This window comes from Myotis daubentonii, chromosome 3, assembly GCF_963259705.1.
Source record: "Myotis daubentonii chromosome 3, mMyoDau2.1, whole genome shotgun sequence".
NCBI classification, from domain to species: Eukaryota; Metazoa; Chordata; class Mammalia; order Chiroptera; family Vespertilionidae; genus Myotis; species Myotis daubentonii.
The window spans coordinates 187,921,693-188,206,721 of record NC_081842.1 but is presented as its reverse complement, the minus strand read 5'-3'; the positions used below and the strand labels follow the sequence as shown (position 1 = coordinate 188,206,721).

At 47.6% G+C, this 285,029-nt stretch overlaps 10 protein-coding genes across 22 annotated transcripts; 3 read left to right on the top strand and 7 right to left on the bottom strand.

Annotated features, from left to right (window-relative positions):
* Positions 1-26,866: 26,866 nt before the first annotated feature.
* Positions 26,867-34,193, top strand: DMBX1 (diencephalon/mesencephalon homeobox 1). Of its 2 annotated transcripts, XM_059686101.1 has the most exons (5): positions 26,867-26,897; positions 29,466-29,625; positions 32,234-32,429; positions 32,710-33,058; positions 33,739-34,193. In XM_059686101.1, the coding sequence occupies exons 2-5, from the start codon at positions 29,474-29,476 to the stop codon at positions 34,191-34,193; spliced, it is 1,152 nt and encodes a 383-aa protein (XP_059542084.1). In that variant the 5' UTR covers positions 26,867-26,897; positions 29,466-29,473. The 2 variants fall into 2 exon arrangements, with proteins under 2 accessions (XP_059542084.1, XP_059542085.1); XM_059686102.1 differs by lacking the exon at positions 26,867-26,897 and having other exon boundaries at positions 29,465-29,627; positions 32,251-32,429.
* A 15,199-nt stretch (positions 34,194-49,392) lies between these two features.
* On the bottom strand, positions 49,393-50,889 carry TMEM275 (transmembrane protein 275). The gene has a single exon (XM_059686099.1). It carries the CDS (start codon positions 50,584-50,586, stop codon positions 50,056-50,058), a length of 531 nt encoding a protein of 176 aa, XP_059542082.1. The 5' UTR covers positions 50,587-50,889; the 3' UTR covers positions 49,393-50,055.
* Positions 50,890-59,634: 8,745 nt separating this feature from the next.
* On the bottom strand, positions 59,635-64,499 carry KNCN (kinocilin). Its single transcript, XM_059686098.1, has 4 exons — positions 63,969-64,499; positions 62,908-62,976; positions 62,212-62,286; positions 59,635-61,411 (listed from the first exon to the last, which is right to left on the bottom strand). Exons 1-4 carry the CDS (start codon positions 64,117-64,119, stop codon positions 61,332-61,334), a joined length of 375 nt encoding a protein of 124 aa, XP_059542081.1. The 5' UTR covers positions 64,120-64,499; the 3' UTR covers positions 59,635-61,331.
* A 5,944-nt stretch (positions 64,500-70,443) lies between these two features.
* On the bottom strand, positions 70,444-115,455 carry MKNK1 (MAPK interacting serine/threonine kinase 1). 9 transcript variants are annotated; one of them, XM_059689689.1, is made up of 14 exons: positions 115,316-115,455; positions 101,725-101,920; positions 96,804-97,014; positions 93,163-93,264; positions 90,650-90,747; positions 87,886-87,965; positions 86,248-86,321; positions 83,893-83,997; positions 80,829-80,884; positions 76,853-76,948; positions 75,105-75,299; positions 74,301-74,465; positions 73,132-73,175; positions 71,802-72,318 (listed from the first exon to the last, which is right to left on the bottom strand). In XM_059689689.1, the coding sequence occupies exons 3-14, from the start codon at positions 96,823-96,825 to the stop codon at positions 71,988-71,990; spliced, it is 1,368 nt and encodes a 455-aa protein (XP_059545672.1). In that variant the 5' UTR covers positions 96,826-97,014; positions 101,725-101,920; positions 115,316-115,455; the 3' UTR covers positions 71,802-71,987. The 9 variants fall into 9 exon arrangements, with proteins under 9 accessions (XP_059545671.1, XP_059545677.1, XP_059545678.1 ...); XM_059689692.1 differs by lacking the exon at positions 96,804-97,014 and adding an exon at positions 94,169-94,216; XM_059689690.1 differs by lacking the exon at positions 96,804-97,014 and having other exon boundaries at positions 71,803-72,318.
* Positions 115,456-118,242: 2,787 nt separating this feature from the next.
* On the bottom strand, positions 118,243-126,947 carry MOB3C (MOB kinase activator 3C). 2 transcript variants are annotated; one of them, XM_059689698.1, is made up of 4 exons: positions 126,748-126,947; positions 122,983-123,450; positions 120,507-120,709; positions 118,243-120,161 (listed from the first exon to the last, which is right to left on the bottom strand). In XM_059689698.1, exons 2-4 carry the CDS (start codon positions 123,398-123,400, stop codon positions 120,132-120,134), a joined length of 651 nt encoding a protein of 216 aa, XP_059545681.1. In that variant the 5' UTR covers positions 123,401-123,450; positions 126,748-126,947; the 3' UTR covers positions 118,243-120,131. The 2 variants fall into 2 exon arrangements, with proteins under 2 accessions (XP_059545681.1, XP_059545679.1); XM_059689696.1 differs by lacking the exon at positions 118,243-120,161 and having other exon boundaries at positions 120,390-120,709; positions 126,748-126,892.
* A 6,409-nt stretch (positions 126,948-133,356) lies between these two features.
* On the bottom strand, positions 133,357-164,952 carry ATPAF1 (ATP synthase mitochondrial F1 complex assembly factor 1). Its single transcript, XM_059689686.1, has 9 exons — positions 164,483-164,952; positions 160,914-161,022; positions 156,355-156,405; positions 153,680-153,742; positions 150,232-150,282; positions 149,064-149,111; positions 144,960-145,055; positions 142,632-142,739; positions 133,357-136,175 (listed from the first exon to the last, which is right to left on the bottom strand). The coding sequence occupies exons 1-9, from the start codon at positions 164,818-164,820 to the stop codon at positions 135,981-135,983; spliced, it is 1,059 nt and encodes a 352-aa protein (XP_059545669.1). The 5' UTR covers positions 164,821-164,952; the 3' UTR covers positions 133,357-135,980.
* A 1,577-nt stretch (positions 164,953-166,529) lies between these two features.
* TEX38 (testis expressed 38) lies at positions 166,530-169,593 on the top strand. Its single transcript, XM_059686232.1, has 2 exons — positions 166,530-166,602; positions 168,986-169,593. Exons 1-2 carry the CDS (start codon positions 166,530-166,532, stop codon positions 169,591-169,593), a joined length of 681 nt encoding a protein of 226 aa, XP_059542215.1.
* A 2,051-nt stretch (positions 169,594-171,644) lies between these two features.
* Positions 171,645-213,019, bottom strand: EFCAB14 (EF-hand calcium binding domain 14). Of its 3 annotated transcripts, none has more exons than XM_059689684.1 (10): positions 211,869-213,019; positions 209,788-209,936; positions 203,638-203,750; positions 193,661-193,759; positions 190,266-190,376; positions 188,894-188,998; positions 186,131-186,217; positions 184,315-184,426; positions 180,567-180,692; positions 171,645-175,039 (listed from the first exon to the last, which is right to left on the bottom strand). In XM_059689684.1, exons 1-10 carry the CDS (start codon positions 212,048-212,050, stop codon positions 174,864-174,866), a joined length of 1,260 nt encoding a protein of 419 aa, XP_059545667.1. In that variant the 5' UTR covers positions 212,051-213,019; the 3' UTR covers positions 171,645-174,863. The 3 variants fall into 3 exon arrangements, with proteins under 3 accessions (XP_059545667.1, XP_059545666.1, XP_059545668.1); XM_059689683.1 differs by having other exon boundaries at positions 203,605-203,750; positions 211,869-213,018; XM_059689685.1 differs by lacking the exon at positions 186,131-186,217 and having other exon boundaries at positions 203,605-203,750; positions 211,869-213,018.
* Positions 213,020-242,471: 29,452 nt separating this feature from the next.
* On the top strand, positions 242,472-260,473 carry LOC132231122 (cytochrome P450 4B1). The gene is made up of 12 exons (XM_059689680.1): positions 242,472-242,685; positions 253,519-253,660; positions 253,835-253,879; positions 254,414-254,541; positions 255,315-255,439; positions 255,709-255,860; positions 256,011-256,117; positions 256,879-257,069; positions 258,726-258,859; positions 259,454-259,518; positions 259,620-259,702; positions 260,089-260,473. Exons 1-12 carry the CDS (start codon positions 242,506-242,508, stop codon positions 260,270-260,272), a joined length of 1,536 nt encoding a protein of 511 aa, XP_059545663.1. The 5' UTR covers positions 242,472-242,505; the 3' UTR covers positions 260,273-260,473.
* A 901-nt stretch (positions 260,474-261,374) lies between these two features.
* On the bottom strand, positions 261,375-284,465 carry LOC132231121 (cytochrome P450 4A11-like). The gene is made up of 12 exons (XM_059689679.1): positions 284,132-284,465; positions 272,370-272,511; positions 271,666-271,710; positions 271,069-271,196; positions 269,970-270,094; positions 269,452-269,612; positions 268,909-269,015; positions 268,634-268,824; positions 268,397-268,530; positions 267,043-267,107; positions 266,845-266,921; positions 261,375-262,247 (listed from the first exon to the last, which is right to left on the bottom strand). Exons 1-12 carry the CDS (start codon positions 284,324-284,326, stop codon positions 262,079-262,081), a joined length of 1,539 nt encoding a protein of 512 aa, XP_059545662.1. The 5' UTR covers positions 284,327-284,465; the 3' UTR covers positions 261,375-262,078.
* Between the last annotated feature and the right edge of the window lie 564 nt (positions 284,466-285,029).

Below are 285,029 nucleotides of genomic sequence, written 5' to 3'. Positions count from 1 at the left end.
GAAACTCAGGCACAGAGGGATTGCAATATGCGATCAAAGGCGACACAGCTAGTAGTTGGAGGTGTTCAGGACCCTGTGCTTGGCCACGAGCTGAGTGGTGATGCTGCCGGAGCTGGGACCGCGAGCGCTGTGTTCTATGGAGGCTGGTGACGGAGGGGCCTGAGCAGTGATGTGGTGACAGCAGAGCTGAGGGGTGGCAGCAGTGGTGGAGGAGGTACAGGGGCAGTGAAGGCTTCTAAGAACTTCCTCTGGCCAAGCTCCCAGCAGGACTTGTGCCCACGGAGGGGAGGCTCTGCCAGGTTTCTCTGGGCAGGGGGGTGAGGGCTCCTGCCTCCTGCAGAGTTCTGCTCTGAAAGCAGGTAGGAGAGCAAGGACCTCCCTTTCTGGTCAGCGACAGGGGGCTTTGGGTCCCAGACAGGTAGACTCTTGGCTTGGTACAGAGTGGCAAAGCGGGGAGCTGGGACTTCCCATTTGCCCCCCAGCCCCCTCCACCGCTCCCCCTGGGCTTTGGCATCCTCCGACCCCATCACTACCCGTCCTCGAGCTCTCCGCCAGAGCCCGGCCTGCATGAACGCAGCAGACAGCGGCAGGGCAAGCCGCACGTTATGGAACTCTGCGGCTGCCGCGCCTGCCCCTGCCCCTGCCCCTGCCGGGTGCCAGCTCTGGCCTGCCTCCCGCGAGCTGCAGCGCTGAGGGGGAAGCCTTAATAGAGAATCCGCCTCTGCGCCGCCGCTTCCCGCCCGCCAGCCTGTCCCTATTATCAGCACCATCAACAGCGGCAAATGACACTCTTGGAATCTTGACTCCAATCTGATGCCTGGTCCCCAGGGCCGCGGAGAGGCGCAGGCCAGCCAGGCTGGGGGGCTAGGGAGGGGCGGCGCGGTAATAGGATGTGGCCGCTGAAGGTCTATTAGCCGCGTTGCAGTTGCTGATGAGCCCCCTCCCCGGCCCCTCGGCGCCCCCAGCCCCGCTCAGCCAGGCTCGACAAGAGGCCCAGGGAGGAGGGGCTGCTGGGGGTGGGCTGGGCTGGGCCATCTTTAAACCCAAACACTAGGCTCCCTTGGGAAACCTGGGGCTGGAGGAAGGAAAGTTGGAGAAATGAGGCCACTCAGACACTTCCTTTTGACCAGGTGTCTGGGGAGAAAGAGGAGCAGGAAGCAAGGGATTAGTCTGAGGGTGGATGAGTTTTCTCATTCTTATCTGGGAGCGGCCTGGGACTCCAAGTCCGGAAGGGTCCTCAGGGAGCACCCCACCCAGCCTTCTTCTCCAGCCTCTTCTTGAACTCTCTCAGGCACGGGAAGCTCAGCACCTCCCAGGCCACCTGTCTCATTGCTTAGTGCTTCCTCCCTTGGAGTCCTGATTGGCCTTTCGTGGTACCAGGGCCCTGAGACCCCTTAAGGGCACTCACTCTGCATCCAAGGTGACCTCACAGGACTTGGAGACAGAAAGGCCATCTCAAGTCTGCTTACCCAGGTCCTCACTGCTCTTCATGGCCACAGATCTTCTGGCCTTTGCATAATGTTTATGTGGAAAGGTTCTAAGAGGCTGGGGTGGGAGAGAGCAGATGGATGGACCCCCGCCCCCCCCCCCCCCCACTATACACACACAGGACCCTGGAGAGGCAGGGGAGTTAGTGGGCAGGGCCCTGGATCAGTGCAGGACACCTAGGTCCTAGCCCAGCTTGTCTGCTGGGTGACCAAGGGAGGGTTACACACTGCTCACCCTAGTCTGCCTCCCCCCTACCCCCAAAAGGCCCTTGCTGAGAAAGAAATGTAATGAAGCCGGCTTTTCTCCCTCAGGGAGCTGGGCAGGAAGGTGCTTTGGGAGACAGAAATCATGACTTCGGGGCGGGATAATCTGTAAGCATGGTCCGATGAACACCTCTACCCATGCGTGCACAGCACCGGGGGAGTGAAGGAAGGTGAGGCAAAGAGCTTCCTTGGGCCTGGCTGTCTGTGCTGGGGCACACCATGGAAGGGCTGGGACACAGGGCTCTGTCCTGCCCTGAGGGCACCTGTCAGGCTAAGAGCCTGAGAACTCTGGGTTCCAACCCAGCAGGACAAGATTCCCTTCTGGGCTTCACAACAGGAGAAGAGCTGGGCCTGCCTGAGCAAGAACCCCTGGGCCAGACAGATACTTGAGGAGAGCAACGGAGTGGAGCCCAAGGCTTGGCTGACAACTACAGCCCCTGTCCCCCCAGGTCTGGGCCTCTGACCACAGCACTGAACTCACTCTGTTCTGCCCCCTGCCCCCACCATGCCCCCATAGTCCAGAGGCCCCAGAAGTCCAAGCTGTTTGTCTCACTGAGTGCCTGCCTTCAATGCCCCAGCGGGGGCTTGGCCCTCAGTCACAGGGCTGGCTGGACACTGGGTCTGGATGTGCATCAGTGGATGGCAGGCGGCAGGCGGCACCGACTCCTGCTCATGAGCCCCGTGGTGTCCTCAATTCACTCTGCACCTTCCCTGCCCCCTTTGCTCTTCCCTAGTTCACTGTGTCCTCACCTGTGCATGTCTCTCTATTCCCCATCATCTGTGTCCACCTTGTCTGTGCCCCTTTGATCTGTCCCCTCTCTCCTCCCATCAGATTCCTCTCTTCTGGTCCTTCCTCTCCAGTATCACCCTCTCTTAGCCAATTTTCTGTGTTAGACTCTCCTCTTGCTCAGCCCCTTGCAGGCTAAGAAGTCAAGATTCAGCCTGTGAAACTTCATCAAGCCTACACCTGCCCCAACCAGGCCATCCCCTTCTCCAGTCAGCTGCCAGTGGGGAATTTGGACCAAAGGCAAAATAGGTTCTTTGACCCAACCAAGGGCATCTGGAGGTGGGAGTTGAGAAGAGGGCACCGAGTAGAGGCGCAGTTCTGGAGATCAGACAGCAGGGGGAGCCCAATCCTTTCTCTATTCTCAGGACCCATCGCTGTAATTACCCACAGCTGGAATAACTCATAGATGTTGAGTCTATGGGTAGGAACCTAGAGGGCATTCAGGAGAGGGTGAGTTTTGTCCCACTCTGAATTTGATCTTGTATTGTTAACTTAAGAAAAATAACACATCTCTTACCTGTTCCCCAGAACTACTCTATTTGGAAGTTTGCAAGAGGTGTACGCGCTTGGGACCTTAGACCTCTGAAGGAAAGGGAGGTGAAAGAGGTGCTATCGCTCCTCTAAGGAGGGCCACCTCCACTGTCCTCAACCTCAGGGAGACCGGTGTTCTGCCCCTGACATGGTCCCACGGGGGGAGATAAGAAGCAAGAGTGCTCCCCTCTCATCTATAGGCAGTGCCTTCCCTCCATGGGACTCACACCTACACCAGGGAACAAGCCCACGGGCGTCCCCAACAGACTTGTCTGGTGCTCAGTGGTACAGAGGAGAGGGAGGGAGCTGAGAGGGGTGGACCTTCCCTGTGACAGTGTGAGTATATCTCTAACACATTAATAAACAGTGCGTGCCCAGGTGTGTGTGTGTGTGTGTGTGTGTGTGTGTGTGTGTGTGTGTGTGTGTGAGAGAGAGAGAGAGAGAGAGAGAGAGAGAGAGAGAGAGATTTGTTTTGTTCTTTTCTCAGTGAAACCTGAGACAGTGCCCCCTTCCCAACACACACACCCAGGGAAGGTCTGAGCCTGAGCCTGGGCCTGCACCACCACCCATTTTGTCCTCAGTGCCTAAAAGCTCACCATTGAAGATTTTATCCTTAGAAATGAAGGCACTACTCCAGACTTGAATGATATCACAGTCTTGGCTCAGGGGTGGGACAGCGTGATGGCCCACAAGTGGCTTGGAGAGGACCCAGGCATCTGGAGACGGAAGGTGGCAGGACAGACTTCCTGAGGAAGCCTGGGGAGGGGTCTTTCAGACAGCCCCGCGACCTGGGGCAGGCAGGAGGGATGGCCTAGTGCAGTCATTTCAGGCCCATAAACACCTTTCTGGGCCTCTCATTATGCTGGGAACTGAACTGAGAGCCTCCGTGTCAAACCCCCTTCTCCCCCCAGCAGGCCATGGGAGGTTGGTAAATATCGTAATCAGATTAGTGGAGTGGAGACAGCAGAGGCTATGGTGGGAAAATGATCTGGGCCAGCCTGGCCCCCACCCCTCTCCTGGGAATCTAACCCTCTTGCCCTGCCCAACCCCTCCTCTGTGAGCCCCAAAGCCATCCTGGCTCCTCAGTGGCTTCTGCTGGCCTGGGTGACCCCACCTAGCATCCGGCTCACTCTGGGCCCGGTGGAGATGTCTGCATCTGGGGTCTCCTCAGCCTTGCTGCACCCCTCGCTGAGGAAACTAGCCTTCTGGGCGGCTTTTTCCAGACCACTGAGTCCAGCAGGGTCCCTGCCCTTCCTCTGGCTAGGAGGATGTGCTCACCTGTGAGACTGGGATGAAGCATCAGGATTCCAGGGTGATCACAGCTAGAGGGAATATCTGGTGGGAGGTACAGTTTTACTCAGGGTGAAGTCAGATCCTTTTCCTCCCCAGGCTTCTCCATAGCCAAGCTGAGTATAGGTCTGGGCACAGGGTTGCCGAGCAGCCTGGTCAGATGGAATGGGATGGGGCAGTGATAGCCAGAGGCATCCTGTGGAACTGTAGGAGTATCAGGTCAGACTGGAGGGGCAAGGCTGGGAGGACAGGGGTTGTTGGTGCTCTGTGGAGGCTAGAGGCAGCTGGGGTGGGAGCTGGAGGGCTGGGAGACTGGAAAGTTAAGGATTGGTGCTGAGAACCTGGAGAGTGGAGATTGGGATCTGAGGGTTTGGGAGTCTGAGAGTTGGGACTGGGGGTAGGAAGAGAAGATAGGAGACAGAAGATAAGGAGCTAAAGGGTTTGGGTCTGGAATACTGAGGATTGGGATATTGGGGAGCTGAGAATTTGAGGTATAATAGAACTTAGGGGCTGCAGGCTAAGAACCAAGAAATTGGGGGACTAGGGTATTAGGGCTGAAATGTTTGTGACTGAGAAACTAGGGCGCCAGTGGAGCTCTACATGGAGAGAAAGGAAGTAGTGAGACAGCCTCAGGGACAGGGAGAGGTGTCCCTCGGTGACGGGGAGGAAGTGTCCGCCCAAGGTCCCAGGCCAGGCCTCCTTCAGCCCCTACAGCTGAACAGGGCCACTGTGCCAGCAGCGAGCCTCTCCTGGTTGGGCTGTCAGAGTGGGTTAGGCTCCAGGAATTGGTTCCCTGGATCATCTCCCGGCAGCCAGCCCCTCCTGGCAGCTTTGTTTGGCGAAAGCTGGGGGATTAGTGGGGCTGCCCCCACAGCACCTCCCAGCCGCCAGCTCCTAGCGCTTTCATCCCTGAAGGTCGCTAAAGCCTCAGTGCTTTGAGATTAGGCCCCACAAAGGGGCCCCTTGTGCTCCAGCCAAGCTTTGGGGGCAGGGCAGGAGGGGGTCCCAAGCACTCAGAGTAGACAAATCCTTCTCTCCCTCCTTAGTGCATCACGAAAAGTCCCCCTGGCCAAAGGCTGAAGACCCCTCCCACCTCCCTGCCCCCAGCTCAGACTGTGTCTCTAAGGGATCCTGGTGAGGGGGCATTTCAGGCCACTTAGAGGTGACCCCCAGGCCTAGTCTGCCATCCCCAGCATATCAGCAACTACTTGAGGTCATCTCAGGGTAGAGATGGATGGGGGAGTCAGGCAGGGAGAGCTGGGAGGGGGGCGTCCTAGGGTAGAGGCCAGAGCAGGTCTAGATCATAGACTGAGAAAGAACATCTGTCCAACCTGCTCATTGAGCAGATGGAGACTAACCAGGGCTGGGAGAGAAAAGGGCTTGTCCTGGGTCCCACCAAGCTGCTGGCAGAGCTGGGGCAGGACTGTGGTGAGCTGCCCTTTCCCCCTGTGCCTGAGCCCAGGCCAGTGGTCAGCAGGTGTGATTGATGAGTGGGGATGGTTTTGTGCTTCCGCATAGAAGAGGAGATTTATAAATGTGGGTTCCAGCATAAAGTTGCCAGCTGCTAATTTTCACCATATTAGGGCACTGAGGGAAAACTACCAACTGCTGTTCACATCCTTTCATAAAAGCAAGGATAGGCTAGCGTCAAAAAGGCTAAAAAGACATAATCCCAGAATAGAGAGGATGGGGCTTCAAATTGAATAGATGTCGCTTCATGAACAACACCCTACAGAAACCTTAGTTTTCTCTTGGTATTTGGAGACATGTCTTGGGACTCCTAGACCAGGTGGCTTTGGAGGGGAAGCCTGCCCCAAGGGACTGAGGGTTTTAGGTCCTATGAATCCGGGTCTCCTAGATCCAGGTCTGCCTGCCCCTCTTCCAGGGGTAGTGGTTTCAGGCCTGGCACTGGGGAGATCGGGGAAAGAGGCCCTGAGACTGGGCTGCGCCTCAGGGGCTCTGCTGAGAGGGTAGTCTTCCCTTTGTCCCCCATCTTGCCCCTCTCATCACCAAAGAGACTTCCAAAGAGGAGGGGGAGGGAGCAGGCCTGACTTCGGTCGATAGAGAAATATTTCTTTCTGTCCTCTTGCTCATAAAATGTTTGTGGCCAACATATTGCACAACATTCCCAGAGAGGCCACAAAAGGCAGTGCTGGGCTGGAGGGGTCAAATGGAGCTTGGTCCCAGCCTGTGGGGCTGGGGATAGGGCGGCACCCACGGTAACTGGGGTGGAGTGGTGGATACAGGGGGTTAGCTTGAGGAATAGCAAAGGTGCTCAATAAATCCCTTGTGAAGAAGTATTCACAGGAAGGGCTGCCAATGAGAGGTAGGAACTGATCGTATTCATTAGCTGATAGTTATGTGACATTTACCACATACCAGGCACTATGCTAAATGTCAACTCATTTAATCCTTATAACAATCCTGGGGGGTCAGTACTGTTATTTACCCTTTTTAACAAATACGAAAACTGAGGTAAAGAGGTTAAGTGACTTACTAGACATCACTCAGCAAGTCAGTGGCAAAGCCTGGATTTGAACCCAGGCAGTCTGCTCCAGGGCCCATCCATTTAATTACTGGGCATGTTATACTGCTATACTGTGGTCCTCAGCAAGGGTTGCCTCTGAGTCTCTAGTATCACCTGGCCATACCCTCCCCACTTCCAGAGGCTCCATGGTTTACTGGGGGTTTGGAGTCATCAGGAGGTACTTGTCATTTTGGAAACCCTAGGTAGAATGAAAGTGTCCCCTTGTTTAGTTGTGGTAGTTTTAAAATATGACCACAAGTTCTTTGACACTTCTTTTGAGTGGTGGAGCTTAATTCACCTCTCCTTGAGTATGGATTGGACTTCGTGACTTGATTGTAATGTCAAGAGCAGGGCAGAAATGATGGGATGCCACTTTTTGAGGTTAGGTTATAAAAGACTACAGCTTCTATTTTGATCTCTCTTTCCCTCTCCCTATGGCTTTCCTCTTCTCTTGGATCCCAGCCTCTATATAAAGAAGTCCAGGCTATCCTGCTCATGAGGCCACGTGGAGGACTGAGGCACCCCAGCTGACAGCCAGCACTAACTGTCCATCATGTGAATGAGCCTTCTTGGGGGAGGACCTTCCAGATCCAATCATAGAGAATGGATTCCTAACCATGATAACTGCAACCCATGACAGACTCCACGCCAGAACCAGCTAAGCTGCTCCTGGATTCCTCACCCTCAGAATCTGTGGTATAATAAATGTTTGGTTTAAGCCACTTAAGTTTAGGGGTAATTTGTTATGCAGAAGTTGGTAACTGATCCACTTGGCTAGTCTTGTTGCCTGGAGTCTCACCATTAGAGCTTCACCTATGAGTGGGTTGTCACAGTTTCCTCCATGCTTCTCCCCAACCTTGAGATAAATAACAACTGGCTAATGCTGATTTGCTGAATTAGATAAACGCTAGGATACCTCCAAGCTGCTTAGGTAATGCCATTCTGGGACTGGTATGTGGCCACTTAATCATTCTGAACCCTCCCAGGCCAGAGGTGGCCACCAAAGATCAGTCTTGACAGTTACACGGCTTCACCATTTTCCTACAGGGTGGCTTTGCTTCCAGAAAGAACATCCCCTGTCTTAGCTGATAGAAAAGGGACAGGGCTTGAGGAGAGCTGGAGTAGGGCCCAGGTTCCACAGGTCCCATCTTTGGGGCCTGACATTCCTTGGTTCTCTCTATTCCTTGCCCAGCAGTGGCCATAGCTATATTCATTGGACTCTCGCAGCACCTTCCAGTCTCATTCAGGGTCCCCACAGTTGGCTGGCCACTGACCCAGAGTCAGAATTTAGCACAGTATGACTGTGCGCACCTCAGTGTCAAGGTGTATATGTGTGACTGTGAGGGCATGAGGTGAAAGAGATGTGGGTGTAGAAGTGTGTGCTGGTGGCTTTCCTGTAGCTTGTCCTTGTGCCCATGTGCATTTGACTTGTGGGCCTCTGGGTGGGAAGGAGCGTGTATGCAGCTATTTCTGTGTTTACTGGGGACAGTAGGCATGCACTGTCCACCTGCATGACGGCTTTATCAGAGTGGGGGCCTGTGCACTTTGGCCAGTGTTTGCTGCGATTGGGATGTATGTCTGTGTGCCTGTGTGCCTGTCTTTCCACAAGCAGGTACCGGTGCTTGGAGGACCTAGGCTGCGGTACCTAAAGGGTTAAGGGAAGCAGGCGCCACCATAACTCTTAATCATAGCTTTGCAAGCTTAGCCAGTGCCCCTGTTGAAAAATGTTTCAAAAAGCAAAATAAATGATCTTTTAGTTACAGAAGTATTGATTTTGCCCACATCTAGTAATAAAGAGCAAGTCACCTGTAGCTAAAACTCTTGTAAAATATATTTTATACTCTAATAGTCTGCAGATAGAGTCACCCGCTGAGCACAGATGACAAATCTCCCCAGCGCGGCTTGCGCCCCCCATATTTCACGTCAGGGACGCAGTGGTGGCACAAGCAGCGCAAGAGCTGGGCCTCCCCGCGGGTGAAGACAGGCCTGGTTGGCCAGAGGAAAAGAAAAAAGGCAGGTTCCTGGCACATGGTCCATGCCCCTGCCCCCACCTGGACTCTTACCACTATCCTGGGTCCTGGTGGAGGTTCAAGACCGCCTGCCCCGCAAATAGAGCGCCCCCTCCTCTATCCAGGTCCCCTGGAAGGAGCTTCCTCGGGCTCTCAGAGCAGGGCTATGCTTCTCCCCACCACCCAGCTTTGGACCCTAACAGTTTGGGAATGTTCAGGCCGGATTCAGAGAGTGAACAAGGCGGTGGGAGCTCCTTCCTGTTTTGAGTCCCTAGGTGTGCACAGACTCATTCACACATGTGTCACAAGCTGGCCCCTCCCAAGCCTCTTGTATACACAAAGGGACACAGCCCCCAATGCACACATAGAGTAACCCCCACATATATTCAGAGAGACACACTTGACACCCCCCCAGCCTGTGTAAGTACACAGATGTGCAACACTTGGCTTTATGCATGCTCAGGAGCTCACCCAGTACACAGGGAGGCTCTTCCAACGTAGACCTGCCATGTAGCTAAAGAACCAGACCACATTCACAGTACCCAGAGAATTCTCTCAAAAATAGACTTCTGTCTGAAATGACCAAATAGTTACTTTGCTTTTGGGGATCTGAATGTGTGGCACTATATATACATATATATATGGGAGAGAGATCTGGCCAAACACATACCCACTTGCACATATAGCTCTCCCCACCGCTTACTACTTGGTGGTGGTGGAGGTGCAGCCAGGGATAAGCCCAGGCCTGGGAAGTCACGCCTGATTCCAGTCCCTCCTCTGCCCTGACCTGCTGTGTGGCCCTGAACAAGTCCCTGCACTTCTCTGAGCCTCCCTTTGGATGGGCCCAACCTTTCCCCCTGGCATTCATGGCCTCCCCTCAGAGAAAGTGCACCCCAGTGACCATGTCACTTCACCCCTGGAGAAGCCAGAGTGTTCTCCCACCTTCATAACCACCCGGCTGACCTTGGGCCACCCTCCCTTTTACTTAACGTTACCTATGGGCCCAAGTGGTCAGAGGAAACTCTCAAAGGCACAGTAGGAGAACCCTTCCCCCAATGCTGGGAATAAAGAAGGATTTCTAGTCCCTGCGGCAAGGGGGTAGATAGGGCAGGTAAGGAGGGTGGAGAATAGAAGTGGGGGGCACCTGCTGGGAGTAAGAAGCTAAGGGGAGAAGTCAGGCAGTACTGGGGAAAGGGGCCAGGAGCACGTGTCGGGTTTAGGGAGTGGTGGGAGCACTGGAGGGAGGGGGCTGAACAGGTACCGACCCAGCTAGGGAGGAAGGAATGCGCTGGCAACGGACCGGGGGTATGTGTGGGGGTACTTTGGGGTGATCAGAAAGCGCCAGCGGTACTCGGGGTATCTCTGAGCGGAGAGGGACAGGAGCCGGTCGGCGGGAGGGGACAGAGCAGGTAGCTACCTCGCGCCGGGGTTGGGGCGGGAGGTGGGGGGGGGGGGGGCGGGGGAGGGGAGGGCTCTTTAAGCGGCGGCCGCGCTAATAACCTGTCCAGGAGATGGCTCGTGGCAAATTGCTTTGTTAGTCTTGTCAGCGCGGCCGGGGCCGCCGTCAGCGCGCGCCATGGATCAAGATGATGAATCGCCGCGGACCGCGCAGATGCGGGCGGCCCGCGGCCCTGCCCCGGGGTGGGAGGGGCAGGGGGCCGCGGTGCGTGGGGGGAAGGCCGTGGCCATTAACTCTCGAATTAGCTCTAAGCCGCCCACCACCTAGCCACTGCCCGGGCGGGGGTGGGACGCGGGGGGCGCCGGCCGCGGGGACGCGAGCGGGCCAGGGAGTTGGACCCGCGCCCCCACCCCGAACCTGGACTCAGAGGAGAATGGGCCTCGAGAAGCAGCGTGGAGACGCCTGGTCTCCTGGGCCAGCCTCTCCCATCGGGCGGCCTTCCCGCAGTTCAAGGGTATCTCCTGCCCCTCGGGGGCGCCTAGAGTGGCCCCATAGGGCACCTGCCCCTCCCCTCTCGCGCAGGGGGTGGCGGAGGAGGCTACGAGTTCTCTTTCAGAATGTTTATGCGGGGGGGGGGGGGTAATGGGAGAGCTGGATCTGACATAACTACTCTAAACCCAGCCCAGAGCTCAGAATTGGCAGGGCTGGGGCCTGGGGACTCCAGAGAGCGGCGCACCCTCAGTTTCCAGGTCTCCCTGCACAGACAGCTGGGACCGGTGGTCTCGGAGTTTCTGGGGCCTGAAGCCCCGAGAGCATTCCATTTCCCAAGTACCCAAGTTAACTCATCCCCTGCCTACCCGTTCTGCTCACTTTAGAAATGTCTTCCCAATGTCCTCCTCCCCCCATACAATCTACATAATCACCCGTCTACTTTCACATACTGCATATTTATACGTACACATACATGTGACACACAGATATAGGAGTATATACATGTAACTACTCGTATACACCTAAGCCACAGGATAATGAATTCTCACAAACATACAAACACATCCCGAAATGCACTGCTGCCTCCACGCAGCCCAGACCCCGGCAGCCCAGGAAAGTCTGTTGGGGGCGGGTCCTCAGCCAGTCTGGGGAGGCCCTCCTTTTAAGCCCTTTGAAGGTGTCAGCCTGGGCCCCCAGGCGTCGGGTGGGGAAACTCTAGGAGCAGGCTGAGGAGGGAGGCCCTGAATCATTTCCACTTCTTAGCGCCTGTCTAGACGGTGGCACCATCAGAATCATTTTGCTAAATCAGTAAAGCCCACCCACCTGGTGGCATGCCCAACTCCCTGAAGGACACCCTCCCCGCACCCTTCTTACCCTGTTTTCCTCTCTTTCCATCCCAGTAGGTGCCAGGGATTTTGCATCACCCTCTCCGTAAGTGCCCACCATCAGCCCAGAGCCCAGCACTGTACTGCAGTGTCTGTGGCAGTGCACCAGGATGGGAATATGGCTCTGCCATGGTGTCCCCATGTGTGGAGGCCAGTGCATCCCTGCCAAGGCGGGTGTGGCTGGTAGTGGGGACTGCTCCAGGTGTCTGGGAATTCTGTTCTGTGGAGGCCCAGTGTGGTGTATACTGGCCACTCAGCCACCACTTCCACATTTCTGATACTGGGACACCTGGCACTGGTAGGACCTAAGATAGGAAGCAAGCAAGGATTTCTCCAGCTGGGCTCAGAGTCTGTGTGGCGGACAAATTCCTTCAAAGAGCAAGTGCTAGGTGAGGCCCTCTGCCCCACAGCCAGAGCCCTCAGTAGCCCTTTAGCTCACCAGCAGAACCTGCACTATTCTCAACAGTCCTGCCCCCGTGCCCAAGTCTGGGCCTGACCCCAAGTCAGGGCCAGGCTGCGTTGGGGTCCTTCCCCTTCAGTCTGCCCAGCTGCCGCTGTCCTGGAACGGGGTCGGAACTGGGGAGGGATGTGTTGGACTTGGGCCCCCGGGCAAAGAAAGATGATGCTCCCTCCTGCTGAAGGGGAGCTCCAAGTGGAGCCGGATTCCTCTTGTGGGGGGTGGGGTGCCCTCAGCAAACCCTCCTGGCACCCCAAGCAGAGGTGGCTAGGGGTAGGGAGGGGCACACCTGTGCTACCATGGAAGAGGCTTCAGTGACGCCCCCCCCCCACTTGTTTGTGTGTCTCTAAATGTGAGCCAACATATGTACCTGTATCCAGGTCTGTGTGTGACTGAATGACTGTGTGTGTGTGTGTGTGTGTGTGTGTGTGTGTGTGTGTGTGTAGGGGGTTACAGTTTTCTCCGGGATAATCCATGTATGTGTTTGTGTGTAGAGGGCAGGCAGGTGGGGGTGCAGTGTCCTTTCCATCATTTCTCCAGCACTTGGAGTGCCCTGCACTGTCCTGATTCCCTTCCCTTCCCTTCCCTTCCCTTCCCTTCCCTTCCCTTCCCTTCCCTTCCCTTCCCTTCCCTTCCCCTCCCTCACAGGGCTGGATCTTTGAAGGGAAATTAAAAAGTTATTTAAAGCCCCCACTCCACCTTTCTTGTCCCTTTAAATGGAGCCTAAACGGTTTTGCTTTGGCAGAAGAAATCTTTTCTGGAGCTTTGGGATGGGGGTGGGGGATCCTGGTGGGAGAGAAGGGTCTAAGCTGCCTAATCCTCTTACCACCCCCTCCTCTCCCCTCCCTTCCGAGGCCCGCCGCTCCCACCGCCCCGCCTGAGGCACTCAGCCCCTAACTCTGCCTGGGGAAAGATCCTTAATTCTGTCCATGGCCCCTTCTGCCTGCCCAGCCCAACATTCCTGACCTTTTTAACCCGGGCCAGGACTCTAAAACCTACTGGCAGCATCAGCCAGCCAATACCTCACACCTCTCCCTGCCTTCATTCCTAAGCAAACAGCCCAGCCCCCAGGAGCTGGACCCAGGAGCTTCACTTACAGACCAGAGGGAATGTCAGAACCAGGATCCAGCCGCCCCGGCCCCAAGCGTAGTACCATGTGCCTGACCTGTGTCCATCCTGTACCCAGTCACCGGATTCACAACCACACTTGAACGGTCATAGGAGGCTGCACAGGTACACATGAACTTGTGGTCATGGGAGCACTGGTCACAAGGACACACTCACAGTTGCTGCCACTGTGGCCAAAGGCAGGCTGCACAGAATTCCAGCCATACAGGGACACACACCATACACCCCTCACATACACTGCAACACACCTGGCTAGACCCCTCTCCAGTCACCTCCACACAGCTACACACACAGAGCCTCAATCCAGTCACTTACCACTCTACACCCCTCGCCGCGTGGGCATTAACCTGCCCCTCTGGCACACACCTCAGACATCTCTCAGGAGGTGGCTTCCATCACCACATGGCCCCAGAGCTAGCTTGACCACGTTGTCTGCCTGTGCACCTGTGCACCAGTCCTGCCTGGGGAGAGTGGGGCCCTGGCAGGAACCTGAGAGGCCCCAGGCACAGGATTTCCCCTTGTGGGCCAGGCGCCCTGTGTCTGTCCCCCTTGAGACAGGTGTCTGTGCTGTCTGTGAAGCTGTGCTACACCTGCAGCGGCCCCAAGGCCTCCAGCTGTCAGACAGGTGATGGGCTGCTAGAAGCACCATCCTGGGTATGGACTGAGTGTGTGGACTGTGTGCTCTGAGTTCCGGTTGTGGTGTGGTTTAGTGGTGCAGGGGTGGCAGGTCTGCGGGTGGTATGGGACTGATAGGGAAAGGGTGTGTGTGTGTGTGTGTGTGTGTGTGTGTGTGTGTGTGTGTGTGCGCGCGTGCCCGCTTGGTCGCGCAGCTCCGGACCAATCTTGGAGGGATGGTGGGGTGAAAGTCAGTCAGGGCTCCCCACACCATCGCTACAAACCCTAATGCGCAACCCCAAAACCCAAGCACGGGTGAGGCCTTGGAAGGGGAAGTTTTCTCAAGACCCCTCCTCGTCCCTGGGATCGGCCTGCGGCTTCTGCAAACCCCAGAGAGACAGCGATCCGGGCTGGGAGAAGGAGAGACAGAGATTCGGAGGACGTGACAGAGGTGGTCTGGGCCCACAGACCCACCGACAGTCGGACCCTGGCTGCCTAGGCCCAGAGCTGCTCAACAGCACCGGCGGGGCGGGCCGGGGGCGGGAGCGGCTCGTGATTGGCAGCGACCAGGGCCATTAGGGAACGCACGGGCCCGAGCTGGGCGCCCGGGAAACGCCGTTTAAAACTCCAGCCCCGGCCTTGACGCGCGTAGCTGGCGGCGGCGGCGGCGGCGCGGGCCGGGGAGACCAGGTGCGAGCAGGCGGGGCCGGCGGGCTGACCTGGCGGGGGCGGCGGGGCGGGAGGGCCGCGGGCGGAGAGCTCGGGGACCGCCTCCTCCCTTGTGGTCCTTCAGCCCGGTGCTGGCTAGGAGGATCGGAAAGTTTGCTTGGGACCAGGGACTTGCAGACAGACAGACAGACTGAGGAAGCGGAGGGGAAGGCCAAGGAGACAGAGTCAGGGAGACACAGAGGGATGCAAACAGGGAGAGGCGGAGGGAACGACACCCCGGTGGAAAGGAGTCGGAGAGAGGGAGCGATCCAGAGCAGGAAGAGCGCAGCTCGCGAAATCCCGAGGCAGGGAGACGGGCGGGCGGCCACGGCCAGAAACTGCGCCGAGGCCGAGACGCTGGCACCGCAGAGGACGCTTCGGATCCGTCACGGTTTTGCCTCATTTGGAAGATATTACTTCGCCCCTGAAAAAAAATAAATACAAAAAAGGTTTGGATATTGAGCGGAGACCAATCCTTCTCGGTTTGGAGGGGGTGGGGAGAGGTGGCCGAGGTAATGCGGAGCAGATGCGGCCCGGGGCGTCGCGGAGCCCCGGGCGGGGGCTGGGCAGGGGGTGCGGCCCTCCGCCCAGGTCCCCGCCGGGTAAGCGCAGGGGCCGCCCAGGCCTTTACGGCTTCCGCGTGCACACCACGCAGCGAACCCCACGATGCCCGGGGCATTGCCCGGGGTCTGGCTCAGGTCCCGGTCGCAAGGCTTCCGCTCAAATTCTGCCACCGACAAATGCGTCTTTTCTCCCGGTTTGTGATTCCGCACGAATTCTCCAATTGGGGGTGGTGCGGCGCTCAGCCGGCCTCTGTCCTCCTAAATGCGCGTCGGACTAGGGTCCCCCAGGTGGGTGTTTGGAGCCCAGTGGACCTCATCCCCTGGCATTCGTTTTGCGTCCTGCGGCCTTGGCCGGCGAGGGTAGGGGGAAGCTGCGCTGGGAACCCGCAGGACGGCCCGGCCCGGAGCTGCTCTCGCGGCGCACTGGGCATTGCGGCCAAGGGCCGGGGCAATGCGGGGTCTCTCTTCTCTGGGCCTCCCATCCCGGTGGCCGTGACCTGCTCCTGTTCGGGAACAGGCAGTGCCCGCTCACGGCCAGCTGAACTTTCTCTCGCGTCCCAAGTTCCCGGACTCTGTGCAGGGCCCGCGGCCACACGCAGGCGGCCTGCACGGAACTTCTCCAAATTCGCCCCGATTTAGGGGCCCGAACCTTCCGTGACTCAGGTGGGGGAGGCGGGCTCCTTAGGGCTGTGATTTTGTGCGACGTGGGAGTCCGGTTCAGGGTGGGAGGAGGCTGGGGTGGTGGCCTTTTCGCCCTCTTTCCTTGCTTGGAAACCCTTCCCGCAGGGAGCCCGCAGAGCATGGAGTGCGGCCTCCGGGTCGGTTGGCCCAGGGCGCGGGACGGTCTTTTTCGTTTTAGAAAAGTCTGCCGAGGCCCTGGGCCAGCCAGGTGGGTGCTGGTTTCCTGGGAGGCTCCGGTTTCAAGGCGTCGGGGAGAGAGGAGGGTTGACTGGCTCGTGAGCCTGGGGGACAGGGGCTGTTCGCTCTGCGGAGGTCGTTCGCGCCGCAGCCGCGGAAACGGTGCGGGTCCCCTGTTCCCGCCGCGACAGCCGTCGGCCCCGCGTCCCTTCCCCTCTCCCGAGTTCCGAACCGTGTACGCTGCAGGCGGGTTGGCCGGGCCGCGTCTTCCTGTCGCCTGTTAGTGTTAGGTGGGGTGGAGCGAGTTATTTTCATTTTCCGGGGGAATTCGCGTTTGATTTCTCCGCTTTGCCAGTCGCCTTCCAAAGGGGAAGGCACTCAGACCTCCAGTCTCTGCGAACCAGCTGGGCTAATGTGTGTGTAGGCGGTCAGAAAAACATCGAATTTGCTGCCTAGTGAGAACAAATTATCCGGATAATTGGCTCACATGCCTTCCCCCTGTGGCCGGGGTGCAAACAGTCTTTGGACAAGAAACAGTGAGTCGTACTCAGGAGGAGGTGATCATCTCCCCCCAGCCCCTCAGACCTCTAGGGGCACGGACTCCTGCAAGGATTGGGGAACCTGGCTTCCGCTGCAGAGACCCTGCCTCGAAATCCGAAGAGAAGGGCAAAGGTGCAGAGATGTGGAAACCCGCCCTGGGCGAAGGCCACGGGGAAGGCGAGCACCTGGCCGGGGATGGGCTCCCTGATGGCAGGCTTCCCAGTCCACTTCAAGAGTGATGGGTGAGTGCCTGGGGGGACCTGCACCCACGTCCTGCCACCTGTGGGACCCCGTGTGAGCTGTTTCTCTGCTCCCATATGATCATAACTTGCACTGGGGACTCCATCCTCACTTACACTCCCACTCCCAGCTGCCCAGTGGATTTTGAGCAGAAAACAAAGTTTCTTAAAAGGACCCCAGGGGCTGACAGTATTCTGGCCAGGTCAGGCCAGGAAGCGGGAGCCCACAGCTCTCTGCCAGCAGATGGGGTTTGACAATTGGAGAAGCTGAAACCGTTGTTGTCGGGTTTTGGAGCAAGGGGGAGAACCTGAGGGGGGGCACAGCCCTCATCCTTGAGCTAATCCTGAACACACCCATTTTTAGGCCGTCTAGAAGATGGATGAACAACCTAGGATCACCGCACAGAGTGGGATGCATGGACTGATCACCTGGACTATGGGTAGCTCACTCAGACACACCTGGTGAAAAGTCACACACACATAGGTGCTACACGGGCAGATCTGCTGGACACACTTACAAATCCTTCTGATAGACACGGGTAAACGCACGCGGACATTCACAGGCATCACATGGAGACGCCCCCCCCCACACACACACACACAAGGGCAATGCTGGGAAGCTAAGACCCCCACCTCTCCAACTGGCGGGGCACAGCCCCAAAGCCAGAATCTACAGCTCCCGCCTGGTCTCTGCGCTCCTCATTCCCGCAGCTCTCTCCAGGCTTCGCCGCTCACTCCCCCTACCCGGTCCCTGGTCCTCCAGGAACCAGCCCCCACCTCCCCCCCCCCATTTCTATTCCTCTCTCCCTTTCCCCCTCCAATTCCCCCACCCCTCCCCTCGGTCCCGCTCGGCCGCCCCGCGGTGCCCATGTAAATGACAGCAATAAATATCTAATCAAGGCCCGGGGCGACGCCGCCGCCGCCTGCAAAGCCCATTACCGAGCGGGCGGCGGGGAGGGAGGGGTGCTGGGGAGGCGCGTGAGCTTCCGGTGCAGCTTGCGTCCGGGCTGGCCGTTCGTCTTGCACTAAGTACCCCTCGTCTCTGACCTTGGGTAAGTAAGTGCTCTTCCTTCGCCTCAGTCTCCCCTTCGGTTAGAAGGGCACCGAGCTGGGTTCTCCGTTATCCGGTCCAGTCCTCCCGCCATCCAGAGATTTCTCTTTTTCGTTTAGCCACCCGGCCGTTCTTCCGACAACTATCTGACTCGAACCCAGTGCCGCCGGGCGCCCCAGCTCGCACAGACCCGGGATCCCAGCTCCGGCCCCAAATGTCCTTCTGGCTTTAGCCGGCTTACCGGCAGCGGCAAAGGACAGAGGCCCCCGGATCCCAAGTCACCAGGCCAGAGTGCATTTCCCAGGCGGGGTCACCCCTGGCAACCAGCCTGCGGTCGCTGCGGGTGCTGCTTCTGTGTGCCCCAAGGTTAGTGGGGCCCGCCGGGCCGTGGCCCTTTCCAGCCTCCACATCTCTCCGCCAGGGCTTGTTTGCATGCCCACGGCTGCCTGCGGGCCTGTATCTATCCGCATGCCTATCCCCGCGCGCGGGAACTGGGATCTCTGACCGCGCCGCACGCCGCTCCCCGAGTTCCTCCAGTTGTCCGAGGCCCCCACCTGGGCCGGCAACAGCGGCTCCTCAGGGACTCCGCAGCCCCTGTTCCCGGCCCTGCACTGCCTGGGTCCGGGGAGCCTGGAGTGACCCAGCTCATTCCTGCGGGTGTCACTGCCGGGGCGAACCAGGCGAGCGAGGCTGCCGCCGCGCCGGTGAGAAGCCAGGGACGTGCTGGCGGCTCACCCTGTCCCCCGCGCCACCCGGCTCCGTCCGACTCCTCCGACTTGTCCCTGGCGCGCTAGCTGCGTCTGTGCGGGGAAGGAAGAGAAGAATCAAGCAGTTATGTCGACACTTCTCCCCGGGCCTCGTTCAAGAGCGGATGCTCACAGGATTCGAGAAGAAAAACAACAGAAACTGGCCTCCCTCATCTTCTCTCCCTCCCCTGACGCATTTCACTGTCTGAAGAAAAAAACCACAAACTCCAGCCGCCCGATTTCTTTGCACCCTCCAACCCCCAAATTAAGGGCCTCAAAAGAGGGCGTAGGCAGAGGGGCCTCCCTCAGTCTCGGCCCATTAGCCTGCGGGGGGCTAATTACCCCAATTAGCGGCTGATTTATAATTAATGGCTCGGACCGAGGGATAATTGGATGTTAATGGATAACAGTTTGTGTAGGGAACTAAGCGCCAGGGCTCCTCTAGAGGCCCGTGGGGGCGGGGTCTGTCCTGAGACCCACCCTGGACCCGGGCACCCCTCCCCATCTCCATCCCAGAGCCCAGGCGAGAGGAGAGAATCTACTCAGAAGAATTGAGCTCTAGGTGCCCCGAGTCCACCACCACATCTGGCCCGACCCTTGCAGAGCCATTCACCCTAACGCCTACCTGTCTGAGGTCCTGGGCTCCAACTCCAGGACCACTTCACGGGCCCTCAGCTGAGCTGGAAGGGGAATGCTGGGGATTCCCGGCCTCGGCCACAGCTCACTCCCGCCCCACAGGGCTCAGGCAGTGTGGGCTTAATGGTGGCAATGCGCAGGCCAGGTTGATGCATCAAATGCCACAGGAGCACCGAGAGGGTATGTTCTAGGTGAGAGCAGTGGCCAGGGCTCCGTGTGGGACAGGTCGGGCTCAGGCTGTGTTCCCGTCAGGGCTGCAGCTGTAGCCAGGAGGTGGCTTGGCTTTTGGTGGCGGCTTTTGCCCGGGGTTGTCAGGGCAGGAAGGGTGAGGAGGAGACACTCAGCTCTGAGCTCTGCTGCTGTTCTCACATCTCCCAGAGCTAGTCTCTCCTCATCCAGGGCATCTGACTAGCTGCATTTCCCTAGAACCTGAGCCTGGAGCCAGCACCTATTGCATGGTCCCAGAGTCCATTGTCTGGCGAAAACAGCGGCTCTATCTTTACTCCTGGAATGAATGTCTCATGTTCTCTGTGGTGCATACGAAGTACGGGCTCTGGAGCCAGGCTCTGCCCTACAGAAGGTGAGGTGAGGTGAGCACTTCGGAGTTCGACTCCCTGGATTCCCTTGGCTCAGCTGCTTAGCTGTGTAGCAAGTGACTTTACCTCTCTGGGTCTCAGCTGTCTTATCAATCACACGGGAATTATGAGGTTGTTGTGAAGGATTGAATGAGATGCTACCTGTCAGGTCTCCATCAGGATGGCTACCAAAACTAGTTATTATTCTATTTTAGGGAAGGGCAGGCAAACAGGCAACTACAATTTGGTGGGGCCATTCTAGGATAGGAGTTCAAAGAAGTCCCCTGACAGCCTGGGGTATCTGGGAAGGCTTCCTGGAGAAGAGGGTGCCTAAACCTAGTGTGAGGGGTCGGGATGCTCCAGGAGATGCTGGTGGAGGGACAGTGTTCCCAGAGGAGAAGGCCACCACATGTGGACTGTGGGGAGCTGCATCTCAGTGGTAGGGGGAGGGTGGTGGTGTAGTGGGTGAGGAGCGAGCAGGACGGGAGGAAGTGGATGGCTACTTTGGAAATGCTTTTCAAGAAATTTGGATTTGAAGGACCCAGAGATAACTCGTCTGAGAGATGAGTTCATTTGTTTTAAATGGGGGAGATGGAAACGGGTCTAAATGTTCACTGATGGAGCAGCGGGACAGAGGTGTGCAGCTCAGGGGGCTGAGGATCTGAGGAAGGTGGCTGCGCCTCAGACTCCCCAGCTCTTAGACACCCAGAAGTAAATGGTGCCACATTCCCAGCCGTTAGCCCTTGTACGTGTCTAGAATGTGTCCTTGATTATTCTCTGTGGCCTTGCTGGCAACACTGAATCGCTGAATTGTTGGTGCCCTCACCCACCCCCATGGGGGGCATGGCTGAGAGCAGTCTGGTCCCTGGCAAGGGGAGGAAAAGGCTTTCTGCACTTGGGAGAGGCTGATATGACAGTGGGTTTTCAGCGAGGCTGGAGGGTTCAGCAGTGACCTGAGAATGGCTTGGAGGCGCTTGGAGCTCCTGTAAAATAAGCATCTGAGAAGGTGCAGCTGGGATACCCTCATCTCCGGTCTGCTCCCAGACCTTGTACCTGCAGCGTCCTTGGTCAGGGTAAGGCGGGGGTCTGGGTACACCCTGACATCATAGGCTTCCATTGCTGATTCTTGGAGACGTAGGACTAAGGACTAACGTGGGAAATAGGGATACTTATTGGGATTGGGGCTCGGCCTTCCTTATTCCCAAACAGCCAAGGTGACTCATTTTCCTTAAGCCCTAGTTCCTCATCTGTAAGTGGAGATAATAATACTGCTTCCCTCACAGAGCTGGGATAAGACATTAGTGAGGTTACTATAGTTGAGTATCCGGCATGTGCCAGGGACAGGCTTCTCTCAAAATCTTGGACCCACTAGCTCAGAGCTGGAAGAATTCTAGGTCATCTTGTTCGGTTACCCCCAACACAGACACACACCCATGCACACCCATGGAGGAGTCTCCCCTCTTCAGCCTCCCTCCGGTGTGTGGCCAGCCCAGGGTAATGCCCTTCTCACCACAGAGCTTTCTCTCCCTCCTGCGGCAGCCATTGGGTCAGTGTCATAGCAGAAGAAGTCGGAGATGGTAGAACCCTTGCCAGTGTCACATAGCAGCCTAAGGTTGGGCAGGAGCTCTAGCCTGGTGCTCCTGGCTTCGCGTATTATTGTTCTACCTGCCAAGCAGAAGTCCTTTTGGTCGCTAAACTGCTGGATAGGAGGAAGAGCTTCAGGCCTCTTCCCCCAGAGGGTTGCTGGGGGACATCTGAGACTGAAAGGTCAGCAGCATTTCTCAGGGAAGGAAGTCCATGGCCATGGTCTACCTTCAGTCCCCACTGCTGCCACTGACACCCATGGCTAGTCCTCACCAGGGACTATCTCTTGGTCCCATTCTGGAAATAAGTACCAGATAGATTCTCAACGACCTGGGATTCCCATTCTGCCTCGACCACTGACTCACTGTGGGACCGTAGGCAGGTGACTTTACCTCCCCGAGTCTCGGGGTTCACATTCATATAATGGGGATAATAATTTCTATCTATTCGGGTTGTGCTGAGTGAGCAGAAGGTGGCTTGGCTCGTGGGAGATGTTCAATAAAAAGCAGCTGTCATTGTCAATGAGACGGTGTGACTGTGTCGGGACAGAGGAGGCAGGTCGCTTGGAGAATGTTGTTCCTTCCCCTCCTGCTCCCTTTCCTTTCCTTTCAGCAAAGTTGTTCTGCCTTGTCCCCCACTGTGTGTGGGAATGAGAAGAAACTGAGGGGAATGGAAAGTTCAGAAAAGGAGAGGAAGAGAGGAAGAGAGATGGGGGGGCTTGTGGGGTGGCTGAGCCCGGTGTGACCAAAGGAAGGGTCCACTTTCCTTTTAATCAAAGACGCCTTGTGTGTGGTTTCCTAGCAGAGCTGCTGTTAATTTATAAAAAATGCCCCCTAATAAAATTCTGCTTGATTCTTCGATTGGCTGGGCATTAGGCCGCAGCCAGCAGCGACGCGGGGACATAACGGATGCATTTGCAGATTTGGAAAATTAAAGCCATCTATATGGCGCCTGTGGCGGGAGATCCGCCGATCTGCTTGCTTAATGAAATATAAAGATTCTTTTAACCAATGTAAGCACAATTCGACAGCTTGTGAAACGCGGCCGCACCATGATGGATGGCTCTCCTGGCTTGCCAGGAATTGCGGGGCGGCACCTTTTAAATATATAATTGATTCTGTTTGGAGTGTGCAGTGGGCTGAGCACATGCAGGGCCCGGCCTGGGGCCAGGAGTGCAAGGCCCTGTTTAGAGGCTCCCGCAGGCCCCACAGGACTCTTGGCCTCCCTGTAGGACCCACAGCACTCAGAACTGGATGTGGTTGGGGCTCCAGCTGCCGGGCCTGGCCGAGCACCCCAGGGGCAGGTTTGAACTGCCTGTACTGCTGGAAAAGGGCCCACTGGGCAGGGTTCCACCCAAACCCAGGCTTATAGTCCTGGGGACAGAGGAGATGGTGGGGACAGAGGGGATTTCGAGTGTCCACTCTGCTCCGAGGACCATACCGGGCTGTGGTGGCTCTGCCTCCCTCACCACCTATTGGCCTGTGATTCTTTCTCATCCATTCAACATTTATTATTTCCTAAGCACTGGCTGTGTAACAGGCTCTGTGCTGGTGTTGCAGAAACAAAACAAAAAAAATGGATAAGGTAAATCTATTTTCTCTGTGTTGATGGTCTTTCTATCTCACTGCATCAACTCCATCTCTTTGCTTTTTTTTTCCTCTTTGTATTTTTCACTTGTTCTCTCTCCGACCCTTTTCAGGGCCACATGACTTCTGAGGGTACCATTTAGTGTCCGTTCCTGTGGACACACACACACACACACACACACACACACACACACACACAGAGGCTCACAGACAAACAAACCCACAGAGATATAAATAATCACAGAGACTACATACACATAGATGCATACATGGTTGTGTGGCCAATAGCAGTCAGGCTGTGTACAGACATGGCCACACATGAACAGTGAGATGAGCTGCAGACAAGTGACCACATGAACCCAGCGCCAGTGATAGGTTGCGTCCAGACAAGGGCCCCTCTGGAGCCTCAGAGGAGACCTGGGCTCTGCTGTCCACCTGGAGTGAGGAAGAGGAGCGTGAGGCTGGAGAGAGGAGCTCCTCTGGGGAGATTTGGGCTCACACACACACACACACACACACACACACACAGCCTCATCTCATAACACACACACGCACGTGCACCCACAACATACACACCAGGGGACACATGTTTTTTCTTTGCTGTTGTCCTATTGCCTTGGATCAAATCAGAGAATGGAATGTGTTAGAGTAAGAGCCTGGGTGGCTGAGGTGAGGAAACACTAGCCGGTGGGAAGAACCTCATCTGTGGAAACATGTTCCACTACTTCCTAGCAGCGTGGCTAGTGCAGCAAATTACCCAATCTTTCTCACCCTCCATTTCTGCATCTGTAAGATGGAGATAATAATAGTCCCTACCTCCTAGGCCAGTGATGGCGAACCTATGACACGCGTGTCAGAGGTGACACGCGAACTCACTTTTTTGGTTGATTTTTCTTTGTTAAATGGCCTTTAAATATATAAAATAAATATCAAAAATATAAGTCTTTGTTTTACTATGGTTGCAAATATCAAAAAATTTCTATATGTGACACGGCACCAGAGTTAAGTTAGGGTTTTTCAAAATGCTGGCACGCCGAGCTCAAAAGGTTCGCCATCACTGTCTGAGGCAGTGGTTCTCAACCATCCTAATGTCGAGACCCTTTAATACAGTTCCTCATGTTGTGGTGACCCCCAATTTCATTGTTACAAATTGAACATAATTAAAGCACAGTGATTAATCACAAAAACAATATGTGATTACATATGTGTTTTCCGATGGTCTTAGGCGACCCCTGTGAAAGGGTCGCGACCCGCTTTCTAAGAGTAATGGGAGAATTGTTGGAGATGTCTGGTCTATCTTAATAAATAGTTGTTACTCTTAATTAATTCATCTGGTCCCCATCTCCAGAGCTTGCCTCTGTGCCAGACCCTGTGATTTGGGCTGGGGTGAGGAGTCCAGAAATGCGATAGATGCCCTTTCTGCCCTCATGAAGCTCAGTCTTGTGAGGGAGAAAGACGTCTCATCACCCTGCTCTAACTCAGGTGCCAGAATAAGAAAATCCCTGGCAGGTGCTTTGTGTTCGGTAAATGGTAGCTATTATTATTGTTGTTGTTGTCACCATCATTTCTGTGATCTGAGCGTAGTCATATGGAACCTGGAGAGGGGAGAGATGCCTTCTTAGAAATGAGTTGGGGAAGGCCCCATGTCCTAGGACAGCGGTCGGCAAACTCATTAGTCAACAGAGCCAAATATCAACAGTCCAAGGATTGAAATTTCTTTTGAGAGCCAAATTTTTTAAACTGAAACTATATAGGTAGGTACATTGTTATTAACTTAATTAGGGTACTCCTAAGCTGGCCTTTGCTAAAAACGTCCTCAATCTGATTGAGGTACGTTCGCTGAGGTCGACCCCTTCCAACTCTCCCATCCACACTCGTCTTGTATACTTATTTCATCTATTCTTAAATTGATGACAAAAATACCTGTAGGATTTGCAGCTGGTTGGAAAAAATACAGGTAACTTTATGCTTTGAGTAGGTACTTTTGTCACCCGCGCGCGATTTGCGAACTCGACTAGCACTAACCACTGCACAATGAGACTGCTGACTGACTGGCTCACTCAACTCATGCATGAATCTTGCATCCCCCCCCCCCCCCCCCCCCGCGCGCTGCAAATCCTGTGGCCTGCCTGCGCTGAAAACCTACTTCTGCGCATGGGCCACGAAGTTTCAATCGCACTGTATGCGCGTGCCTGCACGTGGTATTTTGTGGAAGAGCCACACTCAAGGGGCCAAAGAGCCGCACGTGGCTCGCAAGCCGCGGTTTGCCGACCACTGTCCTAGGAGGTATAAGCTGAACTAGGTCTTGATGGAGAGGGAGGAATTGGACATGTGAAGGGGGAGGGAGGGAAATGGTGTTTGTGGGGGGGGGCAGCTGGAGCAAAGGCATGGGGGTGACGGGGAATGGCAGATAATCTGGCACTGCTGGGGGCTGAGGGGGGGGGCATCAGACTGGAGGGCTGGGCAGAGGACACACTGGGAAGGTCTGGTAGATTTGCTGAGGGCCAGTGGCTGGGGGAGTTGTGGGGCCCAGAGAGGTCTCTCTGTTGTCTTCAGGTAATAAAGAGTTGTGCGTCAAAAACTCTGGGATCAGCAATAATTAAGTCAATTAAAATGTCACCACATTAACAGCACTGAGTTTTAAAGCAACAAAGCCCTAGAGTGGGGGAGGGCAACCCCGTAGGGGTGGGGGAACGGACGGGCGGATGAAACTACTTCTAAACTCTGTTCCCTCTTTCCCACCTGCTTTGGAGCCTGGCTCCATCCCCACACCCACTGGAACACAAGGATAACCCTCCCCATCACCGTCCTCCAAAAAGGAAAGAAAGGATATAAATGTGAAAATCACCTGTAATCCCATCTGCTGTCTCCCTGAGATAACCTCTGTTAACAATGCAGCGTATAACCTTCCAAGCTTTCCCCCCTATGCATTTTTATACATACATTACAAAAATGGGATCACATCATGCATACTGTTACCTATTTCTTCCACTCAACAATATATTGTGAGCATCAGCACATACAGATACACATCATTGTCTTAAACTGTGCACCGTATTCCACTGCTGGCACGGCTGTCCCTCATCTACTGAACTAACCCTCTCTCAGTGGACAGCGAGGTTTCCAATTGTTTGCCATCGTAAGCAGAGCTGTGATAAATATTCCAGTACATGTATCTCTGCATACTTGAAGGAGAAATTTCTGGAAATGGAATTGTTGAATCGAATGATGCTCTCTCTAAAGGCTTTTGATGCAGGAACTAAAGAGCTCTTTTGTCAGCCAGGTAGGGGAGGGAGCATTTCCCACTCCCCTAGATAACGTTGGGTAATAATTTTTCTTCATATTTGCTCATCGGATTGGTGAAAAATACCTTATTATTTCTATTTTTATTTCTTTGGTCATAAGTAAGGCCGTGCTTTTTGTCATATGTCAGATGGCTATTTGTGTTTCTTGCTTAATAAGTTGTCTACTTACTTAGCCATCTTTTATTTAAGATGATCATGTTTTTGCTTCTATAAGCTCTTTATATATTATAAATGGTTTATTTTATTTTTGCTATTATTTTTAAATCAATTTTGGCATGTAACTTATATGGTAAATAATTTTCCAAGTTTGTTTATGGTGTAATTTAAAAATATTGATTTGAGGGGGGAGAGAGAGAGAGAGAGAGAGAAGAGAGAAACATTAATAATTTGCCTCTGGTACGTGCCCTGACCAGGGATCAAACTGGAAACCTAGGTATATACCCTGACTGGAATCAAACCCACAACCTTTGGGTGTATGGGACAGTGTTCCAACCAACCGAGCCCCCCACCAGGGCTATTATACAATGTTTAAGCACATTATGTTGCCATGTTTGCCATTCTATTCTCTTAGATCTCTGCCTTGTGCGGGGGTGGGAGGGGGGTCATATTTATGGTGCATAGAGTGGGCTTCCACAAGTAAATGTTTTGGTAGCTGTTATCTGTGAGTGTTGACTCAGGAATCTGTAAACCTCTTCCTCAGCTCCTGACTTGTATGTCCAACTGCCAATTCAATATTCTTACTTGGAAGCTGGATCTATAGTTCACACTTACTTACTATGTTCCCTCAAAACCTTGATTTCTGTTTCCCCCTCCAGATCCCCATCCCCCTCAATAGTCCTGACTCGGGAAGTGACCCATCTTCATTCAGTTGCTCAGACCAAAAGCTTGAGTCATCCTTTTTTGCCCTGTTTTTCACACTTTATAACTAACCTATCAACAATCGTGGCGATTCTGCCTTCAAAATATGTCATGAATCTGACCACTTCTCACCACCTTCACCCCCACCCCCACTGCCCTTCAGGTACCTCCATGGCTGCTGGCCTGGACTTCTGCAGGGGCTTGGTCTCTCTGCTCTTCTTCTTGACCCTCTGCAGTCTGTTCCCTGTACAGCAGCCACAATGAGCTTTTAACAACAAATCGGATCATGTTACTCCCTATTCAAGACCCTCCAGGAGCTTCCATCACACTGGGGATAGAATTTAAACTCCTTACAATGGGCCATGAGCCCTCCGGGATCTGGCCCCCTTCTCCCCCTCCAGCCTCTCTCCTCCACTAGCTCCCGCCTTCTCTCTGCTCCAGCCCCGCCCTCCCGCCCCCCCCCCCCCCCCCCGTTTTCTTGCTGTTCCACACTCATACCTAGCTGTTCATGAGAGCCCTTTCCTGACCATATATCCTAAAATAATCTTTTCTTTTTCTTTTTAATCCTCACTTGAGGATATGTTTATTAATTTTAGAGAGAGGAAGGGAGAGAGAGAGGGAAACATCGATGTGAGAGAGAAATATCGATTGGCTGCCTCTCTCACATACCCTGACTGGGTACCAATCCCGCAACCTAGGTATGTGCCCCGATCCGGAATAGAACGCACAGCCATTTTGGTACATGGGGACGATGCACCAACCCTCTGAGCATCTGGCTGGGGCTTGCCTTTTCTTTTGGTTATTCTCCTCCTCTGCCTTATTTTTCTTCAGAGCACTATTCCAGCTATATTTGTTGTTATATAGCTCCCCTCCCTTGGAATGTAAATTCCACTAAGGCAGGGGCTTTGTTTGGTACTTATTAGATGGCTGCTTAATAACTATTTGTTGAAGGAACATGTGTAATATGTGAATGTGTGTACGTGTGTGATGTTTGTGTGTAGATGTATCTGCTGCACGGATAGATGTCTCTGAGAAAGTCTGTGTGCGGCACTGTGGGAATAATGACATTGAATGTGTGACTTGCTGAGTTTGTGTGTGGATGACTGTTTCTGTGACTGCCTTTCGAAGAATATCTGTGTATGTGTGTTTGCCCATGAAACGTGTGTGTGTTTGCGCACACATGCTGCAGATGCTTGGTTCTGGATAGCCTGTGTCTATTTCAGTGAGGGTGGGGAGCTGGCTTCGTTCTTTCTCTCATCAAATGGACCTTCCATTGCCTCAACCTTCCCTTCGCCCTCCCCCCCCCCGGAGCCAGGAAACATCTTTGTGCCTTTGGGAGTCTACAGACATTGGGCCCTATTCCAAAGATGACATTTTACTGTTAGACCAACGCAGGGTGGATGCTCAGATGAGGACTGTGAGGGTCGGGAGGAGACCAGGGTTGATGGGACCTTGGCAGCCTCATGTTGATCTGAACCATCTCGGTAGGAGGGATGTGTTCTCTGATGAACTGGCCACTAAAGAATGAGGTTGAAGCAATGGGGGTGGGGCAGGCCCCAAATTGACTGTGTGATCTTGACATGTCACTGCTCATTCTTTAAGCCTCTGTAGATTCATCTGTAAATGGGTTCATTGTTCTTGGTTTGCTTGCTTCTTGGGACTATGGTGAGAACGGAGGGAGGTAATGGTAGTGAATGTATAATATATAACAGTCATAACAATAGTGTTCTTATGTAACACATTAGGGTTACATCAGAGCAAATGCCTCAGGGTCCCCAATTCAGCTCTGGACTTGGCCCCATGTAGGCCTCAGTGAATGTTTGTTGAATGAATCGATGAACGTTCAAATGAGTAAGTGTCTAGATGGGTAAGGGAGGAAGTGACTGCATAAAACAGCAAATGGGTTGACAAATCACAATGAGTCCCATTTCTGAGCACATCCTGCATGCCAGGCCCTATTGTAAAAGCTTCTCTTAATCTTTGTAACAACCCCATGAGATAAATATGTTATTAGCCCCATTTTGCAGATGGAGGAACTGAGGGTCAGAGAAGTTAAGTGACTTAAATGAGATTCCAGGCCATGGAGTCTGACTCCAGAGCCTAGAGCATTAAACCCTGCACAAGCCCTGCTGAGTAAATCAATGAATGAATGGGCGAATGAAGAAATAAGTACAGGAACTCTCACACTCTTAGTGGTGGGCAAGAAGGGCCACTTCCTGATGGGTGGCAGAACCTCTTGGGGGTGATGTGGGTGTCCAAGGTCTGGGCTGGGGGTTGTGTCTCTCCCAGAGTAGTATGTGACACCCTGCCTCATGTCACCTCTCCCTCTTCCCTGTCTGCAGGCACATGCCGCGATGCAGCACTACGGGGTGAATGGCTACTCACTGCATGCCATGAACTCACTCAGTGCCATGTACAACCTGCACCAGCAGGCAGCCCAGCAGGCCCAGCATGCCCCGGACTACCGGCCATCAGTGCATGCACTTACACTGGCTGAACGCCTGGCTGGTAAGAGCTGTGGGGATGGGACTAAGAGGGTTGGGAGTGGAGGAGACTCTGGAAGGCAGAGATAGGAGGGAGGGCGCACTGGGAAAGTTTCCTCTGGGAAGTTCGAGAAGATCCAGGTCACTTAGCAACAGAGAGGGATGTCAATTCAAAATCTAGGTGAGGCTATCCAGAGCACCCCTCGGTGTGGTTGCCAGCACTGTGCTGGGCGCTGGAGTGGCCCTATGCCTTCAAATTCCCTTAACAACCCTGAGAGGGATTCATTAGCCTATCTCACCTATGAAGAGACTTAGGTAGGAGGGTAAGGGACTAGCCCAGAATTTTACAGCCAGGAAGTAGCTGGAGTGCCCAGGGGAGGGAGGAGATTTCAGGCACACGAAGTCATATACATATGAGAGCTCTCATGTATCATATACCCAAGTGCCAGGCACTGTGTGAGGCCTCCCGCCCCCTCTCTGCATCAAACTATTCAGTCCTGATAAGGAGAGGTTATTATATCCATTTTATGGACAAGGAAACTGTGGCTCATACAGGTTACATTTAGGCAGAGGTGGGGCAGAGGGTTGGAACATAGCATATGTTTAAAATTATGGGCTTTGAAGTCACAGACTTGCAGTCATTGCAAGGTCTGCCCACTTACCTGTCTTTTCTGAGCTTCAGTTTCCCGTTTGTAAACAGGGGACAATGGTAGTGATCACCCGTAGGATGTTTGGGAAGTTATTTGCGATAACTTATGCAAAATATTCAGTAAGTGCTCAGAGGTCATTATTACCCAAGTCCCAAGGTAAGTGCCCATGAAGGGCTACGGGTTGGTCCCCCGACCCCAGCCCCTGGTTAAATTGATCGTTGCCCTGACCTGACAGCCTCTCAGGGGGCATGGAAGGATTTGATGGCACAGGCGAGGAGTGTGATTTTCCAGGAGGTGATGTGACCCCCCTTCCTGTCCTAGGTCAAACCTTAAGGAGCTGTTGACCACACGTGGGCCCAGCCCTGTGCCAGGCAATGCTCAGAGGGTTTATGGGCACCCCTAAGGAGACCAGGTGCCTATTGACCCGTGAGATGGCATGGCAGGAGGATGTGGCCAGGATCAAATGGTAGGGCTGCTCAGAGCAGTAAGACCAGCTGTGGTAGTCAGGGAAGGCTTTCTAGAGGTCATGGAGCAGGAGCCAGGCCTTAAAAGGTCAAGGAGCCGGGACTGGCGTGAGCATAGGCACAGAAGAGGGACGGGGTATGAGGACCCTGCCTGCATAGAGGTGCGATCTTGGACCCTGTCAGGACCCAGAAAGGAGGAGTCAGGGATAGAGGCCCACCTCTTCTGGGGAAGAGGGCACCGAGGAACTGGAGGATTCAGCGCTCCCCCAATTATCTAATTCTTGAGCAAGAGGGACAAGAGCTCCAGAGGGGCCTCTGTACGGAAGCCTGGGCTTCCAGCAGGAGGTTGCCTGGCCTCAAAGGCTGTGACCACCTGCCCCCTGTAGTCCCTGGAGCCAGAAACACGATACTGGGCTGTTGTTTCTCAAACAGGGCTTGGCTGACTGAGGGATCCCCACGCAGTCCCTGCCCCTGTGAGCAGCATGAGCTCAGGGCTCAGTCCAGGCTGGTATTAGTGTTGGTTGGGGGGTTTCAGGGCTTCTTCTTCAAACTGAAGAAGGAGCAGCCCGAAGTCCGAGGCTTCCTGGACGCCCGGTTGCCTCCTTCTTCCCCATCGAGAGTGTTGTGGGTGACTCCAGTTCCTGGAGCTCAGGGCTGGCAACTCGGGTTTCCTTCCGCGCAGGCAGGTGATGGGAGGCTGGGGAGAGAGGCTCCTGTCCATCCTCCCGCGATGAGTCAAGCAGAAGGGCTGGAGACTGGACACCAGCCCCAGGCAGACATCTATCCTGGGTGGTTTCCTTAAATCAATAGTGCACCCTCCCCTGTCTCCCCTCCAAGCCTGCAGTGGTTAGAACCTGGTCTCTGTCCTTTCCTCCTCGGGGAAACAGCCAAAAGGGTCAACACTGTGCCCTCAGGGCCCTGCCAGAGGCCAGGCTTTCTCTGGCTGAGACATCAGACCCCACCTTCAGAGACTCATAGGCCAGCTGGAACGATGCGGTTCATACCAGCAGAGATGGAGTCCAGGGCCAGCGAATACTGTCTACCCAGCAGACCGCTCCCATTCAGACCTCGCAGAAAAGGCCTAGCTCATAGCCGGACTTCTCCTGGTCAGGGGCCAAGGTTCTGTTGGTATTCAGACTCTAAGGGTCGTAGGATACCATAGGACATTAGAAACTTGGTGACATGGACTCACAGATCATTAGCATCATGTAAATTCAGGATGTTATACCTGAAGTATCCTGGGACTTAATGGATCTTAGGGCAATGCCCACCCACCACCTCAATCACATTCCTGAAGGCTGTTCATGGAGATGAGTTAGACCTCGGTGGACCTGATAGTGAATGATGGGTGGTACAACCTTGAAAACCCAGCCCTGTGGAGAGGGGAGGGGTGATTTCCACGAGGAACGGGCCAGGGTTCAGCTCTGGCAGGAGCCCGGGTGTCTGCAGTGGGTCAGAGCAGGGTAGGACTTAAACCTATTTCCCATAATTAAATGGCCCCTCTCCTTGTCCTCCAACGGCTGTACATTTCAAGACATCATCTTGGAGGCCCGTTATGGCTCCCAGCACCGCAAACAGCGTCGCAGTCGCACGGCATTCACTGCTCAGCAGCTCGAGGCCCTGGAGAAGACCTTCCAGAAGACTCACTACCCGGATGTGGTGATGCGTGAGAGGCTGGCCATGTGCACCAACCTGCCTGAGGCCCGGGTGCAGGTAGGGCCCCGCTCCTTTAACTAGACCTTGCAGACAAGCACCAGCCCATCAGCCTGGCTTCCCATTGCCTAGGAGCCAGCAGTTCAGCCCTCAGTGCCAAAGAGTACCTGCTGTCTCTGTGAACACCTTCGGTGACAGCGGGGAGTTTTAGAAGGGATTGAGGGTGTGTGTTTCCTAGTGGGGCAGGAGCAATATTGTCATGTACATCTCTGCCCAGGGCACCCACTCCACATCTCCCCTTCTTTCCTCCCCCTCCTCTGGCTCCTCTCCCTGCCCCCAGGTGTGGTTCAAGAACCGCAGGGCCAAGTTCCGGAAGAAGCAGCGCAGCTTGCAGAAAGAGCAGCTCCAGAAGCAGAAAGAGGCCGAGGGCTCCCATGGGGAAGGCAAGGCTGAGGCCCCAACCCCAGACAGCCAGCTGGAGACGGAGCAGCCCCCCAGCCTGCCCACCGGTGACCCCCCTACTGAGCTGCACCTGAGCCTGTCTGAGCAGTCGGCCAGCGAGTCAGCCCCTGAGGACCAGCCAGACCGGGAGGAGGACCCCCGGGCAGGGGTCGAGGATCCTAAAACTGAGAAGAGCTCTGGGGCTGACAGCAAGGCGCTGGCCTGCAAGAAGGGCAGCCCCAAGGCAGGTGAGGCTGGAGGTGCTGTGCGTGGGCAGGGCCCCCCAGGGAGAACCGCCTGGCCCAGCCAGACAGGGGCCTGGGTGTACAAGGTGGGTCGGAGCAGGGGGTAGGCAGCCTTTATCACAATGCACTTGGGCCTATGCAAGGGGTCACTCTTTAGTTGCTGAACCCTGGGAAGGTCTTGGAGATTCAGGAGGAGGGGGTGGGTGGCAAGGGAGGGCTACTTGGGGGAACTCAGGGCAAAAGCTATTTGTCAACCATTCTGGAGACATTCCTGTATTTTAGCAACCAGTATAGATGTACCTGTGCATATTGGGTGAGTGCCATATTGGTACCTGAGATTCCCACAGGCAGCAGAGAATCAGAGCCGTGGTTTTGAAGGAACAGAGCTCTGGCAGGAGGCGTATCTCAGGCACAGGCAGGGAGGGATGGGGCTGTGAGCTGAGAGCTAGAAGGAGCCACTGACAGGCGAGGGGAAGTGGATGATGAACCTTGAAAAGAAAAGGACTCTCCCCAAGAAACCACATGTGGGAGCCCTGGCAGGGTCCCTGGGGCTCCCTCAGGAAGCCTGGGCTCCCCCTCTCAGGACTCTGTTTTGCCATCAGTGCCAAGGGGCTGGGAAAGCTAGGGAGCCCCTCCTGGAAGACCAGCACCCTTGTCCTGAGTCCTTGGTTCTCTACTTGCAGATTCCCCAGGCGGCCTGGCCCTGGCTCCGGCAGCTCCGGGGGGCAGCCTCCTGGGCCCCTCCCACTCTTACTCCTCATCCCCCCTGAGCCTCTTCCGTCTGCAGGAGCAATTCCGTCAGCACATGGCGGCCACCAACAACCTGGTACACTACTCATCCTTCGAAGTAGGGGGCCCGGCCCCTGCTGCTGCCGCAGCTGCTGCGGCCGCCGTGCCCTACCTGGGCGTCAACATGGCCCCCCTGGGCTCACTGCACTGCCAGTCATACTACCAGTCCCTGTCAGCAGCCGCTGCTGCCCATCAGGGCGTGTGGGGGTCCCCGCTGCTGCCCGCGCCCCCAGCAGGCCTGGCACCTGCCTCAGCTGCCCTGAACAGTAAAACCACGAGCATCGAGAACCTGCGGCTTCGGGCCAAGCAGCATGCAGCCTCCCTGGGACTCGATACCCTGCCCAACTGACTGCTGGCCTCCAGCCCAGCCAGGGGTCTTGGGTGCCCCCTCCCAGCCCCAGGGTTATCCCCGGATGGCTCTCAAGGAGTTAGTTCAATGAGCCCAGGGGTCCTGGCTCGGGAATCCCGCTCCCTGCCCCCCTCCCCCAGAGTCCTAGCCCCAAGTGAAGCCGCACCCACACACCCTCTGCATGGCCCTGCTTGGATCCCAGGAGGCTCCGTGGGAGGAGGTGAGACGCTGGGGGAGTGAGAGGCTCTCACTGGCTAGAGCCCCACCTTAGTGTTGCCTCCTCCCTTCCCTCCCTCCCATGCCTTCTGCCCCCTTTAGTAAGTTGATGTGTGGAATGTTGAGATATAAATATAAATATATAAAATTATATTTTCAGGCACTTGCCTGCCCCAGGCCCCCGCCCCTCTTCTCAGCCGCCTTTGCCTCCACCTACAGCTCCTGTTCTCACTCCGGCTTTCCCTTCTCTCTCTGTCTCCTTCCCTGACCTCCTCTCCCTGCCTGTCCTGTTCCTGTGGCCTCTCCTCCCGCCTCAGTCCTCCCCACTCTGCACCTTTCCCCCATGGCTCTTAGCCCCACCACCTCTTTCTTTCCTTGGTGCTGGCTGTGCTGGTATCCTCAATTCCCAGGCTGTCTTGTTTGGGGTTGTGGCTTTTTAGTTGTAGTGATGTTGCTTCTCCTCTGCTCCTTCTTTTCCTGCCTGTCTCCTCCCCCAGGGCACCCTCTCAGGGCAGCTGGAGGTGATCAGGCCCCAGCTAGAGACCCTGTAGCCACTCCCCCCCCCCACCCCCTGCCTGGCATCTAGAAGGGGTGGGGCGCCATGTTCTTCCTCTCTTGTCTCAGCTTTGAGGCCTATTCCTAAGATTGAGGAAGAGGAGAGCAGAGGCAGGAATCAGGCTGGGGTGGGCATCAAGCCCCCCGGACAGGCCTGCTCATCCAGGACTGCCCACGAGGCTCTAGACCTCTCTGGTGAGACTTCCCTGGTTGGAAGGAGGTGAGAGGGAAGGGGTGCTCTCAGAGAGAGGAGGTGTCCCTCTGCACAGCCTCGCCTCCAGGCTCTGCAGTTAGTGTCCATTGCAGGGGTGCATCTGAGCCAGGAGGGGAGGTTGGACTCTAGCTCCTGACCACAGTGCATGCAAACCACTCAGCAGTGCGTGGTCTCTGGCTTCTATGGCGCCCTGTCCCAGCGTGGATCGCTGAAGTAAGGGCTTCTTTCAGCTCGTCCTTGATGTGTTCCCATTTATGACCGGGAACCCTGCTCAGCAAGCTCCCTTTCAAAGCAACGTGACCTTGGGCCAGCCCATAGCCCTTAAGGGCCCCTGTCCTCACCTGGCTTCGATGGGCTGTGCTGTCTTGTCCAGCTCCACTAGTCTGCACGTCTGTGCTCAGAAGTTTTTAGTGACACTCACAACAACCACAACACGGCTCTCAAAAGCACAATGTATGAATTCGAGAATTACAGTTGCCTTGCTGTGGAGCAATGGGTGTTGTACGCACAAGCCTCTCTCTCCAGTGGGCACAGCCACGGTCTCTGGGCCTCAGTTTCCCAATATGTATTATGGGTTCCTTCAAGTGGAGACAATCTGGATTTGATTCTGCTTTTCTTGAGTTCCAGGGCCGGCCTCTGTGGTCACCCCATCTCCATGCCTTCACAGGGTCTGGGGCTCGGGGCAGGGGAGGGGCTGGCTTGCACAGATTCTCGGTCATGAAAGCAGCCAAAGGGCAAGAGGAGAGCGTGCCAAGGGTCTCCTATGGGATCGGAGGGTATGGGGTTGGGGTGGCCCACCGCCACTGGGGACTGAACCCCAACCCTCTACCCGCTGAACCCTCCACCCCCTGCTTAGAAGAGTTGCATCTGAAATTCCTAAGGCTTGTCTCCTCTCCCAGTGGAAGAAGGCGGGGGTCTAGTGGTGTTTTGGTAGGATTGGTCTGCAGAACAGTTGATGTCCATCATCCTTGGGGGTCTGGCTGAGGCAGGTGGAAAAGTCTTTAAATGGGGCGAGGTAAGAGGGGCGTCAGGGGGATGGTAGCCTGGGCCAGGAAAGCTGTTTGAACAAAACAATGGAGTGAGACCAAGTAGACAACAGGGGAGGCGTGGCTGGCTTTAGGAGAGGTGGGGCTCAGGCCCTTGGATCCAGACTGGAGTCCTCACCTCCAAAGCAGGTGAGGATTTCTGAACAGGGATCAGATGAAGCAGGATCTGGGATCTGGAATTTGGAAGGTGAATCCAACAGGAGCACCAGAGCAGGAGACAGGGGGTCAGGAGGGTGGCAGAGACTCCAGGAGACAGGAGGAATTTTTGGTTCGTCCTCTGGAATCAGCTCCAGTAAGATCTGTTTCTGAACCGAACAAAATCTTATCTGGACCAGGCCTGGGGACTGAAGCTTTTTGCCTGTCCCTGGATGCAAATGACTGTCACTGGGCCTTGGAATCCAACAGCTCTAAGTATCTCCTCCTCCAGGCAGCCTCCCCTGACCTCCAAAGGACAAGTCCACCCCAGAGTCATGTTCTGTCCTGGATGGAGCCAGGCCCACCTAAGGCTCAGCTCAGCTTCCCTCAGATTGTTGTCAACACTCCCTCATTCAACTGACCCAATTCTACCAGCCCAGAGAAGGCAGGGAAGTGTATGTGGTACCTGAGCCTGGGCAGATCGCTACCTAGTTTGGGGGGCCAGCCTCAGTTACTGAAAGCAGCTGGAGAGCAAGAGGGGAGAGCACCAAGGGTCTCCTACGGGATCAGAGGGTATGGGCTTGGGGTGGCCCACCACCACTGGGGCCTGACGCTGAATCGGCTGGGTCACCCTGATGCTGGAGCTCTGACCGTCCCTTCCAGAAAAGCCTCATTCCTCACCTCTCCCTTCTATTCGGGTCTCCATTCCTCTGCTTCCTCACTTCCCCAGAGCATGGTCCAGAGGGGCCTGGACCCCCACCCCCGACTCTACAGCCGGCAGGCTATACAGACTGCTTTCTAAACCAGCTGTTTTGTGACCATTTGTGCTTAGAGGTTGTGCCAGCCTGTGGCAAAAACACTGTGTACCGTATTTATTTATTCTGTTAGTTGACAAAACAAGACTCAGACCCCCCCCCCACCCCCTCCCTGGCCCTGCCCCTGCGTAGTGCAGCATGACACTCTATCCCGTGTATCGGTCTGTCTGTCTGACTTCCTGTGACGTTGTGACCTATTCTTTGTCCTACTTGGCTAATAAAAGAGAATCTGGCAGCACAACCTTTGGTCCAGGTTCATTCCCAGAGGCGCCTGCAGTGGGCTATGCAGTTGCTGTCTCGAGGTCTGTCACTGCCTGTCCAGCACTGTGGCCGTGGGGGAGGGAGGCAGGCCTGCCTCACGGATTGGCCACTCCCGCATGGGCCTCAGAGCTCTCTCCTTGGCCCTTCCCAACTGGCAGCTGCTGGGTCACTCTGGAGTGGTCACGGGAGCAGAGGGACAGGGTGGGAAGGGTTCCATCTACTCTGGGCTGCATGGATCTCACTCACCCAAGCACACGTGGCAGGGTGGCCAGGGGCACGGGCACCTGGGGCCTTCAGGGCAGCCTGGGGTGGGTCTATCGCAGGGGTCCTCAAACTTTTTAAACAGGGGGCCAGTTCACTGTCCCTCAGACTGTTGGAGGGCCGGACTATAGTTTAAAAAAAAACTATGAACAAATTCCTATGCACACTGCACATATCTTATTTTGAAGTAAAAAAAACAAAATGGGAACAAATACAATATTTGTATTTGCATGTGGCCCGCGGGCCGTAGTTTGAGGACCCCTGGTCTATAGGATGGAGAGGGCGGGGGGTTCTGTGGGAAACACAAGTAAGCCAGGGCCAAAAGGGCATGACAGGAAGGCACAACTGGATCTAAGGCAGAGCTGTTCTCCAGTGGGACAGGCGGCCCCTGGAGGGAGCGTTTTGACCTCAAGGATGAGCAAGCAGAGGATGAAGAGGTTTCTGCTATGGGAGGCAGCATGGAGTCCAGATTCATGAAGGACCCTCCAGGGCAGAGTGAGGGTCTGTGTGTGTGTGATTACAGCCTATACATCTCTATGTACACGTGAGAGCCCGTGTCTGCTTGCATTTGTGTGTGTGCGTGCTTATGCACGAGCAAGAGAGAGGGGAGAGTGCGAGACTGTACAGATAGGCAGTAACTGCAGGAAAAGGTACAACCAAGAAATCCTTTTTGTGAAATCTCAGTCCCTTTCTCATTTCAAGGAAGAGATGACAGGCGATCACTTCTGCTCGCCAGGTTCCAGCGTGTGCACAGGGCCTCTGTGCCAGCTCCAGGCTGGGGTTTGGGAGGGGTGGCTGTCACCTCTGGGGGTTTCCTGGTAGGAGAACCCGGCGGTCTGAATAGTGTGCAGGGCGCTTCCCAGGGGCGGTGGCAGACCCCAGGAGATGCATTCCTCTCTCCCCAGTGGGGTTGAGGATTAGGGCAGGGAGCAGCCCCCTTCACCTTGCCGCCCCACCTCCCTGTCAGGGGCTGGCAGATCAAATGTCTGCCAAATCTCTCACCACTCCCACTCCCCCGCAGGGACCTCCGCCACTGCCACTGCGTGCCTCCTACATTCCTCAGCACCATGGCACACACCTTTCCTGGCATAGAGGGAGCCAGGTAACCCTGCAGTTCCAATTACTTATACGTACTCAGCACTTACTGAGCACCTGCTGTATGCCTGGCCCTGTGCTGGGTTCATGGAAACAAGTAGGAAGAAACATGGTCCCTGCTCTCCAGACAGTTACAACACAGGGCAATTTGGGGTTCAAAAACAGAGAACTCTGGGATACAGAAGAGGGATCCCTAGCTCAGCCTGGGGAGGCCAGGAAGGCCCTTAAGGAGGGAGACCTTTGAACTGAGTCCCACAGGTCCAGTGTGTGCCAGGAGGCAAGAGAGAAGGGTGTCCCGGGAGAGGCAGCGCACATGCAGCGCTACCGCACCTGTCGGCTGAGTTCTGAACCCTGCAGGGGCCTGTCTGGGTGGCCTCCAGGACGGTGGGGGGTCGTGTCAGGCCGAGGATGGAAAGGGAAGCTGGGAGCTTGGACTTAGGCGTGAGGGCCTGGGGGAGCACATTGGAAGCTATTCCCAGGGGGGAACGGGGTGGTCAGACTTGCATCTTGGTAAATCCCACCCCCGTCCCATACCTTTGGGCGTGGTGGTTCATGAAGAGGCAGAGACCAGGGAGGAGGCCCCCGTCATGTCCTGGTGAGAGGAAGGTGGAGGAAGAGGGGTGAGGAGAAGGGCTCACACTGATGAGAGATTTAGGAAGTAGAAAGTCTGTGGGGACTGTAGGCGACTGTAGGCGTGGGAGCGGTTGAGGGTGCCCCTGAGTCTCTGGCTTGGCAGCAGTGGACGGGACCGTGGGTTGGGGTGAGTGTGGGGGATGAGCCTGAGCGTAGGCTGGGCTTGTTTGCTGCATTTGAGGAGCCTTCAGTTTCTTGAAGGGAAGATGTTAGGATGTCCTGGGTCAGCACTGCTGACTTAGACTTGAACTTGCTTAACAAGTACTGACAGAACACTTCCTCTGTGCTTTGCACTTGACAGATATTAAGTCACTCTATCCCCACACAACTATGTGGTAGGTCCTACTATTAACCCCATTTTATAGATGACAAAACTGACGTACAGAGAAGTTTAATAATATGCCCAACACCACACAGCTAGCGGTGGGGGACCCACCATATGAACTCGGCTCACCTAGAATCCATGCTCTTCACCTTGAGGGTGGTGAGCAGAGACGTGGCGAGGGAGCGCATCTGAATGAGATCACCGGGAAATGCTGAGGGCGGGACCTCAGGGAAAGAAGATTCTATTGTGGAGTTGGGACAGGTTACTTCGGGCAAACAACGGCCCCTCTCTGGCCCTCGGTTTCCTCTTCTGTTGAATGGGAATCACTAACTGCGTCCAGCCTTCCTGGGAGGCGCGGTGAGGCAGGGAGCAGGCCCTGGAGGCAGTGGAGGGCTGAGTGGCTGTGTGTCTGGCTTGCTGTGTGTGCTCAGACAGATGAGAAAGGCAGGGGGCTCTCTGGAACTTCTCCCCGAGTCCTCCTGTTCTCGATGTGGGCCTCCGTGTTCTGCAGTCCAGGGCTCTGGCTCCTCAGGTGCCGAGGGGAAGGAGCACCTGTGAGAGGGTCCTTCAGGGCAGGAAGAGCCGGGCCCATCCCTCCCCCTTCTTTCCCACAGAGCGGCCAGGGCTGGAAGTCTCATTCTCATTCTGCTCTCCCTTCTGGGAAAGCCGATTAGGAGGCAGCTCCCAGCCCGCCCCCCTGACAAGTTTGTCTGAACTTCCAACAAAGGCCCTCAGAGGGCTGCAGAGGGCGGCCGGCCCTCGAGGGGAACCTGACACCGCTGGCCCAGGATCACCCCAACCGCCTAGGCCTGGGCGGCAGCTCTCTGCTCTGACCACCCTACATAGGCAGGAGTGTCTCTGAGGGGGACCTGACCCCACGAAGGCCTGGGCTGGGCCAGGGAGGGCTAGGGGACAGCGTCACCTGGGAGCACCTCACAACAGGGAAGGCAGCACAGGCCAGCACCCGTGTGTGTGTGTGTGTGTGTGTGTGTGTGTGTAGATATGCTTACAACCTCCCACATACTTCCACATACTCCCAATTACACACATATCCTTCCCCCCTCACAACCACACACGCTCACACACATGGGACATGCTGACTTCTGCATTGGACCACACAATCTCAGGATGTCTGTCTGTCTGTCTCTCCTACTCATTCTCCTACTCATATGTTACTTCCTCCCCCCCCCCCCCACATACAAGCCCGCACACACACAGACCATGGTCTGACACCTGGATGCTCCACATACATTCGCCGCATCCCCAAGATGTGCATGTTCCCCGGCTTACACTCCAGACAGCACCACCCAACACTTAGTGGCACCAACTCCCCTCCACATGGGCCTCTCCAGCCACACTGCCAGCTTGGTGCCCAGAGATGCCCGTGATTGCTCCCCTGTGCCTGCTGAAGATACTGCCCAAATACCCACATGCGAATCAGACCCGGTCCCAGCTGCTACTGTAACAGCCATGTTCCTTGATCCACACATCCATCCCCACGCACATCCCTCTGGGGCCACCTTCATGGGCATGTGACCTGTGCAGTTACATAGGACCCTCCTTGAGATCCTGAATTTCTGAACAAGCAGTCCGCATTCTCACACTGCACTGGACTCCACAAATTGTGCAGCTGTTCTCATTCCTTCATCACAATCTCCCTCAACTCACCTGGCCCTTCTGTTGCTTCAGAGACTCGGAGTCTCCAGAAAACCCTCGGCTTCTCCCACCTGTCCAAATGCTTCCTTTTGCTCGTATAGTTGAGACTTCCCTGTCCGTACCCGTCCCTCACTAGGCAGCTGAGTGTGATGGGTGGAGGGAACTTGGGGCTCAGTGTTCCCATCTGTAAAATGGGCACATAACAACATGTGCTTCAGGGCTTTTTGTGAGGATTAAATGAGATAACATCTGGACAATACTGAGCACAAAGCCTGGCATTTAGTAAATGCTCAATAAATGCTTGTTATTAATGCTATAATTACACTATTATTAGTGTGGTAAATAACAATAGATTCAGGCCCTGGCCCTATAGAGAGAAATTATTGGAATAATCGCACATGCATAAATGTAAAGTAGCAGGGGTGAATGAGAAGCACAGGTTTCTGACCTCATGGGGCTTAAAGCTAACAGTAGAGGCAGTCTGAGGCTAGGATCAGGGATCGGTCTAGGGCAGCTTTGTTAGAGGTTCAGAATGGGGCCAGGATCAAAGGTTTGTATGTGACTGAGATCAGGGATCAGTTGGGGCCAGGGGTAGGGCAAGTCGTGGCTCAATCAGGGTCAGAGTTGGGGCTCAGGATGAGGCCAGGGCTGAGCTAAGTTTGTGACTGGTGCCAAGTCAGTTTCATTCCTAGCATTAACTCACTGTGGGGCTGTTCAATAAGCTGCGAGGCTTCTGTGAACCTCTGTTTATCGTCTGTGAAATGGGGAGATCTTTGCCTACCCCCAGGCTGTGGGAATTGAGCGAGTGATGATGAAAGTTTAGGATTAAACTGCTGCCACTGCTGCTAATGCTCCAAGCCTGGCCCCCTGGGGCTCCTCCCCCCTGCCAGGCCAGGGAGGCTGTGCCATCCTCTCCCACATCTCCAGCTGTGGGAACCACCACCTCAGCCTGAGATCCTTTCCAAGAGGAGTCCTGGGATTTCGAAATCCCTTCGAACAACAAAGGCCACGGGAGCGATATTTCCCCTGGGGGCTGACCGCCCAGTGGCTCCTTTATCTTGGCAGCCAGGCTGGAAGAGCCGTTCTTGGAAATAGCTTCTGTGGGGCGTGTGCGGTGCGTGTGAGTGTGAGCATGTGCGCACAAAGCCGCTCTTTGTTGCCATCTCCACCTGAGCAGCTGGCAGACCTGGAAGCCTGGCTCCTCATAGGTCACCCCACCCTCCTCTCACGTCCACACAGACATGCTGGGCAGCCAGAGGGGAGGGGCCTCTTTCTTCTCACACTGTTCTGGGGTGTCCAACCAAACCGGACCCCCACTGTGCCCTTCCCATCTGCCTTTGCTCTTGCTGATCCCTCCTTCTGGGAAAAGCCTAGTCATTCTTTAGAGCCCACCCACCTGACACCCTCTCCAGGAAGCCTTGTTTGATTATCTAGGGGAGGGCAAGCCCCTCCCTCCCTCTCGAGCCCTCTAGGCACCACGTGGAGGTCTTATCCACACCCAGATGGAGCTCCCTGAGCAGGGCCTGGCATGGCCCAGAGCCTGGCTCAGAGTTGGTGTTGAATCGATACCACACTTGCTAAGTTGAACTGGAGGGCCAAGCTCTTGTCTAGAACCTCAGGAACTGGCTCCTGTCTGGCCCTGCTGTGAGGCCCTGGCTGCTGCTGGGCCGCTAACTCCTGTGCAGAGGTTGGAGTGTAGTCTATACTGGCCATCAGCCTGCCTCGAACAGCCTGGATTTCTGAATGTCCTCCTAGGGTTTTGATTCGCTGTGATATTTGCTCCCCAGTTTCATCAATTGTTCCATCTGAGACCCCTCCCCATGGTGGGTACATGCAGCTGTGGGTGCAGATGTGGCTTAGAGTCACTCGCGTGGCAAAGGCTCAGCAGGGGCCCAAGGAAGTGGGATGGAAGGGCCTCCAGGGATGGCACCCAAGGATGAGTGTGCACCGTCTGGCCATGAAGGGCTTCTCCCTTTTCTGGTCTGTCACATTCCTGGCATCCTTTAGAGATGAGGTTGGATCTGAGGCAGAGGCTGGGTCTGAGGCAGGGACCTCAGGACACGGCTCTGTCCTGGCACAGGCTTTAGCTCCCTCCTCTCAGTCTTGAGCACCAATGTCCAGAGTTTAGGGACCACACCCAGTCTTTGCGAGGTGGGTGGGAGGGGGCCTCAGTCCACTCATGTTTATTGAGCACCAACTATCTGCCAGACACAGCCCGGACAATGGGGATGCAGTGCCTGTGCCCAAGGCACTTAGCAGAGACAGACAACGGATAGGTAAGCAAACACATCTGGGGTGCTGATTAAATGTTATAAAAAAACTAAAATAGGGACTGGAGTCAAGGGTCAGCCAAGGAGACAGATGGAATGACCAGACCAAGAGTTAGGACAGAGATGACCAGATAGATCAACTGACAGGTGGACAGAAGGTGAGGAAGAGGTTGGTTCAGGCCTGGAGGCAGGACTGAAGGCTCCCAAGGGAGAGGGGCTGGGAGTGGAGGCAGCTATTAAGCTGATGACTCCAGGCCCTAATCCTGTGCCAGGACGAGGCGAGGCGGGCAGTGTGTATGGGGGGAGGAGAGCACCCCTGCTGGGGTGTAATTTCACGCTGAAGGGCCTGATGGGGCGTCCCAGGGACTGATCCTTTCTGGATCAGAAAACCCACTTCCCTTTGTCGCATGCAGGGCGATTAACGCCTTAACCCTTTGTGGGCTGGCCTAGGACCAGCCCCGCCCCATCGCACCTCCAGCTCCGTGGACCTGCCCAGAGCCCTTTGCCTCCAGCCCAGCCAACAAACGCTTGGACCATGTCTGCGGGGAGGCAGAAGCTGTAACTGAGGAAAGCGTGGGGATGGATTCTAAGACAACTTGTCCACGTCCCTGTTTCCAGCTCCCCCGAGCCTTGTGCCCCCGGAGAATTGAGCTCCCCACTCCACCTGCAGGTTCTCTTATAGCTCAGTTCAAATCCAGTCTCCTTCGGGGAGCCTGGGGTAGAGTCTAATCCACCACCACAGCCCCATACATGTCCTGTGATGGGGTGCTCACTGCCTCCCAGGGGAGCCCCTTTGACTGACAGTAAGCAATTCTCCATGAGGAATGAACGTTGGCTGCCCCAGGAGGCCAGGTCCCCTAAACACAGCCATGCCTCCAGCAACACCCCAGAGACAGCCCTGGCCGTATTGCCGGTGGCTGCATTGCAGGCCTGGGCAGCTCATCACGGTCAGCCCTGCCTCCATGTCCTCTCCCTCGGGTCCTCTGTCCTCTCCGTGTCTGTTCAAAGACACCCCAGGAAGTTGTCTTTTCTCTGGCCCCGCCCTCACTGCTCCCAGACTAACTTCATTGCATCCAGCATTGGCTCTCCCTGCCTCTTTCCTCCCCAGCTGCCCTGGGATGGGGGAGAGGGGCAGGGACTGGGCTGGACCTCCTCTAAGCTCCCTGGGTCCCTAAAACCCCAGCCCCATTAAACGAAATCCCCTAAATGTTATTTACACTTCGGAGTCTTAAAAACCATTAACAAAAGCCACTTAATTCAATTATCTTCCTGGCTGGCTCGGTTCTCAGCACTGAGCCCGGCCTCCCCTTGTTGCCCCCTCCCTCTACCTCCCAACCCCCGTCATTGTGTCGGGCTAATGAGGTAAACTGAAGCGAGCCCTGTCCCCCCTGACAGGTTTATGAGAATTTAATAAAGCGTGGCCGGGACCAAATGAGTTGCCTCAGCCTCGGAGAGCTCATTGTCTCTGGCGTCAGCGTTTTTTGACTCGAACTGCCCCCTCCCCCGCCTGGCTCCTGCCTGGCTCAGTCCTCACCGCCACCCTGGGTATCTCCCAAGGTGAGCCGGTTGCCGGTGGGCCTGGCAGAGGCCAGCTTGGTCCTGCAGGCCCAAGGCACCCAGGCTGCACCCTGGGGAGGACAGAAACGGAACTGGTCGGTGAGCCCAGGGAGGGGCTGCACGGCCCCTTGTGTACCTCCCTCCTCGCACCTCTAGGACTTCTGCCTCCTTATCCACTCTGTGCTCCTGTCTCAAGGGACACAGCCAACCTGAGGCTGGAGCCCGCGGGGCCACCTTGTGCATGATTCATCTTTTCTTGCCTGTTTTGAGCGACGGCCAATAAATTCCCAGAGCAAGGGAATGTCTCCTTCCTGACGGGGCACTAGGCGGGGATGTGGACCAGTGATGGCTTGGTCCCACTCTCTTCACAGAAGTTCACCTCCTCCTCACATTTCCCCCAGAAGGCAACAAGGGGTGTAGCACAGCCCAGAGAGAAGGGGCTTGCCCGGGTTCCACAGGAGTCAGAAGTGCAGATGGAAGAGGCTCCCAGCCTGGAGGCCCCCAGGCACCCTGGCAGCAGGAAGGCCCCTTGCAGAGCCCAGGGGCTCCTGGAGAAGACCCAGCCGTCCTCTTTCCTTATATCCTGGACAGCCTACAACCAGCCTTTCCCTGCCTGGCTAACATCCAGGAGTTTCTGGACCATTCAAAGACCCAGGACCCAGGACTCCTTCTCTCCCCATCAAAAGTGGCTGTAGGAGTTACTTCCTTTGGGAGCTGAAGTCTGGCCTGACATGGAGACTCATCTGAAAGGTCCTTAAGTCAATGGGGTGTCGGGGGAGCACGTCTTAGGTATCAAGGCTCAATCTGTGACCTTGATTAAAGCTCGGTCCTTGTCCAGGCTCAGGGATCGATGTATGGATCAGGGTCAAAGTTCAGGTTAGGACCAGGTTCAGGGCTCTTTGACTAGGGTCAGGCTCAGTCTGCTATCAGAATCAGGGTTCAGTGTATGGCTCAGGGTTGGAGTTCAGTTTGTGACCAGAATAAGGGCTAAATATGTGTCCAGGATAAAGGCTCAGTCTGTGTCCAGGTCAGGGTTCAATCTTGGATAAAGGTCGGGGCTCAGTCTATGAACTGAGTCAGAACTCAGTCGAAGATCAGGATCAAGGTTCAATGTAGGGACCAGGCAGGGTCAGGGCGCATAGTGTGACCAGGATCAAGCTCAGGCCAGGACTCACTGTGGACTTGGGAGAGGGTTCAGTCTATGAATCCACTCGGGACTTACCTGTGACCTTGACAAAGGCTAAGTCTGTTTTGGGTCAGGGCTCCCTCTGCGATAAGGTCAGGTCCCAGGGCTGGAGGTGTCATTTAGTCAATAGGTTGGCTTAACCTTCCCGATCCCCTCAGCAAGTGCACCCAACTGTCCACTCCTCCCATTCCACCGGGCCTTGACCCTCAGAAGTGGAAAAGGCCAATGTGTGCAGGCTGCCTGGGCTGTAGTCTCTATCCCGTCATGTGCCCAGGCTGCCCTCTAGTGGCACTCTCCAGCAGTTTCTATTTCCTCAGGCCTGGCCCATCTCTATGGCCATTGCCTACTTCTGGGAGCCCAGCCCTCAGGCATGTCTACCAATGTCCATCTAGCCATCTCTACATTCCCGCGTCCTCCAACCGCTTCACAAAGAAGTAGAAAGCAGGAATTGGCCAGGAGAAGTCCCCCACAGGAAGGGAGCTCTTCACCTTTCCTGCCCAGAATTGGGCGCCTTGATAATTTTCTCTAGAGTCTCAGCTGTGGGATAAGATTCACATATTTTACTAACTCAACAAATATTTGCTGAGCACCCACCGTGTGCCAGGTAGGCACTGAGTGCACAGCAGTGAAGAAGACAGTAGTCCCAGCCTCTTAGAATTCACAGTCCACTCGCTTCTTCCTAATCCCTTACTCCCCATCCATGGACCTCATCATCGAGGCACGGGCACCAGCAGAAGGGTAGGTGAGATTCAGAACTGGGCAATGTAAGGTACCTTCTCTCCCCGAGACTCAGAGTTTAGACTGGTTTAGATCCTGTTTCCGTCTTCATCTCTCCCCATGTGCCTCATCTGGACTCGGCTTAGCCACTAGCCAAGGCCAATGGCTTCTAAATCTGCATCCTCTCTGCTCTCTTTCCAGAATTCAGGGTGTGGCTCCAGCTCCAGGGGAAGTTCCACTGAGCTAACAGACCTTTTATCTTACCAAAGCCCTTGCTTTTCCTCCAGATACGGCCAGCTGCTCCAAGCAAAATTCTAGAATTTTATCCCAGATTCATCTCTTTCACTCTCCTTACACTCCCCCAACAGGGAGACCTCAAAAAGATGTCAAGTCTGTCCACTTCACAGCCACCACTCCAGTCCCAGCCCCCAGCATGTCTCACCACAATAACCTCCTAACCCCATCTTCCTCTTGTCCCCAGCACTGTTTTCCCGACAGCAGGCAGGGCCCTCTTCATAAATCAGATCATGCTTAACACCCTCCAGTGGCTCCCATCTCGCCGAGAATAAATCCCAACTCCTCATCCCGACTTACTCAGCTTTCTATGAGCCGGGCAATAGTTCCTTCCCCACCCTCACCAAGTTCATCTTCCACCCCACAGCCCTTTTTTTCCTGGCCTGATGCTGGAGGCCACGTTCATTCTCACCTTAGGGCTCTTGCATGGGCTGAACTGCCCTAGAGAGGCCTAAAGAAGTGTGAGGGGAGGAGTCCCCTGGTAGGGCAGGCCTTGGGGGTGGGGGGATGTTGCTAGGGTGGCTGATTGGAAACCGGGCCCTGGGGTATAGAGAGTATCTTCTGGTGTGCCTATGGAGAGGGAGTGACCACAGATGGGCCAAATGACCTTCAGCTGGGCGTAGCAGTGGAAGAGAGACTCCAGGAAGACAATGTCCCCCCTGCTCCCACCTCACTTCCATTCTATTCATTCACACCCTCTCTCTGTGGCCCACTGCCTTGAGCTCTTATCACCTGTTTACTCTTCCTCCTCAGCAGCCAGGCTCCTAGATATGGAAGTCTTCTTGTGGGGGGAGAAGAGGAAGATAATGTGCACTTCCAGCAGATGAAGAGGGGTTTGGGCTAAGCCAAGTATCCTAGGGCTAGAATCTGGGTGTCCCCTCCTAAGAAGGTGTAGGAGAAGGGTGAGCCAGATCACACCCCAAGGCAGCCTCATCAGTGGCCCCTCTCACCTCCTACTCTACCAGCAGCAGGTGGCGTCCGAGGCTGCAGACCAGTGAACCAGAAGAGGCAGGACTGGAGCCTGGGGTGGGGGCCTTAACACCACACACACACACACACACACACACACACACACACACACACACACACAGTGGGGGTGGGGAAGCGCTCTGAGAAGAGGTCACCAGCTCCAGGGGCTGGATGCTTCAAAGGTTGGGGCCCATCGACCCATGTGAATTAATAGAGATGACCCGCTCAGCACCTATGGAGATAGATTCCCTCTTCTCCAGGTCAATGGGAGGGCAGACAGCAGGAGAGGCAGGGCAGAGAGGGGGGTCAGAGGAAGGAAGACAGAGCCACGGGGCTTGTGGGAAGAGCCTGGGCCCAAGCAGAAGAGCAGCAAAGACCACTCTGGAAAGAAAAAGGGCGGCTGAAGAAGCCAAGGGCGATGGGCAGGGAGTCACGGTCAGCAAGGGGTTGTGGTCCAGTGTGTGCCACCATCCCAGCCACTGCTGGCCTGGGTCCCCGCTATCCGAGGAGGGCCTGGCCCAGGGTTGCAGTATCTCCCCCCAGGCTCCACGTGCTTTGTTTCTTCTTGCAAAGCAGCCTCTATCCCTCTACCAGATGCCCTCACCCACCCACACAGAACACAGGCTAAGCCCAGACTCTGCCAATCCCGCCAGACCAGCAGAAAGGACAAAGATTTGCATAGCCCTGGGGAGCCCTTCTTTCCTCACATCTCTGCTGGGTGACACCCTCAACCACCCCCACATGCGTGTGGTGTTAGCGTCGCCCACTCCCTATCTCATGCACACAGCCAGGCGATCTCCCCACAGGCACGGTCGTATATGTTCATTCAGTCCCCCAGCCTGACACACCTGTTCCCCAGTTCACAGGCACCCCCGGTCTGTCTTTTGCTCACAGTCACACACTCCTTTCCCCTAGGTCTCCAAGGGGGCGGGAGGACCCCAGCCTAGAGCCCTGTAATCAGGCCCTCCCTCAGGGCTGCACAGCCACATCGGACTTGACTCCAAAGGTGCTTTATTGAGGAGCGAGGCACAGAGGATGCACAGGAGGACCCTCATCGGTTCACCCCTCTGGGGCCCTGGCCTCCGCTCCCCCTGCAGCCAAGTTGAGGGTGGGGTGTGTGCAATCCAGTTCTACCTTAGGGACTATCCTGGCTCAAATCAGAACCTCCACCCTCCCCAACTATTCCCAAAAGGTCATGGAGTGGAGATGAGGAGGGCGGGGAGGAGCAGAAGGGGGAGCTGGTGACCTTTCAGTGTGCAGGGGCAGGAGACAGCCCGGCCTGATACTCCCCCCCCCTTCCTCCCACCCCTGGGGGGTGTGGGCCTTGCTGGTAGTTAGTCCCTCTCAGAGTGGCTTTGTTCCCAGTGCCCAAATGCCCTGGGTAGTGGTGTTAGGGACTCAAGGTTTCATCAAGTCTGGGAGTGAAGTCATGTAGGGCCCAGCAGACTCCACCTAAAGGGCCAAGGAGCTGCCCTCTCCTGGGGTGAGGGGCCTCGACCCATTCTCCCCCTAACAGTCCCAGAGATGGGACACATGAGGCCACCTGTGTTCAGCACCCGACCCTTATGTAAACGTCCTTTTTCTTGTCTCCTGTTTTTTCTTACTTGGCACTGAACGGAGGGACTTGGGCCAGGAGAGTCCAAGAGGGCCCCGGCCGCTAGGGGGCGGCGCGCTCCCGGGGCAGGTCGAGCCGGTCCCCGTTGGTGCGCGGCGTGTAGGTGGCTGCAGGCGCCGAGGCGTCCAGGGCGAAGGGGCCGGGGCCTGGGCTGGAGCGGCCGGAGGACGCGGACGAGGCGGCGGGGCTGAGCTGAACGGCCGTGGTGTCCTGCGCCGTGCGCTCGCTGCTCTCCATCTCCAGCGCCACCGGCCCGGCGCCGCTGCCGCCCCGGCCCGGGCCCTTGGCGGCCGCCGAGTGCAGGCGGGACACGGGGCCCCGGCGGCTCCACGCGCAGCAGGCCGCGAAGAGGCCCAGCGCCAGCACCAGCAGTGCCGGCCCCACCACCAGCGGCGCGTAGTGCCTGGGCGGGAAGGAGGCGAAGGCGCCCACCAGGGTCACGTTCACGCCCACCAGCAGCACGCACAGCCCGCAGGCGCAGCAAAGCGCGGGGGACCGCAGCTCCGGCAGCCAGCCCCGCGCGCCGGCGGGCGCCCGTGCCGCGGGCCCTCCACTCTTCCCTTGGGGCGGCATCGGTCTGGGGATGCCGAGCACTCATCAGGCTCCTTCTCGCCGCCGGCCCGGACCAGCCCCCATGTCAGCGGCCAAGCGCCCGGTCATCCTGTGGGACAGAGCAAGAAGGAGGGGTCAGCAGCGTATCTCAGTTTCCAACCCCACGGTCAGTTCTGGGGCCACATCCAGTGACTGGGAGTGCAGAGGTCATCTCGGCCAGCCTCTGCCTCTGGGAAGCAATAGCCCACCTGGAAAGAGCCTCCCTTTGCTTTCCTACCCAGTCCCTGGAGCCCTCTGGCTAATCTGCCATCCTCTTACCCTCTCTCCTCCAGACAGACACAGCCTCACCACCTCCCCTCCTCCAGGAAGCCTTCTTGGGCTAATTAAATGGAGTGAATGGCTTCAAAGTGCTGGAATGAGAATCATTATCAATAGTCCTAGTTAGAGGGCAAGTGGCCACTCTTGGGATTTAGATACCCCCCCCCCAAACCCCCAGGGCCTTATGAATAATCGTATAGCCCCTCCTTGCCCAGAAGAGGTCTAGCAAGTTACCTCAGATCCAGGAGCAGGACCTAATGCTCTGCCTCCTGGCCTGCATGTCCCCACCTTAGGCTCTGGTAGGCATGGCAGTGACATCCTGAGCATCTGGTGCGGCCCTGGAGTGAGTGACCGCTCGAGAGTGAGGAGCTTCTAACGTCTCAGGTGGGCGGTGAGAAGGGACAGTCCCTACGTAGGTTGGGTTTGGCTGGAGCAGATCCAAGGCCCCAGGTTCTTTCTAGACCAGGAATTCCATGAGATTCCAATCCTGCCTCCATCCCACCTTCCTTAGCCCCCTCCCCCAGGATTCTACTGTTGAACCTGGACTCACAAGCCTGATCACTGGATGCTAGAATTCCTTTCTAGGATTCTCTAGTGGTATCTGGGATCTATCAGCGGATTCTAGAATTCGGGGCATGCACAAGCAAGCATAAGGTAATTGGAGTCTAGGGATTTAAGACCTCTATTGAGAATTCTGTTCTATAACGTGAAGTCACAGGTATGAAGGCCCTCAAAGGATGAGATCATAACTATGGAGTTGTGTTAAAATTGTGCAAAAAAATTCACAAAAGGGCTCTGAGTGGGGATGAGAGGCACATAATCAGATGGTCCCACACCTGGGAGCAGAGCATGCAGGATAAGTAAGGGAGCCTGACCTGGACAAGTGGCCTGTCCAGGCTTCATGTTAACACCTGTCATGTAGGGCTAATAAGAGAACTTACCTCATAGGGTGTAGTAATAATTGCTTAAAGCTAAATCAAATGCTTAGAACAGAGCCTGGAACATAGTGAGAATTCAATGAATATTGGCCATTTGCCAGCGCGGTAGTAGATAGACAAGGGGGCAATAAGCTCTCAGATCTGGGAGGTCGGCGTTGTTTAGTTTGCAGAGAGAACAGTGGTCTGTCCCTCTGGTGGAAGCGCCCAAGCAACAGGCTCTGAGTTGTCCTGTGGGTGTCCAAAGCCTGCACACGGTGGGACTGAGAGAGTTTGATTACTTGTGAATGAAAATGAGGGCAGGTGCCAGACGGTAGCTCAGGTCCTCACTCTGGACACAGGTTTGAAGCAGCCTGGCCCAGGCAGGTCAGAGACCCTGGCAGGGGCAGGGGGCACCTCCATTTCTGCCCAGATCTGATGACCCCAGGGCACCCTTCTCTGGCTCCATCGTGAGAGGTAGCAGTTCTATTGGGATGCCAGCCAGAAGCACTTGGCTGACACACTAAGCTGGCAGGAATTCAGAAATTCCCAAATCCTGGCAAAAAAGGAAGACAAAACAAAACCAAAAAAACAACACACCCCATGTTGACCCTGGAGGGCATTTACAGACCACGGGTTCCTCAAGAAGTTCCACGTTTGCCCTAACCTGTTTGGCTCAGTGGATAGAGCATCAGCCTGCAGACTCAAGGGTCCCAGTTTCGATTCTGGCCAAGGGCATGTACCTTGGTTGTGGGCATATCCCCAGTAGGGAGTGTGCAGAAGGCAGGTGATCGATGTTTCTCTCTCATCGATGTTTCTAACTCTCTATCCCTCTCCCTTCCTCTCTGGAAAAAATCAATAAAATATATTAAAAAAAAAAAAAAGAAGAAGTTCCACGTTTGCATGAACCATTCGCTTTCTTTAACCTGCAGCTGTTGGTCATGCCGGGCAGAAATAGTAACCACTAACGGGTACAGCAATTTCCAGTTTGCAAAGCACTTCACATTGATGACATCACTGCTTGATACTTATTAACAGCCACATTTCACAACCGAGGAAATGGAGGCTGAGAGCGGGAGGTGGAGTGGCTCCCACGACTGCACTAGAAGATGACACTCTGAGTCCAGAGTCGGGGAACACATGACTTGGTGCAGTTGTGTGCAGCCTGGCTTCATCTTAAAGAGCAGAGTTTGATCCCCTGGGGGCTGATGTGGAGGCAAATCCTAACTTTCCTGCTGCCCTCAGGAGGGGCGGTGAGATTCCCTACTATAGCCCCCGTTTCTCAAGTTTTAATATTCAATGTGGGATATTCATGAGGTGGGCAGGAGCTTGAAAAGAGGGGCTATATGAATGTCCAGCATCATCTGACAAGGCAGGTCTTCCCTCCTATGGGGAGGCTCAGTCTGAGGCTGGTGGAGGGAGCCCCCTGGTGGAGGGGGTGGAGTCTGGCTCTTCACCTCAGCACACAACCACCTCCTGAAAGCTGACACTGGCCGCAGGTGGCTGGAGGGTCCAAGTTTCTTTCCCTTGTGGGGAAGTCTCTTTGTCTTTGAGGTTCAGCAGTTTTACTAAGCTGTGCCCAGGTGAGATGTCTTCATATTTATCCTTCTTGGGCTTCCTGGGGCTTCATACCATCTGTGGCTTGATTCCCCACTGCCACCCCAGTTTTGAAATATTTTCAGCCATTATCTTTTCCCCATTCTTTCCCCTCCTCTCCTTCTGAGACCCTAGTTGTGCTCATGTTCAACCATTCGGCATTATCTTATGTCTCTTACACTCTATTCTGTATTTTCTAGCCTGTTTATCCTCTCTCTGTTTCTGTCTGGTTATTTTTCTTCTGATCTAGCATATGGTTTACCAACCCTCTCTTCATCTGTGTCTTCTTCATCTATTCAGTTCTTCATTCCAGTTCTAGAATTTTCTGTTCTAAAATTGCCACTTGATTATTTTCCAAAGATTCCAGGTGTGTTTTTTTGTTGTTGTTGATTCTCTCTTATCTGTTTTCTTGAACATATTAAACCCTTTAATGTCCATGTCTGAAAACTCCAACATCTGGACCTCTTGTTTCTATTATTTGTTTTATTGCTCTTGGTTTTTGGTCATTTAAGTCTTACCTCTTGGAATGCCAGTTAAGTTTTTATTAAGTGTTCAGCATTGTAGAGATAGCCTGAGGCTCTGAATGATGTCAACTTCCTCAAGAGATGTACTTTTGCTTCTGTCAGGCAGCTAAAGAAGGAACCAACCACTTTAACCTGCACTGGGAAGGCAGGGACTGGGAGCTGTGCTTCAGTCTTTCTGAGCCTGGGTTATATGTGGTTAATGGTACTCTCACAGGATAGCCCTTTGAGCTCCCCAACTAGAAGCTGAAGTTTGTTTGGTTTTGTTGTTTTTAAAACAGGGTCTCTCTTCCTTTTACGCCCTGAATTTCTATTTTGACTTGCTGCCACGGCCCCCTACAAACTGCAAAATGCCTTAAGGGAAAAAGTGAAACCAAATATTCTTTTCTCTCCAAGATCATGGCCCCTCAAGTCCTAACAGCCTTGATAACTCTTCCATGTCCTTAAACAGAGTTCTTAATGGTCTACTGCAGCATTCTTAGTTATCCCCAGTGAGTGAGTTGGTCTGATACAAGCTAGTCTATCTTAGCCAGAAGCAAGTGTAGGTGAGAATCTAAAATTAGCACCTTCTGATTGCTAAATTAATTGTGCTAGGCTGAGCACTTTCAATAACAGGAGATAAACTATTACTGGGATAGCCCCATTTTATAGATGAGGTTATTGAGGCAAGAAAGATTAAACTCACAGGCAACCACTGAGTAGCAGTGGTGGTGCCAGGATTTGAAACCTGGTGTCCTGATCTGGAAGCCTGAGCTCTGAGTTTAGCACAGCGCTAGGCTTGCTAAATGCTTGTTGAGTGACTCTCCTCAGGGCTCTGTAGATAAGCTTCTGTAATTAGCACTTACACTGCTCAACTGTCAACAGCACAGGAGAAGCCGGGTGTGTTTTGAGTGTCTCTCCAGAAGGTAGACTTGCTGCTCCGTGGCTTAGCTCACTAAGCCCAACAAAAGAATGCCTGCCCAGGGGCTGAGCTTCCAAGTGCTAATTGTCAATGAATGATCTTATCTGCTCCTGGTTGGCAGAGCTGACTCTGGAAGACAAAACTACTTCCAGAGTTTCCACCTAGGCAGAGAAAGGGCCAAGGGCTCTTTCTGCCTCGACCCTGGTTAACTGGGATTTGGGGGTACACAGAGGTGAGGTGTTGAGGTCTCTCAGCTGTTGCAATTCGATTCCACCTGTGGACTGTGGCCCTCCAGTTGGAGCTGTTGCACTCCTGGGCACTCTTTCGTTGAGGGAGCTCTGCCTAGCTCCGTAGTGTCACGGGGGGTTGTTCACTAAGCCTTTCTGGCTCTTCCCGCTTCTGAACACACGGTAAGATTGTACTTGCCGGCCAATGTGGGGTTAGGTGGGCCTGTGACTTGTTCTGGTTAATGAATTATGACTTGTGCCGCTTGCAGGCTGGAGTATTTAATTTGGAAGCAGAATGCTCCCACTTGATGCTATTGTGATCCCAACGCCTTCAGCAAATCATCAATACGTCCTCAGTAGGTGGAGGCAAGAACTCCTGAGGAGGGGTCTCTGTCTGAGCCCCTTGAGATCAGCCTGCCCCACGCCCTGGCCCAGTCCATGGGTCTGCATGTCTGTGTTGTACAAGAGCAGTTGCTTGACCAGGGCAGCTGCCAGGCCTCCTGGCCCCAGGTTCCTGCTCCAAGGGCCCAAGAGCCTCTGGGCAATATCAACCATCAGACTTCAGACATGAGCCACTGGTCCCAGCCCCCGTACTCCAAGCGTGATTGAGGGACTCATTTGCTCAGTCTGAACTTTTTGTCCCTTATTGTGAACCCCTCTGTTTCCCTTGATCTTAGTCCATTTGTCCCTTCCCGCTCTGAAAAGTCTGGGCCAGCCCCTTCCCCTGACCACTCCCAGCCCCAGTGCTCTCTCTATCCCAAGCCCCTCCCGTCCCCACTGCACCCCATCCTCAGGGAACCCCATCCTCATTGCTGGCTTATTCACCACCCTGGAAAGCTTCCAGCTTCTCCAGCTGAACTGTGCCTCCCAAAAGCCCCAAGAGCGGCCACCACCCCCACTCCAGCCAAATCCACAGGCCCCTCCCCACCCCAAGTGGCAGACACAGGGGTGTGCATGTGTGTGTGCGCACACACACAAACACACACACACAACACCCATGGGCACTCAGTGACCAGACATGCCCAGAAATACAAACAGATGCATTATACACTGAGAAATGCAGACACAGGCCAACAGGTAGACAGACACTCTCAGTTGCCTGCCTATCTGGTGGCAGTGAGTGCTGCCCAGCAGAGGTGCCTCTGGAGACTTCTGACTTCTCTTTACCTGGGAGTGTGGGGGTGGAGGGGAGCTACCCGGTAGTGAGGGGAGCCGGAGCCCTGGGAGAGGGGATGAGGGGCAGAGGCCATTCCAGCTGCTCTGAGGGGGCCTTCCCATTTGCTCGCAGTTTCTCTTACCCGGGCTCAGTTTTTGCTGAGTTTGGTCTAGATGGTCTCTGCTGGCCCTGCTTTGATCCAGCTGAGAGGCCCAGTGACACAGGACTCTCTCAGGCCTCTCAGCCCCCCTCCCCTCAATCCAGAGCACCAGAGCATTTCCAGTCCAATCCCCAGCCCAATCTGCCACCAGCCCTGCAGATTCTCCCCTCCAGGTCTCTCTAGAATCCAGCCCTTCCTCTCTGGTCTCACTGCCACCCCCACTCTTCCTGTGGGTTAAAATCCCAGCCCTGGCTCCCTCCAGGTAGCCCTCGTGACTGTGCTGGAGTAGAGCTGAACTCACCAGGTGTGGTCCAGCGAGCATGCTGCTCCCTGGGCCTGCACCACGCGCTGACTTGACCTTCACCTGGCTAATCCAGCTCAGCCCCCAGAGTGCAGCTGGGATGCCACTCCCCTCAGGAAGCCTCCCTTAACTCCCCAAATCGGCAGGCAACCCGTGACTCCCTGGTCCAGGTCTGCATCCCCCAGTGGCCCTCCCTGAGGACCAGGATTATATCCGCCTCGCAGCCACGCCCCGGAGCAGTGCCAGAGTCTCCCGGAGGCCCAGGGAATATGGGTAAATAAATGGTGAAGGGAGGAGTTGGTCAGAGGGGCCTCTGACCTGTCTCCTGTCTTCCCGGCTCCATCTGCCTCTTGGCTTTGAAGGCACTCTGTGCCCACTTCTCTCTGACTTCCTCCTTCGCTTTGGGAGGTGTGGTGGGCAGCGGGGTGGGGCTGGAGGTGGATTCTAGTGCAGGTTCTCAATGAGTTAAAGGGGGAGATCAAAGACTAGCAGAGGGCCCAAAGCAGCCACTCTTCGGTCTCCCTTCGGTGTCCCTCTCTGTTTTTCTCATCTCTTTTGGAAGAACCCTGTCGCAAGGCTACAGGTCCCTGACCACCTGTCTAGGCACAACCCAGTCCCCCTGGGGTTCGGGGCTGGATGGAGCATCTCCTCCATTCCTTACCGCAGCCCCTCCTCATGCCCTCTCCTTCCCCCACTCCTCTCATCTCCTGTCCTCCCTCCAGCTTCCTCCAGCTCCTCACTTGCCTGAGCCAGTCGGTGGCCCCCTGAGCACGCAGGGCCAGCAGGAGGAAGGGATTCCAAGAGATTCCTGAAGCAGGAGTGGGGTGGGGTGGGGTGGGGTGGGGTGAGGTGGGGTGGAAGGGCAGGCTGGTCTCCCTGACTCACCGGCCTGGCTGCGGAGATCGGGACTCCGCGGCGGGTGGGCCAGGAGCAGCCCCTGGCCTCCGCGGGCTGGGCGAGGAGGCCGAGCGAGCGAGCGAGCGCGTGTGATGGGCGGCGGCCAGGCGCGCAGATTCCAGCGTGGTCGCGGCCCCTCGCTCCCTCTGACCCCAGGAAGAGCGATGATCTCACGAAGTGTCCTGCTCCCCGCTCCTCCTCGCCGCGCGTCTCCCCTCCCCCTTCGGCGTCGCTGTGGGTCTCAAGCCCCTGGCCGAGACCCCAGCCGCCCACAGGCTCCGGTCTGGACTTTCCGAGTTCGCGGTGGACACAGCGCCGCTCACCCTCCAGCGAGGGGTGCGGGTCCCCCTGGGTCTGTCTGCAGCCTCAGACGGATTTCCTCGGAGGGGGTGGGGACGGAGCTGTGGGAGCGGGGAGATTCTTCCAGGGGTGGGATTGCTCTCAATCACCCTTCCCCAGCCACCCTCCACCAATCCTGCCCCTAGAAGGGGGTGTGGCCACAGCCTCTTTGGGGACTGTGTCTCCCCAGAACGATTGGGAAGGGCTCTTGGGGCGAAAGAATGAGGAGGGAGTGTGGGCTCAAGGCCACCAGCCTGGGCTGTGTTCGAGAGACCGGGTGGCATCTGAGGGGCGGCTTTCTAGACTCGGGGTTCAGCTGGAAGAGCCCCTCTGCCTCCCCTTCATCCATCCTCCCATCCCTGCACAGCCCTTCCTATGTGAGCTGGTGCCAGACTCCCTCCACCCTGACAGTGGTCCTGTGAGGGTGCTGCTGTCCTGACCCTCCACCTGCAGATGAGGAAGCTGGGGCCAGAACAAGGATGTGAGTCTTAAATCCAGGCTCCCCCCCCCCCCCACCTCCGTCAGTCCCCAGGTTTGCCTAGCGGACTGCCTGGACCAAGCACCCTCCCCACCACCCAGCCAGGGGCCCGCCAGGCACAGCCACGGCCACCGCTATTGGACAGAACTGATTTCGTTTATTGAACAGAGCGCGGGCAGAGCAGGTCCAGTGACCTGGCCCTGTCCACAGCCCTCCTGTGCTTAAATATTGCAGGGTTCAGGAGCTGCTCAGAGGTGAGAGGGCACTTCCCCGTAACACTACCCACCACTCCACCCCTGCCCCCTTGGCCCAACCGCACCTTCTTCCAAAGCAGGGGTGGGGAGAAGGCCTGTGTCTCTACATGGACCATGCCTGTGACCAGGTTGAGGGCGTGGGGGTGCCGGAGTGGAGACCCGCTTGGGGAGGGAGTATCTGGACATTCACCTGCACTGAGGGGAGGAGTCTCAAGGAGCTTATATTGGGGGTGGGGAGGTGGGGGTGGGGGAAAAGAGGAGCCAGACATGGCCTCAAGAACTCCCACCCAGTTTCAAGGGTCCTTTGAACCCCACCCAATTCTCCAGTGCCTTTCTTTCTTTCTTTCTTTCTTAAATCCTCAATGAGGACATTTTTCCATTGATTTTTAGAGAGAGTGGAAGAGAGAGGGAAAGACAGAGAGAAACACTGATGTGAGAGAAACCCATTGATTGGTTGCCTCCTGCACTAGCCCTGGGCCAGGGAGGAGCCTGCAATGGAGGTACAGAGGTATGTGCCCTTGACCAGAATCAAATCCCCAATCCAATTCTTGGTCCCCAGGCCGGGATCCTTGGTCCACAGGCTGACACTCTATCCACTGAGCCAAACCAGCTAGGGCTCCAGTGCCTTTCTCTATGTTCATTCCTTAATTTATTCCACTCTGACCCCCACTGCTCTGTGCCTTGCCCTGTCAGCCTTTGGGGAGATCATGGCTGGGAAGGGTTGATGGTGGGCCCGGTTGGGAGAGCCCAGGCTCCCCTTGCCCCACTCCCACCCCCCTCCAGCCTTGGGCACTTTTGGGGGTGCTGCAGGTGAGAATTGAAGATAGGCAGGAGGAAGGGTTCCTTATTGATCAAGGAGGGGCCACCAAGCCTGACTGCTATTGATGATAATGAGGTTTCGGGAGAGGAGAAAGGAAAGGGGAAGAGGCAGGAGCAGGAGCAGGAAGGAGGAGGGGACAAAGAAAAGGCAAGGAGGAGAGCTGACTCCCCCCCCCCCCCCCCCCCCCCGGCTGGAAGAATGAAACACTCAACAATGGACCAGAGTATATGACATTGAGCCCCTTGATGGAGCCCTGTCCCTCCATGGTCAGGGAGCTGGTCCTTGTGGCCTGTGCAGAAAATAGCTCTTGGGCGGGGAGAGAGAGGAGACCTGGTGCGAGGCATGGCTCCACAATCTCCCATCTTGGGACTTGATGAGTCCTTTCCCTACAGAGTCTCAACTTTCCCATCTGTACAGTGAGATGGTCTCTCCCACTTTTGGTTGGGTTTTCCAACATCCACTGGGTATTTTCTGTGTGCCCAGCTCTCTGCCCCTTACCCTCAAGAGGAGAAATAGACAAGGGCCATTAAGAGTGATGAGGGCTATGATGGAGGGAGCCCTGGGGTGATGGGAGTACAGAGAAATCAGGGAGGCTTCCAAGAGGAGGTGCCACCTGCATGGATCCTTTCAGAATGAGATTCTTTCTAGCTTTGTCTTTTTGCTCACCAGACCAGGACAGAGGCCACAAACAGGTGTCTCTGAAGAGATCATGAAGGTGCATGTGTATGAAGAGTGGTGTGGAAGGAGGAATAATGTTTTCTGCAGAGCCACATGCACCTGGGCCAGGTCCTCCTCACCCCACGCCTGTGGGTGCATGGGGCCTTGAGGTGGATCTCTAGAGAAAGCCCGGGGAATGTTTTTACCATTACAATTAAGCCATTAACATTTATTGAGCCTCTTGGGACTTGATGGTGACAGGAAAAGGGCAACATATAGTAGGCTTAAATAGGATTAATAATTATTTTATGAAAAAGAAGACTTCAACCTGCCTGAAGACTATCGAGAGAGGGAGACACAAGCTGGTGGGAGGACCAGGAGGGAGCTGTGGTTAAGGGATTCTTGGAACGAGGCCTTTAATGGTGGGGGTTTTGAAAGGCAGAGAGGAGCAGAGGCGCCTCCAGGAGAACATGAGCCAGGGCTTGGAGGCTGGATGTGTTCTGAGTGTTCAGGTGCAGTGAGAGTGTGGAGGTTGGGGAGGAGAAGGAGGCTGGATGTCTTGTCTGGAGTCAAATACCAAGAGTCTCAGGGGACGGCTCAGCTCAGGAGCCACCTCCTCCTGGAAGCCTCCAGTCATGACAGTGACCACTTGGCTTGTTTAGGATCCCTCTCCCCCTCTCGCCTCCCACTCCCCCTCAGGTTCACTGCTGCTAAGGTCCCCGAGGAGTTGCGCAGAGTTTTAATATCCCCGAAAGAATCAGATCCAGCCCCTCTATTCAGCCAGTGAGCTCTAGAGGCCCAGGGCCAGGCCTGGGGGCTGAAGGGCCCAGCCAGGACCCTGTCTGCGGTTCCCGTGGGCCTGTGGTTCACTTCTGTGACCAGGCTGAAGCAAGAGACTGGGGTATCCCTGGACCCTAAATTCCACAGAAACCAGCAGTAGATAGAAAGTGGAAGGAAGCTGAGCTGAAGTCCAGAGAGAAAATCCAGGTCAAGAGCCTAAAACAAAGACCCCCCCGTGGGGCTTCCAGCGACATCTTGTTTCAGACTTCCGGACCCCCACTCTGTGGATCCCGTTGCCAAGAGCCTTGGCCAGGTGAGTGCAGGTCTGACATCTCCAGGTGCTGGTTCATTTCTGGTTTGGACCCAGGAGGGCTCTGAAATCCGGGTGGCAGGCAGGAAGGGAGGGCAGGGCAGGACAGGGCAGGGGGCAGCCCCTCAGCCCACGGCTCAGCCCTCCCCAGCCCCCCGGCCCCCTGGCTTCAGCTTCTCCAAGGTTCTGCTCACAGTGGCCAGGCTGCTTCGGACTCCTGGGGGGAGAGACCAGGACAGGGCTGCCTGAGTAGACAGATCTCTGGGTCAGAGCTACCCAGAGGGACCTGGAGCAGAGCGGGATGGACTAGGGAGAAGGGGGAGGCCCAGGAGGCAGTTTCAGCCCCATTCATAGAGGCATGGATGGCCAGAACGGCCCTTCAAGAGGACTGCAGCCTGGTGTGGGGTTAGAGGCAGGAACTGGGGCCTGACTGCCTGGGCTCAGTTCTAGCCCCACTACTTCCAAGCTATGTCACTTAATTTCCCTGCGCCCCATATATAAAGTGGGGCTAATTACAGTACCTTCCTCATATGGTTGTTCTGAGACTGGGATGAATTAATATATGTAAAGTGCTTGGAACAGTGTCTGGCATGGGACCTATGCTGAGCTGAGGCATCCTCCCGCTGGTGGCAGGCACTGTGGGCTGGGCTGCCTGGAATTTTCCAGTGTGTGGAGATGGGGCAGGAGGAAGGTGCCAGTTTCAGGTACCAGCTCTGAGAGTTGGATTCTACAGTGGGAGAGGAGAGTGAGAAAATGAACTGGGGCATGGCATGGAGGGGGGGAGGGGCAGCGAGGTGCTGACGATCCCAGGCCCTGAGGACAAACAAGAGGAGCTAAGCTCAGCTTGGAGCAAGAAGGGTTTTGACTAAACATATGGAAGAACTACCCAACTCTGCAGGCTCTCTGCGGCTGGGGAGATCCCTTCTGATTGCCCCTCAAGGTTTCTCGTGGGTCCCACAGAGCTGCTCAGCCAGAGGGGCAAGGCGGAAGAAGGATTCTGGAATTTCTGGTACTTACCCTCTTTATTGCCATTGGCGTTGGATCTTCCCTCCCCTTGGTCTGGCGCTGGATGGGGGTGGACTCTCAGGTTCCCTGCAGGATGAGACCACCCCAAGCTCCCTGGTCACTAAGCCAGTTTTGGAAAGGGAAGTCCTTCCTGTTGTCTAATCTCCATTCCTGCAGCTGTCTTTGCTCCACTGTTCTTTTAGGTCTTCTACACTATCTGGGCTGGTGTGGGGTCGGGTGGAGATGGGGAAAGGGCCTTGAAGGAGAAGATGGTAAGGAGCTGGGGATATGTAAAGCCCCGTGGGATTGATGAGATGGGAGGGTGTATTTGGGGAGGTGGGGGCTATATAAGGGTGCTAGGGTCTTAAGGGAGAAAGAAGGTTTTATGGTGGCTCAGGGATGAAGTAGGGAGATCTGGAGATTTTGGAGGTTTGGGGGAGATGGAAAATCTATCAGGGGAGATGGGAATTTTAGGTGCTCTGAGCAGCTTTAGGCATTTTTGCAGCAGGCTGGAATGTGCTGTACTATAGTCATAGCAATGCCTGAACCACACACCCAAACACACACACACACACACACACACACACACACACGCAGGAGCAGTTGCACACGTGGGCTCTGTTCCCTGCACAGTGGGCCGCAGACTTACATACAAAGGGTCTCGCACAGACTTTGGCAGAGAATGCTGGGGACGGGGAGAGGACTCACCTATGTTAGGCAGGATGTGGTCTAGGTTGAACCGAGCCTTCAGGAAGGGGTAGGCCAACATGAGGAGTCCTGGGAAGAGAGACAAGAGGGGTTCTGTGATGGGGAGGCACCTGGGGGGTGGGAGCTGCATGAAGCTGTGGGTGGCTGTGAGCCCAGGGGTGGTTTACAAGGGTGATATTGGACATGCATGGAGGAGTGTGCAGGTTGGGACTGTGGGTGGGTCAGTTTGAGCCTGTGAGTGTGTGCACAGGCCGCTCTCGAACAGCGGGTCCCAGGAGGGGCAGAGCAGTGCCTATCTGGGGAAGGGGCTACAGGCCCCACCAACCACTGGAAATAGGCTCAGCTGCCACCACCACCACCAACTCCCCCAGGGTAGGGCTGGGGGGCTCCTCAGCATGCTCCTGTCCACCCAGACCTGGAAAGGGGGTAGCAGAAGAGTGGGTCCTGCCCTGCCATTCCCGCTGTATCCCCAGACCAAGTGTCCGTAGCCCTTGGCTGGAGTTTGCAGGTACAGATGCCCAGAGCCCACAGCCTAGTGTTTCTGGTTCTGTTTGGCCCAGGGTGGTGGAGTGGGGGGTGGTGAGGGATGGTATTCAGCATCACTGTGGGCACATCAGTGGAACTGGCCCAGATACACAGATGGACAGATGCCTGGACAGACAGATCTGCTGCTGAGACATACTGAGGGGAAAAGGAAACCCTTTGTCTGAGCTACATCCTATCTTGGCTCAAGGAGGGTTCACTGGGAACTTGGTCCCCTTTTATCTGCTCCCATAGCCCCACCAGCAGGCTTATGAATCCTACCACAATCCCAAGAGCCCAGGCCTGAGACTGGAGAACCAGAGGGGGAGCAGCCAGAGAGGAATGGGGCACAGCTCCTTTCCTCGCAGTCCATGGAGGGAACCTCACCCCAACCTTCCTCTCCCTCCCTGTACCCCCCAAAGCTGCCTTGCTCTAGCTTTCACCCTCTCCGACCAATTCCTGTTGTCCCAGCTCTTCCCTTCATTTCCTGTTCACTTGCCCCTGCCCCTGCCCCCTCTCCGAGCCCAGCACCTGCTCACCCAGACCAGCAGCGCCAATAAAGATACCACCCAGAGCGGCCGCAGCTTTGGACACGGAGACGCCGATGATGATGCTGCCAGCCACCAGGCCCAGGGCCACGCACGCCAGCTGCAGGCAGCGGAAGTCTCTGCTGCTGATGGGGATGTCCATGCAGGCCTACCCAGGGCACCGTGGCCAGCCAGTGGGGCCGGTTCCCGAAAAAGCCCTGGGCGTCTTGGTCCTCTTGGCTGTCCCTTGTTGGAGCTCCACCTTCAGGGTGGGAGTTTCTGGGCAGTAAGATTCTGGGCTTGTCACCCTTAGATTTATCTGCAACCCTATCCCACACTCTCCTCGGTGTCCCCCACCTTGACCTAAGATCTCTTCCAGGTCACCCAGCTTCTTGTTCCTCCCCTAAAGGCCTCTGAAGCTGGGGACCATTTTGGGGACTCCTGCCTGGCCACACCCAGTGCTGGCTGCCCGAGTTCTGGAGAGCGGGGCCTGCCACATGGGGTCCTCCACTGCCTGCCTCCTCCTGGGAGAGCTCAGCCCAAGCTCCCCTGCCCAGGACATCCTGCCCCAGCTCCCAGGAGCCTGCTCAGCTGCCACTGAGCCTTGGCTTATTAAAATTTAAAGAAGTGTGTGTGTGGAGGGGGGGGGTAGTGGGGCAGGGGGGGTTGGTCCAGGGGCCAGGTTCCTCTGAGATGCAGGCAGCAGGGAGGTGCTGAGTTATTCATGAGGTTGCAATGTGAGCTGCTGCCTGGGTCCCAGCGGCCCCCTAGGGCAGTCAGCCCAGGTTCCACTGCTGGTCCCTGACAGGGCAGGATGAGCTACTGGCTTCACGTGGGGCTCAGTAGCCAGGGATGTGAGGAGGCTCCCTGGCCACATGCTCAGGGCTCACTCTGCTGTCCCTTTGGCTTGGAGGTGCACCTGGGGCTCTGCTTGGGGACTCAGAGACGGAGCGAGGGAAGGAAACCTGGAGGAGACTCAAGAGACAGGAACAGCAACTAGGACAGGAGGAGAAGGAGAGGTGTCCCTTCAAATCCACTCTGCATGCCTGCCCTCCCTCTCCCCCCCCCCCCCCCCCATCCTGCAACCTCTGATTGCAGGCAGGACTGAGGAGTCCTAGCTTGAAACGCCCCCTCCCCTTTCTCCTCAGTTAGGCTTGGTACTCACTCCTCTTTAGTTTTCAGTGGGCTGAGAGAGTGAGCCCTTCTAGCCTCCTGGTAGGGAGCTGACAGGGAAGAGCTGTGGTGGGGGCCCCGGGGGTAGGGCTGGGAGAGGAATTGGGATTGGAATCAGCCCAGGTAGGGGCTGGTGACCGTGGCCTGGGTCAGGAGACTGGGACATGGCTGGCGCCTCCCGACCTCTGGCCTGAGCTCCTCTGCCCAGCCTATCTGACAAGTTGCTGGCAGGATCCACCAACTTGAAGTCGGGCAGCACTCAGCCAGCCCAGGCAGCCCAGCCTTGTGTCCCCCCCCCCCCCCGCCCCCGCCCAGTTCTGGCCCTCATCACTGATTGTATTCTGTGGCCCTATATGGACCAGAGGCTCCCGGTCCCAGAATATGGCCCTAACCTTAGCCCTGGACCTACACACCTGGGCATAGTACCCAGGGTCCATCACCAGACCCCACTGGCTTCTCTTTGGATCCCCCATCTCTCCCACCACATCTGTAGTCTAGCACAGCTGGGCCCATGGTCTCTGCCTCCAAGGCTGCCCCCGGCCCTGGTCCCTCCCTTTCTCCTCGGCAGCCCTCCTGCTGAGTGTCTGCCTGGCCCCTGCAGTTTGGTTAACACCTCCTCATCCTTCGGGACCCTGCTCAGCCAGCCCCCACTCTGTGAAGCCATTTCGGATGGTGCCCGAGTGGGTGAGCTGCCCATCACTGCTGCCATGTCCCGAAGTGCCCACCATCAGTCCTCATTCTCTGTGTCCCTTCTAGCCTGTGAGCCCTGAGGGCAGTTGCAGGGAGTGAGCTCCACAGAATGCATGGCCAGAGGGGACCAGAGTTCAGGGAAGGCATGGACTCTCACAACCACCTCAGGTGGGCAACGAGGAGGGCCGAGGGCACCATAGGACCTCTGTCTCTAACACGGGCTCTCCTTGGTGGGGGAGGGGGGCCTAGGAAGGCCAGAGTCACCTGACTGAGCTTCAGCCAAGGGAAGGCATGCCCAGATGCTGGAGAGAGGCCTGGGCGGGGACAGGTGTGAACTCAAAGGTGTGTAGAGAGGTGGGGTGCCTGCAGAGCACCCATGGCCTCCTGGGCCATGATCCTGGCTCATAGGAGAAAGCCCCTGGGGATGGACATTCCTCAGCCTCAGCCACTGCTGCCAATATCCCCTGTGCCTCTCACCAGGATGAGGTCTGATTATTCCTCTAATTAGGCATCAAATGACAGACCATGTTTCTGTTACACGTAATTGATCCCCCACTGGCTAGTTTTAGAAGGAGCCGTCAAAATAATTGTCCATGAAAACAAGAGATGTCGAGCTTTGGGAATCTGAACATCCTCCACAGGGCCCCGCCTCCATAATGTGTTTGCATAACCCTGATGAGCAGGGCCTGTGCTGGCTCCTCTCATGGTGTAAGGCTGAGGGGCGCTGCCCGGACCATCAGCAAGACAGGGGCTCTGGGGCCATGTCTCCCACCTGGAATTGTGGGACTTGGGCCAGCCACGCCTCTGCCGAAGTCTTGCTTTGCTCATCTTGTGAACGGGGAGGGGGATGGCAGAGGCTGAAGTCAGGGATGCTTGTGCATCATGAGTTTCCGACTCCAGAACATTCTGATCTCTAAAAACTGGAGACCAAATAGCAAATTAGAGTTTTTCTTTAACATTGCAAATCCCTCAGGGCACAGATCAGAGGAGGAAATATGGAGGAGAGACACACTGAGCCATTATCAGTTCCAAAATCACAGAAAGCCCTGGCCGGTAGCTCAGTTGGTTAGTGCTGTGGTTGGCAAACTGCGGCTCGCGAGCCACATGCGGCTCTTTGGCCCCTTGAGTGTGGCTCTTCCTAAGCCTTAGGAGTACCCTAGTTAAGTTAATAACAATGTACTTACCTATATAGTTTAAGTTTAAAAAATTTGGCTCTCAAAAGAAATTTCAATCGTTGTACTGTTGATATTGGGCTCTGTTGACTAATGAGTTTGCCAACCACTGGGTTAGTGAATCATCTTGATACACCAAGGTTGTCGGTTCGATTCCTAGTCAGGGCACATCCAAGAATTAACTAATGAATGCATGAATAAGTGGAACAACAAATTGATGTTTCCGTTCAGTAATGCTCTGAGATCCAGACCCACCAAAAGATGCTGGCTGCTTTGAAGACAGTTTCTAGGTGTTTTTCATTGAGTTTTGTTACATGTCTGTCCCCACTCAAATCCCATTCCTCAAGGGTCAGCATTTCCCATAGAAAAACCATATACCTTTTCTCAGCATCCCTATTAGGCTGCAGAAAGAGGCACTGCAAGCTCTTTTAGGATCTGTGGGCTGAAACATCAGTCCAGCCTGCACCTTTTCCCTCATCACAGGAGAGCGCCACTAAGAGTTACACGGAACTTTAATGATGCCTGCTCCTCCATTGATTACACACGTAGAGAGGAAGGCTTGCCCTTTCTCATCTCCAAACAGGCTGTATCATCTCTGAAATGCATATCTGTCCTTGGACAATATGCTTACTACAACAGGTAAATGACATGGAAGTTCAAGGCGCTAGAGCCAGACCACTCACCATGCCCCACCCCACAAGCCTCAGAACCCTCCTCCCTGAAGCCTGGGTCCTCCAGACCCAGACTCAGGGTGTGTCGAGGCCGTGGTCACCGCTGAGGTCCATCACACAGTCTCTCTGTCTCCTGAGACCAGCTCTGGAGGGTGCTTGCTTTGAACTTTCCTTCCAGATCCAAAGGTGGTGTAGGGGTGGGAAGAGTGGGCAAAAATGCCTGGGTTTGGTTTAGTTCTGTTTATTTTCCTTGAGGGGTGAGGACCCTGGAAAAGAGCATGATTAATTCACTGATCCCCTGGGGGACAGGCAGCTTTCTGGGCTGTTTGGAAGCTGAAGTCAGGGAGCAGCTTCCAAGGCAACGGCTACCATGGCAACAAGAGTGCCAGCCATGGGAGAACCTTGCTCCTCCATTCCTTCCAGACTAAGTAGCTGGAGCAGTTGGCACAGGACCCAGGCACTGCTATTGGAGCTAATTTGGTGAGGGGCAGTCAGGAGGGAGGAAGGAGGGCCCTAGAGCTCAGGCAGGTGGGGGGCCTGGTGAGAGAAACACCTGGTCCCTGTGCCCGGGCCCCAGATGGGGCTCATACAGGAGTCCTCGGGTTCTGCTTGAACCAACAGGGGCTGGGGCTGAGGCCCGAGGCCTGACACACACCACTGTCTGGGGACCAGCTCTCTCCTAAGGTCCACCCTAAGTGTGAATCCTAGAGCCTGGGAACCAGCTGCCACAGTTTCAGGCCCCAAAGCCTCCCCTAGTGTGCCTGCCACATCTGCCTCTGCCAGCAGAGCCAGGCACACGGCCTGGCCCTCAGAAAGAGTAAAGCCCTTCATACGGTGGCCTGGTGACCTTCCTACGGTCGCCTGGTGAACAGTGGCAGAGGAAGGACTAGAACTCAGGGCCCCAGCACCCACTGCTGCTCCTTGGGAACAGGAACCTCACCCCAGAGGGGCAGAGCAGCCTGTCAGCAGAGGATCCCCTAAAGGGCAGAATACCGGGCCCATCTGGAAAGCCCAGACCCAGCTCCACCCACAGCCCAGGAAAGGATGAGTAATTCTGCAACAGGAGGTAATAATAAAAATAACCGAAACGATCATAGCTAACAATTATCGAGTACTTACTGTGTGTGCCTGAAACTGCCCTAAATGCTCTACATTTGTTCATTTGTGACTCACAACAGCCTGCCCAATTTTTGGTTAAAGGAACTCTCAGAGATTAAATAACTTGCCCAAGGCCCAAAGCTAGTAAGTGGCAGAGCTGGGGTTGAACCTGGCAGCCCAGCTCTGGGACCCCAAGTCTCTCTGGAAAGAATTCCAGTTCCACCTTCTTAGCTGTACAGCCCTGGGCAAGCTATTTTTCCCCTTTTCCGCTTGGTTTTTCAGGGTAAGTAGGGTAAAATAATAGTACCTTTCAGCACAGGACTACTGTGAGAATTAAATGTGATAATGCCTCGAGCTTCTCAGAAAGAACCGGTTACTAAGTGCACATTAAAGTTAGCAAACCAGAGCAGGCGCAGTAGCATTTACACAGAGGAGTGGAGGATGGGAGGGCCGGCAGGTGGTCTGGGGTGGGAGGTGGGTGGTGAGGGCACAGCCTGGGCTCAGGCACAGCGGCAGGAGGGACCAGCTAGAGCTGTGTGCAGGGCAGGATGGGGCTGGGTGCAGGGAGTGTGTGATCCAGGAAACTCCTGGAAGTCACCTCCCTGCTGGACCAACCTGAAGGTCTGACCAGGCTGGGGCTGGAGTCCAGAGACAAAACTCATACCCTGGTCCTGAGTCCTGGGGCACTGGGAGACTTGGGGCTAAAAGGCTCCGATGGTGCAGGCCTGATTTCCTGGCCCAACCCACTCCGGGCAGATGGAGACGGGATGTGAGGGTGGTGAAGGTCCTGCAGAGGGAAGACTACCAGCAGAAAGCGTGTCATCATCACACGGAGGCACTCACAGGACAGGACAGCTGTGGCTGGGCCCATCGCCGCCCCCAGAGTGAGGAGCCCCTAGTCCCCACTCCCAGCTCTGCTCTGCCCATTCACTGCCCTGACACTCAGACACCCCTCCTGCCACCTCCTTGGGAACTTATAAAGGCCCTGCCTTCGTCCTTTCCAGCCTGGCTCTGAGATTACAGGGGACACGCACTCAAGAGCCCCCTGCGTGGTGAACACGCAGGCTGTGGATGTGAGGTGCCATTTTGCTTTGCTGCCAACTCGGCACACAATGGATCCTCAAGAGGGGCTGCTTTAGACAGAGGGGAACTTTGCCGGGCGGTGTGGAGGGCGCATCCGTTAAAGCCTGCTTTGAAGCCAGCCTGCTGACAGCACCTTTACCTGATGGGGAGACCCTGAAAGGCACAGGCTGTTTCTTACTCATCTCTGGGTCCTGGCGCAGACTAGGACAGTGATGGCGAACCTCTGACACGCCAACTCATTTTTTTGGTTGATTTTTCTTTGTTAAATGGCATTTCAATACATAAAATAAATATCAAAAATATAAATCTTTGATTTACTATGGTTGCAAATATCAAAAAATTTCTATGTGACACGGCACCAGAGTTAAGTTAGGGTTTTTCAAAATGCTGACACGCCGAGCTCAAAAGGTTCGCCATCACTGGACTAGGAGATGGACAAATGTTTGATGACCTTCATTTCCTTACCTGAAAAAGAAAAGCAATCATGTCTCCTTCACCTTGTTTGGTGAACCCGATGAGGTGCTATAGTTAGAGGTCTGGTCTCCTCTAACTATAGAAAAGGTTTGCAGGTGAAGAAAGGACTACCAGGAAGGCCACCGCTACAATTTAAAAGCTTTATTCAAACAAGCACAATGTATAACAGCAGCGTGGTGCTGTGTAAATGTCTGCCTGAGATATGCATATCGATTTTCTTTAGGTAACTCAGCAGCTCGGCTTATCTGATGCCAGGTTCGCCTTCATGCTCCCTGGCAGGCAGCAGCACCACATCCTCAGACTGCGCAGCTGGGCTGCCTCAGGCCCGACCTGTGCTGCCTTCCACAACAGGCCTTAGAGGCAGCAGCAGACTCGGTCTCTAAGTCACTTAAAACCAATTAGAATAATAGGAAACAGCTGATTAAAACCTTTCACACGCATGGGCATTCAGGAAAAGAGCGAGCCTCTGCGCGCTCTAGTCAGTCCATGGGCTTGCAACGGGGAGTTTTAACTCCCATCTTTGCTGGAAGAGCGTGGTTAAAAAAAAACTTTTAAAAATGAAATAATACTGACTTTAGCAGCAATCCCAAACAAGGAAGAGGATGATAAATGAGGGACACATTTCGGTCACGGCAAAGAAAGATTATGTGCTTCTCTGTGCTACAGACTGGAAGACTGATCTGGCTCCGGCATGCAAAGCCTCTCTGCCCTTCCCTGAATTGAGGGGACGGCTTTGCTCAGCCCAGGGGGAGGACATCCGGAGGACAGAGGAAGGTGGAAGGACAGACAGAGTGGGGGGCGGGTGACCGTGCAGGGAGGGAAGGGCCTCTGTCAGCTGACGCTTCTTGAGGCTGGCTCCCTGAAGGCTGCAGCCCCAGCCGCCATCGCTGCCCATTCAGGAGAGCAGGCTGGCAGGCTGATCCAGGATCTGCAGGCGGGTGAGCAGGTGGGCTGGAGCCCGGCAGAGACGGCCCTGCCTCAGGCGATTATGCAAAGTGACAAGTGATTGCTTTCCTTTTCTAAGACAACCCCTTTGGAGAAAGCTTTTTCCTTGAGGTCCCTGGGGAAATGGGGGGCTGGGTGGGAACCTCAGGGCCTCGGTGGGTGAGAAAGCGACTCCAGCCCCACAGCAGGTCCCTCTGTGGGCTCTGTAGACTTTGGCCTCACAGGTTTCCAGGGGGCAATGCCTGGAGAGACCTAGGGCCTGAAAGGTGTGACTGGAGTCGGTCAGAGAGCTGTGGGTGTGGGGCATGGCCCCTCCTCAGTACTGCGGCCTGCCTGGGTCAGGGCCCTCCGCCGGGCCAGGCGTGACTTGGAGGGTGGAGAAAGCCTCACAGAGCAGAAGCCCTTGGCCAGTGCCTTAGACTCCTCTGCCAGTTCATTCTCCTCGTGCTGAGACAGCTGGCGGTTAAGGGCGATGGCCTCCGCCGCGAAGAGTGTCAGGTCCATTGTGCTGCTATTTCTGCAGGGACAGAAGGAAAAGCAGAGAAACAAGGGAGGCAGGACTCAATGGCCTCAGCCAGGCCAGCTCCCTCACACCCCCACCGACTGCTGCAGTCCATACTTCCACCGGGTTTTCCTGAGCCGGCATAGGACTGCTTTCTGCAAAATCGCTCTTGCATGGGTCTGGAATCTGACTTCACTGAGGTCGGAATGGCTTTAAGCCTCTATTATGATCCTTGGACTTGAGGGACAAATGCCCCATTCATTCGGCGCACCCTCCTCCACGGCTGTGCACAGAGCTCTCTCAGAGGGAGGGCTGGGCACATGGAACCCACCCGTGTGTATCCTTCTCCCCCGTCAGGGCGGGAAGCTCCAAGAGCAGGGCCTGGGCCTCTGTGTCCATTCCCAGCAGCCAGCTCAGGGCGGGCACACACAGGCACTTCGGGTGCTGAATGAATCTGCTGAAGTGGATCTGAGGTTTGGAGCCCCAAAGCATCTGGATGCAGCTCTAGAGAATCAGGTAGGACGAGCCGGGCAGTACATTCTAGCTCAAGGGAACTGAGAACGTAAAGGTGTAAGACTTGCCCGTGGAACTCCCAGAAACTGGCCATGAGGTTGGTTCCTGGAGGGGTTCCCACAATGCTTTATCCCTGGCCCTTTGGGAACAGGGCAGTGCTCACGAAGAATGTGATTAAGTGTTAAAAGGCACTAACGTCAAACAGATCTGGGTTTAAGTAGAACTCCCAAGGCCTTGAATAAGTTAACTTCACCTTTCTATGCCTTAGTTTTCTAAACTATAAAATGGGGTAATAGGAATACCTCTCTGAAATTTATCATGAAGCTTATGGATATAATCTGTGTACAGCCCTTCGTACCATATCTGGCATGTGGTATTTACTATACAGTGGCCATTATTATTGTTTGTCTACTAGTATTTATATCACAATCGATGCTACTGCCTTATAGTGCCCCCGATTCCCGCTACTTTCACCAAACCACCTGTGGCAGAAGGAAACCTTGTAATAACCCACAGATAAGATCGGTTTTAGGGGCTGCAAATGGTCATTTCCATTAGGATTCAAGTGTTTATGCAAAACAGGGTTTTCTCCTGCACACAGCACAGGGAGGAGCCGTGAAGATGCTGGAGGGCTGGGGAAGCCATCCAGGTGGAGGAAGAGAAGAGGGTGAGACATTTACTGCAGGGGGTAAAGAGAGGAAGAGAAGTAGGGAGAAGGCAGGCCAGGGAGCCACTCAGGAAGATGCCTGAGCCTAGCGATGGGCTCCCCACCCCCACCTCCATCCCAGGTGGCTGAGAGCTTGAGAAAGTCAAAGCCAAAGAGGGAAGGATGTTGGGTGTGTGGGAGCATTTACCTCTGGAGGACTTGCGGCGTGGGGAGTCCCCTTTCTGGAGCTTGCTAGAACGGGAAGCATAGATTGTGGGTAAGTGCTGCTCCCTCCTTCAAGAGCTGCCCCCACCCATGCCAGCGCAGAGTGGGTAGGTTACTACAGGCTCTGGCCCAGCACAGGGACTTGGCCAGACCTGCCTGCAGGGTCGGATCTTCCAAGGAGAGAACAAGCAGGGAACAATCCTCAGCTCAGTTGCCTCTGCATGGAGAGCCCAAAGTCCTAACCATTTTCCAAGGCCCAGCTTTAGGGCCCCTTCCCCTGTGAGACATTCCCCCTCCCCTGCCACCGCCCAACCCCTGCCTGTCCTAAGCAGAGGTGGGTCATTGTCCACTGGTGCTCAAGAGTCTGCCACGCTACCCTGTCACTTATTCCCTTGTTTCCCTCTCCCCATGAGAACATGAGACAGGGACTGGGTCTAACTCATTCCACTATTGCAAGTGTCTGACGTGGTGAGTACTCAAACACAGCAACTCCTGAGTGGCTGGGAATTAACCACCGAGAGACACTTGGATTGGGTCCCACCTGTAACATGGGGCTGTCGGGGCCACTGAGGCTGAGATATAATGACTCCCAGGAGGTCCGGCAGACCCCTTGGAGGACAGAAGTCAGGTCCCATCAATAACTAAGGAGGATGGTTAAAAACAATTTCTAGTGAAGACTTTAGGTAGTTTGGTGAAAACGCCACCATTTGCCTTTGGACAAGATGCACGCAGACCCAGGATCTCAAGGAGACCATATGTGCCCCTCATGCAGCCACGCAGCAAGCAGGCAGCAAAGCCTTGCTTCTGGGTGCTCTCAGCTAATGGTCTCTGTACAAGGGGATGGCAATGCAGGCCCCCATGACACCAGGCTGCTTCCTGGGCTGGATGCCTCTGCTGAATCCCCCAGAGGCCTCTGTTTGTTCCAGAGAAACATGGGCCAGCGACAGCCTTAGTCTGTGACCAAGGTTAGAGCCAAATGTACGACCAGTATGGGTGGGACTCAGTCTGGGGCTGGGTTAGGAGTCAGCTCACTCTGTGTGCACAGGAATTGAAACGGCTGTACAATCTCCCTCCAGCTGAGGTCTGAGAGCTTCCTCATGGCCACACTGCAGCCTGAGGAGGTGGCACGCCACCCCTCCCTGGCTCACTCACCCCCTGCACCCATGGGTGCTGCAGAACTTGGGCGGCGCTCAGCCTCTGCTTTGCATCTCGAACCAGGAGCTTGGAGATGAGGTCTTTGGCGTCACTGGAGATGTGGGCCCAGTCCTTGTCAGGAAACTCATACTTGCCTTCCTGGATGCTCTCAAACAGCTTGTTCTAGGCAAAGAAGATTCCTCCTGAGGTGACACTGGCCAGGCCTGGTCACTCTGTGCCCAACTGAGTGCAACTGAAGCTCAGCGTGTGGCTGGGGTACGCCACAGACTCCCCATACTTTCTCCTAAATCATCAAATGACACAGAATGCCCTTGGCAGGCAAATGGCTATGCTACCTGGCAGGCTGGTGGGTGATGCGTGGGAAATATCAACCATAGAACAAAGCCTGGATCCCCTGGCCCTTCACACAGGGCCTCCAGGAATGGGCTCCTGGCAACCTCTAAATTCTCATCTCTCACCACAATCAGCCTTACATGCTACCTTCTTCCCTCTACACACTCAAACCTCTGTGTCCTTGTAAACCCCGTGTCTTTGCTTGTGCTGTCCTACTTGTATTTCTTGCCCTTTCCCCCGAGGCCACACTCATCCTTTCAGACTCAGCTCAGGTATGATCTTCCCTAACTGGCTGGGCTAACTGCCCAATTATCTCTATTTCACCTGGTGGCTGCTCTTGGACAAAAGAGGGAAGGGGTACTATGTACCCCTTTTCAGATCAGGATTCCAAACCCAGTCCTGCTTGGCATCCCGCAACCCTGCTGGCCCCCAGCCCCGCTCTGCAGTGGGTCCTGGGACTGCGCTCACCTGGCACACCCTGCAGACCTCTCCCCGGTCCCAGCCACAGTCGGCCCCACAGTGACCTACAAAGGGGGGGTAGCCACTCAGCATGATGTAGAGGACCACGCCCAGGCTCCACAGGTCACAGCGCTTGTCGTAAAACGTGGCCTCGTCCGTGAAGACCTCCACCACCTCCGGGGCCATGTACTCTGCAGAGCCACACTGTGGGGGCCAGGGTTGGGGAGGGGGAATTGACAGAGAAGAGAGAGGCTTAGTCACAGGGAGAGGGATGGCAAAGAGCAGAATGTAATGGGACTTGAGCAAAAGGACAGAGCTGCAGAGCAAGAAGCTGTGAGGAAAGCCAGCCAGAGAGCTCGCCTGATGCCACCAACGCACTTAGAAAAGCTGGGCCAACTGAGCATTGGGAAACTGAGTCCTACCACCCCGTGATCCATGTGACCAGCTCCAGGTCACCTTCTCTTTCGGGTCCTTCTCCAGTAAGCGGAGACCCTCGGTCAAGAAGCTCCAGGAATTGCTCCCTGCCTCCGTTCTCTATCCAGTCACTTAATGCGCAGGTACTTCAATGTATCAGAAGCACGGCTCTGGGGGAGATCTGTGGAGATCGATTCCATACAGCAAGGATTTCTTAAAGTGAAGTCCTGCCAGGCTTCTGTGCAAGCTTAGAGCAAGCACGCATAAAGATTTAGAATCAGGAGACCATCGTAGCCAGGAGAACCCTTAGAACAAATCCAGTCTCCCTGCTTCTCCCATTTACAGATGGGAAAAACCAAGCCCTAGAATGGGACAGGGATTTGTTTAAGCACATCAGTGGCAAAGCCCGGATCCAGGATTCCTTCCTTGCATCCCTGCATAGAAACTGCTAATAAAAATAAATAATGCTTTTTGTTCCCCTCTTCATTATTTCAGGTTCACCAAGAGATACCCCCCTCCCCCAACACACACACTAATTTGATGGAAAGATGGTAAGTGAAGAAAGGACATTTTCTCTGTTATTGGCAATTAAAGTTAATGAGTTAGAGAACAAGGTAGCTCAGTGTTGTAAAAGCTAATAAACAAACATTTCTAATAATGTTGCTCAGACTAAGACATGGGCATAGTCAAATGCATGTCTTTAATAAAGGTTATTAGGAAAATTCACTTACAAAGCAAGCAAATCTCAAAAAAGATCATAATTACAGAATATCGTGTATGTACAGAGATGTCTTAGGAAGAAGTAGCTCCCAGCAGCACCATCTGGGCATGAAGTGTGAAGTGAGAGAAGCAACAGAACAACTTAGCCGTGCGAGCCTGCATGCAGAGAGCCCGGAACCTCAGTTCTTGCCACAGGGAGGCCACACTCCGCATCCGCCATCCCTAGGTGATGCGCCATGACTTCGGCAGTGGGAATGGGACTCTCAGAGCTTTCACTGAGAGTGCCAACGGGCTGGCCTGGGAGTGGTGTCTGTCTTTACCTGGGCTGGGATCCAGGGCTCAGCCTGTTCTTATAGATGTAATTTGTCTCATTACTGGCAGAGGACCCACCCCAAGCTAAAAGCTCTAATGTCAGTTTCATTAGCAGCTAAGCACTGGGGCAGGGAGGGCGGCATCAGGACAAGCAGCGAGCCAGGTGACAACTCAGGCAGCAGGAAGAGGTACAGATATGCTCGCTTTCCTTCCTTAGCCCTCTGTTCTGGACTCCAGAGCTCTGGGTCAGGGGCACTCCCAATGTATAGAAGCTCAGAAGGAGGTGGCACAGGGTGCCCAGTCATACATACCGGAGTGGTCAGCTCTGGTGTAGTTATGGGGGTGCAGGAGTTATTCAACTTCACCCCACTGCCCAAGTCAAAGTCACAGATTTTCACTGGAGACACCTAAAAAGGAAAGCAGAGCGTGAAGGTTACAAATACAAGAAACCAATGGCCATGAGGAGACCAAGGTGACTATGTGGGTGCAGTTATGTGGCTGTCACACCGCAGCCCAGCTTTACCTGTCAAGTCATGCTTGCTCTCCTCGGGTTAATTAGGCATCACCTGAGGATTCATCCTACGGTGTCCTCTTCCCCGTGCCCTTGCCTATTTCCCGACTAAGAGAAAATGCCTGCGCTACATGGTCAGGCTACTATGAATTGAGTATATGACAAGCAGCAAACTATGGAACTCTTGATGATAAACAAAAGTTAGAGAAGTTAGTATGTATTCCTGACACACTCCTTGCAGACCATTCGGTGGAGGGCAATGGAATTATGAGAAAAATAACCCTTGGCCATCTCAGGTGACTCACAGAACCAGCACATTTGACTCTGTGCTGCTTCCGCCACACAGGCCATCCTCCTGCGTGCACACAAACCACCCTTCTGCGTGGCTCCAGAGATGACTCACGCTTTGTGTGGTCTCGGGCCAGCCATCCCGGTTTGCTCTGGCCTGAAGGGGGACTTACAGTGCTTAAACCGACAAAGTCCCAAGCAAGCAAAGACAGGTTGGCCACCTAAGCGTGAGTCATCTCTGGAGCCACGCAGAAGGGTGGTTTGTGTGCACGCAGGAGAATGGCCTGTGTGGCGGAAGCAGCACAGAGTCAAATGTGCTGGTTCTGTGAGTCACCTGAGATGGCCAAGGGCTATTTTTCTCATAACTCCATTGCCCTCCACCGAATGGTCTGCAAGGAGTGTGTCAGGAATACATACTAACTTCTCCAACTTTTGTTTATCATCAAGAGTTCCATTTACCTCCTGGAGAGCCTGGACAAGTTCAACTGCTCCTTTCCTTCTTTCCTCCCTCTCTTCATTTTCCCCTCCCTCCCTTTTCTTTCTCTTACATTCTTTCTTCTTTTCTTTTCCCTTCACTTAGCCTCTCTTTTTTATTGTGATGAAATATATATAACATAAAATATGCCATTTAAATCATTTTAAGTGTACAATTCAGTGGCATTAATTACACTCACACTGTTGTGCAACCATTACCAGTATGTGTTTGCAAAACTTTCCCATCATCCCAAACAGAAACTCTGTGCCCATTAAGCCATAACTCTCCATTCACCCCTCTCCCCAGCCCCAATAACATCTAATCTACTTTCCATCCCTATGAATTTATCTATCCCAGATATTTCACATACATGGAATCACCCAACATTTGTTCTTTTAAATCTGGCTTATTTTGCTTATATAATGTTTTAAAGGTTTACCCATATGGTAGCATCTATCAGAACTTTATTCTGTTTCATGGCTGAGTAATATTCCATTGTACTAGTATGTATATACCCACATTTTGTTAATCCATTCATTTGTTGATGGACACTTGGGTTGTTTCCACATTTTGGCTATTGTGAATAATGCCACAACAAACACTGGTGTTCAAGTTCAACTCTCTGTTTTCAATTCTTTTTTAAAAATATATTTTTATTGATTTCAGAGGGGAAGAGAGAGAGAGAAAAACATCAATGATGAGAGAGAATCATTGAACAGCTGCCTCTTGCAACCCCCCTACTTGGGATCAAGCCCACAACCCAGGCATGTGCTCTTACTGGGAATCGAACTGTGACCTCCTGGTTCATAGGTCAATGCTCAACCACTGACCCATGCTGGCCGGGCTGTTTTCAATTCTTTGGGGTATAAGCATAGACATAGAGTTGCTGAGTGGTATGGTAATCCTATATTTAGCTTTTTAAGGAATTGCCAAACTGTTTTCCGCAGTGGCTGCACTACTTTACATTCCTACTAGCAATATACAAGGGTTCCAATTTCTCCACATCCTTATCAACAGTTGTTATTTTCCATTTTTTAAAATTATAACCATCCTGGTAGGTTGTGAGGTGGCATCTCATTGCATTTCCCTAATGACTAAGGATGTTGAATATCTTTTCATGTACTTATTTCCATTTGTATATCTTCTTTGGAAAAATGTCTATTCAGGTCTTTTGCCCATTTTTCAATTGGATTGTCTTCATGATATTAGAAATTCTTTTTTTTGAAAAAATGTATTTCACCGGTTTTTTACAGAGAGGAAGGGAGAAGGATAGAGAGTTAGAAACATCGATGAGAGAGAAACATTGATCAGCTGCCTCCCGAACACCCTCCACTGGGGATGTGCCTGCAACCAAGGTACATGCCCTTGACCTGAATCAAACCTGGGACCCTTGAGTCCGCAGGCTGATGCTCTGTCCATTGAGCCAAACTGGTCAGGGCTAGAAATTCTTTATATATTTTGGATATTAAACCCTTATCAGGTATATGACTTACAATTTTTTTCTCTCATTCTGTGGGTTATCCTTTTATTTTTATTTTTTTAAATTTTTATTGAACTTATGGGGTTAACATTGGTTAATAAAACTATATAAGTTTCAAGTATACAATTCTATATATCATCTGTATGTTGTATTGTGTGTTCACTAATCAAGTCAAGCCTCCTTTTAATCCCCCTTTTTTTTGTTAATCCTCACCCGAGAATATTTTTCCATTAATTTTTAGAGAGAGTGGAAGGGAGAGCGGGGGAAGAGGGAAAGAAAAACATATCATTGGTTACCTCCTGCATGCGCCCCAATGGGGCCAGGGATTAAACCTGCAACCCAGGTACTATGTGCCCTTGACTGGGAATCAAAACTGCAACTCTTTGATATGTGGGCCAATGCTCTAACCACTTAGCCACCAGCCAGCGCTCCTTTACCCTTTTTAAATTTTCTTCATAATGTCTCTCTTAATTTTAATTTTTCAACCATAATAAAAGGGCAAAAAATCCATGCCATGAAGATCAAATGAAACAAAGAGCATGAACAGAGTAGTTCAGAGCACTCATAGCATCTGGGTCAGGCTACCTGAGTTTTAATCTATAGTCTACTACTCATCAGCTGAGTGACTCTGGGCAAGTTTCAGTTTCCTCATTCATAAAATGAAGATAATAATAGTATCTATCTCATGAGATTTTACAAATACTAAATAGTTATAAAATTTTAGTATATCCACACAGTGCTGGCATACTGTAAGCACTACAAATGTTGACTATAATAATTATTAATAATCATAATGATAACAATGATAAATTATATAGTTTAATGCCAGAGTCATTGACAGGAAGGCACAAGATCATATTGGAGCTAAAACATTACTATTCCCCACAAGAGTTGTAAGTACTAAGTTGACTCACATATTCACTCACAGCCATTCCTCATGCATGAGCTATCCCTTAATTCAGACCAAGACACACATGTTCATGCATACACACATGTATACACACACAGAACTATGAATGTGAGCCATCAAAACCACCAGGGCCTAAACCCTTCCTACCAAACACAGAATCTGTCACATTCATACGTGCTGATGGAAATGCAAACACTTGTAGATTGAGTTGAGGGAAAGTTTAAAATAGATGGCATTTGTTCAACACCAAGTATAAATGTTTACTTTTTAATGGGCAACGAAAAAAGAAACAGAAACTCATTTCAAGAACCTGCTTCCTAATTATCACCTCTAGTGACATATATACCATGATAGAAACATCATTTATAGGCAGAGATTTGCTTCATGTAAGATTAAGTTGTTGTTTATGACTCTCATCAACTGCTCGAAAGGTATGTGCACGGACTAGAAAACATTCATTTTGTGTGGGTCTCCTATATTTTACAAACTCTCAGGATTAAGCCAATCACACTGCTGAAACAGCAAAGAAGGGACAAGGATTAATCCTGAAAACTGCTAACAACCTATATTGAAAGCAAGGTGGCTTTCCCGCATCAGTGCAAACACTGTAACATCCTAAGTACCTTTTCTGCAGATTCACACAATATATTTTCTGGCTTCAGATCTCGGTGAGCAATGCCTGAAATGACAAAGAGCAAGGAAATAGTTAACATATGCACATAATTATCAAACATTCCACACACAATTAATTTTTTCCAAATGCTGTTGTTCGCAGATTAATTCCCAATTATGGTACATTAAAAAGTCAACGAGCTGCAGGAGGCAGAAGTAACCAGAGACAAACCAAAAGCACCGTTGAATCTGCAAGTCGGTTTGAAGCAGAAGCTTTAGAAGTCTGGCAGGAGGAGAAGGGCTAAATGAATCCCAGCCAGCCTACCTCTCAGCACTGTGGGGACAACCAAGAATAAGAGGCCTAACACGAAGCAGAGCAAAGAGCTCTGCAAACAGCCGTGTTTGGAACAGCTATGCTGAAATAATGAGTGCCTTGTTTAAGAGCATCTCAGGGGGCTGGGACTGCTCTACCTCATTTCTTCTTGTGTGGCCGATTAAAAAAAAGATCCCGTCAGTGGGACTTCCTTCGTGTTCAGAGGATCGCGTGTTAGTGAACAATCTCCCAAAGCTTCCCCGATTCCCTTCTCTCCTGCTCCGCATATCCGAGACAGTCCTGCCAGAGCACAGCAGAGACTGCTTGGGCCCATGGGTGTTCTTCAGATAAGCCCTCTTCCCCCTGCGTTTTGGCCAGCCCTCCTGAAGGAGACTGCAGATAGTAGCTGAGCACATGAGGGGTTAAAACCTATTGACTGGGCCATGAAGGCACCTGGGGGAAAACCACCTTCTAACCAAAGACAGGGACAAAGACCACTCGCAGGACTGTGGAATTCTAGTGGTAGACCCAGAAACCTCCCTTCCTCTTTCCTACTGCAGAGTGTATGAGGCAGAGACAGAAGGGCTGCAAGGCTGAGCAAATGTCAAACAGCTACTGCTTGGAAGGACTGGAGAGCAGCAGAGGATTCTTGGGTAACAGGAAAAAGCAGAGACGGCTTTACTAAAACTCCCTGGATGATCCATCTCTCAGGCAGCCCTACGACTCCCTGGCAGGTGACAGAGGCCCAGCCCACCGGAGGCTCTTCACTAAAGGAAAAACCTGAGCTCCAGCAGGCTCAATGACTTCATCAGTCACCTAATTGAATGAGAACCCAGAGCAACTCAGTCCAGGCTGCACAAATTGAGTCGGGCTGCAGCTCTCCGCACTAAAAGTGAAAGATATTTTCCATTACAGCAAGTGCTCCCACAGAAGGATCATGAGCCACACATGGAGCCTTGCTCCCCAAATAGGTGCTGATGGCCGAGGCGTTCCCCAGCCTGAGAACTGAGGGCCCTGTGTAATAATAGGCCTGCCTCTATGAGCGTACCAGCCATCCAGCTACTCCGGTTCATTTCCCAGAGGTTAAGCTGCAGTGTGTCCAGTATTTAAGAGTATGGAACTTGTTTCCGGGCTGACCCATTCTTGCTCAATTCATCTTCCCGGTGTGAAGTTATTTAGAAAACAGCCAAGTTCAGCTGGAAATCGTTTTTCATCCCCTCCAACTTCTAGGCACATGGGCAGCTGCCCAGCTAGATGCTAACAAGCATTTCAGAACTCCTCAGACACCACCAGCCTCTTTTCCCTTTAGTGCATTCTTGAAAAAAAAAATAAATAAAAAATAAAACCCCCTTTACTCCCCTCTAAGGTATGGATCTTGTAAAAAGCGTGACCCAGTTTTGCAATCTATGGAGGCAGCTTGGGGAGCAGTTGTAAATCTTTGTCAGGCAGGTGTTACCTACATACATCCCAGCTTTCAGAAACAGAACCACTGCCATCCATCATGCTGCAGAAAGCACAGACCCCCCCACTTCTAGGAAATTTCATCCCATGTACAAGTCAGGCCCCCAACATGGTGTGGCCTGGGTGCAGATCTCTCTCCAGCCACTGGAAGAAGTGGGTTAGAATCAAGGAACCAGAACCTCCACACCAGGCCACACCAGCCTGCACTGTGCGTGAGCAGGATGCCTACAGTGGTCCTGTGTACTCACAACCAAGGGGCCCACATCCACAAAAGTGAAGGGAGCAGAGTGAAGTCACACATTATTCCCATCAGGTAGAATGCTTTAAGGGAATATTAGGAATAGAAATGCATTATGCCAGGTGGGGGACAAGGATGGAGGAAATAACATTATTGAAGAACCATGTACTATGTGCAGGTACTATGCTCCATATTGTATATGTCTACACACATAGGACACACTCAATTATGTAAGTACAGATGAAGGATTAGAACAGTGCCCAGCACATAACAAGTGCTATCTAAGTGTTAACTACTCTTGGTGATACAATTCTCTCCATAATTCTGTGGGGTAGGCATTATTCTAGCTGGTAAAAAGGTAAAGCCAGAATTCATTATTTCCATGGCACTGCTGTTGGGCAAATTAAAAAATGTATGCTATAATTAAACATATTTATGGAAATGGACAAAAACACCCAATTTGCCAAAACATTTAATTTACCAAAAAAAAAAAATTCTTAAATAATCAGTCCTAAATAAGTATTGTAAACCAAAGTGTAATTCAAATACTAGCAACCCTGCCTTTTACCATTGTGAGGTTCGACAGATACCTTGAACTTACCATGTTAATAGAAAAACGCATTTTCCATTTATTGTGAACAAGATATAAAACTACATATATACTATCATGCCAATATAGGTGGTGCATTTTAAAAGACTAGAAGGAATAACACCCACATATTCATACTAGAGAGGTTGTATGAGGCATGGTTTGCCTTCTTCATTAGAAAAGGGAAAGACAATCATCCACATCCACACACCCACATATACCTTATTCAACATGGATTTTATTGTTCTCTTCCCTGCTCTTTCTTCCATAATCCTTATCATTCCAAACAGGTCCTCATCTATCCACCATCCACATCAGAAGTCTAGAGGCATCCTGGTTTCCCCCTCACCCTCATGGGTAGGCCTGCCTGCTGCACCCGCTCTTGGCCCAGCCCCTCTGCCTGGCCTGCCTTGATCCCTTGGTCCCCAGAGACTGCCTAGCCCAACCCACCGCCAAGGCAAAGGCTCGGCTTACCTTTGGTGTGCAGGAAGTCAAGGGCAGCAGCCACATCCTGTACCACGCGGCTGGCCTCTCGCTCGTTGAAGTGCTTCCGCTTCTGGATGTGGGCCAGGATGGAGCCTGGGAAGCAGAGGGACATAGGGAAATGCTTTTTCAGGCTTCACTGAGCATAACTTTTCAGAGGCCAAGTGTCCACAGGTTTGGGTGGGGGACATAGGCTTACTCATTGCTGAATGTCCAGCACCAAGTGTGGTTCCTGGCACAGAGGAGGTACCAGCACAAAACTACTGAATAGAGCGGAACTGCTAACCTCTGTACTGTCTATGATGAGTAGAAGGGAGTGAGAACAACTATTTAAATGACCAAAATATGTAAATTCCATTTGGCTTCTGGAATAAAAAAGAACTACAAGTGAATCCACCTGGGATAGGGGGCCTTTCTGTAGGAATTTTTCCTCCTTTGCCTCTGACTTTAGATCCCAATGAGAGCATAGCCTACAAACAGAAATGCCACACCCTCACCAGATATACAAAGATTTAAAAAAAAGAGAGAGAAAAAATTTCTTTCCCCTGAACTTTCATTATTATTATTATTATTATTATTATTGTTGTTATTATTTTGTTGGCAACTTGTTTGAGAAGTCTCTGAGTTTCCTGATGGATGATCATCACCTCGGGCCTTAATTGAAGTCCAAACTATACTCAACAGTAAAGTACCTCCTTGCAATTTCTCAAAGACCAAGTAAATTTCGTTGGCTAACATTTATTGAGTAGTTGCTATGTGCCAAGCACTGTGTAATGCTCTTTAAATAGATTATCTTAGCCTCACCACAATTGTACAAAATGTATAAAATACAGTTATCCCCATTTTATAGATAGGGAACCAAAAGACATGAATGGTTAAGCACTTTGTTCAAGATCATACACCAGTAAGTGGTGGCATCAGGACTTAAGCCCAGTAAGTTGGGCCTCAGAACCTGTGCAGACTTCCCCTCAGGAAGACCTGTGGCCCAAATGCTGGACAGATGAGTTGCCCTGAGCCAATCACCCTCTTTACCCACTGGGTCTGGCTTCAGTAGAGTTGCTCTCAGAGTGATATGTACAGATGACCCAGCGGCATCGAGTATTAATACATGTAATTCAAAGTCCTGGTGCTATTGGGCGGGGCAGGGCAGGCACAGGCACTAGCATATGTATGGCTTGGCTCCAATGTGGTCTATGCTCGCTACTGGAAGCCAGTATTTCTGGACTGCAGGTGTCATCCTAAAAGTGGTACATGTTTACTTATTCTGGCTTTGGCACGGACATGAGATTAAAGATCTTTCACTTGCCAGATGAAACAATCAAGGGATCTCAACATGTTAGGAAACATTCCAAGAAAACCAGCTCCAGGCTAGATCACAGGTTTGTCTTGCTGCAGTGAGTCTCGTTTCCAAACTTGTTAAAAAGGAAGGTGGAGTGTAACACACTTCTCAGCTAGTCCCCATCGTAGCCAATTGTTTTAATAATATTAACTGCTGATAATTATTAAACCCTTAGTGCCTACCAGGCACTGAGCTAAGCATTTCACATGAATTATCTCATTTAACCTTCATAGCATCCCAAGGAGGTAGGTGCTGTCATTATCCCTATTTTACGGATGAAAGAATACTGTTTGGAAAGGTTAAGTGACTTGCCCAAGGTAAGTGATGTAGCTAGACTAAAACTTAGCTTTGCTGGTTTCTAAAGCATGGTCTTTTAACCATCATAGTCCTCTATTCAGACATCCTCCCTAACTTTCACCTTGCAAATGTGCTCTAGGGTTGGGTGAGTGATGGGGAGAACAAGTGCCTCTCTATCTCCTTCTCTTTGTCAGAAAAGCAACTTCAGCAAGCATCCCGGTGATTGTGTGTGTAGGTGATGGCAGTAGTGGTGATGGTCAAGAATGGCATCATTCTAACTGAAGGTTGGCACGTTCTCTGGCCTCTTTTCTATCCTGGGTCTGTATCCTAAACAATGGGACCCTCCTTTCCCCTGGTGAGCCTTTCTGGACTTCACAATGTATGTAGGAGCTTCCACCCACAATTAATTGTTAAGTAGTGAATGTGTCAAAACATGGATTGATAAATTGATGACTACATGTATCTATTTACGAGCCCCATTATAATGAGAATGCATTTATAGAATGCCCACACAGGTGACATTCTAAGCTCTGCAAAATGCTAATTATCATCCTTCCCTCCGGCCTCCCTTCTCCCAAATCAAGGGCAGTTTTAAGTCCTTCATCCTTTTTATTAGCTTGACTCGTTTTAGAAGTCTCTGGGATTCATGATGGATGATCACCACCCTGGGTCTTAATCAGAAGTCCAAACACATACTCAACAGTAAGTACCTCCTTGCAATTTCTCAAAGACCAAGTAAAACCTTGTGTCATCTTCAAAGAATTCAATCAGCTCCAAAATGTTCCTTAAATAGGGAAAAATAGGAGGAAAGGAAAAAAAGGAAAAATGGTATTATATATTAAAGCCCATTTTACAAATATACAATGAAAAAAAATACACAACGCCCTGTAACAGGGCAGAAATCAACTTGAAATCAGAATGCTTATTAAAGACCCATGTTTGAGAAGCAGCCAATGGTGTTAGCAAGACTCAGGTCACCTTATCTTTCCATAATGTTTAGTCTCTGGTGTTTTCACCAAGTCTGTGCTGTCAAACCCCAACCCTAAAACCCACTAGGTAGAGTTATAAAAAAGTCCTGGTCACATTAAACTGAATAAAATCTGCAGCCGACTGGAAGCAATTGCGGCTAATAACACTGAATAGTAGGTGTGTGTCCTGGAGGCAAGCAGCAAATAATTACTTGCCCTCCCTCTTGCCCATAAATCACGGGGCAGTATTTACATTGCCTGGAGAAAATGGAAACATCTGTCAAATAGACTTGGGGCCTAACGTAGGCACCGCTAGACCCTAACTGCTAAGCGCTGCTTAATGAAACACCGTGTTCCCGGCCACCGTAGCACTTGTGGCCTTCCCCGGTGAGCACTCCTGTCTGCCTGAGCATTACCGTGCTCCGCCAACAAGGTCGTCTTGTAACTCAGTAGGGAAGCCACCAGCCTGGATATCGAAGGTGTTGGGGCTTTTTTTCTTTTAAAGAACGAAATAAACCAAGTAGAGTCTCTAATGCTGAACTCAGAAGCTGCAGGCTGAAAATAAAAATCTGTCCCTCATAAAAAAATGCTGACCACTTTGGGAGACACCAGGCTTTTACTAGTGCGAAGGCGTCCAAATAAGATGGCCAAAATGGCCTAATTTGAAAGAAGATTGTGGAGGCAGTGCCTGGAGTTAAATCAACAGCAGCCCCCATCCTCCAAGCTTAATGACAAAGCCATCAATACCGGGCCACTGGCTCCCTGCTGACCCTACCATGGAGAGAAAGAAAGGGGAAAGCGAAGTCTTAGAGGTGACCCTGATTTAAAGCCACAGCGGGAGAGCCACTCATTTGGAGCTGGTGGTGAGCAGGCTCAGACAGGGCTGGAGAGCACCTTGGCCCAGCTGTCAAGCACAGAGGTTAGACCAGGTCTCACGACCCTCAGTAGTAGCTACACATATGTAACTATCATAGGAACAGAAAACAGCAGCAAATATTCTTAATAGTTCTCATCATCCTCATCCATTAATCACAGCAGGTTCCTAAAAGTTTCCACTAGGCAACACTCAGGCAGTCTAGTTTCCACAGGCACTTGAAAGAAATAAAACTCGATTTTTGTCCCAGGCACTCATTCAGATTGCTCACTCATCTAATGGACCTGAACTGCTGATATTTATAGTATTTCAGCCTAAATAGGAGATAGCTTCTTTGCTGCTGTTATTTCTCCTCTCTATTTTTTCTAAACATTGGAACACAAGGAGTTATATGCAGTTGTGGGGGAAGAAGTGAGAGTTCAGGTCAGGAGATGGTAAGAAAGAACCTTTTTCTGCAGCCACGCATCCCCCCAGAGAAGCAGCAACTAGCCCAACACTATACTCACTTGTTTCCTTGACACTGATATAGCGTCTCCACCTCTCGAAATACCCTACTCCGACTGTGCCCTGCTTGTTTTTCGATGATCTATGAGAAGAACAACATCTGTCAAATATTCCTACCTAAACTCAAAACACCCCTCAGCAGGAGCCCTCTGACAGAACGAACGGCCAAATTTAGCCCAAGTCAGTTACAAGCACAAGTCTGGAGTAGAACTTGGTGACATAGGCCCTGTGGCTCTGTCAGCAAAGCTGCAGACTGGCCCCAGGGCTTTCCAGCCTGGCTGGGCTGTTTGACTCTGGCCAAGCACAACTCCACGGAAGCCTCTGAGGGCTGTCCCCAGCTGCCCAGGGGAGACTGAGGCAGCCAGCAAGACAAAGGGCTATCTCTATCCAGTTCTTATTCCAAGGATATCTCTTTTTGCCTTTCGGGTAAGAATTTATAAGCTCTAATGAAGGATCTCCTAGTGCCGGAGGAAGAGCAAGGGGCAATGAAGGGCCCAGGTCAATGCCACCTCTGCAGTTCATGCGAGAATTTACCCTTTGGCAGGCACTGTATTAAGTCATTTAGGCACATAATCTCTTAACCCTTAAAACAAATCCCAAAAGATAGAAAGAGGTAAAACATTTTGCCCACAGCTCTGATAGGTGGCAGGGCTGGAATTCAAGCCTAGAGCTGCCTCCGAAGCCCTTGCTATCCTATACTGGCCTGTATCCTACACATCTTCTCTCAAGAGAACCCGGAGGCCTTATCTCTCCTATGGTACTGTGGGATGCTCCCCCTCCCCACCTGTATTTGGAGATGCTTGGCAAGTACTGACTGAAGGAATGGGTGAGCCAACAGATGAGCAGGTAGTTTACACAGGGGGTGGCTGACTCTGAACATGTCTTCGGACCCACCCAGAGTCCCAAACTGCTGCTCTGCAGAGCTGGCTCTGCTTCACAGTCCCACGTGATGAGCAGGGTGATGACATCCTGTTCCTTCACTCCAAGGATGCTGTGTAGAACACTGCAAACTTCTCCAATACGTTGCAGCACACATATCCATGACCAATGCAATTTTCTAAATAAGTCCATGTCTGTTAGTAAACCTCTGGGCCCGTTTTCTGCACAGAGAGGTGTACGTAGTGCTGGGGCACAGAAGCTACTCAGCTCGTTCTTTCACCAAATATTTCAGATCAAAGTCAGGAAGAACTTTTGAGAAGGCAAGCTATCTAGCAATGGCATAATTTTTTCTGAGGAGGTAATGCACTCCTAATGCTAGAGATGGGGGAGCAGAACATGGTACAACTATCTGAGGAGTTATAGAGGATATTCAGACTAGATTATCTTGAAATTTCATTCCCACCCTGAGACTCTAGTGTTTATCAGTTGGATGCTTATAGGGAAAGCACTAATAAAACCAAATATTGTGCAGCCATGTGGGGAGAAGCAGCCCATTTCTAGGGAGTTTTCAAGGAACACGAGAGACATGGACAGAACTGCTGAAATCTAAGAATTGCCAAGCCAGGGTCCGTCTTTGCCCAAAGATGCCAGGGGACATGGAGGAAGGGCCTGGTTTTCCTCTTGTGAACCAACTTTGAAGAAATAGGTCTGTCATCCATAAATGTATTCAGACATTTGAAAATCAATTGACATTTGCAGTTTTTACCACACTTAAGGCATATTTTTAAAAAAAATTACTTGTAATTTATACTGATCAGTTTCCAAAAAGGAATTGAGGCAGTACTTTTGTTACTATATGAAACAAAACTCCAGCAAAAAGGAACATGGCTCAGCAGAAGTTTTCCCCTTAATAAATCCACAGCTGGGACTATAGCAGATTGGTTAAAAAACACACTTCTTCCAGGAGTCAATTTGGCTGAGTCTGCCCATATGAGGCAGTGCTTAGGCCTGGTGGCGCAGGTGAATGATTTGAAATAAGTCTGAATTGCCCCCTTAGAATCAATAAGACCTGTTTCTAGATCAGTGGTTCTCAAACTTTGGTGGATATTAGAATCACTTGGAAACATGGTAAAAATACAAAGACCCCGATGCAGGGTCTTTGAGAACCACTGCTCTCAATCCATCTCTTTTTCCGTACGAGGTCAGCACATGAAAGCACAGAGGGGTGAAGTGAGCCATTCCAAGATCACACAGCTAGAAGCCAGCTCTCCTGTCCCACAGCTCAGTGCTTGCTTCGTCCTCGTGATCATGATACTCTACATCACTTGTAAGCATTCTGTCATTTGTAAAATGTTTCTACTGATACCAGTTCATTTTTATTTTCACCTTCATAACCAATCCATGAGACAGAAAGGTATTAATATCTTCATTTTGGAGATGTGGGAACTGAGGTTCAAGGATTTATTTGACTTCACCAAAGTCAAATAGTAGTAGTTTGTCAAAAGAGATTCAGGTGGGCTGTCTCATTCCAAATCTGTTTGTTTACTCCCTGAAGCTAATTTCATTTGTCAGATTAATAAGAAGCATTAATACTATGAGCCAGGCATTGTTTCAAGCCCTTTGCACATATTAACTTCTTTAATCTTCACAAAAAATAATATATAGGTTCTATTATTACATCTATTTTACAGATGAGGAAACTGAAGGACAGATAGACTAAGTAACTTGCCTAATGGCACACAGCAAGTAGAGAAACCAACATCTGAATTCAGCAAATATAGCTTTGGAGCCCCAAATCTTACTGAGCCACCACACTGGGGAACATGAAATTTATTTGGTTTAGGACTATGTACAAAGTAAAGCCAGACATCCAGATGAAACACTCACTTTGACAGCATACTCTTGGCCATTCTGCAGGCTCACAGCTCCTTGAACTTTGGCATAGGCTCCCTCTCCAAGCAATTCAGAGGTCAGCTTGTACACATCTAGAGATGAAATGGATGAGAGAAATAACAGGATGAGTCACCCTTTGCAAGTTAAGATGGAAAGAAGAGCTTCTGTTACTCAGCTTCCTTGGTCTGACAACACAGGCACACGGTGACTCCCCAGTGCAGTGACGAGGAAGACCATTAGCTTTCCTGGCCATTTCAGGACTCAGTTTCTCAACAACTAGATCACATAGAAGACATCCTGTTCCCCATTTTAGAGATGTGGTCAGTGGAAGGGTTTCTATTCACACACATATTTCCTGAGCACCTACTATGTATCAGACAGCATATTAGATTCACAACAGGGACAAAGCAAGGAATAAAATATAGTCCCTGCTCTTTGAGAATCACAATTCAATGGGGAAGACAGACACGTACACAAATGACACCAGAATAAACTAGACAGTGGGAAATACTATCAGAGAGAGGATAAGACACAGTAAAAAGGAGCCAGGAAAGGGAAAGGTTCTATCTATCTGTTCAGAGAATCTGGAGGATCCTCATAGAAGGGGTGTAATTTGAATGGACACCATGCATTCACTTACTCATTTGCTGAGCATCTACTGTGTGCCCAGCTCTGTGCTAGGCATTGGTGATACAAAGGGGAATAAAACCCTGTTTTATTTTATACAACACACAGGGAAGTCCCCAGGATCCTCTCTGGAGGTTTTTGAGAAGTTTCCAGAAGTCACCCACAGGAAACAGGAGACAGACATAAATGTAAACGGAAGCCTTGAGGTTTTTAGGGTGCTGAGTCAGAGTGGTTCTCACAGAGTAATAGGCTTGGGTTGAGAGAACATTTAGGTGGCCTGCCCAAGCTCACAAATAGCACAAGCTCTTTGAGCTCTTCCAAAGGATGCTACAGCACCATCGGAGTCTCTGCTGGGCTGGCCTCCTTTTCCCCTGGCCTCCATTCTGCGGCTTCTTCCTCTTGAGGCAGCCTAGCACTTAAACCCACAGACTGAGCAGAATACTTTTTAACCATGAAATTAGGTTTTATCACTCTGAGTCATGAGAAGCCCTATAATTGCACAAGCCATCCTTGAATAACAGGAACTACTCTTAGATTCATGGAAAGAGCAAGACCTGTTGATTTGGAAATTATTCTAAAAATCATGGTGCTTCTGTCTTTCTCTCTCCCCTTACCTCCTCTACCCCAAACACACACATCTACTGACTGGGTTAAAGAAAAGCAGGCTCATAGATACAAAGAACAGACCGACAGCTATCAGAGGGGAGGGGAGTTGGGGGGCTGGGTGAAAAGGTGAAGGTATTAAGCAAAAAACAAACAAACTCATAGACACAGATAACAGTATGGCGATTGTGAGAGAAAGGGGTGGGGGAAGCATAAGATGGTATAGGGGAGATAAATAGTGAAGGAAACAGACTTGACTCTGGATGGTAAACACAATATAATATACAGATGATATATTATAGAGTTGTACACTTGAACCTATATAATTTTATTAAACAATGTCACTCCAATAAATGCAATAAATAATTAAAATAAAGAACACACACTGTTGTTTGTAAGTATTTTAAATAACATGCTTTACTCACAATGGACATTTGGTATTAGCCTTTTACACATGTCAGAATAGGTTGGTGGTTGGAAGTCCAATATTCCTGACTCATAAAGAACTGGTCACTAGAACTACTGTACAAAATTATCAATTCACTAGTGTATCTGCACTATTGGAAAGAGGGACCATGAGGGGAAGCTATCTCAGGTTTCACAAAAGAAAATAGATGAAGGGGCATGTCACTACTAGGAGTAGCTACTGATCCTTTCAATTCTTTGCAGAAGTGTCCAATGATTCACTTCAGCCCATCACATGCCCAGTGGTAACAGGACGAGCATTGAGCCTGGTGCCTCACACAGGATTCAAAATGTTTGATGACCAACACTGTGTCCCTTGAACACAACATCCACTCTTAAAACGGTGTCAAACTCAGCACAAGTAGCTGCAATCTCTTGGAGTCAAGTTCTCTGCTTATAGAAGATTGAAGTTTCATTTGCAGCCATGGCCCTCTCTTCCTCCTCCTACAAGGTTGCTCTACCTCTCAGCAGCCCTCCTAGGAACAGCCGAGGGAAAGATCGCATCTGGAAGGGGCAGAAACACACCAGCCAATCTCACTGCATGTACAACTCTGACAGATTGGTCTTCCTGTCCCTTGACCGCTGGGAGGACGCCTGTGCATCATCCAGGGGCTTTTCTCATCTCTGCTCGCTCTCTTTCTGTCACTCCTTTGAGTAAGCTCTTGCACTCCTTCTTTCATCCCTATCACACACATAGCCATGAGCTGGCTCTACGATAACACAGATCCTGTGATCTAGACCCATGGGCTTTTGGGAAGCTCCTCCCATGCTTGGGAGCCACAGCCCTGGTCTAAGAGAGTTGCGTGACCAACCTTCAAACTTTCCCAGCAAGGAGTCAGTGGCCCGGGCCTTCCGCTTCTTCTTCTTCCTCTTGTCACTTTCTGCGATAGGAAGGGGTTCACTGCTGCCCATCTCTGGGAGAAAAGTGGAGATGTCAGGGAAATATCACTGTACTGATCAAGCTGTAAGTTCGCCCAGAAGCAAAAACAAAACAAAACAGTGGGAGGGGTGGCCCGGGACCCAGGAGCTTTACACTGATGGTTTTTAAATATCTGTGAGGACTATTGATTTGTTTTGACCCAGGAGGCAAAACTAAAGGCAAAACCATTATAGCAGATCGTTAACTGTGGAAAGAAACTCAGACAGACAGGCTAGATTAAAAGAGGATAGCAGAGGCCTGCTTTAACCAAGCTCATTAGCACGTGGATTTAGATCTGCCACCAGTCAAACTATAGTCCCCAAACAGAACAATGAATCCATAAGCAGAATCCCAGCTGTGACATCCTCTAGCTTCAGCACCAGAAAGACAAGAAGGAGGGTGTGGTTGGGAGGGAGTGCATGCAAATGAAATCATACGATTAATAACATCCCTATGTGGATGTGCACAGGGATTTCAACGGCCTTCAGTGGAGATTGCCTCTGTGAAGGTACAATAGGGCAGGAATGTCTACGAGCATAGACGAGTGCCTATGGAGCCAGAGCACACTCTTCCCTCTCTGCTCCTTATTTGAGGGGATACAGGTAGGGTCCATTCAGAAGTCTGCAGTTGACAGGTCTACACCAGGCTGCTGGATGAGGTCATTTATTGCAAAAGCATTATTATCTCTCCCTGGCAAGCACCTGGTGCCCCCTGTTAAAGGGAAAATTTGGGAGACAGATATTTGGACATTGGACAGGAAAAAGAAGGGACAAAAAGAATAAGCAGGAGACTGAGAAGGGGAAAGAGAAAAGCAGGAATAATGAGCCAGTACCCAATCGTAGTACTGTTTCTAAGACACTCTAGTAAGGGCCTTCCCCTGGTAAAGATAAATTACTTACAGAACATGTCATGCCCCTGATCCAGAGTGGAGCCTTAATACTCTTTGCCTGCAGTTAGAAATAATAAGATTTCTCTGAAGTCTCTGGGTCTAAATCCCCACCAGGGTGATTAAACCTTTACATCCTTCTAAAATAGAGGCACTCGAGTGCTGATGGGGCATATGGTGTGAGAGCCTTTTAGACCAACCTTCAATAAACACAGGCTCTGGGTTGTTGGATTTTTTTTTGAGAGAGAGAGATTTTTGAAATGGAAGCTGGCTCTTTGCCCATTGAGGGAAAAGGCCCACTCTCTTCTCAGAGGACCCTCCTGAACATGATCAGAGAAATGGCTCAGGAAGATTGATTAGAGCTGATGCACGTATTCTATGCACTGTTCTCAGAAGCGAATACATGACAGCCATGAGGAGAAAGCACACAGAACGACAGCCCTTTTCAACACCACAATCCAGAAAGCATGGTTAGGCAGCCAAGTGTCTGACAGCTCAATTTAGGTGCATTCTTCCTCCCACTTTTAGGATCTGATGACAGAAGATTTTCAATTATACTTTATAGAAGAGATAACCACAGGGATAAAAGGAATCCATAGAGAATCTCAAAATATTACTCTAGGCAACAGCTTCAAGCACAAGATTCATCTTGTGTAACATGCTATGAATTAAAAAAATTAAACTTAAATATCAGCACCCAAATATCCACCCTGACCAAGGTATATTAAAAAGAAAAGAGCTGCTCAATATAGTGAGACATTCTACAGAAATAAAACACAGGATCACTCATCTTCAGGTGCTCGGGGAGGGGGCACTGATCACTGTGACAATAGGCTGAGAAGGAACCACTGTCCCTCTTACTCTTCCTCTGTGTGCAGTGCAATGTCAACCCTGGTCCCCATTTATTTTCTCACCAGCACTGCAAACCAAGTGCAGATGGGACAGATTTTAGATTCACTTCTCTTTTTCCTCCCGCTGCCCACACTCTGATGGAAGGCCCAAGGACAAGCAAAACAGCCGACAGGCAGGCAATGTAGAGGAGGAGCCAGAGGGCTGGTGGCATTATAATTCACAGGGGACGCTCAAACATTCTTACGACTCTAGCTAGAAAACCCTGTTAGCCGCAATTTATACTTGGTTTTTACCACAGCAGGGCTGAGGGAGCCTCTTGTGGAAGAAGCATACCTCTGAGCACGGCTGCACTCAATATTAGATTTTATGGCTTCACACACAAAAAGATAGAGTACCTGGTCTATTCTGCATGGATTTCATTGGAAGAGGGTATGCCAGAAGGGACAAATGGTTAAGACTTTCCTTGGAAACAGACCTTGTTGAAGGAGAGTTGTTTTTAAAACTAGGAAGAAAAAAATGTAGGAAGACAGTGAAGTGAAAAAATATGCTTAACTTCCCTGTTTACACTGAAGGAACAGGGAAGGGAGAGGTGTCATAATCTTACCAAGGAGCTGATAGTTTCCTCTCTGGAGCCTGTGTATAGTCTATTTCATCACCGGCAGTGGGGCCTTATTTAACATGCACGCAATCAATTGAAAAAGCTTCTTCAGAGGGCAAGATTCCACAACCAAGCAGGTCCTTGGCTCACCTCCTTCCCTTGGCCTAAGGCAGTGGTCGGCAAACTACGGCTCTTCCACAAAACACCGCGTGCAGGCGCGCACGTACAGTGCGATTGAAACTTCGTGGCCACACTCAAGGGGCCAAAGAGCCGCATGTGGCTCGCAAGCCACAGTTTGCCGACCACTGGCCTAAGGATTCTTCTCAGCTATTAAAACCCATCTCAAAAGTCTCTATCCCTTTGAACAAGTTAAGGTCTGTGCAAACTCTGTTAGGCACTATGCAAATAGATGGGATTACTGCGCTGAACTAGAAGTTAAAGCTCCATTCTCTGCTCCCCAACCCTGCTGGAAACTATTAGAGCACTGATTTTATGTGGCCTTGAGAGCTCCCCGAAGTTCCTAAAGGTCAGGACTGCCACCTGTTCATTCACCTCCGCATCTCCTTAAGTCAGACATACTAGTACACCAGCCATCAGAGAACATGCACTGAAATGAAAATGATATAAAATGATGCACATATGAGGTGTTAGGTATAGTGCATGTTACCCAGGCCCTTTAAGTAGAAGTGCACATGCTGAAAGAAATTTGGGTACATGTTTGCCTTTCAGACAACACAGTTTTATGAATTCCCTGATAAACTTCTTCTCAAAAAGAGTGCTGTGAAACTCAAAAGGTTTTGAACTTTCTAGCCGTAGCTACAGGACTGGGCAATGTGCCTGGTACTTCAGAGAAGGAAGTGAGCACTTCTTTTGTTTTCAGACTGAACCAGCTGGTGTGGAGGCTCCGGGCACTTCCACCGCCTCCTGCCCTTGCCTTCATCTTGGGCAGGGCTCGGTGGTCCACACTTGTATATTGGTGGAAGTGGAGCTGGAAAGGAAGCACACTGCTGATAGGGAAGGCACATGGGCTTGGCATCAGGAGAACAAACTGAGTCCTGATTCAGATGGTACCAGACATAGTACCAAGGCCAAGTTTCTTCACCTCTTAGAGTCTCAGTTTCCTCATCTACAGGATAAGTTTAAAAATAATGCCCACCTTTTCCAGCAACCCCGTGTGAGAATCCAGTGATATACTTACTATAAATGTGCTTCAAAAACATGTGTACGCCCTAGCTTGTTTGTCTCAGTGGATAGAGCACCGGCCTGCAGACTGAAGGGTCCCGGGTTTGATTTGGTCAGGGCACATGCCCAGGTTGTGGGCTCAATCCCCAGAAGGAGGCGTGCAGGAGGCAGCCAATCAATGATTTTCTTTCATCAATATTTCTATCTCTCTCCCGCTCTCTTCCTCTCTGAAATCAATAAAAATATATTTAAAAACAAACAAGCATGTATATGCACACATAACAGAGTAGAAAGACTATACAGAACTACACAAAAATGTTAATACTACTACAATTTGAAAGAGTGTCTACTATGTGTCAGGCACAATGCCAGGCATTTATATATATTATTATCTTTAATTCTTATAATAACCCTAAAAGATAAATATTTCACCATATTTCAAGTGAAGAAACTGAGACTCAGAGGCTAAATTATCTACCAAATGCCAAACATGTACTTAGTGGTTTACCTGGGATTCAAATTCAATGCTGCCTTTTCAAGTTCAGTCCATTTCTAATTTACAGTAGTTTTCTCTGCATGCTGGGGTGATTTCTATTTTCTTCTTTATATTTTTTCAGTATTCTCCAAATTGTATACAATGAAATTCATTACTTTTTATGCCATTATTATCTCAGTCACATTTTATTTTTCAATAAAAGACACAAATTTCCTCCAATGCACATTGAAATTTTGAAGCTGATTATACATTTTAAAAAATCATATCTAGATTTCTCTGTATTGAAATTCAACATTTGGTGAAGAAAAAACATTTCAGGAATATTGGTGCCAACCTGAAGATATTTTTATAATCTTGACAAACAACAAATGCTACTTCAATTCTTATCTTTTTAAGTGCTATTTTTTAAAAGAAAAAAATATTGTAAAAGCAAAACAATGCACTGAAAATTCAAGCCTGAGAGACACCAGGTTAAATTCTAGCTCTCTGCATGAGCTTTGGCAAGTTGCTTAGCTTCTCTGACTACCAGCGTCTTCATAAACAAAATGAGGTCACAGTAAGGCCTAGGCTGCTTATATCACGAGGCTGTTATGAGGATCAAATAAGAACCTATTACACACATACTGTATTGATTAAGCACCTACTAACTGTCCAGTGCTAGACAGTGAAAACACAAGAGAAGACATAGTCTCTGCCCTTATGGAATTTAAATCCACTGACATGTAAAACAATTTCAATACAGTGGGACAAGTGCTGTGACAGGGAGTACCAAGTGGTGTGGAGCAGAAGAAAGGCATCTAACTCAGTCTGGTAACTACAGGAAGGGATAGCTAAGCTGGCACCTGAAGGAGGAGTGGGAACTGGCCAAGATGGGGCTGGGGAGAGAGACAGAGGAAGAGCACGTGCTAAGGCCTGAAGGAGAGGCAGCATGGCCGATTAGTGCTGGAGCAGAGGGTATGTGGGGGAGTGATGGCAAATCAGCCAAAGGAGTGAGCAGAGGCAGAGTATGTGCAGTCTCACCATCAGAGTATTATCATCATCGTCAATCATAATGAATGTGTCTAGTCCTAGACGTAAGTTTATCTTGTTTTCTCCATTAAAATAAGAGTAGGGCCCAGCCGGTGTGGCTCAGTGGTTGAGCATCAACCTATGAACCAGGAGGTCATGGTTGGATTCCATTCAGGGCACATGCCTGAGTAGCAGGCTCGATCCCCAGCAGGGGGTGTGCAGGAGACAGCAAATCAATGATTCTCTCTCATCATTGATATTTCTATCTCCCCCTTCCACTCTGAAATCAATAAAAATATATTTAAAAAATAAGAGTAGTAAAGCAAGTTCTCCCTTCTTTATAAAATCTGTTAGTCAACAAGTATTGATTGTACTCCTATGGTAACAGCTGTTAAAGATACAGATTCAACAACCAACCTGGCTCCTGCACAGGGAGAGCCCAGAGAACTCACAGAGCAGATGAAGAGTCTTACCCAGGGGGACTAGAAAGGCAAAAGATGTTGCTGACATGAAAGTACTGACCCACTGTTCTCCCCAAAGCTAACCCTAAGGCCCACCTTCTGAAAGAACTGTCATTTCTCTACGAAGTCTTATGAGCCACAACGCCCCCAAAGTCACCAGGTCTGCTCCATATTTTGGCAGAGCCTATAGGGAACTGACCAGCTCCTACATCTGGTATGTGATATCAGGTGATCATTTTCCCACCAAAAAGGAGACTTTGCTGGCTAACAGTTCGGCTAACTCAGCTCATGCTCCGCTCCCAACCACTCTAGAGTTCTTTTCAAGATCTAGGATTCACTCCTCTTCACATTCTTTAAGATTTACTTCCTTCTCTAGAAAGTCACAGAGAATTCTAGAGAAGCAATAGCAGTGAGAGCAAGCTGATGAGTATAATGATCAATTCAGCAGTTTTCTCAGTCATCAGCTGGCTGAGGGCCCCCAAGCAAATGGAAACTGAGAGAATGAAACTGAGGCAATGAAAGTAAGGGGGATGGACACTCTTAAGGAACAGCCCAAGACTAAGAAATGTGAGGCAGAGGAGGAGGCAATCAGGAGGAGCCTGGGGAGACTGAGCCCATAACATTTACTTCTCTGAAGCAGTAAAACAGCAATTAAAGTAAACACTACTACTACAAGTAGTTATAGGACACACACGCTTATATGGTGCTTACCATATGCCAGGTAATGTTCTAAGCAATTTACAAATACCACATTTTACATGTACTATAACTTATGTAATCTTCACAACTCTATGAGGTAAGTATCATTATTTGCACATTTTACAGCTGAAGAAACTGAAGTACAAGGGGATGAAGTAATTTGCCCAGGGTCACATAGCTAGTGGTGGCAGAGCTAGGATTTAAATCTAGATAGTCTGGCTTAGAATTCAAACTTTAAATTATTACACTATATTTAAACCTTAATACTGAAAAGCAGAAGAGGGTAGCCAGTCAGAGTTAGCCAGACATCAACAAGAATGCATTTATTTAGAAACTTTAACACAGATATTCCCTACTGGTATGCTATGAATGAGGTATGATACTTTCATCAGGCTAAACAATATAATTTTCTATGTGTGCTATGATGTCAAAAAGGTTGATCATCACTGCTCTCACATAAAAGGAGTATATTATAGCCACTTTATCATTATTGTATTAATCTGAAACCTAATTTATCAGAAGTTTTTTCTTGCTCTGAGATAGCTTTGTATTTTGTGTTTTGGCATATTATGTAGGAAGAACTACAAACCAGTCCAACCACATTATTTCATGGCAGTTCTTGTATCAGGTACAAGGTTACATTCTTTTTCTGCCAGACCTAATAGTTGGCTTATTTGGTTTCTGATAATATCATTACTACATAGGGGACAAGGTCAAGGAAGGGGTACATTCAAACAGAAGCTAGTCAAATTTAACACATGATGGATAAGAGGAGGTAGCTGTGAAATCAGCTCGATCAAAGGACAGTCTATAAGTGTGATTCCAGGGGCAAAGGCATGTCACAGGTTTTCCCCAAGAGTCCTGTGTGTAGTAAGGCTGGACAGCATTATGCAGATTGCAGTGTCCCACTCAACTACAGTAAAAGAAGTATGCAGCCTGCTAAGGTGCCAGCAAGGTGGTGATTCACAGCAGGCCTTGAAATGGGCTGGGATAGTAAGATTCTCAGAGGCAAAAGGTCTAGATTCAGGCCCATCTTCTTCCCCTGCTCTGATACTGGGATCACAAGCAGCCTTCAAGAACTGTCACTGCATCTCCTGGTGGAAGGAATGACAAGAAAAAGGGCAAGAGGGGTAAAGAAAGTGTGTGTTTAAGACGTGGCAAACAGGAAAATGGAATTACCATATGATCCAGCAACCCCACTTCTGGGTATTTATCCAAAGAAAACAAAACACTAACTTGAAAAAGTATATGCATCTCCGTGTTCAATGCAATATTTACATTATTTACCAGTATAATAGCCAAGATATGGAAACAACCTAAAGTCCATTGATGAATGATTAGCACACACACACAATGGAATATGATTCAGCCATAAAAAGAATGAAATCTTGCCATTTGTGACAACCTGGGGAAGGCAAGGAAGGCCTATAACTAAGGAAGGTGTAGAAAAGAAGAGAAAGAAGCAGAACTGGTCCTGCTGAACAACTGGAGATGGAGTCAAAGACTACTCTCCCTCTGTGTCTAATCTCTCTACCCCCACTGCCTAGTATGGAGCCAGGCACAGAGGAGGACTCAATGTATGTTTATTAACCAAAGTCAGAGAACCCTAAGAGCAGTAGGACCTTCAAAGAAGGGGAGAATTCAGGAAGGGAAGCTTATTGGGGATGGGGAGCCATGGAAGACAGTGTACTACTGGGAAGCTTCAGATGAAGGGTGACATAGCAGCAACGCATGAAAACTCACAGATCAGGCTAAGACCATTCTCACCTAGATATCATCTGACCCAATCTACAAATGAGGCATTATTTATAACTTGCCAGGCATGATAGAAACTCAGGTTAGAATGTTATACAGAACACTTCAAAAGGTCATCATATATGTCACTTCTAAGTTAAAAAAAAGAACTGAAAAGATACATCTCGAGTTATTTTAACAATGGTTACTTTGGGAGAATGAAATTGAATGAGTACAAAATTTTATTTTTTATACTGCTGTTGTATTTTATTTGATTTGATATAGTTGTTTTATAATGAAAAGTAAAATAAATAAATTTTACTTACTGCATGGTTTTCCTTATGAGCCTCTCTGCTATTATATTCTGGTAGAAATGTGCTCCCCCGTTTAAGTAACTGTCTTAGGCATGCCAGGCAGTCCAGCTAATCCTGGCTGCCTAACTGAATACTGAAATCTCTGACTGACTCCTTCCTCTGGAAATAGAGAATGGCAATCTAAAGCAATCTAAAAGTCTAAGTAAAATGTATAGCCAATCTTACCTATAGGTTTGCTCAATTTTTAGAAAGCAAATCCTCTGTAAACCTGAAATTCCAGATAAAATAATGCTTCTGACAGGGGGTTGCTGTCTTCCAGCCGCAGGAAGTGTTTCAATGGTCTCTGCAGGTAGCACACATTCTTCAGTTCTCTGCTTCAGTTCAGCTTCTGCTTCTGCTTCATCAGGTCTGCCATGAAAATCTTTAAAAAGCAGAAATAGAAAGGATATCAAAATGCTGACTTTTTTGCCCTGGCCGGTTTTGCTCAGTGGGTAGAGCATTGGCTTGTGGACTGAAGGGTCCTGGGTTTGATTCTGGTCAAGGGCACATACCTGGGTTGCAGGCTGGATCCCCAGTGCGGGGCATGCAGGAGGCAGCCGATCAATGATTCTCACTCATCATTGATGTTTCTATCTCTCTCTCCCTTTCTCTTCCTCTCTGAATCAATAAAAATATATTTTTTAAAATGCTGACTTCTTTAAAAGAACCAGAGAAGATAACGATCAACCTAAGTTTTCCCCAAACCTATGCATTACATCAGCAAGTAGATATACATAAAGCAATCACAGACTTCTCCAGTCTTTAAAATCAGACATTTGAGCATTTGCAAATGTTGAGATTAAGCATTTGAAGATTTAACAAGTGTCTGAGTAAAAGTTTTCAAATTCTGTTTCCACTGTGGGATTCTAGAACCAAAAAGGCAAAACTAGACCTAGATGACAGATAGGGACACCTCTTCTTGCTGAGGAATCTCACGTGGAAGGTAAAAGCTGATATTTCTCTATTGTCCAAGTCTAGAGGCTGAAAGATAAACTAGATTCTGAGAGCAGCAGGTGGCATGAACAGGAACAAGGTTTTATGTCAAATGCATAATTATTGCTAGTTTTCTATGTGATGGCTTCATGGTCTGTCCACTGTTATTTTTAATCTCATAGCTCTAGCTATCATGTGTCAAAGTAGATTTGTGAATTTCTCGACAACTTGAATGTGTACTTCCCCCTTTTTCCAACGAAAAAGCTCTGGAAAAGCAATTTCAATCTGAATTCTGGGAATCTTGTGCCAAACTTTCTAAAAAGGTTTTCTAACTGGAAGCCAGATGTGTTTCGCCATTTCCTCAAATCATGTGTCCCAAACTGAACTCACCCCAACCCCACCCACCGCCTCCTTCCTCCTTTCCCTTCTTCTCTATCAGATTATATCATCCTGCCAGTCACCCAGCAACAGAACCTTTAAATCATTTCTAATGTCTCTTTCTTTCGCAATCTTATAAGCTCCAAATACTCACACTGTCAGGCTTTCCCTCAGCCTGTTATGTAGCTCTTTGAAGAATAGCACCTATTCTTTCTTCAGGGTCCATCACAAATTACTTCATCCAGCATTTAATCAAACCCACAGTATACTACTAAAATACTTAGAGCTAGCTATACACATGCTTATGTGGCTCTCCCACTAGGCTACAAACTCCTCAAAGGCACAGACATATCTTTTTCATCTATGTATTTCCAGCATCTAACACAGTATCTGGCGCACACACACATGCACACACACACACACACATGACTAGTAAATATCTGAATGAATTACTTTATCCATGAAATATTTGTTTATTGTGCAACAGAGAATGTTAGCACATAGAATAACCCCTCCTACTTGTGCCTTTTATTCCTGAACAAATCTCTGTGACTCAATGAAACTATTTCCAGGGCCCAAAGAAGCTCTCTCCTTGTGGGCCACACACTTCCAGAGACAGCCTTGAACTTCAACTCTTTGCCTTTAGTCTTGTCACAATATTAAACCCCCGTGTTCCTGCCTTCTTATTGCCTATAGTAGGGGTTGGCAAATTTGTTCTGTAAAGGAGCGGGTAGTAACTATTTTAGACTTTCTGTGTTAGATGGTCTCTGTCACAACTATTTAATTTTGCCTTTATAGAGAAAAAGCCACCATAGACAACACGTAAATAGATGATTATGCCTATATGTCAATAAATATTTATGGATACTGAAACTTGAATTTTTCTTTTTTAAAAGCTCTTTATTATTGAGATTACAAATGTCCCCTTCCCCTCCCCCCATTATTCCCCTCTACCTCATTCCCGCCCCACCCCAGGCCTTAGGTCTGTGTCCATAGGTAATGCATATACTAGTATACATATAAGATCTTTGGTTAATCTCTTCCCACACCCACTTCGCCCCTTCTTTCTGAGATTCATTAGTCTGTTCCATGTTTCCATTCCTCTGATTCTATTTTATTCATCGGTTTATTTTGTTCATTAGATTTCTTGCTTATTTTGATTTTTAGTTTCATTTGTTGATAGATATGTATTTATTGCCATTTTATTGTTCATATTTTTACCTTTTTCTTCCTCTTCTTAAAGAATACCCTTCAACATTTCATGTAATATTGGTTTGGTGGTGATGAACTCCTTTAGCTTTTTCTTGTCTGTGAACCTCTGTATCTGACCTTCAATTCTAAATGATATCTTTGTTGGGTAGAGTAATCTTGGTTGTAGGTTCTTGCTATTCATCACTTTGAATATTTCTTGCCATTCCTTTCTGGCCTGCAAAGTTTCTATTGAGAAATCAGCTGACGGTCATATGGGCGCTCCCTTGTAGGTAACTAACTGCTTGAAATTTGAATTTTCATGTCACAAAATATTAATATTCTTTTGATTCCCCCTTCCCCCAACCATTTAAAAACATAAAACACATTTTTACCTATGGTCTATATGAAAACTGGTAGTGATCCAGAAATGGCCTATAGTCAAGTTTGCCAACCCAGCTTATTTCCCCTCCTTACAATTCTATTCCTCTACATACACACATATACCACCCCCCCACACACATGCACACACATGTAGGTCTACAGTAAAAACAACCCTTAGAATTCCTTTATAGATTTTGTGTTATTCTGCTGTTTAGAGCCACAGTAGGGCTGGGGAGGTAGGAAGCACATGGGTTTTCAATGGGCTTTCGAGCCATTAGGATCTAGATTCAGATTCTGGCCTTACCGTATACTAATGAAGTAACCCTGGACATAATGCTCAACCCCTCTCATCATCTATAAAATAGGGACAATAACATCTATAACACAGAGTTGCTGTGAGAATTAAATGAGCTAATATATATCCAGTTCACGGCACAATGCCTGGCATAGAGTAGGTGCTCAATAAATAGTAACTATTATTCAAACTTGGGATATAGCTTGCCAGATTGTGGCCTTGGAAAGTCCTCTGTAAACCACAACTGGGCATCATGTAGGAATAAACTGTTAGCAAAGTACAAAGGCAAAGAGATAGAATTTGGAAGTTTTCAGATACATGATACAGGTTCCAAGTGCTTGGTTGGTCCTGATTCCTTCTGGCAACATTCCAAATTCCTTTGGGCCTTTCTTCCTCCCCAGCGAGAACATGACTCTGACAATGCCTGCATCTTCTTAACATTTCTTACCAAATACCCAGATGAGCCCTGAAATCCTCTCCTCATTCTTGTATTCTTCTTGACATAGGGCTGGGGAAGGGTGAATGTGGCCAGATCAAACCTACACAGATTGGCCTGCCACTGGGTCTTATATAGGTTGGACACCCAATTCTCTCTCAATTCTTCATAAAGTTTTTGCTGTATAGGGAATGAAATTTCTCCAGAGCTTAAGAACTAGTTTTTCTGTAGAAGTTTCAGAGCAAAACAACAACAAAAACACACCAAGTATATAAATAGGGGTTCAATCATATCACTTTCTTTTTTTCAAGGTGTAACCATTTTATTTTTTTCTTTATTGATTAAGGATTACATATGTGTCCTTTTCCCCCCATTGCCCCCTATCCCCCCACTCATGCCCTCACCCGCCTGTTGTCTGTGTCCATTGGTTAGCTTATATGCATGCATACAAGTCCTTCGGTTGATCTCTCCCACTTACCCCCACCCTCCCCTACCTTCCCTCTGAGGTTTGACAGTCTGATCGATGCTTCTTTGTCTCTGGATCTGTTTTTGTTCATCAGTTTATGTTGTTCATTATATTCCATAAATGAGTGAGATCATGTGATATTTATCTTTCTCTGACTGGTTTATTTTGCTTAGCATAATGCTCTCCAGTTCCATCCATGCTGTTGCAAATGGTAAGAATTCCTTCTTTTTTACCACAGTGTAGTATTCCATTATGTAGATATACCACAGCTTTTTAATACACTCATCTGCTGATGGACACTTAAGCTGTTTCCAAATCTTAGCTATTGTAAATTGTGCTGCTATGAACAGAGGGGTGCATATATCCTTTCTGACTGGTGTTTCTGGTTTCTTGGGATATATTCCTAGAAGTGAGATCACTGGGTCAAATGGCAGTTCCATTTTTAGTTTTTTGAGGAAATGCCATACTGTTCTCCACAGTGGCTGCACCAGTCTGCATCCCCACCAGCAGTGCAGGAAGGTTACTTTTTCTCCACATCCTCTCCAGCACTTGTCGTTTGTTGATTTGTTGATGATAGCCATTTTGACAGGTGTGAGATGGTACTGCACTGTCATTTTGATTTGCATCGCTCAGATGATTAGTGACTTTGAGCATGTTTTCATATATCTCTTGGCCTTCTTTATGTCTTCTTTCAAAAAGTATCAATGGAATACAACAGAGAACCCAGAAATCGACCCAAACCACTATGCTCAATTAATATTTGATGAAGGCAGCAAGAACATACAATGGAGTCAAGACAGTCTCTTCAATAAATGGTGCAGGGAAAATTGGACAGATACATGAAAAAAAAATTAAACTAGACCACCAACTTACACCATCCACAAAAATAAACTCAAAATGGATAAAGGACTTAAACATAAGATGGGAAATCATAAAAATAATCCACAGGCAGCAAAATCTCAGACATATGCCGAAGCAATTTCTTCACCGATACAGCTCCTAGGGCAATGGAAACTAAAAAGAAAATAAACAAATGGGACTACACCAAAATAAATAAATTTGCAATTAGGTTTGCTAATTTTCATGCTGCCTCTCCTTCAGACTTTTAGATTGCTTTAGATTGCCATTATCTATTTCCAGAGCAAGGAGTCAGTCAGAGATTTCAGTATTCAGTTAGGCAGCCAGGATTAGCTGGACTGCCTGGCATGCCTAAGACAGTTACTTAAACGGGGGAGCACATTTCTACAGAATATAATAGCAGAGAGGCTCATAAGGAAAACCATGCAGTAAGTAAAATTTATTTATTTTGCACAGCAAAAGAAACCATCAACAAAACAACAAGAAAGCCCACTGCATGGGAGAACATATTTGCCAATGTTATCATCAATAAGGGTTTAATCTCCAACATTTACAGCAGTGGTTCTCAACCTTCCTAATGCCGCAACCCTTTAATACAGTTCCTCATGTTGTGGTGACCCCCAATTTCATTGTTACAAATTGAACATAATTAAAGCCTAGTGATTAATCACAAAAACAATATGTAATTATATATGTTTTCCGATGGTCTTAGGCAACCCCTGTGAAAGGGTCGTTCGACCCCCAAAGGGGTTGCGACCCACAGGTTGAGAACCGCTTATTTACAGGGAACTCATACAACTTAACAAAAGGAAGATAAATAACTCAATCAAAAAATGGGCAATGGACCTACATCATATCACTTTCAAGACAGAAAACATCAAGGGTGAGCAGATAAAACTAAGGCTTGTGGTATCTCTGTCCTTGGTCCAAAAAGCCAGATTTGAGCCTTTCACTTCCTCGCTCCAACACCTCCAATGAGTGTCCACTGCTCCTGGGATCCTAAGCTCCTGTGCTGTCACTGAGGGCCTCCACAAACTTGCCCCAGACCATCCATCCTGCATTATGTCTTACTACTCCTCTACTGAAGTCTTGACCGACAGTCCAGGCAAAATAGACTGTTTCTATGGAACTGCCCTCAACAATTTCCAGCTTCCCACATGCCGGGAGCCGGTCCATGCTTGCTGTTTCAAGGGACCTGGCATATATGGCATACTGTTCTTAATATGTTTGCTCACCTTCTTGGCACGATGTGTTTTAACCAAGGTCTCTGAGAAAGGTTGTTTTCCCCAGGTAGGGATTTTCCCCTGAAGTTAGGGAGGGAATAAAACCCCTCAACTAAGTGCCAGGCGGGTAATTAATCCCTTTAACTACGAACAATCATGCTTAAACTACATAATCTTTTCTCCCTGGAATGGAGATAAGAAACACCCTAACCTTTGTAATAGAGATTGATAGGATTGAATCAACTGGTATAAATACAGTTGTAACAAGACAGAAACACTCAGAACTTAGAACAGAATCAAGAAGACAGAGCCTACACGGAGCCTAGAGACAGAAGAACTTCGCTGGAGAGAGCATGCCGGAGGATCCTGGAGAGGGACTGGCCTCGGAGCCTAGAGACAGAGCCTAGCGGGAGAACATGGCAAGGGATCCTGGACTGAACCTGACTACAGAGATTGGCAGGAGAACCTGACTGGAACCTGGACACTGAACCTGACTGGAGAGCCTGGACAGAACCTGGCTGGAGAACCTAGTGAGGGAACATGGCTACAGAACCTCGCTGGAGATCCGAAGCAGAACCTCTCTGGAGATCCGGGCTAGAGATCCTGGCTAGGTTGCTGATCAACTGAACACTGTCCCCGTGTCATTCCTTCTTCGCCGACTCCGTCCACACCTTTGGGGACCCCTGGACCCGCTGGGGTTGGACCCCGGCACCCACACGTGTACATAATTCAATCACCTATAACATTTTATTGCACATCTCCCCCTAGACTGTGAGTTAGGGACAGGGCAGAGACTATTTCTGATTTCTTTCTGGTCGCCTATACCTAGCACAGGGCCTGGCACACGGCAAACACTTAATAAATAGGAATAAATGAATGGAAACACCTAAAGTTACTCTTTCCTTAAAGTGTTTTAGTTGGACTTTTATTAGCAGACTAAGTATAGTCTGGGTTATAGCCAAGAAGTAGAAAAACCGAAGAGAAAGAAAAGAAGCATGACCAATGAGATCCAAGCAACGGAAAATAGGTTTTAAGAGTAAGGTAAAAGAAACCAGGGCTGTTTAGCCCGGAGAAGAGAAGATGAGACCTAACTCGATTTTGGCTTTAAGTCCACAAAAGGTTCTCATGAGAAAATCTTGACCTCATCCTCCCTTTATAATCAGAAGAAACTTTTCCATATTCATGGAAAATGGAACAAGAAGAAATGGCTTAAGTTAATGCCAGGGGGGTTTAAGGAGGAGAGAGAGGAAAACCAAATTAGGCACCACTTTTCCAGAGACACTGTTATTGTACTTTTTGGCAAGAGAATTGGAGTGTCTTACTTAGCACTTCTTTTGAAGGCTGTGCAAAAGGGAATAAATATGCTGCTCTGTTTCTGTTTACTATGGAGAGAGGTGGGAAAGACACAAGTCAGGTAAGATTTTCTAATGAGCCAAAGACTTTTTTCCCCAATATATTTTTATTGATTTCAGAGAAGAAGGGAGAGGGAGAGAGAGAAACATCAATGATAAGAGAGAATTATTGATTGGCTGCTTCCTGCAAGCCCCCAACTGGGGATCGAGCCCGCAACTCAGGCATATGCCCTTGACCGGAATCCAACCCATGACCTTTCAGTCCACAGGCTAATGCTCTATCCACTGAGCCAAGCTGGCTAGGGCAAGCCAAAGACTTTTTATTGACCCTTTTCCTACAGGCACTTTTTTTCATGTCATGCTTTGCAATCCTGTGATGGAACAATCTAGCATTTCAAAGTTTCCTGATGGGGCAATGGAAAGAAAGAGAAGGCAACAATATCACAGTAAGACAGGGATAATGCCCTAATATATATATACTTTCTATAAAAACAATATCTAACTGGACAGTAATAACGATTATTCATATTATTACTATTAAAGCTAATATTCATTGAACACCTACTATGTGCCAGACACTGTGCTAAGTGGTTAACATAACTTATCTGAATCCTCATAATAACCCCATGATATAGACAATATTTGTATCCCTATTCTACAAAGGAATAAACTAAGACCCAAGAAGGTTAAATAACTTGCCCGAGTCACATAGCTAGCAAGTGATAGAGCCTGGACTAAAACTCAGGCAATATGACTCTAGAGGCAATATAACTCTAGAGACAATATGACTTTAATAAATGAGGCATGCGGGCCCTGCCAGCCACAAGTTTGATATGCTTGCTCTAGAGCAGCGGTTCTCAACCTGTGGGTCGCGACCTCTTTGGGGGTCAAACGACCCTTTCACAGGGGTCGCCTAAGACTATCGGAAAACACATATATAATTACATATAGTTTTTGTGATTAATCACTATGCTTTAATTATGTTCAATTTGTAACAATGAAATTGGGGGTCACCACAACATGAGGAACTGTATTAAAGGGTTGCGGCATTAGGAAGGTTGAGAACCACTGCTCTAGAGTCTATATACCTAACTACTATATCTCTATATAAGAAGGATGAGAGGCTAGAATTTAAACACTTGAGTCTCTGGATCCAGGTTCATATTCTCAGCTACTTACTTATACTGCCCCAAGTCAGGAAGAACAATGTAACACATGAATGGCATTAGCAAGAGAAGAGATTTCAGAAGTGAACCAAAATACCCCCCATATTACAGAGAAAGAAGCTGACATTGAGGACTCACAGGTTATAATGAGCAGAATCAGGGCTTGAATGCCAGCCTTTTGACTCCAAGTGTAGTCCTCTTTCCTCCATTATAGATTCTTGTCTAATTTGAGGGTGAGAAAATGAAGGAAAACTATGTGCCAAATCAGTCCCCCCCTAGGTACTTTTGTAATGAACTGTTAATCTCACATTAGAAACTATGTCTGAACTATAAGGGTGCCAGAAGTCTCTATAAATGGATTCTAAGATCCTACTAGCTAAGAATGGCAATACACTGATTTATGGTACTGCAGGAGCTGCCATAATGCTCACATATTAAGCCAATCAAGCAGCCCTAGACCAGGCATTTTCCATAGTAGGTCAGTGGTTAACAGTTTAAGCCTGAACTGAACTATGTCAACAGCCTCCTCATCAATGACCCCATTCTGGGACCTGCTTTGCTCTAGTCTGGCCTCCATTCTGCAGCCACAATAAACAGAGTCCTAGTCATGGCCTGCAGAGCCTTGCAGCACAATGGAAAAAAGGACATGGGTCTTTGAATCTAATACTCATAAGTGTGGACCAAGTTCTGCTACCTACTAGCCACCTGACCTTGGGCAAGTCACTTTAATCTTTCTGAGGTTTGGTTACTTCATCTTTAAATTGGAGATAAATATCCCCATATTACAGGGTTATGAGGATTAACTAAATTATAGTGTGTAAAGCATCTAACATATTGCAAGCCGTAAAACAGAGCAGACACTCGGTAAATGTTAGTGTTCGTCTCCCCAATCCCTTCTCTACATTTTGAGCACAAAGCACCATTTCAACTTATTTCCACTCCTCATCACCTCACCAACTCCATTCCTCTCCCCCAACACACACACGCACACACACACACACACACACATACACACACATTCATTTCCACCTCTAGGCCACGATTCAAACTGCTCCTTCTCACAGGAATTAACTTCCTCCAAGGCCCACCATAAATTTTCCACCTTTAGGAATCCTCCTCTAGACCCCCTTTGTTCGTGTTGGGATTGATTTTTCCTTCTTCCAAACTCCCACTTTGTTTACATTTTTTACTACATTTACCATAGTCAGCCTGATTTCAGTTATTTATGTACTTATCTATCTTCCCAACTACACGAGGGAGAAGGCTCTAAGAAGAAAATTACTTATACAGGACAGGAAATATGAGGTGTTCCTGTGTATATTTCTCAATACCAGGGTCTTGTACATAGCAAGACCTCAATATTTATTTATTGAATTGAATCTTGACTTCGAATCTTTACAGAGAGGATCCTGGAGTGAGTTTACTCTAAAGTTCTACATTTACTGCCTGATTTGCTAGACATGCAATTTATATATATATATATATATATATATATATATATATATATATATATATATATATATTTCTTTATTGATTTCAGAGAGTAAGGGAGAAGGAGAAAGAGATAGAAACATCAATGACAAGAGAGAATCATTGATCGGCTGCCTCCTGCACACCCCCCACTGGGGATTGAACCCACAACCCAGGCATGTGCCCTTAACCGGAATCGAACCTGGGACCCTTCAGTCCGCAGGCCGACGCTTTATCCACTGAGCCAAGCCAGCTAGGGCAAGACATGCAATTTTTAAAAAAATATATTTTATTGATTTTTTTACAGAGAGGAAGGGAGAGGGATAGAGAGTTAGAAACATCATCGATGAGAGAGAAACATCGATCAGCTGCCTCCTGCACACCTCCCACTGGGGGTATACCTGCAACCAAAGTACATGCCCTTGACCGGAATCAAACCCGGGACCCTTCAGTCTGCAGGCTGACGCTTTATCCACTGAGCCAAACAGGTCAGGGCTAGACATGCAATTTTAATTCTAATGTTCCTAAACTAAGATCCACTAATACCCATGTCACAGCACACTTTGTTCCTTTAACCATTTTCTCAACACACTCTGGACTCCTTTCAAGAATCCCTCCAGGGTATGGATAGACATTGCTGGGAGGACGGCACTCATTCACAGAGTAGGGTGATGTGGGAGCAAGCTCTTTGGTGAACTGTTGCCCCCAACTGGTTAGGACATGACTACCATTAAAACCATATTAAAAACCAGGGTTGTGGATCCTAAAGTAGATCTGGATTATTTCTACCTGCTTTAGTTTCCAAATCTATAAAACAGAGTTTTGAAATGTTACATATAAAGCACTTAAAACAACATCTGCCACATAGTAAGCGCTCAATAAATGTTAGATATATTAACAATGTAGCGGACTGGAAAAAACAAAGAGCCAGGACTTTTCACTTCCAGCACTATTCCCACCACTGACTGGTTCCCTGTGCAATCTTGATCGAGTCCTCTGCCCTCTAGGTCTTTCCCAATCTGTAAAAGTAGAGAGATAGAACCAGATGATTCCCATGCTCCTTCTACCTTCAACGATGTATAGTTGCTTGTGAACAACAAAGAGCCTTCTGTTCCATATGCTGAAGCTGTTTGCAAGGGAACATGTGAATGTGTACTGCTGGTTCCCAGATGGGAAGAGCCAAGGACAGGGCAACCCGATTAGTAAACCACCTGTGCACTTTCCCCTTTGTGAGCTATATATATCATACGCAGTGCAGGTCCCTGGACAGAGCACCACCTCCTTTCCAACAAAACTTACTGGGAAGGCAAGACAAGAGCCTGAAAACAAGAGCAGCAATGAAGCGTCCTCTTTTGTGCAGAATACCTGCACCTTCTTGCCTTTGATGCCTGTAATTGGGGCATAATCCATCTACACCGGGCTCTCCTTGGGCACATCTTCTCTTGAAGGAAAAACACAAAGGCCCACTCTGAACCTGAAAGCTCATAAAACAAAAACCAAAGCAAGTAAATAAAAAATGTCACTGACTCATTCAGCCACACACACTGCAGAGGCCTACTCTGTGCCAGGCAGAGGAGGGATGAAACAGACATGGTCCCCTGCCACCAATGTACTCAGAGTACATACGGGGTGACAGACCTGAAGGCAGACAGCGAACAGAGTTATAGTCGAGCTGTGGCCTCTGCTACAGAAGACGGGAAGGGGACACCTAATCCAGCAGAGGCACCAGGGAAGCTTCACTGACAGGTCACATGGACCTTGAAAGATGAGAGGGAAGAGGGGACTCCAGGAAGAGGGAATACAAGCAAAGGAACATTCAGGGAGGGTGTGGGCAGCAAAAGGTAGTTTGTTTTGACGGGGTCACAGGGAGCAAGACAAGGGGAAACAGGAGAGAAGTTTTGGAACAGATTACAGAGGAACTTGTGTATGAGGCTGAGGAGTCCAAACTCTATACCAGCGGTTCTCAACCTGTGGGTCGCGACCCCTCTGGCGGTCGAAGGACCCTTTCACCGGGGTCGCCTAAGACCATCCTGCATATCAGATATTTACATTACGATTCATAACAGTAGCAACATTACAGTTATGAAGTAGCAACGAAAATAATTTTATGGCTGGGTCACAACATGAGGAACTGTATTTAAAGGGCCAGAAGGTTGAGAACCACCGCTCTATACAGTAGGCAACGAAGCCCACCAAGGTTTCTGAGCAGAGATAAAAAATGATGAGAACAGTGTCGCAGGAAGATCATGCGGGCACCCATAAAGAGGATGCAAAAGGAATCAAGTTAGGAGACTACGATGAGACCACGTAGCAGGAGACCACACTGCAAAAGCAGGTGCAGGAACCCAACCGCTCCCGTTCACAGAGCTTGCTTCTCTCTGCCACGGTCCAGCTTCATGCAGTCCGACCTCGGGAGGTGCTCACTTGCCAGGCCCTCTGGCCCTCACAATCTTCTAGGGAACTAGAGGAACAGGCCTGCCAATCAAAGTCAAGAACCCAGCCATCCTTCTGGGTCACAGGAAGGGGAGAGCTGACGTGGGATAAGTTGGCCCCAATCTTCAGCTGGCCCCGCTCCATAGAAAAACCCAACCGCCGCTCTGCCCTTGACATCACTTGACATCACTTCCAGCCTAGCTCTCTTGGGAGGGGCTGAAGCTAAGGGCAGTGGGGCGGAAAGCACCTGGCCAAGGGCTAAGGAGCCAGTGAGACAACTGCCCAGCGTGGCACTTGGCACAAGGGCAATGGCTAGCAAGCATTCGCTCCTTTCCCATCCTACAAGGTCAGAGCCCAGAGCCACCTATAAACCCCACTGAGGTGTCAGGACCTAGGTCACCTCAACTCTCTCCCAGGGCCTCTCTAAAGTGCCCCAGTCCAAAATGACCGAGCTCATAAATCACACCCATTTCATGACAGGTGCCCATGCTAGGTGACACGCGGAATTCTATTCACCTTTCCCAATGACCCTACTTTGCCCTTTTTATGCAGGAGACAGTAAGGTGCTGCGAGGGGGAATGACTTGCCCGAGGACACACAGATAGAAGTGCAGAGCTGAGGTCTGAACCCAGGACCGCCCGACCCAGCGCCTCGCACTTCCAGCGCTGCCCCTGTCCTGCTCCTGGCCACCTGAGGACAGGTAGCCTGGAAAGTCCCTCCCTCAGGGGGGAGATGGCACCGGCACTGTGCTCTCTCCTCCAGGCACAGCGACCGCGCATGTCAGGAGCTTTTCAATGAAAACAGTTAACTTTAAAATATGTAGGACCAAGATATTAGAAATTCCTCACACGAAAATGACTCATGATGTGGGACCGCCTGAGCCTCGAACCCAGCCATATAGCTAGCAGGACTCCGTCTCCAATTGGCCCAGACTGAGCTCCGACCTCGGACACCTGCCACACCCCGGCCGCGACCCGAGGCACAGGCCAAGCCCGACCGGGACCCACGCCGCACCCCGAGCTCCTCACGGACGGAGCCCTGAGAGGACCCTTAAAAAGCGTCCCCTGGGCTGACAGCCGCAGCACAATCGGGTCGTGACCTCGGACCGTTCTGAAGGTCCTGATTTCTCCGTCCCAGGGCATGAACTCACGCACAGACACGCCCTCCCCAAACCTCATTTCACTCGCAGGGATACCTCGCTGTCTTGTCTTCCCCTCAGCGGACTCGCCACGGAACCGGTCGCGCTCCCCCTCCAGCAGATCGCTCTGCTGAGGACGCGGAAGAGGCGGTGCTAGACCCGAGGGGGCGGGCCCGACCGCAGAGGAGCGCGGGGGGCGGACCTGCGCCTGCGCCCTGCCGGCTACGCCCAGGGAGAGGGTGGGGCGAGCTGAGTAAACTGCGCAGGCGCGATTGAGAGGGGCGGGGAGATTGCGGGGAAGTGGGTGGGGCTTAGCTCCTTTGAAGCTCAAACTTTTCGAGTGAACTTTGAGAAGCCTGGGAAGCGCCAGGAGGGAGGAGGCCAGGAAGCATCAGGTGTCATTAACATTTACCGAGAGCTTCTGCATGCCAAGAAGGAATTTTTAAAATGTCTTTTACGTATGGGGATAGGCTGCCTGTCTTTTCTAAAATGAGAGCTAATTCTGTAAAATTTCTTAAAAGGTTTGGCTGCCTATACTTTCACGATGAGAGTTTCTCCTTTAGTAAAGCATTCCCCCAGTAGTTCAAAATAAAAAGACTTAAAAGCTCATTTCTTGGAAAAAAAACTAACTGCAAATATATTGATATTTCAGCCAACCCCAGGTCCTCTCCCAAGATGCAAGTGTGATGAGATAATGAGAATGCTGAGTTGGGTTTGATTCAGGTCCTGACTCTGCGTTTCCTCTGTTGTGAAATAGAAGTAAATATCCCGTCTCTTCCTGACTCAGGATTGTTATGAGCCTCTTGGACTTCCTTCCCATCATCCTCCTGAAAAACATGAATTCCCTTTCCCCTTCTCAGCCCAGTCTTCTCATCTGTATGATGGAAGGATGTCTGGAACATTAGAGAACATTCAGGGCTTTGCTAGATTTCCCCGTGTAGGTGAAGGCTGGAGAGGGATTCTTCTCCCACGCGTCTGTATTCAGTCACTTCCAGAATCTCTCAGTCCAACCTGGAGGCCCCTGTGGATCCTGATCTCTCCCATCATCACCTTCTGGGCCCATCAAGCTTCATGTGCTCAGAGGCCATGCTGGCCTGTTCCCCTCTGTTCCTCGAATGTCTCAATAACCAGCTGCCCCTGAGCCACTCAGGCCTATGTTCCAATCCAAGTGCTCAGAATTGCTATGTCCTCCATATGGCAACCAACACAGAGAGGAGGGCTCTGGGAAACTCACAGGAGGAAGGGCTCCCCCAAATCAGGTGGAGCTCCAGCCGTGCTTGTGGCTCCCTTTACTACACTACATACAGCTCCCCAGCGAAGGGGAAGGGAAAGTGGCAGCAGGAAACCTCAAAGAAAAGGCTGCAGTATTCATGAGGGCCAGGGGTGGTGGGGCAGCCTTTACTCAATAGGTGGATGCTCTGCTCCAAGGTGGGGAGAATGGCTCACTTTCTTTTTCACTGCTCCAAATAGCTTTATGGGTCCAGGAAAACAAAGGCTTCAACAGCCTGGCTGCCCAAACTGCCCCTCTGCCCCTAATACATTGCCTCTCCCAGCACTCTCTAATGCAAAGTTTTGCCCTATGGATTGGGAGAGGGGGCTTTTCTGTCTCCTCCTTCCTCTCTATCTCTGTCTAGTCTTCTCTAAGCATCTCTCTGAATTTCTCAAAGCAGTTTTGTGATGGCTTGTAAGGAGCAGGCCTTGGTCACACGTTTCTGAGATTAATTTATCCTCACGGCCATGGTGTATTTCAAAACAACTATAATCTCAGAATCTGAACTTCCTAGGAGTCCGAGCTCTCCAGCAATTGAGGAGGTAGTGAGTGACCTTTCACAGGAGGTGTGCAAGCAGAGCCCACCTTTAGAATGCTGGACTTGGGCTTCCTCTGGTGAGCCAGAAGAAGGGGCAGCGGAGTGGAGGGCCTTACAGATTCTAGAGCAGTGAAAGGGGGGATACTGGGCACCAAGAAGGAAGCTAGGCAGCTACCCAAAGACAAACTGGATTTAACAAGCTATTGTATATCAAGCATTTAGAACTGTACCTGACACATAATATTAGCTATTATTGTTATCATTATGAATGATTCATAGACTGTGAATAATGAAGGAGCTTAGAATCAATAATTTCCTTGTATCCACTCCGGGTCATGAAATACTAGTAGATGGGGGAAATAGAGGTCTGGAGGGGCCTGCCATAGTCAGGGGCTGCGCTGGGACTAGAAGCCAGACCTCTGCCTCCCAGGGGAGCTGCTGCAGAGCCAGGCTCCTCCGTAGGCAGAGGGAGAGCTCTAGGCGGGCCTTTGCTGACTCTTAAGAACCAGGCTGTTTTCAATTCATCTGGGCAGTTGAGGGTAAGGGGCAGTGGAATGAAAGCAAGACCTGAGCTGAGAGACTCAGGTGTCTCCTGGGGAATAAGCTCAGGAGTCAGCCCCACGTCCAGCTGCCCCAACAGCATTTTCTTGAGAAGGGCTTCCTCTGCTGTGATCAGGGTTAGCATTGTTTCTGCCCCGTTCCTTATCCCATTCGCTCCAATAAACCACCACATTAAGGGGGTGAGAACAGCCAGTGCCAGGCAACCTAAGCTGAAACAAGTAAAGAATCTTCCAAGAAGAGACTGAGCTCCCCCAAAGGCAAGGGCCAGTCCTCCCCACTCCCAGGATCCTAGCCTTGCCCAGGAATTCTAGGTTCAGCATTCTCAGAACCCTGGGAAAACCTTGGTGTCTCCACCCTGGAGAGCTGGGCCAGACATGACCATACCAGCCAGCACTCCTTATGGCCGGGGACAAAAATCCCTCCCTCCTCATTCTGGCCCAGTTCCTTCCACAGTCTGCCCAAGAGCCATGTGGCACCCAGACCACAGCTTCCCCCCAGCGCTGCTTTAGTTTGCCTCCTTTATTTTACCAAAAATAACAACAATAAAGTCTTCCCTCTGTTTCACAAAAATAGATTTCCCCCCCCTTCCCTCCCACCCACCTCACCCCCTTTCAATCAGCACCGGCCACAGCCACGGCCTAGAATCTATCTTACCATCCACTGTCCCTGGGAGAATCTTTGACACCTCCCTTCCCCTCTCACTCCAGAGCCTTTGGCAAAGCTGCAGGCCAGTGTTGCTTCCCTTGGGAACTTCTCTGGAGGCAGCAGCCCCAGTCCAGTGGGCTGACTCCAGGAGCCCCATCTGCTTCCCCAGAGATCAGGCAGCTGCTGGGTCATGGAGAGGGGCATGAGTTTGGAGGTTTGGCTCAGCAGATAGCCCTGGCAGGCCTGAGGGAAGGTGGGGCACTCTGACATCAGGCTAGAAATCCTTGCTCAAAGCAGGAACAGTTGTGTCCTGGAGAGGGGCTGGCAAACCCTCATTCCATGTGCTTCTCCTTCAGCTCCACAAAGCTTTGCCGTGAGGCCTAGGACAGCTTCTCCTCCTGGCTTCAGGTTCCTCTTATGTACGTGGAGGATTCTGTGAGTGAGACTAGATGCTCCTCAGGTCTTTTCTGGCTCTCCTCTGGCCTCCCAGTGTGGAGGCTCTGGGAAGGGAGGGCCCTATCCCTGACTCAATTTCCCCACAAGTGGGTCTGCACACATGGCTGGGCATGGGAGTGCTGAGTAATGGAGTACTGAATGAACATCCCAGTTTCTCTGGGAACAGCTGTGCTCTGAGAGCCAACCAGCTGGAATGTCTCAGGATGGTTGAAAGGAGGCAAGTGCTTGAAGGATGGGGTTTCTCCAAGCCTGGAAGAGTGCATTCACTATCCCCGTGGTTCTTAATGTCCTAGCATGGGAGACAAGACTCCAGAATTTCCCAATTCAAGTTCCACTAGATCCTTGGGTTGGATTATTATCCTGTCCTGGGCTTCAGATGCTGGGAGTCAAGTGTAGATTCCAGAAGCTAGATTGGAGTATGTGATTCCCAATTTAAGCACCAGAGGACCATTGTGGCCGGAGGGGTCACCCCTTCCCCCCAGGAGGCTGTCTATAATCAGGCCTTTCTGGAGGCAGAGGGCTGAGTGAAATGCTAGTTGTTGGGCATCCCTGGCTGAGCAATCAGAACCTGTGTCTGTGGTGGGCCAGGGATTTAGGTACCCAGGGCAATGCTCCCCTTTCTACCTCCCCACAGTTCCCCAGAATTCATGCTGATGGAAAAAGATAGCCTAGAAGTTTCAAACATAGAGCTATACCCACCTACAACCACATATTGTACTTACACATCATCAGACACACCGAGAGGGGACAGTGAATTGTCATCACTCCTACAGTGATCATGGTCTGATGGTCCCAATCTCTCCTCCCCTTCCTCCCTCATTCCTTTGTTCCTTCCATCCATCCATCTGCCTAACATTTATGAGGTCCCACTATGTGCCAGGGAGGGTAGGGTCGAAGGTGGCTGGCTCTCACAGACGCTCTCCACAATCAAAATCTCTCTCTCTCTCTCTCTCTCTCTCTCTCTCTCTCTCTCTCTCTCACACACACACACACACACACACACACACACAGTGCTCACTCACACACAGGCTGCTCACTCTTGTACCTTGCTTGCCAGCACCTCAACCACATCCACACTGCCCCATTAGGCTTGGGAACCACCACGAAAAGGTCAAGTGTCAGAGTGGAAACCTTCTAGCCTACCCCATCCCTAGACTTCATGTCAGAGGTTAGGTCCTCCTTTCCTCCTGTTTGCCCACATTTAAATCCTCCCTTTCTCCACTCACAAGCAGTCAGGGGACATATGGGCAGACTCCTGAGAACCAGAAGTCCAGGGACTTTGGGTGTGTGGAGGGGTCCCAGGGCCTTGAGGTTCCTCTGCCACCAGACTCCTGAGGGTCCCCCTCGTCAGCCACTCTATATTCAGACGATCATCTGATGAGCAACAGTGTCCAGGTCTAGGCTCAGTGACAGATCCGCTCTGTCATCTCCCTCTGCAGAGACACAAGGTGGGGGTGAGAGTGGGGGTGGGGTGAGGAATGGGAGTCAGTCAGAGCTCAACCTGCCAGGCAGCCCCCACCCAAACCATAGGACCTGGCTGCTCTTCTGCCTAAACTTGGCCCCTTCCCTCCTCCCACCCCAACTCCAGGCTACAGATCTGGATTTGTAAACTGAAACTCGAACACATTCTCTATTAAAGTACAGAATCATTGTTAAATGAATTGTCTTCTCCTAATTTATCCACTTGGGTATTGGATTTTCTTAGTACAGGTAGACTTTGGATCTGAAAACTCAAAGGCTAGCGCTGGTAGGGGAGGGTTGTGGGGGCTTGGCCTCACCAGTGGCTCCAGCTCCCGCTGGTCCACCAGGCTGAACTCTCGGATGAAGTAGTAGAAGTGCTTGTAGCAGGTGTTGACGTGTGCCTCGGCCCCCATGCTGAGGATGCTGTCGAAGTGGTGGATGTAGACATGGACAAAGACTCGAAAGAGGCGGGTCAGGATCTTGGTGCAGACCTGCTGGAAGTTCTTGGGAAAGGGGACTCCTAGGGGGATGGAGAGGGGCAGAAGTGAGGGGGATCAGAATCCTGGTATGAAACCCTACCCAGCCCTGCCTGCCCTCCCACATACAGGCAGCTTTGGCCAGGATGGCCTGTTCCCTAGCACACTTCCCTGTGGAAGACAGAGAGAGATCGTGATTTGCTTTCCCCCATACTTCCCTTTTTAAGAAGCACAACTCTGATTTGCTTCTGTTCTACTGAAATACAAATTATCTTCCGCCTTTTCCCTTGACGCTGAGAAGGACTCTGCCACCTGGTTGGAGGTCACGGAACAACCCTTCTTAGAGTATGATGAAAGGAAGTAATGCCTCAATGCTCCCCAGAAATATATGCATCTGTAGGTGCTCTCACAAGACACCTTTGGATAAAATTCCAAGGGAAGCTCATCAACATCTGGGGTCCATTTTTTAAAAACATGGGCCTTCATAATTAAGTCCTAACTTCCCAGCATGGTCCCTACTTAAGGCCTTTCAGGATTCTGGCCTCCCTCTCCAACCCCACCCTGGATCCTTCCTCTTTACAACATACACAGTGCAGTCCCCAGACCCCTAATTCTGAGAATTACTAAGGCTTCAAGAACTAGTTCAGATATCTCTCATTCCTTCAAATTTTCAATAACACTCTTCCATCTGTGAGCCAGGCCATATGCTGGGCCTTTTGCACCTTTTGCCTGGTATGATAGCCATCCTAGATGTGATAAAATGGAGGTGCATAAAGTTGGAGCCACTTGCCCGAGGCCACATAACTATTAATTAGTACTGACTGGAGGCAGGATTCAAACCCTGTCTGCACTGCACTGTAGCATCCCTCTGAGATAAATTCCACAGACTCCGCTCAAGAAGAGCTCTAGGGTCCAGCAGTGTGGCCCAGTGGTTGAGTATTAACCTATGAACCCAGAGGTCAAGGTTTGATTTCTGGTCAGGGCACATACCCAGGTTGTGGGTTTAATTCCCAGTAGGAGACGTGCGGGAGGCAGCTGATCAATGATTCTCTCTCATCACTGATGTTTCCATCTCTCTCTCCGTTCCTCTCTGAGATCAATAAAAATATATTTAAAAAAGAAGAGCTCTAGAGCCTGTGAAAAAGACACAGTTTCCTATAGTCCCCCATGCTCAGGGTGGAAATCTTGGTGGCCATGTGCGCTTCTCTGCCATCCCAGGGTTAAGGCACAGACATCTGGGGTCTCATAAGCCTGGGGGTTAAGGCTAGAAGGGAATAAGAGCCCAGATACAGGCCCACACTGGCCCACCCCACTCCACAGATCCCTTCTCCTTCCTCACTTTCTCAGGAAGGGTTGAGCCCTGCCTCTCCATGAGCCCTTCTAGGCCCAGTCCAGGTTCCTCGGACTTGTCCTGCCTATCTAGACTTGGGGCCCAGGCCCCAAGAGACCCGAGCCGCAGTTCTGAATGCTCCTGACTCAGTGCACTATCCCTCTCTTGGCCTAGGTTTCCTCCTGTGTGATATGAAGATACCCACTGTTGGGCATGATAGTGCAGGAAATGACAGGCAACCAGCTGGGGAGGGGCCTAGGGCATTGAATTGTGACTCAGTGCTCAGCATTCAGACTTCTCTCCTCTGGGCTTGACCACCCTGCCTCACCCACCTCTGATTCCCAAAGCCTTGAGGCCAGGTGGGGGTGGGGCTGCTGTGATGAACACAGTGTCATGCCAACACCCCTTCTTGATGCCCCTGGGTGGGGAAGCAGGGCCAGGGTGACATCACTCTCTCCCTTACCCACCCTTATCCGCCCAGGCTGCCCAGCTGAGATAAGAAAAGTCTCCACAGCTTGGAGCTCTGCCCTTAGAGCTCCCTGAAGTGGAAATACTGTCAGCACATCCAATCTCCACCCCCTCCCCTTCTGGGGACCGGAGTCAGAGGGAACTCCCAGGAGGCTGCAAGTCAGATCAACCCAAGGAGGGTAACCTGTTAGGAGCACCTTGAGGCACCTCTTCTGGAAGGTTCTGAGGATCATAGTGGTCTCCCCAGGGTGGTCCCTGGAGGGGCACTCAAGCTTTAGACAAGAAGAACCCCAAACTGGGAGTCAGGCCATCTGAAATTGAGATGCCTGATCTTGACAAGCAGACACTGAACCCCTCAGAGCCTGTTTCCTCTTTTACAAAATGGGGATGAAAATTACACACACACACACACACACACACACTCCACAGAATTCCTATATCAAACTAAATGCCGCATCTGTGAAATGGGCTCCAGTGGCTCCCTCCCTCCCTGGCCAGGCCTGACCAGGTGGCACTCACCAACTCGAGTGGGAAAGACATCCTCATCGTTGATGAGGCCCTCGATCCAGTCCATGAGTAAGGCCATGTAACGTGGTGCCGAGAGCTTGGCTGGCCGCCGGTACTGCCGCTCGTCCTGCCAGCGGTACTCGTAGCGGGGCCCTCCAGCCATCACCGGGCAGCTGGTCTCGCTGCAGCGCTCAGCCATGGTGCCATAGATGAGGTTGATGCGGTTAAAGAAGTCCACCACGTGCACGGCGATCCAGTCGTCAATATTCTCGCCCGGTGGCAGCCTCACCACACTGCGCAGGTCCAGGCCGGACTTAAGCGATGCCTGTGCCTTCTTGTACAGCTCGAAGCGCTGTGTGCCCGGCTCGAAGCGCTTCCGCGGCCGGAAAGTCTTGTCCTTGGCAAACACCTGCTTCAGGCACAGGGCCATGGCCAGGCTGGGCGAGGGACGGGTGTCCAGGGGAAGGACCGGCGGATGCCCTGCCAGAGCCAAGGGCATGGAAGAGCATGGTGGTCAGGTTCTTACCAAATGTGCTGTGACTTCCCAACACATCATTCCCTCTCACCTCTCAGCTTTTGGCCCATCTCAGCAGCCTCTTTGAATTCTAAATCTTCCTCATCCCCTTGGTCCAGCACCCTGCTCTGTTCCCAGGCTGTCCTATCTCCCCTGTCCAGTGCCACAGCCCTGCCTTCTTATTCTGTTTCCTCTCCATATTCATTGCATCTCACAGAGGGCTGGGCCTCGGATCCAAACAGGTGCTCCTTAGACTTGCTGTTGACCAGTAAAGAGGTGACAGAGGCTTCCTGCCGGCCCTGGACAAGATGACCTCTGGGGGCCCCACAGGCCACCTGGTGCAGCGTGGGAGAGCCTGGCGGCATTGTGCTGGGGGTAGGGGGAGCCCCCCCCACTTCAGCTTCCTCTGGGATATCTTATAGTTCATCCGGCCGGCTACCAGCCACCGGGGATTCCCAGAGAGCAGGAGGGACTTTTCTACCAAAAATGTCCTTTCCTGTTATTACCCTGAAAGAGGAAAAGCCCTTATATGGCCAGCTGGGTGGCCTGTGAGTGGCTGGAGGAGAGGGGGAGGTAGCAGGTCTAGAAGGGCACCACCTCCTCCAACAGCAGTTGGAGATCCTTCCCCCCAAGCCAGCCTCCTCTTGCGGAAACCCCAACAGGCCCCGCCCCCTGCACCTGCTATGCAGTAGACATTCCCAGAGCACCCACTGTGTGCCTGGAACTGGAAGGTAGGAATGCAGTTAGATCTACCCAGCTGGGCCCATCTAGAATTCATATGAATTTGCTTTGCCTTTTAGAACTGAAGAATCCCAGACTCAGAACAGACCTTGGGGACAGCAATCAGAGCCCCAAGCTTGCAGGCGGAAGTCCTGGGTTATAGGCCCAGCACCACCATGACTGTAGTAGGTAGGCATGGACTAGGCCCATGCAACTTCCTGAGTCACTCCGATATAGTCCACGTTACTGTGACTCTCAAGGTAGGCTCTTTCCTCCTCTGTGAGTCTGTGAGCTCTTGAGAAATGCAGACCTAGGTTCCTACTGAGACAAATTTAGCCACAAACTGAGCACTGACCCTGACCCCAGACTGAGCACTAAGGCTGAGTATAGGCCAAGCACTGAGCTCTGGCTCCAGGTTGAACTCTGACCTGATCTTGACCCTGGTCAGTGGGGGTGCTGACTCCCGTCCTAGACTGAGGCTTGAATATAGCCACAAACAAAACCTCAGAGCTGACATTGGAGCATTTTTCCTTTCTCATGTCCCTAGTAATACTGGGACGGGACTGGGGAAGGAGGATGGGGAAAGGTGACACTGGATGTGACCAAAGGCACTGTAAATATGGGTTGGGGGAGGTGTCATGTCAGGCAATAAGTCAAGCTAGTGGAGAAGTTCGGAACAGGGGTTCTTTGTTGCAGGCAAAGAAGGACAGTCAAATAAAATGAGAGGAACTTGGAGACTCCATCCCCTGCCCCCCACCTTCTCACCCAAAGAAGCCCCCAGCATGGGACCTGAGCTTCCTGACCCAAGAGCAGGTGCCTTCCATGCTTCACGTGTTACCTGCATTCTAAACTCTGCTTGGGCGGGTGCTTCCAAAATCTCTCACACTGCGATCAGGTGGGGTTCCTGGGCTCTTTACCTTGGCCCAGTTCCCTTTACTGACTGTTAGCAACAGACCCTCACTCTGGCATTCAACACCTTACCCTACCTTTCCTGCCCCACTTCCCAACCAACCACGCTGGGCTTCTTGCTGATCCCTGAACATGCCCCTCACTCCTGTCTCTGAATCTTCACACCCCTCCACCCCCACGCCCAGCCTAGGGCAGGGCCTGGCACATGGTCAATGCTCAGGCTTTAAGGAAAGTTTAAACTCAAGAATCTTAGGGTTCTTGGAGGGAAGGCAGGCGTGGATGGGTGGGAAGAGATTAACCAAAGAATATATATACATTTATGCATAACCCATGGACACAGACAATAATGTGGTGAAGACCTGGGGTTGGGGGAAGGGGTGGGCTAGAAGGGGTCCATGGGGAAAAAAGGGTACATTTGTATAACTTCCAACATTAAAGGTAAGGTAAAAAAAAAAAAAAAAAAAAGAATCTTAGGGTTGAAATAGCCCTGAGAAATCAACTGACCCAACCCACTTCTTAAACAGATGGGAAGTATGAGGCCCAGAAAGGGGACTTGAGAGCCTTCATTCCCACAGCAAGTTACAGGCAGAGGATCTCCAAGGGCAGAACTGGGAACTGGGATAAGGTGGGGTGCGGCCCAAGACAAGAATAAAAGACCATTTTCCTACACTGGCTGCACTAGCTGGTCCCTGGTCTGGCAGAGAGAAGGGGAGAGGAGGGGAGTGGAGGGAGAGTGGAGGCATCTTCCCACCAGTTAGACCACCTAATTCCTGTTCCAACACGCTGAGCCTCCCCACTGCCCCGCAGCAACTTGGGTGTCCTGACCAGTGGGCTAGAGTCACACCTTACCTCCAGGCCTGGGTCTTTCCCAGGAAAAGGTAAGCCTGCCAGTGGGAGGATGGGTAGGTGCCCTCTCTCCATGCCACTTGATTCTCCTCACTTGCCACTCCAAAACCTTCCTGAGTTCCCATCCCTCACAGAACCTTGGTTCCCTCCCTGAATCAAAACTATTGCCCCTCTTAGCCCTATTTCCCAATGCTGTGTCCTTTTACTCCTGAGGTGGCCAGTGATGGCTCACAGCCTGGGTGGGCATCTGGGCTGCCCAAAGGAAGACCACAGAGGAACACTTCCTGTTTCTGACACAGCCCCCTGCCAGGGCCACACCTGCCACTCCTCAGGCTGAACCTAGAACCCAGCCTAGAGCTGTGGGAAAGGCGTGGGGGCGGAGGGGGCTCCCTGCAGGGCAGAGATCCAAGAGGAAAGTCGGGGTGGGGCTCCGTGCTCTGTGCAGAGTCTGCAGAGTCCCCAAGACGGTCAGCCACCCAAGCCCACCCTTTGGCCGTCGGTCTCCTCCACCTCTCTCCTGCCCAACTGCCAGGAGAGCCCGGTCGTAGGACCCAGAGGGGCAGGCCAGACATTTCCGCTCCCGAGGACACGCCCCCTCAAACACTGGCACCCCCAAACCCCGACTTTCGACTTTCGCTGCTCGGACCCGGACGGAGGACTGTGGCCAGCCTGCCTTCGGGCAGAGGTCGCCCCCGACGGCGCCACGCCCGGACGGCGGAAGAAATGAAAGTGGAAGCAAGGCTGAGCCGTGGCCCCGGCCGGGGCGTGCGGGCGCGGGGATCACTCACGGGTCCGCCTCGGTGGATGAGAGCGAGTCCTCGTCTGGCCGCGGGTCACAGCCCCAGCGCGCTGGCCGGTCCTCTCCCTCCGCGGGTCCCCTGGTCTGTCCACCGGCCTGCCCAGCCGGGCTGCGGTCGCTCTATCGCCCCGGAGGCAACGCCAGCTCCTCCCCGGGCCTCCGGCCGCCGCGCTGTGGCCAAGGGGCGGGGAAGGGGCGGGGAGTGGGGACCCTCCCCCTCAGTGCACGCGCGCACTGTCGCCTTTCCGGAAAGTCTGTATCGCGCTCCCAACTTCTCGTCGGGCAAACTGAGTGTCTGCCTACACTTCTGCCAAAGAGGCAGCCTCAGCATTCTCCGCTGTAAAATGGGGACAAGTTCAGCTTTCGTCTGGAGCAGAAAGAAAGGCGCTGCTAGATAATGGTGGTTTTCTTGCTCTCCCCGAATCACGTGTGTTGCACTTGTGCCTGAACTCACTAAGGGATCAGTTCTGCCCTATCCACTTCCATACCCTCGGCTCTTGGCATATTGCCTGGCACACAGCAGGCACATAGTCCCATTTATTGAATGAATGAATGAATGAATGAATGCCTCAGGACACAGGAGTGAGTCCCTCACTGAAAGGACTGGCCCTGAAGATGCTCAGATCACGGATTTTCACCTTCCCCACCAGGGCTGGGATTCTTGCTCAGACCTGGCTGGTTCTCCTCACTCCTTACCTGAAATCACTGTTTCCCACCGCCAGACATTTGTTCTAGCTGTTCCATTTGAATGTCTTCTTTCCCTCCTTCCTTTCAACGAAATCCAAACCCTTCAGACTTGACTGTTCTTCCTACTTTTCTACCTGGGTCCCTTCCCTGAGGGCACACAGAGATCCCACACCAGCATCTAATCACAAGTGGGCCCCAGGAGGAGGGACCAGGTGGCTGTCTTGGGATGGAAGGGAAGGTTGGAGGCCTAGAGTGGGAGGGCCAAGGCAGACGCATAGGCTGTGGGAGGCATATACTGTGGCACAGAGGCTTCCTGGATCTTCTGCTTGCTCCATGGATGGCATGAGAACACACTGGATCATGAATCCCAGTTCATAGAACTGAAGGTTCTTTCTTTTGTTGAGCACCTATTTTTGTCCCCGTCTAAAGTCATTTGCTGTACCTCTTGCTGGGGTTTCCTGGGTCCTTAACTCTATCTCAAACCCCTACAAATATTTGCATGCTTTAGTATATGCAGAAGAGATTCAAATCTAGTCCTTTGTTTGATACCCTATTTAATCCCCTGTATTAAGCATGACTGTGCTGAGAGCAGGGCATCAGGTGAGGAAGCTGCTCCAGTTCCTGACCTCAGCTGACAACAGGCCAGCAAGGGGGCAACACACAGAAATCACACAAGGTCAGAGCTCAGTCATCCAGAAGTGAGAGCATGGTTACAGACTGATGGGGAGCACTTTGTGAGAGTAGTTAACTGCAGGAAACACATGGAACACCCAAATTGGGCATTTTGAAGAGAGTTTAAAGAAGGCACTATTTAGAGGTATAGTCAGGGTACAGGGAAACCACACGGATAGAGTATCACCAAAGGGCTAGCAAGAGCAGCCTTTTGATGTCCACCCTAGGCTGAAGCTGCCACCCCTAGCTGAGAGGTGCTGGGAGGGAGTTGTCAAAGTGGGAGCTATGAGGAGGGAGCTGCTGACTGGAGCTGTGGCCTAAGCTCCAGGGACATAACCCACTCACAGCAATCATACTGCAAAGGACTGGGGGTCTAAAGGGGCCTTCCCCACCTCCCTTCCTCTGACTTCTGGGCAGGTCTCCCCATTGGCCAATTCCTACTCTTGAAGCCAAGGGCAGGGAACCTGTTGACCCACCTACAGAAGTCAGCCTCCTAGAGTGTGTGTGTGTGTGTGTGTGTGTGTGTGTGTGTGTGTGTGTGTGTGTGTTGTGGGGGGCAGGGTTGGGAGGAGGCAATGGAAGGTACTTAGGATGTGGGTCAGGGACTTGGACTTACAGAGGAAACACAGACTGCTATGTGCTTTTCTTATCATTCAGTTCTAAATATTTCATAATTTCACTGTCATTTCCTCTTTAACCCATGGATGATTGAGAAGTGTGTTTTAGCTTCTCAGCCTATGGGAGGTTTATGTTTCTCGTGCTGACTTCTAATTATGTTGCATTGTGGTTGGAGATCATGGTCTGTAAGATTCTTTGGAATGTGATGTGACTCCTTCTGTGGCTTTGCACATGGTCATTTGCTGTACCTCAAGCTGGGTTTTATAGGATGGCAGGGGTTTGCCTGGTGAAGAGTGAAACGTAGAGAATCTTACATTGTGGGAAATATGGCTGATCCATTTAGAAGGAACTTCAGAAGTTGCCAGCTCACCCACAGATCCCCAGTGTCTGCCCAATACTAGCTGACAGGTTGCAGGACTGGGAGAAGACAGAGATAGCCCAGGTCTCTCAAATGCCTTTCCCCCCTTCCTGTGGCTCTCAGTCTGGGCTAGAGAGATTCTTCAGGAGGCTCTGCTGGGGCTGAGAAGATCCAGACCTTTGGGAACAAGGTCCCAGCTTCACAATGTATTTAGCTCTGTGACTGGGTTACTCCTGTACTCCCTGATGGCATGCTGTAACTCTACAGGCACTGCTCCCTGCCACTGTGTCCTGTATATGATAAGTGGCTCAAATAAGGCCCCTGTCTCTGAAGCGTGGTGGGGACCACTGAGAACCTAGCTGAGGACCTACTCTTCTCCACTGCAAGAACATGACTCCTCGTGGGGAGCTCCAGTGGCAGGGGGTGGTATCCAGACCTGGGCTCCTGCCCTGCCCTGTGTCTCTAGGAAAGCCCTGTCCTTCTTTGGGCCTCAGTTTTCCCCGTCTGCACCACAAAAGCATCTTCCATCCTGACCATTCCAAGTGCCTTATCAGGACAAGCTTCCTGCTCTTGCCCCTGTGAGCCTATTACCTGTGACACCACTGATACAGAGGAGTCTCTCCCTGGGGACCTCCCAGTCCCTCCTATGCCAGGAAAGTTTCCCCATACCCACTCTCCTCTCAGAATGAGCTACAGCACCCCCAGAGCACCCCTCAGGCTTCTGGAAACTCCAATGAGGAAACCTGGCCAGAATCAGAGGAAGGGGGGTGGGGGAGGCCCCTTTAGACCCCCAGTCCTTTGCAGTATGATTGCTCCTGAAGCTTAGGCCACAGCTCCAGTGGAGGAGCCGGATGGGGCCCACCTTCTCCTCAGTCTCCCAAGAAAATGTTTCTATTTCAGCTCTGCCTTTTCCTGCCCAGAAGGCAGTATCTTTCATCCTGGCACATTTAGGAAAAAGCAAAGAATAGCCTCATTGCAAAAAGAGGAATTGAAGTTGGACTTCCTTTAGTTTGAAAGACAATGTTGAAAAGAATGTACATTAAAATTCTGTGCGACCTTGGACAAGGCATTTGTCCTCTCTGAGCCCATTTCCCCTCTGTAAAATGGAAACCACAATACGTGCCCCACAGAAGAGCTGTGAGGGTCAGCAGAAGGCTGTGGTCAGTCTTTTGGGGTGCTGCCTTCAAGCCTCAGCAGGCTCTTGTGTAGAAGAGGGGTGACCCCGTTCCTGTGGTCCTGGAAGACAAGGGGCAGTGACCAGGACAATATGAGAGGACACTTGACACATCAGGGCTGGCCAACCATGTAGCCTGGATGGCTGTACTCACTTCTTGGGGTGGGGGTGGGGAAAATGAATGTGCAAGCAAAGGTGGCACAGCCCACTGTGACATGGGCTTTAGTCCCTCTGAAGAGCAGGAGGGCCCTCTTGAGCCTGAGAACCTCAGACTCAAGTGTTCTGTGCTCCCAGGTCCCTCTTCCCTCCCTGTTCCCTGCCCCCTGCTCCCTGCTCACCCCTTGAGTTGGAGGCATAGCCCTCACCTCTCCAGGTTTCAGGACTTCCATCTTGGATCTGTGGTGGAAGCCTGGTGTGCATAAGAGCCTTAGGATAATTTCTAACACCCTCCCCAACCTGACCTGACCTCCAACATAGCCATGGTGGGCACTGTCCTCTACAGATGCATGCCCTCCAACCACTTGGGTTAGTTCTCAACTCAGGGGGGTCCCAGGAGTGGAGGTGATAGTTGGAGGTGAGGAGGGGAGGGGGGAGGAAGGGTCGGGGGTTAGAAGGTAGGCTGTGGTGACAGTTTGCCACTGTCCAGGCTCAGCCTTCCCTGGAACCCACCATGAAGCCTGCACAGGAAGTTCTGTCCAAGCCTACTTCCTCTGCCACTGTGGTGCCTCCCTTTCAGGCCTCTCTTATAAGGCCTCTCTTATAGGGCTGCCTGCCTAGAGCATGACCCCCAGTTCAAACCCTCCTCAGGCTACTGCAGTCTGTGAGGGTCAGCACTTTTTGTGTTGGGTAATAGAGACTTGGGGTTCATTATACTATTTGTTTTACTTTAGTATATGTTTGAAAATTTCAACAAAAAGTTTCTTCCCTCTTCTCAGCATCCTTTCTCCCAGTGTTTTCAGTAATACCTGCCTTAGCCTCGTCATTGGGGGTGGGGATTCCTTACAGAAGACCATCTGATTCTGACCAAGCCTAGAGGTCTCTCAGTTTTAGGAGGGACTAGGAATAGAGGAAATCAGCCAATCCAGAATGACAAAAATTCTATAGGATGGATTCTGAACACATAAATGTCAAGAAAACAAAAGAGGTGAGGGAAAACCTGTAAGTTAAGAGTGACTTAATATGGGATACTACTCAGCAATAAAACAAACTGGCTATTGAGAGTTGTAGCAACTTGGATAATTGCAAAGGCATTGTGCTGAGTGACAAAATTTAATCTTAAAAGATTACATACTATATGATTTTATTATATACATTCTCAAAATGACAAAATTATAGTGATGGAGAGCAGATCAGTGGTTGCCAGGAGTTAGGACTGAGGAGGAAAGTTTGACTATAAAGGCATACATAGCACGAGGGACTTTCTTCTCTTGGTGATAGTATCCTGATTGTGGTTCCACAAACTTAAAATTTCATAGGACTATAAACAAGAGGAAAAAATAAAGAATGAGTGCGTATAAAAGCTGGTGAAATCCAAAATAAAGTCTGTATTTATATTGTATGCATGTCAATTTCATGGTTTTGATAATTATGGCTATTGTATGTTACATTGGGGAAAGCTGAGTGAAGGGCACGTAGGAACTCTATTATTTTTGCAACTTCTATGTGAGCCTAAAATTATTTAAAAATAAGTTTAAAAATGACTTAGACATATCTAGTTGCAAGATATGTATCTTGTTTGGATCCTGATTTGAGCAAAACTGTAAAAAATTGGATAATTGGGGAAATTTGAATATGACTACACATTTGATAATATTAAGGAATTACTGTTATTTAGGAATGTTTTGTGCTTTAAAAGTATTTAGCCTTTAGAAATATAAGCAGAGGTATGTATGGATTAAACAATACAATACCTGGGATTTGGAGGGAAAGTGGGTGGGGATCTAAATGAAACTAGATTATCACGTGTTGAAAATTTTTTGTTGAGTAATAGGGACTTGTGGTTCATTATACTATTGGGGATCAACTCGGGCATGTGTCCTGACCAGGAATAAAACTGGCAACCTTTTGGTGTATGGGATGATGCCCAACCAACTGAACCACACTGGCCAGGGCTTCCCTAGTATTCTTTAACCCTCCTCGACCCTCTTCTGAGAATGGCACTGTCAGTTTGCCTCCTATTGTAATTATTCATGTTAGTGTCTCCCTTGCTGAACTGTGAGCTCCTCAAGGGCAAGGAGTGATCCTTTAAATCTGGGCCCCAAAACAAGCATGCTGAGCTTGGCCCTACTTTAAGGCCTCAGCACTGGCTCTTCTCTTTACCTGGTACTTTTCTTCAACTCCAGTATCAGCTGTCACCACTGCAGAGATGGCTCTCCTGACCACTGAGTTATTGCCTCCACTCCACATTCTATCACATTATTATTATTTTTTATTTTCATAGCACTGCCAGTATTTGAAATAATGTTATTCATTTGTCTTCTTCACACGCATATAAACTCCATGACAACAAGGGCCTTATTTGGCCTGCTCACTGCTTTATTCACCAGCTTCCTATATCTGTACTTAACATCTAATAGGTGCCCACTAAATATTAATGATTGCTGAATCATTGCTAAATCAAAGGACTGGGAAAGTGGGCATTTTTACTTCTTCTCCAAGGCTGAACAAAAGGTCAGTATTATGGAGACTGCAAAAAAAAGGATACATGTGACTACTGCTTCCAAACTGGTTGGAGGAGAAGAAATAGCAGCATCAACCTCCTGAGAACAAGACAAGGGAAACTATGACCAGGTGCTGGATGTAGGGCACAGATTCAGAGCCCAGAGAGACACAGGCGGTGGCTGGAACAGAGCTTGAGAGCAGGGCTCCTACGCATCTTCCGTGTCTGCACCTAACATGGTGCTGGCCGAGGAGGTGCTCTGTGAGGACTACTGAATTGCACTGAGCAGACAGCCCAGCAGATTGGTGATTTACAGAGACTTTGTATATAATCTGGTATCTTGGATTATAAATATTCCTACTCAGTAAGTTATTAATCTAAATGATTCTCTTAAATTCAGAGTATTTAAATATAGGCATACACAAGATAATGTTTTGGCTAAAATCATGTCACTTATTTATTCAACAAACAACTGAGTATCTTATATGTTCCAGGCCATATCCTTGACACTAGAAATGGAGATTAAAGCCTGGCCCTCAAGGAGCTCACAGTCTAGTGTGGGCAAAAGATACATAAATACATAAATATATTATATGCAAAGAGGACCACTATAGGAGGCAAAGGACAGAAGAATCCAATTCTATGGTTAATGTCCATAGGAAAGGAAGACCTGGCATTTTTTTGTGAAGAACTCATAAGGCAATGGTTCTCAAAGTGTGGCTGGTGAATTACCATCATCTGAATCATCTGGAGCACATATTAAAATGCAGATTCCCAGGACTTTTTACAAAGATTATGATTCAGCAGGTTGAGGTTTGGAACTTGGGAACCTGCATTTTGAAGTGCTCAAAATAATTCTACTTCCACTCAAAGTTTGAGAACATGTGAGATAAGGTTTGCTTGTTAAACTGGAATGAAGAATGATCTGCACATCTGAAATGTTAATTTGCATTGGTCTTTAATGACAGGCAGGGAAGTGGAGAAGAGGAAGGGAGGTGACATTTATTAAGCAAGACTGTAGTGTACAAATTAATTCTGACAATAATCCTATGAGGTAGATATTATTATCCCCATTTTACAGATGAATAAACAGATTTAGAGAGTTTAAATAATTTGTTCAATATTATAGAGCTAATGTATTGCAACACCAACAGCTGAACCCAGATTCATTTAACTCTAAAGCCTGTCCACTTTCTATAACATCATGTTGCACCACCAGACAAATTTACTGACTAAAGTTACAATGTTCTTTTAGTTCTTTGCCAGATCTTCCTAGGTAAATAAATATAAGGAACAGCCAGATGGTGCTTTGATCTTTCCAGTGTAACTGCCCATGGATACAGTCTTCCCTTGATTTAGGACAAAGCTGGGAGGAACAATAAAATGAGCAGCCAGTTTTTATTTCTTTTCCTATCATTTTCTCACCCTCTGGTGGAGATGCTATGAAAATGTCCTATGGCTAGGAACTGGGTCCATTGGACGGAAAAGCAAACATAACCGGACACCCACAATAGTAACTGCCTGATGCTAAAGATTCCCAGGACTCAAAACATCCAGATTCAAGTTTCTCAAAAAATGAACTGTCAGGACCAGAGGTAAGTCCAGAATTTGCATCAGGAAATAGCCCTGTCTTTAGAGAAATTGTGAAAGGATAGCTAGCAGCTTATCCAGGTTAAACAAACACTATCTGTCTCTCTCTATATACAGACTCAGAGGTATAACAAAACAGACTCAGCTCAGAAAATAATGGGAAGTCCAAGCCCATTTAAAGAGCTTGGGGACAGGCCCAACCTGTAATGAAGAAAACAAACATACACAGGAACTGTAACTACTGGTTCCATTTCCACTCACCATGTTCAGTGTCATACAACCAGATCTTGGGCAGCAGCAGACAAAGTGAAGCATGTCAGAGCAAGAAAAGGAAAGGCGTAGTAAAGGCAGCCGACAACAATGGGGAGGGGGGGAACCTCAGGTTCAGAAGACTGGTGTGTAACTACCACCCTCCTCTATCACTGAGCTTTGAGCCACAGCAGTGACTCTACAAACCACATGGGAGTTTCCAGAGCTGGAGAGCTCCTTTTCTCATTTTTGATGTTTCAAGCAACTACTAAGCCCAAAGATGAATTTTGATCAAGTCAGCTCACAGCACTGACACTATGGACAGCACATAGCTTAGATTTCACTGCTGAATATAACAAATACTGTAAGTCAGAGTTTATTTTATTGCTATATTTTCTCCACACCCAACTTGAGAACATTTGCTTCCACCCACTTTTTCATATAATAGTAGTATGGCTTAGAGTTGTTAAAAAACAACAACACAAAAACATGCAAATCTGGATTGCTCCTTCCTTATAAAAAGTTGATTTATTTACACTGCATTGATTCACCCCCTCCAAATACACAGATTCTAAAAGACAGAGTTAGAAGAGGAGGTGCCACAAACCATGATTTACTAGTAAAAATATGCAGACACTGTACCTTTGTGTTTAAGTATACCTGACATCTACTGATGCTGCAAACCAGCTACACTAAAAGCAACTCTGGGAGCATCTAGATGAAGTCTTAATCCTGATTGCAATACCTGGTTGTTCTAGAGTCTAAACAGGATATTTGGGTTTTGCTTTTGGCAAGCTAACTGGCACATGGGAAGAGTATCTAAAGCCCACATCTAACTATAGCAGGTCTTCAAGCTATCTTGTCACAAGTTTAGAAAGATGAGGAACTATGCTGTACCACCAAAATGTCCAGAATGCATGTGCACTTTTAACAGTGTGTAAAATCAAGTCAACCATCCTGCTGATCTTTGGCTGTCTCTGATAATGAACCGAAACGCTTAAAAAGGAAACCTCAAGTGTGCTGAGAGATAATTATCGGAATTTTGGCTAACTCTGTTCCTGACTATCAAGTAATAAGGCTCACCTCCATTAGTACTTCTTGCATAAGCACACAGGGCAACTCCTTAAGAGACTGCATTATAGATGCTGAGCTCCTGAGAATTCAAGGGGGTGAGTGGGCTGAGCAGATGCTGTAAAGGAGCCAACCCTTGCAGCTCTAAGTCTTATCCTGGTTCTGGGCACATTTCAGTTCCGCTCCAAGTCCACTTTGCTCCAATTCCGCGATGACAGACATATATTTGAAGTCATTTGGTCTGAAGTTAAAGGTTTCTACTAACCCGTAGGTCTCCTTCCGATCAGTGGCATAGAAGAGCTGAACTTGATTGGCAATGCACTGTGCCTCAGCAACATTCTGGAAGGTAAAAAGAACAGTGAGCTCTCTCCCTGCCCAGAACCGAAAAGCTCTGTGTTTGAGTCCTGTGGCAAGCGAGCCCTCACACAGGAGTCTCTGCTTCAGGAAGCTTCCCTGACTCCCTGATCTCCCAAGTCTTAGCTAGGTGCCTCCTCTCTATGTACCCAAATTACCCCATGTTTACCACTATCGTAGTACTTATTATCATACTGTATTGTATTTGTCCTTTCTTTTCCTTTTTTGTCTATCTTCCCTAGTATCAATTCCTCAAAGTATGTGTGCATGTTTTACACCCCTGCACATAGTGACATCCGGTGAATGTTTGAATAAATTAATGCATATGCTCAAAATTTCCCTCTTGGTTCAGTTCCTTTATAACTGTTAAGTGTATTTCGAGGGGGGGGGGGGGCAGGTGGAAAATAACAATAGTTACCCAGCTCCAAGCTCTAGTTGGTGAGTACTAAGTTCTTGACTAACCCTTTCTTTGAGTGTGAACTGTATTTACTGACTTGCTTCTAACAAGCTGAATACAGTGGGATGATGAAGAATGACTTCTGCTATTAAGTCACAAAAGACAGTCGTTTCTAACTTGCTCTCTCCTGAATCACTTGCTCTGGAAAAGCTAGTTGCCATGTGATGAAGACATTTAAGCCTTACAGAGAAGCCAACATGGCAAGGAAACGAGGCCTCCTGCCAATAGCCAGGAGAGTGGGGTCAGAGGTAGATCCTCAAGCCCAACCAGCCTTCAGGTGGCTGTAGTGCTGGCCAACATCCTGACAGCAACTTCATGAGACTGAGCTGGACCCACCCAGCTATGCTGCCCTTGAATTCCTGACCCACAGAAACTATGAGGTAACCAACTTTTGTTTTAAGCCCTAAGTTTGGGGTAATTTGCTATGTAGCCATTTCTAACTAATAACTAAGGCACCAGCAAAGCTCCAGGGAAGAAAAGGGGCCACCTTCTGGAAAGCTCAGAGGCAGGGAAATGGTGACCAGACCACTCTATGTAACAGAGGTAGGGTCAGGACATAGACTATACTTTGAAACCTTACAAAAGAGTTACTTCAAATAACTCTTATTTTTTCTATCTAGTCATTCTCCAGTTCTAACTAGTCAGAGGCACTTATTCATTATCCTTGTGTTCCTATGGCCAAAACCAACCCCAAAGGATAACGGAAAATTCCCAGTATAACTGACTGTCAGGAGCGTGCTCCGTCTAGCTATAGAATCATGAGGACGGGTTTATAAATACCCTAGGCCACGTTGTCTCCATTCCCTCCTGTGGGGTTTTCAGGTCATTTTCTCACAAGCAGGCACTAATCTGAGACTAGATCTTCAATCAAAAGCCTTTTTCCAAAATGCTGGCTATTTCAAATTAATGGAATTTCAGAGCTGGAAGGGGCCCCAGAGATCACCCAGTCCTCATTTAATAAGCCAGGAACCCAAAGCAGATGAAGTCTAGGGATAGGCTCAAGGTCATGTGGCTAGAGAGTGGCAGAGACAGGACCAGACCTCTGGACTCCCAGGCTGGTACTCCCTCCACTTCACCCTGACACTGTGGGGGAAGATAATTAAAATCAATCAAGGTTGTTAACTCTGCTTCATCCATTTTACCTTTTTTTATACTAAAACATGCCTTAACAGCAAACCATTTCTAAAACAAGTGCACGCCACAATCCGAGGCCGCTATCACTGTTCTCTGAGCTCCTGAACTGTAGGGCCTCTGAAAACCAATTTTTATTTGAGGCTGAGGATGGTGGAGGCGGGGGTTATCTCAGCTGTGTTCCCTCTAGAATAGTGCTGTCCGAACAGTAGAATCTTAGGGGCTCTGAAGGGGTGCCTCAGGTCCCTTCACCTCTGTTTCAGCTGTCTTATCCTAGGATTTACATAGTAAGGTTTTGTTTGGATCAAGGATTCCTCCTACTAGCTTGAAGACCACTAGTGTGGTGGGTAGGGAGGTAAGATACAGGTTAGCTATGTGCATCTGTCTCTCGAGGGTTATTCACCCCCTGCCTTTTGTTTTCTTAATTCTCAACATGAAGCAGTAGCCTCCTCTCTTTCCAAGATCCAAGAAGATAAACATATTAACTCCTTGTGTTGCTCATTAAGGAGGTATATTAACAAACCTGATCTCTCCTCTTTTAATTTTCATAGCTATGATCAATTTACTTCCTATATATTTTTGGGGTCATTATCTCTCCTCCAATGATTCTTTTGCGTCTTCAGGATAAAGCCAAACCTCTAAACATAACTCACCAAACCTTTTTTATATATCAGTGATACCAAATTCTTTGTTATACTGCAAGTCATTTTATGCCTCCTAGCATTTACTTATGCTATTTGCTCTGTCTGGAACATGCCTCTCTCCCTCCCACCTTTCTTTACCTGGCAAAACTCTGGCTCATCTTTGAAGGTTCAGCACAGGTGTCATTTCTAGGAAGTCACCTTCCTCCTTCTGGGTCAGGAAACCCCACCCCTCAGAATGTTCTACATGGTTTTATCCTAGCACTTACTGCATTCCAATTAAAGCTTTTATTGATAGACATATGGAACCAGATAAGGTTTTCTAATATTCTACTAAATTTTCAGCATTAAAGTTAATTAGTTAAGAAGAAACCTTTAGTTTCCATGTATTTCTATTTATCTGCTTTACTGTACTTGGAAATACTATGCCTAAAATACAAATTCATGTGTGAGTATGCAGGTGATCATATATTTATACTAGAGGTCCAGTGCACGAAATCTGTGCATGGGGGTGGGGGTTGGGGGGTGGGAGTGGTATCTCAGCCCGGCCTGCACCCTCTCCAATCTGGAACCCCTCCGGGGATGTCCGACTGCAATTCGGGATCGCTGGCTCCTAACCACTCCCCTGCTTGCCTACCTGATTGCCCCTAACCTCTCTGCCTGCCTGATTGCACCTAACTGCCTTCCCCTGCCAGCCTGGTCACCCCTAACTGCCCTCCCCTGCCGCTTGATCACCCCTAACCACCTCTGCTTCAGCCCCTGCCACCATGGCTTTGCCTGGAAGGACGTCCAGATGGATGTCTGGAAGATATCCTGTCTAATTAGCATATTACCCTTTTATTAGTATAGATTACATTTCTCGGTTTCCCATCTCTGAATCATGCACCTCTATAATAATTCCTAACAAGTCTAGTTCTGTAAAGTAGCTCCTCAAATAACATCAGTCATTCAATGTTGTTTTGCTATAACACTGATGAGATGCTGTAGGAACTTAGCTGCTGTTTATATCAAGTTGCCTATGGTAAAATTGGTTTTGTTATGTCTTTTTGCCACAGTTCCAAGGACCTATCAATGACATAAAGTGAGGACTTACTGTATACTACACTGGACAGTCAGTCAAGTTGACTTATGCAAGGCAAATACAGAGTGGAGTAAAAGTAGGTTTACAGTTGTGGGTACTACGTGAAACGTAATCTATTCTTGTATTATTATTTATTATTGTATTATTTTCCATATGAACTGTAAACCTACTTTTGCCCTACCCTCTATTTATTGTCTGGTATGCTGTTGAATGTTATAAGGCCAGGAGGCAAATTTTAATGATGATGGGAACTGTATCAGTTTGAGACCACCAAAGTGAGGTGGTCAAAATGCCCAAGTAGAAGGGTCTCTCCTCTGACCTCTCGAGTGCACTTTTTTAAAAAAAATTTATATATTTTATTGATTTTTTTTTTTTTTGTACAGAGAGGAAGGGAGAGGGATAGAGAGTTAGAAACATCAATGAGAGAGAAACATTGATCAGCTGCCTTCTGCACACCTCCTACTGGGGATGTGCCCGCAACCAAGGTATATGCCCTTGGCCGAAATCGAACCTGGGACCTTTCAGTACGCAGACCGACACTATCCACTGAGCCAAACCGGTTAGCCTCGAGTGCACTTTTAACATGATTAGAGGCTGTGCTTCGCTGAAGACCAGAAAATAAAGTGCAATCTCTATGTCCCTTACTCCTCTGGTCAAATCTTAAACCTTGTCATTATTGGCAACTATATCCCTCCAAATCTCAATTTGAAGCACCTACACACACTTGGTCTACTATTTCCTATCATTTAAGCACACTCCCAACTTCAAAAATCTTTTAACTCCACTAGGACTCACAATTCTGTCTCTAACCTCCCTTATGTTTTCGCTTCCCTCTTTATCCAGTTTATATGCCATGGTCAACAATTATAATCACTCCTTTGCCTTTACATTTAACTTCTGGGTTCCTATTTTACTTCATTATACCACTTGGCTAAACCATAACCCTAGTTAAATGAAACTCTCAGCCCTCTCTTTCTGTGCTTGTACCCACACAGCTATTCTCTCTTCCATTTTCCTAGACCACAGGTAGGCATACAGTTTCTGTAAAGGGACAGACAGTTAATATTTTAGGCTCTATGGGTTCTATAATCTTTGTTGAAGAGCTACAACAGCCACAGATAATAGGTAAATGATAACCATGGCTATTTATTGTGTTCAAATAAAACTCTTTCACAGACACTAAAATTCGAATTTCATATACTTTTCACAGGTTCACAGGTCAGGAAATACTCATCTTCTTTAGGCTCCCTTACCCCCTCACCAACCATTTAAAGATGTAGAACATTCTTCACTTATGGGCCTTCTAAAAACAGACAGTGGATTGGATTTGGCCCCGACGCTACAGTGTGGTGACTCCTGTCCTAGACAATTTCAGACGTTCTCTTTTTTACTATAATGTCCAACACCTATTCTTCCATCCTCACTTCCAGCTAATGACGGGCCTTTCCTTCCACTAAACAAATCAGAGAGAATTTCTATAGGCTACTACCACCTCTATCCATTTAACTGTGTCCTTATATCCTGGCTTCTCTCCTGTTTTTATATTTTCCTCATTTCCAGACTTACCCACTCAAAAATCTTACTTCAACATTTCTCTCCTCTTTCTCCACATTATCAATATTTCCCTCTCTACTGGATCTTTCCATCAGCATACAAATTTATTTCTTCCATATTTAAAACAAAACAAAAAAACACTCTCGCTCCCACTTCTCCCCCCGCCCCCCAGCTATTGCCCCATTCTCTCCTTCCCCTCACAGAAAACCCTTTCAAAGACTTGTTTATGCTTACTCTAATTTCTTTCTATATTCTCTTAATAGCACTCCAATTATGTGTTTATCCTACTGCTCTGTTTGAAATGTCCCTTATAAAGGTACCCCATGACTTCCATTTTGTGAGTGTACTAAATTCTCAGTCCTCATCTCATTTCCTACCAGAAAGTGAGATTTGGCCAGTTGAGCACTCCCTGTTTCTTGAAACATGTTATCTCAGTTTCCAGGACATTCTACTATCTTAGTTTTCTGCCTACGTCACTGACTTGTTCCTTTTAAATAATCTTTGTTGATGCTTCCTCATCTCCGCTGGGCTCTGCTCTGAACTCCAGGCTCATATATCTAACTGCCTACTACTTGGAAATCTAATAGGCATGTCAGATTTAATGTGCCAACAACTGAGCTCCTGATATTCCTTCCAAACCTTTTGCTTCTACGATCCTGTTTACCTCAGTTAATGGCAATTCCATTCTTCTGCATAGGGTTTTAGGTACCTTCCAGTTGAGTGTGGTGGGGGGGGGAGTAAGAATATGAGAAATGGGACTGAACAGTTTCAGGACTAATAGACAGGGAAGTAGAGTACCAACTGTGTCCAAGACTTGGGACTAACTGCTATTGTAATAATGGCTGAAATACTAGCTGAGTGCCAATACTAGCCAAGGAACTTACACCACTTCCTTCCCTATATGCCGCTGGTAAGAGAGAAGGGAAAAATAAGTGGGTGTTGCAATGAAAAATCTCAGGGAAAAGAGGCATGAAAGTGGCCAGTATCTTGAGGCCATCCTGAACTTAAATGCTGCCAGATAAATGAGATTAAAATGAGCAAAGGTTAGACAAACAGGCTGTACAGTAATCATAAAAGTGCTCCTGGCCCTAGACACGTGGAGAGAACAAACATAATGGATATCATTATCTATGGGCATATGGTTGATGCTCTATCCAGGGAATGGGAAAAGGGGCAGGGGAAATCACTATGTGTGAGGAATGTTGTGTATGTGAACAGTGTGGAAGATAAAAGATCGAGCACTATTCTAGACTTTGAACTCTTCCCTACTCTTAAGAAGCCATTTACTTGTCCAGTTTCTTATCTAAAACCCCTTGGGCCTGATGTGTTTTGAAGTCAGAGTTTTAGAAAGGTGCAGAATGTTTTCAGAGCATTTGGACTTCAAAATTGTGAAGAAGTGATTGAGGATCTGTACTAACTTCAACTTGCAAGAGTTTGAGCAAGACCTTGTTACTGTCAACTTTAAGTAAGAAACAAATACGTGTAGATATCTCAAATTTTACTTCTCCTGAATTTTGCTGAAGAATATTACTTTCAGGGCTACCAGGTAAATCCACAGAGGTACAATTGATTCTTACCAGAAATGTAGAATCCATTTCTGCTGTCATCAGTACTATGCCCTTTTCTTTCTTAAGTTCAGGGTAGTGATATAAAATCAGCTGGCTGGCCGCAGCTTCCCCTCGAGTCTGTAAGGAAGAACACTTATCAAGGCGCAATAACGTACCACCACAACAAAACTGCAATTTCGGAGCAAGAGGGAGTCTGAAGGAAATTCTGGCTCTTACCAGCCCCTTGAGTGTCTAGTGAGTCTGAGGACTGGGGATGGTTGGGCCTGCCAAGGCACGGTGAAGTGACAGTTTGCACAGCATTATTTGTGTCTTCAATTGAAAAAGGTTTGGCTCTTTTCCCAGAAAATGTTTACAGTAGGCAGTGAATCCTTCATCATGGCCATATATTTAAAAACAAAATGGCACAAGCAGCTACCAAATAAAGTTCTAAAGAAAGCAATATGCCTGTGTAATTGCCACTTTTATGGACTAGTGCATTTCACAGCTGAAATCTACTCCCCTTGGCTGGCTCTGAAGACTGAGCTCTTTTAAGCTGTAGCAAACAGCTGGAGAGTTTGCACATGGGCCAGATTTGCAATGTGCAGTTTTAAAATAAAAGCTGGGTGGGAGGTAGGGAGAAAAGCATGAGAATACCATAATTTCATGAAGAATGAACAGGATAGTAACCAGACCTTAATCCAGACTAGGAAGAGAAGCTGGGTTCAGAGCTAAAGCCCCCATATAGTGTTGGAGGACTATACATTCAAAAAAAATCTCTGGGTTTTCTCTCTAAAATTCCAGCAAGAGTCCTTTTAATTATCAATATCTAAGTATTGCTAGGGTACTTTTAATAATTTAGCCTCTCAGTGCTTTTGAACATACTTCTACTATATTGGTCATTTTGATTATAATTCTTTTTCTGGATTTTTTTCTTATACTTGAATATGAGCTTCATGAGGGCAGGAGCCTTGGCTCATAGGTATCTAGGTTCTAGCATAGTTTCCAACACAATAGCATAATGGATAAGTTCAAAGACTATGGAGTCAATTACCTGGAGTCAGTCAAACCCAGGTCTACCACTTACTAGCAGTGAGTAAATGAAATAATATCTCATGGGATAATTGTGAGGATTAAATAATAATGGCACATAGTAAGTATATTAAATGGTGGTTATTATAGTATGTGCCCAATAAATGATTGTTAGAATTGAAAAATAACAAAGTGAAAGCTGCCCCGATTCTAATTTGCGCTCCCTTTACCCCAACTTCAAAATCATACATGCTTGTTTTTGCCAGATTTGGCCTCTAAATATAGAATGTCAATCTTAGTTATGATCTAATATGAAATACTGACTTATTTTAAAAGCTTCAGTCCAGCTAATATAGCTCAGTGGTTGAGCATCGACCTATGAACCAGGAGGTCATGGTTCAATTCCTGGTAGGGGCACATGCCCAGGTTGTGGGCTCGATCCCCAGTGGGGGTGTGCAGGAGGCAGCCAATCAATGATTCTCATCATTGACGTTTCTATCTCTCTCTCCCTTCCTCGCTGAAATCAATAAAAATCTATTTTAAAGAAGAGCTTCAAATGCTTTGGATCAAACTAAATCTAATATTTTAGAATTTAAAAAAAAAGGAGGAGGGAAGCAAACCAAAATGGAATGGAAACTATTACATAGCACCATGGGAAGTGCTGACTTAATAAAACTCAAATAAGACATGGAGCCTACCTTAAGACCACCATTATAACTTATCCATGTTTGTTAAGTGAGGCACATACAGTAAATGTTTTAGAGATCTAGGGAAGAGACAGGAGAGAGCTCGAAGTAGTCAGAGAACATGTTTTGGGTCTTTGCCAATTTCTAGGTATGGAATAGGGCCTGGAAAGCTGGTCCAACATATCAAGTATGACAATTCATCAATGCCACAGCAAATACTGCTGGGGGTCTGTAGATATTTTGTGTTCTCAAGCCTCAGCAAAGGCTCAGGATCCCACAAAGGGGTAGGCCTCTTTCTTCTAGTGCAGCGGTTCTGAACCTGTGGGTCGCGACCCCTCTGGGGGTCGAACAACCCTTTCACAGGGGTCGCCTACGACCATCGGAAAACACATATATAATTACATATTGTTTTTGTGATTAATCACTATGCTTTAATTATGTTCAATTTGTAACAATGAAAATACATCCTGCATATCAGATATTTACATTACAATTCATAAAGTAGCAAAATTACAGTTATGAAGTAGCAACGAAAATAATTTTATGGTTGGGGGTCACCACAACGTGAGGAACTGTATAAAAGGGTCGCGGCACTAGGAAGGTTGAGGACTACGGCTCTAGTGGATGAGCAGAAGCCACCTACCTGAATATTTATAAGTGCAGTGAAGTGGAGTTCAGTGCCTGACCACTGTCCTACAAAGAACTCATAGCCTTCCCTTCTTGGTAGTGCACACAGAAACTGCGGGAAACAAATACACGAGGTAGATGAGTAAATAAAATCATTCCCTCTATGTCCAACCACCTGTATCATTCACTCCATTTCTTCCATGTTTGGTTGAAAACATTTTTTAAAATTATGAAATTCATACATAATAATATAACATATGTATATACACTTCCCAACCCACCTAAGAAAGAAGCATTAGATATCCAACTGAAGCTCCCTGTAATTCATTCCAATCCCACTGCTGAGTAACTTCTATCCTGTATTTGCTGACTGCCATTCCCTTTCAATAGATAGTGAATCCTTCATCATGACATATATTTAAAAACAAAATTGCACAAGCAGCTACCAAATAAAGTTTTAATACTTTTAATGTGTATGTGCATATTCATAAACAAGAACAGTACCACTTGCATGTTTTGAACTAAATCATATCAAATAATGTGTATACTTTTGCAACTTGCTTTTTTCATTTCACATTATACTTCTAAGATTTATCCAAGTTGATAACTATAACTCTAATTTATTAATTTTCACTGTTGTATGGAATTCTACTATAGAAATTTACCACAATTTATCTATTCTTCCATTGATGAATATTTGGATCTTTTTCACTTTCTAAACTTCCTAATGCTGCTGAATTAATTTTTGTTCCATTTACTATAATCGCTTCATACTTTTATCATCTGAGGCTAATACTGCAGTTCTAAACACCAAGAGATGATTAGTTTTATGCTCGAGATGTTTAGAAATGGGGATGAGTGGTGGAGGAGAGATTGATGCCAGAACATAAAGCATAATCAATCCAACAAGCATCAGTCATGGAATTGTCTCAGTATTGCCAACCACTCAGGGTGTTTCTTTATTATTAGACTAGAGGCCCAGTGCATGAAATTCGTGCGTGGGTACAGTTCCTAGGCCTGGCCTGCGATTAGGGCCATCTTCCCCAGCTGCCCACAGACGACTCTGTTCCCTGCTGCCACCCATCCCCGGTTCCCGTTTGCCATTGGGTGATTGGTGCCTGATGGCCGGGGGAAGGGACTGAGAGGGGGTCAATGTGTCTCATAGTGACTGGTCCAGTGGTCATTCTGGTCATTTTGCTGTTAGGGTCAATTTGCATATTACCCTTTTATTATATAGGATGAGATAACCTCAGTGCCTATCTAATAGCTGGTCCCTTGTTAGGACAACATAATGAACATCTTCTCCAAAAAGTCCCTTTGTAATTCATACCTTTTCCTCAACAGTCCCTAAGCAACCACTCATACAATCTATACTTCTTTTTTGTTTGGTTTCTCTCCATAATTATCCATATTGCTGTATATATCAATAGTTCATTCCTTCTAATTCCTGAATATTATTCCATTGTGTACATGTACACACATCACAATTCTTTTATTCATTCAACTGTGGTAGATTTGGATATTTTCAGTATTTTGTCATTACAAATAAAGCTACTATGAACATTTGTGTATAGTCATTGAATGTACATGTGTTTTAGTTCTCTTGGGAAAATACCTAGGGGTAGAATGACTGGGTAGTATGGCAGGTATATGCTTACCTTTTATAGAAACTGCCACACTGTTTTCAAAGTAGTTGTATCATTTTACATTCTCATCAAGAATATGAGAGTTCTAGTTGCTCCATATCCTCACCAAAACTTGGTATGGTCAGTCTTTTTTTTAAGTCACATTAGTGGTACCTTACTGTGGCTTTAATTTGCAGTCCCATTATGACTAATGATGTAAAACACTTTTTTAGGTGCTTATCTGCCATTCTATTTCATTGGTCAACTGTCTGAATCATTTGCCCATTTGTTAATCGGGTGACCTGTCCTCTTATTAAGTTGTAAGAGTTTTTAATATATTCTGGATACCAGTCATTTGTCAATATATGTCTTGCAAATATTTTCTCCCAGTCTGTGGCTTATCTTTTCATTTTGATAACAAGATCTCTTGGGAAGTAGAAAATTTTAATTTTTTATTATGGTAAAACTAGAGGCCCAGCGTGCCCTCTCTCACAGTCAGGGAGCCCTCAGGGGAGGGAGGAGACCCAGCGACCTGGGGAAGGTGACGCCCCATCACACCTCTGCACCTCGGGCAGGCCCTGGGCGGCTGGGCAGCTGACATCTGAGGCTTGCCTACACCTCGGGCTGGCCCTGGGCAGCTGGGGCACTGAGGGGACTGGGGGACTCCGGAGGCAGGCACGTGGAGTGGCTGGGCCTGCCTGGGGGTGGGCCCAGTCTTGCCGCGCGCCTGCCGCCCCAGCGGGGCTGAGGGGATTTGGCACCGCCATCTTGTGGCTGTGGGCACCACCATCTTTGAGGGTGTGGCAGTCAGTTAGCATATTCCCTCCTTATTGGCTGTGGGCGCCACCATCTTTTGAGGGTGGGACAGTCAATTAGCATATTCCCCCTTATTGGCTGTGGTCGCCGCCATCTTTGTGATGGTGTGAGGGTCAATTAGCATATTCCCTCTTTATTAGATAGGAAATGCATTTCACAAAAGTTATCATTTTAACTATTTTTTTCCTTTTTAACTATTTTTAAGTGTACAATTCAGTGTCATTAAGTACATTCATAATGTTGTGCAACCATTACTATCATTCATCTCCAGAACTTTCTTAATCTTCTCAAGCTGAAACCTATATTCATTAAACAATAATTACCTATCCCTTTTCCCGTCAGTCCCTGGCAACCACCATTCTACTGTCTGTCTATAAATTTGACTACACTAAGTATCTCATACAAATGTGGAATCATACAGTATTTGTCCTTTTGTGACTGGCTTATTTCACTTAGCATAATATCTTCAAGGTTCATCCACGTTATAGCATGTATCAGAATATCCTTCCTTTTTAAAGCTGAATAATATTCTATTCTATACACACACACAGATCACATTTTATTTATCCACTCATCTATCAATGGACACTTGGGCTACTTCTACCTTTTGGCTATTACAACTAATGCTGCTATGAACATGGGTATAAAATTGAAAATTTTAATGAAATGCAATTTATCGATTTTTAAAATAGTTTGTGCTTTTTATGATATACTTAAGAAATCTTTGCTAAACCCAAGATCACTAAGTTCTATGATCTATTTTGAGTTAATTGTTGAATATGGGGTGAGGTAAAAATAAGAGTATCCTTTCCCCCATTTAATTACCGTGGTCCCTTTGCTGAAAAACAAATGACCACATATATATTGGTCTATTTGTGGATTCTTTACTCTGTTCCATTAATCTATAGGTCTATTTTTATGCCAATATCATACTGTCTTCATTACTAAAGCTTATAATAAGTCTTAATAAGATAATGTAAGTCCTCTAACTTTGTTCTATTTCAAAATTGTTTTGTTATTCTAGGTCCTTTGGATATCCAAATAAATTTTTAAAATCAGCTTGTCAACTTCTTTAAAAGAAAGGCCTATTGGGATTTTTATTGGGATTACATTTTACAGATCAATTTGTGGAGAAGTGACAATAATATGGAGTCATCCTGTCCATGAACATGATATATCTCTCCATTTACTTCGAGGTTGTTTTTTTTAAATTTTCTCTTGGCAATGTTTGGAAAAATTTTTTTAGAATCCTAGAAATGATTCTCAACACCAAGTCAGCTCGCCCACCTCACCTATTCCCTTCCCTTAGGTCTTCTGGTAGCTCAGCAACAATTTCATAATTCCTTTTAGGTACATCTAATCAGATAGCATGGCCAAAACTGAAAAGAAAATTCATAATAAAACAGACACTTAAGGGAAGTTGAAATTATTATGGTCTCAGGTTCTATATCCAACATTTACTTATACTGTTGATTAAGATCCAGATCAGAAAGGGCTCAGAAAAAGCCAGAGACTTATTGTGCCAAACTCACATTATTTCATAAGGCTAAACAGTACAATCTACCTATACGCATCTTTGTTAAGTAAACAGAACTATAACGTGAAATAGCATGGAGCATGAAGAGATCAGTTAGAAAACATCCTTATTTGCAGCATTGATAAGCAATCCAGAAACTTACTGTTGGACAGGACTGAGCCCGGTTCCAGATCAAATCAAACTTCTCTTCCTGTAGGTTAGAAAGGAATAAAAGTCACAAACAAAAACCCCATAAAAAGCTACAATGACACTTAAATTCACCAAGACTGAACTCCAGAACTAAAATACAACTAAAACAATCTAAGTTTCATCATTTACAAATGCCTCGTATGACAGAGAGGAAAAATCAGATGTATTCTTTGCTGTTCAGTGTCAGAATCTGCTGTGAACAGTGTACACTCTAAATGCTCCAAACTCTCCAGGGGACTCTGCTAAGTGTCTGAGACATCAGGTCACTAAGTCTGTCTGAGGGAAGGCTTAAAAAGTCCCATTCAAACAGTGAGCCAGTATCAGAGATCTAAAATATCAAGGAGTACAGATCCCTTGGCTTTTGAACTTTTGAAGGGGAAGGGTATACATGTATAAGAGGTAGAAAAAAAATAACAATACTCTTACAACAACCAAAAGGCCTGGCTTTATTTTTCCATCTATACGTTTTTCTCCTTAATCTTACAATTACGCATGTAAGCTTGGTGTACACTGTTTGATATAAACATACCCTAGGCTATTTCCTCTTCCGGGAAGAACAGTTAAAGAACTAGCTGATACACCAGTACATCAAATGTTGCTTCATGGTCAAGCAGTGACCAGAGAGAATCTATCTCCATAACAGCAATTTTAAGAAGGAAAAAAACAAAACAGCCCACAAGAAAATGCCACTTGGTAAGGGGAAATGTCAGAAAAAGATTAGGAAGAGGCTCCAAGACAGCTCATGTATAGGTCACTTATAAACAAGAAAGGAAGAAACCTATGCTAGAGGCCCTGTGTTAAATTTCAATAGCTTGGGAAACACTAGAAAGAAATAAAAGACTTGGAAATTGCTCAGCAACATGAACTTACACCACGCTCCCTTGTCAGAGACTTGACTCAAAGAGACATTTTTAAACCAGAATAAGGGAAAACAAGAGCTATAAATATACCATATGGAGCTTCCAATCTTTGGTACTCAGGGCATAATAAAAACCCTCAGAGCTATAAGCGTAAGTTCTCAAGAGGCAATAAACATAGGAAAAGTAAAGCCAACTGCCTGCTAAGGTTAGAGACCTGACCTTCATGCTATAACACTTTCATTTTCCCTCCAAACTACTTACTGGAATAACTGCGTAGACTGTATCTTTTGCTGCAAAATACTGCTGCCAAATCTGTACAAAAAAGAGAATATGTCTGTGACATGTGGGTAATCTTTTCAACCTGCACCAAGAAATGATGACAGCTTTCATTACTCACAGTAACATACAATTTGATAACAGAGAGGAAAACCCAGAATAATTCTTTTATTACTAGTACATGATTACAAAAAGATTTAATACCATCTACTCTTCTAGATAATTAAACTGTAACTCTTAATAACAAATTCCTGTCAGAGAAATGGAGTCTATGACCTTGTTAATCATTTCTCTCAAGACATGCCTTATATATAATAGACAAGCTCTTTTTTTTCTTTTTCTTTTCATATCTTCTCTTTTCCTTCCCCAAACCCAAAATCCCTAACCAATTGTGGGCCTTCTCAGAGAGTAGGACATCAGTCACTCAGAAGCCAGAGTCTGGAGTCAGGCAGGTCTGGATACAAATCCCAGCTCCAATCACTTTCTAGCTATGCTACTTTAGGCAAGTTACTGAAAAATAACTAATATAACCATGAGTAAAACAGCAATAGTATCACCCTCACAGGATTATTGTGAAGATGAGCTGAAATGATTTAGGTTTGTGCTTAGCACAACAGAATTACAATGCAAACCAGAGCCAAAGTGCTCTGAGGGCAACAAAGAGCCCTTAATCCAAGTTAGGAAATGAGTGCTAGAGGAGAGGACACTTGAGATGTATCTTGAAAAATGATCAGGAGTTAGCTAGGTGAACAGGGAGTCTGGGAAGACAAAGAGGTAGGGAAGAAGATAAGAGAACATTCCAAGCAGAGAATGACAACATTAGCAAAGGCAGAGAAGCAGGGGAAGACATCATAGCCAAAGTGACATCTGAACTGGTGTTGAAGAATGGACCAGCCTCCTTTAAAGCTGCTCTGCTTTGTTAACATTCCCATTAAAATGTGACCTAGCCAACACAGAGCACAGCAGGACTGCTGATTCCTAGGACTTGGGTAAATCACTCTATCAGTACAGCCTAAGGTTGCTTTGTTTTCATTTTTCATGTCAGAACACTGTCTTCTCATTTTAAGGATAGCATATCCTACTTATTTTTATTTAATTTATATTAGTAGGTAGTTTATGAATCAACGCTGAAATACATGAGATTGGTAGATACTTCCTAACATAGTTGACCTGTCACTCAAAATTATTTTAACAAACACAAATTTGTATCTAAGATTATAGGTCTAAATGATATTTGTCATATGATCAGGAGTCTCGGGCCTGGCTTTTTTCCCCACTAAAGGACATGCTTGGTGTCTACTTTCCATTGGCACTTCTTCCCAAAGGCAGTTTGAGGTCTCCATGAGACTTTGCATAAGCCTCTATTAACAGAGGTTAATATCCTGTGCTGTCCTTCCACCAGGTTAAAGCTCTTTGAGAGTAGGGGATTCTCTCATTTATTTCTATGTCTGGCACAGAGACTGACATTTAATAGGTATTCAATAAATGTTTGCTGCAAATGAATGATGCAGCACCCAAAAGAAGCCATGGCAATTGGCACAACTTCCCATAAAAGAATATGATGCAGAGTGAAATGGACATGGGTTTGAGTCTCATGTTTAATTCCCCAAATAACTCTAGCTCTACCACTTACTAAGTTACTTAATCTCTCTAAGCTATAGTTTCCTCAGTGGTAAATTTGGAATAATAGCACCTACTTTACAAAGTAGTTATTAGAATTTAATGAAATAGTGCATATGAAGCACGAACAATATCTGACACATATACTGGTTTTATTATTTTGATTTTCTCAATATATCTAAAACACAACTCATGGAACTACAGAAATGCCAATAAATAGCATATTATAATCTAACTAGAAGCCCGGTGCCTGAAATTTGTGCATGGGGGGGGGGGTGGTTTGTGTCTCTCAGCCCAGCCTGCACCCTCTCCAATCTGGGATCCCTCACACAATCCAGGACTGCTGGCTCCCAACCGCTCGCCTGCCTGCCTGCCTGCCTGCCTGACTGCCCCTAACTGCTTCTGCCTGCCAGCCTGATCACCCCTTAACCGCTCCCCTGCCAGTCTGATCAATGACTAACTGCTCCCCTGCTGGCCTGATTGCCCCTAACTGCCCTCACCTGCAGGCCTGGTTGCCCCCAACTGCCCTCCCCTGATGGCCTGGTTCCCCACAAATGCCCTCCCCTGATGGCCTGGTTCCCCCCAACTGCCTTCCCCTGCAGGCCTGGTTGCCCCCAACTTCCCTCCCCTGCAGGCCTGGTTGCCTCCAACTGCCCTCCTCTGCCGGCCCGGTCACCCCTAACTGCCCTCCCCTGCAGGCCTGATCGCCCCCACCTGCCCTCCCTTTCAGGCCTAGTCCCTCCCAACTGTCCTCCCCTGCAGGCCTGATTGCCCACAACTGCCCTCCCCTGCCAGCCATCTTGTGTCCACATGGGAGCAGCCATCTTGTGTGTTGGAGCGATGGTCAATTTGCATATTACCTCTTTATTAGATAGAATTAGAGAAAAGAATCATAGACATGAGCATTTAAATAGTAGTGAAATGACCAGAGAGGCAGGACAGATCAAGAGTGCTTTGAAGGCCCAGCTGGTGTGGTTCAGTGGTCAAGCGTAGAGCTCTGAACCAGGTCACAGTTCGATTCCTGGTCAGGGCACATGCCTGGGTTGGAGGCACAATGCCAGTGTGGGGTGTGCAGGAGGCAGCCAATCTGTAATTCTTTACCATCACTGATGTTTCTATCACTCTCTCCCTCTCCCTTCCTCTCTGAAATCAATGAAAATATATTAAAAAATAAATTAAAAAAATAAAAACACAAATATAGCATTTACTCTGTGCCAGGAACTGTTTAAAGTGCTTTACAAATATAAACTCATTTAATTTCCCAAGTAACTCTATAAGGTAAGTACTATTATCATCTCCACTTTACAGATAGAGAAAGTAAGGCTCTAAGGGGTTAACTACCAAAGTCATTCAGCTAGTAAGTGGGCAGAGCTAGGATTTAAAATAGGCAGCTTGGTTCTAGAGTCTTTGTTCTTAACCAATACATTATGCTTCTCCAGAGCACAACTTTAAGAGGAATCAACTGGTGAGGATATGATAAGGGGAGTGGGAGAAATAGGAGCAGGAAAACCTATTTAGAAAGGTAGTACAGTAAGCCAGGTATAGAGCAGCAATGATTTTAAATAAAATGTGGACAATAGGAATGAAGACGAAAGGGGAAATGTGAGTTGATTAGACATGCAGAAGTGAGACCAAGAAAGATAAGTTTTCTTATGCCACTATTTTTCATGTAATTCATCACTTTTCTATCCATGGCCACTTTTCATTTTGGCTAGAAAGAGGTGTCAGGAAATCTATGGTCCTTTCTACTTTCAGATTTGGTTCACAGAGCACACATTTTCATAAAGTACATCCACCCATTTTCACTCAATACCTGCTTTATTTCTTCTGCAGTTTTGTCTTTCACCATCTCAATGTTAAAGATTGAACTGAGAGTCTGAAAGGGAAAATAAAAGGAAATTAACACCACAATTTAAAAAAACAAAGCAGCTTAACTATCTGTAAGCTTTGTGGGCAGCAACATGTGTATCAGATCCTCAATAAGCAGAGAACAAGTAAGAAAACTCCTATGTGCAAAGAAGTGAGCCCCCCCCCAGCCTGGGCAGGTTTTTGCAGTTCTATTCTTGGGGGGTACAGGTACTTCCTAAATCCTTCACCCTCACAATGAGCACTGCAGCACTTTGCAACTGGTAAGAGGAGAAAGTTTGGTTATCTTTAATTTAACTGCCATTCTGCCAGGAGTTGCTCCTTATTTGCAAGTTAAATGACAGAGTAAACGTGTTTTTATTTGATTTTTTAAAACAAATTCCTATAGGACAAAAAGGTAGCACTATAGTTCCTCTAATATCCCCAGGATCCACACTATGTTAGGTGTCACACCAAGGACACAAAAATTCATAGAATACTTCTCATCACCACAGTTGGTAAATCACAAAATCACTGTGCAAGGGGCTTGGTCCTCAGAGCTGCGGCGGCTTGCTTCGGCCTTCGCAGCCCCGGCTTCCTCTGGAAGGTTGTTCAGCTGTCCGGTCTAATTAGCAAATTATGCTTTTATTATTACAGACTAGTGGCCTGGTGCACGAAATTCATGCACATTAAAAGGGAATTAATTAGAGGAAATACTTTAATATTGCTATTTGCCCTTTCTCTATAATATAAGTGTGAGAGATGAAAGGAAATTAGTAAAATGTATATGAAAATAATATATAAATTTATTAATAAACAGTAACAAAAGGATATAACAACAGAGGCATGATATAAAAACAAAAACATGATATGAAAACAACAAAAACATGATATAAAAACAACAGTGATGCAAACAATGACTGATAAAGTGATTAAACTTATTCTAATATCTCCCTGTACATCACATGAAGAGTGAAAACACTTTCAGAGTGCTTGGCTAATTTCCCTTGTGATGAAGTATTTACAACTTTAACTGTAATGTCACATGCCTCTTCAAACTCGAGAGAAAGCAACATATAACTGACCATGTGCGAAAATGGGTTCAGATAGGAATATCCCTACTCAGTCTAGAGTTTGTCCTTGTGATTTATTAATAGTCATCACAAATGCTGGCATCACAGGAAACTGTCGTTGAATCAATTTAAATGGGAGGCCAGTGTCAGATGGGGACAAATCAATTCTTGGAATCAGAACAACCTCTCCCTCTGTAGATCGTGTTAATATTTCAGCTTCGATAATGTTCAGTCATAATCTTTTGATAATAAATCTGTACCATTACGAAGACCCCATTTACTATTAATATTTCTCAATAGCATGATGATTGCACCCACTTTCAATTTTAATTTATGACACAGCATTCCAGAAGGAGTAATATTATTAAGAAATTTGATGGCAAAACTTTCCTTTTCAGCATCATCTGTTGAATCAATGGAATCATCACTCAAATACATGTGAAAATCTCCATCGAGTATATCCAAAATTTGTTCATTTAATTTTTGAACATGCTCATTTTTTGGACAAAGAATTGCATGTTTAGATATATTTTTAATATTATCTATAGATATAGTATTTCCAAAGGTAGCTTCAATAATAGATCCATTACAAATCATTTCACAGGGGATTTCAATAATATCCATTCCTAAATGCAAACTGCTATCAAGTTTGCCATCTCCAAGTTTTACTAACCATTCACTATAAGCAGAATCCTCTGATCTCATATTTGTTGTAAGAGACAACTTTTTGAAACATCCCCAAACATTACAGTACTTTAAACTCGTTTGTACTATGGCCAATCGCATAGCATGTGGTATAATACTGAGACATTGTCGAAAATCCCCTCCAAGGAGAACTTTCCCACCAAATACAACATTCAAATTCATAATTTCTCTTAGTAATCTGTCTATGGCGTTTATAGCATGACTGGATGCCATGGTGCATTCATCAATAATGAGAAGTTGGGCCTTTTTAATAGTTTTAGCAACTTCACTGTTTATATCGAATCTAGAAATTGAAGTTTCATTTAATAGAATGGGTAATTTATATTTGGAATGAAAGGTGCTTCCACTGAGAAGTAAGTTTGCAGCAATTCCTGTAGACGCTGTGGGTAAAACAGTACCACCACGACCTCTAATATAATGTACTAAAACTTTATAAAGATATGCCTCCACGCTCCGAGGACCGTTTCCTGCCTCAAACCTCGCCTCGCGGGAAATAGCTCAGGGAGGGCGCAGCCCTTGGCAAGGCAACCCAGGACTCAGTGAGTCCACACTCCGAGGGCCGGTTCCTGCCTAAATCTCGCCCTTACGGGAAACAGCTCGAGAAGGTTCAGCTGTTGCTAAGAGGACCCAGGACTCAGTGCATCCATGCTCCGAGGGCTGGCCGGTTCCTGCCTCAAACCTCACCCTTGCGGGAAACAGCTCGGGAAACAGCTCAGGGAGGGCACAGCTGTTGCCAAAACGACCCCTGCAGGACTGACTTCCTTCCCATTGGTTGAGCCTTGGCTGTGACACGTTACACCGAGGGTTTTTATATAAGTAGATGTTACATGTGGTTTTAAACCTGGGTATTTAATTAGAAACCTACCTTGTCCTTAGTGAATCCTCTGCTCATAGGCTGTTTCCCCAAAGTGTTTGCCTGAAATATATGATAGACAAGACATGAATCTATACTTCACTCAGAAGATAAAGACCACTGAGATAGTGAAGTGCCCAATATCTCATTTAGTAATTCTGTACCTAAGAACTCATCTCTCTCCACTCCATATAGTAACTGTACATACTGTTCATAAGAGTTGTTGGTTGTGAAACAACTTTTTTTTGACACAGCTTCTGAGATACAGATGAGAAAGTATTCCTTTGTTAATAACCTGCATTTACTAGTACTGAGAGAGCATTCTATGCCTGTTATTATGGGTATACTTGTAAGGGGCTCCTTCCCAAATTGAGGCTGCTTGGGTTTTCTGTGTTCCACTCTCTGATCTGCTCCACAGTGAGCCTCAGAGGAGGTAAGGAATGGAAAGATCTGTTTTCCAAGGCTGTTCCTTATCTGTGACAGCACTTCTGATGGCAGATATCCTCAGCAGACTGTAGAGTTTTTTTAGTATTCAGTCTTAATATTTCTTCCATCAAATTAGACGTCCCCTAAAAAAGGCCAAAAACAACTGAAGGTGATTATTTTCTCTCTTAATCCACTATCTCTGATAAAGGCCACAGTCAGGAAATCCTATTTTGAATTGTTTCTGATAGTGGGCATGGGTTGTTCTGAGTGAGTCTTCCACTCGGGTTCTCAGTTCAAGATCATGCCTTTCGGAGGAAGGAGTACAAGCTACACCTGGGATTTGAAGGTGAAAAACAATTTCTGCATAAAACCCTGCCTTTCATTACTCTGTGCTTTAATATATCCAAACCTTTCATAAATTATGCCCATAGAACTTATACCCACAAATCAGACAAAAGACTGGTATAGGCAAACCCATTTGGGTACACCCTGGTCTTTTTGGTCAGACCTTTACACTGACAACGTTCTAATGCAGTCTTTCCTTCGTATGTAACCATACAAAAGAGAATTGATTTCATTTTCTTACCACTCACCTTTAGGTGTATTGTGAAAACAAAAGAAACAAAACCCTCCATTTGCACACCTGCCTTCACTTTTCAATGACTAAGTCTGGTGTATTCTTTTTACACAATGTCCCTCCAGTTCATTCATTTCCATTTTTACTTACAGAAATAAAAAATTTAAACTTATTGCATTTTATCTAATCAAAGACACCACAGATTTGAAGAAGCACCATTATTTTATGTATTAGAAAATAATGCCAATTAAACAATAACACTATACTTATATTTCACTAGAGGCCCAGTGCACGAAATTAGTGCAGTGCGGGGGAGGAGGGGCCACCTCAGCCCAGCCTGCCCCCTTTCCCAGTCCAGGAACTCTCAGGAGTTGTCCTACTGATGGCTTATGAACAGGAGTCTCTAGTAACAGAGGTTAAAATCCTATGCTGTCCTTCCATGGCTTAGGCACACTCTCGGGAGGCAACTGGGCTGATCAGGGGAAGGTGCCATCCCCATCACCCCACTGCTGCTGCCACTGCCAGCTGCCGCAGCCACCAAGGTGTTTTCATCAACACAGACTCCAGTCCCTTCACCACAAAAAAATGACAACTTTCTTTAGGCATTTTCAAGATGTGTCTTTCATAGGATATGACATTTCTTTCTTGTTTTTTTTTATCCTCACCTGAGGATATGTTTCCATTGATTTTTAGAGAGCGGGGAAAAGAGGGAAAGACAAAGAGAAACATCAATGTGAGAGGCACACTTTGATTGTTGCCTCCTGTATGAGCCCTGACCTGGGCCCTGGTCAGGGAGGAGCCTGCAACCTAGGTACATGCCCTTGGTCAGAATTGAACCCGGAACCTGCGGTCAGCAGGCCGAGGCTCTAGCCACTGAGCCAAATTGGTTAGGGCAGGATATGACATTTCTTAGCCCCTCCAGCAGCAAACCTTTTTTCCTCCAGGAGTGAGGTGGAAAAACCCTAGATCACCTTCTTGGATTCTTATTACCCAAGCGAGTGGCATACCGCAAGCTTAGCCAATGAGCAGTCAGAAAAGGTGTTTCCTCTGCAGCTCCCGCACAGAGGCAGGACTGCTGGCACACCGCGGCCACGGGGCTGCTGGGGGCTGGACCCCTGTGCGGGTTTGTGTCTCTGGCCCCAAAAGCCCAGCGCCGTGGCCCGCGGGTTTGTGTCTCTGCTCTGGCCCCTCTGTGTGTTGTTCTCTCAGGCACCGGGCCCATACCCGGCCCCTCCTCCTGAGCTGGTCGTGACCGTTATGGCATCCCGGCCTAATCTGCATATTACATGTGTGTGTGTGTGTGTGTGTGTGTGTGTGTATATATATATCTGTATATATATATATATCTGATCAATTTTAAGGCAATTTTGAAGATGTTAAAATGTGAAAAAAATGTGAACTTGAGAACCAGTAAAATAAGGTAATTAAAATTATAATTGAAACTATGTGCCCAAGTCTTAAGAGTACTTAGTAAGAAATTTAAATGAGTACATTACTACTCCCCTGCAGATGCTTTTGAAATCTGTGAAGACAACTTTTTTATCACAATAATTGACTGGATGGTGACACCTGCATTTATGAAGAGAAGGGATGCTAAATGAGCTGCAATTTACAGATGAGTTCTACATAATGAAGAACCTTTCCTCATCCTGGACAACTTCTCAGTGTCTAGCCAGACATCCTTGTAAGTGAAACACCTTTTTATAATGGCCTGGGCCTGAAATTTAACTCTGTTCCCTCCCCTCCCCTCCCCTCCCCTCCCCTCCCCTCCCCTCCCCTCCCCTCCCCTCCCCTCCCCTCCCCTTCCCTTCCCTTCTTTTCCTCCCCTGCTCCTTTTCACCTTCCTTCTTTTCCTTCCTTCCTTCTATTACCTGGGCCTGAAATCTAACTCTGTTTTCTTTCCTTTCCTCTCTCTATTTTTTTTTTTTTAAACACGACTTTAATAAACACTAAATTTTTCAGAAAGGCAATAACTATGTAACTTGAGAGAAGACTATATTGTGGAATCCCATGAGGGTCACTGATTACAACACTGCTCATGGTTTGGGAGTTCTTATAATTACCAGCACAATACCCCTGCACCAGCCAGCTTTTGCTGCTTATGTCATTCACAGTGATTTCACATACAGGTAAAAGCCTCTGATGACTGCATTAGGTCATAGTTGTGCCCAAGAACTCACATATTAAAATATGAATTTTATTTAAAAATACTTTCTTTTATTTTATAGTTAGGGCACTATATTGATATTTTCCCCTCTGAAACTATGTGTATAGGTGGGTTATATTGTCTACATTTTATTTCAGGGTAGAAAGGGAAATTTTTTAATAAAAAATTATTGCAAAAGAGGATGTTGGGTCTCATGTGACAGAAACCAATGACTCAAAGTAAAGACGAGGCTTTGGAAATGGAGTGATTAGCCTTCCTCTGAGTAACTAGATAAGAAAGACTGTAAGTAAATATTTACCTAAGAGTTGCCATAATATAATGAAATCTTATTCTGCATCTTATCATAAAGTTGAATTTCTAACTCTGTCTACAAAAAGGGGCAAAGAGCTTTCCCATATAATATTGAGAGCTGATAATACAGTAAAGAACTATTATTAGCACTATAAGTTTATTATGGAAAATTATATTTGTTAAAATATTTGTAGTAGAGATGTTTGTTCACATAAAGCTGTAAATTATATTTGTCATAGAAGGTTGAATTTGCTCCCCAACCTTACAATGATTAACCCACTAATTACTGCTCTGATTCTAATTACACTTATTAAAGCACTGGGTGGATTCTCTTAAAACTTAGGATACCCAAAGCAAAAAAAGTTATTCTCCAAGTAAAAGAAACATCTCTCATTTTAAAATACAATGTCAAATCCCCACTGTAACTACCTTATTTCAGACCACACAGCCCACACCTAGACTACTGTACATTCTTCCTGGTTTTGGCTTCTCCCACTCCAACTAGTTTTGTGCATCATCCTAGATAAGTATTTTTCAAATCATAGGTCGAAGTCCTATTTAGTGGCCAAAGTTTTAAAAAGATAAAATAAGTAATAAGAGTACACTGCATGTAGCAAAAGCATTGTTTTATAAAAATTTTGTTTCGGTTATAATCATATACTTATTTGTGTACTGAATTACAGTGTAAAATATATTTCTTTCTGTGGGTCATGGTCAAAAAGTTGGAAAAGCACTGCATTAGACTTTCCTATACACAGCTTTCAACATGCTTTCCCCCAGCTTTGATTCTTATTTAGGGATAACAATAGCTATTAAACACTTTTTGCTGCCCTCTCTCTACAGCCCACTGCCATGTGCGCTTTACTTTGATCACTTGACTTCATCCCTGGGAGCAGAGACTACCGTTCCCATCGTTCTTTATCTCCATGACCACAGTGATGTGCCAGAAAGAGTAGGGTACCATTTATGGATGGAGACTGAGCAGAGTAGAGAGGGGCTCCGTTCCATTCATCCAGCTAACCCATTAATGAGCCCAATTCCAAGACACAGGTTGGGGTTGAGGGTGGAGAGCACTGGTGAGCCAATAACACGAAAAGGGACAGGTCTTACCTTCTGTTCCACACATTTGATAAAGTCTCCTTGCCTGGAGTGCCCCACGGGCTGCTTCCGAAACTCATTGCGCTTCTCTAGTCGAGACTCAAACGCAGCTGGGTCAGACCTGATTAAAGGTAAACCAGTTACACCACTGGAGCCTTTTCAGATTTGGAAAGAACAAGTAACATGTTGCATTTCTACAGAGAGGGGACACAGGTATTCAGAGGCTGAAGGATCTGCCTTCAGGTAGTTAGGCCTGAGCACACGCCTACAAATCAAAGTGGACAAAGTTGTCTGGTTTTTCAACTACTGTTAATCCTCAAGAGGCTGGTGTAACCTTTTTCTCCTGCAGAATATTTCCCAGGGTGACGGAGACCTTGGCCCCTCAGGTACTTACACTCTGGGTACTTGGAATTCAAATTCTCCAGATGGGAAGGGGACTTTAAGGTCATCTTGCTGGGCCACCTCCTCAGGCAGAAATCTAGAAACATTCCTACCAGGTGTCAGGCTTTTACTTGAACACATCTAGTTCTTGGACATCTTCTCCTCATGTTAAACATCTGTTTATTCAGATGTAGGTGATTCAGAGGCTTTGGCCAACCTATTTTGCAGATTTAGCACCTGAGTATCTCCCTGATCCTCTTTCCAAAAACAAAACAAAACACCCTGCTCCTGCAGATGGAACATCAGACTTTTTCCTTTATGTCAAAATGGGGCTGGTCTTCAGGCCTGAAGTCCAGGTTGGGGCTGTCATCCTTGTTAATAATTCTTCAGGCTGTGTAGCCAATGATGGGATATTTGGCTCTGTACACTTTGGTGAATACTCCAGCTCCTCAGCCATGAGACCTGTAGTGTCATGGATGGTATCTGTAAGATGCAAGCATGTCTTGCTCACCTCTCTGGTGGAAGCCTGGCTGGTCAAGGCACTGTGGGGGGGGGGGGGGGGTCTCTTCCATAACGCTCCTTTCCAGAGGTGATATTAACACCACTCCCCTCACTGCCATGTCCTGAGTGTACCTTTCCCTCTGTAGTTAGGCCAGCTCCTGGGTAGAGTGGCTCCAGTGGTCCTGCCCAGTGGGGTGTGGCAACTGCCTGGCCAGGGCCACAAGGACCAGAACCAGGGAGGCCACACCTGGGCCTCCCATGGTGAGTGGATAGACAGTGAGGGGTGGCTTAGGCAGTGAGTCTGTGTACTCCTGCCTTGGGCGTCATTTATTATTAAAATGTTCTGAGCCTAAATTTATCCCTGTATCTTTCATCCTCAGGAATAAGAGAAAATGTCTAATTCCTTTTATATGAGTGAAAATCACTATTATGTCACCCTTTATATTTATCTTTCCAGGTAAAATTTCTTCAGTTTTTTGAGACCCCTTTTCCTGTATGTGACTTGTGAATCTCTCCGCACTGTGGACCTGCTCTGTCCACACTCTAGATACAGTGGGCCTGGAGCTAGATCAAATCCTCCCAATTCACCCGCGCAGAGTGTGATGTAAAACCCAGATTCGGGGCTGGAACAGAGTCAACAGGGCACACAGCCTTGTCCTGCTGCTGGCTCACATCACACCTGTGGCTAGTACTCTAACAGGCCAGGTTTTTGTGGGTATGACTCAGCACAAACCAATCAGGGCTGTAAGTCCCTTTAAAATATCTCATATCCTCCTACGTGTTTGGTCCTGGGTCCTAAGGCCAGGCCCTATTTTGCCTCTTCCCTTAACCTGGCCCAGGTTCTACTGACTCCTTTTTGGCCCTGTTTCCATCTCCCTTTTCATCGACCTCAACCTTGTGGTCTTTTCCTTTTTGTATCCACACAGCTTTCCCTCCCATCTCCCCGACTTGTCTCTCAGCTGCTTCTAGAACAGTGATGGCGAACCTATGACACGCGAACTCATTTTTTTGGTTGATTTTTCTTTGTTAAATGGCATTTAAATATATAAAATAAATACCAAAATATAAGTCTTTGTTTTACTATGGTTGCAAAGATCAAAAAATTTCTATATGTGACACGGCACCAGAGTTAAGTTAGGGTTTTTCAAAATGCTGACACGTCGAGCTCAAAAGGTTCGCCATCACTGTTCTAGAACTTACTCTTTCTCCTTTTCCTTCATTCAGCAAACTTTGTTATCCCTTGCTTGCTGTTTACCTTTCTGGGCTCTATGGATACAAAAATAATTAAGACAGAGTCCCCACCTCAAGGAGCTTCTATCCAGACATGTAACTAGGTATAGTAAAATGCTATGGATATATGATGAAATTTTACTCAAACATTCCCAAATGGTTTGAGGTGGTTTCATGCCCCTGTACCTTTGCTGCTCCCTTTACGTGAAATATCCCCTCAATCCCATTCCTGTATTCCTTTGTGGTAACACACAATGTGCTCAAAGGGCGTTTTGGTAATAAAGCTAGGGAGACGAGGCTCACAGCGTAAGAGCTCGAAGGAATGTGGACATTACCCAGAGGTCAGTGGAAAGTTCCCATAGCAGTATGTGTAAATGCTGATGGGGGTGATCTAGGGGAGAAGGGAAAAACCAGTCATTCATTTGTCCATGGGTAAGAACGAAGACTAGTTGTGGAATATTCAGAGTAGGAGCAGACAACTCTCCGGACATGCCTGTTTGTGAGAGAGATCAATGAGAAAAGGCTGAAGGGAAACGCAGGCCAAGAAAAGGTTTTAAAGAAGACAAATATGTGAGTATATCTGAATGATGTTTTAAGAAGAGCAAAAACATTCATTTATTCCATCATTCTTTCAGAAAGAGAAGAAAAGTCTCCGTAGTAGCAATGAGACAGACTGGGACGGAGGGGTCCAAGACGCCTGGGGAAGACTAGGGAGAGGATGACAGCGAGAGTCCAGGTGAAGACGACGGGGGATTAAATTAAGGTCGTGGAATGAGAGATGAGACCGAACTCAAAGAAGTTACAGTGTTTAGTCTTTGGTTTCCTGCCATAAGACAACTGTCTGCCCACCCCGCCAAATTCTCTCCTAGGCCCCTGTAATTTCCACCTTTGATCGCCTTTAGCTCTTCCACCTGACTCTTCAGACCCTACCATGGCCCCCACACCCGCCTGAACGTCCTCTAACCCCGGGGCCTTCCATCTGGAAGCTGAGGGGATGGTTAGGAACCCTGGATTCCGAGACAGATGCAAGCCAACCAGCTGTGTGTTCTCGGGCAGGTCTCTTACTCTCTCTGACACTCAGCTTTCTCACCTTGGAGAGGGTTTACTCCCAGGCCTCAGCTGGGTCCGTATGTGACCGCAAGCAAGTCAAGTCCTTCTCCGGACGGCTCCTTTTTCCCATTTCTTTAAGGACGGGTGTCTTGGAGCTGCCCGCTGGGGAAAGGCTGTTGGAGTCTGAGAACTAAGGCCCCCAGGCGGACCCCGGAGAAAAAGCCAGGGCGTTGCGAGACGCTCAGCGCTACACTAGCAGTGATCTCCCTCTCTGAGCCTGGCTGCGGCCTCTGCGTGCGGACGGTGGCAGTGCCCACCTCGCAGGGCCACGGGGAGCACTCCAGGCGCCAGGCACACCGGAACCGCGGGCCCACGGCCGCCCCTCCTCCCCGCCCGCCGCCCGCCGAGGGAGCCCGCACCTGCGCAGCTGCTGGATCTTGTCGCGGTAGCGGTCGTAGAAAGGGTTGGCCTCGAGCTCGGCCCCGACCCTGCCGCCGCCGTCGCCCCCCGCGGGCTGGTGAGAGGCGCAGCGCACCGGGAACACGCGCAGCTGCGCGGGTGACACGAGCCCCAGGCCCAGGGCGCGGCTGCGCACCGCGCACAGGCCCCGATAGAGGCCCGCCACCTGCAGGACTGCCGGGCCCGCGCCTCCCGCCGCCGCCACCACGGCAGCCATCGCTGCCCCCACCTCCGCCACCTCCTCCTCGGTGTCCTCAGGCGCGTCGGCCTCGGCCCGCGGGCCGCGCGCCCGCTCCATCGCGCTCCGGGTCCGCTGCGCCGGCGCTCCGGACTCGAAGTTCCGCGCGCTCAAGGTTCCGGGAGCCGGGCCGGGCGAAGGGGGCGGGGTGGGAGTTAGGGTCTCAATGCCCTGCTGCGTCCTCCGGCTCCGCACGTCCTTCCACCGCCCCGCCTCCTCCTTGGAGCCCTCCTGGATTCACGCCCGCCGGCTGGGTACCCGCAGTCTCTGCTCTCCAAGTCTCCTCTGGAAAGTCGCTCGGGTCTGCTAGTCCTCGTCGTGCTTGCTCCCTTTTAAATTCTCCTGGCACTTGCTGTAGTAGTTGTCCTTCTGCATCAAAGGTCCTTTAATCGCTTGTAATCACCGATTATTGTGAGACACAATGAATAAATGTATCATGTCCGGTAATGATACATGCTATTCGTTAAAATAGGCACCCTCATGCACTGCTGGTGGGAATGCAGACTGGTGCAGCCACTGTGGAAAATAGTATGGAGTTTCCTTAAAATTAAAAATGGAACTCCCACTTGACCTAATAATCCCACTCCTAGAAATCAGAAACACCAATCAGCAAGGACATATGCACTCCTATGTTCATAGGAGCACAATTTACCATAGCTAAGATTTGGAAACAGCCTAAGTGCCCATCAGCAGATGAGTAGGTTAGAAAACTGGGGTACATCTACACAATGGAATACTATGCCACTATAAAAAGAAAGAACTCTTAGCATTCCCAACAGCATGGATGGACCTGGAGAGCATTATGCTAAGTGAAATAAAGCAGAGAAAGATAAATATCACATGATCTCACTCATTTGTGAAATATAATGAACAACATAAACTGACGAACAAAAATAGACCCAGAGACATAGAAGAATTGAGCTGACCATCAAACCCCAGAAGGAAGGTGGGGGAGGCGGGGAGGGTAAGTGATCAACCAAAGGATTTGTATGCGTGCATATAAGCATAACCAATGGACACAGACAGTAGAGGGGTGAGGGCATGTGCTGGCAGTGGGAGCAGCTGGGGAGAGGTCAATGGGGGAAAAGGGAGACATATGTAATACTTTAAATAATAAAGAATTTAAATGTTAAAAAAGGAGAATAGAGATATGGGATACTTGAGCAGAGACCTGAGGAAATGAGGGAATGATCTGTATGGATATCTAGAGGCAGAGCCTTCCAGATACAGGGAATGGCAAGTGCACAGGCTCTGATGCAGGAGCATGTTGCCCTGTTGCCCTGCGTGTGGACACCAAGGAGGTTATTGTGTGAAGAAGTACGGAGAAGGGTAGTTAGATTGCTCAGGGCTTTGAAGGCCTTGGTTAAGGACTTTGGTTTTGAATCTGAGTGAAATGGGAAGTCACTGTAGGTTTTGAGCAGAGAAGTGACATGGTCTATTTTTTAAAGTGTCATTCTGGCTGCTTGTGGAATGTAGGGTATGGGAGGGGTGGGGGCACAAGGATGGAAGCTCTCCTAAGGGTGACCAGTTTGTCCTGGTTTACTTGGGACTTTCCTGGTTTTAACATTGAAAGTCCTATGTCCTGAAAAACCTCCTAAGTCCCAGGCAAACTAGGATGATTGGTCACCCTATGGGGAGACTCATAATGCAAGTGAGAGATGGTGGTGTTTAGAATAAGGTGATAGTGATAGGAAAGTGGTTTTGAAAGCAAGCCTAAAGATTTTGCTAGTGGAGTGAATTTGGGTGTGAGAGAATAAAAGGAGTTGAGGATGACTTATAGGGGCTTTGGCCTGAACAACTGGAAGGATAGAGTTGCCATGTATGGAGAGGAGGAAGGCTGGAGTAGGTGAAAGGGTGGATGATCAGGAGTTTAGTTTGGGACATGTTAGTTTGAGATCATTTAATAGACTGGCAAGTAGGGACATCAACTGGACTATTCCGTGAATGAGTTTAGAGTTCTGAGGAACAGTCTGGGTTGGATATAAAAGCCGTTAGTTATCGGTATATATAGGTGTATATATGATATTTAAAGCTATGAGTCTAAGGGGAAGGGATGGAGAGAGGTAAGAAGGGTAGAGGGAGGATCAATGGTGATGGATGGAGACTTGACTTGGAGTGGTGAACACACAATACAGAGTACAGATGATGTGTTGTAGAATTGTGCACCTGAAACTTGTATAGTTTTATTAATAAATTCAATAAAAAGGGGGAAAAATCCCTGAGTCTGGATGAGATCACTGAGGAGTGAATGTAGATAGAGGGCTAAGGCCTGGGGGCATGCTAACATTTAGTGATCAGGGAAAAGAGGAGAAGCCAGCCAAGGAGACTGCAAAGCAGGAGCCAGTGGGGTATGAGGCAAGCTGAGGGTTAAGTAAACCTGGAAAAAAATCGTGCTGAATAGTGCCCAAGTCACATGCTGGGGGGCCACAGAGAGGAAAGTAACTAAATGGTGCCAAAAAGCTGAGCTAGGCCCAGGGGTAGTACAGGAAGGCTGACTTGAGCTTAATTAGGGAAGGGCTTTCTAACTGAGCAACCCATACATGGATCAAGTTGCCTCAGGAAGTGTGAGCAAGTAAGTCTCTGACCCAAGCAAGTCCCAGGGGATGAGTTGCTGGGTAGGGGAGATCTACCTCCAGGGCTCAAGCATCTCATGGGCTTGGTACTAGACACCCCTCAAAACTCCTTCAAACTGGGGATGATTGCATTCGGGGAAGCCAACAGAAATGACTGTTAGTCAGAGAGTCTGGGGGTTGAGCTGAGCTTTGAAGGATAAGCAGGAGTTCAGTGGGGGAAAGTGGGGGGGGGGGGCACTAAGGTAGAGGCAGTATGAGCAAAACTCCAGAGATGTGAGCAAGCAGGCTGTGCTAAGGAGTCTGGCCTGATCAGAAGGGAGAGGTAAGTGAAGGATGGGGAGGAAGGTGAGGCTGGAAAGGATGGAGGGCCAGAAAGTAGGGAGCTCCCACAGGACCTGGTGCCCAATAAACACCACTTGTTGAAGGAAGGTAACGAAACAAAAATAAGATTGTAAGAAGCAAGAAAGGAGGCATTATTCACTTCGTTCCCTTGAGCAGGTTTTCTTCGGACAGCTGGATCACAGACATCTTGAGGGCAGGGCTGCCCAAAACTGTGTGTGCTCCCTGCCACCCTTCCCACTGTTCCTTAATGCCCAGCAACATGGATAAGTCCCTGAGGGACTGGGGCCCTTTCCCGGGGTTGGGGCTGTTCTGTGGGTTCACCATAAGGGGTAGGGGGCAGACAATTCAGTGGCTAGGTCAGCCCCTGATAGAAGTGGTAGACATACAGTATGGTCCCATTAGATGAAGTCCCTATCATTAACCCAAGACTTCACAAGCTCCGCCCCCCCCCCCCCCCCCCATGCTCAATGCTCAGAATCCAGTGACCTCACCCTTAGGAAACAATGGGGCCGGGCATGTCAAGGACTCAGAGTAACTGGAGAGATGGGTAGGAAAGCTCCCTCTCTCCAGGGCCACAGGCAAGGTACCAAAGCTGGACCTGATGGATTCCCAACCGAAGGACCTGAGTCTCCCTAGTGGTAAATGACCCTCCCATTCCTGATCCTTGCTTCATGCCCTTCGCTTGGGGCGACCTTTTGCATGGATGGTGTGTGTGGTGGGTCCTGCATGGAGGAGTGCTAAGCAGTTAAGCTACTGTTTCCTCTAGAAAAGGAAGGATTTCTTGAGGACACAGGGGTGCTATGAATACCCTACGACCATCACAACAGAATGGGTAGAATGGGATGGGACACTGGTGTCCCTGTCAACTGTTAAACTTTTACTTCCTTGGTAATCCTGGCTTTAGTGAGGTTCTCCATCTGGTGGATTGTATGGGTCCAGGTCTTTTTTCTTTCTTATTGCCTTAGTGTGGCTCTCGCTGTACTTTGGACTCCTGGGGCTGTGTTCAGTGCTAATTGGTGGCTGCATTCTCTTTCTGCACAGAGGCCTGACTAAGCCTGGACAAGCCATGCTCCCCTCCAACCTCTAGCTTTCCTTATCTATAAAGGGCTAGGGGGGCCTCTTAAGCTCCCTGGAAATCTAGCTTTGACTAAGAGAATGATAAGTCAATGAGGAGGGAGGGAAGGAATGAAGAGCGTGGTTAAGTGGATGGAATGACTAATGAACGGGTTAAGAAGAGGAATAAGAAACAACTCAGCCCCCAAGCTAGAGCTATCAGCCAGCTTGCCTCTTTTTCTTTCTTATTGCTTTAGTGTGGGTCTCGCTGTACTTTGGACTCCTGGGGCTGTGTTCAGTGCTAATTGGTGGCTGCATTCTCTTTCTGCACTGGAGGAAGAACCTGCGGCGGGAAGAGCGTGCCCAGGAGTGGGTAAAGGTGATGAGAGCCACTACATTCACCTACAGCCCGCTGTTGTACTGGATTAACAAGCGAAGGCACTATGGCATGAACACAGCCATCAACATGGGCCCTTCCCCTACTGTCTCCAAGACTGAGACTGAGGTCCAGACTTCAGATTCTCTGTGCGAGTTGGATAGCACTGAGAGTAGGAGCTATGCTGCTCAACAAAGCAGCCCCAAGGTGGAGGCCCCTGTCCCCCCGCAACCTGCATTGCAGCTGGTCCCACAGCCTCCCCTAGCTTCCCCAATGCCTCGGCCCCAGAACAGCTCCCCACTCCCGATTCCCATCTTTCAGGAGGTGCCCTCTGCCCTCTCCCTGTGTAACCTACCTCCAATGCTGAACCACTCCGTCTCCTATCCTTTGGCCATTTGTCCGGAAAGGAACCTCCACTCCCCCTCCCTCCCCACACTGGCCCATGGGGACCACTGCTTCAATGCCAAGCCTTTTGCTTCAGAATTGTAGTCTCCTTTCACTGAGTGTGGAAGCTGGAGGTACTGGGACAGAGCTAACCTCGGAAGTGGTATTGACACAGGCTAGGGCCCATCTGGATGTCACATTATGAAAGATTAAAAAAAGTCCCAGGCTCCCTGGTGTCTCATTTGTTGTTAGGAGGGCAAAGTCCTTGCCCTGTTTGATAGGGACAATTTGCAAACCAAATTGAAGGTCACTGAGAATCACCAACACAAATGGGAATTGGAGGGTTGGTTGTGGGAAAACACACTGAACTAGTACTTGTGATGGGCTCAACAGTCCTCTACCCAGTTTTTACTTAAGACCAAAAATGTATGCTAGGTTCTGGGATAGGTACCCAAAGGCACTGCCATTCTGTGAGACATTAAGCACAGCTGCCACAAAGTGATAGCTGTGGAGCATGTGTGAACTGTGGTGATTCACAGTGACAGGTCACAGGCAAAACAGGTCATTGAGATCCATGAGCCACACTGCACTGCTGGCTCAATCACATTCTTTGTTAACATGTATGTGTACTGAGTTGGGGTTGTCTCTACATTGTTTCTAATATAAGAACACTGCCAATGACCCTCCACTTACAGATGAAGAGACAGTTCTCAAGGGCATTTGCCATATTTTTATACTAGAGGCCCGGTGCATGAAATTTGTGTACTTGGGGGTGTTTCTCAGCCCAGCCTGCACCCTCTCCAATCTGGGACCCCTTGGGGGATGTCTGACTGCCGGTTTAGGCCTGATCCCACAAACCGGCAGTCGGGCATCCCTCTCACAATCTGGGACTGCTGGCTCCCAACTGCTTGCCTATCTGCCTGCCTGATTGCTCCTAACCGCTTCTGCCTGCCAGCCTGATCACCCCCTAACTGCTCCCCTGCTGGCCTGGTCATCCCTAACTGCCCTGCCCTGCCAGCCTGGTCGCCCCCAACTGTCCTCCCCTGCCGGTCTGGTTGCACCCAACTCCCTCCCCTGCTGTCCTAATTGCCCTTAAATGCCCTCCCCTGCTGGCCATCTTATGATGGCCATCTTGTGACCACATGGGGGTGGCCATCTTGTGTGAGGGTGTGATGGTCAATTTGCATATTACCTGTTTATTATATAGGATTGCAGAGCAAGGTCTCAAATTTACATCTGCCTGGCTTCAAAGTTCATCTTCCAACCATCCACCCTGGCGTCCCTTCCGTAATGATACATTTGGTTAGAAAAAACTTGGCAGATGATTTCTGTGTGTGTAGGGTGGAACTAAGTTGATCCATGGAGTGGCTTGGGGGAAGTGAAGCCCCTAAAATAATATACAGAAATGTATCCAGTTTTTAAAGAAGATCTTCCCCTAAAGGGATTTATGACCCCTCCACAAGGTAAGATCCACTATATGAGAGAAATTTTGTACCTTCTGGAAACGATCCTAAAAAGAGAAACAAAGATAATACTAGCGATTTTGTGCCAGATTAAAGGTAAGAAAGCTCAGGTCTGACCCAGCATATACATTTTTTCCTTTCACTTTGGATATAAGGAAATCATCTTATCATATTTGGTAAGATGCTCAAATGAGCTAAGCTTTATGTAGTCTTCCATGAGGGGGAAGGTCACCCAGATTGTGTGTGTGTAATCCCAGAATCTAGCCACCATGTAGAGCTAATTTTTCTAATATTTTTCTGTGCAAAAGAGCTATAGCCCCTATATGGCCTCTCTCTTGCAATGGATTTCAAGGCTACACCCTTTTTTTAAGGCAGTGGAACATTTCTTTTAAACATGCTCTTACACTGAACCTCAACATATAAAACAGCCCTAAGTGGAGCTTCTGTGGTTGATCCAGGAAAAGAGGCTCACTCATAACCTCCCCTCTCCCCTCCCAACCTACAGATGCCAAAGAAGCAGCCTTCACTCCTTCAGTCCAAATTCTGCATTCGAGGTAGAGTCTTCAATTGAACACTGTGCCCACAATCTGTCTCTGCTTTCAAGGGGAGGGAGAAGTCCATAAAATCAGGTTTCAAAGTAGATATTTTTTTCTTTAGTAACCAGAGGTAGGGACCTTAGTCATGACACAGTGGGAGAAAAAGTAAATGTTTTATTTAGATAAATTAAAATGTTTGTATTACTGATATGAAATAAGCAAAGTTCAAATCAAGCCATGGAAACCTTGAATTCACTCCCCAAACAGAACCAAAACTGCTTATACATTACCAAAATAGCTCCACTAAAGCAAAGTAGATTGACATTTCTTAATGTGAGAAAACAACAAGGTAGGTTAGGTTCATATAACAAACAATACACGCTCTATAAAGTCTCAGGAATACCCAAATGTGTTCTGGTTTGGATATGAAAGGAGGGACTGCATCTAGCTGGTGTTGGTAAGCAAGCCAATGAGGTGTGTAGCACACGAAAGCTGTCACTAAAAACAACTCAACAGCAGGCCATTATGAGTATGAGCCCATTACAGCCAGAAGCTTCAACTGTGACCGGCAAGACCAGCGGGGGCGCCGACAGTGTTCTGTCCAGCAACATAAAGTGAGGAAACGCCAATGGAGGGACAGTAGCCAGTAGGTGAAGAGTGTCCGTTCTTCAGCTTTGCTGTTTGAGGCACATTCCTAAGTGCCAGGCCCTTCTCTGCCCTTAAGATAACATCACAGTCATCACTAAGGTGATTCTCTCTTCTTTTGGTTCTTTTCTTCCTACAAAACACTTTTGCCCTTTAAGTAAACATTATATCAGATAGTACAAGACAAAAGAAAACAAGGACCAAGCAGCAGTGCTTTGGGTAACTTGGGAAAGCAGCAGTAGGAGCTGCCAGAGTGGGAAGGTCAAAGTAACTGAAACCAAAACCAAAACCAAACTCACCACTACTGTCGACCTTCCTTTCAGAGCTGAGATGTGGCAGGTGAGGCTTGATTACAGTTTAAGACAATTTACAAATAAAAATGCCAAATTAACACTGAAAAATAGGTTTCTGAGGCTCTTCTTAGGCCAATGAATCTGCTCAACTTCAAACAAAGGAGTTCAAGTGCCCTAGTTCTGCCTGGGAGATAGGGCACTTTCCCAGGCTGTGTGACAAGAGTATTCTCAGGTCTGAGAGGGCAGCAGGAACACCTCTGCCAAATTGGGTAGGGGGAGAGGATGGTACTATATATCTGGCTCAGGGCTGATGCTAGCCAGACACACTTGAGGTGAGAATGGATGATAAACTAAAAAACAAAATGATTCCTCCATGGATAGCTCTCTGATGCAAAAGAAAAGTACGTACAACAAAGAGTTAAGGTGTCCTCAAAGTATATGCCTATGAATAAGAATTTGAAACTAAAAAGGACAAGCTACATTACCCCCAAGTTTATTTCATATAAATCAGTTCTCAAAAAAATACCTTCCAGGTAGACATACTATTTATGGTACAGTATATACAAATATAGCAGAATAATTCAATTTATTGCTAGAGTGTTATTTGGTTGCTATAAAATCCGTCAGGATATATATATTAAAAAGGGGGGTGGGCATGGAAGGCAGCCAGAAGAGCACTCTTCAAGTTACCCAAAGTGCTAATTTTATACCATATTTTAACCTTTCCAAGAAAGTGAAATAGCTCGGTTGGGCAAGGAAAAATATATTTTTTTTTAAAGGAAGAGAAGCATAAGCCATATGAGGTAAGCAGACACATTCATGGGAAAAGACTTCATCTTGCTTTAACTAAATTTTTATATTTCTAGAAAAAAAAATCAAGGTTAGCCTACACCAAGCTGAATATCACATAAAGAAAAAGCAAAAGAAAACCAGCCCTTAAATAGTTAAGGATGTCTGGCTGCATCCATGGCTAACTGGGCAACTTGGACAGTTAAAATGGAAAAAGTTAAAATGGAAATGAGTTCCACTAAAGAAGTCAGTCTACGAAAGCTTCTCTAGTTTCTCCCTGACGTGGCCTAAGCACAGCTAAGTTTTGCAAAGTTTTTTCCTTATGTATTCTTCAGAGACTCCTTCTAAGAACACAGCACACACAGATAGCATGGAGGTATCAGGCTATGGAAGTATTTAAAGGGAACCAACTATTGCACTTGCTTGCATTAGATCTGAAAACACTTGCTACCATCATGTAAAGCCCAATGTTCCAGGCCTGTCTGCTATGCTTGGCATTCTCTGGACATAAAACTTCCAACTACTTCTGACCTGATAACCATGAAGAAACTTAATGAATAAATGTTCACAACTGTTATGGCCTTATCCCCCAGAGGAACATATTAGGTTGTTGGTTAGCCCCCATGTAAAATCTGTTTCCTGGGTCAGAATTAAAGGCACAGCTCTCCTCTAAAGCTCCTGGGCAGCCAGGCTGAGCCAGTGACCAGGGACTTCAGCCCTGCCATTCAGAACGGAGATAGTATCAGAGGGGGAAGTCAGCCACAGCTTTAAGATAGACTTGAGTGCATGTATGTGTGTGATAATCCTGCTTTACTCAGGGAGGGAAATATATCCCCTCACTGGATAACTTTCTATGTTCATAAACCCTGAAATAGGATAAAAAATAATAAAAATGCCAAGAATACTCTCTGGTTCACAGCTTGCGATTAGCTAAGGGGACAGAAACAAAGATATAGATCTTACTTTCCTGCGCCTGGAGGCTGCACTGTCCCCAGTATCCACTCCCTAAATATATTCCTCCAGCCACCAGACCAAACCCCATGGCAGCACCTAAAGGAGATGCCTGAAGGAGACATGGGCCTAGTTTCAGTCGCTACCAGATCAAATTAGCAATTTTTGACAAGCCATTTATTCATGTCCTGTTTCATACCATTTCTCTTAACTTCCCACAAAATATGCAGAACTCTTCTTTCATTTAAAATATTTATACACAGAAAAAGCCTATCTTTTAAAGAAAAGACATTTTCTGAGTCTGAATAAAGTGCAGCTAATTTAAGGCAGATTTATGTGAAATATAAAGGTGGCTTATTCTTACTATACACACATTTTCTAGTTCTAAAAGATAAGGTCTCCTTCCCTCAAAAAAGGAAAGAGAAAGAAAGAGCGCTTGACTTTTATTCTGGCAATTTTAGAATTAAGATCATACTGGTTTCAGGAAATCATAGATTTCTGAATATCATAAGTAAAATGGTCTTTTTTAAAAAAATAACTTTTATATAGCTTTTTCAAACAAGTTAAAAGGTTGCAATGTGTCTGCTATAATAGTTTGGAGGATTGGAGGACTGATAAATAGAAGGGTTGTTTTTGTTATGCGAGCAGATATTAGGTAGCCCAGGGTATATATCCATTTCTAAATATGCCCAATGAGGCTAAACACCTACAGCTGCTCTTAGCTCCAGGAATGAGTATCTTCCATCTCCATCAGCATCAAACTCTCTCAAACTCTCTGGTGCTGGCATAGCAGAGCCTAAGGAGTTCCAAATTTCCTGGTAGGTCAGCTTCCCATCCATGTTCTGGCCAGTCTTGTAGAATAAATCCTCAAGATCTGTTTAAAAAATTGCAAAAAGTGTTTATGTCTATAAATATAGCTAAATTTAGTCAACAGTTTAAACAATAGCCACAACTGAATGTAAAGCATTAAAAGAAAGCTACTTTGCAGACTCTGATTCCAAAAGGTAAAGTTTAGGATATCACTAAATCAGAAAGACTAATTCTTTCTTGATCCTTGAGAGAAATACTGTATGGCACTATCCTCCCAAAAGATAAGCAGTGATAGATAATCACAGGAGAATAAGATAGACTGGCCTTTTCTCTGTCCAGGGCCTTCCTTTTGGAATTTTCAGATTTTATTCTTATGTTGAAGGGGTGAAAAGGACTACAGAGGCTTAAAGAGCTAACTGACAGGAGCTGAGCTTGTAAAATAGACTCTGGCATTTTGTCAGTTAAACAGAGTTATCATGTGACTCAGCAATTACATTCCTAGGTATATATTCAAGAGAAATGAAAACATATATCTACACAAAAACTTGTATATAAATGTTCATAGCTACATTATTCCTAAAAGCCAAATGGCAATCAATTGATGAATGGGTATACTAAGTGGTCATACAATGGAATATTATTCAGCCATGAAAAGGAATGAAATACTGTTACATGCTGAACTATGGATGAACCTTGACAACACTATGCTAAATGAAAGGAATATAATGCAAGAAAAAAGCATATATGAGTTCATATATTGTATGATTCCATTTATATATGAAATATTCAGAATAGGCAAATCCAAAGAGACAGTGGTTGAGGGATTAGTGGTTGTCAAGGGTTGGGGGAAGGGGAAAAAGGGAATGACCATTTAATAGGTACAGGGTTTCTTTTGGGGATGATAAAAATGTTCTAGAATGAGTGTGATGGCTGCACAAACTTGTGAATATACTAAAAAAAAACTGAATTATACATTTTAAAAGAGTGAATAATATGCAATGTTAATTATATCTCAATTAAAAACAACCAGAGGACTATACAGGGTGGGGCAAAAGTAGGTTTACAGTTGTTTGTATGGCAATGTACACTAATAAAAGAGAAAAATGGTAATTGGCGTACGACGATACCCTTTTCATTGGCTAATCAGGGCTATATGCAAATTAACTGCCAACTATGATTGGCAGTTAACTGCCAACCAAGATTGGCAGTTAACTGCCAACCAAGATTGGCAGTTAACTGCCAACAAGATGGCGGTTAATTTGCATATGTAGGCACAATGCAGGGAGGCGAAAGGGAAAGCAGGAAGAAGCCCCCTGCCACTGACAGTGATTGGAAACCCAGTGGGGAGCTAAGAGCTGGGGGGCAGGGCAAAGGCGGCCCTGGGGCCGCCTTTGCCCTGCCCCCCAGCCATGATCGGAGAATCAGGCGCCTTTGCCGCCCTGGCCAGTGATAGCAGGAAGTAGGGGTGGAGCCAGCGATGGGAGCTGGGCACGGTCGAAGCTGGCAGTCCCGGGAGCTAGGGGTCCCTTGCCTGGGCCTAAAGCGGAGCCCACGATTGCGGGGCCGCTGCAGCTGCGGGTCCCCGCTGCCCGAGCCGGACGCCTCAGCCAGAGGCGTTAGGCCTGGGCAGGGGCGGAGCCTGCAACTGCGGGGAGCTGGGGGTCCCCTGCCCAGGCCTGACACCTCTGCCGGAGGCCTCAGGCCTGTTCAAGGGGCTGATCCGGTGATTGGTGATCGGAGGGTGATGAGGGTCAACTCCTCTGGCCGAGGCATCAGGCCTGGCGGGGGGCTGAGCCGGGTATTGGGGGGATATGATGGTCCCCTTGCCCAGGCCTGAAGCCTGGGTCAGAGGCGTCAGGCTTGGGCGGGGGGTGGAGCAAGCGATCAGAAGGAGATGGGGGTCCCCTGCCCAGGCATGATTCCTGGGCCAGAGGCCTCAGGCCTGGGCGGGGGCCAGAGCCAGTGATCAGGGGGAGATGGGGGTCCCCTGTCCAAGCCTGACACCTCTGGCGGAGGCGTCAGGCCTGGGCAAGGGGCCGATCAGGTGATCAGAGGGTGATGGGGGTCTACGCCTCTGGCTGAGGCATCAGGCCTGGGCAAGGGGCAGAGCCAGTGATGGGGGGAAATGAGGGTCCCCTGCCCAGGCCTGACACCTCTGTCAGAGGCGTCAGGCCTGGGCAAGGGGCCGATCCTGCGATTGGAGGGTGATGGGGGTCAACGCCTGAGGGCTCCCAGTATGTGAGAGGGGGCAGGCTGGGCTGAGGGACACTCCCCACCCCCCCCCCACCCAGTGCACGAATTTCGTGCACCGGGCCCCTAGTTCTATAATAATAAAAGCATAATATGCTAATTAGACCAGACGTCCTTCCAGATGACCTCCTGGAGGAAGCCAGGACTGCGAGGGAAGCCTGGGTCCCGGGTGCCTGCTGGTGGCTGGAGAGAAGCCCGGGTCCCGGGTGCGTGGGTCCTGGGTGCCAGAGGGAAGCTGGTGCTGGCAGCCAGGGGAAGGAAGGCCTACTCTTGCACAAATTTCATGCATCAGGCCTCTAGTACGATAATAAAGAATAATACAATAATAAACTCTGTGTCACGTACTCACAAATATAAATCTGTTTTTACCCCCTCTGTATATCTCTTCAAAGCTATATCTTTTCCAGCTAAGAGAGAGAGCAATTATACCAGTTGATTTTTTTTTTTTAAATTAAAAAATATCCTCACCTGAGGAGTGAGGATATTTTTTTCATTGATTTCTAGAGAGAATGGAAGGGAAGGGATGTGGGGGAGGAGAAAAAGAGAAAAACATTGATGTGAGATAGATGCATCGAGTGGTTGCCTCCTACATGCACCCTGACCTCGGGTAGGGGATTGAACCTGCAATCCAGGTACATGCCCTTGGCCAGGAATCAAACCCCTGACCCTCTGGTGCACAAGCTGATACTCTAACCACTGAACTACGTTGGCCAGGGCTGTATCTTCTTTTTTATTTCTAAGATATTACTTGAGCCAATAGGATTGGACAATTTCTATCAACAGTTTCTGCTTATATTTTCTCATGGATCCCATAATGAACACTTATTTAATTTAATTAATAAATAATTAAAAATTACTTATTTTTTAAATTTAAATTCTTTATTGTTTAAAGTATTACATATGTCTCCTTTTCCCTCCATTGACCTTTCCCTGGCCACTCTCACCCCCCAGAACATGCCCTCACCCCCGCTACTGTCTGTGTCCATTGGTTATGCTTATATGCATGCATACAAATCCTTTGGTTGATCTCTTACTCACACCCCCTCCCCTGCCTTCCCTCTGACGCTTGACGGTCTGTTCGATGCTTTTATGTCTCTGGATCTATTTTTGTTCATCAGTTTATGTTGTTCATTATATTCCACAAATAAGTGAGATCACGTGATATTTATCTTTCTCCGACTGGCTTATTTTACTTAGCATAATGCTCTCCATGTCCATCTATGCTGTTACAAATGTAAGAGTTCTTTCTTTTTTACAGCAGTATAGTATTTTATTGTGTAGATGTACCCCAGTTTTCTAATCCACTCATCTGCTGATGGGCATTTAAGCTGTTTCCAAATAGGAGGGCCAATTATTTACATAACTTTTAAAAAGGACTTAAGCCCTGGCCGGTGTGGCTCAATGGTGAGAGAATTGGCCTGTACACCAAAGGTCTTGGGTTCCTAGTCAAGTGCATGTGCCTGGATTGTAGGTTTGAACCCCAGCTCCTGGCCAGGACAGATGCTGGAAGCAATTAATCAATGTACCTCTCTCACACTGATGTTTCTTTCTCTCTCTCTGTCCCCACTCTCCCTTCCCTTCCACTCTCTGAAAAGCAATGGGAAAAATATCCTCGGGTAAGGATTAACAAAAAAATGAAATAGAAAAGACTTGGACTTGATTATGTCCCTACTGAATAGCTTAGTAGATTTAGTCTCTACTATCAGAAGATAGTCAATGAGGCTTATGTTTCTTTAAAAATCTTCCTAAATTCCTTTCCTTTCTTCCTTTATTCAATTTCACACTTAGATTCAATAGGCCTCTGGCTGATTGGTACTTAGGAAGAATAGTAATAATTTGAAGGGGGAAACAGTTGCAGTGCAAGGAGTTTTTGTAGACAAGCTTCTGAATAAGGGCCTAGTTTCACTCTTAAGATAGCCCAGCAAAGCAGCTAAATAAAAGTCTTGAAAGCCCCTTGAAAGCTAGAAAAGCAAGTGGGAAGTTTGTTCTCAATGCCTGCCACCAAGTGGCTAGCTGAAAAATGTTTTATTGTGTGTGTATATGAAGCCTAAGTTAATAAAATGTGCTATGCACTTGGTAGCAGTACTTAAATAAAAATCTAATTGCTGTCCCAGATCATTTCAAAAGTGTAGTCATTCAAAAGTATGTAAAATCTATGTTAAGTACAAATGTTAAGATGGCTTGTTCTTAATCTGCTCTTAACAGACTTTCAACTCCATTCATTCTCATCAATTCTTGAAGTAATAATGGAGAGTGGGAGGAGGCAACTTGTATTGCCAATAAACACAACTTAATACTCCTGTCTCCCAGAAAACAGAAAGAAAAAGAAATTATGATGGGAAAAAAATAAGTAATTGTATTTAAATGGCAAAATAAATTTAGGTCTTCTATGCTTCTATTGTAGCCTGTAGATAACTCATTCATTTAACAAATATTCACATGTACCAGCCACTATGCTAGGGGCTAGGAATGAAGTTAAATTTTGTCTCCCCAGGAAATTACAACAGAGTGATACATACTAAACAGGGGCAAACAAAATAGAAGAGGTCATACACAGAAGGAACCTTATCTGATCCTGGGAGGTAAGGAAATGTTCCCTGGTGGAATGGTATCTAAGCTGAGGTGAGGAGCCAGGCAAAGGCAGTGGACAGGAGTGGGGTGATTTTTCCAGGCTGTTAGCAAATGCAAAATCAAGAGACCCAAACATCACAATGAGGGACAGAATATACACTGTTGGGAGCAAGGCAAAGATATTTTTCTTTGAATCATATCCTTTTTGCTAATGTTTAGCTTACTGATTTTTCAGCTACAGGACTCCTCATTTTTGGAGGGTCCTGACAAACAGGATCAACTTTTACTTTATTTTTCTAATCTTACAGTATTTATTATGTTTTCCTGTTTGCCTTCTCCACTAGACTTTTATATCTGTGAGGAATGTGAGACTGTATCTTATACTGTATTGTTATTGCTTAGCACTGGGTATAATTAGGTACTCAATGAATGAATGAAAACTCTAAAAACATTACTAGAGAGATAATATAGTTCATTGGTTAAGAGTGTAAATTTTGGTGTCAGACTGCCTTGGTATGAATTTTACCTCAATTAATTACTTGCTGTGTGGACTTAGGCAGTTTTCCTGTCAGTAAAATGAGTATCATATATGAATATTTATGTTCCCTGAATTGTTAATTAGGATTATATAATACAAATGCATATCAAATATTGGCCCAGAGGAAGTGCTCAGTCAATGTTATATATAATTCTTTTTCTTGCAAGTTAAAAAAATTAAAAAGTTATAACTTTGAACATTTCCCTTATTACTCCATGGTATAAAAATTTACCTTTGATGCTAGCGATTCCTGGTAGGGAGATAGATCTTAGCTGGGCAGTTTTCTCAATGTCATCTCTAGGAGATTGTGGAAGTTCTGGAAATGCTGATGGCTTTGATGTGAAACTCTGTACTTGCTCTGTAACAAATACACATGGTTTTAGTATCAGCAAGTCTGACACGAAGTTAAACCAGCATTGAAGGTCATCTCCTGAGTAATTGCATATATACTGAATTTAAGAGAAATTGCTGACAAATAGACAACCTACTGAATGAAGATATTTACAAGTGATACATCTGGTAAGCGGTTAATATCCAAAATTTATAAAGACGTTATACAACTTAACACCAAAAAAAAAAAAAATTAACAGTCTAATTAAAAAATGGGTAGAGGGCCTTAATGGACACTTTTCCAAAGAGGACACATAGATGGTCAATAGACATATGAAAAGATGCTCAATATTGCTGATCATCAGAGAAATGCAAATTAAAACCACAATAAGCTATTACCTCACATTGTCAGAAAGGCTATCATCAATAAATAAACAAAAAACAAGTATTGGTAAGGATGTGGGGAAAAAGAAACCTTGTGCATTGTTGGTGGAAATGCAGATTACTATAGCCATTATGGAAAACAGTATGGAGATTCCTCAAGAAATTAAAAATGGGCCCAGCAATTCCATTTCTGGGTATATATCCAAAGAAATCCAAAACACTAATTCGAGAAGATATATGTACCTCTATGTTCATTGCAGTATTATTTATAACAGCCAAGATATGGAAGCAACCAAAGTGCCCATCAATACAGGATTGGATAAAAAAGTTGTGACACATATATACAATGAAATATTACTAGGCCATAAAAAGAATGAAATCTAGTAATGTTGCAGATGGACCCAGAGCAGTGATTTCAGCTGGTGTGCTGCAAAAAATTTTACAACATGCAATACCTGACCATTTAGTGAGGGGCACCGGTCTCTTCTCCCTTAGATTGTAAAATAAAAAAAGACAACAGCCAACACAATCATAGCTGTCTGGTGTGAATGCCCTGCTTGAACCATGAATATGTAGGTCATGTAACAGAGTTGCACCTTACTGGTCAAATCGCATAAGGTTGATTAGTTAATTATTGGTACCAGAAATCCTTATATACAAGTATAGGCACCCAGTTTTTTAAAACGTCACTTTGGAGCAAAAAGAGTAGGTAACTATTATTATTATTGGTAAATAAATCAAAATTATATCTATTTTTTGGGTCAGATTGGCAAAAAATGTATTTTTTTGTTGTGCTGCAGAATCCTATCTAATAAAAGAGAAAAATGGTAATTGGCGTACGACGATACCCTTTTCATTGGCTAATCAGGGCTATATGCAAATTAACTGCCAACTAAGATTGGCAGTTAACTGCCAACTAAGATTGGCAGTTAACTGCCAACAAGATGGCGGTTAATTTGCATATGTAGGCACAATGCAGGGAGGCGAAAGGGAAAGCAGGAAGAAGCCCCCTGCCACTGACAGTGATCGGAAACCCAGGGGGGAGCTAAGAGCTGGGGGGCAGGGCAAAGGCGGCCCTGGGGCCGCCTTTGCCCTGCCCCCCAGCCATGATCGGAGAATCAGGCGCCTTTTCCGCCCTGGCCAGTGATAGCAGGAAGTAGGGGTGGAGCCAGCGATGGGAGCTGGGCACGGTCGAAGCTGGCAGTCCCGGGAGCTAGGGGTCCCTTGCCTGGGCCTAAAGCAGAGCCCACGCGATCGCGGGGCCGCTGCAGCTGCGGGTCCCCGCTGCCCGAGCCGGACGCCTAGGCCAGAGGTGTTAGGCCTGGGCAGGGGCGGAGCCTGCAACTGCGGGGAGCTGGGGGTCCCCTGCCCAGGCCTGACACCTCTGCCGGAGGCCTCAGGCCTGTTCAAGGGGCTGATCCGGTGATTGGTGATCAGAGGGTGATAAGGGTCAACTCCTCTGGCCGAGGCATCAGGCCTGGGTGGGGGGCTGAGCCGGGTATTGGGGGGATATGATGGTCCCCTTGCCCAGGCCTGAAGCCTGGGTCAGAGGCGTCAGGCTTGGGCGGGGGGTGGAGCAAGCGATCAGAAGGAGATGGGGGTCCCCTGCCCAGGCATGATTCCTGGGCCAGAGGCCTCAGGCCTGGGCGGGGGCCAGAGCCAGTGATCAGGGGGAGATGGGGGTCCCCTGTCCAAGCCTGACACCTCTGGCGGAGGCGTCAGGCCTGGGCAAGGGGCTGATCAGGTGATCGAAGGGTGATGGGGGTCAACGCCTGAGGGCTCCCAGTATGTGAGAGGGGGCAGGCTGGGCTGAGGGACACTCCCCCTCCACACACACACACCCAGTGCACGAATTTCGTGCACCGGGCCCCTAGTTTTAGTATAATTAATGTGTGCTATGAAATGAAAATGATTGAAAATCACTGACCTAGAGGGTATTATGCTGTGAAATAAATCAGGCATAGAAAGAGAAATATATGATTTCACTTATATGTGGAATCTAAAGAAGAAAGTAAATGAACAAACAAAGCAGAAATAGACTCATAGATACAAAAAACAAACAGATGATTGCCAGAGGAGAGGGGAGTTGGAGAACTGGATGAAAAAGGTGAAGGGATTAATAAGTACAAATTGGTAATTACAAAAACAGTCATGGGGATATAAGTTCAGCGTAGGGAATATAGTCAATAATATTGTAATAACTATGTATAGTGCCAGGTGGGTACTTGAAATATATGCAAATTACATGGTTGTTTAACTACTATGCTGTATATCAGAAACTAACATAGTATTGAATGTCAACTGTAATTGAAAAATAGAGAATTAAGTAGCATAGTGACTGAATGAAGTTAAAGGCATAGATTGAACATGTTTAGGGCTAAGTGAAGATCAATCAATATTATACAACATTAAGGTTTGAAACTGTGGTCTCTGATGTGGCTCAGTAAGAGCTGTGGTCTCACTGCAAGATCATATAGCACCAGTACACATTTAAGATGTTAAGAGTTTAAGCTGCAACTGAAAACAGCATTGATATTTGATATCCTGGGAACTGTGCTATGAGCCTGATCAGGGGTATGTGCCACCAGACCAGCTGGTGCTGAAAGAATGCTACCATACAGTTGTGTAGCAGAATGTTAGCACAAGGCCTCCCACTGTAGTCTGTATCCCACCCAAAAGAGAATAGAGAGGTTGTACTGCTAAGAAAAAATTAAAAAATACTTGTGTGTGGGGAGGGGTCAAAACCAACATAGTCCAATGCCTTAGAGTTATGTCCTCCTAGAGCTGAAACCAGTGGAGGCTGATATATCTGCCAATATTGACTAGGTATGCCCCTACCTAAAGCCAAGGGTCTTTCCAACTCAATGATCCCATCATCATTTGTTAATGGTATTTCAGAAGGACTAATAATTATTTTAAAGTAAATTTTATGCACTTAAAAATTGAAAAGACTTCCATAAACATTTAGCTGCTTTAATACATGCTATGACAGTAATGTTTTCTTGCCTATAATTGGATGCAGACAGCATGGAGAAGTCTATTTCCAGCTAAACATTACCCTTCTTCCCTTAATAGACTGGAGTACAAATCATGTACCAAATGGGCTTTTGCTAAATGAAAGCAAAGTGTATCAGCTTCATCTCAGTGCGCTCAGGCATCATTCACTGGGTTCGATCAGTCCTGCTGGAACACCTTTCCACTCCATGTGGGAGGCAAGCTGCTCAAGCCTGCGTGAAATATTCAGAAGCCAGCCCTGAATATCTCACCTTCATGGGTGGTCTCTGGAGGCCTGTTGCTCTCAGGCTTGTTGGAGAGAGCACTGATCAGCTGTAGTTTCTCCCTTAGCTTGGATACCTGAGAATCTGAACTGTCTTCTTTCTGTCCAAAACAAAGATCACAGAGGTTTAAGTTGGAAACAAGACTTCATTTGATTCTTTATTATATTCCCAAAGCCTTTTTAGCATGCAGTGCTTGACCCCCAGGAGGTTCCCTATCAGTACAGGCAATGAAGGGATGAATCAACAAATACTAGAGATATCTTCGGTACTCAGTGTTGATGAGGGCCTAGCTGGATTTGAGCCTAGACCATTAAGGGAACATTATGCTAGAGATGATCTGATTCACTGTGAACATTTGGCTGATGGAGGAAGGCATGCCTGTGTCAGCAGTAAAGGAAATGCCCCCTTGCTCAGGAGCCTCTACGACACCTATTTCCTAAATGAGTAGCATATTGGTTTCTAGGAATGATTTCACACTAACTAAATAATTTTCCTGAATACATTACTTCACCTTGTGACTAGACCACTTTAGGTAGAGTTTTATGCTCTTATCACATTAAAAAAAAGCAAGCAAACCACAAATATTCCCCTGATCTTCCTTCTCTCCCCCCATGGTGATGATTCAACTGGTGGCAGGAACTGTTAGGAACATGAAGAAGCAGCTCTAATACTTCTAATTCAAAGTCTGATTTATGTCTTTTTAAAAAGCTTTTTACCTTATACCCTGCCTCATCTCCAGGATGATCTAGACTGGCATATAAAAATAAATTTAATTATAAAAGGAGAGAAGTCTGGTTTCTAAGAGGCCTGTTTCTAACTGCTTAGGCTAGGGTGAAAGGTCCTGATTCTGTGCTTAATTAGAATATCAACTCATTACATGTTTCTTTTATTCAATATATATTTACTTATTTCTCTGCTGCCTTTATTTCTACACTAATAGTGTATAGATCACTCTTGGTTTATTTAGGAAGCTAATATATGGACATATATAACTAAAACTAGGTCCTAACTGCTTGAAGAATTTATGATAAGAGAAATGGCATCTGGTTAGGATGCTTAGATGAGGCAGCACAAAGGGACTCATATATTGAGATGACAAAAAATACAAAGGATCTAAAAGTAAAACCAATAAATTTAGGCAAAAATGTGTGCTAGCTGTATTTTATTCTGATACCCCAAGACTTTCTTTGCTGGGATATCAGAGTATATCACAGATTGCTTATCTTGTAAATATGTCTGGGATGAACAATAAAACAGAAAGGTACAAGGTGAAGGGAACTGGCTGACGCTTAAATGGACTATACAAGTTCTGAGACTGCAATTTAAAAATAAAAAATAATTTTTAGGTTAGACACTGTTTTTAAATTATCTAAGCCACTGTTCCCTATCATTAGTACATATAACTTTCTGTCTTAGCTTAAAAGTCATTTCCTTAGGAAAGCCTTCCTCATCTCTGCTAATGCCCTCATCATATCCTATACTTTTCCTGCCTAGCATTTATCACACTCACAATTAATTATCTGTTCAATTATGTGTTAATGATTTTCTGACTGATGGACTTTGAGCTCCACCAGAAGAGGGGTCAGGTGTCTATCCTGCTCAGTATGGTCACCCCAGCTCCTAGCAGAGTGCTTGGCACAGGGCAGGCGCCTGATAAAGTCTTCACTTATTCAATAATTTACTGTGTCTTGAAGTTTTAGCAAATTAGACTGAAGTGTTCCTTTTGAGAAAGAAGCAGCAGTTCAAAAGCACAAAGATGCAGATGCATTTATCTTTAAGTCAGAGTAAGTTTCCTGTTATTTACCTTTATGCTTTGAGTTTTTACTGTATCTACTCTGCTGGTCACCTGATGCAAAGACTCTCTTTTCAGAGTGGCAGCTCTATCACCTATCTTAAAGGGTGAAAAGAACAAGAGAAGATTAAAGGTAAACATTAAAACTTACACAATATCTAGCACTTTTTAAGAAATTTGGTCAAACTTATTTTAAAGCTCTCAGAACACTTTCAGCAGAAATACCAGAAGGAGAATGAGAGAAGAGAGGGAGAAAGGCAACCAAGATAGCTGAAAATGGTGCTCAGTCTAGTTGATTCATTCTAACTTTAAAACTTTGAAGTATAAAAAGCGAGAGAACTTTAACCTAGAAGCATGCTGAGATACTGCTGGAAGAAGCAGTAAGACAGATCTTACTATTATCAATTTCCTGTTCTGGAGAAAAATACAGTGGGGAGGAGAGGAACAGTAGGGGAAGTGTGCGATGGTAAGTTTTCACAATAAGCCTCGAAAACCTTGGAGGCCTTCTACTCATCAAATCATCCAAAATTCCTAGCCTCTGCTTAGTTTAGCAGAGATCAAAAGCAAGGCTCCCTTTTACAGTAAGGCTCCTTTAATCTTTGCAGATTTGTAGTCAATTACACACCCTGTAAAACAGAAGAGGGACAGGTCTTACTCCACCCTCCAAGCCAAGTCGAGGCAATTTGCCAACACTCCACTATGGCAGAGCCAGTTCAAACACTGCTTTCTAGGTGCCAGAGTTTGACTTATTTGTGGGCTTTCTTCTAGCTTTGGCGGTTACTTAAATTCACAGTATAAGTTCCTGTATTTGGTTTCCATTTCTTTATATATGCCTATATCTTTGCTGTATGAAATCCTTAAAGGTGAGGCTTGCAACTATTACAAAAACAATCCACATGGATCCCAGCACAAGGTATATGAGGAAAGGTGATTAAAGAAACACACGATAACGTGAAAACCAGTAAACCACGTGGTCGACTAGCATCCAGTTTCCTCGCATGTAAAATGGGAAGCTGGACTCAACGATCTCTTAAATTGAGGAGCTGGTCAGTTCTGATCTGTTATTTAAATGGCTTTCCTGACCTTATATGCAAAAGTATATGTGCAGATGGAGCAGGGTAAATCTGAAAGCCAAGTTCTGGCTTAGTGAAATGGCAAAGGATTCTTCAGTTATTACCACTGACGTTGCTCCTACCCTTAACAACTTAAAAAAAGATCAAGAAGACCTCACTTAGAAATATGTGCCAGAGCTTCCCTACCACTTGTAACATGATAGGAGGCTTGTTCTCTCTGCCAACAACTTGTGGTGAGCCCTGGGCAAGCAACTAAACCTCTCTACATCTCCCTTCCTAATCAGGACCAACACCGCCTGTGCCACGCACACCACAGAGCTACTGTAAGGATTAGAGGAGATAAGGGTTAAGGATTAAATATAATACAAATGAGTAGCCTCTCAGATATGCCAGGAGACTGTGTCTGAAAAGGTAGTGGAATGTCAGCCACGTACAGACAACAGACATTGCGACACAGAAACGTCACTAAAGATCTGAAAAGATTTATGATGCTGACGGACAGGTTTGCTTGCTTTTCAATCTTGCTCAGAGCAGTCAAACCTCTTTCCACCAAGTTGACTCTGGGTAAGACTATTGACTGTCTCATTCATTCCCTGGAATTTAAGATCATTCTGCCTCTGATACCCCACTAGGCACTGTTTATCTCCTCTAAAGAGTTGTGGAGGTACAGGATATTCTGGAGTGGAAATAAATTAAGTTGTGGAATCCAGCTAAAGATGTATGCTAGACAAGCAGGCCAGCAGCACTGAACAACCATTATTATGTCAAGTTACGGAAGTAAACTCCTTTTCCTGTTTAGACCATTGATCGTCTGTCTCTGCTTTGTCCTTCTACTCTAAATCGCTCTGTTTACTCCCTCTGGAATTGTTCGGCTTCAGCTAGATAGGAGGGGGACAGAGAGAAGAGGACTACCTACATGATTCACTCTCTGGTCCCAGGAAGCTGAGAGGCTGGGAATTGATTTCCCAATGTTTACCTCACCTGCTGGCAGGAAAGCTTGCTGGGTTATTAACTGAAACATTCATTTACCTAATTTGTCAGAACAAAACTACCTTAGGAACAATACCAATTACTGAATTGGCTCATGTAGCAAAACTATAACAAGTAGTGCATTATTTAGTACAAGATTCAATTATTTTTATTGACATACTTTAGTTACTGATTACTACTTAAATAGAAATGATGACTATAGGTTTTAAAGGGCATTAGACTCAGGACAGGAATTCTTCTTAGTGAAGATTTCCTTTATTTTCTTCATTGTTATTCTGAACTCAATATCCTTTTTCCTCCTTGTCTTTAGTCTTTAGAGAATCTTAACTTTTTAAGGATATGCTTTTTAACATTATTAGAATTTACTGTGGCTCAAAATAGCCATTGCTCTGAGTTCATCTGCTATCCATCCATCTTTAACTTGCCCAGATTGCTGTTTTTTATAGTTTCAGGATACTCTGGTCATTCTATGTCTTTCAAGATGTGAAAATAAACGTACTCCACTGATTGACATGCAGGGGAAAAAGCAGATTGCTAAGTAAGAGATAGGACAGCATCTTGGATCCCTATCCAAGCCCTCTCTGGTCAGCTGTCACGCAGGCATGAATATGCACAAGATGCCAGCTGAAGAACCACAACACTAAGCACAAACTACTCCGGCTGCTCCAGAGTCTAGTGTGGTCACAGGGAGGTAAGCCAGAGACAAAAATACCTGTTTCACATTCTCGCTGCGGGGTTTATTGTCAAGTTCTGATGGAGCTGAAGGTGATGGAATAATCTGGTCGCTTCTACTGGTCTCCTTCACAGAGTACTGATTCTGTTAACAGGAATGGAGGTTAGTATAGGCCAGTGATGGCGAACTTTTTGAGCTCGGCATGTCAGCATTTTGAAAAACCCTACTTAACTCTGGTGCTTTGTCACATATAGAAATTTTTTGATATTTGCAACCATAGTAAAACAAACACTTATATTTTTGATATTCATTTTATATATTTAAATGCCATTTAACAAAAAAATCAACCAAAAAAATGAGTTCGCGTGTCACCTCTGACACGCGTGTCATAGGTTCGCCATCACTCATATAGGCAGTAAGTAATTACTAAATCTGCTCAGCCATCTGGGATGATCCCAGAACATTCTAGCTTCTCACTGGGGCGTCCACAGATTCATCAGCATGGAGGGCAGATCTAGGAATGAGTGGAGAAGCTAGGGAGCTTTTGTACAACTTGAATAGTCCCAATTTCAAGTACATATAACTCATCTCCACAGCATGACAGCAGAGGTTGTGCTATCTTTTTCAGCCTTCATAAATCCTGAATGGAGCCGAGTATCCATTAGGAGATGAACTCAGGCCTCTGAATAACTGCAGACAGCTGACATCTGCACAGTGTGGAGAGACATTTGAAAACAACCCCTGAGCACTGCAGGGGTTGTTTGTCTCACTTATCTGTTACTGCATAACAAATTATCCCCAAATTTTGTGGCTTAAAACAACAATAATTTATTTTTTTCTCAGGATTCTGTGGGTTGTCTAGGCTCGGCAGGGAGGGGGTGTTCTGTTTCACATGGTGTAGGCTGAGGTCACACATATGGCTGCGTTCTACTGGGAGCATGAACATCAAAATGGCCTTTCACCCTCTGGAGCCCCTTCACTTGGCCTCTCATCATTCCCGAGTCTAAGAGCCCTGCCACATTCTGGGCCCACAGAACAGTGAGAAATAATAAAGTGCTGTTTTAAGCCCTAAGTTGTGGCGAGATTTGTTATGTAGCAATAAACAACGGAGACACTTCCCTACTTTCCTTTCATTCTTTTCCATTTTCCTTCCTCCCATTCCATCCTCAGATGTCTTATTTTGGTATCTCCTGCAGTACATTTGCAAAAGACTGAAGCTCTTCATTCTGTCCACCTTAACTGTGTAATTTATAGATTGTGAAAATAACAAACACTGCTTACTGTATTTTTTTTAAAGGTGCATAGTAGGGTCTGTTTAGACAAATGGAAAGTGGGTATCCCTACTATTACTACTCAGAAAAGGGGAGGCAGGAGAGTGCTGACTTTCTGTAGTGCTTGTAGATTTCCTTACCAGGTCACTCTGTAGTAACTCCATGGCTTTCTTGTGTTCGTCCACAGTTTTCTGTATTGCCTCCACAGCAAGATGGACACTGTTTAAAGTATTGCCAATGGAGGCTACGCTCTGAACATAAACATACAGTAAGGTTAGTGATTTTTCCTTTTTAAAAATTTGTATTAGTTTTATTAAGATGTACCTGATTAAAGTGCACATGTTCAAAATGTAAGTTCTGACATACATACACCTGTGAAACTAGTAACACAATCAAGATAATACACATCCATCACCCCCAAGTTATCCCTGTCCCTAGGCAACCGCTGGTCTACTTTCTGTCACCACATATCAATTTGCATTTTCTAAATTTCATAGAAAGAGAAGCAGTGAGTATGTACTTATAAACATTCGTGTACATGTCTTTATGTGGGTATATGGTTATCATCACAATACCTAGAAGGTGAATGGCGGATCATATGGTAGATGTATACTTAACTTTTAAAAAAACTGCCAAACTGTGTTCTGAAATGGTTATACCATTTTATATTCCCACTAGCAGTGTATGAAAATTCCAATTACTCCATACCCTCAACACTGGTATCTGGAGTCTTCAATTTTAGCCATTCTAGTGGGAGCGTATATATCACTGATTTAATTTTACATTAAACACCAATAAATGGAAGTTGGTGTTTTTAATTATTTCAAATTTCTTCAAACTATGAATTTCATGTAGCTTATACTGACACAATTAACAGGAAAAAAAATCTATATATAAAGCCGAAGTGACCGGACGACCAGACAACTGACTGGTTGCTATAACAAGCACTGACCACCAGGGGAAGACACTCAACGCAGCAGCAGCAGGTGCATTGGGGTTGGGATGAGCAGCAGTAGCGCAGAGCCCTGGGCTCCAGCTCTTCCCCAGCAGCCTGCCGCTTCCTGCACTACTTCCTGCTGTGCGGGATTGATACGGACAGTGGAGCCCGATGAGCTGGCGGGTAAGGCTGGGCTGCGGCAGCACAGAGGTCCACTGATCCCCGCAGGCCAGGCCGAGGGACCCCACTGGTGTACGAATCTGTACACCGGGCCTCTAGTATATATATGTAAACAAGCAATTGTCTCAATTTAAAGGACTTTTCCTAGAGGAAAACCAAATCTTTCCTTTAAAAAACCCACTAGTTTATAGATTTGGAACCCATAGATAAGATTCTCCCACAAACTGTAGGCAGGCAGATGGCCAGAGCTAACACTGTAGATTGCCACGGAGTTTGGAGCAAACGATGGCTTTTGAGTGAAAATGGGTGGAACCATTATTAAAAAGCCCTGTCCTAAGGGAACACTAAAAAAAATGTTACTATTTGATGGGTCTTGACCTTTTATTAAGATATACTGACAATTTTATGATGTCACATTAGTATTTTTAACCAAGCTCTTTTATATTACGCTGATAGCCAAGAATACAAGAGAACAAAAGATGACATTTTCAACATTAAAAAAAATTTATGTGAGTATACTGAGGTTAGGTATTTGAGATGAACTACCATTTCAAAACTGAGCCACTTGTAACAAAAGTAGTGTCTGACATTATTTATGCAAAAATTTGGAGAGACAACACCAATACACTGGTGCTCTGTTGTTACAGGCACTCAAAGACACCTCCTGTTAGAGAATCCTAACTGGCTGGATGTATGATCCCATCAGGATGCAAGAAGATAGTAAGCTCTTGTTTGGTATTCTCGGTAACTGCAAAGTGTCTGGCACACACTGGAAGAAGCTCCACAAATGTTTACTGAATTAATGAATGCAAGAATAAACCAGTTTCCTTCACTAATGCGAGACTGCCAGAGTCGCTTCTGCGCTAAAGGCTACAGAGGCCTATCTTTTTCCTACTTGGCACTTGGGAATAATGGCAAGAAGTATTTGGCCTCATCAACGTGGTCCCTACTTTTGTATTTAAAGTTATAAACAGGTGACATTATTGGACAAATAGTAAGCCATGGAGACCAAGCTCACAAGTGGAAGGGCTATAAAATGGCAAGTTTTGTTTCTGTTTTTGGCTTAGGAAGTTCTCCTTTGTGGAGACAATTTATATATTTATAGAGCCTGGCATATAATCAAAGTTATCACACTAAATTTGAAAAGTTAAAGACTAGATTTGACTCCCTTGCTCCAGAATCCCTTCTTATATTTCCTGCTGCAAGGGCTGATGTTGCTTGGGTTCCAAGTAGGCCCCTTCTTCTTCCTACCCACTCTCCCCACCCAGCTCTAAAGATCCCTACGTATTACTCATCTGCTTGGTCACTGCCTCCTGCTCTTGGCTTGAATCTTAGGGATCAAAAAATCATAAAATCCAAATTACTGTTTGCCTAGGGCAGTGGTCGGCAAACTCATTAGTCAATAGAGCCAAATATCAACAGTACTTCTTCAAAACAGACTAGCCCAGGCCGAAAACCAACTTCTGCACATGGGCCACGAAGTTTCAATCGCACTGTATGTGCATGCCCGCACATGGTATTTTGTGGAAGAGCCACACTCAAGGGGCCAAAGAGCCGCATGTGGCTCACAAGCCGCAGTTTGTCGACCACAGGCCTAGGGCATATAAGGAGTAAACTGCCTAGAGCAGGGGTTGGAACTGTCCTGCCCTTGGGCCATATAAGCCCCAAGAAATCATTTGGCCTGGCCTTGCCAAGGCATTAGGGTTGAGTTAATTAGATGTTTGACCAAATATAGTAGGCTAATTTTTAAGTTGACAATTTTGTATGGCCTTCAGATGATGTTATAAATATCCAAATAGCTCTTGGCAGAAAAAGGTTCCCCACCCCTGGCTTAGAGGATGTGCACCTTTACCTTTATAAAACAACATACATTGTTTACCAAAATGCTTTTTACCATTTTTATTTCCAGCAGGAGTGTTTTAAAGTTTCCTTTGCTCTACCATCCTTGCTAATACTTATCACATCCTAAACTTTAAATGTTTGCATTTCTTCAAATTATCTTTTTCTAAAAAATAAACAGTAATATAGAAGTTAATAATTTAGAGAAACTCTCATATACCATTGGTCTGCTTTCATGAAGACAAAGTGGATGATGAATCAAAAAGGCAAATAATGAAAAAAGAACCCACACATGTTAACATAGGAGTCCCAGTATAGCAATCCTGGGAATTGGAGAACCAAATAAAAAAGGTGCAAATTCACATAAATCAGACGTAAAGTCACCTGTTGCAAATTAAATGCCCAACTAACTAGAACAAAACTGAGATACTTTAAAATCTTTAGGACACAGTGATATGCTCTATTACTGCCCTCCTGGAGCAGGTGATTTCAAGTGCCGGGTTTCCAAGAAAACATCTAAGAAGCTAGAATTACTAGTACAGCAGTTGGTTAATCTCAGTGCCTATACATAGTACTTACCTTCTGAAGTCCCTCTACAGTAGCAGGCAGACTAATTAAATCTGCTGCTGATTTAACATTGGCTTTGAGGTGGGTTACTGCAGAATTCAACAGAGAAATCTGAAAGCAAGAGTAACAGACAATGAAAACAGAATTTGCACAGTGAATTCTTCCTTCACAGACTCTACATTTGATGCTGATGTCAAGGCACCCTTCGATTTTATGTACTTCTGTAATCCAGACATTATATCTTATTCAGCTCATACTTGAATAGACTGGAGATCTGAGAGGCAGCGATAATACCCCTTCTTTCCCTACCCAATTTAAACACTAGTGCCAAAGAGAGAAAGGCAATTATTCTTTACCCTAACTCCTGGCAGCTACAAAATGTAAAAATCTTAAATTACCCAAAAGATGATTGCAACAGTGATTACAACACAATCCTTCAACAAAACGACAAAAAGAAAGCTAATGATCAAAGACCCCCGAAGGATTTCATTTCGGTAAAAAAATAACACCTTAGTTATTTACTGAACTTTTGTTCCTGCCCAAGTGGGAACATATAAAGTAAAAGCCCATCATCACAAAATACAGTCTACAGGAATGATACCCTGCCAACTTGAACAGCACTTTCAACTACTTGGGAATTTAGTTTTGGTTTAACAATGTGATTAATATTTCAAACTCAATAGCTCAACCAAAGCACTACTTTGTACCCCAAAGGTTCTCAATAAATACCCAATGACTTGCGGACTGATGCACTGAATGTATTAAAATAGGAATTGAATCAAAATAAAATGTCTTCCCTTTTACTATTAGGGGTAGAATTCTACATACCTGGACTTCTCTCTCAGATGGGGGCTGGGGGAACCTTATAATACTCAATTTCAGGCTGCAGAGATCATATTCTTACAACCTTGCAGTGTGGCTCAAACACTCTTGAAAGATTCCTGGTTCCATACTGCTTTCCTATCCCAAATGCTAGAATGAGGACACAGATCTACCAGTAGCAATTATATTCAGAGGGCCTCACAGAACAGCCACTAAAGTTTCTGGGCACTTATTCCATAAAAACAAAGTAAACCTGATCCCCTACTCTTTCCTTCAACAAATGTTTGGCATCTCCGTGTCAGGTTCTGCTGCAGGCACTGTGGAGATAGTGGCAAACAAGACCATGAAGTTTGCTTTCATGGAGTACCCATCATAGTAGGTGAGAGAAAAACAAAGAAGGAAAGTATCAGATAATAAGTACTATGCAAAGAAATTAAGCAGAACGTGGGAGTGAGCAGCAGTGTGTTCTGAACAAGGAGTTCAGTGAGGAGCCTGGGAACGTAGGTTCTCTTTTTCTTCTTTCCCTTTAGGAGGAAAATGTTCAGGGGCATCAAGCTACTTTTCATTCACTCATTACTGCAATAAATATTTATTGAGCCCTATTTTATACCAGGTGTCAGTGATCTTTTGGAGTTTACATTTTAGTGCAAGGAGACAGACAATGTTATCTAATATGAGATAGTGGGATATGTTAGGAAAAAATGAAAATAAGGTAACTTGATGAGTTATTGGATAACTACTTTAGATTGGATGGTTAGAAAAAGCCTATATAAAGAGAAGACATTTAAACAGATCTAAATAATAAGAAGGAATTAATGAGACATAAATTAAATGAAGTGCATTTGAGGGCAGAGGGAACTGCTGGGTTAAAGGCCCCAGTGCAGGAAAGAGCCTGGCATATCTGAAGAATAGAAAAAAGGCTGGTGGCAGAAGCACATAACATGAGTGAGAAAGGGGGAGGGACGGGAGAGGTGGAGGCAGGGAGGTAGAGGGTCTATCCCTTTATGGAAGGGAAGTAACATTAAATAAATAATTAAGTACTAAATGTGATAATAAAGTTCTAAGAAAAGAACATCAGTGCAGACTGAACTGGACAGGATTCATAGAAGTAGGGCTCCAATTAGACTCTGATGGAAAGATTTTATAAATAAAAATAAAACAGCTATTCTTTTTAGGTTAGAAGGGTGAGTGTGGCATTGGGTAATAGGTAGGGAGCAACAACATTAATAGGCCCAGGAAAACTTTTTCTGCATGGCACTTCTCAAAGTGATGATGATTTATTTACTTGTGTAATTATGTGTTAAGTTTCTCAAGAATGGTAATGGTCTTACAAATGGCCAGTGTGGCTGGCTGGCAGCTACTATTTTTCCCCAAACTAGAGGAGCAGCTGAAAGCCAGTGCCAGCAGGATAAGGTGAGGGACTGTTTCACTTCTCCCCGCGCCCCAAACTCTCTAGGCCTGGGTATCAGCTGCCTCACTGAAAGAGTTTGCTCTGGAGAGCTGACCATTAACTCTCTCATCACCAAACATCACTTAGGACTTCTTACTCATTTATAAAATAAGACCTGGACCACAAACTGGTCACTAGGGCTCAGCTTTGCTCCCATAAACTGTAAAGCTGGATTCCATCTCTCAGCATTCCCTTCTTTTGAGTAGAATAATGCCACAATCCATGGAAAACTACAGCAAAGCTACATGTGTAACTAGAATGGAGAGACAAGGGGCTCTCTCCATTATCACTGGGACTGCTCTAGGATGTCAGATTGGATCCAAGTATTACAGAACTTATCTCTGATTCAAAGAGTCTAAAAAACTGAATTAAGTAGAAACCTTTAAAATAAAAACCCAAATTTCAGCCAAAAAATGAGTCATGACATTTATGCATATTACATGACTTTTCATTAGCAAAATTAAAAATAGCTACTGTAGACCATTTTATACTTTGATATCTGAAATGCTGCTTTTTTTTGCTTTGGGGTTAAAATTAAGTGTTCTTTCTTTTTAAAATATATTTTTATTGATTTCAGAGAGGAAGGGAGAGAGAGAGATAGAAACATCAATGATAAGAATTATGATTGACTACCTCTTACACCCTGCCCTCCCCTCCCCCACCCCTTTACTGGAGATTGAGCCTGCAACTGCAACTGGGGCATGTGCTCCCACAAGGAATCGAACTGTGACCTCCTGGTTCATAGGTCGATGCTCAACCACTGAACTACACTGGCTGGGGAAGTGTTTTTTACATAGTAAGCAAAAAAGTTACTAAAACAGGCAACCATCAATGATGAATATGAGCTCTAGTAGGAACCTGACATCATACCCTTTCAACTTCATCTACTGAGCACCTACTGAATTTTATAGCAGATATAAAGATGGAAGGCAGAAAGGAAAACTGGGGAAAAGACAGGCTCTTAGCACCTGAATATTTTAATGTTAGCACTGCTACACAGCTGTGCGACCTAGGGCTAGCTACTTCTCGGAATCTGTTTTCTTTCGGTAAAATGGAGATACCACCTCCTACTTCATAGGTCTATAGAAAAAGAAAAAAAGATTTCATATGTAGTACTTCTAATAGGAGTCTGCATAAAGAAAGCATTTAATGAATGGCAGTTATCATCTCAATTGCCATCACTATCACCAACATCACACAGCACAGAGTTCTGTGTAAAACCTTCTAGTGTAATTAGATGCATACACAAACACAGTAGTCCCCCATTATACTCAGTTTTGCTTTTTGTGGTTTGTTACCTGTGGTTAACTGTGGTCCAAAAAGATTAAAGGGGAAAGTTCAGAAATAAACTAATTCATAAATTTTAAATTGTATGCCCTTCTTAGTGTAATGAAATCTCCTGCTATCCTGACCCATTCCGCCACATGATTCATCCTTTTGTCCAGTATATCCAGGATGTATACTCTACCTGCACATTAGTCACTTAGTAGCTGTCTTGATTATCAGATGATTGTCATGCAGTGCTTGTGTTCAAGTAACTGTTATTTTACTTAATAATGGCCCCAAAGCTCAAGAATAGTGATGCTGGCAATTTGGATATGCCAGAGAAGCTGTAAGTAAGTGCTTCCTTTAGGTGAAAAAGTGCAAGTTTTCCACTTAATAAGGAAATAAAAAAATCAAATGCTGAGGTTGCTAAGATCTATGTTAAGAACAAATCTTCTATTTGTGAAATTGTGAAGGAAAAGAAACTCGTGCTAGTTTTGCTGTTGCACCTCAAACTGCAATAGTTATGGCCACAGTGAGTGTTAAATGCTTAGTTAAGATGGAAATGGCATTATTTGTGGATGGAAGACATGAACAGAAAGTGTGCTCTGATTGATGGTAAACATGGTGTGCCAGAAAGCATTGAGCCTATATGAAGGCTTTAGCAAGGTGTCCCCTGAAACGAGTAATACCCAGCCATTTCTTGAAAGTAAGAGATGGTTACACAGATTCAGGAGATCTGAACTAAAAAATGTAAAAATTACTGTAGAGAGACTGCAGTTATATAACTTTTATTACAGTATATTGTTATAGTTGTTCTACTTCATTGTTACTGTTGTTAATCTCTTACTGTGCCTAGTTTATAAATGAAACTTGATCACAGGTATGTATGCATAGAAAAGACACAGTATATAGAAGGTTTGGCACTATCGGCAGTTTCAGTGATCCACTGGAGGTCTTGGATAAGAAGGAACTACTGTGACTATCACATCATAAGATGTCTGGACCAAGTACCAAAAAAACAGATATAGAACATACTATAGAACAGTGGTTCTCAACCTTCCTAATGCCACGACCCTTTAATACAGTTCCTCATGTTGTAGTGACCCCCAATCATAAAATTGTTTTCGTTGCTACTTCATAACTGTAATTTTGCTACTGTTATGAATTGTAATGTAAATATCTGATATGCAGGATGTATTTTCATTGTTACAAATTGAACATAACTAAAACATAGTGATTAATCACAAAAACAATATGTAATTATATATGTGTTTTCCGATGGTCTTAGGTGAATTTTACTAATTAGTTTATGAGTGCCATGATGAAAAAGGTGGAAAATCACTATTCTAGAAATTCACAGCAGACACTGAATGAGTGATTACTGAACCACTGCTCCTGAGAAAGGGTTGTTCGACCCCTAGAGGGGTCGCGACCCACAGGTTGCGAACCGCTGCTATAGATGATGATGACCTCAAGGTCCTTGCTGACTCTTGTTGACATATCCTTCCTTACTTCTGGCCTCTTTCCACCAAACTACCCTATTAATAAAAGCCTATGTGGTCATCATGCCCTCATGACACCCTCATGCCATAATAAGCGATCACCAGGAGAGTGTGTACGCAGCGGGCGTGCGCAGGTGGGTGGGGGGCTTGATGCTGCGTGCACGGCTTGGAGGTGGGTCCCATGAATCCACGAGGCCTGGGGGTCCCTCGGATCGGCAAGGTGCAAGGCGGGGCCCCGTGGCTCCAGCCTACCTCTTTGGGGCAATCATCGAGGAGCCCCGGGTGGGTGGGTGGGGCCTACCTCTTTGGGGTGATCAATTGCGGGGTTCCCGCACTGTGAGAGGTAACAGGCCAGGTTGTCCCCCCCCCCCGCCAACCCCCCTGTGCATGAATTTAGTGCACCAGGCCTCTAGTGCTATAATAAAACACAAAAATCCCCTGAACACACTGTTTTTCATTTGTCTGTGCTTTTGCACATATACTCAATTCTCACTATTCACAGTAGTTATGTTCTGGAACAGAGATTTTCAATCAGTGTGCTGCAAGAATTTTTAAAACATGCAATACCTGAATATTTAGTCGGGAGCACTGACAAAATAAAAAAATGACAACAACCAACACAACAATGGCTACCTGGTATGAATAAATCAAAATGATACCTATTTTTTTGGTCAGATTGGCAAAAAATGTATTTTTTTGGTGTGCTGCAGAATTTTACTAATTAGTTTATGAGTGCCATGATGAAAAAGGTGGAAAAATCACTGTTCTAGAAATTCACAGCAGACACTGAATGAGTGATTACTGAACCATTGCTCCTAAGGGAAGTAGAGAGTTATGTTCCAAGAGTCCTCTGATCACAACATTTTTGTCAATTAATCAATATAATATATAACTTTGTTTTATGTGTATTTCTTTTAAGGATATCTTATTTAATGTATATTGTTGAACTCGTGCCTGAATGCAGCTTATCCAACACATCTATTTTCATGTAAGGCACAGCACAGCACAGCTTGCTTGCACTTTGCAACATTAGACAGACTTCAGCACTATGACAGCTGTACATTTAAAGCAGCAGGATCACACACACACACAAACCGTGGCACTAAATATATCATGAAAAGAAAACTTGTTTACACTATGAGCTGAAACAAGGCAGAGTGTGGCCTTGTTTAACTTCAACTGGAAGCGTTCCTATTGGGTGACTTAAATTTTTCACCACTAGATTCCTGCCAGTGAATAACTGACTGCAAAAGCACCACACGTACAGATTTTTAGGTTACAAATAAATTTTAGCTAGTAGGTGAATTTGCAAATATGGAAATCTGCAAATGATGAGGATCAAGTGTATTAATGAGGACACCCTCTCTCTTTCTATAGAATTTATCTGGCCAACTCCTATTAGCCCTTCAGGACTCAGCTCAAGATATATGAGAAGCTTTGCTTGAATCCAGCCAGTCTGGGTTAGAAACATACCTAAAAAATGCCCCACAGTGCTCATATGGACTGGCTTTTTATTGCTTATTAGGCTGTTTTATAACTATTTACTTTTCCATTTCTCCTCCAATTGATGGTAAGAGCCTTGAGGGTGGGAATCCAAGGCCTAACTCCATAATAGCAGCTCATTAAACATTTGTTGAATTAATGGTCTTCAAAGAAGGGGAGCAGACTCCCTATAATGTTGAGAATGGACATGGTCATGTATGAAATTAGAAGTTTCGTAAGTAACATAGAAAAGTAAATTGATTTTAACACTCTTTAAAAGATTTTTCAATATAAAATTTGATTTTAACTTATTTCAAACTTTTTTTTTTCAGGCTTCATTAGCTTCAATTCATATTGTGATAAGGACAGTACTGCTAAGTGATATACATTTTATTATTGTTTAAGCCACTTTGGATTTCTTAAAAAATTTTTTTGCCACTAAAAAGATCTAATTGACAGAGTTACCCTGAGATATAGACACATGGTTAAATATTAATTTTATATCTGTTTTGGTTTTGGACAAATGCCTTTCCATCAGAAATGTATAACAATTTTAGAAAATCATTCAGAGAATGATGAGAAAGGCTAACATGGGCCAAATAAACAAAGTTTAAGTTTATGTGGGCCGAAAAAAACCAAAAGCTTCAATTTTCATAGAAATGTTGGTTTATTTCGATAGAGACATGCTGAATATAAAGGGCTGAAATAAATGAGTAATCATTAACATAAAACAACTTTTTATAAAAATTAATATTTTTTCTTGAACATTAACTTAACCAGACACTGAATAACTGCACAAATTAATAAGCATAATGCAAATAAACCTATTTTTCTTGTTCTCCAAAAGCAAAGTATTTCCTGTTGTGCACACTGAACAAGTCAGTTCAAGACTAATGACATGGCAATCAGCTGCTAAAATATTCGCTGCTAGTATTAGTGGAGAGAAGTGTTGTACCTGCACGTAAGGTGCATAAGGGAAATGAATGCAGCATGATTATAATGATCAGTCATTAGCAAACGTTGTAGTTTGTTATTAATAATTATGTATAACAGGATATTGTAAAAATTAAGTTACAAAATTTTTATTAAAACGTTTCTTACATACCGTTATATTGGCTGGGCCGCAGAAATATTCATTGTGGGCCACATGCGGGCCGCAGGGCAAGACTTTGACATGCATGCTCTGGACCAACCTAAAGCTCTAGGTTACTACCACCCGTCCCTTCTGCACCCATGCCAACAAGGAATTTCTCTGCCTCAGGCTAGTTTCATCAGTCAGTCACATCAACTTTGAAGATCTACTGAAGCTAAAATGGAAAGGGTTTCAGTTCAATCTCTTTTACTTTTATACATGAAGCTTTAGGACTGAAGTAAACTTTCCTGTTTATCTTCTTTCCCAGGTACTTTTTGTTATTAAAAATAACAGCCAGGACAAGAATAAAATGATTACTTTGTTTCCAGATTCCAAATTAAAGAGAACTGAGAAACCAAAACATATAGGAAAGGTTTGAAAACCGTGTCTTCTCACACCAAATACAAACTTCCCCTTTGACTCTTTTGTGCTGCTTGACAAGATGGGAATGTAGTTGACATTGCTGGCTCTTCATCCTGAAAGATCTCATGCTGGCCCAGAACTGTAAACTCCATGACTATCTAAATGGAATCTCTGGTTTGCCCTAGTCAGAGATGTTAATTATTTCTCAGTGCTTTACTGTGGTTGATTTTCACTTGATGTAATCTCTGCTCAAACTGCTCATTTGCTCTGTGAATACAAGGCCAGCCTATCCTGTTCATTTTGCAGAAAAGGGAGTGAATACTTGCTTTTTCCTAAATACTGAGAGTCCAAAGATAATACATGAGTAAAGACTGCAACTGATCAATTATTTCATTAATGACTAAAAAAAATGAAATAGAACAGAATAGAAAATAAAATATCATAAGGCATCATAAGGGTAAGCTAATATTTTCAGAAACTTTTATTTCAGTTACATATATGTATGTGTTTATTAGATAATGATGTATAACATCTCTTATTGTAGGCAAAAGTTTTAAAGCTGCAGCACCAGGCCATTGATCTGTTCAACTGATGAACTGCCCAACTCCTGCACTACTGCTGCAAGGTGGTGGGGGAGCTTCAGAAATATGTGTAAGCCCTTTATCCTAGCACAGTGCTTCTCCTTGCCACTGGCTTATTCTGAACTTTGTGACTCCATTCTGAAGAAGAGAATATCCTCTTAGTGCCAACAAGAATGGCCCATCTATTTTTAAGCACTTTGCAGGTGTGCCATTCATTTGCTACCTGAGGTTTTTGGTTTTTTCTAATCCACATTTTTCCTAATTAAACTGCAAAAACTGAGGATAGGGGCTACAGTTACCCAGCAACAACTTTATAAATACAAGATCCTTGATCAAAAACCTTTTAGGGATTGGAAAAGTTTTTCCTCTAGGCCTGCTTGTCTGGCCAAGGTATTTAACCAACTCTGCCACTTCCTCCTATGCCAGTGATGGCGAACCTTTTGAGCTCGGCGTGTCAGCATTTTGAAAAACCCTAACTTAACTCTGGTGCCGGGTCACATATAGAAATTTTTTGATATTTGCAACCATAGTAAAACAAAGACTTATATTTTTGATATTTATTTTATATATTTAAATGCCATTTAACAAAGAAGAATCAACCAAAAAACTGAGTTCGCGTGTCACCTCTGACACGCGTGTCATAGGTTCGCCATCACTGTCCTATGCTATGTTAGAATAACTATCATTAGATGTGGATGGTTTCCAGATAGGTTTTAGTATAGTACCGTGGTCGGCAAACTGCGGCTCGTGAGCCACATGCAGCTCTTTGGCCCCTTGAGTGTGGCTCTTCCTAAGCCTTAGGAGTGCCCTAATTAAGTTAATAACAATGTACCTACCTATATAGTTTAAGTTTAAAAAATTTGGCTCTCAAAAGAAATTTTAATCATTGTACTGTTGATATTTGGCTCTTTTGACTAATGAGTTTGCCGACCACTGGTATAGTATATAGTATATACCTCAAGATTGTGTCTGTAAGTTTATATACTTTTAAACAAAATAAGCTCTCATTATCTAATACAAATATGCTATCCTTTTTCTTGGGGATTAGATGGCACTCTTTCTAAAAAAAAAAATTTATACCTACACTGCTCTTTATGAGAACTGACTCAAGTATTTCCAACTCCCTCTGAATTACTCTACTTTGTAAAATTATCCTTTGAAGAAGGGGTTAACAGGTTTAATTATTTGGTAAATGCAAACTATTACCTATTTTACCCGAATTTAATGTGTTGGAATCACAGTTTACAAAAACCATATCAAAAAGTGAAACAATTTGGAGTTACCTATACCTACAGATTCAAACCAAATAGAACTAAATATTCATAGCTAACACAGAAATAAAATCACACTTTTGCTACCTGCTTATTCATTTCTGTGATGTTTATCCAGACCTTGTTCAAGCCCAGCTCTCCAGATTCAATCTTCTCAAGTTCTCTTTGTTTGCTGAGTATTTCTTCATTAAGTTTGGGAATTTCTTGGAATGAACTTTTCTGATTAGATTCCACTAAAAGCAAAAATAAGATCAATCATAAATAGCCATAAAGTTCCCTCATGGCTCCAAGAAAAAAAATGATTCTATACAGTAGGAAAGTAGATAGAACAACACGTTAACCCTGGGAGGATAATGACTAAATTTATATCTATGAACTACATGTCCTTTTATTTATACAAATGTACATCTTTAACACTAAAGCTTTTAACTGGGGCTATTCACGACTGGCAATACAACTTTTAAAAGTCAGGTGGCTAAAAATGATAATGATGACTATAAGCAGTAAGAGTTAGATTTGAATCACAGCTCTGTAACTTACTGTGATCTTGAGAAAATAAATCAACTTTTTTTGAGCTCAGTTTCCTCATCTGTAAAATATACTTTACAAGCCCTAACCGGTTTGGCTCAGCGGATAGAGCGTCGGCCTGCGGACTCAAGGGTCCCAGGTTTGATTCTGGTCAAGGGCATGTACCTTGGTTGTGGGCACATCCCCAGTGGGGGAGTGTGCAGGAGGCAGCTGATTGATGTTTCTCTCTCATGGATGTTTCTAACTCTCTATCCCTCTCCCTTCCTCTCTGTAAAAAAATCAATAAAATATATTAAAATATATATATATATATATATTACAGGAGTTTTAGAATCAAATGAAAGAATGTCTGTAAAGTACTAAACACAGCTGGCCAGGCAGACAGTAAGTGACAAATAAATGTTAAGTACTGACCACCTTTACTCCATTAATGCTCCAGGTGACATCATAAGTTATATCTCTAAGTGTATAAGTCTACTTTTCTCTATCTCAAATTGGTCAAATGGAAGGTGGGTTCTTACCCCCTTTAAAGTACTGTTATGAGGACTAAGATTTTAAATCTTTTTCATAAACAGCAGGGTGTTTTCTTAAATCCACCCAGAAGCTCAAAGTAACAGTAAAGGAAGATAAAGGAACATGTTAACTAAGTATAGGCTGATATTTGGCCTTCCTTTTGGGAAATAATATCTCCTGATTTGTCAGCCTGAAGACAGAGGCCTGCAAGAGTGCTTTCTCTTGTTACTTTAAAGAGTATTTTTCCTTTACATGGAAAATATTGATAATCACTGGTCCTCCAGAATAAAACCTATTTTTTTTTTTAAAGTACACAGTGCGAAATTAGTTATTATATACTTTCTTTGAAACCAAAAACTGGCACACAGGACAGATATAAAACAATTTACTAAAACGTAAGTACTAAGACAGTCTGCATGATTAGCACTTAGAATATACCTGGCACTCAGTATTACTGACTGAATAAATCTGGCCTTTGCTTACCTCCCCAATCACGTTTCTCCTTACTTTACCTACCTCTTTAATCTACTTCCTAGCCAAGCAGATTTTCCTGACATATCAACCTCTTTAAGCCTCAGTGACCCTGCACACTCTATTCTTTCTGCCTAGATGCCTTCAGCATGTCCCTTTTTCATTTCTGCCACCCTAGCCTAGATAATTACTTTCAAGATTCAGCACAAATAGCTGCACAACCCACCTTGGACCACCGCCACCTTTTATCACTCCTAACACTTAATATACACTGTGCTGTAGCTATATACTGTCTGTCTCCTGAACCAGACTGAGAGAGCTGTAAGAGGACAGGGACCAAATCATATTAGTCATATATTCCCAGGGCCAACCAGTGCCAGGGACTCAGAACTCAAATACTTTTCCAGTGAAATAATTATAAGGTATGAAATGGAGATAATGCTAGCCTATTAAGTCAAACAAAGAAAACTCAACAAACAAACACAACAACTAAAAATCATAAAGGACACCAATAAGGAGGGAAAAACTGGCTAGTGGTTTCCCCACTACAACAAAGCCCACTATCTGAAAATTCAGAATTATTAAAATAAATCAGGCATTTTTATTCGTCTTTCAAAATACACACCAAAGAATTTCTTTATATATATATATACTTCCCTAAAAACTTTTTTTTTTTTAGGGTATCACTTTTTTTTAATACATTTTTAAAATTGATTTCAGAGAGGAAGGGAGAGGGGGAGAGAGAGATAGAAACATCAATGATGAGAGAGAATCATTGATTGGTTGCCTACTGCACGCCCACTACTGGGGATGGAGCCCACAACCCAGGCATATGCCCTTGACCGGAATCAAACCTGGGACCCTTCAGTCCACAGGCCAATGCTCTATCCACTAAGCCAAACCAGCTAGGGCTTCTCTAAAAACTTTTAATGTAACATTTGGTTTACACATGATTTGTAGGACTACACATCCATCTCATACAATAAAAACATTTTACCAGTCTAAATTATGCAACACTTAGAATTTCAGTGAATTTAGTTTACATTTTCAGTGAGCTTGCAAAGTAACTCATCCCACACATGTCTGCCATTCCCAAGTGGTCAAACATCCCAAGAGTGTGTGTGTGTGAAGAGGGGGGAGGAGGAGTCTCTCTCTTTCCTGCAGTCTATACAAATTAAGTAGAAGGTAGAAGTGGAAGAAAAACACATAAATAACTTGGGTTACAATTATTAACTAATAAACATATAAAGCTGACAAGCCCTGAACACATTCTGGATGCTGAGGATTGTATGAGCCAAGAAGGGATCATATTTACTATCTGATTTGGGGCCCTGAAGGAGAAACAAGTCAAGTCAAGGCACTCTGACTCCACAAATAGGAGAAAGAGTAGCAAACAACTTACGATTACTTATTCATGTTCTTACAACATGGAAAGCAACTCATTTAAAATTTAGTATATTAAGACTCAAACTTACTTAGCTCTTTTCCTGATCTTCAAGATAGGAAAATGGAGATTTCTGCAAACACCCTTCGGACAGAACATATAAAGCTGATAGCAATATTTTATGTCTTTATAGTCTGCAATAAACTTTTATGTAACTATTAAACTTGTTATTGAGTGCCTACCATGTGCCACTCGGTGCTAGTGCATAAAAAGACCATGAAGTTCTCAGTTCAGCAGGGAGTGAGGCATGAGGCATTGCCACAGTTACTATATGGTGTTACATACACTATGACAGAGGAATGCTCAAAGTGCTTTGATAGCACGAATACATCTTTATGTTGACTGCCAGGTCTATTACACATATACTTTAAAAATGTTTTATGGATGGGAAAGTGAAGGCTCAGAAAGAATAAGTGACTCGTCCAAGTTTTAAAGTTAGTAATGAGCAAGCCAGGATTCAACAGTCAAGCCTTTTACTCCTAGAACCAGCACTCTTTCTAGTATACTCCAGCTACCATAAATACGTACATCCTAATACCCTCATTATCACAAGATCATTTAGGAGACGCTTAGTTCATTAATCTTTCCTTCTTTTACAATTTTTTTTTTTTATTACTCTAGTGTTTCATAGTTGAGTGAAAAAGAGGGATGATTAGGAATAGATCTTCCTTAGAATAACTGTGGAGGTCTTTTGGAGTACCTGGAATACTGAGCTAAGAGTTTCAAGGCCAGCCAGTACTTTTAGCTTAAGGGTCAAGTTACTCCTTGAATACAAGATAAAAACATGAAGCCTCCCTGCTTTGCTTTCTGTTTCAGCAACCTTACCTCCTTTCCTCACAAGTGTCTTGGAAAATTTATTGAAATGAAGAACAATGGGCTCTGAATTTTTCAAAAAAGTGTTAAAGTCAGAATAGCAGATGATCTTATTTAAGTCAGTGAGTTCCACTGTTCTCCTGAAAACCAAGAGGTATATAGGTTGAAATATATTTAAAGCAGAATTCAAGAAAGATTATTTAAACTTTACAAGATTGATCTCATTTATTTATTTATTTTTTTAATTTCTTTATTGGTTAAGGTATTACAAATGTGTCCTCATCCCCCCATTACCCCCCGACCCCCGCCACTACTCATGCTCTCATCCCCCTGTTGTCCGTGTCCATTGATTTGACTTATATGCATGCATACAAGTTCTTTGGTTGATCGAGATTGACCTCATTTAGTCAAGGTAATAGTTTTCACAAGAAAACTCTTGAGCCCTAGCCAGCGTGGCTCAGTGGATAGAGCACCAGCCTGTGGACCAAAGGATCCCAGGTTCGATTCTGGTCAAGGGCACGTACCTCAGTTGCAGGCTCCTTCTGGGGCCAGCCCCGACCCTGGTCGGGGTGTGTACAGGAGGCAACCAATTGATGGAAAAATATCCTTGGGTGAGGATTAAAACAAAATAACAACAACAAAAAACTCTTGGGCAAGTAGTTCACAATGGCTCAGTTCATGGACTGACAACATGCCCCAGGGCCCAGACCCTATCCCTCAGGAAGTCCTGCTTTAGACATTATAGGTGCTGGCATTTCTACTGTAGCAAACCAAAGCCAACAATGCAGTGGGACTGACAATTCTAAATCTGCTTTATTCAGGGGCCTGAGTCTCAGGGGAATGTTGCTCAATTATATAAATTGGGTCTCATAGTCCAGGGTACAATTCCTGGAATCTCCTGAATATAGTATTTATAGGAATTGGGATTAACAAGTGCTCAATAAATATTTGTTGACTCGTTGCCAGGTCTATTACACATATTCTTTAAAACTGCATTTCTAGACAAAGAAATTCGCTGAAAAAGGTATAAATTACTTGGGTGTCCTGTAAACACAGGCACTGAAGAGTCAGAGAAAGGAATTTGAGAGGTAGAATTGAGCAATGTTTTGAAATGTATAAATAAATGATGGCTACATGTGATCAAAACAAGCTGTAGCACAAACCTAAGAAGTCCAACTAATTAAGGAGATGACGGCACAGACAGGTGTCTTCGCTGGTTGTTTACAGTTAAAACTGTTTCTGAAAACCTCATTTCCAAGTTATGATTACTCCTTACAAAGAAAACACTGGCCTTAGAAACACCTTGCAATACGGCTAAGGACAACCATTAAGGAGGAACAACAACCAGAATACAAATCTCATTCTTTTTTACACTATACTCTGATTCCACTAATTGATAAAACATGTAAGTCAGGATGATTCTGGCAGAGAATGACTTACCCAAGGCCATTCCCTAAATCAGGAACTTAGAAGAAAACCAAAGTTAGTAGTTCAGCTTTTTTTTTTCAAGCAACATCACTAGGAATGTCATCAACACACTAAGGATTAGTTGTCCCTAGATCAGGTTCAGAACTTTAATAACTGCAGGCAGCAAAGAGAAGCTGGAGTGAAGGAAAACTAGGATGTTGTGATTTCCCCAGGCTTAATATGGGAAGTAAGGAAAGAACTCTAATTCCAGTTCTGGGGCCAGATTTCTTTATGATCTTAGGAAAGCCTGGTGGTCAGTTTCCTGATGTGTTAATGCTGCTAAGAATAGGGAATTTGTGATTAACTTGGAACTGGTTCCTTAGCTTAGAAAATTAACTCTTGAAACTGAGAACCGAAGATCTCAGTGTTGGTAAACGAAGATATTTAAGTTAAATCTGGTAGAAGCCAGCATGCAAACACATTTTTTAGAAAAAGTACTTTGCTTATGCAAAATACAACTTTATAATTTAGAATATATAAAACTCCATAAGTTAAGAAAGTCTCTTACAATTTGAAACCCACTCATGAGAAATATTTATTTGTGACTTGGCACACAGTAAGCACTTCATAAATGTTGGCTATTATTATTGCCCATTCCTATGTTCTTATACAATTTTTAAGAAGGAAATTTTTTGACAGATTCCCATATTCTTTCTCAAATGGCCTATGAGGAAGAAGGAAATAGCCCAGTGCAATGAGGAAGTATAAAGTGGCAACAGGTGGAGGTTAACCAAGGTTCTAGACTCCTGGACCTTAGTCCTTTCCTTTTGTGCCCTAAATGTTGACTAAGATGTCATTTTTCAGATGCTATTTTTCCTGATGGTGCATGAGCATTGTTTTTTGTTTGTATTTAAGACAAATAACTGTTACTATATTGAAGTTGACAGCTAAGAAAGAATATAAAAATGCTGAAAAAAATGTATAATGTATAATTGCTTTACCAGTGGGCAAAATGCTTAATTCAGCATGGTCCACTTTGTCCTAGATCCTAGAAGAGAATCCAAGATTATACTCTGAAATATGCGACCACTTACTTGTTCTAAATTTCTCCTTGAGGGTATCCAGATCCTCCTTCAGAGCAATTTGCATCCACACCAAGCCCACGCAGGCCACGACACAGGCGGCAAGGATGACAAAAGCACAGAGGGGATAACAGATCTTGCAGCATCGTAAATAGTCTCCCCTGATCACAAGAACAAATTCAACCAGGAGTACAAAGGTGATTACGAGCACAACTTTATTAGAAATAGCATTCCTGTACTGCTATGCAATTATGTTTTTAAATAAATAAGCAGTTCATTTACCAGGGAATACCGAGTAACATAGTTAAATCTGAACAGCAAGTTGAAAATAACCAAGTAATATGACCTATGAAGAGGTCATCTATTCAGTACAAAAGTTTAAGACTTCACATGAAACAGAGGGACTTCCTGTGGGCCACCGGAAGCACCTGTGGGAACTGCAGCTCACTGCAATCACTACCAATGCAAGTCTTTGGAAACAATCTCAGGTTAGGAAAGTGCCGAGACCAGGGCTTCGCTGCAATTCCATCACTGCACTGTAATTTACCTACCTGCCTCTGTCAAACGCATGCTCACTCCAGGGGACCCTGTTCAGTTTATTGAAATTTCATAAACTTTTGAGCAAGTTTTACTGCAAATGGGATGAAAGAAATAGGAACTGTAGGGTGAAGTGGACACCTGGTACATTCTAGCTATCGGCTTAGAACAGGGGTCCTCAAACTTTTTAAACAGGGGGCCAGTTCACTGTCCCTCAGACTGTTGGAGGGCCGGACTATAGTTAAAAAAAAAAAAAACTATGAACAAATTCCTATGCACACTGCACATATCTTATTTTGAAGTAAAAAATCAAAATGGGAACAAATACAATATTTGTATTTGCATGTGGCCCGCGGGCCGTAGTTTGAGGACCCCTGGCTTAGAAGAAAGGAAGCATAGAAAAGAGTTAGATTTCACATCAAATTTCAACCAACACTCAGGTCTAAACTAACCCAGAAGGGTAACTACTCCAGTTGAGCTATTCCATTTCATCAGATCTGCACAACCCAAATTTAGGGTTGTCCTTAACTACCTAATCTGGCAAAGCTCATCAGAAGCCAAATCCTTCCTTTAACAAAATAGGACAAAGATACTCTAAACCAGCGGTTCTCAACCTGTGGGTCTCGACCCCTTTGGGGGTTGAACGACCCTTTCACAGGGGTCGCCTAAGACCATCGGAAAATACATATATAATTACGTACTGTTTTTGTGATTAATCACTATGCTTTAATTATGTTCAATTTGTAACAATGAAATTGGGGGTCACCACAACATGAGGAACTGTATGAAAGGGTCGCGGCATTAGGAAGGTTGAGAACCACTGATCTAAACAAACTCAAAGGATTCAACCTTTTTTCGCACCCCAACCTTTTGCCTAGCCCTTGCTTCCACATGATCAGCAGAATCTCTTTTCTTTTAATGTAGTCCCTGAGAGGGTCCAAGGCACTGTCCAGGTTCCCTCCAGCCCTTTCCCAACCCTGAGCCCTAATTCCCAATGTCCTCAATACTCACTACTGGGTCAGTCTAGTGGCTGCACCATTTGAAAGTGGTTTTGGGAAAAAGCTGCCTCTTCACTTTGTCCTCCATGCTCCATTAACTCTCAAGCCTCGTACAGTGTGTCCCTCAACAAATTCTTCCATCACCAAGATTCAGACTCACAAGAGTGCAAAATAAATAAATAAATAATTTACAGTCTTAAGGTCCCTATCTCGGGGGACCTTAAAAAAAGGCTACTTCCAAAAGCTTGTCTGCTCCTATGTTCCTATTCTTAGCTTCTTTGCTCCTCCTGACTTGGTGTTCCTGGGCTCCTGGCACATTCCCCACATCCACACTTCCACCCTAGGTTTGGAGCGCTTTTTTGTACACTTACAGACAGATCTCTAACTTATCCTTCATTGAGAACCTGAAGAAACAACTTTTCTCCCTCTTTGCCTTCCAAGGACTACACCGACTGATTCCCCCCCAAGAACTCCCTTCTCCTTCTCTTCAATTTGCTCCCTTGGTCGTGCAAGCAGCTCTCTTCTCCCCATCCCACCCCTCACCACCGCATAACTCACCTGACAAAGCGAGAGCGACTGCCAACTACACCAAACTCCTCTTCCTCCTCGGAGCTGGACTCGGAGTCCGAAGCAGGAGGCTCAGTGCGAAGCAGGCGGTGGCCCGAGCCTTTCTTGGGCTTCTTTCTCCGGCTCTCCCCAGACAAGCCAATCAATGCATTGAGCTCTTTGCGCTTTTTCATCTTCTTGTGTGGGGTGAGCGGAGCACCCACTCCGGAGCTGCCAGGTTCGTACCCGAGGCCCAGTTCTCTTGTTACCTTGGAGCTGCCTTCCAGGGTGGGGGATCCTGGGCCAGAGCCCCCTGGCCACTCCCACCCAGGGGTGGGACTGACCAGATCCGCTGGGAGCTGGAGATGGGAGCCCAGAGGAAACTGGAACTGCTGGGTGGGGGAAGTCACATAGATAGGGCCCGGGAGCTGGTGATCCAAAAGGTCCTGGGCATGAAGTGTCAGTTAAGAGGGTGTGAAGGGGGATAAAAACCAAGCCAAGAACGAGCGACGCTCAGCCCTGATAAGTAGATAATGTTCCTAAGGGTGCTCCGAGAGCTGGGGAAGGGCACACGGACGGGTGCTTTGGGCTTCCGGGCAGGATTTCCAATGGAGAGAGAAGAGAAACTTGTTCTTGAACGGGAGGCAAGGGAGAGGCGCACAACCAGGCAGTGCGAGCGCGCCCGTCCCTCCTCTGCTGGAGAGGTGGCAGCAGGAGGGGCTCCCGGTTGCTCCGGTCCGGACACAGTCGGGGAGACAGCCAATGTCCGGGTCGGCGGTGTTCACTGTCCTCCGGCCTTAGTTTGCAGGAAGTCCAAGACCGAGGAAAACCCAGAGGCCGGTTCGGAGGGCTCGGCCTGGGAGGAGCCAGTCCCGCGCCCGGGGAGACCCCCGCCCCGCTGTCTGGGCCTGGGGGCACGGTGCGGGAGGGCGACGGCGGCTCTGCCCACCTGAAGAGCTCCCGCCCAGAGTTTGAGGTGTTCCGGCACCGGCGACTCTTGGCAGCTCACAAGCGCCTTCTTCGCTCCGTCCGCGACTCCGGCCTCCGCTCCGGCTGCGGCCGCGGCTGCTCCCGACGCGCAGGTGGCGGCGGAGGCTGCCGCGGGTTCCAGCCCCGGGCCATCGCTCCAGCTCCAGCTCACTTCCTCTTGGCCGCAACTGCCAGCGCCGCCTGCCAGTAAGCCGCGTTCCCATTGGCCGGCTTCCTGGTGACGTCACACCACCGGCGCCTGTAGAGGCGGGAGGCGGGGCGTTAAAGGGCCCTGGGCACCTGCAAGGGGGGGGCCCGGCTCGCTGGTGGGGAGGCCCCGCCCCCACAGGGGCGTGCACTCACCTGAGCTGGGGAGGAATGCTGTTTCCTGAGGGGTCGGCATGGGGTCAGCCGAAGCGCCTAGGTACTTGACTTGCTTGGAAACTTTAATCAGCTACCCTGGCCCGTTTGGTTCAGTGGGTCGAGTATCGGCCGTTGAGCTGAAGCATCCCGGGTTCGAGCGCATGCCCAGGTTTCGGGCTCGACCCCTAGTGTGCAGGAGGCAGTAGATCAATAATTCTCTCTCATTATTGACGTTTCTATCTTCCTCTCTGAAATCAATAAAAATATGTTTTTTAAAAAGCTTATCGAACTGAACTTATGAACTTACTCAGCCTGGAGGCAACGCACCTCTGACTCACGGGCTGTTTTTGACCTGATTGAACACAGTTATTCATTTCATAAATATTACCACGTGTCACGAGCAGTTCTGGCGTTGGAGATACAGAGATAAGCAAAACAACTACTGTCCCCCTAAAAATAAATACAGGACACCCAGTAAAGTTTGAATTTCAGATAAACAATGAATAGTTTTTTAGTGTATGTCCCATACAGTTTCTGGGACATCTTCATACTGAAAACTTAATTTTTTATCTGAAATCCAAATTTAACTGGTATCCTGTATCTATCTGCCAATCCTATTCCTGCAGCTTTATTCTGGTGGGAGGAGAGCAACAACAGACATGCATATCACATGTCAGGAGGTGATAAGTGTTATGAAACATAAGGGGATGGGAAGTGCCTCTGTGATAAGGGGACATTGGGTTATAGACTGGGAGGAAATGGGAGAATGAGCTATGCAATGGCCAGGAGGAAGGAGTCACCTGGAAAACCTGGTGTGGCTGGACCTGAAGAGCAAAGAGGAGAGAGGTGGGAAATGAGATCAGGGCCAGATGGTGAGGGGCCTTATGTATGATGGTGTGGACTTTGGGGAAACATTGGTGCCTTAAGCTGAAAAGAGGCGTACTTTGGTTTAGATTTTTAAAAGGTCACTCTGGCCTACTGTGTGGAAAAGAGAATTGGGAGAAGGGGAGGAACCAAAGGAAACCAGGAAACCAGTCCAGATAGAGAATGGTGATAGACTAGGGTGACAATAATGGAGATGGTGAGCATTCTGGATGCTTCTTGAAGTTAGAGCTAATAATATTTACTCATGGATTAGATGAAAGGTGTGAAGAAAGAGGAGTAATGGAGGACTTCAGAGTTTTTGGGTGGGACAACTGGAAGAAGGGAATTGCCATTTACTGAGATGGTGAAGAGCAGGTGTGGGGCAAGTTTGAGAAGCCAATTCAATATTCAAATGGCTGTTTTGGTATATCCATTTAGAATTTGGGGCAGAGGTTGGGGCCTGAAATATAAACCTGAGAGTATCAGATGGTATTTAAAGCAAAGAGCTTTGAACTACTTGGAAGAAAGTAACTTACAGTAATCTTTTTTTAAAATATATTTTTATTGATTTCAGAGAAGAAGGGAGAGGGAGAGAGAGATAGAAACATCAATGATGAGAGCGAATCATTGATTGGTTGCCTCCTGCATGCCCCACACTGGGGATCGAGCCCACAACCCTGGCTTGTGCCCTGACCAGGAATTGAACTGTGACCTCCTGGTTCATAGGTTGATGTTCAACCGCTGAGCCATGCAGGCCGGGCTTAAAGTAATTCTTTTATGGCAATTATGTGATCATTCTTATTGTACCATTTGCACTGTGTTTGTTCAGGGAGACACACCCAAAGCTGGTGTGTCTTATTTACCTTTCTGTGTCTAGCCCAGAGGCAGGCATTTAGTAACAATGATCTGATAAATATGTGATAGATACTTACATAAGTGGGCAGAGTTGTACGGAAGTATGAGTGGAGTTGGAATCACGAGATCTGGGATTAAATTATGCTTCTAATATTATTTCTGTCAGCATGGAAGCCATTTAAATTTTCTGAGCTTCAGTTTTCCCTCTGAAAAATGGTGATAACATCTATTTCACTGGACAGACAAATGAGAAGATGCCTGAGAAAGTGCTTCTGAAGCCCCAAATCATGGTGCAGTTATTGCTTTTATTGTCTCCTTTTGATTCTGGAGCTGTGCACTCCAATACAGTAGCCACTAGCTATATATGGCAATTTAAATTTACATTTAATTTAATCAACGTTGAATAAAAAGTTTAAATGAGCTCTTCTGTCTTACTGGCCACTCTACTACAGGGAGCCAGGGGCTGAGGAAACCACAGGAGTGAGGCAGGCCACAGAGGCAGGCCAACTGCAATGACTTCTGGTCAGCCAGATCCTGCCCTCTCTGCAGGACTGGCTACATAATTTGTGGGGCCCAATGCAAATGAAAATGCAAGGTCCTTTGTTAAAAAGCAGAAAAACGATTTTTCTTTCCTTTGTTATTCCTTACTCAGCCTGTCATGTTGTTTATGATTCACTAATGAATATTATGCTCCCTTGGGCATGGGGATAATCACAGGGGCCTGGGACCCTGCCTCTGGCTTGGTATGCATCCCCTCCCTGCATCCAGGCCCCTGCCTGGGATAGAAGAAGGACAGGGAAACAGGTAGATGAGAACCCATTTTGGGGAGAGGAAGGGGGGAGGTGATGAGAGATAGAATGACCTGTGAGCTGAGACTCCAGGTCCCCAGGCAATGCTTCATTGTTTCATGGACTTCATTTACAAAACACAAATTCAAAATCAAATTACTGTGAAATTCAAGATGGCAACCACAGAACATTAAATCCCATTGAGGGGCACCCTTCCGAGTGGGGGGTTCTGTGCAACTGTACTGGCCACACACCCCTGGAGCTGGCCCTGATAACACCTAGCTCACAGAGCAGCTGTGAAGAGGGAATGTGCCTGACTCATAGTTAGTGCTCAGTAAATGTCAGCTGCCCTCTGAATATGATTAATTATTAAATGTGATGTACTACAGACTTACTAAATGTAATTTTGATGATATGCCTTTATTTACCTAATAGAAAAGACTGCTTTCATCTGCTTTAAGAACTTTGTTTGCCATCATCTTTCTTGGTGTTTTTCTATGGTTAAAGAGGGGGGAAGGAACAGAAATGAACATTTAAACATACTTAGGTATCAAGCATTTTGGTGTTAATCCTCACTACAATAAGCTAGTCTTCCCCAGGCAAGTGTTTTATCCCTGCTCTAATTGAGGAGGAAAATGATGCTCAGAGATTGCAAGAGGCTTGCCCAGGGACACACAGGACATCAATGGCAGATGCTGGGACTTGAGTCAACTTCTGTCTGCCTCTGAAGCCTGAGTTCTGTGCCCAGTGCCCTGCACCATGCTGATGGAGCCCACTGTCTGGGGCCTTTTTCTGGAACTGAAGAATCTTCCTTCCAGGGTGGCCTCATCTGCTTCCCCAGGCCCCTTCCCCATTCTTTTTGCTGTTGTGCTGGCAGGTGCATCCTGACCCCTGAGGAGAGGACTAAGGACAATGGGAGGGGAAGGATTGGGTCGTAGGAAAGGGGCCAAGCTCCAAGCTAAACAATGGTTCCTCTCCCAGTGGGTCCCAGGCAGCGGGAAGTAGCAAATGGTTCCCAGCATTATTGTGGGCAGGGGTGAGGGCTGCGCCTCTGGGATTCTCCTATTCTAGGCACAGCCTCCTCTGAGTTGCTGCAAGCTTTGGTGCCTCCGCTGTGTAGTAGCTTCAGTTTCCCCATCTATGAACTGTGCTTTAGCACTCAGAATAGTGCCCAATGCTGGAGGACCTCAGGAACTGTTGGCTGAATTATCTTATAGGAAGAGTAGAGGAAACGCTGAGAGTTTCTAGGCATTGTTCTTCATCTTGGTGACCTCATCCAGCCATCCATCTACCCACCCACCCGACACTACTGCCTTGAGGGAGTCTCTACCCTGTGTGAGGCTGTGAAACACATCAATAATATCCAGGCTTTGCCCTGCAAGATTCCCAGGAAGCAGGCAATGGCTTCTGGGAGCAAATGCCACAGGATAGGTTTATACTGGAAGAAGTAAGAAAGCAAGTTTGGAGTGACAGGGTTTATTTTAGGATGAGAACAATAATCCTGGGAGGAAAGAACCTGCATCGAGGCCTCCAGCCCACCTGCCCCTGCTCCTGCCGTCTGCCTCTGGCGCTTGAGCTGGAGACAGGGCTGCAACTGGACATGGAAGGAGCTCTGGGACCAGCACGTCTAGGTTCGAGTCTCAGCCTCTCCACCCACTAGCTGTGTGACCTTAGGCAAGTTCCTTTCCCTCTCTGAGCCTGTTCTCTCATGTGTAAATCAAAACTAACAATGTTCCACACCTGGCTGTGCCTGTGGTAAGGATTACACTTAAATGGCGGGCATTAGAGGTTAAAGCTCTCTAATTATTAAGTGCATTGGGTAGACAGGTTGACCAGGAAGCACCTCTGGACCTCTGGGGAACCTTATTTGAATGGGGAGGCTCTTCTAATTGAAGAAGGGCCGTGTGTGTGTGTGTGTGTGTGTGTGTGTGTGTGTGTGTGTGCGCACTGAATGTTGGTGGGAGACGCTGAGTCGGCAAGGCCACTTGAGGGTAGGGCAGGAAAAAAGGAGGCTGCCTGGGCCCTCCTGAGTTCTTTCTGAGGGAACTGGCTTTGTGTGTCTACATCAGCCTAAGACTGTGGCTCCAGCTCTGTCTGATACCAGAGTCTGCTTTCCTGAGAAGACCCGCTTGAGGGGGACACTATACACATGCACGGGGCTTGTGCTGCCCTCTGCTGTTTTTTTTTTGGACAACTGCATGTATTGGATGGGGACAATTTCCATTCACATAAGTCTCCTATGTCCAGCCCTGTGTTGGAAAGTGGGGACATACAGATAGACAAAATTATAATCTTATATTCCCGCTGTTTAAGAGCTTCCAGTGTGTGTGTGTGTGTGTGTGTGTGTGTGTGTGTGTGTGTGTGTGTGAGAGAGAGAGAGAGAGAGAGAGAGAGAGAGAGAGAGAAGAGAGAGGTGAGATAAAACAGACACATCTATAATTATAAAAGCATAATATGATAATTAGACCAGACAGCCGAATGATCTTCCGGACATCTACACTAAGCCCCAGCGGCGGCCGAGGCAGAGGCTGTTAGGGGCAGTAAGGCAGGCAGGTGAGCAGTTAGGGGCTATCAGTCAGGCAGGTGAGCGGTAGGAGCCAGCGGTCCTGGATTGTGAGAGGGTGCAGGCCAGGCTGAGGGAACGCGCCCCCCCCCCCCCCCCCCGCATTCTGCGCATGAATTTTGTGCACTAGGCCTCTAGTAAACAATAAAGATGTAATCAACACTATGATACAAGATGGGGAAAGGGTAGGGATGTCATCAGGAAAAGCTTTTGAAAGAATGTAAGTTTTGCCCTAGCTGGTTTGGCTCAGTGGATGGAGCATCGGCCTGCAGACTGAAGGATCCCAGGTTTTATTACGGTCAAGGGCACATGCCTAGGTTGTGGGCTCAACTCCCAGTGTGGGGCATGCAGGAGGCAACTGATTAATGATTCTCTTTCATCATAGATGTTTCTATCTCCCTTCCTCTCTGAAATAAAAAATTAAAAAAAGAATGGAAGTTTTCATCCATTCAGCCATCCATCATATGTTTATTGGGTACTTAATGTAATCCAATCTCTAATCTTTGTGCTAGATCTATAACAGGGAACAAAATACACAAAAATCCTTGCTTGCAGGGAGCTTAGATTCTAATAAAGCGAAAACCTCATAAGATGGATAATTGTATATAGTGTTGGATGATGAGTAGTAAGAAAAAAATAAAGCAAGAAAAGAGACAGAATATTGGAGTGACTACGACTTCTGAAGTGACCTTTCAGTAAAGACCCAAGGGAGAGGAATTTAAGCTTATGAACATGATTGAGTTGTATTGGACTTTTCCTCCTGCATAAATAACTAGAAAACTTGGCAAATATATGAAACAATATTCAGACATTGGACAACAGTTAATACAGGACTTGATTCCTGGAAAGGGAAGACAAATAAGATGAGCCCGATGATCCTCCTAACTTTAGGCCTGAAGGCACTTTCTCAAAGAACATGGAAGGGAAACCCAAGTAGAAAACGGGGGTATTTTTGTTTGAGGAGAGAAACATTGAAGTTTGAAAAGGCTGACACATTAGAATTTTCAGGGAAGAGTATCAGAGAAGAATGAGTGACTGAGAGCGCTGGAAATCTGTATAGGGGTCTCCCTTGAGTCTCTGTAGGGATACTAAGTTGTGCATGTACAGGCTGAAACGCCATGAGTATGGGCAAATAATGATTACCAGGGAGCTGTGATCATTACAGAGTTTAGATTTGGTTGGGGACATGCATACTCTAGCTGGTTAGAGGGGAGAGAACTTGTTTAATATCTGGGGTATTCAGTAGAGACTTCAAAGGGGTCATAATAATAAAGGCTACTCTAAAGCTACCTTAATAAAGTTTAAAAAAGAACCACACTGATCCATAAGTAACTAAATTGCTTGCCCAAACAAAATAAACTTCAACATTCTTTAAAGGAAGCAAACAAAATTTAAACTCTCAACAATGGAACATTCACAATATTTAACACCTAATAAAATTCCCACTTGTGCCTCCCCGTGTGTGGAATGATGCCAGGCTTGATTCTGTGCCAGTCCTGAGAGCTGAGACGAGAGTGCAGGTGTGCCTTCAAGAGGTGGAGCGAGGCACCTACAAATCAGTACTACAGACAGAGTCTCTATTAATTCAATTATCCTCAGGGTCCAGGTCACGACAGGAAGACTCAGCTGGAATTTTTGGCAGACAAATCCCGGAAGACTTTGACACTCCAGGTTTCAGGAGCACAAGGGCAGGGAAATCACAGATTGGGAGACTATCAGCCCTGATCTAGCCTGATAGGATGACCTCATGATTGCTCTTGCCTCCTTCCTAGTCTTCCTGATGACATGCTCACCCCTCCCTAACCTCCATTCCATCCCACAGTGCTACCACAGCAATCTTTCTACACCAGAGACCTGGGTGTTTTGATGAAAGATGGTCTTGGACGGTATGTCTGGCTCCACCTCTGTTCAGATCACCAGTGTCATATTTGCTTTGATGAAGTCTCGCTGGTCCAACAGATTGAGAACAGCTTCAGACCTAGGAAATGGGGGCCCTGACTTAGTCACTTTCTTAGTCCCCATCCTACCCCTATGGTTGAGGCTGTTGGAGGTGGCTCAGGACCTGTATAGTTCCTTAGTCTTGTTTCTCATAGTGGCCTAGTTCCCCTTCTGCTCAGCAGATATCCTTAGCAACCTGTAGGATAAAATGTTCTGGCCTTTTTTCTTTGAATGTTAACTTTTTCTGAAAAGCCCTTTCTTGTCTCTTTTACCTGGATACATTCTAGGTGCTCTTCAGTGCTCAGCTTAGGTGTACCTGGTTCTGGAAGCCTTCCCTGATTCCTCCCAGGTGGCTGAAGTGCTCCTTCTTCTCCTCCTCCTCCTTCCCCTCTCCTTCCCCTGCTCCTTCTCCTTCTTATCTCCTCCTCCTCCGTCTCCTTCCCTTTTCTCTTAATTAACACCAGCTGCACAAAATTGGCTTATCTATAATCTTGACTCATGACACTATCATTAGTCCTTGTACAAACCTCCTCTCCTCCCCTCTTCCTTCCTTCCTTCCTTCCTTCCTTCCTTCCTTCCTTCCTTCCTTCCTTCCTTCCTTCCTTCCTTCCTTCCTTTTCCCTCCCTCTCTCTCCCCCACCTCTCTCTCTCTCATAAGCTTACAACTCAACCCAAGAAGGAACACCAACAAAAATTACATTTAAGTATCCATTCCCTTTTCCATCCCCAGAAAACACCATCTTGGAATGTGCATTTGTTATTTTTTTGTTTTTAAACACACACACACACACACACACACACACACACACACACACACACACACACCATGCTTTTAATTTTTTTGAAATTTATAAAAAGTATCATTCTGCATGCAATATTCTGAAACTTGCTTTTTTCTTTCAGTATGTTACTAACTTTCATCCAAATTGTAATATGGGCTGTGGCTAATTCAATTTTGCTGCTATACATAAAATATTTTTTTGTGCAAATATATCACAATTTATTATCCATTTTCCTGTCAGTGGGCATTGGAGTTGCTTCCATTATTTTCCTATTATGAACAGTACTGATAAAATAGTATTGTACATGTCTTCTGGTGCGTGTCTCCTTGTACACACTCACACTTACATACTCATATGTACATATCTTGAAGAGTAATTTCTGGGTTGTAGAATATATGAAAATTCAACTTTACAAGATAACACTAAATTGTTTTTCAAAATGGTTGTCACAATTTACATTCCCACCAACAATGTATAGTAGAAAGATTGACTCACATTCTCTTACATTTGCTTTTGTTAGGCTTCTTACTCTTTGTAAAATGAATAGGGGTAATTGGGATATCATTGTAGTCTTTATTTTCATTTGCCTAATTACTAAGGACGTTGAGAAAATGTTTACTGAAGATATAGTTTCCTTTTCTGTGAAAAGCCTGACCATGATTTTTGTTCATTTTTAATTGCTTTTCTTTCTCTGAGTATTATAGGCATCATGTAGATTCTTGGTATAAATCCTTTGTTAGCTATCTGTTATAATTCTTTTTCTCCAGTATGTAAATTATTGCTTACCTTTCTTTAAAATGTCTTTTATGAACAGAGGCAATTATTATTATTATTTTTTAAATAAACCTTTATTTTAGAACAGCTTTCGATTTGTAGAATTACTGCAAAGATAGTACAGAGTTTTCATGTACCTCATGACCAGTTTTTAAATTTTTTTTTTTATTGCTTAAAGTATTACAAAGGGTATTACATATGTGTCCTTTCCCCCCCTCCCCCCGCCCTTGACGATCCCCTGGCCTCCCCTACCCCCCCAGTGTCTTATGTCCATTGGTTATGCTTATATGCATGCATACAAGTCCTTCGGTTGATCTCTTACCCCCCTCCTGCCCCCCAACCCTCCCCGGCCTTCCCGCTGCAGTTTGACAATCTGTTTGAGGCAGCTCTGCCTCTGTATCTATTATTGTTCAAAAGTTTATAATGGTCTCTATTATCCATGAATGAGTGAGATCATGTGGTATTTTTCCTTCATTGACTGGCTTATTTCACTTAGCATAATGCTCTCCAGTTCCATCCATGCTGTTGCAAATGGTAAAAGTTCCTTCTTTTTTACAGCAGCATAGTATTCCATCGTGTAGATGTACCACAGTTTTCTAATCCATTCATCTACTGATGGGCACTTAGGCTGTTTCCAGATCTTAGCTATGGTGAATTGTGCTGCTTTGAACATAGGGGTGCATATATCCTTTCTGATTGGTGTTTCTGGTTTCTTGGGATATATTCCTAGAAGTGGGATCACAGGGTCAAATGGGAGTTCCATTTTTAGTTTTTTGAGGAAACTCCATATTGTCTTCCATAGTGGCTGCACCAGTCTGCATTCCCACCAGCAGTGCACAAGTGTTCCTTTTTCTCCACATCCTCTCCAGCACTTGTCGTTCGTTGATTTGTTGATGATAGCCAGTCTGACAGGTGTGAGATGGTACCTCATTGTTGTTTTGATTTGCATCTCTCGGATGATTAGTGACTTTGAGCATGTTTTCATATGTCTCTTGGCTTTCTGAATGTCCTCTTTTGAAAGGTGTCTATTTAGGTCCTTTGCCCATTTTTTGATTGGATTGTTTATCTTCCTTTTGTTAAGTTGTATGAGTTCCCTATAAATTTTGGAGATTAGGCCCTTATCAGATATGACATTGGCAAATATGTTTTCCCACGCAGTGGGTTTTCTTGTTGTTTTGTTGATGGTTTCTTTTGCTGTGCAGAGGCTTTTTATTTTGATGTAGTCCCATTTGTTCATTTTCTCTTTAGTTTCAAGTGCCCTAGGAGCTGTATCAGTGAAGAAATTGCTTCGGCATATGTCTGAGATTTTGTTGCCTTTGGATTCTTCTAGAATTTTTATGGTTTCCCGTCGTACATTTAAGTCCTTTATCCATTTTGAGTTTACTTTTGTGTATGGTGTAAGTTTGTGGTATAGTTTCATTTTCTTGCATATATCTGTCCAATTTTCCCAACACCATTTATTGAAGAGACTATCTTGGCTCCATTGTATGTTCTTGCAGAGGCAATTATTTTAATGTAGTGCAATTTATTATTTTTTCTTTTATTATTAGCTCTTTTTGTGGTAAATTGTTTAAGAAATTATTTCCCAGGTCAAAGTTATAAAGGTATTAACCTATATTTTATATTAAGTGCTTTAAAGTTTTATATTATCCATTTTGGTTCCTAGTCCATCTTAAATGTATTGTGTGTGTGTGTAACAAAATATAGATTCAATTTCATGTTTTTCATTTTAAAAAACATTTAAAATATGTTTTTATTGATTTTAGAGAGGCCAGTTGTAGAAAGATCTCTTGGCATCCCTCTTTCCTTGGAGAGGTTTGAGCACCAAGGTCTCCTTAGGAAATCCCAGTGTGTCCGTCCCCCCCCACACACACATAATGAGGCCCATATTAGATCTGGGGCCCTTCCAGCTGTGCTTGGGAGCAGTAATTTGCTAAGGCATCAAGATCTCGAAAGGCCATCACAGGGGCTGCTATCCTCGGATAGACCTTACCTATTCAGTCAATTTGAGAGATAAGCTAAGACTTTTCTATGGGCCCCAAAGTGACCAGTTAGCTCTGATTCCTCAGAGATCATTGGGTCACCATCTACCCTAGCAGCCCATTCTCCCTTGACCTAGCTGTGACAGCAGATGGCCTGTAAGCCTTCAGCCTGGGAATTCCTGGAGGTGGGGGAAAGTCCACAAAGGGCCCATCTCAGGATCCTAGCCTTAGGCTGCAAAAGACCAGTTAAAGTTGCGTCTTCAGCCAAAAGCTGTGCAGCTTTTGTCAGGTTGGGAGTAGCCAGACCTAAAATTCAGGGACTCATATTAGTGAAAATAGTCTAGAGCTTAAGGGTAGCCATTGGTGAGAGGAAATGTTCCCCCATCTATAGCAACATCTGTCTTATCCTATATAATAAAAGCCTAATATGCTAAGTGTCCAGTTGTCCGGTCATCTGTTCAACCAATCAAAGCATAGTATGCTAATGATATGCTAAGGCTGCTCAACCACTCACTATGACGTGCACTGACCACCAGGGGGCAGATGCTTCGACTGGTAGGTTAGCTTGCTGCTGGGGTCCGGCCAATCGGGACTGAGCAAGACGGGCTGGACACATCCTGGTGCCCTCCCCGGGTCCCTCTCCTGCTGACCAACCTCCCATGTGCCTCCCCGGCCCCGATCATTCACCAGTGGGGTCCCTCAGCCTTGCCTGCACCCTCTCGCAATCTGGGACCCCTCAGGGGATGTCCGAGAGCCAGTTTTGGCCCCATCCCACAGGCCAGGCTGAGGGACCCCACTGACGCACGAATTCGTGCACTGGGCCTCTAGTATTGCTATAGAAAAGCAGCTATGTCTCATCCAGAAGTCCTGAAATATTATTGGGGGAGATAAATATGCCTCAAATCTAAGCTACATTGGGAGCATTACCTCAATCCATTGAGGTACTGCTTCCCAGCAATTGTTGACAGTTTGGCTCAAATCCACTCACAAAAATTCTTAAAAAGAAAAAAATCTCAGCTACTTTCTACATCACAAATGAGCATTATGGTTAGCACTGAGCTCCCTGGAAGCCAAGGCACAAGGGGAACCACGACAGATATCAGCATTTTGTTTCATGAAACCCACCCATAAGCTGTTAATAAAGGTGCCTTCAAAGGAACCTGAGAAGCACTGCATGGACTACACGCACATTCCGTTTGCAGATTCCTAAGGCATTAAATAGTGCAGGCTCAGAAGCATCTTGCAATAAAATTCCTTTTACTCAGAGTTTCCCACATGGAGATCCTTTTTCATATAAAATTTATTAACATCTTAGAAAAAAAGTCAGCATTTTGGGGATTTAAGTCTGGAAAATACTCATTTATATAGTTTTCCCCCTGATGCTAAACTCTAAGGGAGGACCAAGTCTCTGTTTCCCCGCCAGTTTGTCCCTGCCCATCTGTCCGATCCTCTCTCTGCCCATGTGACTCTTCGTCAGTATCCACGTCCTCCTAAATTTCTGTGGGTTTTGGAGCCCAGGATAAATTTCCCTGGTGGAAACCCACCTAACATGGCTTACCAACGTTAGCGAGGTGGAGACAAAGCAAAGCTTTGTAGGTGAGCAGAACGCCCTCAGGAGCTGGTCCAGGAATCCCAGTGGGAAGGTATTACAAAGTGCAGCAAGGTCTTGAGAACCTTACCTGAATACAAGATGGGTTTATGCTCAGAGACAGCTGTGGGTCTAAGCAGTTGACTTTGGTGACCCCCTTCCATATTTCTCCGTTTGCTTCTTTGGGGCAGATGGGCTCGAGGAGCAGAAAGAAGGATTATGCCAAGAGATGCGATGATTAGAGGCCTGCAGGTCACCCTGGACTTGGTTTTAGCCTCTTCCTTTTCAGGCCTAAAAAGCTGGGTCCTTGGAACAGGCTAACCCAGTGGTTCTGCAAACTGCGGCTCGCGAGCCACATGCGGCTCTTTGGCGTCTTGAGTGTGGCCACGAAGTTTCAATCGCACTGTACGTGTGCGCCTGCACGTGGTATTTTGTGGAAGAGCCCCACTCAAGGGGCCACAGTTTGCCGACCACCGGGCTAACATAACAGCAGGTCTTTCCTTGACTCCTCCAGGCACACACAGTCTGCATCCCACCCTATTTGCCTGAAGCATGACTGTCTCTCCCACCAAGAATGGAGCTCCTCAAGGGCAGAGCCAGCTTCTTGTGTCATCCTGGGGTTCCCAGAACCCAGCGTGGTGGGGAAGGGGCATCAGTAAGTGCTTGGCCATTAACATTTGTGGGTTAGCTCAGGTTTTCTAAAACTTCCACAGGTATGATCTCATTTGGGATTCACAGCTCCTCTGCAAACCATGCCAGGGACTGTCACCCCGTTTTATAGCCAAGGAAACAGAGGCTCAGAGAGGTGCTGGTAAATGGCTGGTCTATATGGTACACCCTATGTGCAGCTTCTGGAGGGACTCCCATGTGGGACGCTCGGTATAGGGGGGTTCCTACTTATGAGTGAGGAGACAGGGGGCTCTGTCTGGTCTTAGCATCCTGCGATTTTCTTCTTAGTGGAATTTTCCCATTTTGGCCAGCAGAGGGAAGCATCAAAACACAGAACTTTCTGAAGCCTAGGACTCATTAGGGAGCACTCCCACGTTCCATTAGAACCTCAGCAGAGTTCTAAGCAAATATAATGACTGCTATTTACTGCCATGTGCCACAATTATATATATGTTATTATTTCTAATCTTTAAAATAACTAGGCATGGAAGGGATGGCCATCTCTATTTCCCAGCTAGGGAAACTGGCTCACTTGCTTGAGGCCGTGGAGTTAGTAAATGGTATACCTGGGGTTTGAACCGGGTCTGCTGGTCCCAAAGGACTGGTGCATCAACCTTAGCAGGCCCAGCACAAATGTCTGTTGAATGAACTTGTTGAATGAAGTCAAAGCAGAATCCTCCCCCTGCCCAGATACCCTGCTCCTCCCAGCCATTGTGGTTCTCCAGTCAACACCACAGCAGATCCCCAGCTCAAGGAAGAAACCATCCTGCTCCTGGCTCCTACCTCCCAATCTGCCGCTATCAGACGACTCCCAAATGCCTTCTTCTTTTTGAAGGTGCCCTCAATGCTTCTTTTCCATTCTAAGCTGCCACAGAAAACAAGAGCTGGGGACTAGAATCTGGGACGTTCGATCAGGCTAGAGCCTGATCTCTGGCCTCTGGCCTTCCTGCTAGTCCCACATCCAGGTGACCCTCAATGGCCACTGCCCTGTTATAAGCCTCCTCCTGCTCCCCCATCCTCCAGGTCTTTCTACCTCCCCACATTAATCCTCATATCATAACCAGAGTGGGCCTTGCTGGCAATGCCTCAATTTCCTTCAAACCTTCTGGTATTCCCCATGGCCTCTAGGACATGATCTGGGCTTTGCCACCCTCTCCATCTTCTTCCTTCAGTCTCCACCCTCATGCCCAGTCCCCAAGCTTTCTCCAACAACTGGCCAGCTGTCCCCCGTTTCTGTGGCCTTGGTCACCCACATTACTTCCTTCTAGACTCAGCTCTAGTCACGACTCTCGTGGGAAAGCTTCCGTGACCTCCCTTTCCATCCTAGCTAGAGCAAATTCTTCCCTCCACTCTCCTCCCTGTGGTTCCAACACCAAAAACATGTGACCACCCTAATTTGCTTTGTGTCTTTCTCTCTCACTCCTCTGTGAGTTTCTGGACAGCAGAAACCATGTCTGAGATTGCTCTGTGTCCCAGCCCTCAGCATTGGGCCCAGCACACAGTAGTAGCTTAGTGGTTGTCTGTAGAATGCATTCTGAGATGACATTCATCTCAGATGGCTTAACTGCTCAGGCCAATGCTTTCAGGTTGCTGCTGCTCTAGTCTCCTCTGAGATTATAAAAAACTGTGCAAAGTGGTATAAAGAATGATCTAGCTTCAGTGTCCTGTCTCTGATCAGATAGCCCCTTCTTCCAGACATTCTTCCACAATAAAGGCACATCTTTCACCCCATCCCAGCATGGCCAGATGGAGACCCTGCCTTTGAGTTCTGTCTTGTCATAAGCTTTGAGGCACATTCCCTGCTTCCTTCTTCCCTAACAACTCCCCTTTCCAAAGGTCTGTTCACAGTTTTTATAAAGTCTCTGCACAGAATCTAGCCTCCCACATTACTCACCCTCTGCTGCTGTCATTTATCAGGAGAGGAGAAAGAGAAAGTGAGGTTGGAGATAGCAGGGACTGAAGGTACAGAGGGTGAGTAATACAGTAGCCACCCCTTACCCATGGGTACACGTTCCAAGATTGCCGGGGTCCAACCCCAGCGGGTCCAGGGGTTCCCAAAGGCGTAGACGGAGTAGGTGAAGAAGGAAGGACACGGAGACAGCGTTCAGTTGATCAGGTTCAGTCCAGGATCCCCTGCCATGCTCTCTCGCCAGGCTCCACCTCCAGGCTCCGAGGCCAGTCCCTGTTCAGGATCCTCCGGCATGCTCTCGCCAGCGAAGTTCTTCTGTCCCTAGAGAACGTTCTGTGTAGGTTCTGTGCCTAGGCTCTGTCTCTCTTGGTCCTGTCTTCCAAGCCCTGTGTTCTAAGTTCTGTGTTCTGAGTTCTGTCTTCTTCTGTCTTCTGAATTCTGTGTTCTAAGTTCTGTGTTCTAAGTTCCGTGTTCTTCTGTCTTCTGAATTCTGTCTGTTGTTGTCTTGTTGCATCTGTATTTATACCAGTTGATTCTAATCCTGTCAATTTCTATTACAAAGGTTAGGGCGTTTCTTATCTCCATTCCAGGGAGTAAAGATTATGTAGCTTAAGCATGATTGTTCATAGTTAAAATGATTAATTACCCGCCTGGCACTTAGTTAAGAGGTTTTATTCCTTTCCTAACTTCAGGGGAAAATCCCTACCTGGGGATTCAACCTTTCTAGGAGAGGTGACCTTGGTTAAAACACAGCGCCAAGAAGGTGAGCAAACATATTAAGAACCATATGCTATATATGCCAGGTCCCTTGAAACAGCAAGGATGGACCGGCTCCCGGCAAATTCCCCCTTTTTTATTTTTTTAAAAGCAAGCATTTAAAAAGAAAAACCTCAAATGCTCTCTTATATCCATTTTAAGAGTAGGATTGGCGCTTTCCGCTATTACCTGAGTCCTGATCTATCATCCCAGGGAGAGCTTGCCAATCCTGCACTTTCCCAGGGTAGAAAGGCTGCAGTGGGGTTAAGGATAAGGCTCCTTGGGCCTACCTTCTCCCATGCCATTACATTTACCTTTCCTTCCTCAGAAAAGCATGGACATACTTCTTGTATAAAACGTTCTGTCTGACTGGGAGTAACCTTAATTCCTCTGCTAGCAAGCATATATGTTAAAAGATCAATACAGAGTCTTTTTTTCTTTAGACTCAGTATGGCATATCTTCTCAAACTAAGTTCTGTACTATCCACCTTCTTACCCTACTTATCCTCTATAGGGGGGTCTGCAGTACCCTGGTGGAGTCCTATCCGTCCCGAGTGTGGGGGTTCTCAATGGGGGGGCTTACCTAAGGGAATCCTGTTCCAGGGGTTCCCAAAGGTGTGGACGGAGTCGGCGAAGACTATCCACCCTATTCCTACGGTGGAGTCCGATCCGTCCCGAGTGTGGGGCGCTTACCTAGGGGTCCCTGTTCGGGCGCCATATGCCAGGGTCCAACCCCAGCGGGTCCAGGGGTCCCCAAAGGTGAGGACGGAGTCGGCGAAGAAGGAATGACACGGAGACAGCGTTCAGTTGATCAGCAGCCTAGCCAGGATCTCCAGCCAAGTTCTGGTCTGGATCTCCAGAGAGGTTCTGCTTCAGATCTCCAGCCAGGTTCAGTCACCAGGTTCTAGTCAGGCTCTCCTGCCAATCTCCGCAGTCAGGTTCAGTCCAGGATCCCCTGCCATGCTCTCTCGCCAGGCTCTGCCTCCAGGCTCCGAGGCCAGTCCCGGTCCAGGATCCTCTGGCATGCTCTCGCCAGCGAAGTTCTTCTGTCTCTAGAGAACATTCTGTGTAGGTTCTGTGCCTAGGCTCTGTCTCTCTTGGTCCTGTCTTCCAAGCCCTGTCTCCTAAGTTCTGTGTTCACTTTCCTGGGGTAGAACGTTTTGTGTTCTGAATTCTGTCTTCTTCTGTCTTCTGAATTCTGTGTTCTAAGTTCTGTGTTCTAAGTTCTGTGTTCTTCTGTCTTCTGAATTCTGTCTGTTGTTGTCTTGTTGCATCTGTATTTATACCAGTTGATTCTAATCCTGTCAATTTCTATTACAAAGGTTAGGGCGTTTCTTATCTCCATTCCAGGGAGTAAAGATTATGTAGCTTAAGCATGATTGTTCATAGTTAAAATGATTAATTACCCGCCTGGCACTTAGTTAAGAGGTTTTATTCCTTCCCTAACTTCAGGGGAAAATCCCTACCTGGGGATTCAACCTTTCTAGGAGAGGTGACCTTGGTTAAAACACAGCGCCAAGAAGGTGAGCAAACATATTAAGAACCATATGCTATATATGCCAGGTCCCTTGAAACAGCAAGGATGGACCGGCTCCCGGCACAAGATCCCCTGTAGATGCTTAAAACTATGGATAGTACCAAACCCTATATACAGTATACAGTTATGTTTTTTCCTTATACATACCTATGATAAAGGTTACTTTATAAATTATGCAAGTAAGAGATTAGCAGCAATAACTGATGATAAAATAGAATAATTACAATGATATACTGTAATAAAAATTATGTAAATGTGGCCTCTGAAAATATGTTATTGTAGTGTACATACAGCGTGGATACACTGGACAAGGGATAATTCATATCTCAGACAGGACACAAAGGAATGGTGGAAAATTTCATCACACTCCTCAGAATGACATGTAATCTAAGGCTTATGAATTGTTTATTTCCGGAAATTTTCATGTAATATATTTGGACCTTGGTTAATTGTGGTTAACTAAAACCTTGGAGAACAAAATTGTGGATAAGGGGGGACTGCTGTGCCTTTATATTCTGGGGCTTCACTTCTTAAGAAGTGGCAAGCACTGGTTAAGAAGAAGTAATTCCTCCTCTTCAGCATGTGCTGCAGGGAAGGGGGCGAATGATTTACTGCCAGAATCCTCAGCATCTTCCCTAGGGAGTGCCCTCAGAGACATCAGGAGATGACAACCCATACCTTCTTCTTTTTGGTCTTCTTTTGGCAGAACTGGATTCACATCTTTTGCCCTTGTCTTGTCCTCTCCATTCACATACGTAATACATACCGTCTGATGGGTTTATTATTAGATACTAATCATGGTGTGGAGGAATTCATTTTTTAATATATCTGTGCTGATTTTAATTGCCTGATTTAGTTTGGGGGTTTTGATCATGGAGGAAATATTGCCTAGCTCTGGGTATGTCCAGAAGAGTCTGCGTCAGTCCCAAAGTCAATTCCAGATGCTCGTTCCCAAGTCTGGAAATTGCTCTATCCTCTCTTGTGGCAACATTCCATTAAGCATCATAAATGTTACACATTTATCAGATTCCATGTGCATTCCATGAAAACAAACCCTGAACACTTCCAATTGCCCTGGGTTACTTATTTACCAATGTTTTCCAATGCCCAGGGCAGGGGGTGGTGAGTTTACTGTCTACGAGGAGTGTCAGATGAACTGGGTCACTGCCAGTTGGTGCCACTGCCTTCAAAGTCCTCTAGCCTCTGAGATCACCCTGTCCTTTGCTACTCGAATCATCTGGGACCTACTTCCACACACGGTGGGAAGACTAGCATGACCGTCATAATCAATATTTCAGAGATTCTCAGGGGCTTGCATTTTTCCTGGAGACCTTTTGGTTTTTGTGGTGATTTTATACATGTCTTCGAATTCTTTGATCCTCTCCCTATCAAGAGGTGAGTCTAACTCTCCTCCCCTTAACTATGGGCTAGACTTAGTGATTTGCTCCTAATAAACAGAATGAAACAGGTGATACTGCTTGATGCCTTAGGCTGGATCATACAAGATTTTGGAGTTTCTGTCAGGCTCTCTCTCTCTGGAAGCTTGCTTTTGGAACCCAAGCCATTCAGAAAGGCCATGTGCAGGTGTGTTGGTCGATAACCTCAGCTGAAGTCCAGGTGTCATGTGAGTGTCACGTGAGTGAGGAAGCCTTTGAGAGGACTCCAAGCCAAGCTATGTCCTGACTGCCATCACTCTATGTCCCGGTGGTTCTGTTCTCTTTCTTTGCTGCTTAGGTTCATACACACCATTGCCCTTCTTCCTTCAGCTTCATGAAGCATCACTAATATGAGGCTACTATGTGTAATGGGTGATGCTAAAGACTAGGGGGCACAGAGGGGAGCTGCATCAAAAACAAATGAGAGTGTGGTCATGGGCATGAGAGACAGCATTGTGTGGGTGTGGAGCCAATAGGCTGGTGCTTCGATATTTTGGAAAACAGAAAGTGGAAGACAGGAAGTGGCAAATGATGGGAAATCTGGCTCTCCCCTGAGGGCACGGTTTCTCTGAAGACTTCAGAGCTGGTGGCTACTATCTATTATTCTTAGAGTCTCTGAGCCTGGAGGCAGGATTCAAGAACTCACAAATTCACTGTGACCTCTTCAAACGTGTGAGTGAGGTGAAGCAGGCAGAGAAAGACATCTTTTAGTGTTACCTGAATCTCAAAGGTTAACCACAGATTCTGAGTTGAAGAGAGCTCAAATAACTCATCAAAGGACATTCCTAGAGCATCCAGCTCAGAAGATGATCTGGTTCAACATCTCTACACTACAAGATAACCATTTGCTTGAATTGTTATCCAAATAAGGTCCATACAGTCAGGTCATGTCAGATGAATGGCAGTGTGAGAGATCCCTTTTGCCTCTCCCTTGGAAACTTTAACAAGTTGATCAACTATAACTCAATAAAGCATTCCCTGCTCAATATAGAGGCAGGTCTGAGAGACCCACACATTGAAACATCTGAAAGCGTCTTTTGTATGTTTTTGTTTTGTTTTGTTCTGTCCGCACCAGCACAACAGCTCACACAATGCAGTCCTGGTTGAGCCTCACAGTCAGCCAACCTGAGGAGAAATCCCACCCATGAACAGGACAACATTCAAGACCAAATTACAACAGGAGAGCTCAAATAATTCATCAAAGGACATTCCTAGAGCATCCAGCTCAGAAGATCAAAGAGACTGAACCACTGGGCCCTACAGGACAGTTACTACATAAGACCACTCCATGAAGACTGGGAAGCATAGCGGTTCTATCTAATACATGGAAACAAACACAAAGAGACAGCAAAAGGGGGAGACAAAGAACCCCAAAATGAAAGAAAAAGAGGAATCTCCAGAAAAAGAGCTAAATGAACTGGAGGCAAGCAATTTATCAGATATAGAGTTCAAAGTAATGGTTATAAGGATGCTAAAGGAACTTAGTGAGAATAACTGAAGGTTGCAGGTAGGGAGGGAACATCAGAGTGACCTGCAGGAATTAGAGTGTGCCAGGCCTGAGTGGCAAAGGGTTTGGCTTCCATCCTGAGGGTAAGAGGTACAATTCCATTGATAGCTTCTAGACAAGGGAGTGCCATGGTTCAAGTAGTTTTCTCTCTGTTCCCTCTCCTGTTATTTGCTCATTCCACTCTCCCCATCTGAAGTGGCCAGTAGTGGCATTCTCTTCCTTGCATGGGAAGGATTTCTGGTCTCGCTCAGTCCTGCATCCCATCTTCTTCCCCTTTGCTCCTAAGCCCTGCATCTCATGGCATCTTCATTCAGCTACCCTGAACTTGCAACTTATGAATATTCTCTTCACTTTTCAACCTCCAGGTCTTTGCATTTGCTGTCTCCTCTACCTGAAATACCCTTCCTAGACCCTTCTCTGCCTGATTATCTTTTACTTATCCTTCAGGCCTTGACTCTGTAGCTACCTCCCCAAATCATATCAAGCTCTCTTCCCACAGATGTTTCTGACCTGTGTCTTCTCTAGTGCCTTAAAGGGGGACCCACACTAATGCTTGGCCTGTAACCCAGCCCCCAGCTCAGACCTACCTGGGCAAGCTGGCTGAGTTGTTTCCTTCAGTGGTTTTCTTTGGCAGAGGCAGCAGAGAGGTAGGTGTGGGCACCTGGCACCTGTTTCTGCCCAAGGTTAAGAGCACATAGTGTACAATAGGATTATGGTGTAAATAATTTGGCAACTATAAGGGAGGATGTGGTCCCAGGGAAGGGAGCAAAAGCTCATTCTCTGGCCCTTACTCTGGCTTCAGAGTCAGAAGATCTGGCTCCTAACTCAGCACCTATAAGGATTTGCTGTGAAACTGGTAAGCTTACTTTCTCCTCCCCAATTTCCTTATTTACAAAATGAAAGGGTCAGACTAGATAGATAATCTGTCTCTGGGGTCTTCTCAATAAATAATCCTGAGTACCTTGCTGAGTCTGCTGGTGACACGGGGATGAACAGACCCCATTCCTGCCCTAAAGGAGCACACAGTCCAGAAGTGGGGCAGATTCATACTCAGATGGTTCCAACACAGAGACAAAGTTTAAAGGACGGACTTTGTGGTCAAACTGAACTGGATAAGTTCTGGCTGAATGATCTCAGGCAACTGCCTTTACCTGCCTGAACTCCAGTTTCCCCTTTGGTAAAAGGAGGATGATAACTTCTGTTTATGGAGGCTGTGTTATGAGGGATAAATGAAAACAACAACAACAACAACATGTCTAAAAAACTTGGTGCTCTAGTCATTATTGTGGGAATTTCAATTATCAAGAGAGTCCTGTGGAGAGAGGGGTTCACTCTGCTTGGGGTGGGCGGGTCCACCTAGCCCACCGTTGCTAGCCAAGGGGCTGAGCTTTCCATCCAAGGTGTTTGCCATCCCTGTTCTGGCATATTCTGCTCTCCTTCAGCTTCCCTCAGTATTCTGGGTTCCAGCTCTGCCCTGTGTCCTTTCTGACTGTTCCTGAGCTTCTCTGGATGGCCACCATTTCCTACTCATCTTTCCTACTCTGCTCTGCCCAAAACCTGCCTCCTCTTGCCTAAAAAGGATCCAGCAGTGTCCTTCTTGGTTCCCTCAAAATTCCAACCCCATTCTCATGCCTCTTCTCCACGTAGGCACAGCCAACCCTTACACTGCAGTTCTCATGTCCTCTTTCATGCTTGGCACCTGGACCCACCTCTTTTGCTCCCCTCTGTCCTGAATTCACAACCTTGTTCTCTACTAGCATCTTCCCTTCAGCATTACAAAAATTCTCAGGTCTCCTGCTCTTCAAAGTCAAACACCCTTTGGTGCTCCTCAACTTCTCATCACAGCCATGCTCAGAGTTCACTGTTGACCCTCACTATTTACATTCCTCACCTTCCACTCACTCCTCCCCGCACTGCGTTCTGTTTTCTGGCCCCAGAGTGGTTCCTAGGTTAGCAAGGCACTCCCCAAACTCAATATTGTTGCTCAATCCATAGGACCTTTCTCTTTTCTTAAACTATTCAGTTCCCCTGAGGGCCAAGCAGTGTTTGTTTACCACAGAAAAGGGAACCTTTCCCAGGGCAGGGCAGAAGGCTGAGCAGGGAGCCAAGGTACTTAGTGAGCTCTCAAAGGTTTTGGAAGCTGTCCTAAGCCTACGTGTTCTCCACTTGCCTGAGCAGGACCCATTGGATAGTGTTACTATAACCTGAGTCAGTAACTTGATCACTTGCCCTGACCTGCACCTGACCCAGCATCCTTGGTTGTCCTGGCTAGAGACGGGACCACCATTGGGACTGTTTTGCTGAAGTGGAGCCCTGCTCCCTGAATTAGAGAGGGAGGAGTTTCTGAGGGCATTGACTGGAACTCTGTCTCACTGACTGGAACTTCAGCTCTGCTAGCTCACTTCCAGTGATGGGGAGCTCACCATCTCATAGCTCAGAGGTACCTGCCCGTCAGGCTAGTTGTGTAATGGGCCTGGCATGGTAAGAGCTCTGTAACAGTGAGTTCCTGTTCTCTTGTTCCTTCCCTCTCTCCAGGAAGTGCTGCATTTTCCTACCATTGGGTGTGATACCAAGCCTTAAAAAAATTATCTTTATTGTTGAAAATATTACATATGTCCTCCTTTCCCCCCCATTGACCCCTTCTAGCCCACCCCAGGCCTTCACCTCCCTATTGTCTATGTCCATGGGTTATGCATATATGCATACAAGTTTTTTGGTTGATCTCTCCTCACCCGCTCCTGCCTTCCCTCTGAGATTCAACAATCTGTTTCATGCTTCTATGTCTCTGGATCTATTTGTTCAACAGTTTATTTTGTTCATTAGATTCCATATATGAGTGAGATCATGTGATACTTGTCTTTTTCTGACTGGCTTATTTTGCTTAGTTTCCCTCTCTCTAAGAAGTGCTGCATTTCCCCCCATTGGGTCTGATACCAAGCCTTTTTGATGAGTCCCTACAATTGACTCAGCCCTGCCCTATGGCTCAGGAGAAGAAACCCAATGAAAGATGCACTAAACTGCATGGAGCACCTTGTTCATATGCATATGCAAATGAAATCTTGGCATCTAATCTTCACAAGAATCCTGGTTGGAATAGGTGGTATGTTTTGGGGGTGGAATGCGGAGTACCTGGAGTACTTGTTTTCTGCACTTACATAACAAGTACTTCACTTTTTACTTATATTGTACTTCTAAGGGACATGTTTATGGGAGACTCTTGGAGATTATTCAGGGTTTGGGTGGGCTAAGACACCCAAATTGCTTCTTGGGTACTGTCACCAAAAGTGTCCTCAGTATGCTTCTGCAGAAATCCCCCACTATCCCCCTCTCTGCTGGGTGCAACATTGTTCCCTTCCCCACCCTCCCTCATGGGGTTATATCATCTTTCTTCCATTTTATTTTGTGCTTTTTAGTTTTTATTTCTATAAAAGTTGGCTTTCCTTACTTTTTCTATATTGCTCTTTCTTTTCTTTCTCACTTTCTTCTGGATTAATTGATCCTTCTCTCATTCTATTTTTCACCTTCAAGTTTAAAAGTTGTTAAATTATATTCCTCTTTGTTTTTGTTGTTAATTCTCACTGGACGATATTTTTTCCATTGATTTCTAGAGAGAGTGGAATTGGGGGTGGGGGAGGGAGAAAAACATCCATGTGAGAGAGACACATCAATAGGTTACCCCTCGCACCAGCCCTGACCAGGGTCAGGGATTGAGCCTGCAACTGAGGTACATGCCCTTGCCTGGAATCAAACACCCAACACTTCAGTCTGAGGGCCAACACTCCAGCCATTGAGCCAAATGAGTTAGGGCTAAAAGTTGTTAAATTATATTCTTAAATGGCTACCTAGAAATTTTAAGGTGTATACTTTACATAGCCAATTTTAGCATTAAAGTAAAATCAAGACTTTATCCCCTCCTGAATAATTTAAGGACCTCTGAACACTAACTCTTACCTTTCCCTCCTGCTGCCTACATATTATTAATATCAGTTAATTTAGTTATCATATATATATATATATATATATATATATATATATATATATATATATATTCCACTAGATGCCTGGTGCATGAATTTGTGCACTGGTGGGGTCCCTCAGCCTGGCCTGCACCCTCTCGCAATCCAGGACCCCTCAGGAGATGTTGGACTGCAAAAACCAGCAGTCCAATATCCCCAGAGGGGTGTAGTAGTGTGCGAAGCAGCAGGCAGCCAAGGAGGAGCCCAAGCCACGCTGCTCCCACTCATCCTGGCCCTGCTATGCCTGCCACTGCTCAGTAGCACTACCACAGAGGGGGGAGAGGCTCGTGCCACCACAGCTGCACTTGCCAGTCATGAGCCCCATGTCTGGTGCCCATTGGTCAGCTGAGCAGTGCTTCTGCTGTGGGAGCTCACTGACCACCAGGGTGCAGCTCCTGCATTGAGCGTCTGCCCCCTGGTGGTCAGTGCACACTATAGTGACCAGTCATTCCAGTCATTCTGGTTGTTCTGTTGTTCCAGTCACTTGGCTTTTATATATATACTAGAGGCCCAGTGCACGAATTCCTGCATGGGTGGGGTCCGGCAGGCTCAGCGCCAATCGGGGCGGATTGGGACTGAGCCTGTCGGGAGGAGGAAATGGTGGGAGGTTGGCTGGATGGCTTGCCCCTATCAGGGCCTGATCAGGGCCAGGCTGGTTGGGGGAAGGGGCCGCGGGCAATTGGCTGGCAAGCCCCACCCCCAATTGGGATTGGGGGGCCAATCGGGGGGGGGACCAGCCATGGGGAGGGGCTGTGGGTGGTGGGCCAGCTGGCCCCACTCCCAAATGGGGTGGGGGGTGCCAATCGGGGGCCATCGGCCTGGGGGAGGGACCATGGGTGGTTGGCTAGCTGGCTCTGCCTCTGATGGGATGTAGGGGCCGATCTGGGGTGGGACTGGGCAGAAGCAGGGGCTGCAGGAGGTTGGAAGGCTGGCCCTGCCCCCTATTGGTGTGGAGAGTGTGATCAGGCATGGGGCAGCCAGGGGGAGGGGCTGCGAGTTTGGTCACCTAGCCCCATTCCCTATTGGGGTGGGGGTGTGTGATTGGGGATGGGCCGGCACGGGGGAGAGGCTGTGGGCCTATCGTGGTTGGGTGGGCTAGTCAGGGTGAAGGGAGGGGGCGTTTGGCTGGCAGCCAGCTCTTGATCCAGGTGGGATAGTCCGATCAAGGGCAGGCTGGCAGGGGGCAGGGGCTGTGAGGTTGGCCAGCCCCACTCCCTGATCGGCTGGTTCACTGGCCACAGTGGGCATCATAGTGACCAGTCATTATGGTCATTATGGATGTTGCTGGCTTTATATATATATAAACTAGTGGCCCGGTGCATGAAATTTGTGCACATTAAAAGGGGATTAATTAGAGGAAATATTTTAATATTGCTATTTGCCCTTTCTCTATAATAGAAGTGTCAGAGATGAAAGAAAATTAGTAAAATGTATATGAAAATCTTCCTCCTGTCAGAGTCTGGGGCATGCCATGGGACCCAGAGTCAAGTCCCTCGGCATGCCTGCCCACCCACGGTTCCTCAAAATCGTGCAAGACCCAGACTCAGCCAGCCCCACCCCCATTGGGCGAAATCCAGACCTGGCCGGCCCCACCCTTGTCAAGCCCACTGAGTGGGGGGGCGCAGCCTCTGGGACCCCATCAAGCCCTGCAGAGTGGGGGGCACAGCCTCAGGTCCCCCAGTGCACCCTCAGGTCCCTGGGCCTGGCACCAGGATGGGCGGTGCCGCCTGAGGTCGCCTGGCCCAGCACTGGTGCGAGGGGCGTGCCTTGAGGTCCCCCGTCAAGCCCCACTGAGTAGGGGGAGTGATCTGAGATACCCCATCAAGCCCTGCCAGGCTGGGGGGCTCAGCCTCAGGCCCCCGGCCCAGTGCCAGGAGCGGAGAGCAGTCTCAGGTCCCCCTTCAAGCCCTGCCTGGTGCGGGGCACAGCCTCAGGTCCTCCCATGCTGGGATGGGGTGCACAGCCTGAGGTCCTCCAGCCCAGGGCAGGGGGAGTAGCCTGAGGTTCCCCAGCCCAGTACCGGGGTGGGGAGGGCATACCTTGAGGTCCCCTGTCAAGCCCCACCAGGGCAGGGGGCGCAGCCTCAGGTCCCCTGCCCCAGCCCAATGCCACGCAGCCTCAGGTCCCTGCTGATTGCTCGTTAAGGCTTGTTATGGGAACTCAGCCTTCGCTGTGGGTGCAGCCATCTTGTGTTACGGAAACCCCACCTCTGCTGTGGGAACAGCCATCTGTGTTATAGAAATCCCACCTCCACTGTGGGCGCAGCCATCTTGTGTTACGGAAACCCCGCTTCTGCTGTGGGCACAGCCATCTTGTGTTACAGAAACCCCACCTCTGCTGTGGGCGCAGCCATCTTTGTGATGACATGATGGTCAATTTGCATATTCCCTCTTTATTAGATAGACTAAGACCTTATGATTGTTGTTTTATACAGTCAATGTTTATTTACACTTACCCATGTAACTGCCACTTTCTCTATGCACTATTGCAATCAGACCTTCCTTCCAGAATCTACTTTCTTTAGTTTTGAAATATGTTTCTTAGAGTTTTCTTTAGTTAGAGTCTGCTGGTGACAAAGTCTCAGCTTTTCTTTGTCTGAAAATGTCTTTATTTTCTCCTCATTTTTGAAAGATAATTTCTCAAGGTATATAAATTTAGGTTGATAGTTATTTTCTCTCAGATTTTAAAGATATTAGCCTACATCTTCTAGCTTCATTGTTGCTGTTGATAAGAAAGTAATTAGTCTAATTTTCTTCCTTTATTGGTGATTATCTTTTATCTTTGCTGTTCTGTACACTCACTATAATATATTGAGACTAGAGGCCAGGTGCATGGGATTCGTGCACTGGTGGGGCCATGGCCTGTGGGGATCGGCCTGTTGTGGAAGCGCCTCTCATCCTGGTCAGCCAAGTGGCTGTGGACCCACCCTCTGAGTGGCTGCTCCCTGGTCTGGCATCTGCTGTGGAGCTGGAGCACTCACCTCTCCAGGGCACCCAGTCAGGGCTGGGCCCAGGGACAACAGCACTGAGAGATGGCGAAGTAGGCCTCAGTCCCACGGCAGCCACAAAACTGCCTCCCAGCCTCTGGGAGTATCTTTTTAAAAAATATATTTTTATTGATTTCAGAGAGGAAGGGAGAGGGAGAGAGAGATAGAACATCTATGACGAGAGACAATCATTGACGGGCTGTCTCCTGCACGCCCACACTGGGGATTGAGCCTGTAACCTAGGCATGTGTCCTGACTGGGAATCGAACCGTTACCTCCTGGTTCATAGGTCGAACTCAACCATTGAGCAACACTGGCTGGGTGGCATTGAGTATTTTCTTGTCAGGCTTTCCTCACATTGATTACTCCTGAGAGCACATGCTTCCAGGTTCAAATCCAATATCAGAGAGTCTGTTTACAGAGGGCTTAAATTATAGACCAAAACTGAGTGTCATTAGCCCTGATTGACTGACTTTGGTTGAGTGCCTATCCTTGACATAGACTATGTGAATGCAGATTGTCATAAAGAAATATGGGTCAAGCCCACTGCACCCCAAAGGCAATAAACTCATGGTACTGCTTGGAAAGGGGGAAGCAGGGCATGGATACTGGGAGTCAATCAATAAATACCCACTGTACCCACTTACCATCTTCTAGGCTAGTCCTATTCACTTCCCAGGTGCATCCTAAATGGTTCTTGCCAGGATCCATGGCTCCTTCAAGAGGTGGGAGCTCCCTCAGGCTCTCCTCAAATACTCCATTATACCATCAGGCTGAGATCATATGATAAACAAATTCACCTTAAACTATGGAAGTCTTCTGGTAGCTCTTTATGCACCCCTACTCTTTGACCTGGATGACTTCCATTTTAAAAGGAGCACTCCACGTCCTGATCTAATGAAATGAAGCACAAATGTGGAATTTCAGGAACTCCCTAGGGTTTCTCTGCTTATGGGTAGGACTAAATAGGGTGTCTCCCAGGGGAGGAGTTGGAGGCCTTGTTGGCATTGTATCATTCTCTGAGTCAGAACCTGTCATCTGAGTTCTAGGTTCACCTGTTTGCTGGTTCGCCCACTGCTGCCTCCATGCCAGGCCCAGGCTTTGCCCTTTGCCCTGCTGGGAGGTTGATTTCTGCATGCTGACTCCCTCAGGCTCCCTTGCCATCTCACTTCGGGTTGGGTTTGGCTGATAGGAGATACCACTCAGAGAATGGAGGGGGTGGAGAGGAAAGGTGGGACATTTCTTCTCTGCTCCTCCCCTCTCTAGAGTAATTTCTCTGGCAATAGCTGCCCCCATCAGCTACAAGAATGCTATATTTTCCCCTTGTTCCTTTAGCTTAGGGGTGTGAATGGGCTTCCTGCTGCTGCTAGTCTCTGGAAGCCACACCCTACCTTGTTTGATTCCTTAACTCTGCCTATCCCTCTGAAAGGAGCCCTGCATCCATGTCTTTTCATCTGAAACATATGCAGTGAATTGTTTCCTGTGGGGCCCTGACTGTTACAACCCGGGACTAGAGGGAGAAATAGCAAACTCTCCCCAGGAGAGTTAGTACAGCTGGGACCTGGATCAACCTTGTTCTTTAACAGAACTCTGGGCTGGGCAATTGAGAGCTACAATTGCCTTGCTGTGAGGCTTTGGACAATTCCCTGCCCCTCTCTGGGCCAAAGTGGCTCCCTTCATCAATCCAGGAGGGATTGAATGTGGTGATCCTCCTCATCACTCTGAAGGTAATATTATATATTCTTTAGTGTCAAGTTTGTACTATGATCTTGGGGTGAAGTTGGCCCTTTTCTGACCCAGATCTCCCTTCTGAGGTTAGAACCTTGTTCCTGAAGTGCCTCATAAAAAAGGGACTCAAAGCATCATGAGCCTGGCATAAATGCAAGCCCTCCCAGTGGCCCATATGGAAAGGGACAGTAGAAAGCACAGGCAAGCTGAGCCTCAGGTTCATTATCTGGAAAATGGGTATAAAGAGTAGTACCTGTGACCTCCTTGTTTGGGTTAAATGAGATAGTGTGTAGAAAGCACCTGAAACAACAAGGTGCTTATAGGCAGTCGTTATGCCAATGATTATAGAAAGCATTGCCTTCTGTTTGCTCCTCCAAGGAACCAAGGCAGGATAACCATTGTCTGATCTCTTTGGAACCCACCGTCTGTTTTCTCTCCAGCCCTTTGGAACTAGTCAGCTAGGCAGACTGTCTCTGCTGTTGTCTGTAACTTTTGGGGCTGCTGTCTCTGCCTTATGAAGCTCTGCCCATTCTGGGCTGCTATTGGCAGGGCTGTGGGAGGAACTGGCAAAGTGCCTGGGTCTAGAGTATAAAGGAACCCGAGGGCAGTGGGAGGAGACTGGTGGCTGCAACTCCAGCCATGGTGCCTGCCTTGCTCTCCCTGAGCCTTTCCCGCCTGGGCCTGTGGGCTTTGGCACTGATCTTGGTCTTAGGTCTCCTCAAGTTCATTCGTCTGTTGGTGCGGCGACAGTTCTTGGCCAAGGCGATGGGCAGCTTCCCAGGGCCCCCCACCCACTGGCTCTTTGGGCATGCCCTCGAGGTACGTGGGGGATATGAGGAGGGAGGAGTAGAGAAAGAAAATGGCCTCTTTTCCTTTAGAGAATCCAGTCCAATCTCCTGGGGGCTATGGAGGGAGACCTAATTGGGCAGGGAAATGATATCCTGGGAGCGAGCCATGGTTCCCATTCAGCTTTCCCACCTCAATTTCCCATTCAGGATCTCCACCTCAATCCTGCCTTCTGAGCTGGCCTGGGCGGGGGCACTTTTTAAAAAATATATATTTTTATTGATTTCAGAGAGGGAGAGGAAGAGCGAGAGAAAGATAGAAACATCAGTGATGAGAGAGAATCATTGATCAGCTGCCTCCTGCATGCCCCCCTCTGGAGATTGACCTGGCAACCTGGGCATGTGCCCTGACCCGGAATTGAACAGTGACCTCCTGATTCATAGGCCGATGCTCAACTGCTGAGTCACTCCAGTGGGGGCACTTTAAAATTGAGGACCAGGCAGGCCACAGACTCCTTTCCATCATTCTGAGGCCCAAGGTTCAGACAGAGCTCTCTGATAAGGGCTTGTTTATGGTATCAGTGCAAAAACCCTGGATAGTCATAAAATTAGGCAATCTCATTTAAAGCTTAGCGAGTGTCCTTTTTGTTCTGTGCAGTGTAAATATTTCAATTTTTAAGGCAGAAAATTAAAGTGAAGGCAAAGGTGAGTGCTATTACCTGAGAGACCTCCCAGGGCATCTAGCCATTGGTGCCCACAAAGGTGGGGTTCTCCTGGCCACGCCTAGAGGCTGGTTCAGGAGCTGTGGCATCTTCCTGGGTTCAGATCATGACTTGTCCTCCCCAGTTACCTAAGGGTGGGGAGACCACCTTAACACTCATTGTCAGGAACACCCCTTAGCTCCCTACCTCGATGGGGAAGTAGACCAGAGGTTTTTTGAACACAGGGCAAGGAACACCTGCATTGGAATCAACTGGGAGAAGTAGATTCCTTGGCTCCCAGTCCCTGGAGATCCTAATTAGCATATTGCAAGTACCAGCCTCAGTTTAAAAACCTTCATGAGTGTTTTGCTCTGCAGCTGGGTTTGGGAGCCCAGGTATAGATGCCAGAGTTTAAGACTCAGAGAGAGGCGTAGTTACTTCTTCTACTTCCTGCGTACCTTCCCCCATTCTCAGTCTGGGGAATTGCCTCTCCTCTATGGTTGATGCTGGGAATGAACTTGACTTTTAAGTGAGGATTGCCCAGGCTTATTTTTTTTGTCCCTACAAATAACTCCTCTCCCAGGATGGCCTAGTAATCTAAATGCACCTTGGAGACACCCAGAAAGGAAAGGATGCATCAGGGAGATGAATCAGACCCAGGCCCTGCTCTCAAGAAGCTTACTGTCTATAGAGGGGAAAATTGACACTAGAGCGTCCCCTGCCCCAGGCTGGGTAGGGTGCCTAACCAGGAGTTTGCATCAGCCCATGCTCTGTATCTCAGCACTTGTCTCATTGGGTTGTCATCTCCTGTTTATTCGCTCATCGTCCCCACTAGACTGTGACCCCTAAAGGATGGAGATCTGGTCTGATTAATCCCTGTACCCTCTGGGTCTAGCACAAAGCCTGGCTCAGAGGAGGCGTCACTGAATGAACAGTGAATGTTGGAGAGTAGGGAGGGGTGTCTACAGAGGAGAAAGAGTGATGGAGAAGACAAGTGGAGGAACCAGGAGGGGTTGGGAGAGGCTTTGCTAAGTACAGAAGGAGGTAATGGGAAGATTGCGGTCTAACCCTAATGGTGGTCTGAGAGGCATTTGGGAGACCTTCAATCCCTTTTCTCTCACATCCCCTCTACTTCCTCTTGCTCTATCAAGCTGGTTTTCTAGAAAAGGGACCTTGCTCTCCTACCCCTATATCAGACCTGGCTGTCTCTTCTCCCCAAATCCCCCCATGACCCAACTTGAGAGTGCGTAGAAGGCCTGGAACATGGCTTAGTTCTGGCTTCTTGACCCTAACACAAATATGTGAAAGGTCCTGGCACCAGGAAGGGCAGAGAGGGGTGGTTGTTCTCTAGCCCTATTAAGGTTTCCTGGGGAACCATGGCACACCTAACTCCTCTGCATTCTCCTGGGACTTGGCACCTCTGGTCTGGTTGGATCCACACTGGATCTTAAGAAATGGGAGGGGAGGGATAATTTTTCATAATGTAAAAAGTAGAAAATTGAGCTTCATAAAGGGCAAGGAATTTACCTATGTCCATGTAGTAGTTCAGAAATTGAGTCAAGGCTGGACCCTAGATTCCTGCCTTTTCATTCAACACATAATCAGGTCATAAAAATCAGGTCTAGGTTTGATTCCTAGACCTAGTGATGGTGGGAGTAGGAAGGGAGGAGGAGGACTAGTAATGAAAGGAAGGGCCTGGGGCAGGGAAGAGCTATCTGTTGGAACTAACTTCTACCTTCTGTTCTTCAGTTATAGTCCTGAGGTCTGGAAGCATCTACCTATCATCCTCAATTCTCAGAATGTGTCCCCTTTTTTTTTTTTTTTTTTAATTAAATCTTTATTGTTCATATTATTACATTTGTTCCTTTTTTTCCCCCCCATAACTCCCCTCCTCCCAGTTCCCACCCTACCCTCCGCCCTCACTCCCCACCCACTGTCCTCATCCATAGGTGCACGATTTTTGTCCAGTCTCTTCCCACATCTCCCACACCCCTTTCCCCCCCAAGAATAGTCAGTCCATTCCCTTTCTATGTCCCTGATTCTATTATAATCAACAGTTTATTCTGTTCATCAGATTATTTATTCACTTGATTCTTAGATTCACTTGTTGATAGATGCATATTTGTTGTTCATAATTTGTATCTTTACCTTTTTCTTCCTCTTCCTCTTCTTAAAGGATACCTTTCAGCATTTCATATAATCCTGGTTTGGTGGTGATGAACTCCTTTAGCTTTTCCTTATCTGTGAAGCTCTTTATCTGACCTTCAATTCTGAATGATAGCTTTGCTGGATAAAGTAATCTTGGTTGTAGGTTCTTGGTATTCATCACTTTGAATATTTCTTGCCACTCCCTTCTGGCCTGCAAAGTTTCTGTTGAGAAATCAGCTGACAGTCGTATGGGTATTCCCTTGTAGGTAACTGAGTTTCTTTCTCTTGCTGTTTTTAAGATTCTCTCTTTATCTTTTGCTCTTGGCATTTTAATTATGATGTGTCTTGGTGTGGTCCTCTTTGGATTCCTTTTGTTTGGGGTTCTCCGCGCTTCTTGGACCTGTAAGTCCATTTCTTTCACCAGGTGGGGGAAGTTTTCTGTCATTATTTCTTCAAATAGGTTTTCAATATCTTGCTCTCTCTCATCTTCTCGCACCCCTATAATTCTGATGTTGGTACGCTTGAAGCTGTCCCAGAGGCTCCTTACACTATCCTCGCATTTTTGGATTCTTTTTTCATTTTGCTTTTCCGGTTGGATGTTTTTTGCTTCCTCGCATTTCAAATCATTGACTTGATTCTTGCGCTCCTCTGGTCTGCTGTCGGGCGTCTGTATAATATTCATTATTTCAGTCCATGTGTGCTTAATTTCTATTTGGTTCCCCAATATAAGATCGAGGGTCTTATTAGTTTTCGTGTAGAGCTCATTAAGTTTATCCGCAGCTTCTAAACACTTCTTGAGAGACCTTAAAAGTGTGGTTCTGAACTCTATTTCTTCCATTGACAATTTTGTCCTGTTTCTTTGTCTCCGCATTTTGTTATGCTTCCTTGGTGCACCCCCTAGTGGTCTTTGTTCGTAGTCTTATAGATAAATCTTGATTGCTGTAGCTAATTCCAGGGAGGGTTTGACCTCCAGGCCAAGTGGCTATGAGATTCAGCTGTGTCAGCGGTGAGAGAACTTCTGTCCTCTAGGGAGGTGCTAATCTAGCCTTTGCCTGAGGCTATCCGGCAAATGCCTCTGTGCAGGGCTTGGGCAGGGCGGGTCGAACAGGATCAACAGTGTGGGCCGGAGAGAGCAGTTATGGCGGCTCTCAGTCCTGTCCCAAGGGGCTCTGCCTCTGAGTCCCAGCACCCGCTGCAAAGCTGGGAGAGAAAGCTGCACTCGCTCTGACCGAAGCCAGACAGTCCCACTTCTTCCGCCTGAGTCTGGGTCCCTAAATACTCGCCCGGATCTGGAGCTCAGAGTCTGCGACTCCCTCCCGATTGAAAACAACAACCGCGCCCTCCGCCGCCAGCCCGCTCCGCGCACTCCGCACCTCAGAATTTGACTTCAGCACTGCGCCTCCTCTGAGTGTCCGTATGCGTTTCTCTTTCCTCCTAGTTGTAGGACTTCCACTCAGCCAGCGCCCCTGTGGTTTTGGGTGATGTCCCTTCCGTTTTTTGGTTTCACTTTTGAAGTAGTTGTTCAAAGCAGCAAACTCCGGCGTTAACCTATGCCGCCATCTTGGTTCTCTCCAGAATGTGTCCCCTTGAGGTGGGGTTATGTCCTGTTCTTCTAGGATCCTGTTCATTCCACCCTGGGGCTCAGGGAGGGCTTTGTACATAACAGATGCTCAGCCATATTATTGGCCTAAAGTTAGGGATCTTGGGAGGGACCCACAAATCTGACCTGCATGTTGGGGTTGGGAAAAGGAATTCCAGCTCTCAACCCAGGAAAGGCACTCTCCTAAGACTGCATGGAGATGTTGGTCCTCTCCTTACCTGGGCCCAGCAGAGAAGGGCATGAAGGCGAAGGGGTGGCATTCAGTCACATTCTCAGAGAACTGTGCAGGGGATCAAAGACCTGAATGGTCAGGCCTTACTTAAAAACTTGCCAGGTCCAGAGGGTGGGTGACTCCCACATCCATCTACCCCAATTCACCTCTGGGCCCAGGAATAAGGTACCACAGCGTTGGGTCACACTGTGCTGTACCTATGGAGGGCATAGATGTGCAGAGAGACCAGGCTGCCTATGGACAGAACAGAGGGCAGGTGACCAGTTGTGTAACTTAGAGAAGCTGGCTAGGTGTGCCCTGTCTCATCCCACCCTCTGAGAAAGGACACCCTAGCCCTTTTGATGGGGATGCAGCTCCAGTAGTGGGGTCAAGAGCTATCCTCAGCCCTACCAGATTTCTGAGGCAATCGGGAGTACATAGGAGAAAGCTGGGCATGGGGAGCCAGAGGGCTGGTTCAAGCTGTGGACATGGTCAGCATGAGGTCAGGGTCTCCTGACCCTGGTGGAGATGCTACAGAGGGGCACACCCATGGCTGATGTGGGAAGGAGTGGAACTGAGATGAACCAGATCAACCTAGGGCTCCTTCCACCCCTGAGATCCTGTGAGTCTGGCTTCTTTGTGACTTAAGCCTCTCCCTGCCCCTGTCCACTTGAGTTCTCTGAACCTGGGAGGGATGAAGAGAAGGGGAGCAGTCAGGGTGATCAGAAAGTAAATTGGTAAGGAAAACTGAGGAGGTCAGATGGAAAAATAAGAGAGACACAGGAGGAAGGAGGCAGAAAAGGGGTTGGGAACACCAGAGTTCCCTGTTACTGGTAGATGGAGATGATGTAGTGATAAACTTTTTGACATTGTGTGCACAAGGGGACTGAAAACTCTTACACCCCCACCCGCCCCAGTTAAACTCATGATGGTAAATTCAGAAGCAATGAGTGAGAAGATCTATGGGGAGATTACACTGGACTCTGCAGTGGGCTTGAAAGGAGAAGAGCCCCTAGGACTATGAGGTGCACAGCTTATGCCACTGAACACCACAGCTCTGACAGACTTCAATGTGCAGAAGACAATGTAGAGCAAGCATGTCAAACTCAAAGGCTAACACGGGATAAATAAACAAGGATTAAGTTTATGTGGGCCGCAAAAAAACCAAAAGCTTTAATTTTCATAGAAACGTAGGTTTATTTCGATAAAGACATGCTGAATACAAAGGGCTGAAATAAATGAGTAATCGTTAACACAAAATAATAGAACATTTTAATAAAAATTAATATTTTTTCTTGAACATTAACTTACCAGACACTAAATAACTGCACAAATTAACAAGCATAACACAAATAAACCTATTTTCCTTGGTCTCTGAAAGTGAAATATTTTCTGTTGCGCACACCAAACAAGTCAGTACAAGACTAATGATGTGGCAATCAGTGGCTGAAATACTCGCTAATAGTATTAGTGGGGAGAAATGGTGCACTTGCGTGTAAGGCGCTAAGGGAAATAAATGCAACATGATTATAGTAATCAGTCATTAGCGAATGATGTATCATTATTAATAATCCTATATAATAAAGAAGTAATATGCAAATTGACCATCATACCCTTGCACAAGATGGCTGCAGAAGAGGGCAGTTGTGGGTGATCAGGTCAGCAGGGGAGGGCAGTTTGGGGTGACCGGGCCAGCAGGGGAGGGCAGTTGGGGGCAACCAGGACTTCAGGGGAGGGCAGAGGTGACCAGGTCAGCAGGGGAGGGCAGTTGCAGGGGACCGGGCTGGCAGGAGAGGGTAGTTGGGGGGAACCGGGCCGGCAGGGGAGGGCAGTTGGGGGCGATCGGGCTGGTAGGGCAGCAGTTAGGCATCGATCAGGCTGGCAGGGGAGTGGTTAGGGGGTCATCAGGCTGGCAGGCAGAAGCGGTTAGGGGCAATCAGGCAGACAGGCAGACAAGCGGTTGGAAGCTAGCAGTCCCGGATTGTGAGAGGGATGTCCGACTGCTGGTGTAGGCCCAATCCCTAAACTGGCAGTTGGACATCCCCCGAGGGGTCCCAGATTGGAGAGGGTGCAGACTGGGCTGAGGGACACCCTGCCCCCCCAGTGCACGAATTTCATGCACCGGGCCTGTAGTTATGTATAACAGGCATTGTAAAAATTAAGTTATGAAATTTTTATTAAAGCATTTCTTATATACCGTTACATTGGCTGGGCCGCAAAAATATTCATTGTGGGCCACATGTAGCCTGTGGGCAGTGAGTTTGAAATGCTTGCTGTAGGGGCTCTCATGTGAGTTAGAGCAGCACTAACCTACAAGAAATGGACAAGTCAGTTCACATCTCTGCACCTTAGTTTTCTCATCTGTAAAATGGGAGTAATTACCCATTCTGCACGAGACAATCTATGAATTCACTCACATAATACCTGACATATAGGAGATACTTAATTCATTTCTGTTCCCTTTCATTTCCTATGTTAAGAGATAGAATGCAGAAATGAGTGGCAAATCTGGACATTAGCCAGAGCAGGCAGCTTAGGGCTGGCTGGGAAAAACAAATAAAAATCTGCAGCTGTTTGCCAAACTGCCTGTCCTCATTGAGCAAGACTTTGGGCTGGTGCCTCAGGAGTGTAACTGACTTTGGCCAGTGTTTACATTAGTCAGATGCTTGGTGTGCTCTCTCCCCGCCTTTCCTGCCTTACTTTTTCTTCATTTCCTTTATTTACTTAATTCACTCAACACGCACTTTATCAAGTATGTACTATTTCCAAGGCCCTGGGGTGAGGCCCTTGGTGACCTGGAGATGTCACCTGGAGATGTATCTCTGCATGTGGGAAACTCACAGCCAGAGTGGAGTCAGGGGTCTTGGTTGTGAACCCCAGTTCCATTGCTACCTTGCCATGTGACCAAGCTTTTTTTCCTCATCTATAAAGTGGGAATTATGACAGTGTCTATCTTGTAAAGTTTTCTGAGGATTAAATGAAAAAATTTGTAGAGCAGGATTAAATGCTCAATGATGGCCAATTATAATATTACTAGTGGCCAGTGTATGAATTCATGCACATTGAAAGGAATTTAATTAGAAGAAATATTTTAATATCGCTATTCACCCTTTCTCTATAATAGAAGTGTCAACCAAATTCATGATCGACAATGACAGATCGAAACACATGTGTGCGATTGGCGCCAGTGAGAATTTTATATGTATTGCACATGCACGAGTCAACTTAGCCTTTTATATATATAGATTAAACTTGCTTAATTAGATCTGCTTTCTGATGTAGCTAAACTTTTTCCAGCCCAGTGAAGCACTCCAACTTCTCTTTCAGGTAATTGTCAGCAACACAGCAGTAAATATCAACATGAAGCAGATTATTATTGTAGATCACGCAGGGAGAACAAAGGGTAAAATATTTAACTGCAGCAGTGTTTGACTATATTCTGTGCAGTGAGAAGACCTGAAGTAATTTTCAAGGTCCACCATCTCTTACTTCTTTTCAGTTGGGTTAAGTTTCTAACTTTCTAAATCTCCATATCCTAGCTAATGAAAGGAAAATAGGATTCCACCGAATCTCCTCTCTACCTACTCCAGGACTTCTGTGAGGATCAAATGAGATGAGGCACAGGAAAGTGCTTCACAGACATTTGGTTAAAGTGTGAAATGTTTGCACCTGGCTATAAAGCAAGTCGGGTTCCTGGGCCTCTAGTCTAGTATAAAAGGCTAATATGCTAAGTGTCCTTCTCACCTTCTGACTGGTTTCTATGACATGCACTGACCACCAGGAGGCAGGTGCTCAATGCTGGAGCTGCCATGCCGCTCACAGACAAACAGAACCATGGACCTGGTCCCCACAAAGCAACACTAGGCTTCCCCCAAGTGGGACATAGGCCCCGCCACCACCCCAAAGCAACAGCCCCCCAAATCACAACTGACGCTGCTGAGAATCCATGGCTCAAATTGTGGCCCACAGGTACCAAGTGTGCAGGGGGACAGAGTTGCAGAATGTAAGCCAACGTCAGTTTTCTGTTTGACAGGGGATAAGGTTTGGTTAAGCCTTTATCCAAAGGTGGAAATATCTTAGGGCATGTTCAGAGCACATTCTCCAGTTGTGGGCATTTGGGAGTAGGATGTGTCAGGAGATGCAGGGAGGAGGCTTGGGGAAAAGTAGGCATGAAGAGGAGGGAACTACTTGTCAAGGGCTCACCTTGTGCAGGATCCAGCTCTAGGTCCTTGAATGTCACACGACCTCATCCAATAACACAGGCACCTGCATGATTTCACTAATGTCAAAGCAGTCCTATAAGCTAAGTATTGTCATCCCCATTTTACAGATGAGGAGAGCAAGATTCAGAGAGCCTAAAAAACTTGCCCAAATTCACATACATTAAAAAGTAGGGGAGCCCTAACCGGTTTGGCTCAGTAGATAGAGCATCGGCCTGCAGACTCAAGGATCCCAGGTTCGATTCCGGTCAAGGGCATGTACCTTGGTTGCAGGCACATACCCAGTGGGGAGTGTGCAGGAGGCAGTTGATCGATGTTTCTATCTCATCGATGTTTCTTACTCTCTATCCCCCTCCCTTACTCTCTGTAAAAAATCAAATATATATATATATATATATATATATATATATATATATATATATATATATATATATATATATTTTAAAAGTAGGGGAAATCCATATTCAAACTCAGGTCTGTCAAGCTCGGAAGTTTGCTGGCCAGGGAGTCAACTTTCCTGATTCAAATCCCCACTCCCTTATAAGCTGTGCGGTCCTTGGCAAGCAACCTCAGATCTCTATACCTTAGGCTCCTCTTCCCTAACATGGGGCTTCATAGACTTGTTTTTTTTTAAAAAATATTTTTATTGATTTCAGAGAGAGATAGAAACATCAATGATGAGAGAGAATCATTGATTGGCTGCCTCCTGCACGCCCCCTACTGGGGATCGAGCCTGCAACACAGGCATGTGCTCTTGACTCTTCAGTCCACATGCAGGCCGATGCTCTTGCCACTGAGCAAAACCAACTAGGGCGACTTGTAAGCATTGGATGAGGTCAAGATGCAAGGTGTGTGGAAGAAGGCCTGGCACACAGCAAGTGCTTAATAAAGATTAGCTATGCCTCCTCACAAATAATGAAGCTCACACTTTATTCTGAGACCCATGGCCAGGCTTCTGAAGGATCTGAAAGACCCTCTCAAAATAGGAAAAATGGGTAAATACATAATGATACATTCTCATAGTGGAATACTATGTAATTGTGAAAAATATTGAGGGACAGTAAATTGCACTAGTTTGAAAAGAAGGACAAGATACATTAAATGAAAAAAAGGGCAGGTTTGGAAAAGTGTTTATTGGATACTCCATTTTTACATAAACACCTCTGTGTGAGTAGGTGTGGTTAGAGAAACTCCCAGAGAGCACACACCACGCTCTGAATGGTCTTTCCAACCTCATCTTAAGTCACTGTCCCACATGAGGCAGCTGTTGGAAGACACCATACTTTTTCCCACCCCAGAGCCTCTGTACTTGTTCCCTCGGCCTGGAATGCTCTTCCCTTACTCTTCACCATGGCCAACTCCTTATCATCCTTTGAGTTTCACCTTAAATGTCATCTCCAAAGAGGCCATCTGGATCACTCTTATCCAAGCAGATCTCCCTATTAGTCTCTTGTGTAGCACAGTGTTTACTTCCTTCTTAGCACTTACTATTGTCTGAATCATTCCGCTTAACTGTTTACTTGTTTCTTATCAGTTTTCCCCATAGGATGAAAGGGCAGGACCATGTCTGCCTCTTTCCCTTGAGATGTCTAAACAATGCCCCGCACATACTTGGTCCTCAACAAAAAATGTGTCAAGTGATTTAACAGGGCTGGAATTAAGGTGGTTTCCCTCTTGCACAGCAAGCTGGTATTATCTTTCTAATGAAAAGCTTCAATGCTGAAAAAAAATCCCTTTTTGGCTACAGTTTAGATAGAGGGGTGGTGGCACCAGGTGGAGGCAGGTTGGCCAATTTAGGGTTGTTGAGCTAACCCAGGTGCAAGTAGGTGGCTTGGACTTAAAGCAGTGGCTCTGGGTCTGGAGAGGCACCTGGGCCCAGAGATCGATAGGCCTGAGTGACAGGCTAGGAGAGGGCAGGCTCAGGGACTTGGGGCATGGCTAGTAATGTCAGGTGTCTGAACAGCCTGGCCTTCTGTCATCATTACAGATACAGCAGACAGGGAGCCTGGACAAGGTGGTATCCTGGGCTCATCAGTTCCCATACGCCCACCCACTCTGGTTTGGACAGTTTCTTGGCTTCCTGAACATCTATGAGCCTGACTACGCCAAAGCTGTGTACAGCCGAGGGGGTGAGCATTCTTGGAAGAAGGGGGTACTTCCTGAGACCAAAGACACCATATGGGAAGGAGTCCTGGGTCTGCGCCCTAAATCTGGGCAGATGAAGTTCACATCCTGCTTACCAATAAGCCTCTTTTAGGAATCTCCCAGTTTTGGCTTTACCTAATCTTCTCTGTCTCCTACAGACCCGAAGGCCCCAGATGTGTATAACTATTTCCTCCAGTGGATTGGTAAGTGGTTACCTTCCCTGCCCTTGGTGCTGGGTGACCAGGATCCTTCCCTGCCCGGTTCCCACTCAGTCAGTTATTCATCCACTGGACCACCTGGTCCCATGTGCAGTTCCTAACCTCATCTGCTCAGTGAGGAGAAGACAGGGAGGAGGCAGGAGAGTTCCTGGGTAGTCAGGGAAGTAGGGCCAGGTACCTTCTCCTTCTGGGTGTCTTCTCCCCTGGAAAGACAGGGCAAGGGATCTGGAAAATCTGAATGTAAGGAACAGCACTCAGGAGAGGGTGGCACTAGAGTTGATCCTAGGAGATATTACAGATGGCGCTGGCCAGGGTAAGGGCTTGAAAAAAGGTATGGTGGTGGGCCCATAGCTGGTGTTACTAGAGGCTGCGTGGCTGGAAGGCAGAGCTGGCTCAGGAGATGAGGCTGGGTGGGGAGGACTGGGGTGGGTGAGGTGGGGTCAGCTTGGCCCCAGGCTGCCAGAGATGGGGTGGGATGGTGTGCACTGACAAGCCCTCCCTCTCCCATCCCTTCCCCAGGGAAAGGCCTGCTGGTCCTGGATGGGCCCACGTGGTTCCAGCACCGCAAACTGCTCACACCTGGCTTCCATTATGATGTGCTGAAGCCCTATGTGAAGGTGTTTGCCGACTCCACACACACCATGCTGGTGAGCTCCACATGCCAAGCTCTAGGAGGCTGTGCTGTTGGCCAGCCCCTCCCCACCCCAATTTCCCCTGGAGGAGAGCAGCGAGGAGAATTGCTGAGGCACTGAGGTCCTTCCTGCCGGAGCAGTGCCAAACCTTGTTATGCCGACTCCTTTTCTCTGCTGGCTGCTCACTAGGTGTGGAGCTCCCTGTGGCCAGGCATTGCTGGCCCCTGTCTCCACCAGGAGACCCAGCCATTTCTCCCACACCAAAGGGCCTCTGTGGGACCTGACAAGGCTCCTACTGTAGCAGGAGGGGGTGCCTATATTTGGGAATATGAGGACATCCATTTATATCTAAAAAGTGTCTCCTCATTCTCTTTCTACCACAACTGCCTAAAGCAACACCATTGACAAATCATTTCTAAAAGCATGCCAGTGTTCCGGGTCAGGCTCAGCATCTCAGGGCTGGATAATCCCTAGAGGCTATTCAGGGTAGTCTTTCCCCTTTAGAAAACTCCTCCCCCAGCATCATTGCTGGCCTGATTTACACACTCACTGTGCTGGGCAGCTCACCACCTCTTTCTTGGCTCTTCAATTTCCTTATATAATGGCTGCTCTGACAGGGAGAAAAGTGTCTATGCGTCTGTGTGCTGTTCAAGGCCTGCCTCCTAGTCCTGCCCTGTGAGCCTGAAGCCCTACCTGCCCCACCCTCACATGCCAGCAGGGTCCTGGAGGGCAGGGATGGGACATGAAGCTTGCTGGCCCTCACATTACTTCCCTTCTCTGGGTTCCAGGACAAGTGGGAGGAAAAGGCTCGTAAGGACAAGAGCTTTGACATCTTCAGTGATGTGGGCCACATGGCGCTGGACTCACTCATGAAGTGCACCTTTGGCAAAGGAAACAGCGGCCTGGGCCACAGGTCAGAGGGCACTTGGAGCTGTCCATAGTCTCAACTCAGGCCAGCTCAGAGGGGCGAGTTGGCAGGACTCTTGGGTCCTGGTCTGAGAGGAGACAGGGTCTTGCCCCAGGGAAGACACATTCAAGCTTTAATGGGGAGGCTTAATGGCAGGGAGAGTAAGGGAGAAAGCACTGTAGCTGGGGCTAGATGCCTGGAATGGGGCAGCCGGGACTCTACTGTGGGTCAGTATCTAAGTGCTCCCCCCCCCCCCCACTTCTTCTGCTGTGCAGGGACCATAACTACTACCTGGCAGTCAGCGATCTCACTCTGCTGATGCAGCAGCGCATAGCGTCCTTACAGTACCATAACGACTTCATCTACTGGCTTACTCCGCATGGCCGCCGTTTCCTGAGGGCCTGCCAGGTGGCCCATGACCACACAGGTGGGCCTTTCCCATACGGTCCGCCCACAGGAAGTCTAGGGTCTAAGCTAGCTCCTCTGGGCCCCTCTGAGATGTTTTTCATGCAGACTTCTGTTCCCCTGGGGGCAGAGGATGAACCCCAAGCAGTGACACCCTGTACTTCTGACCCAGATCAAGTCATCAGGGAACGAAAGGCAGCCCTACAAGACGAGAAAGAACAGAAGAAGATCCAGAACCGGAGGCACCTGGATTTCCTGGACATTCTCCTGGGGGCTCGGGTGAGTGTACAGTTGCCCAGCTCCTTCTGAGAACTGGTCCCAGAGGGGTCTTCAGACCATCCTCCTGGGACAAGGATCACTGGACAGCTGCAGGGGGTGTTAAGTATTTTCCTCTTCTTTCTCCAGCAAGTATGATCTGTTCCTAGTCTCATGACACACATCAGCAAAGGCTCAGAGGTGGGGAGGTGCAGGATGTGTCCGGCTGTGGCAATGGGGAGAGATGTAGTGGCAGGGACCCTGGGTAACATGTCAGAAGGCCCAAAGACCCATTCTAGACTTCTAAGACTCTGAAGAATCTCAGCACCTTAGAATTTTAAAATCTTAGACTTCATTCATTCACTCATTTATTCACTTCATAAATTCACTGAGCCCTGCAATGGGTTAGTTACTGTGCCAGGGATGCAGAAGATGAGGAAGACCTGGCACTACCCTCCAGATGCTTACAGTCTAGTGAAGAAGGATGTTGACAAAGATCTCTTCCTCTGTTGGGTGGCATTCTGTGTTTCAAATGAGCAGAATCAACAGTCCAGGCTGGGTAAGGTTGCAGGTCACTAGCAGAAGGGTCAGGAAAAGCTTCCTGGAATAGGATGCATCCAAATGATTTTGGGAGATCAGATAGAAATCTGGGGGAGGGTTCTAACTTTCAGTCTGAAACACAGCTTTCACAACCTCCCTCAGACCTTCATTTGACAGCTGCTGTTATGAGTACTTCTTGGTCCCTACCCCACATGCCTTGGTTGGCTTCATTATGCCTAACTTAGGATGAAAACGGGATCAAGCTGTCAGACGCAGACCTCCGGGCGGAGGTGGACACATTCATGTTCGAAGGTCATGACACCACCACCAGTGGCATCTCCTGGTTTCTCTACTGCATGGCCCTAAACCCAGAACACCAGCATCGCTGTCGGGAGGAAGTCCGTGAGATCCTCGGAGACAGGGACTCCTTCCAGTGGTGAGTGAGTCTGCGGGGAAGCGCAGTCTGTCCTGCTCAGCTGCAGGCTGTGTCCGTGCTGTCTGATGTCATCGCAGATGACACAGAGCCATCCCTGGAAACCAGGTGAAGGCAGCAGCAGCTGTCCTGTTACCTGCAAGGAGGGATGCTCCCCGGAGCCCCTTCTCCAACTGCAGGGTCTTTTCCAATGTGAGTAATGTAGAGAAGGTGGTCAACAGGAGGCCAATTTCTTGTGTGTTGATTCTGATGGTAGAACCTGACTACCTTTCTGGGTTCCTGGAGAGAAAGAGGTGCAAATTGAGGATGAACAGAGTTGGGAAAACCAAGGGAGCTGACCCCTTCTCACCTGCCTTTGGATGGTCATGTGCAGCCTCCAGACTTTTATGGTGAAGGAGAAAATACTGTTTTCTAAACTCCATCAATAAGAAACTGAATTATTCTGTCTCCTGGTTCAAGTTGAACTCATTAACTCAATACTAGTGATGCTGACCTTTCTTTGCTGCAGGCTCTCTGGGAACCTCTCACACCTCTGCCTCCACATCCCTCTCTCCCTGCCTTCTCCCCTCTTGTCATTACCTGGACTACGTACTGGGCAGGGGTGCAGAAAGTGCTCAGCGGATGGGAGAAAGTTTAGATTTATTTGAGGGAGACACACAATTCCAGGGTCTAAAATTTAGAGGATGAAGTCTCCATTACTTATTTTTATTGGTTGGCTGTTGGAAATCTTCCAGGGTGTCCAGCCACATGTCAGGTGCTGTTGAGGGTGTGGGTTAGAAGAGGAGGAAGAGGATCCAATTTGCTGTCCTTGGACATTTTAGAGAAACTAACTCACATAACTAAAAAGCTAGAGAAAACCAAAGAATGAGTGGCCCCATGTTACAGGCAAAGAAATCAGAAGGGGTGGGGCTTAAGTTGACTTTCTAAGGAGAGGTGAAACTCCTGCAAAGGGAGAGAGCTGGGCATTCTAGGTTGGGAAACAAGGTGAACACAGGCTGGAGGCATGGAATTGAAATATTTATTTTATTTTTCTTTATTCCATCTAGAACTTGAAGCAACTCAAAGGATACTTATTCAATAAAATAGTAAAACACAAATAAAAAATGAGGACTGGAGGCAAAACCTAGGGGTTATGTAATGATGTATTGCATAGTAGTTATATTTGGACATCACAGTGGGGTCTGAGCTTCTTACTGGCAAAAGGGAAAAGAAATATGTATTTATCTGAGCTTGTCATTATTAATGCATTTATTACTTCATTCAACCAATGGATATTAGCTTCTGTTCCTTTCCATTCCAGCTCCAGAAGGGAATCTAAGCAGAACCCAAACAACTGTCTCTTGTGTGGCTTCTGTGGGGCTCTGAGAGACACAGGAGTGACCTTGTCTTTGATGGCTGGGGGCACACACACCTCTAGGGTCCTGGGCTTTCCCCTCCCAGCAGTGAAGATGAGCGCGGGATAGAGAAACGTGGAGTCAGAACCCTGGGTCTGAGTGGCCACCCCATGTCCAGTGTGGCCTGACCACTTGGTGCACTTGTGTTCCTCTGAGTCCTGGGGTTGTGATGGTTGTGGAGGGGGGCAGTTGGGGCTGGAATCTGCCTTCCCAGAGGGCCCTGTGGCTCCCCATCTCCAGAAAAGACTGGTTGTGTTGCCGGCAGGGATGATCTGGGCAAGATGACCTACTTGACCATGTGCATTAAGGAGAGCCTCCGTCTCTACCCGCCCGTGCCCCAGGTGTACCGCCAGCTGAGCAAGCCTGTCAGCTTTGTGGATGGTCGCTCTCTCCCTGCAGGTGAGATGGTGTGGATTTGGGGCTGGAACTGGAGTTCTTGAGGATGCTTCTCTGACACTTGCTGTGCCTTTGGCTCACTATTTACAACAATGGCGGAGAACTCATGCTTTGTGTTTGGCCTGGGTCCAATGCTGGCTCTTTATAATGAGCAAATTTCTCCACCTCTAAGCCTCTTTTTCCTTCTCTGTGAAATGGCTGTGAGGAGAGTACCTTCCTTACAGGATTAATTTCAGGGTTGTTATGTACCACCACGCAGGTAGTGCCTTCAACAACTTCAGGAGGCACCATTCACATAGCAGAAAGTGTGTAAGAGTCTTTGCCTGTCCTGTTTGTGTTGGGTTAGTCCTTTTTGTTCCATTCCACAAAAGTCTGTGTTGGGTGCTGTGCTCAGTGCTGGTGCTACAGGAAATAGGTATGATGATGATCATAAGCACGGTGATGTGCTGAGGGTTGTCATAAACCTTCCGTCACTAGCAGAGCTGAGGCAGGGGCTGGCGCCTAGTTAGGCAGATATGAGAGGATTTGGGTCCTGTGAGGAGGTGGGCCTGGGTGTCCCAGGACCACCTGGTCACCTGCCCTCTACTCTGCCCACAGGCAGCCTGGTTTCTCTGCACATATATGCCCTCCATAGGAACAGCGCAGTGTGGCCCGATCCTGAGGTACCTCATTTCTGGGCCCAGAGGTCAAATGGGGTGGGAGGCTGTGGGGGTCACCCAGCCCTTGAACCTGGCAGCTATTTAAGCAAGGCCTGTCCCCTCAGGTCTTTGACCCCCTGCGCTTTTCCCCTGAGAATGTGACTGGACACCACCCCTTTGCCTTCATGCCTTTCTCCGCTGGGCCAAGGTAAGGAGATGCCAGAATTTCCAGGTCCTCAGGACTAGGGAGGGGAGGATGGACGATGTTGTGGGCAAGGCATCACTTTGGGGAACTCTGTGATGAGGGGAACCATGCTGGGTGATCCTAATGCTGGCTGTGTTCCAGGAACCTTCTTCCTACCATCAATATATTCATGTCCCTAGCAGGTGGTGGGGTGGGTGAGTCATTCCAAGAGAGACCCCCAGTGTGGATCTCCTCAGTCTTGGACCTATTATGCTCCCAAGCTCTGTTTCTTGAGTCCAGCCAATGATTCACACAAACATCGTTATTGATTTTTGTTGGGCCCTGTGAACACTGGAGTTCATCACTCCAGACACTCCATGGCCCAATGCCTCTTTATGTGCTCACTGCAGGAACTGCATTGGGCAGCAGTTTGCCATGAACGAGATGAAGGTGGTCGCGGCCCTCTGCTTGCTCCGCTTTGAGTTCGCCGTGGACCCCTTGCAGCCACCCATCAAATTGCTGCAGCTGGTCCTGCGCTCCAAGAATGGCATCTACCTTCACCTGAAGCCACTGGGCTCAGGCACTGAGAAGTAGTTCTGCCAAGAGTAGGGCCTAAGATAGCTCAAGTTGTGGTCTCTCGCTGAACATTGCTCCCTCCAGGCTGGACTGTGGAGCAGCTGTGGCTTCCTGTCTTTGGGAGGCTTGTATTATAGACGGTGAGTAGGTACCCACATACAGAGTCACTGTCAGGGCAGAGTCATGGAAACATGTGTGTCTATAAATGCTTATCATACATGTAGTCTAGAGCTGACTCATTCATTCAACAAATGCGGTGAGCACCTGTTTGTTTCTAGGATCTTGCTTTTTCTCCCATAATTTGCAATCTTTCTAAAATGCAGCAGAAACTTACATTCCAGCCTGGGTGATACAGAAAATGCAATGCAAGGTGTTCCGTGGGATTCATGGTTATGACCAGGCATTCACTCACTGCACATGATAGAAGAATGCCTTTTGAGGCTTACCCCTTAACTGAGATGGCTGTCTTTGTTTAACTATATGTATGTGTTTTTGGAAAATAGCATATGGAGAATTTGCCAAAAGCAAAAAAATGTATAGAGCAATACATTTCTAAAGCAAGCACCCAGGAAACCACTGCCAAAGTCAAGGAATATGGAGTATGATTTCATAGGTATGTTTTATGACCTCTTGAAATGGGTATCTGTGACACTCATGCCATTGTAAATGTCTGTGTCACAGTCACCCCATGCTCTGGGTGTATGGGCTTTGGCTGGGGGAGGTGGTAGGATGACAGATGGAAGCTTTCTGAAAAGTTGGTGCCTGAATTAGGCCTTGAGCCAGGTATGAGATGCAGAGAAGGAATTTGGGGTAGAACCTCAGGCTGGGGCCACAAGAGGAATCAGAGATCCTTTCCCAGTATAGGGAGGGAGATGAATGCATCCCATCACAACAGCAGGTGTGACTATGGGATTCAGGACCCTGACCTAGGAATGACATAGGATGGGACAGGAAGGGGACCTATGTTCAGAATCGGCAAGAGAACAGGCCTGGGTTGAGAGAGACTGGTGGAGTAGAAAGGGAACAGAGCCCAGGGTCAGGGGGACCATCAAGCACATAGTCACCAAATGTGGCAGGAAAGGGAAAACAAAGGAGATAAAGAAAAGACAGACACATCACATGACGTTGTAAACTTTATTCCAAGGAGGAAGGAAAAAGGAGAGGGTGTGGAGATGACAAATGGGTAGGAAACACACAGAAGGCCACCAGAACGCAGACTGATGGTAGTCACATGGGGACCAATTCGGCTGAAGAATGGCTCTCAAGATGTCCACGGCCTATTCCCTGCCAGGTGTGACTATGTCCTGTTTTATCTGTGTGGCCCATATAATCATAGATGTCCTCATAAAAGAGAAGACAATGTGAAGATAGAAGCAAGGAGATATTTGAAGATGCTGCTGGATTTGAATATGCAGGATGGTTCCAGGAGCCAAAGAAGTAATAATGCAGCTCTAGATGCTGGAAAGACAAAGACAGAGCATCTCTCCTAGAGCCCTGGAGGTTGGGTGGCCTTGCCCACACCTGGGTTGTGGTCCAGTGAAACCCATGTCAGACTTCTGACTCCAGAACCCTAAGAGAAGAAATTGGTGGTGTTCTAAGTCACTGAGGCTGTGGTAAATTATTATAGCAGCTAAAGGAGACTAATACAGAGAAGCACAAGCAGGCAGAACGTGAAAAGTGCAGAGAAAGGGGCAGACAGGCAGAGGACGGAAAGGAGGACATCAGGTGGAAGGGCAGGTGGGCAGGTGGAAAGCAGGAATTGGGGAGATAGACAGGGAAGGGCAGGAAGGATTTCCTCAGAGCTTGCCCTTGTCCCAACAAGGACTAGAGGAGCTTTCTGAGCTTCAGGTGGATCCCATTCTTGGAATCCAAGACGATCTTTGGGACGGGGATGGGAACTTGGAGAGGATCTGCCGCCAGCTCAAAGCGAAGCAGGGTCAAGGCCACAGCCACCTTCAGCTCCTTCATGGCGAAATTCTTCCCAATGCAGTTCCTGGGCCAAGATGACAATATGAGGAAAACAACATGAGAAATGGCATCAAATCCTGTTTTCAGCTGGACAGGCATCTGTCACTGAGCCCATGCCTGGAACAGGGCATTCTGATGTGAGTCAATCCAATCCCCTTCCTTTTAGGTCACACACTTCTACCCCACAAGCCTTGCTTCACATTCTGCCCCTTGACAAAGCCTATCTCTCTTCCAGAAGTAGCTCCTAACTCCTACTTCTGTTCTCAGCAGCCATGAAATCCTGTTAGAGAAATTCAATGCCCTAAGTCATTGAATCAAGTCAAGGAAATCACTACAAAGTTAATTACTAGTTTGTTTACTCCTTCCACAAGTAACTTCTGGTTTCACAATGTGATGGCCAGGTCAGGGCATGACATGGAGTGGGGTAGGCAACACACTCAGTTCCTCACCATCTAGGAGGATGCCTGGGACTTTGATGCTCAAAGAGAAGGAGAGATGGGATTGCTGGTGGAAATCAGAAATGCAACAAGGGATGCTGGGAGCCAGTCCATGCTTGCTGTTTCAAGGGACCTGGCATATATGGCATACTGTTCTTAATATGTTTGCTCACCTTCTTGGCGCTGTGTTTTAACCAAGATCACCTCTCCGAGAAAGGTTGTTTCCCCAGGTAGGGATTTTCCCCTGAAGTTAGGGAGGGAATAAAACCTCTCAACTAAGTGCCAGGCGGGTAATTAATCACTTTAACTACGAACAATCATGCTTAAGCTACATAATCTTTACTCCCTGGAATGGAGATAAGAAACGCCCTAACCTTTGGAATAGAGATTGATAGGATTGAATCAACTGGTATAAATACAGATGCAACAAGACAGCAAGAGACAGAACTCAGAAGACAGAACTTACGCGGAACCAGGAGATGGAGGAGCTTTGCTGGAGAGAACATGGCAAGGGATCCTGGACTGAACCTGACTGCAGAGGTTGGCAAGAGAGCCTGACCAGAACCTGGTGACTGAACCTGGCTGGAGAACCTAGCAAGAGAACATGGACACAGAACCTCTCTGGAGATCCAGACCAGAACTTGGCTGGAGATCCTGGCTGGAGATCCTGGCTAGGCTGCTTATCAACTGAACACTGTCTCTGTGTCCTTCCTTCTTCGCCGACTCCGTCTACGCTTTTGGGGACCCCTGGACCTGCTGGGGCTGGACCCCAGCAAAGGGAGTTTTCTGGGACAATCAATTGCTCCACCTGCCTCCCAGTGAATGTTCTGGGCTCCTGCTTCTCTCTCATCCCCTCAGTCAACCAGCTTCTGTAGCCTTCCTATTGTACTTCAGAAATGTCCCTCCTTGACATCCATCAGTCTCCTCACCTGGACTTTTCTGTCTCCCTGCCTCCCCTAACACTTCACTGAAGCTACACCCAGCTCAGCCCCTTGTAGGCCCCCAATCACAGGTAGGACATGTCCAATGCCTCAGCTGGCATCAAAGCCCTCCATGGGTTGTTGCCTCACTCACCTCTTACCTGTCCAGCTCCATTTCCTAACTCAGCTCATGCTGTTGAGATCACAGAGAATGCCCACCCTGCACCTCTGCCTGCCACATGTTCAAGTCTGATCCCAATGACATGCCATCCTCATCCCCCCCACCCCCGCTAGCGGTACCCCTTCCTCCCAGGACCCCCAAAGCAGCATTAGTGTTTTATTTAAGAATCCCTCACCATCCCGTGCCCTGGACAGTGCAAGGAACATGGAACATTCAACAGTGTGCTCAGTGAGTGAATGAGCAAGTGAAAGGATGGATGAGTATTGTGTCATGAGTAGCGGTATTTGTTTCTTGACTGTGAACTCCTGGAGGCTGGGACAGTATCTTTCCCATCTCCTAGCACAGGACTTGGCACACAGGCACAGGCTTAAGAAATATGTTTATATGGGAATGGAGTCAATTGAATTGAAAAAGTAAATTAACATTGGAAGAAGAAGAAAAAGTAAACCTGAGTTCTGAGCTAGGGATTGAGCTGCCTAGTGCTCTCCGGCCCTCTAGTGGCAGGCACATGACTTCAAGCCAAGGTCTATGAGGAAGGACTCAATCCTGGGAGAAACCAAATGGTACAGCCAATCAATCTCTGGAAGAACAGTTTTGGAAAAGTGTGTTCTGTGAAAGTTGATTCGCCATTTGAAGAATTCACAGACACATGGTTTCAGAAAAATCTTTTTTCTTTCTTTTTTATTTTTTGTTACTCCTTACCCGTGTTGGGTTTTTTTTTCTGTCCATTGAATTTCAGAGAGAGTGGAAGCGACAGGGAGAGACACACAGAGAGAAACATCGATGTGATAGAGACACATTGATTGGTTGCTTCCCTCAAGCACCCCAACTGGGGCCATGGATCAACCCTGCAATCATGGTACGTTCCCTTGGCTGGAATCAAACCCACAACCCTTCAGTTTCTTGGCTGATGCTCTGACCCCTGAGCCAAAGCAGCTAGGGCAGAAAAAGCTTGTTTCTAGTAACCAAGTACAAAGTTTATGGAAATTACTATTTCACAAGAGGAATTCTGTAGTCTTTGCAGATTTTCAAACAGCCACAGCTGTTTCAACTATGTTTTATATTTTACACACCAGGGACCTTTCTAATGCTATGTGTCATGTGCAAAGTAGTGGGTTTTCTCTCAAAGCAATGATTGTCCTTATTTTTATACTTCTTGCCAATGTTGGACAGTGTTGACTTTGGAACTTTGCTACATAAAACCCATTTTATATAAAGAACTAGAGGCCCGGTGCACAAAATTTATGCATGGGCCGGGGGGGGGTGGTCCCTCAGTCCGACCTGCACTCTCTATAATCCGGGACTCCTCGGGAGATGTCCAACTGCCAGTTCAGGCTCGATCCCTGCTGGATGGGGCCTAAACTGGCAGTCAGACATCCCTCTTACAATCTGGGACTGCTGGCTCCTAACCGCTCACCTTCCTGCCTGCCTGATCTCCCCTAACTGCCTCTGCTTGCCAGCCTGATAGCCCCCAAACTGGTCCTCTGCTGGCCTGGTCACCTCCTAAGTGCTTCCCTGCAGGACCGCACGATCTCCCCTAACCACTCTACCTGCCTGCCTGATCACCCCTAACTGCCTCTTCTTGCCAGCTTGATTGCCCCCTAACTGGACTCAGCTGGCCTCATTGCCCCCTAACTGCCCCCCTGCCAACCTGGTTGCCCCCTAACTCCCGCCGCCCCCACCAGCCTGGTCACACCTAAACTGTCCAGAAGGAAGTCAGACGTCCAGAAGATGTTCAGTTGACCTGGTCTAATTAGCATATTACCCCTTTTTAGTATAGATTAGTGGCCCGGTGCATGAAATTCCTGCATGGGGGGGGGGTGTCCCTCAGACTGGCCTGCACCCTCTCCAATCAGGAACCCACAGGGATCGGGCCTAAACTGGCAGTCGGACATCCCTCTCATAATCTGGAACTAATGGCTCCTAATTGCTCACCTGCCTGCCTGCCTGATTGTCCCTAACCACTCTGCCTGCAGGCCTGATCACCCCCAACTGTCCCCCACTTCCAGCCTGATCACCCCTAACTGCCTCCCCCTATCGGCCTGATAGCCCCCAACTGCCCTTCCAGCCAGCCTGCTACCCCACAATTTACCCACGCCCCCCTGCTGGCCAACTGCCCCTCCGCCCCCCCGCTGGCCTAATCACTCCTAAATGCCTTAGCCCCGCCACCATGGCTTTCTCTGGAAGGACATCCAGAAGGACTCCCGGTCCAATTAGCATATTACCCTTTTTTTAGTATAGATTTTACCTCCTGGAAAGGTAGTCATGCTTATTTGAATATCAATATAGAGTCAAGCTTTTGTAGGATAGTCTGCAAAATTAAAGAGGCAGACATTGGAGTGAAACTCTCTTCAAAGGGCTAGAGCACCCATTCCTGATTAAGGCTTGAGCAGTTAGGACAAGGAAGGTGCTAGAAACCCAAAAACACACAAATGTCACAGATACAGTGAGTGGCTGATCAGTGAAGTAGAAAAGGCAGTGGTTTGACTGCCCTGTGGGAAGAGAAAAACCCATTTTTTAATATTACTGATAACTGAGAAAAGTAATCTGAAATTTAAATTTGTATGAAAAATTTTAACTTGGAGAACTCGTATTTGTGAAATGAGAAAATTGCTGGACTCACTGAACTTTAGAACAATAATTGACACTGAATTGTGCAAGCCCATTGGGAAAGTAGCCATTTGAAGAGTTTTGGAGCAATATGTGCCTCTCTATTTTTGCAGTCTCCCCACAAAAGTTGGACTTCACATTAACATTCACATAACCATGACATTAACAGTAGGCAAAATTCTACATATGAGGTGGGATTTATATACCATAATTCCACTGTCTACACAGTCCAACGTTGGCAAAAAGCAAAAAAAAAAAAAAAATGACAATCAATTGCTTTTCAGAGAAAATTAGTGGATCAAGTGTTTGTGCCCTGCCCTGAAATGCCACCTTTCTTTTGTACATATAGAAAAACGCCTCCTTCTCAACACAACAATATACAAGGGCATAACAGCAGACACCATATAAGTGTAGGTCACAATCATCAAGGTATGCCCCCGGTGATGCCCACCACCCAAGTACAGGATGCCTCACCTTGATCCTCCTGAGAAGGGCAGGAAAGCATAGCTGTGTGAATCAGAATCCGGTGCAAAACGGGAAGGGTCAAACACCTGCAGAGAGAGCAGTACGGCCAGGACAGGTAGCGTCAGCCCCTCCTTCCAATCCATGAGGGCACAGGAGGAGGTGTTGTCTAGAGAGATCAGCTCATCCTCCCTCCCACAGCCACCATACCTCTGGGTTAGGCCACACCTTCGGATTATGGTGAAGTGCATAAAAGTTAAGTGAGACATGGATTCCTGTTGGGCAGGTAGAGGAGAGAAGACTGATTATACACATGCCAGCAGGGGGCAGGTGCATGCACAAAAAGCTTGGGAGCCACAATGAGAGTCACTCTGAGTGGACTGATCCTATTGCAATAGAGGTGGGGTGAAAAAGGCAAAGCACATGTGCACACATTAGGAGTCTATAACCATGACCCAGGAGTGAGGAGGAAGAAAGAAGTGAAGACCTGCTTTTGGAGCAATTCAAGATAAAACTCACATTTATCAAGTGCCATCCACGAGTCCCTTGGGGATTATGCTTTAACTCATCTATCCTCACCACAACCCTCCAAGGAGGGTGCTAATACTCTCATTGTTCAGATGAGATACCTGAGCTTCAGAGAGGCCGAGTAACCTGCCCATGATCACACAGCTAGGACGTAGCAGGGTTGGGATACAGATCACCAAAGGTGAGCTAAAGAGTGGCCTCCAACCATGGCAGTGTTCTCAGATCTGGTCATCAGCTGCTCTCTGACATCAACTTGAGGGCTCCTTAAAGACTGGCCCATCAGACCTATGACCTTGGATTCCGGATTTCCCTCATTTGCCTAGAGCCAAGATCCCATAAGAAAGAAACCACAGCTACACCTACCTCTGACTGATTGTCTCTGCCACCCTCACATCTCAGGGAATTAGACTATTAGAGTAAAAAACCAAAAGCCACATCAAGTATCCAACATCTTGTGAAGAACATTCCATGGACTGAGTCAGAATTATATTAACTGCCATTTATACAGTTCTTTGCATTTGTCAAAAAGGTCTTATGCATACATTACCTCAGATATGGAGGGAGTCAAATAAATGTGACCATGCAAACAAAATTGCCCCTAGAGTCTTGTAATCTGGAGATGGGATTGGAACATGGAGTGTTAGAATCATAGAGCATCAGTGCCATAGAATGGAATTACTGTAGCAGGATAAAACCATGTATTCTATATGTGATGGAAGGCTAGTCCTGGAGAATGATAATTCTTAGGATCCTCTTCATGTGAGGTGTCACATAGGCATGGAACCTATTTAGGTGAATGTACTGAAATGACTTATTCTCTCTGAGTTGGAAGGGGAACTAATATTTACTGAACTTTTTCTGTGGTCCAACTCAGTGCCAGGCATTTTATATTTTTCATCTAAATTATATAGTAAGCATCCAATTAATAATGAAGAAACCAGACCAGAGAGGTTCAAAACTGCTCTAGGACACGTGGATCTGATCTGCCACGGGTTCTTGCAGAATTCCTATGTTAGTAGTATGGTAAGGTTCAGACCTCTGGGTAAGGAGCGTCCATCAGGGAAGGTGATGGGCTTGCTGAGTTCTCTGCCGACAGTTGGTATAGGTGGATAGAGTCGCAGTGACTCCTTGATGCACATGGTGGTGTAGGGCATCTGATCCAGGTGATCCCTGAAATGAATGAAGCCCAACCTGAGGGCAGGCAGGGCCCAGGCAGACCAGGGCTTCTTGTCTTGCTGAGTGGGCAGGGCTCTCCCATCTCCTGAGCACTCACCAGGTGATGGAGGCACCATCCCCCAGGAGGCTCTGGATCTCCTTGCGGCATCTCTGCTGATGCTCAGGGTGGGTAGCCAGAGCATAGAGGGTCCAGGAGATGCCACTGGCTGTGGTGTCATGGCCCGCGAACATGAATGTATCTACTTCAGCACGCATGTCCTTGTCAGTCAAGATACTTTCATTCTTCATCTGGAAAAGGAAGGTAAGAGTGCACTGCTTGCCCCTTCCTCTGGTCTTCTAGGCAAAGCCTCAGGATACCCCTAATGCACTCACTCTGGCAAAGAGGAGGATGTCCAGGAAATCCAACTTCCTCTTTCTCCTGACCTCCTCAAGATCTTCCTCATCCTGCAGATGTGCCTTTCTCAGTTTGATCACTTGGTCTGTAGCAGAACAGTGGTTCCCAGGCAGAGTGGAAGGCTCTGGGTGCCCCAAAAGAGCAACCCACAGCGGCCCCATCAGCCCCTCACCCTGCTCCAATATGGGTGCCAGTGAATCAGGATGGATATGGGAGAGGTGTCCACATGAGGGGTGAGAGGTCTAACACCATCTGATTGCAAGTCAGGCCTCCCCTCTGTAGCACACCCATGGAGTAGGCTCTGCTTGAATGCTGCTTGGTGAGGGTGACATCACTATGTGGTGACACATGTGAACACCAGCACAGTCCATTGCACCCTGGCATCTCAATTCCCAAGCCCTGCACCAGGTAAGTATCCAGTGGGGAATGTCCTAGCTCCCAAAAGACAGTAGAGGTCAGGGCCACCCTTTTTGAGATGTGCATGATGAAGGAGGGGAGCAGTCCAGGAGGGGGAGTCCAACCTGTGTGTTGATGGGCGATCTGGCAGGCCCGCTTGCTCCGGAGGCCATCAGGCGTCAGCCAGTAGATGATGTCGTTCTGGTAGAAGAAATTCCTCACTCGAGAATAAAAAAGACTTTTCACATCTTTAATGGCCTGGATGTAGGATTGGGATTGGGATTTCCTGCAGGGAGAAGACACAGAACTGATTAAGGTATTGGGAGGTGAAATGGGGCTCTATGTGGGAGTTTCCCCAAATAGTGGGTACAGATGACACTGAGGCATGCATTGCTCCTGTCCTACAGCCTTTGTGACCCTCCATCCTTCATAACCAGAGGAACTAGACTTCTCCCTGTGCTAGTGATCAGGGATCTGTGGCTGATTCAATTTTGGTCAGGTCTGGAATTATCTATGGTCAGGAGCTCTGGACAGACTCTGGCTTTTTGTGCTCATGAGCATCCAAGTAGCCTGAACTGCCTCTCCAGTAAGTCCATGTCAGTTGGTAAAACAAAAGCCCAGCAGCTGCATCATTATCACTGACCTGTCCATCTGGATGCTGCTCTGCTGGCTGAAGGCGCACTTCATGATGGTGTCCAGGGTCATCAGAGAGATGTGTTCAAAGATCTCCAGATGAGAGTCTTGACTGATGAGCTCCTCCCATTTGTCCTGTGGGAGGAGGGAGACATTGACCCTACTCTGCTCCCCCAGAGGGCCTCTGCTGACCCAGCTAAGCTCTCTCTCTCTCTCTCTCTCTCTCTCTCTCTCTCTCTCTCTCTCTCTCAGATACCTCACTGTCCTGAATAGAGGCATTATAACATATTAAGACTGTACAGCAAACATTAGTAATGTGAGTATTGTACTCTCAGAAACTGTGATTATATAATTAACAGGTTCCCTCATAAGAGTCTGAATTAGTTTTGAATTTTAGGAATAAGTTCTGATAATTACTACTTTTTGCCAAACCAGAAAACATTGTTATTCAGGCAACAATTTGGGAATATTCCTGTCCTGGGTTTGAGCTAAACCTGAGGGATAGGTACACTTCAACTCTAGGAAGCAAATATGTCAAGAAAAGAGGTAACCTAAGAGACCAGTACTGGGGATCCTAAGGACAGGACATCAGGGACTTTAATTTCTTCCCTCATCAAATGTTAGCTGAGCATAGCTAGTAGATAAGGATCCGGGTCTGTGAGTGCAGATGTAATCTCCATTTCCTTCCATGGAGTGTCTCCATTTCATGATGAAGCCCTGGCACCTAGGCCAGAGCCCACCTGAAGGACATTCTGGGATGTCCACCCTGTCACTGAAGCTGCCACTGTCCATGCCTACCAGTGTCCAGGGGAATGACTATTGCTCTAGTCCACTGTGCTGAAGACATGGGGGTGAGAGGAGAGCAGACCCTGTTTCTACCATGGTTCTGCTTTCCCTTGGCAGTGACCAAAGTAGTGTGGATCCAAGCTGGTGCCCAGGTACATCCTGTCTCATTCACTTTGGGGAAGCTCTGTCACATTGTGGGATATGAGCATGTTATTCTAGCTGGTCGTATGTGATGGATGTCTGAAGGACACACGTATCCTAGTGTGGACTATATGAGCTCTACTGTGAGTGCATGTGATCAGGTGAGAGAGGGATGGACTTACCAGCATCACTTGGACAGAGTCGGCCATGAGGCCTACGTAGGGCTTCAGGATGTCATAGTGGAAGGCTGGGGTCAGCATCCTCCGGTGTTGGAACCAGGTCTGCCCATTCAGCAGGAGCAAACCATATCCTGGACCACAGAAAGGTGTGTGTGGCGGGGGAAGGGGAGATGGAATCAGGATGACTCAGGATATTTTGGGAGGAACCAAGGGTGTCAGAAGAAAGCAAATGATGGGCAAAGGCAGGACTACATTTCAGGAATGTGAATTTCCCAAAATAGCAAGTAAATTGGATGTCATCACGGCAACTGTGAGTTAAAGGCTGAAGTAGAGTAGGCAGGTCATAGAAGATCATAAATGAATATTACCCTGAAAACATTGGAGAGCACTGAGAAGTGATGGGAAGAAGCTGAGTTTCGGGGGGGGGGGGCGCCATCACCATTACCCAGAGGGGTGAAGGTTTTATTAGAAGAGAAATCAGGCTTGATTAAGAGATGAGGGTGGTGATATAGTGCTGGTTATCTGTTGTTCTTTGTGAGCCAAAGAGATAGCTCTTGGTAAGTCTACCTGGCAAAAGTCTACCTGATTACACATACTTACCAATCCAGGGAGCCAGGAATCTGTACCAACCATGAATCTTTGGGTCTGAAAGGAAAGACAGGGCAATGTAGGAACCTGGAGGGGACACGCTCCTTGAAGCAGCTATGGTCTAGAGCACGGGCTGCTATTTCTTCCTGATCATTGTCAGCTGGCAGTGTGTCTCAAGAGAGCGTCCTCAATCTCCCACCCCAAGTTTCTCTTTTCTAATAGTTAATGTGGGCTCAGGAAAGCAATCCCAGCAGCAGAACACACATAGGATGGTGAATCAGCCAGAAATAGCCTCTATCCCCAGTGCCAGAGAAACAGAAATCTGTGGTCTTCCCACTTATTTGTCGGGGCTTAGTCATTCCATGACTCAGGATAGGCATCAATGAGGGTGCCAAACCCAACTCAGCATGGATAGGAAATTGTTTTTTAGATCTGGGAAAATTTACACAATTGGTCATCTCAATCTGGTTAAAAGAAGAATAAAAAGAATGAAAGAATGAGAGAGAAATTTTAAAAAGTGGCCCCAAACCACTCTTTAAGCATTCCCTTTCAGCAGACATTGTTGGCCGTAAGCTGGCTTGTGGGCTGGCAGGGTGGTTGTTAAAGGGTTCGGATAATGATGGTAGAACTGCAAATCTATTCTGGAATTATCAACTCAAGGTCATGTACCCAAGCAGAAAGAGCTGCTCCAGCTGCAATTCAGGTTTCTGTCTCACCTGATCTTCCCAGGACCATCTTTATGTAGTCAGGGTCATAAACCATGAGGCTGACTCTGCTCCCCCATAGCCAGCGAGGACAGGCACATGGGAATTTCTCTACCCATTTCTTAAGCTGTTGTAGCTCCTGGTCCGTTTGGAACTATAAGCAAGGGAAAGACAAATCAATAAAACCTTTCTCTTTAGGTCTGGATTTTGGAGTGATGGTGAAGGGTAGAATGGCCACAGGGAGGTAATTCAGGATCCATCAGCAGTTATTAGAAGCCTGGAACTGTATCTGATGAGCCAGGATCTGATCTGGATTCTCACTCTTCATCAAGCCTTGGTCTAAGGTTAGATTTTGGCTTCTAGTTGGACCCTGACTCAGTACTGCCTTTAGAGTGTTACACATAGTACATGTTTTCATAAATGTGCAGTTATGGACTAAGTGGTATACACACTTTTTTCACACACTTAGAGTTATTGGTTGAACTATATCCCTTTCAAATTCATATGTTGAAGACTTAATCCCAAGTATCTGAGAATGTGAGTTTATGTGAAGATGGTGTCTTTATAGGAGTAATTAGTTAAAATTAGGTCATTAGACCTAATCCTATATAATAAAGAACTAATATGCAAATGGTCATCATGCCCTCATGCCATCATGCTGTAATGGCTCAGACACTCGATAATGGGGAGTGAGGAATGGAGACCAGCTAGGCACAAATGAGCTCGCAAGAGAGGAGTGGGGACCAGCCAGGTACAAATGAACTCGCGAGAGAGGAATGGGGACCAGCCAGGTACAAAAGAGCTCACGAGAGAGGAATGGGGACCAGCCAGGCTGTGGCCTGGAAGTGGGACAAGCTGCATGCTCCACAGTTACCAGGCGCCGGTGGCTGCAACTGCAACAGTGGCCCAGACAGGGAGAGGGACAAGCCACACACAGCACAGTCCCGGGTGCCAGGTGCTGGGGCGGCAGCCTGGGATAGGGACAATCCACCAGAGCCATGGTCCTGGGCATCAGAGGCTGCACTCGCGCCTGTGGCCCAGGAGAGGGACAAGTAGCCCACCTCGCAGTCCCAGGCTCCTGTCACTGTGGCCCCTGGCGAAGACGCCCTCCCATGTTCCCCTGTGACTACGGCCGGCCCTTGTGAAGTTGACGCGGGTCCTGGGTGCCTGCAGCTGGCCAGAGGGAGAGAAGCCCGGATCCAGGGTGCCACCGACTGAAGTCCCAGGTGTGGGGCGAGGCATAGGTGGTTAGGGGTGATCAGGCCAGCAGGGGAGCAGTTAGGAGCGATCAGGAAGGCAGTCAGAGGTGGTTAGGGGTGATCAGGCAGGCAGGAAGAGGGGTTAGGGATGATCAGGGAGGCAGGCAGGTGAGCGGTTAGGAGCCAGCAGTCCTGGATTTCGAGAGGCAGTCAGACATCCCCCAAGGGGTCCCGGATTGGAGAGGGTGCAGGCCAGGCTGAGGGACATGCCCTCTGTGCATGAATTTCATGCACTGGGCCTCTAGTCCAATATAACTGTCTTTATAACAGGGGGGAAGTTTGGACACAGAAATAGTCTCTTGGAGAGGGATGATGATATGAAGAGCCATATGGAGAAGATCATGGTTTGCTAGTCAGGTAGAGCGACCTGGAGCAGATGGTTCCTTCACAGCCTTCAGAATGAGACAACCCTACCAACATCTTGATTTGAATTGTAAGACTATCAATTTCTGTTGCTTCAACCACCCACTTTGTTAAGCAGCCCTAACAAAGTAGGACAATTGTGTAATGTTCAAGCACACTTATGAGTGACTTATGAGTGGGGATGGATTATTACATTATCCTGTTTCCCTGAAGAATGAGGAAACTGTTAAAGCATATGCCCAGGTGGCTGAGGACCCTAGGGTGCTTCACAGAGCCCAGGGGCCAGAAGCAGCAGGTTGCAGAAGGAGTAGATCCTGGGACTGGAGAGCTGCCAGGGCTGAGTCTCTCATTCTTTCTCTCTGCATCCATTCTCTTACCAAATGTTTATTGGGACTCTACCTGACAGTTTTCTAGAAGCTGGGAATATGCTCACAATAGACAACAGTCCCTGCCTGCGTGGAGCTAGGTCCACAAGGTGAAGAGCACTTGAACCCTTTCTGGATGGTTGTCATTCTACCACATGTCCTATCTATGTGACATTATGAATTCTATTCGAGAATCTGATTGTAATATAGCCAAGGTGTTCACCTGCTACAAGCCACTGTGGCTGGGGTTGAATAAGGCATTCAGAGGCTCACTCATGTTGGCGAAGAGGTCTCAGAGCTGGTGGGCTGGGAAGACATCTCAAAATGTTTCCACTACAGTGAATGATCAAATACATAAATGAGCAGATGAGTAGATGAATTTACTCATTCATTTATTGGGTAACTATGTATGGAGCACTTACTTTGGGTCCATTGCCATCCTAGTTGCTAAAGATGCAGTGATGAATGACACATGTCCCTGCTACCGTAGAGTTTGTGTTTGAGTGGGGGTGATGGTGGGCAGACAATATTGCTGTGACCTGGGAAGTGTCCTACTTGAAGGACTTAGGAAGAGACTTCATGCTCCAAGGTCATGTACATTATTGTGGCTGCCCGTCCCCTTTAACCCCATGTGGGGACGGATCAGTGCGAGCCTCTTACCACCCCAGCTATGTTACCTGATCCTCTAGGGTCCCTCCTACTGGCCCAGTAGGGGCCTGGAAGACCCTTTTCAGCACAGTAGCATGCTCTCTTTCTAATTGCTTGATGCCCATGCAGGCAGCTTCCTGAAAATTCCTGCTGCTGGACACTGTCATTACTTCCCTTTGGGGAACCAAAGGAGGTAAAGTGTATTCTGCATTTTCTTTCTCCTATCTAGGCCATATGGCATCCACTGCTCTGTCAGCCCTCCAGTCAACAAGTTTGGAATGCCATCTGTCCCTGAGCATGTGTGACTAGAGCCAGTGGAGACTCTTGTAAAGGGAATAGTGCCCATGGTGGCAGGGGTGACAACCCTGTGCGCAAATACCCAGTGCCCATGTGGCCACCACACTTCAGTCACTCCATGCAGACAGTGCTGCCCTGGAGTCATCCTCACTTGGCTGACCCTGGCAACTGCCACACCAAGAAATTTCCACAAAGGATGTAAGTAGGTCGACAGGTAATAATGTGGCCACACGGCCATCCTCAGATGTGCACTCTGCTGGCCTGGCACGGACTCCTGGTTTGGAGGGAGGACATGAGAGTTGGGGGTGGAAATAGGGCGGTTTGGATTATTTGAAACCCAAAGATGTTAGAAACTCAAAGATGTTATTTCCACTTTCCATAGTCCCTGTGAAATACCATATCAACTAATACAGTGATTTTGTACCTTTAACGTGTTTGTCCTTCATAGGCATTAATATTATTGTAAATTCATACAAATTAGAGTGAGTGGAATGGTGGCCTTGTTCTGTGTCAGGCACAATTCTAACATTACTAGAAGCCCGGTGCACAAATTTGTGCATGAGTGGGGTCCAGTCTGCCCTGGCCCCAAAGGGTCCAATCAAGGCCAGGCAGGTAGGAGGGGATGTGGGAGGTTAATCGGTCAACACCACCCCCAGTCAGGGGTGATGCTTGAGTGTGGGGCTGCCCAGGAGGTTGAGAGGCCAATCAGGGGTAGGGACAGGCTCGAGGGTGGGGGGGCTGCAGGAGGTTGGCCAGCCAGCCACGCCCCCCATTGGGCCGGTTGGCCAGCGCAGTGGGCCTCATAGCGACTGGTCATTCCAGTCATTCTGGTCGTACCAGTTTTCTGGTTGCTGGCTTTTTATATATATAGACTAGAGGCCCGGTGCACAAAAATTTGTGCACTCGGGGGGCGGAGGGGTCCCTCAGCCTGGCCTGTGCCCTCTCGCAGTCTGGGACCCCTTGGTTGATAACGACCTGCTGGCTTAGGCCTGCTCCCGGGTGGCAGAGGGCAGGCCCAATCCCTAGGTGCAGCCCCTGGTCGAGCTCAGAGCAGGGCTGATTGGGGAGTTGGGACACCGCCCCCTGTCATGCACAGAGCAGGGCGGATCGGGAGGTTGCGATACCACCCTCAGTCATGCTCAGGGTAGGGCCGATTGCGGGGTTGGGGCACCGCCCCCTGTCACACTCAAGGCAGGGTCGATGGGGAGGTTGTGGCGCCACCCCCTGTCATGCACAGAGCAGGGCCAGTCAGGGGGTTGGGGCGCTGCTCCCTGTCACTCACAGAGCAGGGCCCATCAGGGGGGTTGGGGCTCCATACCCTGTCATGCACAGAGCAGGGCCGATCAGGGGGTTGAGGAAATCCCCCCTGTCACTCACAGAGTAGGGCGGATAGGGGAGTTGGGGCTCCGCCCCCTGTCACACACAGAGCAGGGCAGAGCAGGGGGTTGGGGCGCCGCACCCTGTCACACTCAGGGCAGGGCGGATGGGGAGGTTATGGCTCTACCCCGTCACACGCAGAGCAGGGCCCATGGGGGGTGGGGGGGTTAGGGCACCACACCCTGTCATGCACAGAGCCACAGGGCGATCAGGGGGTTGGGGAGCTCCCCCCTATCAGGCACAGAGCATGGCTGATCAGGGGGTTGGGGCGCCTACCCCTGTCACGAACAGAGCAGGGTGGATAGGGAGGTTGTGGCCCCGCCCCCTGTCACACACAGAGCCGCAGGGCGATCAGGGGGTTTGGGCACTGCCCCCTGTCACGCCTATCCCGGTGCTGGGAGGCTCCCACAGCTCTGCTGATCCCGGTGCTGGGAGGCATATTACCCTTTTACTATATAGGATAGAGGCCTGGTTCACGGGTGGGGGCCGGCTGGTTTGCCCTGAAGGGTGTCCCAGATCAGGGTGAGGGTTCTCTTGGGGTGTGGGGTGGCCTGGGCCAGGAGCCTGTGTGCCGGGGTCCAACCCCAGCAGGTCCAGGGGTTCCCAAAGGCGTAGACGGAGTCGGCGAAGAAGGAAGGACACGGAGACAATGTTCAGTTGATCAGCAGCCTAGCCAGGATCTCCAGCCAAGTTCTGGTCTGGATCTCCAGAGAGGTTCTGCTGTTTATTGTCTTGTTACATCCGTATTTATACCAGTTGATTTTAATCCTGTCAATTTCTATTACAAAGGTTAGGGCATTTCTTATCTCCATTCCAGGGAGTAAAGATTATGTAGCTTAAGCATGATTGTTCATAGTTAAAGTGATTAACTACCCGCCTGGCACTTAGTTAAGGAGTTTCATCCCCTCCCTAACTTCAGGGAAAAATCCCTGCCTGGGGAAACAACCTTTCTCGGAGAGGTGACCTTGGTTAAAACACACAGCGCTAAGGGGAGCAAACATATTAAGAACAGTATGCTATATACGCCAGGTCCCTTGAAACATATGCTGTGCAGATGTTTCTATCCTGCAGCAACTGTGTCAAGCAGCAAGGATGGACCTGCTTCCAGCACCTGTGGTGGTTTTCAGGTCGCCCACACCCCCATGGAGTGAGGGTACCCACTGGGGGAAGGTGGCCAGCCTGGGTGAGGGGCTGAGGGCTATTTTAAAGCTGGCCACACCCCCTTCTGGGTGGGGGTCCCCACTGGGGTGCCTGGCCAGCCTGGGTGAGGGGCTGATGGCTGTTTGCAGGCTGGCCACACCCCCTTCAGGGTGGGGGTCCCCGCTGGAGTGTCTGGCCAGCCTGACTGAGGGGCTGATGGCTGTTTGCAGACTGGCCACCGTCCCTGGCGACCCAAGCTCCCAGCCCCTCCTTTTTTTCTTTTTCTTTTTTTTCAGTGTCTCCTTAAGTGGAGGGAAGCAGGTATCTGGGATTTATTTATCTACTTATATAAAAACCCTGGGTGTAACATCATGGCCAGAACCACAACCAAGAGGAAGGAAGTCAGTCCTGCAGCGGTTGTCTTGGAAACGGCTGCACCCTTCCCCCAGCTGTTTCCTGAAGCTGTTTCCTGTAAGGTCAGGGTTTGAGGCAGGAACCTGCCCTCAGAGCGTGGTGGCATATCTTTATAAAGTGTGCCGCGCCAGCACAGCCAAGGGTGAACTTGAGTGGTGGCGGCTGAAAGGCTTAGAAAAGACAGGCAAGAGAATGAAATCTGGGTCTCGGTGGGACGCTGCTCCTCTGAGAGACAGCAACCACGCACATAGCCGTGTCTTTATTTTATAGCAGATGCCACAAGGCAAAGTAAGGGCATGACCAAGATATTTACAACATTCTCCTGGGTTTCAATCCTACTCAACGACATGCACCTGAACTCTATGAAGCCTACATCACTCAGGCAGGTGGGGCCACGTGTTTGGACCATAGGTTCAAGCTTAAAACTATAGCTGTTGGCTATAATTGTGCTGGGAGGGCCCTGCCCTCCAAGCTGGGACTTGCACGTGGCTATGAGAGGACTGTGCCCTGTCATTAGTCCAAGGCTTGAACCTGTGCAAAACACTGTAGCAGCTCCCCACAATAAAGTTTTAACACATTTCGTACCGCCCAGGAGTTTTCTTGTGTTTCGCGCGCCATCTGTTAAGGACCGCTCACGAGTGTTCTCGTTTTTCACGCCCATGGAAAAAGGAGCGAATCTAGATACTTATGTAAATTTTGTTTGGTCCCTCTTCATAGAGAAAAATGTTTTACGCAGTACCATATGTTAAAAAAGTACTAGGAACTTTAATTGTTTAATTGTTTTTGTAAATAAAAATGTTATAATTATTGAAAAACAACACCTAAAGACCATTATGATGATTTAAATAATGTGCAGTTTGCCCAAAAACGTGCGGTCCCTGGCGTATGTCTTAGAGATTTCTATGCAGTACGCAATGTGTTAATACATTATATTAGAGGTTGTGGTGGTACTGTTTTACCCACAGCTTCTACAGGAATTGCTGCAAATTTACCTCTCGGTGGAAGAACCTTTCATTCCCAATATAAATGACCAATTCCATTGAATGAAACTTCAATTTCCTGACTCAATATTAACAGTGAAGTTGCTAAAACGATTAAAAAGGCCCAACTTCTCATTATTGATGAATGCATCATGGCATCCAGTCATGCTATAAACCAGTGGTTCTCAACCTTCTGGCCCTTTAAATACAGTTCCTCATGTTGTGACCCAGCCATAAAATTATTTCCGTTGCTACTTCATAACTGTAATGTTGCTACTGTTATGAATCGTAATGTAAATATCTGATATGCAGGATGGTCTTAGGTGACCCCTGTAAAAGGGTCGTTTGAGCGCCAAAGGGGTCGCGACCCACAGGTTGAGAACCGCTGCTAGAAATGCCATAGACAGATTACTAAGAGAAATTATGAATTTGAATGTTGTATTTGGTGGGAAAGTTCTCCTTCTTGGAGTCTATTTTCGACAATGTCTCAGTACTGTACCGCATGCTATGGGATCGGCCATAGCACAAACACGTTTAAAGTACTGTAATGTTTGGAGATGTTTCAATAAATTGTCTCTTAAAAGAAATATGAGATCAGAGGATTCTGCTTATAGTGAATAGTTAGTAAAACTTGGAGATGGCAAACTTGATAGCAGTTTGCATTTAGGAATGGATATTATTGAAATACCCTGTGAAATGATTTGTAATGGATCTATTATTGAAGCCACCTTTGGAAATACTATATCTATAGATAATATTAAAAATATATCTACACGTGCAATTCTTTGTCCAAAAAATGAGCATGTTCAAAAATTAAATGAACAAATTTTGGATATACTCGATGGAGATTTTCACACATATTTGAGTGATGATTCCATTGATTCAACAGATGATGCTGAAAAGGAACATTTTGCCATCAAATTTCTTAATAATATTACTCCTTCTGGAATGCTGTGTCATAAATTAAAATTGAAAGTGGGTGCAGTCATCATGCTACTGAGAAATCTCAATAGTAAATGGGGTCTTTGTAATGGTACCAGATTTATTATCAAAAGATTCCGACCTAACATTATCAAAGCTGCAGTATTAACAGGATCTACAGAGGGAGAGGTTGTTCTGATTCCAAGAATTGATTTGTCCCCATCTGACACTGGCCTCCCATTTAAATTAATTTGATGACAGTTTCCTGTGATGCCAGCATTTGCGATGATTATTAATAAATCACAAGGACAAACTCTAGATAGAGTAGGAATATTCCTACCTGAACCCGTTTTCACACATGGTCAGTTATATGTTGCTTTCTCTCAAGTTTGAAGAGCATGTGACATTACAGTTAAAGTTCTAAATACTTCATCACAAGGGAAATCAGTCAAGCACTCTGAAATGTTCTCACTCTTAATGTGGTGTACAGGGAGATATTAGAATAAGTTTAATCACTTTATCAGTCATTGTTTGCATCACAGTTGTTTTTATATCATGTTTTTGTTGTTTTCATATCATGTTTTTGTCATTTTTATATGATGCCTCTGTTGTTATATCCTTTTGTTACTGTTTATTTACTAATAAATTTATATATTATTTTCATATACATTTTACTAATTTCCTTTCATCTCTCACACTTCTATTATAGAGAAAGGGCAAATAGCAATATTAAAATATCTCCACTAATTAATTGCCTTTTTGAAAAAATATATTTTATTGATTTTTTACAGAGAGGAAGGGAGAGGGATAGAGAGTTACAAACATTGATGAGAGAGAAACATCAATAAGCTGCCTCCTGCACACTCTCCACTGGGGATGTGCCCACCACCAAGGTACATGGCCTTGATTGGAATCGAACCCAGGACCCTTGAGTCCGCAGGACAGTGCTCTATCCACTGAGCAAAACTAGTTAGGGCAATTAATTCCCTTTTAATGTGCACAAATTTCATGCACCGTGCTACTAGTCTTCTATAATTGAAACTTTGTAGCCTTGAGCGGAGCCCAGGGCCAGACAGGGCAGGCGGGAAGCTTGGCTTCCTCCATCGCCGGGGGCAACCCAAGCCTCCTGCTCACTCCAGCTCCATGGCTGCCACCATCTTAGTTGGTTTAATTTGCATACTCGCTCTTGATTGGCTGGTGGGTGTGACTTGTGGGTGTAGCAGAGTTATGGTTAATTTGCATGTTTCTCTTTAATCATATAGGACTAGAGCCCTGGTGCACGAAATTTGTGCAGAGGGGAGGGAGTTGTACCTCAGACAGGCCTGCACCCTCTCGAAATCTGCGATGCCTCGGGGCATGTCCAACTGCCGGTTTAGGACCAATCCCGCAGATCGGGCCTAAACTGGCAGTCGGACACCCCTCTCGCAATCCTGGACCACTGGCCCCTAACTGCTTGCCTGCCTGCCTGATCACCTCTAACCCCCTCTGCCTGCCTGATCATATACCTAAGCACTCTGCCTGCCTGATTGCCCCTAAGCACCTCTGCCTGCTTGATCTTCCCTAACCGCCTTTGCCTGCCTGATCACCCCAAGTACTCTGCCTGTCTGCCTAATCAACCCTAACCACCTCTGCCTGCCTGATCCTCCCTAACTGCCTCTGCCTGCCTGATTACCCTAATCCAGTGATGGCGAGCCTATGACACACGTGTCAGAGGTGACATGCGAACTCATTTTTTTGGTTGATTTTTCTTTGTTAAATGGCATTTAAATATATAAAATAAATATCAAAAATATAAGTCTTTGTTTTACTATGGTTGCAAATATCAAAAAATTTCTATATGTGACACGGCACCAAAGTTAGGGTTTTTCAAAATGCTGACACGCTGAGCTCAAAAGGTTCGCCATCACTGCCCTAATCACTCTGCCTGCCTGATTGCCCCTAAGCACTCTGCCTGCCTGCCTAATCACCCCTAACCACCTCTGCCTGTCTGATTGTCCCTAACCACCTCTGCCTGCTTCCCTGATTGCCCCTAACTGCTTGCCTGCCTGCCCGATTGCCTCTAAACACTCGGTAGTGGTGGTGGTGGGGGGGGGGGGCGGCCAGCCAAGGTGAGGTGCTGTAGTCATTCTGGTCTCTGGTTGTTCTGGTCGTTCCACTATTTCGGTCACTGGGTTTTTATTATATAGGCTAGGAACTCACTTGAGTGCTATAATCATCATCATCATTGTCATCTCCCCCAACTTACAGATGAGAAAATTAGGTTATAGAGCAGGCAGTTAAAGTATGTGTAGAGCTGGGATATGAACTCAGGTAGCTCGGAAACAGAGCCCCATATGTTCAACTGCCCACCTTGTCCCTTGTCAACTTGCCTGAAAGATCAGCTTCAATCTGAATTCAACATATGGCAGTCAATTCCAGACTTAGCCAATTACAGAGATATTGAATAAATGAAAAACTCAGGCAGTATTCTAAAATCAAGGATTAGCCTGAACTGGTTTGGCTCAGTGGATAGAGCATCGGCCTGTGGACTGAAAAGTCCCAGGTTTGATTCCGGTCAAGAGCATGTACCTTGGTTGTGGGCATATCCCCAGTGGGAGGTGTGCCGGAGGCAGCTGATCAATGTTTCTCTGTCATCGATGTTTCTAACTCTCTATACCTCTCTGTAAAAAAAAAAATCAATAAAATATATTTAAAAATAAAATAAAATCAAGGATTATTTACCTGCACTATCTCCTGCAGGATTACAGAGATGATTCACACCATGCATAATACTAGTTATGGAAAGAGCATTACTCACTTACTGAGTTTACATAACATCTAATGCCATCAATACATGGAAAAGTCACTGTTGGAATATTCAATGGTTCCTTCAGACAAATCCCAGCCCAGAAAGGTGACTCCTGCATCAATAAAAGTCACAGTTTCTCCAAATCAACAAATCATCTGGAAGTCCTTTGTACCAAATTTGCATGAAGCAACTGGGCTTTGGTTGTCTCTTTGTGGCTGGTATGAGCAGTTCCCATTTGGAGCTCCACTCTGCAGATAATCTCATGGCATCCTTCTCTGAAACCTCAGGTTTCTGCCGCACTCCACCTCCTAAGGCTTATTCAACCCATACACCCACCCAGATGAGCCCCTGTTCATGCAGCCCCCTCACCTTGCTCTGTGCCCTTCCCCCAGGGACTAGTGCTAACAGAGCTGGCTGGGGAGCACTGCCTGTCATCCAACCTGCCAGCTGCTCCTTTCTGTCAGTCCGCACACCTGAGTCAAGCTCCCTCTGTGTAAGGTTCTGTGTCGGGGATGAGGGCACAGAAAGGGGGATGATAGCCTCAGCCTCAAGGAGCTCACAGGGCAGGGGCATGGAGAATAGGAGCTGGCAGGTAAAGAGATTCTCATAATTGGTGAGCCGCAGATTCCAGTGCTCCTTCCCTGGGACCATCCTGGGAGCCTTCTTGCTCAGATGTGCCAGTAACTTGCCAGGGTTATAGCACTGTAGTCACCAGTCTGAAAAACCCCATGGTCTCAGGCCAACCAAGCTTGTTGGACCCCTACACCCAATTTTATCCCTTTTCCTGGTTCCTGATATCTTCTCTAAATTCCTGCCTATCATCCCCACATGCTGTGAACCCCCACAGGCAGGGATCCTGTGTTCCTAGGCAAGCTCAGGGCCAGGCAGATAGGATGGAATTGAGTGGACATGGGCAGGGAAGCATGGAGAAGTTCTGTTCTGTGAGCCTGGAGCAGGGAGATTCAGAAAGGAGCAGCCATTGTCCTCAAAGGCTGGCTGACAAAATAGCTTGCAGTCCTACCTAAGGAAGGAGGATCTGACAGACTGAGAACACCAGCACATGGGATGAGGAGCCAAGATCTGAGGGGTAATCTGGGTTTTGCTCCCATGTCCACGTGCTTCTCACAACAAGGCTTTGTCCTATAGACTTGCTGACCATGACCTCGCTCAGAGAGCCTCTGCCCTTCTTGCCCTCCCTCTCCCCTGTCCCATTCCCATTTACCTCCTGTTTGTGCCCAAACAGCCAGTGTGAAGGAGGGGATGGGAACTCCCGGACAGCTTTGAGCAGCCACTGCCTGAGCAGGTAGAGCTGGGCTGCCTTGAGCAGCAGCAGAACCAGAACCAGCAGGGAAGCCACCTGCAGGAGCCCAGAGATACTGCCCAGGAATCTTGTGGGGCTCAGCACCGAGACACTCATGGTGCAATGCGTCTGGACCTCTGACTGCCTCTGACCACCTCAGGCCAGTCTGGAAGTTTTGTCCCACCCACCTGTGGGGAGGGTGAAGGGTGAGGGCAGAGCTTGGAGCTGAGCCACCAGAGTTGATTAACTGTGGAGGAGCTATCTTGGGACCAGGAAGAAAAACTTTTTTAGTTGACAGTGACAATGGTTGTGTACATTTCAACTTCCACTTATCACTTCCTAACAAACACTTAATGAGCACCTGTTATGTGCCAGCCAGTATGCCAGGTGCTAGGAAACAGCTGCAAGCAAAACAGACATGACCCCCGAGTTCCAGAAATCTCAGTCTAGTTCATCAAATGTTCAGTAGGTGTGGTTACAGAATTGTATTATCCTTTCCATTTCAGATATAAGCTAGTTACAGATGCGTAAAGTAAAGTGGCCAATGGAAATCAGCCTTTGACAGCTTGAGTTGGGGTTAGAATCCTTCTCCCTTGTCTCCAGAACCGCCTGCCTACCTGCCTCTGAAGTTTTCCCAAGGGCTTGTCCCTGTCCCATGTTCCATTGTGACCCAAGGGGGAGGTGCTGGCGGACAGAGTACTGAATCTGGACTCACAACGTTCAGCCCCAGGTCAGGCCCACCTCATATGAAGTCACCAACTGACTCCCTCTGTGCCTCAGTTTCTCCTTTTGTAGGTAGAATCATCATCTTCTTTCTAAG

Coding starts and splice junctions, on each gene's coding strand:
- DMBX1 (XM_059686101.1), top strand. CDS start 29,474: ATGCAGCACTACGGGGTGAATGGCTACTCACTGCATGCCATGAACTCA. Junction 29,626..32,233: donor ACACTGGCTGAACGCCTGGC/TGGTAAGAGCTG, acceptor CTTGTCCTCCAA/CGGCTGTACATTTCAAGACA. Junction 32,430..32,709: donor TGCCTGAGGCCCGGGTGCAG/GTAGGGCCCCGC, acceptor CCCTGCCCCCAG/GTGTGGTTCAAGAACCGCAG.
- TMEM275 (XM_059686099.1), bottom strand. CDS start 50,586: ATGCCGCCCCAAGGGAAGAGTGGAGGGCCCGCGGCACGGGCGCCCGCC.
- KNCN (XM_059686098.1), bottom strand. CDS start 64,119: ATGGACATCCCCATCAGCAGCAGAGACTTCCGCTGCCTGCAGCTGGCG. Junction 62,287..62,907: donor CCACATCCTGCCTAACATAG/GTGAGTCCTCTC, acceptor CTCATCCTGCAG/GGAACCTGAGAGTCCACCCC. Junction 61,412..62,211: donor CGCCAATGGCAATAAAGAGG/GTAAGTACCAGA, acceptor CTCTCCCCCCAG/GAGTCCGAAGCAGCCTGGCC.
- MKNK1 (XM_059689687.1), bottom strand. CDS start 95,427: ATGAAATCCATGCAGAATAGACCAG. Junction 93,265..95,402: donor ATCCATGCAGAATAGACCAG/GTACTCTATCTT, acceptor CTTTTCTCCCAG/AGATGGGCAGCAGTGAACCC. Junction 72,319..73,131: donor ACGCCGCAAGTCCTCCAGAG/GTAAATGCTCCC, acceptor TTACGTTCTCAG/TTCCCTTGAGCTAGAATGTA.
- MOB3C (XM_059689696.1), bottom strand. CDS start 123,400: ATGGCCCTGTGCCTGAAGCAGGTGTTTGCCAAGGACAAGACTTTCCGG. Junction 120,710..122,982: donor TGTCTTTCCCACTCGAGTTG/GTGAGTGCCACC, acceptor CCATCCCCCTAG/GAGTCCCCTTTCCCAAGAAC.
- ATPAF1 (XM_059689686.1), bottom strand. CDS start 164,820: ATGGAGCGGGCGCGCGGCCCGCGGGCCGAGGCCGACGCGCCTGAGGAC. Junction 156,406..160,913: donor TCAAATGTGTGGAACAGAAG/GTAAGACCTGTC, acceptor CATATATTTCAG/GCAAACACTTTGGGGAAACA. Junction 153,743..156,354: donor GAGGATTCACTAAGGACAAG/GTAGGTTTCTAA, acceptor TTTCCCTTTCAG/ACTCTCAGTTCAATCTTTAA.
- TEX38 (XM_059686232.1), top strand. CDS start 166,530: ATGACTTATAGGGGCTTTGGCCTGAACAACTGGAAGGATAGAGTTGCC. Junction 166,603..168,985: donor TGGAGAGGAGGAAGGCTGGA/GTAGGTGAAAGG, acceptor TTATTGCTTTAG/TGTGGGTCTCGCTGTACTTT.
- EFCAB14 (XM_059689683.1), bottom strand. CDS start 212,050: ATGAAAAAGCGCAAAGAGCTCAATGCATTGATTGGCTTGTCTGGGGAG. Junction 209,937..211,868: donor AGTCGCTCTCGCTTTGTCAG/GTGAGTTATGCG, acceptor TCTTGTGATCAG/GGGAGACTATTTACGATGCT. Junction 175,040..180,566: donor AGGAATCGCTAGCATCAAAG/GTAAATTTTTAT, acceptor TTTTTTAAACAG/ATCTTGAGGATTTATTCTAC.
- LOC132231122 (XM_059689680.1), top strand. CDS start 242,506: ATGGTGCCTGCCTTGCTCTCCCTGAGCCTTTCCCGCCTGGGCCTGTGG. Junction 242,686..253,518: donor TCTTTGGGCATGCCCTCGAG/GTACGTGGGGGA, acceptor TCATCATTACAG/ATACAGCAGACAGGGAGCCT. Junction 253,661..253,834: donor AGCTGTGTACAGCCGAGGGG/GTGAGCATTCTT, acceptor TGTCTCCTACAG/ACCCGAAGGCCCCAGATGTG.
- LOC132231121 (XM_059689679.1), bottom strand. CDS start 284,326: ATGAGTGTCTCGGTGCTGAGCCCCACAAGATTCCTGGGCAGTATCTCT. Junction 269,016..269,451: donor GATCGCCCATCAACACACAG/GTTGGACTCCCC, acceptor GTTCTGCTACAG/ACCAAGTGATCAAACTGAGA. Junction 266,922..267,042: donor AGGTGTGGCCTAACCCAGAG/GTATGGTGGCTG, acceptor CTCTCTCTGCAG/GTGTTTGACCCTTCCCGTTT.